This window comes from Kogia breviceps, chromosome 1 (genome assembly GCF_026419965.1).
Source record: "Kogia breviceps isolate mKogBre1 chromosome 1, mKogBre1 haplotype 1, whole genome shotgun sequence".
Lineage (NCBI taxonomy): Eukaryota > Metazoa > Chordata > Mammalia > Artiodactyla > Physeteridae > Kogia > Kogia breviceps.
The window spans coordinates 27,187,644-27,476,001 of record NC_081310.1 but is presented as its reverse complement, the minus strand read 5'-3'; the positions used below and the strand labels follow the sequence as shown (position 1 = coordinate 27,476,001).

General features: G+C 37.6%; 3 protein-coding genes and 1 pseudogene across 19 annotated transcripts; 3 read left to right on the top strand and 1 right to left on the bottom strand.

The window, feature by feature from the left end:
* The first annotated feature begins 29,567 nt into the window (after window positions 1–29,567).
* On the top strand, window positions 29,568–31,948 carry LOC131763908 (F-box only protein 3-like; annotated as a pseudogene).
* Window positions 31,949–101,716: 69,768 nt separating this feature from the next.
* Window positions 101,717–288,011, top strand: TRMT1L (tRNA methyltransferase 1 like). 3 transcript variants are annotated; one of them, XM_067029575.1, is made up of 15 exons: window positions 101,717–101,721; window positions 250,388–250,498; window positions 251,848–251,961; window positions 255,084–255,148; window positions 256,778–256,907; window positions 258,364–258,487; window positions 258,982–259,061; window positions 269,211–269,460; window positions 269,861–270,073; window positions 271,086–271,276; window positions 281,238–281,316; window positions 283,305–283,471; window positions 284,110–284,172; window positions 286,526–286,652; window positions 286,759–288,011. In XM_067029575.1, the coding sequence occupies exons 4-15, from the start codon at window positions 255,092–255,094 to the stop codon at window positions 287,009–287,011; spliced, it is 1,734 nt and encodes a 577-aa protein (XP_066885676.1). In that variant the 5' UTR covers window positions 101,717–101,721; window positions 250,388–250,498; window positions 251,848–251,961; window positions 255,084–255,091; the 3' UTR covers window positions 287,012–288,011. The 3 variants fall into 3 exon arrangements, with proteins under 3 accessions (XP_066885676.1, XP_058932610.1, XP_058932622.1); XM_059076627.2 differs by lacking the exon at window positions 101,717–101,721 and adding an exon at window positions 245,535–246,084; XM_059076639.2 differs by lacking the exon at window positions 101,717–101,721 and adding an exon at window positions 245,586–245,645.
* Window positions 127,021–147,124, top strand: IVNS1ABP (influenza virus NS1A binding protein). 3 transcript variants are annotated; one of them, XM_067029591.1, is made up of 16 exons: window positions 127,021–127,097; window positions 127,266–127,417; window positions 133,408–133,629; window positions 134,597–134,724; window positions 134,946–135,115; window positions 135,235–135,310; window positions 136,415–136,588; window positions 136,947–137,072; window positions 138,428–138,535; window positions 142,428–142,557; window positions 142,797–143,021; window positions 143,487–143,608; window positions 143,706–143,832; window positions 143,916–144,047; window positions 144,170–144,343; window positions 145,662–147,124. In XM_067029591.1, the coding sequence occupies exons 4-16, from the start codon at window positions 134,614–134,616 to the stop codon at window positions 145,913–145,915; spliced, it is 1,929 nt and encodes a 642-aa protein (XP_066885692.1). In that variant the 5' UTR covers window positions 127,021–127,097; window positions 127,266–127,417; window positions 133,408–133,629; window positions 134,597–134,613; the 3' UTR covers window positions 145,916–147,124. The 3 variants fall into 3 exon arrangements, with proteins under 3 accessions (XP_066885692.1, XP_066885697.1, XP_058932639.1); XM_067029596.1 differs by lacking the exon at window positions 127,266–127,417; XM_059076656.2 differs by having other exon boundaries at window positions 127,021–127,417.
* Window positions 149,596–245,394, bottom strand: SWT1 (SWT1 RNA endoribonuclease homolog). 13 transcript variants are annotated; one of them, XR_010839757.1, is made up of 22 exons: window positions 245,261–245,331; window positions 243,865–244,399; window positions 241,553–241,654; window positions 239,770–239,853; window positions 238,205–238,263; window positions 236,448–236,489; window positions 232,769–233,501; window positions 228,926–228,985; window positions 227,018–227,147; window positions 225,963–226,064; window positions 225,331–225,519; window positions 219,368–219,461; window positions 212,260–212,405; window positions 210,251–210,414; window positions 208,408–208,546; window positions 204,232–204,380; window positions 200,373–200,560; window positions 197,343–197,474; window positions 170,698–170,764; window positions 166,866–166,930; window positions 152,838–153,104; window positions 149,596–152,042 (listed from the first exon to the last, which is right to left on the bottom strand). XR_010839757.1 is itself a non-coding variant. In XM_067029534.1 (22 exons), exons 3-22 carry the CDS (start codon window positions 241,643–241,645, stop codon window positions 152,975–152,977), a joined length of 2,271 nt encoding a protein of 756 aa, XP_066885635.1. In that variant the 5' UTR covers window positions 241,646–241,654; window positions 243,865–244,399; window positions 245,261–245,331; the 3' UTR covers window positions 152,101–152,974. The 13 variants fall into 13 exon arrangements, 10 of the variants coding, with proteins under 10 accessions (XP_066885635.1, XP_066885645.1, XP_066885587.1 ...); XM_067029534.1 differs by lacking the exon at window positions 149,596–152,042 and having other exon boundaries at window positions 152,101–153,104; window positions 232,769–232,863; window positions 233,359–233,501; XR_010839758.1 differs by lacking the exon at window positions 149,596–152,042 and having other exon boundaries at window positions 152,101–153,104; window positions 200,373–200,429.
* Window positions 288,012–288,358: the final 347 nt, after the last annotated feature.

The window sequence follows — 288,358 nt, the reverse complement described above, 5'->3', positions numbered from 1 at the left end:
CCACATTCCCAAGGCTTTGGGGAGCTGCCTCATTGGTATCACCTTTGCTAACATTAGGGTGTGACATTCTCCCTCATTCACATCTTCATTCATTGGCCCACACACCTCTGGAGAACAGTAAGACATCTTCTACTTGGATGTTTGTAGAAAGCCATCAGAATCTCTTACTGAGGAAATTTTTTTTAATACCCTGAAAGTTTGTGCTTCCCTAAATGGATCCAGTTTGCTTCTTTCTGTCCTATAGCTGAGGCTAGTTTTCAATCCTAGAGACATTATACCTCTATTATCATATAATTAAGAGTACCAAACATAGGAGACATAAATTCCAGTCTTGTATTTTATTTATTCACTCAAAAAATTCTTATTACATACCTATTGTGTACCAGACCCTGCATCACTACTACGTTTTTCATTTTGGACAAGTAACTAAACTGCTCTATGCCCCAGTTTTCTTATTTGTACATATCTTTATAAAGAGGACATTGTACTAGAAAATATCTAGTCCTTGCAGTTCTAAATGTCTTTGCTTTTAAATCCATTTCTAACTTCCATATTGCTTCTCAATCACACTCGTCTCTAAGTAAACTGGTCTTATCATATGGAAATTTCCCATTAAAATAAAGGCTAGTATTGGTTATATCTCCTAAAGTGTTCATATAATTCCATTGACTGAGAGAGAAAAAATTTACATTAATCAATATTTCTGGAGTTTAGATGATTATTTGCAAGGATAATCAATAAAGAAATTATACTATACTATATATATATACTATACTATATATATATATACTATATATATAGATATATATATATACTATATCTATCTATCTATCTATCTATCTATATATATATATACTATACTATACTATATTCATAAACAAGAGAAGAGTAATATGATGTAAATGACTCAGAACCAGTTTCCTCAAGAAGAAAAATCAAGTATATGACCAAGCACTGAAAATATAAATCAATATGTAAAACTCAAAGATGAATAGAGCATATAAAAAACAGGTATACATATATATTGCTGGTAACAACGTATATTCTTTCTAAAGAATAAGTTGACAACATGCATCAAGGGCCATAAAACTGGTTATGCAGACTCATTGCAGTAACAGTCCTTCAGTTTTTCATCTCTTGATTCTGGGCTCACTCATGTAATTTTCTTTGCCAATTAGCTTGCTATCTTTCCAACCATGCTCCTTGGCCTTAACCATGAGATCACGCTCAGGTTAGCCTGATGAGTGGATGTGAGAAACACATGGAGGAGGGTCAAAGCTTTCCAGCTGGGACCCACAATTTGCCTGAGTTAAGGAGCTGGAGCTGGGAGTTTAGGAAGGCTAAAGAAGCTAGAATTTGCAGGGTAATATACCATGGAGAGCTCTGATCTGCAAAGGGTCACCCTTGAGTCTTCAGCTGAGTAATGATCAGCACGTGTGTGAGAAAACTATCGAAGGTCTGGGAAACAACTGCCCAAAAGGATTAGACAGAATAATTCCCAGAGCTCAGACAGAGCCAGAAATAATTCCTGTTCCCACCAGCTAGAGTGGAAAAACACATAATTAATGAGACATCGGATTGAGTGATGAGAAGAATTTGTCCTGTGTAGTGGGGTAAAATCTGCCCTAGACAAAAGACTGTGCTGCTCCCACCTAGCAAAACCTAAAAGCAAGACTTAAAGGATCAAACTGTTCCCAAGTAACTTAACTGAATCCCAGAACAAATCTCAAGAATATTTATGGAAATACAAAAATATCCAGAAGCTCAAAAAAACTCCAAGTACAAGAAGTATAAATAAAACTACACCAAGTCACATCATTATCAAATCGCCTAAAACCAATGATAAAGAGAAAATATTTAAAAGAAACCAGTGAAAAAACATTAAGTACAGAGGACCAAAGATAAAAATGACAGCAGACTTCTTGTTGTAAACAGCAAAACCAAGAGACAATGGGGCAACATATAAAAAGCACTGAAAGACAAAAATCTGTCAACCTAGAATTCTATATTCAGTAAAAATAGCCTTCAGAAATGAAGGTGAAATGAAGATTTATTGAGACATACAAAAGCTGAAAGAATTTATCTACAGCAAAACTTCCCTACAAGAAATGTTAAAGGAAATTCTTTGGGCAGAGGAAAAATAATACCAAATGGAAATCTAGATCTATCCAAGGAAAGAAGAACACCAAAATTGTAACTATGTGGGTTCTAGAGAGAAATTTCTCCATTATTTCCTCCCTCCCATCACCACTTAGGCTATGTTCCATCCACTTAGAAATACAACTGAATGAGGCTTCATCTCATACGTACATTTTATATAACATCACATATGGTAAATTACATTCATTCAGTAATCATTCAGCAAATATTCATTGAGACTGTACTATGTTTCAGACACTGGGGATAAACTTGCTAAAACAGACAAGCCCCTCTAACAAGCCCATTGAGCTCACTTCCAGCATTTGATCCTCTTATTCACAGACATGAGAACACAGCATCATAGTCACACAGCAATTTGCTGACATTGTTTTATGTTTTAATAATTCTTATTTATGTTTTAATAATTCCCTCAGACTGCAGAAACTTCAGTTTGGTTGTTTCATCATAATTAAGTAATCCAATACAACAATTCAGTTATTAATAGAAGGCCTCTAAATATTGTCAGTGCTATTAGTTACATAGGCCTAGACCATAATGCAATCTAAACAAAGTAATTTTATTATATTTCATTATGTCAACTTTTTATCAGGCTGCTGGCATTGGGGTAGGAAGAAAGGGGAAAGGAGGACAAAGAAGCCATTTAGGACTAAAATAAGGTTCTGTTTCTTTTATAATCCATATATTTTACAAATCAATGTGACGGTGCTCACCATAGGCATACACAATAATGCAGTGTAAATGAAAAAGCACAAATATCTGGAGGCCATGAATACCTAGAAGAAGCAAATATGCTAACACCAAGTGCTAATTTTGTTACTAAAATTATTAATAAACATGACTTGGAGCTTCCTGGCAGCCATAGCAAAAAGGGAAACACAGTTGGTAAGAAATTGTGTTTTGTGTCATGGAGAAAAAATTATTAATGCACAGATACTCATTGCCTTTTACTTCCTTTCCCCTAGATGTCTTTAAACATTACTTCTCCAAGCCAGGCTTTTGATAGATGCTAGAACTGGTAGGGGATTGGAAGAAAACCACAATATACACTATGAGGAAACACAGGATTTCTATATCACTATCTGAAGGGGAAATCATATATTTTGGTACTTAACATCTATTTTGAAAGTTGTCCTCACCCAGGAAGTAGGTTACTACTTTGAGAGCATATGTAAATCTTATCCCATCATTTTATATTGGTTAAATGCTTCACTTATCTTTGCCAATGAGCAGTCAAGCAAGTGCTTTTCTATAAGATGCTAAATAATTGGGAGCCAAAATGGTGAAATGCTGAAATCATCATCCTCAAATTAGCAATGGCTATTTTTATGTCAGGTTTTAATTTGAGGAGAAAGGAAAAAAGTATATTCCAATCCAGTTCATAGGAACAGCTGTAATTAGCAGATGCCTGCAATGATAAAACTCAAGTAATTTAACTTCTTCATTTAAAAATCTGTTCAACAGCAACAAGAAAAAATGCATCAGTGGATTTTTCACTTGTCAAACGTCTGGAAAATGGCCCATCTCTGTCATTAATTTTTATAATTTATGTGATTAGGCAAACAAACAAAAAACAAATAGGAAGAAAGAATGGAAGAAATACTATCTTGAAAGAGAATGTTTTGTAGCCTACTTGTTTATTTTATGGTCTTAATATATAGAAAGAGATGTTATGGAAATATCAGTCTATCTCTTTTTGCTTTTTTATGTTATTGTCAAATCCCGCAGAATGCAAGATGGCACTAGACAAAATCCTTTGCTATTTCCCTCTATTTCATTCCATTTCATTGAGCCCTAAAACCCATAGTTAGAATTTCATTTAGTTTCTTTCTGAGTTCTCTTGCTGGCCCCTTTGACAAATAAGTAAATAAGTTACTGGGGAAAGTCCTCATCAGTCATTCATTCCTTAAACTAATATTTATTGGCTCTCCTATGGGCCAAACAGGATTCTAGGCAGTGAACAAAATGGACTAAAATCCTTGCCTTCACAGAGTTTTTATCCTAGTGGAGGAAGAAAGACAATAAAACAAACAAGTAGAGACTAAATCATAGGTGATAAGTCTGATAGAGAAAAACAAATCAGGGCAAGGGAATGGGAAGTGCTGCTGTGGAGGGCTGGCAGTTTGAAAGTGAGAGAAAAGTCTCTCTGAGAGAGTGACATTTGAGCAAAAACCCAAAGGTGTGGAGGAAGGAGTCAGGTAAACAACTGCAGAAAGAACATTCCAGACAGAGGGAATGGGCTTGGCAGAATTAAGAAATAGCAAAGAGGTCAGCACTAGAGCAGAGGGGATGAGGACAAGTCAAGCCAGTGACAGAAGGGACAGAGGGACAGGGCAAATCATGGAGGGCCATAGAGGCCATTGTCAGGACTTTGGTTTTTACTCTGAAACAGATCAAAAGTCATAGAGGGTTTGAACTAAGGAGAACCATGAAATGACACACATATTTTATTTTATTTTTAATTTAATTTACTTTTTATACAGCAGGTTCTTATTAGTCATCCATTTTATATTTTATTTTATTTTAGTGTGTGTGTGTGTGTGTGTGTGTGTGTGTGTGTGTGTGTGTGTGTGGGGAACGTGGGCCTCTCACTGCCGTGGCCTCTCCCGTTGCAGAGCACAGGCTCCGGACGCGCAGGCTCAGCCACCATGGCTCATGGGCCCAGCCGCTCCGCGGCATGTGGGATCTTCCCAGACCAGGGCACGAACCTGTGTCCCCTGCATCGGCAGGCGGACTCTCAACCACTGCGCCACCAGGGAAGCCCTAGTCATCCATTTTATACACATCACTGTATACATGTCAATCCCAATCTCCCAATTCATCACACCACCACCACCACCACCACCACTTTACACCCTTGGGGTCCATACATTTGTTCTCTACATATGTGTCTCTATTTTTGCCTTGCACACTGGTCCATCTGTGCCATTTTTCTAGATTCCACACATATGCGTTAATATATTTGTTTTTCTCTTTCTGACTTACTTCACTCTGTACGATAGTCTCTAGATCCATCCATGTCTTTACAAATGACCCAATTTCATTCCTTTTTATGGCTGAGTAATATTCCATTGTATATATGTACCACATCTTCTTTATCCTTTCGTCTGTTGATGGGCATTTAGGTTGCTTCCATGACCTGGCTATTGTAAATAGTGCTGCAATGAACATTGGGGTGCATGTGTCTTTTTGAATTATGGTTTTCTCTGGGTATATGCCCAGGAGTGGGATTGCTGGATCATATGGTAGTTCTACTTTTAGTTTGTTAAGGAACCTCCATACCATTCTCCATAGTGGCTGTATCAATTTACATTCCCACCAACAGTGCAAGAGGGTTCCCTTTTCTCCACACTCTCTCCAGCATTTGTGACACACATATTTAAAATTATCACATTGGTTGTTGTGTTGAGCACAGACTACAGAGGATTAAGGTGCAGTAGACTCTATAGGAAGCTACTGCAGTGGTCCAGGCAAGAGAGGATGGAGGCTCATACCAGGGGTTTACAGCATCCGTGGTGAAAGACTCCTTGCAGATGGCTGCCCACCTAGCAGTTCTGGCAGATGAGTGCCAGGGGTTGACAGTCAAATTTTCTTAGAAAACCCTTTTTAAAAAAATCTATTGTCTTTAATAAAAAATATCAGAAAATTTTGAAAGCCAACAAGTCAACATTTATATGTGAGTGACTAGTATGAAAGGGCTCTTGCTAATGAAACTGGAAACACAATGCCTCTGTTTCTAAAGGCTGATGTTTATTCTTTGAAGTTCTTGCTTAGATGACAAGTAAATAGGAAAGCTCATTTGTTTTTACCCTTGCTATGGAAAATGCCTTCTTTAATAGAACCAGCTTACTTCCTTGCCTTAGTATATTCTGTATAATGAACAAAAATAAATTAACTCAGTTTTCGATGATTGAAGATTTGCATTACTTCAGTATCCTAATTCTTGCCAATAGCCAGTAATTCATGTTAAATAAACGTTTAGATATAGATGTACATGATATATAAGATTGGCCTGAATTTCTACACTCTAGAAATTTAATTATTTGTTTTCAAACGCCTTGCATGTTTGTTTTTTGTTGCACATTTTTCTCCTAAGAGCAGAATTGCAAATGAACTCCGGTTAATGAATTATGGCTAATCAAGATGTGGTTTTTTTCTCTGTGATCTCAGCCTTTGAGGGCTACAGTGCACATCATTTGCTGACTCTACAACTGATTATGATACACACCAAATAATTACAGAAATTCATCATCTTGATTACAGAAGTTCATCATCTTGTTTCTGAAATAAACATATTACTAACCTCAACCATGTTATTCAAAATGTAGATCAAAACAGCCTCTTTTGTGATAAGCCTGTACTTTTATAATCTTCTCTGCTATTTTCTCTCCAGCAACATTTTTCTGGACTGGCAGGACTGCTAACCAGATTTTCAAACCAAGGGTTATTTACATCCTCCAGTACATTTCAGTGAAATTAAGTTGAGTTGTCCTCCTTTTCACCAGCTTCTCAATAAATCTTGCTGGCAGTCTAAATAGAAATATCATCAAGTCAGTCTCACTTGTGATAAAAATCACCGCTGTTAAATGTTCTGCCCAGAGCTTGCATGGTCAAAGAAAAAAAAAAAAGGAAAAATGAGGAGAGAACTTTTCAATAAATATGAATACAACAGAAAACATTAAAATATGTGAAATTTCACAGTATATGGAAAAGAACAAAATCCCAAAGGAACGTTGCAAACACACCATGATAGTTTTCTAGGGCTGCTATAACAAAGTATCAGAGCACTGGGTGACTTAGGCAACACACATTTACTTCTGATTGCTCTGGAGGCTAGAAATCTTAGATCAGGGTGCAGGTTTGATTTCTTCTGAGGCCTCTCTCCTTGGCTTGTAGAGGGCCATCTTCATGTTCACATGGCTCTCTTCCTCTATGTGTAGATGTGTCCTAATCTTCTCTTTTTATAAGGACACCAGTCATATTGGATTGGGGCCCACCCTAATGACCTCATTTTTATTTAATTAATTCTCTAAAGCCCATCTCTGCAAACACAGTCATAGTCTGAGATATTGAATGGATGGTGGGGGCTGGGGGGAAGGGTACATAATTCAACCCATAACACACACTATTTAGGAAAAGTACATGGTATAAATCTGCTGTGACCTATTAACTGTTCAATGAACCATGATTTTTGATTCTTTGAATGTGCTAAGCCCAGAATACAGCATTTGACATCCTCACTCCACATATGAAAAATGACCACTAAGTCTCCATGTGACGTGCAAACTCATGACAGAGAGAGAAAATACTCAGAGGCACTAGCTCACTTTCTGTTCAGCATCGGGCTCTGCTTTCAAGGGACAGCCAGGCTCAGTACATGTCTTATGAAGACTCTTTCTTTGCCAGGTGTCCCAACATTTTGTATGATTCATGAAGCCAGATAAAAAGAATTTTTTCGGGCTTCCCTGGTGGCGCAGTGGTTGAGAATCCGCCTGCCGATGCAGGGGACACGGGTTCGTGCCCCGGTCTGGGAAGATCCCACATGCCGCGGATGCGGCTGGGCCCGTGAGCCATGGCCGCTGAGCCTGCGCGTCCGGAGCCTGTGCTCCGCAACGGGAGAGGCCACAACAGTGAGGGGCCCGCATACCACAAAAAAAAAAAAAAAAAAAAAAAAAAATTGTTTTGTGTTTTCTGAAAGACACCACAGAAAAAGACATCCCTTTGCTCTGTATTTTTTCCAGCCATATTTGTAACACTGCAGCTTCCCACTTGGACCAGGGAGATGGAGTCCAACCCACATCAAGGCTAGTATTGGGTAGGTATCCATAGTGGCCATCACTTCTTGCCCCTCATGAACCTGGCTTCAGAACCCTTCTCAACATAACGACGACCATGACTGTGACTGAGGTTGACACTTGAAATGAAACTTACTTAGCATCCCTGGTCCAAACAAAATGGGCTGCCAGAAGTTCCAGCTTACCCCTTCCCACTAAGCAGCCCCTTCAGCCAGGGTTTATAATTACCAATTCAGTCTTAATTCTCGACTAGTCAAGCTAGGATTGGTCTCTGTGTTAGCAAAAACCGTTCTAAAAGAGCAGGAATGAAACCAGGTTTTGTGGAGCCTGAAGTTTCTACAATCTGAGGGAGGGGAATTTCCTTTTTTAAAAAAAGGTATAAAATTATAGACAAAAATTTATAGAATCTCTCCCAGGGCCTTGGAAGAGTCCCATGCAAGTGAGAGGCTTGAAGCTTAAGCTTCATTCGCTTCAAATGCTATATCTGTCCCTGTCACAAGGAAGAAGCTGCCTCAAAATCAAAACTCTTCTATATTAAAAATTCACTCCCTCACTTCCCTTCCCCCATCCATCACTCATGCACTTCCCTCCTTCAGCTCCTGTATGTCTGTGTCTTGTTCTAAACAGGCTTTCCTGCTATTGCCTTTCTTGGACCTCCAGTCAGCTTTGGTTCATGGATGGTAACAGAATGAAGTTAGGCGATACAAAACTGGGGCTGAGCTTGAGAAGTACAGGGTCACAGAGAGTACTGTCATCTCATTTAGAAAGGAGCACGTATTTGGTTACTCTCCTTCTGAGATTAAACAGAAATCACATTTTGAGTGAACTAAAGACCAAGCGCCAATGTCTAACAGATGAGGGCAAGCCACCCCTCTCTTACACCATTGAGAAGTGGGTATGGAGGTTTCTGGAAATTACATGTACCATTTACATAAAGAACCCAAAGCCTCCTAAGGAAACGGAACTAAGATTACTAAGTATTTCCACAGAGATTTAAAGTTATAAAAGCTAATGGGACAGACTGCACTGGCTGTGCCCAAGACTGGATGCGTCCAAGACTGGATGCCAAAAAAGACAATGAGACCCTTGAAGGAATAAGACACCATAACAGTTGACTGAGACTGAATCAGATGACTGGTTCCTGCCCTAAGACAATCAGAGGGGGACATTGGTTCTGGATCTACAAGGTGAATGACACCACCTAGACTCCATAGAGGCAACACTGGTACTCTCCCCAAAAAGCTATGAACAGTAGGCAGAGAGAGACCGGTGGAACTGCAGAGCCGTAACACTGGAAACACAGACCTCCTTTAAGGCAGAGTGTTCACAGCTGAACATAAAACTGATGATAGAGGAACATCTTTTACACACTTACCTTCCCCTCTCCCTAGCCATCTTCACACACATCGCTCAGTTTCCACAGCATTTCCTGGAGCCCTTGATCTCAGTTCTTCCCACTGGGGCAGTGACAGTGGCTTTGGCGGCAGTGGCATGTCTGGGATTCTGTTGCATTCCCAAGTATCTGGGAACCCTTTACAAGCCCTATATTAAGGAAGCTTTTTAGCATAGTGCAAAAAGTATGGATTTGGGAGTGAGAGAGACCTAAGTTTGAATTCTAGCTCCAACATATATGAGTTGTATGATCTTAAGCAAGTTGACTTATCTCTGTAAACCTCAGTTCCTTCCTTTGTAAACTGAAGTGATTGTGAGTAATAATTGAATGGATTGTTCTAAAATACATAGCACCGTATCTAGCATAGCATGTCCTCAGTAAATATTTGTTCTTTGCCTTTGTATTACCAAAGATTTCCATGGCAATATATGGCCAATAGGAAGTTTTAATTTGGAGTATGGAATCAAATCGTGCGCAAAACAAGTCCTCTTGTTATCACCATCACCTGTACATCACTGTTGTAATCCCACGGGAAGCTGTAGTCAGACCAATGAAAGAATATATGGAGAATAAAGACTGATCATAAATTGGCCTTAAGATTGAACACTGTATAAACAGTAGGAGACAAGATAAGAACACTAGGCATCAGTCAGCTTAGGTTGGATGATAAACCCCCGAAAATGTAGATATGCTGATGATGCGGATAAAGAACAAAACGCATATGGAATCAAATGACTAGAACCTGAAATAACCTGCTTTAGAGCAAGCAGGAAAGAAAGTAAGCAAACTGGCTTCAAGAAACTTTCCTGGCAAACCCCACCTCAAATGGAACACTTACTTACTGTGAATTCTCTCCACCTTTAAGAATATAGGTTAGGGGCTTCCCTGGTGGCGCAGTGGTTGAGAGTCCGCCTGCCGATGCAGGGGACGCGGGTTCGTGCTCCGGTCCGGGAAGATCCCACATGCCGCGGAGCGGCTGGGCCCGTGAGCCATGGCCGCTGCGCCTGCACGTCCGGAGCCTGTGCTCCGCAACGGGAGAAGCCACAACAGTGAGAAACCCGCGTACAAAAGAACATAGGTTGGGCTTCCTCACCCTACACTTATCTCTATCCACAAATCATTTTATGTTTCAGGTTTTTGTCTCCTTAAATTTATTGTCAATTCCACCTGGGACGAAACCATAGTCTCTGTTTCTCTGGTATACTCCTCTTGGGTAGGAACACAAGAAATAAAGAAAAAATAAACGAAAAAGAAGGGAGGAAGGAGGCAGCAAGGAAGGAAGGAGTAGGAAGAAAGCAGAAAGGAAGGCTGAACTTTGTGGTGAAGCATCCTGTGGTGAAATATCCCCGTGCCAGGAATGCTGGCCATCTGCAAACTGTTTGCTCTTGGCTGTTCTATTGAACTTGAGGCGTCCATCTTCTTGTAATAGATGCTTGTTGGAGAATTCAGCATAAGGAACCATCTGCCATGCTTGACCTGAATCATCAACAAAGGCAAAGAACTCATTTATAGCCCACATTGGTCATTAGTGACTAATTAAATGTGGGAAGCAAATGCAATACTTTCCAGGACAGCTGTTCCACATAGAGACAAGGCAACAAAAATACTTGCACAACTGGTTTTATAAAGAGTTCTGGGTTCTTTGAACCCAAATCCAGGTGTTTTCTATGATGACAGTACGTAAAACAAGGAATAAGTAGCACTGGCAGAAGAACTTGAAAATGAGCAGTACTGGGGTTCTCTTCAACCCTACCCACAAGGATGGAGAAGGGATCATTACAGCTGCCCAAACATGCTGCCTTCTAGAAGACCCCTCCCACCTCTCTGAATTCCCTGAGTGCTTTACAGGGCTCATGAGGCTCTTATGATGCACTGCACTGGATTATCATCCTTTGGATTCCTGTCTTTTTATTTCTACCACCTGTAGATTCCTTAAGGCAGTAACTCTGCCACTTTCAACTCAAACCTTACATAAGACTAAACTTAGAGCCTTTTACTGAGTCTACAATGAAGAAACATTGTTATAAATTAATAAAAGTCACATTGTCTTTTTGTTTGAAATGTGTTATCTATTTCTTCATTTGGTCTTGAGCCCCCAAATTCAATCTATGGACTTTGTTAAACAAACACAAGGTGGCATGATCCAATAGCAGAAACATGACTAGGAGATCAGGAGCTAGAGTCTAATTCTGGTGCTTTTCCTAAATATAAAAGTGAACTTTGGTAAGTCACATATCTTTCTTTATACCTCAATTACTTCATCTATAAAACAAGGGAAAAGAAAATCCCCCCTGCAAAGAAATAGGGGAGGGAAGGGAAAGGAAGGGAAGGGAAGGGAAGGGAAGGGAAGGGAGGAGACATTTATTGGTGCCTATTGTATGTCAGACACTGGGTTAGGTGCACATACATGAATCTCTCTGTGCAAGTCTCATAACAACTTTGCATCTGTTTCCCAGCTTTACTGATGAAGAAACTGAGACTCAAGGAAAATAACTGACAAAAAATCATGCAACTAACAATTAGCAAAGTGAAAACACAGACTCAGAGAATCTAACTCCAAAGTCGTCAGGTCAAGCCATTTGACACAGTGGGAGTCACTGAGCTGGTACATGATTGTTGTCAAGATACAGAGGTGAGGGCTTCCCTGGTGGCGCAGAGGTTGAGAGTCCGCCTGCCGATGCAGGGGACACGGGTTCGTGCCCCGGTCTGGGAAGATCCCACATGCCGTGGATCGGCTGGGCCCGTGAGCCATGGCCGCTGAGCTTGCGCGTCTGGAGCCTGTGCTCCACAACAGTGAGAGGCCTGCGTACCGCAAAAAAAAAAAAAAAAAAAAAAAAACCCAACAAAAACACTCATAAAAAAAAAGATACAGAGGTGAACTAAACAGAAAGCTAAGTGTCTATGACAGGATGAAAGCACATAAACAGATAAGTGTTCCAGAGCGTGCATGTAGGATTCCTTCTACCCGCGCTGCTCCTTTTAATGAGGCTGTGAAAAATAAATTATGTAGAAATCAAAAGGTGTATTTTTTAAGTGCTTGTGCCTAATATTGTAGTTCTTACATTAGGAAATATACTTTAAATAAATAATTCTTGGTCTCTGTCCTCAAGGAGCTTATAATCTTATTAAAGAAAATATCAGTGCTTCACTTACATAGAAAATTCACTCACATGGAACCATATATTCCATTAAAATAGCAGACAAAATTGATATTGCTAATTTTGCTTTTGAGCTTGACAACTGCTGCAGTGAAGACCAGTGTCCTTGCAATACAATGAACACAATGTTGTCATACATCAGGGGCTTCAACTTTCTGAATGTTATGTCAACTAATCGTAATTACTTTGCTTTTCCTGGTAGCCTTCCATAACTGACTCCCTACCCTCAACATCCTCTTATGTCTTTAGTTGAGGATGGTATTTCAGGTGAGGGCTTCTATTTAAGGTGAGGGCTTTTCCTGGGTCTCTCCCGTGTATACATGTTATTAAACTTTTGTTTGATATTCTCCTGATTAATAAATAAATAAACAGCCTTAAAAAAAAGAAAAAAGAATGAACAGAACCTCAGTAACCTGTGGAAGAATATAGAGATATGTAAAACATATGTTAATTGGAGTCCTAGAATAAAAGTAGAGAAAAAAATAATAATCCCCAGGTTTCAGTAGGTTTGTAAAAGTAAATATTCTACCATCCATATTCTGGCTTTGACCATATATTCCTCTGTAATTAAAGGCACTTTTTGATTAAACAATATTGTAAAATTTTAATAGTTCTTCTCACTTGAAACAGTAGTATTAACTTTTATTGATAAATGCTCCTCCTCATATACCCAAGAATTATGAATACTACACATGAAATCAAAACAAAAAATACATAAAGGAAATTTCAAAAGAAAGTCAATCCAAACCCATGCACCTATGGTCACCTAATCTATGACAAAGGAGGCAAGAATATACAATGGAGAAAAGACAGCCTCTTCAATAAGTGGGGATAGGAAAACTGGACAGCTACATGTAAAAGAATGAAATTAGAACATTCCCTAACACCATACACAAAAATAAACTCCAAATGGATTAAAGACCTAAATGTAAGACCAGACACTATAAAACTCTCAGAAGAAAACATAGGCCAAATACTCTTTGACATAATCTCAGAAATGTCTTTTTTGACTGACCTCCTAGAGTAATGAAAATAAAAATAAAAATAAACAAATGGGACCTAATTAAACTTAAAAGCTTTTGCACAACAAAGGAAACCATAAGCAAGATGAAAAGACAGCCCTCAGAATGGGAGAAAATATTTGCAAACAAAGCAACTGACAAAGGACTAATCTCCAAAATATACAAGCAGCTCATACAGGTCAATATCAAAAAAACAAACAACCCAATCAAAAAATGGGCAGAAGACCTAAATAGACATTTCTCCAAAGAAGACATACAGATGGCCAATGAACACATGAAAAGATGCTCAACATCACTAATTATTAGAGAAATGCAAATCAAAACTACAATGAGGTATCACCTCACACCCGTCAGAATGGCTGTCATCAAAAAAATCTAGAAACAATAAATGCTGGAGAGGGTGTGGAGAAAAGGGAACCCTCTTGCAGTGTTGGTGGGAATGTAAATTGATACAGCCACTATGGAGAACAGTATGGAGGTTGCTTAAAAAACTAAAAATAGAACTACCATATGGCCCAGCAATCCCACTACTGGGCATATACCCAGAGAAAACCATAATTCAAAAAGAAACATGCACCCCCATGTTCACAGCAGCACTAGTTACAATAGTCAGGATAGGGAAGCAACCTAAACGTCCATCAACAGAGTAATGGATAAAGAAGATGTGGTACATATATGCAATGGAATATTACTCCGCCATAAAAAGGAACAAAATTAGGCCATTTGTAGAAATGTGGATGGACCTAGAGACTGTCATACAGAGTGAAGTAAATCAGAAAGAGAAAAGCAAATATTGTATAATAATGCATATATGTGGAATCTAGAAAAATGGTATAGATGATCTTATTTGCAAAGCAGAAACAGAGACATAGAATATACCAAGGGATACAAAGGGGGAAAGGGGTAGGGAGGGAGGAATTGGGGGGCTTGGATTGACACATATACATTACTGATACTATGTATAATATAGACAACTGATGGGAACATACTATAGCACAGGGAACTCTACCTAATGCACTGCGGTAACCTAAATGGGAGGGAAGTCCAAAAGGGAGGGGATATCTGTATGTGTATGGCTGATTCATTTTATTGTGCAGTGGAGGCTAACACAACATTGTAAAGCAACAATACTCCAATAAAAATTAATAAAAAAATAAATAAAATTTCCTTTAACTCCCCCCCTGAAAAAAGAAAGTCAATCCAAAAAATATGGGATAATTAACTAATAATTACAAAGTAAATGAGTTGTGAAAGGATGTTTTATATTATTTTTCCTTCAGCAGCCCTCACTTTTGTATTATTATGGGTCTTTTACAAACAGAATTTTCTTGAATTTCTTACTTTATTGTTGAAATAGTGTTTAATGCACACATAACCCATAGGCTTAAATTCAGGGAATCATTGTCATTATATATTCATTGTGTTATAACTAAAAAGCATTTTCAAAATACTTCTCCCTATTGCATATCACAAAGGATTGAATTTTTTATCCTTCTATACACAATAATAGCTACTGATCATTTCTTTGTTCAAGCAAGCATTTGGAGAGAAAAGCCTCAAAAACCAATAGGTGGAAACATACCACCACCACTTTTTTAAAAAAGTGATTGAAACATTATTACCTCCCTCTTTTGAACAGACAGAATTCCTATTGCTAGCACAGTGAATTCATATGTAATATTTCACAATTATCCTGTAAAGCAAATATTCTCTCTAGGACTGCCTTGAAATCTATTCAGATATCAATAAACCCCTAAGTTAAGAAGAATTTACTGTGAGACGAATACCCTCCTATTTTGGTAATTGTTTAGGAAAGTTCACTGCTTAGTGGAAGGAATCACAAAAGAATGGGGCTAAGGTTTTCAGGGACTAAGTCAGGAAAGGTCAAACATTAGAGAACGTGAAGGCTCTAAGGCTCTTCATCTTTCCCCAGTAGAGCCATTTGCATTTGGGCCTCAGATGCTACCAGGTAGAGTTGGGTGCGGTCTCTGCTCCCACTTAATCCATTTTGCTCTAAATTATTTAGAGGTGAGAAGTCTCACGGGAGTAAAAAGCCTAGGACCCATATTCACTCCATTGAAAGTCACAGAGCTTAACCCCAGGGATGTTAGGACATCAGTGTGAAGACAGAAAAACAGACATCCCAAGTAGGAATTCACCATGGTGGTTGAGGGTTTCATAGTCCTTGGGCACAGTGGCATGGACGCAGTATGCAGCAGCTGCCAGAACTTGTCAAAAGTTGTCCTCTATATAAGTGCCTTGGAGAAAGTGTCTGTGTATAAACTGAAAGAGCTGTTGTATTAAAGTGCTCCTTTGGGGCCCCAATACCCTTGTTTGGGGATTCTTCTGACTGGGCCTAATATTGAAGAGGAATATGACCTTTTTCTCACCATGGACACATTAGGGTCAGAGGGAACCATGGAAGCAAATGAGGTTTCAAGACCTGCAGGTGGGTCAGTTCACTAAGAAACATTCATTCACTAACTTCCTTTCCCAACCCCAGCAGCAAGGTGGTAACGAAGAAGCATTAAAAGCATTAATTCCTGGCCACAGTGTGCACTAAAGAGGACCTTACAAATACTTAGAGCAGGTAATCTTCAAAAAAGATGAAACACTCCTGCAAATAAGAAGGATTGGAGCCATGGTAATCTGTATAATAAACAGCAGCTAAGTATTATTGATCCCTTTTCATACAGCAAGCACTGTGCTCCACACATATCATGTAATCCTCAGACCAAGCCTATGAAGTAGGTACATAATTACCCCCATCCAACAGATGAGAAGAATTAGGCTGACCCAAGATCACACAGCTGGCAACAATCAGATCCCAGAAACCATGCTTTCAATTTGTGCTGTCCACTGCAGTAACCACTAGTCACGTGTGACCACTTAAATTTTAATAAAATTAAAGTTAAAATTTTATTTTCTCAGTTGCACTAGCTACAGTTCAAGTGTTCATTAGTCACATATGGTTAGTGACTAGCATATCAGGCAGTGCCAGTTTTATAGAATATACCCATCACTGCAGAAGAATCTATTTGACAGTGCTATTTTAACTATTACACAAGTCTCAGGAAGGTTAAAGAAACAAAGTAATTGCGTGCGCGCGCACACACACACACACACACACACACCACACACACACACACACACACACACACACACACACACACACTTTCCCCACATGGCTCTCTAGTGGTTTTAGTGAGATGAGCATCATCACAGCCAAGGATGACAAGAGAGAAACAGAACAGAACAAGAGTCAACAGTGTCACCATTGGGGGTCATGGAGGAACTTGGAATGGTGGGAAATCACATAAGGCACTGAAGAGACTTCTGTGTGGATAACTCAAGAAATCTGTAAGATCAAGCCTCCTACTTACTTTCACATGTTAAAGGAGAAGCCCTCTGTTGAAGAGAGGCATAGACATCCATGTTACAAATATAAATGTGACCCATTTTGCTCACAAACTGGGAAGACTGGTATTCCATCAGTTATACAAGTAGCATAGACATAGCGTATTTGATCAGCAGAGCTCAAGAAAAGTCAGTGTTTCTAAAATTTTCTGAATGGTTCCAAAACTCTTAGAATAATGATTGTGATAAGAAATCATAGTTAATGTAAGACCTGGAATTTTTAAAGCATTTTTTTTCTTGGTTGTGAAAAGAAATGTATCAGAACATTACAAATAAATTCTAATATGCTTGCTCAGCATGGCTTCTCTCAATAGTAGGAATGCCATATTCTGTTGCTGAACTGATGTTTCTTTAGAATTAATATTTATACCAAAAGACGATTTACAATACAGACCTAGTTTAAAAATCGATCACAAGTTTCAATAAGTGAAATTTTAATGCTGTTTATATTCTAGGGATAAAATTTACCAGCTAGCTACAGTTCTGGATCACAAACCCAAGTAGTTATGATTTCAAGTAATATTATGAAACAATCTCTCATTTGTATTTAAGAAAATAGAAAATCCTTTTTGTTAAGTAGAATTTCACTTCTCTTCTCTCCCAGTAATTTTTATCATAAATTAATTTGATAGCAAACAGTATTTTTGTGTCACTAGAAAAGATAATTTTACTTTTTAAATCAACAAATTTGATACTACCACTATCCCTCCCCAAATCATAAGATATGAACCTGGTAAATTCACACTGCATAAAAGGTTACATGGTGAAACATCTCCCTGAGTTGGCTGTCTAGCTGCCCTCTTCCCCAAAAGCTAATCACTTTTTGCAGTTTCTGATATATCATTCCCAAGATATTTTATGTAGACACAGGCATAGGTGTGTACATCACTTTTAAAAACACAAATGGAAACATCACAGTAACAATTGTTTCAGGCAAAAATCATTAATGGCTGCTCAAATTAGTAGACAAGAAAGTATGATAAATAACAGGATATTCACACAGTCTCAAATTAACTCCCCATAAGATACTTATTAATAAAAGAGGAAAATATAATAATTTGACCATGGAGAACTCTGGAAGACACCACCTTAAACAAGTGATCAAGTTGACACCTCCAGCAATGAGAGATGTCTCCAGATATGAACAGTGAAGTATACAACACCACTTCTACAATATTCTGGCCAAAAAAAATTGTAACCTGAGTCAGATCACAAGAAAACATTAGAAAGACCCATCTGAGGAACTCTTTACAAAATATGTGATGAATGCTCTTCAAAAGGATCAAGGTCATGAAAGGCAAAGACTGATGAACTGGAGATGCTGCCCCAGATCAAAGTACCCTAAAGGACAGTAGTGGGAAAACTGAAAAAAATTGCAAAAAGTCTGCAGATCAGTGAATAGAATTGCATCAATGATCATTTCCTAGTTTTGATCATCGTACCACAGTCATGTAAGGTGTTAACTTTGGGGGAAACTAAGTGAAGGGTAAACAGGAATTCTCATGCCATTTTTGCCACTGTTTGTAAATATAAAATTATTTCAAAATGAAAAGTAAATTTTTAATTAAAAACAAATAGCAGTGTTCTGTATAGACATTTCTCCATCTTTCATTTCTCACTTAAAAATATGTCTCGAAGATTACACCACCTATATGTATAATATATATACATACATATACAGATACATATATACATATATATATAGCTACTGCATTTTTAATGGAATGTTCCCTTTTATAGATTTATATTATATTAACCAGTTCCTTATTAATGAGCACTTGGGCAATTTCCTAGCATTTGCAGTTAACATCCTTTTATGTAAAACTTTCTGTACACATAATAAAGCCACTCTAAATGTACAGTAAATCAGTGGCTCCCTTCCTGTAAGACAGAATTCATGTTAGGGGTACTCATGCAGAGTAACAGATGTGGCCAAGCCATCTATCAAATCCAGATTTGAGAAAAATAAAGTGTTATTTGCTGATACTATAAATTCTCAATGTTGCTGTTAAAATGAATTGATTTTTAATATTGTCTCATATATTGAACACATCTCTTTGACTTTTCCGTCTCTTGTAAATTCTTTAATTTGGGAGTACAGAAAAGCCAAATTATCACAAATTTTACCAGTTAAGACATTTTAAACAAAACAAGATGAAATTATATCCTAAATTGGAAATTCAAATGAACCTATCTTCTCTAGGAATTAAGAGCCTAACCAAATCATTGGTATGCAGATTAGCTGTTCCAAAGATCTGTATTTTAAAGCATGCCTAAGAGTTTAAGATAAGCTGGATAATTAAAGGATCGAAGTACACACTAAATGTTGTAATAAAATGCTAAAATGCATTGATCTGCAAAAAAAGATTGTACTGATAATCAGAAAACTATGAATGTCATAGAATAACCTTGCTTACTTTACATTTGCCACGTTAACTTACTTTAGCAACTGGACGAGCAGGCCATTCTGATCTGAAATCCATTCTAATGAAAGAGGAGGGTTGTCTTTTTATTTTCTAACTTTTTATTCTCATAATTCTTTCTCTTAAAGTCTTCTGTATTTTTTTAATGTGATTTTTCTCATCTGTCAAAGGAGGTGGTTGAACTAAATATTTTTAAGACCTCTTCTAGCTCTAAATTCAGCTGTAGAATAATCCAAGTGGGATCTTAATGTACACTGATACATGCAAATCCTCAGGGAAAGAGGTTTAAGCAGAGTTGAGAAAAGGAGGGTGAGGAGAGGACTGGACCAGTTTCTACAAATTATACCATATTCCCAAGACTCCCTAGACCTCATGCCTGGAACCTGATTTAGGTCTCAGAGACAGCTGTCCCAGCCTTTCTGGAAAGTGGGGAGTGGAAAGAGGGACTGGGGGGACCATTTTCCAAGGTGGAGTGAGTTGAAGTGCCTGAGCTGTATCTGGGATACTGATTTGTGATCATTATTGAATGAGATTGAACGATTTAAGATTAAAAAACTGCATCATGTCTTTGTTAAGCATACAGCTCTGCCCTTTACTAGCTCTGACCTTGGATAAGTCACTTCAATGCTTTGAACCTCAGTTTTCTCATCTACAGGAGTACTTCCCTTGTAGGTTGTTGTGGTAAGTGACATAAAATAGTATAAAGCCCACTTTTACATTATTATTGTTGTTATTATTGTTATTACCATTGGGTCATTGGCCTAAAAACTGATTCAAGGCATTTAATACAGAGAATTGTAATACTAAGTAAGCCATTAAGCTAAAAGAGCTGTAATAATTGATGAACAATAGAAGCCTTTCCATCAGCATAAGTAACAGAGCCAGGAATCAGTAGCAACAATAAGAAAAGAAAGAGACAGATGGCCTTTTCCAGGTATCGATTTGAAGGCCAAACACTATTATTCTCATAATTCTTTCTCTTTTAAAATCTTCTACATGTTCTTATCATTAAAACAGTGTCTACAGAGCATTATGCTGGCTATTTCACAAAGCGAATGAAAAATTCCCTTCCATTCTTTAGCTTATAACAAACCAAGAATAAATACAATACGACAAACCAATAAACATTTGAGTTTTCTCCTGAAGATCAAGTACATAGAGCACTGGATGAGGTGTAGAATTGCTATTAGGATTCTTTATTTTTTCACAGAGGACTTAATGGAGATGATGAGATAGTAGGAGTCATCTGAAGGAAAAGTTAGGATGCTGTATTAGTTTCCTGTGGTTGCTGTAACAAAATACGACAAGCTTGGCAGTTTAAAACAACAGAAGTTTATTCTCTCACAGTTCTGGAGGCCAGAAGTCCAAAATTAGTATCGCTTGAGCACAATCTTCCCTAGAGCTCTCCAGAGATTCTAGAGGAGAATCTGTTCTTGCCTGTCCAGCTCCCCACGGTTTCTGGCATTCCTTAGCTTGGGGCTGCGTCACTCCTGTCCATTTCTGTGTTCACACTACCCCCTCCTTCTCTGTGTCACATCTCCTTCTCTCTTATAAGGACACTTCTGATTGGAGTTAGGGCCCACCTAGATAATACAGAATAATCTCACATTTCAAGATCTTTTATTTAATCACATCTTCAAAGACCCTTTTTCCATCTATGGTAATGTTTACAGGTTCCAGAGGTTAGGATCTGCTATCTTTGGGGGGGGGAGGCTCAATATTCAGCCTACTCACATAGTTCTTCCCTTTTAGGAAGAGCAGTGTTCAAGACAGCTTGCAATCAAAGTAAGGCATGCAGAGTCTGTCACAGACACAGGAGCAAAGTGTTTGTGTTTTTGTTGCCCTTGTTGTTTGTCAGAGTATCTAACTGAGACCCTGAAGGAGAATGCACTTCCTGAGAGGTAAAATCCAATCAGTAGGGGATCTGGAAGAGAGAAAGAGCATGGTCACAGGAAAACCCAGGGATGATAGATCCCAGCCTTAGAAGGACACTGGGCTGGAAACCAATAGTACTTTCCAAAACCTACCTATGGGTTTCGAAGGGTCCACCCTGACACCAGCCAATCTTAGCCTCTCCACCAGGACCCCCAAGACTCATATGCAGCCAGAGGCTCAAGCAGAGACAGTCACCACAACATGCTGATCCACCCCCATCTACAGTTCAGTTACTGGATTGCCCTTTCTGTTCACAGATCTGTTGCATTTCCATCTCGTTCTACTCTTTCTACCAGATGGTCTGCTCTTTCTTATTATAGCTAAGGAAGATTTAGATTAAAATAAACCCTCTATAGTCATCACCTAAATATTAACTTAAGCTTAATAGTCATCTCAATATCAATTTTTACATTCGTGGTCTTAGTAAAATGTATCGAGGGGTAAACAGGATGACAAAGACAAACTGCTTGGTTTCCCTTGTACCCTTTGAATGAAACTAAGTGAACTAAGGAATTTTCCAGGGAGCTAATGAATTTAAGTTCTTTTTGTCACTATAACTTGGGTGTTGAATAATATCCTCATGTGACAGCCTGAGAGCAGCCGCCAATCCTAGTTATAAGGGATTGATTGCTCTCTAGGAAATACCAGGGGCCTGTCCCAAGAGATGTTTCAGAGGAGAAACTATGTATGGCTTTAGTTTCTCTCCTACAATGCACTCCAGCATGGTATATAATCCCTGGGCCCTACATCAATCTCTGGGTTCAAACCCTTGCTCCAAGATTTGTCATTCATGTGAATTGCTTCAGAGGAATTCTTTTGAGGGTTAAATCAGGTAATGTATGTTTTATCTATCAATTTAGCTGGGCTACAGTGTCCAGTTATTCAAGCAAACATTAATCTAAATGTTGCTCTGAAGGTCATTTTGTAGATGTGATGAAAGTCCATAACCAAGTAATTTTAAGAAAGGGAGATTATCCTCAATAATCTGAATGGGCCGGATTTAATCAGTTGAAAGGCCTTACGAGCAGACCTGAGCCACCCCAGAGAAGGAGGAAATTCTGTTCGCGGAATGCAGCTTCAGCTCACACCCAAGAGTTCCAGCTTGTCTGTACAACCCAGCCTATGGAACCCCCACAACCGCATATGGCAATTCCTCAAAATAAATCTCTTAATATATATTATATCTCCTACTGGTTCTGTGTTTCTGGTTGAACTCTAACTGGTACGACATGTAAAGCAGAATAGAGACTGACACATAGTAAGGGATCAGAACATTTTTGTTACTATTTTTGGTGGTGGTGGTGGTAGTGATGGTGGTGGAATTGTTACGCAACATAAACTTCTGGAATTTCCCAACACTTCCAGTTTCCAACATTATGTCCCATTGGTCCCAATAAGTACATTATTTTTTTTGTCAGATCATGTGACTCAACTCTGGATTCAAAAACTACAGCTACTGGGCTTCCCTGGTGGCGCAGTGGTTGAGTCCGCCTGCCGATGCAGGGGACACGGGTTCGTGCCCGGGTCCGCGAAGAACCCACATGCCACCGAGCGGCTGGGCCCGTGAGCCATGGCCGCTGAGCCTTTGCGTCTGGAGCCTATGCTCCGCAACGGGAGAGGCCACAACAGTGAGAGGCCCGAGTACCACACACACACACACACACACACACACACACACAAATAGGCCCACCCTATTTTTCTCGGTATTAAGTCTAATGAATTCCACACCCGGCCCCCCAAAAGAGGATAGATTTGGCCTTTGTTCAAAGGTAGCCTGTATCAGTGGACATGTTATTAGCTTGATTACAGCGATTATTTAACGATGTACATGTATACTAAATCATCAAACTGTATGCCTTAAACATATACTATTTTTAACTGTCAATTATATTTCAATTTTTAAAATGTAGCCTATAAATAATTTTTTAATACTCTGCTTAACAGACAAAGCAACATCACATTCCAAATCATGTCATGCAATTTCACAGACCAATAACTAATACGTTTCCCAATACAGATACATTTTTAGGCAACCATTAGCCTAGAGAAATTCTTCACTAATTTGTATTAGTACAAATTCTACACTGGCATTTTTTTAAAGCCTAGGAATTATATTATTTCTTTCAGTTAGCTTTCCTTGTATTTCCAATAGTCTTTAAATATATGAATTTTCACCTCCTCCTTTCTTCCTCTGTTATTTTCCATTTAACGTGACAGGATTCCTTAAGCCTCTATTAATAGCTTTACTGTATCTGTAATTGCTTCACGTTTGTAGCAAGAGGCATACAAACAACTCTTAGACCTAGTAAATTTGCATTTTCTACTTACCGAAATGTCCCATGCAAATTTTAAGTATCATACAAGGTATTTTTCACTTTTTCTTTCTAATAGTCTCTGTTACTTCAATACTGTTGTGTCCTCCAGAAGTATGCTTTACTGACTCAGTAAGTGACTTCATTCGAAAGTCACTTACTGAGCATCTACTTGAGCAAAAAGAATGTATTGCCTTTCCTATCTCATGGAGTTTTTGACAAGGATGAGAGATAAACACAAATAACTGTATTATTTGGAAGACTGATATCTGCCATTGGGATGGTTCAGACAGTGTTACGGTGATTCGGAGAACATAAAGCTCACATCTGGTTGAAATGGGTGATGAAACTGAGAAAAGCCTAATGGTAGAGATGGCTTCTGAGAGGATTCTTAAAGAACGGTTAGGATTTCAACATCCTGGCAACAAAGTAAGGGCCATTTCAGAAAATGAAAACAGCACATGAGTCCTAGGAAGTGACTCACTTCGTACATGAATAAAGTGAGAGCCAGACAAGAACTTGCCCATGCAAAACTAGGGCATACAGCTAGTTAGTAGTAATAACCCCAAGAGAGTCCAGAAACCCAAGGAAGCCTGTACAGTGTCTTTTGTCCACAGTTCCCTGTTCCTTATAGTTATATTATGAGACAGAGCTGAACTGCTGGGCCTTCCATTAAGAGGCCATCAAGACTAACCTCTCGTGCCTTATATCCCTTTCTGTTCAACCACTCTCAGAACTCTAATGTCCTATCGTTCATCCACCCATTGCCCTCCAGTCTGGATCCCATAGTCTTATGTCCACCCTCTCCATTCTTCTCTACCCTCTTCTTCACTGGGCCATATGGAACCCCCAGTCTGTCTTCCCTTTCTCTGAATGGTTCCTTCACCTTCTTTCTCTAATTGAAATCTTATTCTTCCTAAGGACAAAAGCAGAGTTTGCTTTTTTCTTTACAGCCCACGAACTTCAGATGCTGGTTGGTGTCATCCTAGCTCCCAATGCTACTTTCAAAGCTTTCATTTGCCCTTTTTCTCTTTAAAATACCCAGCTCATGGGCTTCCCTGGTGGCGCAGTGGTTGAGAGTCCGCCTGCCGATGCAGGGGACATGGGTTCGTGCCCAGGTCCAGGAAGATCCCACATGCTGTGGAGCAGCTAGGCCCGTGAGCCATGGCCGTTGAGCCTGTGTGTCCGGAGCCTGTGCTCCACAACGGGAGAGGCCACAACAGTGAGAGGCCCGCGTACCTCAAAAAACAAAAAACAAACAAAAAAAAAACCCAGCTCGTTTGAAGCCCATACCATAGGCCTACAATTCGCTCACTTCCACTTCCTTATAGAGCACATATATCAATGTCCTGATCACTCCCCCACTTACCAATGACTTTTTTCTCAGCTCATCACCGTTCATGTCCTCATTATTTTCCATGCCCAGAAAATCACTTTCCCCCTCTCTCCCTCCTTCCTACTTGGCTGGAACATCAAATCTGCTTAAACTCAACTCTGGCCATATTCTAGAAACTGAAGTTTGATAGAGAAAACCATTTATGTGTGTGGTGTTAGGGAGTGTTCTAATTTCATTCTTTTACCTGTAGCTGTCTAGTTTTCCCAGCACCATTTATTGAAGAGGCTGTCTTGTCTCCATTGTATATTCTTGCCTCCTTTATCAAAAATAAGGTGACCATATGTGCATGGGTTTATCTCCAGGCTTTCTACCCTGTTCCATTGATCTATATTTCTGTTTTTGTGCCAGTACCAGACTGTCTTGATTACTGTAGCTTTGTAGTATAGTCTGAAATCAGGGAGCCTGATTTCTCCAGCTCTGTTTTTCTTTCTCAAGATTGCTTTGGCTATTCAGGGTCTTTTGTGTTTCCATACAAACTGTGAAATTTTTTGTTCTAGTTCTGTGAAAAATGCCATTAGAGAGGGTGTGGAGAAAAGGGAACCCTCTTGCAGTGTTGGTGGGAATGTAAATTGATACAGCCACTATGGAGAACAGTATGGAGGTTCCTTAATAAACTAAAAATAGAACTACCATACGACCCAGCAATCCCACTACTGGGCATATACCCTGAGAAAACCATAATTCAAAAACAGTCATGTACCAAAATGTTCATTGTAGCTCTATTTACAATAGCCAGGACATGGAAGCAACCTAAGTGTCCATCGACAGATGAATGGATAAAGAAGATGTGGCACATATATACAATGGAATATTACTCAGCCATAAAAAGAAACGAAATTGAGTTATTTGTAGTGAGGTGGATGAGTGAGAGTCCGTCATACAGAGTGAAGTCAGAAAGAGAGAAACAAATATCATATGCTAACACATATATATGGAATCTAAACCAAAAAAAAGGTTATGAAGAACTTAGGAGCAGGACAGGAATAAAGACACAGATCTACTAGAGAATGGACTTGAGGACAGGGGGAGGGGGAAGAGTAAGCTGGGACAAAGTGAGAGAGTGGCATGGACATATATACACTACTAAATGTAAACTCAATAGCTAGTGGGAAGCAGCTGCATAGCACAGGGAGATCAGCTCCGTGCTTTGTGACCACATAGAGGGTGGGATAGGGAGGGTGGGAGGGAGAGAGATGCAAGAGGGAGGAGATATGGGGATATATGTATATGTATAGCTGATTCACTTTGTTATAAAGCAGAAACTAACACACACACCCCCAAAAAAAGAAAAGAAAACGATTTAATACCCCTAATTAGTTCCACAATAAATTCATGACTCAGAGTCACAAATGGGTACCTGATACTTCCCAACATGTACTCTACTTACACTTTCCCAGTACATTGCTTTCCAACTCTCATAGACAACTATACATACTTCCTCCTCTCTCTTCAAACATCACCTTCACCCTTGACCCTACCTCATATTTTCCTGAGAAATAAGAAGCAATTTAGATGGTGTTCCCTTGTCTTTCTGTTTACCTACTTTCTTCTGTACCTATTCTTTCTACCTTCCTTCCCGACATTACTTAATTGTGTCCATTCTTCCAAAAAAAAAAAAAAAAAAAAGCCCACCTGTTCCACTGGGATCTCCTGATCCACATCCTCTCATTACCTTGCAGTTTTGCCTTCTCTCTCCTGCATCATTCATTTTTTCCACTCTTCTGAATCTGTCTCATCTGATCTAGTTTACCTGGTCTTAAACATCACCCTCCCTTGACCCAAAGTACCCTCTAATTTTCACCACATTTCTTTCCTTCTCTATACAGCAAAAACGTCAAAAGAGTAACTATGCCTCCTGTCTCCACTTTCTTACCTCCCAATCTCATCTTGATCACTCCAGTCAAGCTTCTGATTCTTCCATTTTCTAGTCAGGTCACCGATAACCTGATGTTGCCAAACCTAATGGACACACCTGAGCCTCCATCTTACTGAGACTTTAGCAACATGTAGCTTTTTTTTTTTTTTTTTTTTTTCCTGTACATGGGCCTCTCGCTTTTGTGACCTGTCCCGTTGCAGAGAACAGGCTCTGGACGCGCAGGCTCAGCGGCCACGGCTCACAGGCCCAGCCGCTCCGCAGCATGTGGGATCTTCCCGGACCAGGGCATTAAGCTGTGTCCCCTGCATCAGCAGGCGGACCCTCAACCACTGCGCCACCAGGGAAGCCCAGCAACATGTAGCTTTATTGACCAACTCCTGAAACACTTCCTCTCTTGACAGTGTCACCCACTCTCCTAATTTTCTTCTTACCTCACCGGACTTTTTTTTTTTCACTCTTGAGCTCCTCTGTTTCTACTCAAGCTCTGAACTTTGGGGTGACCTTGGATTTTTCTCCTTTTCTCAACCTACATTTATTTCCCAGGTGATGTCACCTGAGTCTCTGGTTCTAGTCACTTCCACCAGCAGAGTATAGATCCCTGACTGGCCTCATAGTCTTTAAAGAGACAAGCAAGGATGATTTCAGGAAGAAATTAGGTTGCACTTAACCAAGCATACTCCCCACCAAAACCAGACCGGGTTCCAAGGTCACATCCTCAGGTTCACTCACATGCCCATTTCTCCCCAAGTAATAGTCTTTCCACAGGACAGGACATCACGCAGGCTTGTCCAGAGCTATCCTTTCTGTGTAATGCTCACGGTCCCATTCTGAAGCTCCAGAAGTCCCTCTTCCTTCCTCTCCCAAGTCCACTTCCTGTCACAGAATATTTCAAAGTGAAATCCAACACAACCACCTCTCATTTACACTGATCTCCTGACTCTGAATCCAGGATTTTTTCTGTTACATCAGGCTGCCCCTCAGATTCTTACTGATAAGTAAATTTCATTTTATGCTACCCTATATATGTCTTTTGCATGAGATTCTTATCCTCCACCCATCACCCCCCAAAATAACTGACCAGCCATACACAGCTCTATAAACTACTAGCAGGCACAGAGTGCCTGTGGCACAGAGCTTATTTTTCCAAACAAGTAAAACAGATGCTTGGCTTAAAAATAATAAACACATTATACTCAGGCATATAAGCAATATTTTAAAACAATATTTGTTTTCTCCTGTTTTCTTTTGCAACAATCTATTACTATGTCAGATTTTAAAACAAAAGCTAGTTTCCACAGGAAGGGAAAACAGATTAAGGCAAACAAGGAAGAAAGGAAAAATGTTTGCAACATTTAGATTTGAAATCTTACATAGCTTTCTCGGAAACACTGATGTTTGTTGGCACTTTACTACTTTTAATTCTGAGCATGAAATTCAAACATCTATGGAGACAAAACTATATAACTATGAACAAAACAAACAACACACTGGTCCCTTCCTGGTGTGAACTTTGGATAAATATGGCAACTCTTTCCAGTTGTGAGTATGTATCTCTCCTTCTCTAGCCACTTTACAATAGGTTGGATTCTAAACTGTCAGGAAGGATTCAAGTGACGACTATATTAAACTAAGGTATAAAGAAAGGTCTCATTTCATATTTCTCATAGCATGTTCTACTGACAATGCATTGGGTAATGATGTTTATGATAAAGTCTATACTCTTGTTTGGGTTATGAATCATTTATTTTTCACTTTTAACAGGAACCAGACATTGCCTCATTACTGTCTTGTCTAAGAAGTATGTCTTGCAATGAATTTTGGTAAGGTCAATTTTTTTTTCCCATTAGAGTCGTATGTGTGTTAAAAATTAAAAGTAAGGTTATTAGATGATCTAAGTCAGTGGTTCCAGAACTATAAATCTGTGGCTAGTAAGTATTAATTCCTTTTTATCAGAAATTCTGAGACTACATAAGACGTACGGGAGCAGTCAGATTCCTGAGACTTACTGACCATCACTGAACTAGGTACAGAGGAAGGGATCACAAAATAACTATGTTCTAACTTTGGGTAACTCACAGGACATAGACGTAGATTATCCAATACCACATCCATTTGCTACTTGATCTTGGCATTTAAGGTATATTCTTGAGCCAAGAGTTCAGTTGATTACTGAACTATGATAAAGGCAGGCATGATCCTCAGTGGCCTAAATGTTTTAAGAGCTCTATTTCAATGTCAGCTCCACCTTGTACCAGCTACGTGACTCTAGGCAAATTGATTAATCCCTTAGCTTCAATATTTTCTTCTGAAAATCAGATTGCTAATATGTAACCTCGGCAAAACTGTAGTTTAGACTTAATTGTGTAAATGTACATACAGTATCTGGTTCCCAATAAACATTAGTTCCTTTCCCTTGCACAATTTTATATCAGGAATCAGTGGAAGATTCCATCATATCACAATTGCTTACTGATTCACTTGGGTATTCACAACAGTATTCACTTATATGTTGCCTCTTTAGAGACAAAAAGATTTCTAGGGCTTTGGAGCTAATGACGAGCTACCTCCATCTGATCATCATGGATAGAATGCACAGCTTACAAATGCCGTTGAGGCGGATGGTGGCCGCGGGGTCTGGGGGGGGGGTGCGGTGTGGAGCCAGGACTTCAAGGGGCCAGGCAAGATGGCGGCCATGGAGACCAGTCAGTGCGCCTGACCCTGGAATCACTGCCCACCGATCCCTTACTCCTCATCTTATCCTTCTTGGACTACCGAGACCTAATCAATTGTTGCTATGTCAGTTAAAGACTTAGTCAGCTATCAAGTCATGATCCACTGTGGAGAAGACATTGCAAAAAATACTGGCTGATACCTGAGGAAGAGAAAACACAGAAGAACCAGTGTTGGAAATCCCTCTTCACTGATACTTTTCTGATATAGGAAGATATATTGACCATTATGCTGCTATTATAAAGGCCAGGGATGATCTCAAGAAATATGGGAACCCAGATGTCCGGATGGTTTTCTCTCTGAAAGAGAGTGCTCAAGAGGAAGACCTAGATGCTGCAGAAGCTCAGATGGGCTTCAAACTTCCAGATGATTATCAATGTTACTATCATGTCCACAATGGGCAGAAATTAGTGGTTTCTGGGTTGTTGGGAAGCATGGTGCTGTCTAATCACTATCTTTCCGAGGATTTGTTAGACATCTATACGGCTGCTGGAGGCTTCCAGCAGAGACAGGGACTGAAATATTTTCTCCCTTTAACTTTTTGCATACATACTGGTTTGAGTCGGTACATAGCAGTGGAAGGGCTGAAACAAAAATGAAGTCTTCTACTGATCTTGGAGAGACAGCAATGAGTGGTCCTGAAGAGACATCTTAGTTCTCTGCCCAGGAATTGAACGTGGGTCACCTGAGTTGAAAACCAGGAATCCTAGCCGCTAGACCACCAGGCACTAGAGGCTAGCAGCAAAGTGGCCCTGGCTCTTTCCCCTGTTTGAAAGCAAGAATATTTCAAGGAGGCAAAAACTGTAAAAACAGGTACAAAGTTTATTATTAGAGATACAGCATAATATGTGGGTGAGCACACAGAGGAGCAGTTTGTTTATTTAAGTCAGAAGCAAGGCAGAAATACACACCCAGAGAAAAGAGTGTGGGCATCCTAAATGAGTAGCACAATAAAGAGGTGATTTAAATCACTAATATAGGAAAGTCCTTCCCGGATTTTGTTTACCTTTGGCCAATTTTCTTATGTCTTTCTTCACACGTGGCCTGCCCTAGGACCCTCCCCAACATGCGTGCACAACTTTTTGCTAAGATGGATCCCACCCCAGAGGCCTGTGGGGGGGTACATTCACACTTATTATGGGGTGGCATCCCTCCCTTTTTGACCCCCAAGGAGGCTTCCTGCGCATGTGCAGACAGGGAAGTTTTCCTTGACCTCAGGAGTGGTCATCTTATCTTTTTACTTCAGCAGAGCTCAGCTTCTGCCACTAGCTTTGTCCTTGGAGCGTCTGCGTGAGAACAAAGCTTCAGTTTTACTCCCCTTGACAAACACCAGCTGTCCAGCCCAGGGGCCCATCTATCTCCTACCTCACTACCAAATGTCTGACCAAATGGCTCGGAGTCCAGCTGCTACTGACATGTTTATCACAGGTGCTACTTTTACTGACTGGTTTACTTCTTATGTCAACAATGTTGTATCAGGTGGCTTCCCTATCATCAGAGACCAACTTTTCAGGTATGTTTATGATCCAGAGTGTGTAGCAATGACTGGGTACATTACAGTTTCAGTTTCCACATCGTTTCTGCAGGAACTCAGCTCTGTACACCCACCCCACTATTTCTTCACATACTGAATCAGGATTGAAATGTCAAAAGACACACTTCCTGAGAAGGCTTGTCAGTTAGACAGTCGCTACTGGAGAATAACAAATGCTAAAGGTGATGTGAAGGGACTTTCCTGGCAGTCCAGTGGTTAAGACTTCGCCTTCCAGTGCAGGGGGTGCAGGTTCGAACCCTGGTCAGGGAGCTAAGATCCCACATGCCTTGCAGCCAAAAAACCAAAAACATAAAACAGAAGCAGTAGTGTAACAAATTCAATAAAGACTTTAAAAATGGCCCACATCAAAAAAATCTTTTAAAAATAAATTAAAAAATAAAGGTGATGAGGAAGAAGTTCAAGGACCTGGAGTTGTTGGTAAATTTCCAATCATCAGTCCAGGCTGGGTATATGAATACACAAGTTGTATATTCATATATAACATCAAGCTATATGGAGGGATATTATATCTTCCTTTTTTTTTTTTTACTTTAAAGACAAGATCTTTAATGTCATCATTCCGATTCCAGGGTCCGAAACTCAGGGCGTCTATAGCTCGATTGGAAATGGGTCCTAATGAACATGAAGAGATGCACGAGAAAGAAGAGGAGGAGGAGGAAGTAGATGATTTTGACCATTTGGCAGATATGGATGAATCTGATGAAGAATACTAGGAGGAGAGACAGAGGAGAGTCTTTGATTTTCCCATTCAAAGATGCCACTGTTCTCGCCTTTTTTAAAGCAAGCCTCTGCTGATGGAAGCCCTGGGATGAATACAGCCTGTTAAACAAATTTCTCAATAATGTAAATAATCAAATTGTTCTCAGCTTATACCAGGAAAACTAGCAAGAAATACCATGCCAGGCCCTGGGTTCTATGAGATGCTACTTTAGGAATTGGATTGTTTGGGTTTGCTTTGTGTTTTTGAGGTAGAGGAGGAAATGGGAATCTTTTTTTTTTCTCTAGTGGGAAAATTGTTCTCTAGAAATGTCTAGAACAGACATTTCTTTGTTTAAAAATATTTTATACTTATAAAAATATGGAAACGGGAGAGATTGTTTTGAATAAGGATTTAAAATGAGGCAGAAATACCTACACAGGGATAGAGAGAAAATATGTGACAATGATTCTGTGAAAAGACTTATAAGTTATTTAGAAATGAACAGAATTTGTAATTAGGCTAATCCATTTAGTGATTCCTATATATTTTGTACTCACAGGGAACTAATTGACTAAATAGCTTGAATGCTAGTTGTTTGTCCTTTCTTAGACAATCTGTCCTTGAATTTAGAGTTTTCATCACAACAACCTTGAATTTAAAGTCTGTTAGTATGACTTTGACTTTGAATTTAGTCTTCTACTCTACCAACCTTGAAGTTAAAGTCTTCAACACTATGACCTTTATCATATTGTTCACAAATGCATCATTTTTGAAGTGTAGTGTATAAAATTACATATTGTGTTGTTGACTAACAATAGAATCTCCACAATGTCTCATGTAGTCTAAATTTATAAACACTGCTTCTGTTTTGTTTCCCCTTGAAATACTTGACTTTGTGATAATGTTAAAATTAAGTATGTTTTCCTGAAACATGAATTTTTTTGTAATTATATAATTGAGAGTTTCGAATGAAATCCTTTAAGTCTCAAAACTCACATTCTGAAAACAAATTTTGGTTCCAATTCTGTATTTTGTATAATTGCCTATTTCCCATAAACTAATATTAATAAGCAAAAAAATGCTGTTGAGCTAAAATAATAAAAATATTAAGGCTTTTATAATAGAAAGGAATGCCTGTGGGCCCAGCTAGATTTTTTTAACTAGATTTAGCCAGTTTGTAGCACCCATTAAACTCACTAAAGTGAACTTCAGAAAAAAGGGAAGGAAGTGGTTATCTCAACTGGAAAAAAAACCAATGATGATGAAAATGCAGAAGAAAATAAGATGAGATCAGAACAAACACGAATTCTATCAGAATGTTCCTCTGGCTTCACTGATATGTATGCTGTGGATGCCACACTAGTTAGAGCAATGGTATTTCCAACTCAGCCTCCTGGCCCTGAGCGTGACTGCTCTCACTGACGTGAATGTGGAAGGATGGGAATGAGAAACCAATCCAGTGAGGTCTTGGCTTCAGTAATACACAAAAAATCAGTTCTGGAAGGTTTAAATATTTAATTATATCATTACAAAATTACTGGAAGACAGTGCCAAAGACAATTTTTTCAAGTTGTAGCTAGATTTGGCTACATACAATTTTAAATTGTACATATATCAACGAAATCAAAATTAAAGACAAATGGCAAACTGAACAAAAGCTTGGTAACATACATGACAGACAAGGAGTCACTGACACTAAAATATAAAGCACACATACAAATAAATAGGAAAAACTGATTACAGTAATGGAAAAGCAGACAAAGGAAATAAGTAGGAAATTCACAAAAGGAAAATTTAAAGAGCCAATAGTTATTTTTTAGAAGTTAAACCTTGTTGTAAAGCAGAAACTAACACACCATTGTAAAACAGTTATACTCCAATAAAGATGTTTAAAAAAAAAGTTAAGCCTCACTATTACTCAAATAAGTGCAAATTAAAGCAATTAGATAACTTTGTACCTATCAAAATCACTAAAAAAAAATGTTAATGTTAATGCCCAGAACAGACAACAGTATGATACAAACAGCAACAATATTTTGGGAGGGAGAGGGGAGTTTGACAAATTTATCAAAAAGCTAAAAATGATGAACCTTTTGACTCAACAAATCTACTTTTTGTAATATATTCTAATAAAATAATCATGATTGTACACAAAATTTTATCCATAAAAGTGTTCAAAATGACAATATTTATAATATAAAAAATTGAAAACAAGTGCCCCAAAATAGAGGATTGCTAATTAAATTATGTTACATTCATACAACAAAGCTGTATGCAATCATCAAAAATGATGCTGTGGAAGAATATTTAATAACATAGGAATATGTTAATAATTGATTGTTAAGTGAAAAAAAGCTAAGAAACAGTATGGATAGCATTTTTCCATAAAAGGAGGAAGAGAAGGGAAGGGAAGTGAAGGGAAGGGAAGGGAAGGGAAGGGAAGAGGAAACACCACTATATTAACAGCAGTTTACTTGGGATAGAAGAAATTTGGGTAATTTTTTCCCCCAGCTTTATTGGAATATATTTGACATAGAACATCATGTAAGTTTAAGGTATACAAGGTGATGATCTTATACAAATATACATTGTAAAACAATTATCACAAAAAGGTTAATTAACATACCCATCACCTCACATAGTTACGTTTGTGCGCGCACGTGTGTGTGTGTTGTGAGAACATTTAAGCTCTACTCTCTTAGCAACTTTCAAGTACACAATACCGTATTATTAACTATAGTCACCATGCTGTACATTACATCCTCAGGACTTATTAATCTTATAACTAAAAGTTTGTACCCTTTGACAAACATCTCCCTATATCCCCCACCCCCCAGTCCCTGGCAACCACCAATCTTCTGTTTCTATAAGTTTGGTTTTATTAGATTCCACATATAAGTGAGATCGTACCGTATTTTTCTTTCTTTGTCTAACTTACTTCACTTAGCATAATACCCTCAAAGTTCACCCATGTTGTCACAAATGGCAGGATCTCCTTCTTTTAATGGCTGAATAATATTCAAATATATATATATAATATTATATAATATATTATAAGTATTACATATAATAATATTCCATTATATATAGTGATTTTTTAAAATTATGTTTTCCCTCTTAATAGTATCTGTATTTATTACAATGCATATGTATAACTATAGTAATTTTGAAGCTATTTTAAAGGAAAAATATACTGTCCAAATATTCTAATCAATTAAAAAAGAATAACTAGAAGAAAAAGGTTAGAATCTGTAAAATATAGACCACTCCCTGACAAACATGTAGAGAAAAATCTTAAACATGTTTTTGTGAAAAATTGGACTGTGATTAATAATAATTAATAGAAAATTTTACTATTAATTAGGTGATTTCAAACCAACTTCACTGTTTTTATTGATAGAACTGCTAGGTTAGTGAGCTAAAAAGTGCAATGGACACCATGTAAACAGATTTCTGCAAACAGTTGGAGTTTCTCATAATATCCGTGTAGATAAAATGATGAAAATTAACCTGTGTGGATTATAAATTTGCTGGATAATCCAAACAGTCAAGATAGTTAAAACACAATTGTGCCAACATGGAAAGTGGTTCCTCATTGGGTGCAACAGAGTTTGTTTAATGGTAATTTTTAAATATTTTTACCAAAAAATAAGATAACACAATTTTCGAATTTGTGGATGAATCAGACTGGGAGATAATAGAAAAAAAACAAAGGAATCAAGACTCAAAAGTATCTTGACAAGTTAGAATGCAGGGTCAGAACAACCCAGAAGACCAGGTAGGAAAAATAGCTTGCTTCTTGGGTATCTGCTTGGAATAATTTGTAAAAGTTGTTGGAATACTGTGTTGAGAGGAATTCTAAAGGCACACAACGCTTGGGGAGAAGAGCCTTGAATCAATCAGCAATATCTTGTGGTTATATCCCTTCAACACAGTGTATTGCTGCAATATCTTGAGGTTAGGAATTTTTTATTCATTTATTTAATAACTATTTATATAAGTTTCCTATGTGTTCAGGGGCAAAGTGCTAAAATCACTCAACAATGTCTTGAGCTGTAGAGCTGAGATCACACAGTAAACTGTGATAAACTGAAGGTGAAAGAAGAGATGGGTTTATTCACTCATTTATTTAACAATTACTCATATAGAGTGTCCTATGTGCCAAGCACCATTCTAAGAGCTTCAAAAATATTAAATCATTTTATTCTCACAACCATCATATGATAAAATATACTATTATTATTCCCACTCTACAACAAATAGGTTAGTTAACTTGCCCAAGGTCAGAGAGCTACTGAGTGGCACAGCCAGGATTCAAGACCAGGAAGTCTGTTTCCTGAGTGGGTGCCCCTAATCACCACACTATTATGTACAACACTTTGCACAATATATGAACCATTATTATGCACATAATAAATTTTAATTTACTTAAAGATAAGTTTTAAACCTTAAATTGAGGACCAGAAAATATAACATGTTATATAAATATAGAAGGTGAGAGACAGATTCATACCAAAAAAAATTAGTTTGGGATTTATTTCAAGTCCAAGAATAATAACGTAGCAGCTAAGAAAACTAATAAACTTTCAGACTTCATTAACAGAAAAGAAGTAAAGGAGAGGAATAAAAGGGAAAAAAACTAGAATTTATTGACTGTCTACTGGGTGCTAGGTAGTTTATACGTATATTTTGTTTACCCTTGATTAAGTCTCTTGGAGGAAGGTATTTGCGGTAGATTGGTTGCATTACTGGCTTCAGTGGCCTCCCTCTATCCACATCCATCGCAATGTGACTTTGTACCTCTTCCTTCCTTTCCCATCCCCACTCTGCCCCATCAAGCGATGCAATCTTCACCCCCCAAATTTTTGCTGGATTTTCTTTGGCCAGAAGAATGCAACCAAAGTAACATCATGCCAGCTCTGAACCAGGTCTCACAAGGCCTTGTGTGCTGCCATTCTCCTCATCTTGGAACCCAGCTAGTCACCATATGAGCAAGTGTAGACCAGCTTGTTAGAAAATAAGAGACCATTTAAGTCATCACAGCTGAAGTCATTCTAGATCAGTCAACCTACTGAGTCCAGATATATAAGAGAGTCCAGCTAAGTTCAACCAACCCTCCCATAGTCTCGTGAGAAATAATATGTGGTTATTGTTTTAGACATTAAGTTTTGAGTGGTTTGTTAACATGGCAATAGTCATATGATACAGTATTATTTTTTCTTTTATAAATGCAAAAATTGAGGCTCAAAGAAGTATTTTACCCAAAAGCATCAAGTTTGTAAGTCAAACTGGGAAGTCAAGCCCAACCTATTTCATTTCAAAGTCCAGCCTCCTAACACTCTATCATACATATAACATTCAGATGTTAAAATAATCTTCTCTGCTTCCCTGGTGGCGCAGTGGTTGAGAGTCCGCCTGCCGATGCAGGGGACACGGGTTCGTGCCCCGGTCCAGGAAGATCCCACATGCCGCAGAGCGGCTGGGCCCGTGAGCCATGGCCGCTGAGCCTGCGCGTCCGGAGCCTGTGCTCCACAACGGGAGGGGCCACAAGAGTGAGAGGCCCGCCTAGCAAAAAAAAAAAAAAAAAAAAAAAAATCTTCTCACTGACCTCTGCAATAAACTGGCTACATGTGAAGTACTGTATTTAATTCTACACATACTTAAAATGAATCCAGAAGTAAAAATAATTTTATAAAGTCTATAAGAAAAACATGAGAAAGAAGAGTTTGCTTAGGTTGGAAAAGATAAAACTCATGAAGGACAGAAAGAGAAGAGTAAATTATTTTCTCTTGCTCCTATCTCATCTACTCGTATTCCTTTAGGGAACAAGCTCCCCACCACCATCCATAGAAAGATACATCTAGCCCCTCATGCCTATCATTGGATTTAGATATTGAACTCTCAGTCCTCACAGTGTTTATCACGAGAGGGTCTTCTTGACCTTCATAGGCTCATAGGCTCACTGTGAGCTTCTAGATAGCCCTTCTCAAGACCATCTCTGCCTCTGACCACACTGTCTTCAGCTGGATTTTTTTTCTTAAATCCCTTTCCAGTTAACATGCTTACCAACTAGACTTGGCCTCTGAAACTTGCCTCTTCCCTCTACGATGATGTAATAAGGAAACCCCTTCAGACCACAAACACATGCACATTTTCTTACCGGGCCTTGTTACAGAAATAATGGCTAAAAAGACAGAATTCAACTGGATTTTTATCTTGATAAAAGGGAGCTATGTCTAACAATTAGATTTGTCAAATAAAATCATTGGCCCTCCATGATATGATGAAGACCCAATCCCAGGAATCGTGGTATGTTGCATAAGAGAACCCTTATTGTGATAACTTGGGTAATACAAGTTGCTGAAACAAATAAATACCAAACATTTAGTAGCTTTGAACAATATAATATTACGTCTCACTCCTGTATTAATCAATGAGAGTGTTTCTAGTCAACTGGTAGCTTTCCTGAAAGTGGTGATTCAAGGACCAAGTCCTGTCTTGTGCCTCTACCAACACCATCCTCAGAAACATACAGGGTTTTTTTGTTTTTTGTTTTTGTTTTTTGGGGTTTTTGTTTTTATAAATCCAGCCAGAGATGAGGGAGGAAAGAGAAGATGGAAAAAGCACTTGCTTCTTAACCACCTCAGCCAACAAGTTATGTGTGCCAGATTCCAATAGTGAAAGCTAGTCATATGTCTCCACTGAAATGTAAGAAGAATTGGGAAATGCAGTCCTTGGTCACTTCCAAGAAGCCACCGCCCAGTAATTACTCCTCACTCTGAAAGGGGAATGAAAATGTTCAATGAAGAGCCAGTCATCACTACTGCCATTCGATAATAAAATAAATGGGCTTTAAGTTCTGTTTTAACTCCAGTTTTCAAGGCTCTCAACTTTCATAAAGGTTTAGCCCAAGAAACATCCACTTGCATTTAACTGCAAACTGTTCAAATTTCTAGTTTGAACACACTGATCACAAGCTCTTATACTAGACTCTAAGGACTTGGAGGGCAAGAATGGAGTCCTCTAAAATTTGTATGCCCAGAGCACTCTCTCCTACATACTGTAGCTGCCCAACGAATATTTGTTGAGTAAATGAATATTAGGTTATCCAGGTTTACCTATACAAAATGAACCTGAATTCATCCTTGAATTCAATGTCAGGGATGTTTGTTTCTCAAGATAAATTTCTACACCTATCTGCCTGTACCACATTAAGCTAGTGACGGTTCTGTGAGCATGTATTATTATGGTCCTTCATACACTTTCAGATACAGCTTCCATTGCCTAGATTACTCTATCCTCATATTCACCTGGAAAATGCCTTCCCTCTCTCAAGAGTTGGCTCAAGAATGAGCACCTGTCCTCCACATCTTACCCAATTCTTCCAGCAGACTTAAGTACTTCATCCCCAGTGCTTCCATTATACCAATTATAATTCTTTCTAATTTATTAGAGTTATCTATTTTCTGTCCCTCCATTAGATTATAAACCATTTAAAGGTAGAAATCATGACTTTTCATCTTTATGTTACCAACATCTTGACCACTGTCTATCAGAGATGCTCAATTAATATTTGTTAAACAAATTATCATTGCTTTGATTTATTCCATGCCAAAATAAAAACCATACTAGCATTTGAAGAATGATATGCCTTCCCCTCTCACTCCCTTTCCCCCAGACACAAAGTGGTCTGATTTGTGGAAACAAAGCAGAGTTGACATTGAAAGGAGAAAATCCTCAATATGATATTTAAGTTGGAAAGCTTCTAATTCCATTCATATTACAATATGTACATCTCTAAACACAATAATACATTCTCTGTTGCATTACATTATAGTTTCATGCTGACTTGGATCCCTAACTGAGTATTAACCAGTATTTTGTCTATGTGACCATCACTTCAGCAGAAGTATTTTTAGTATTTTGTATTTGTGCTACAATAATTATAAAGCTGAAAGACTCATTTGCCTTCAAACTGAAATCTTTAATTTTTCAGATATTATAAGAGGAGACAGGAAAAAAAAAAAACTAACATTAACCAAAAGCCTGTGGGGTCCTTGATACTTTGCTTACTTTACTCATCAAAATCTTACATCAACCTAGTAAGAGATGAGCATTATTATCACCATTTAGACATGAGCAATCTAAGCTTTAGAAAGTTTAACATTGTTCAAGCCAGGATTCAAATTCAGATGCATCAGGGTCCGTGGTAGGCCGACTAGTGTCCCCTCCTCCACCCACCCCCACCTCCGCCAAGATGTCCACGTCCAATTCCCCAGAGTGTTATACGGCAAAAGCAACTTTGCAGATGTGATTAAGGATCATGAGATGGGGAGATTATTCTGGATTACCAGTGGGCCCTAAATGTAATCAGAGTCCTTGTAGTAGGAAGGCAGAGAGAATTTGTCTACAGTAGAGGAAAAGTCAGGGTAACCCTGAAAGCAATGTTTGAAGTCATGCATCCAGGGACTGCTTGGGTACTCTAGAAGTGGAAGTGATAAGGAACAGATTCTCCCCGAAGCCTCCAGAAAGAACCAGGACTGCTGACACCTAGATTTTAGCCTCTTAAGACTTCTTTGGATCTTCTGAACTCTAGAACACCAGAAAATAAACTTGCAGTGTTTTACCTTTGTGGGATTTGTTGTTGCAGCAACAGGAAACAAACACAGGCTCCAAACTTTGAGAAAACCTACATAAATTAATTGAGTGCAACAGATAGTAAGCACATTCTTAAGATGGAGTACTTAAACACCTCCCCATCAGGAAAAGCCAACCACTGGAGAAGTGTCAGACCAGATAGGGGCCTTCCAGATATGAACACCCTCCAAGAACACTTGAACCATCACCATGACTATTCCACAGCAAAATGTGGAAATCTTCAGACAAGTACTCCAGCAGATCTTCCCAGCTTGGAGAAAGGAATAGTGTGAGAGCCAGCCACTCAGGTAGCCAAGCCATAAAAGCTTGGAGAGCTAAATCGAAACTCTGAATCGAACCCACAAGCCTGAGGTGGCCACACAAACCTCAGAAGAACTACTTGTACTTCCAGCAACAAAACATTTTTAAACAAGGGCCATAGTACATTTCCAGCTCTTGGGGCAAAGCCTTGCATATATCCTATAGTAGCCCAAGGCTGGAATTTACCAGAGAATTAGTCAGAAATAAAAGCTTGCAAACTCTGTGCCTAGCCCAGATGGAAAAACAAGCTACTGGCTTTGAGGCAGTACAAACTCCAGACCTCATGCCAGCAACAGTCTCCTCCAAGGTTACATTTGGCATAAGAATGGGAATTGTAGTAGTTTGAATTATGCATATTTTCCAATGAAAAATAAGTACTACCATGAAGTGAAAGAGAGTTTGTTTATCTCTTCTCTTGTTCATTGAGACCATTCTCACTGACTCTCAAGGCTGCTGTCCAGTGTCACCCTCTCAGGGGAAGTGTCCTGAGCAGGAAACAGTCGCCAAGGCCAAGAGAGAATAGAACCTTCTGAATAAAATTAGCTTATGTTTTCCTGCCCTGCTTTGATCTTAATAGATATTTCAGCATGAAAAATTTTCAGTATTAGTTTTCTGAAATATTCAAAAAGGTAAGGCTCAGAGGTAAAAAAAATAATAATAAGGTTGTCTGTTTGGTAAGGGAAGTTTCCCTGGTGAAAGTGGACAATAATCTGATTGAGGACAAAATATGAATATAATGAAAATGCTGATCAAAATCTACAGGGATTTTAACAGCAAAGATTGAAAGTAGTGCAAATATTTTCTAGAACTCCTTAACAAAAAAGCTATTCTCAAATTTTAAAATTCCATTTATTCCCTCATCAACCTCCCTGAATCTCTGACATTGTGGGTGTAAGAACTGTCAGAAGTCCCATGAACCACATCTTAATGCCTTAAATGATCTTGACAATGACGTTTATTTCAGATCAACTATATCAGAAAATATCTCCCTAACATTCATTAAAATCAAATCAATAGGTAGTAATTGACCACCAGTATTTGTAAAATGCTGTGGGAGATACAACAGTCAAATCAGTGTCCTCTCAGGGTTTACAATCTATGCAAGAGAAAGGAAAAAAATATATAAAATGTTAAATAAATAACAAAGATTTAAATATGGGTCAAAATAGAAACCCATCACAAAGTAGCACATGATCAGTCAACAAATGATTCTATAGGAATGGCCATCATGGGGGTTTAAAGCAGAAGATCATATTAAAACTGCAAGCCTAGAAGGAGACTAGGGAATTCCATTGTTTCTATCATGTTACAGAGTGGCTAGAACCCAGTAAGTAACGGGTATGAAGGAGAGGGACGCAGGTACTACAGTCATACAGTCCAAATGTCAAACCCCAGTTCCACCCCTTGCCAGGCATCAGATCTTGGAAATTATTTAAACAGTCTGAGCCTGCTTATCTTCGTCTGTAAAATATCAAACTTACCTCCCAAGATTGCACTGAGGGTAAAGTGAGAAATGTATGTAAAGTTCTCGGCAGAAGGTAGATGTTCAATAAGTATGAAAACCTTTCCTGTGGTAGTGGTTATTTCGTCTTCAATAAAGTTTTTTCTGAGATTGTCATGACAGCCTGTTATTCTCCACAAACCTAAACATTCCTTTTATTTCAGAGGTCCCCTGCACTGGCAGTGTCATGGTTTTCCTGTGACTGCTCAATAAGCTATGGGTTTCCAGTTTGATCCTCATAGATGCCATACAGAAAGTGTCTCTCCCCTCAGAAACATTTTTTTTTAACTCCTGCCATTGCCACAGAACACAGAGAACCTACACATTTCCTCCATTCTGTCATATGCATTTTGTATGTATTAATTCTTCTGAAATAGGAATGTGGTTTATAACTGACATTCAAGGAAACTTGCCAGGAATAACCTTTTTAATGAAATGTTGCTATTAATATAGTGGCTTGTTTTACAATTAATGGCATATTGGCATAAAGGAAACATGGTCATGGCATTGGAGAGAATGAAGCTTCCATAGAAAGGAAAGGTGGGGCTTCCCTGGTGGCGCAGTGGTTGAGAATCCGCCTGCCGATGCAGGGGACACGGGTTCATGCCCCGGTCCGGGAAGATCCCACATGTCGCAGAGTGGCTGGGCCCATGAGCCATGGCCGCTGAGCCTGCGTGTCCAGAGCCTGTGCTCCGCAACGGGAGAGGCCACAACAGTGAGAGGCCCGCGTACCACCAAAAAAAAAAAAAGAAAGGAAAGGTGGGCTCAAGTTTAGAGGCAAAAAGCCATGGACTTAATGCCACAGAAGTGTACACTTAGAAATTGTTAAAATGGTAAATTTTATGGTATATGTATTTTAATACAATAAAAAATTTAAGCCACAGAATACGTAACCATCTCCTGGATTAACAAGTCAGTATTGTGCAAGGGAATCAGTATGGTACGGGGTGTATTAGGAAACAAGCAAAGCCTTTCATAGAAACCAACTGATTCTCTGCCCTCCAAGACTGCTCTTTGAAGAAGAGCATATGCATACCCTAAGACATGATTACAGTTAGTCACCCATACTCTATAGCAAGACATGGCTGGATCTAGATAAGAGTGAATACAAATCCGCACGAAATGATGGTGAAAACTCATCTCTTAGTCCTACCAGTCAAGTTGTCACCAGTTCCCTTAGTGCAGAATACCTACAGAATGGTGTTGGAACCCACCATGGATTCTTCAGAGTGCTCTAGTGCTTTGAGGATGGTTCTCTGGAGCAGAGTTAATCAGGACAACAGATAAATCCTTGTAGAAAGCCAAGCCACCCCATTCACTGAGCCCTGATATTGTTTCCAAAAAGGGATACAGGTCCTGGTAGTTCAGTATTCCACAACTGGTGCTGCTTGTCAGAAATGACCCAAACATGTGGTTAATCCCTCCATGACTCACTTAGCATGTGGCACATATTAAATGTTCCGGATTGGACATTGCTTAGAAAACCTGACACTCAAAGGGGCCAATGACCAAGTCAGTCTTTGTAAGGCGAAATTTTGTTGTTGCAGGTATTCACAGCCTCCAGCTCTTACTCTGACCTTGTTCACAAAACACTGGGCAAGCACAGTTATAGCTGGAGACGAGGCTGAGTGACATCCATAGAGCATCTCACCATGTCCACCCTTTTATGGAGAGTCGCCTTTGGAGTAGATGCTCTTTGGACAGCATTCATGTGGGACACAAGTTCAAGAGCATCATCCACCTGACTCTTAAACCTCCTTGACATCAGTCCTCAGGGCTTCTCTCCTTCCAGGCAAAATGGATCACAAGGTGGACTGCTCAAGGTGCTGCCCATGGGGAGGATTTCCCACCTCCAACCTCCAGGGCATGTGGCTCTGCTGGCACCTCAGCAGTCCATGTCCAGCTGGCATCAGCAGAGCCATCTGTAAACTAGACTCATGCTTTTCCCCTTTACCCAAATGAAGCTAACACCCCATGAAGTCACAGGTGTGGGTGCTATAAGCATAATGGCAAAGACAATGAGGGCAACTGAAATGTCCAGAAATGGGGGTTGGTTAAATAAAGTATGGTATATAAAATGAAATAATATACATCCATTTTAAATAATGCTATAAATACTCAATGAGATAATTTTCTTTCTAATAGGTACAGGATTGGTTTTTTGTTTTTTGTTTTTGCTATAAGGTTGAGTGGGAACATACATGTTAGGAAACGGATTATTCATGGTATACAATTTAAAATATGCAAAAAAAAGAAAGACAAGTAACAGGTCATAATTTTACATCTCACACACAAAACTCTCATTAAGTATAGAGACTAACCTACTGGAAACTTTGGGATGGTCTCCTGCCTCACAAAATCTTCCCTAGTGGTCAGAAATTATATACTTAGAAATTCATTTTGCATAGTCTTAAAGGCTTTTTTCAGTCTTCAGCAGTCTCATTAAAAAAGTAAATCCTTTTCCTTTAAACCTGCTAACATCCTGAGGGTGTGAGGATGGGCTGCGGTGTTGGGGGGAAGATTTCAGGGAAGGAGGGAGAGAGAGTGTGGGTAGGAGCAGAAATCTTATTGAAGGACAAATTTAATCAAACTTCAAACGCAAAAGCATTTCCACAAACTACTGTTTACTGCTGTTGAAGTCTTCTTTGTGTCCATGTTTAAGGCAAAATGATAACAAGTAAAAATATCAAAGTTATAAACTATACCACACTAGAATCAGAAGTAAGAACAAAAAGGGAAAAGTTAAACACTTTGGTGGAGGGCAGGAGGCAGGAATGTGTTCTGCTTTACTAAACTGGGGCCAGAGTGTTTTGTTTTGATTGTTCTCCATACTTCCTTCCTCAATTTACCACATCCCTTACAGTTAAAGCAGAAATTTCTGATCAAAATGTTGCAGCATCTACAAGGTCAAAAGAAGGTTCTTGAAGGACAGCCATTTCAACCATTGACCATGAAGCAATCACCGCAGCCTTGTGCCCCCAGCCCAGAGAGCCTCACTATCTGGAATGAGGTACCAAGGAAGAAACAAAACTCCACCGTTCTTTCTGTAAGCCCAGTAAGAAGGGTTGGCTCTGGGCAGAGCTGGGAGGGAAAGGTCTTGATGATCTGTGCCTTTGCATCTTCTCCTTCACTGCCCCTTTCCTGGAACCCTTCTCCAAAATCCACATTCCACATCCATAATCTATCAATAGTATCCCAGTGATCTACTGCATTCTTATTTTATCATGAGCTTGTTGAACTAAAAAAAAAGGCTTCAAGACTTGCCTGACCCTGGAACTTCCCTGGTGGTGCAGTGGTTAAGAATCTGCCTGCCAATGCAGGGGATACGGGTTCGATCCCTGGTCCAGGAAGATCCCATAAGCCGCAGAGCAACTAAGCCCGTGCGCCACAACTACTGAGCCTGTGAGCCACAAATACTGAGCCCGTGAGCCACAAATACTGAGCCCACATGCCACAACTACTGAAGCCTGAGTGCTCTACGGCCCAAGTGCCACAACTACTGAGCCCACATGCTGCAACTACTGAAGCCCATGCGCCTAGAGTCCGTGCTCTGCAACAAGAGAAGCCACCGCAATGAGAAGCCTGCGCACCGCAACGAAGAGTAGCCCCCACTTGCCACAACTAGAAAAAGCCCGCATGCAGCAACAAAGACCCAATGCAGCCAAAAAAAAAAAGACTTGCCTGACCCTGGGACAAGGACACCTGGCCCCAGGACTGCATGCCAGCCATGAGGCAATCCAAGTATTTAGATCTGCTTGCCTTACTAGTTCTTTCCTTTTGTAAATGTAATTCTTTTTTTTTCCAGATTTATTGAATTATAATTGACAAATAAAATTTTAAGATATTAAAAAAGAGACTTCCATATAAATTGCTAATGATATAATTTCAGACCTGTGGAGAAAGAGATTTAAGACGGAAGAGCCTCTCAAGAGGGTGACTTCAAAGTTCCCAGCACTCTTGTCCCTCCACTGCATCTCACAAACTGAGACCCTCAGTGACCTGTCAGTGGAGGCTCTTCCTCTAACTCAGGCTTCACCAGAGATCACTTGAGGCAGTATATCCTGCCTCAGTACCACCTGAAGACCATTCTACCTGTATTCATCTGCCAGAGCTGTATGGCAGAACACCACAGCCTGGGTGACTTATACAGAAATTAATTCTCTCACAATTCTGGGAGCTGGAAGTCCAACACTTGACAGGTTTGTTTTCTTGAGATCTAGTCACCTTCTCATTGTGTCCTCACATAGTCATCTCTCCATCCTAACTTATTCTTCTTATAAAAACCCCAGTCATATTGCATTAGGGCTTACTCATATGACTTCATTTTGCCTTAATTACCTCGTTAAAGGCTCTTTATCCAAATACAGTTACATTTTGAGGTTAGGGCTTCAATATATGAATTTTGAAAGCACACAGTTCAACCCATCACACTCTCCTCCCATCTTCAGAAAGGAATTTCAAAAAGCCACAGAATGTTCTTCGACTTAGCTAGGAATGTTAAATCAGGCTTCCTTTAAAGGGAAAAGCCCTAGCAGCTCAGGGATGGAAGAGATGTTTCAAAGAGGAGAAACCTGTTGGAGAGTTCCCTGCTGGCTCAGCTCCAGGAGGAGGACTTGAGAAAAAAACAAAAGGAAAGAAAAAGAAACTATCCTGACCATGAACTTGCCATGCACTACCCAAAGGGAGCTGAGGCGTCTCCTTCGTTGTCACCAGATGGTGCAGGATGGGAGCTAGCACCAACCAGTCAGATGCGTTAGGGGACTTTGGACAGTAAACCATGGGTGAGACAGGCTGGGCTCGCCCAGGCTTGACGACTCAAGCAGTCTGCTGCCCTGCCACACCCAGCCAGAACATGTGGCACTACTTTGGGGCTGTTGGTCATCAAAGGCAACCACACCATTCTTTTTTCCTTTTATTTACTTTCAGTAACAATAACAATACCCCATATTGAACTCTTACTGAATAGCAGGCATTGAGTTAATTGCTTTGTATACATTTTCCCACTTAACCCTTACATTATTTTCTCTATTTTAAATAGGAAGAAACTATCCAAGGTCACACAGCTAGTAAGAGGAAGAGATGGTAGTTGAACTAAGAACTCTGACACCAGAGCCCTTAGCTACTTCTCTTCATCAATCCACTTTCAGGAGGCAATAGGATGTGGGTAGTAGAATAGCGTAGTTGGAAGGAAACACAAGGAACAGTCAGTCACAAAAGCCAGTGTTCAAATCCTAACTCAGTGACCATGGGCAAGCTATTTAATCTCTCTATACTCAGTTGTCTCCTATACAACCTGGGGATAATTTACAAAAAAGTCCAATCAAAATAACTCATAAATAGCATCTATCATTGTTATTATTATATTATTATTATTTTCTCCCTCAGCTCTATTGCTACATTGTATTACAAGATTAAACATGTAAAAATATGAACCAATGAAATTGCACTAGTACATTAAAAAAAGTAATGCCTTGCATTGCAAGTTTACATTAATCAGTACTACTAATTTGAAGTTATCCTTTTAGCTCATTTTTCAGCAAAGGTGAAATTTAGATGGACCCTTCTTTTTCAGCCCCTTTTAAAATCTACTACTGATTGCTTATTAACATTGCATTTTCATTATCCCTACAGCATCTCAATCCCTTAGGAAGACTCAGTGAATAATCTAAAATTCATGTTTAATTTATTATACATGCCTATAGCAACTTTTTCATGGACTGATCCTTGTTAAAGTTCTCAAGGCCTAGAGGCACAGGTGACTCCATTAAAAATGTATTCCTCAGTTTTCTTGAGGGATTCTTTTAAAAAGTGTTGGAATGGGCATACTCATATAGTTAATTGACAGGAGATGACATGCTATTCTATTCACCACATTTGAAGAAACATTCCTTTTTATCTGATAATTAGCTGTATGCCAGTACTTTCCATTTCCTGCTTTTTGGATTATAATTAAAGCATATGACATAAAACAGTGTAACTGATTCAACTATTTTCTGGGAAATGGTTTAAAGAAGCATTACAAAGGTAAATCAGGAGTGGGAGAAAGAGACGAGGAGTGGTGGATATATGCTTCCAAGTAGAGCCGTGGAAAGTTAAATGATAGTGAAATCAAGTGGAGAGGCCAGGATCTTTCTTGTTCCTTCTCCAGATGGTCTGAAGGAAATAATCAGGATGCTGTAGAGCACTTTTCTCTGGCTGTGACCTACAGTTTGGGACCAAGATCCATCCACAACTAGGTACCACACCCTTTCCTGGAACAGAAATGAAGCCAGAACCTTGCCTATTTTTCTGCTGAACCTAGTTCCATCATCTATCAAATGGTTTATGTTTCACTGACATTAAGCTTGAGTTTGAAGTCTTCTAAAACCTCAGTTGAGCCTCTTTATATGTGACTATGATGCTTTCTATTTATTGAGTCAATAAGGTTATTCATTTGTAGATATAGGAAAAACATGAATACAACCAAGGATAAATTCCCCAAAAATGGTCTGGGAGGCATTAATTTGACTCAGATTAGTACAGATTATTTTTTTTTAATGTATCTGTGGTTAAAGATCTCCCTTACTATATGTTGTACCACCAAAACTATGAGGGGTCCAACTAGCCTCTATTCCCTTCTAGAAGCTGTTCTCTCTTTCCCTGGGTGATGGACTCAGGGAAGCTCTACACTGTTAGTCAATGGAGCTGTCACTCTACTTGCCAGATAGATGGACTGTCTGACTTAGGGTTGGCTCTAGAATTTTCTATCAAAATAATTGTTTTCTTTTTAAACCAGGTTAACTTACTTCTAGTAAATTAATATTAATAATGGTCCAGGATTGAGGACAAAAAATTAAGGGATCTATTTGTAAATATCCCCTGGAGAAAAAAAATTATGTATATTTTTACTTAGGCTTTATTTAATGCAGAGCTGTTGAGAGCAACAATGTTGATTTCACTCACCATTTTATCTCCAATGCCTAGCTAGCATAGGCCCTGTAAGACTGTAGGAGATAGAAAATTTTATTAAATAGGGGAAATATGTGGTTAAAAGTGAGCAGGCTCCAGCATCCTGATTCATCTTATATAATACATTCAAATAGAGAATAAGTGCATTTATTCTTCAAAGCATCAACTCTGTGTAAGACATGCTTGCCATGAGGTCAGTTTTCTTTCAGGGAAGAGAAGCAATTAGTTTGAAACAGACCTTCTTTGGATGCAGATCACAATAAAGAACACTATCCTTGGGAACGGGCAAAGCCCTTTATATTTGCAAATCTCTTTATGTTCAGTTTCATTAGCTATTTTAAGAAGAAGATCCTGGAATTTCAGTAGTAGTATCTCATTTTACAGATGAAGAGTGAAAATCCAAAGGCAATAATGACAGCTGACAGTAACTGAGAACTTACATATTTAATGCTTAAGATCCTAAGGTAAATCTGCAAAAATATTATCTAATCATCACAGCCATCCTGTGAGGTAGGTACTATTTTAGCTCCATGTGATATTGGAGGAAACTGAGGCTCAAAATGGTTAAATGACTAATCAAATGTCATATGGTTTCCAAGTGGTAAAGACAGGATTTGAACCAAGGTCTGTCTGGCTCCAGAGCTCAGGTGCTTAACCACTGTCCTTTACTGCCTCTGTGCTGTCTTGTCTCCTGAAAGTCCATAAGGACTTTAGTCAAGTCCATTCCTGGACATGGCACTTCAGTGACACAGGGTCGTCTGAGATCTCAAAGCAAAAAGTACTTTTAAAGTGAAAACAGTACTGAAGATGAATTAAAAGGAATCATTTGAGGCAGTGGACAGGGCACATGCACTGGGTTTGCTAACCTTCACATCAAAGTCCTGGTTCTAAGTTTACACCCCTTGGGCCTTTCAGGATGCCTACTCAGTGTTATTTCGAGCTGTTCACCAAAAGGCTTCCTCCATTTTAATCATGCTCAACTCCCTAAAATTCCTACTACACAGTTTACATTTTCTTGTCTCTATTCCCTTCTAGAACCTGTTCTCTCCCCCATATGATGCCCTACAATAAGTTAAATATGGCCACAAATTCTTTACAGCAACTCCCATCAAAACTATAAATAGTGGAAACTTTATTTCCCCACTGCCTTGAATCTGAGCTGACTTTGTGACTTGCTCTGACCAATAGTTTGTGGCACAAGTGAAATCCTATGACTTCCAAGCCTTGGCTTCTAGAAGCCCTGAAGTCTCTGCTTTCATGCTCTTTGGACACTGCTGCCATGTGAACAAGACCATCTGTGAGGATGAAAGAGACCACATGGGGAAAGAGGCCCAGCAGTCCAGCCATTACAGGATCATTTACCCAGGCCCCAGACTGTGAGCTGAGAATAAGGCTCTCCACGACCAACTAAACCACCAACAGGTGTCAACAGATAGAGCTGAGCGGTCCCAGCTGAGCTCTGCCCAGATTGCCAAGCCAAAGAACAGTGATAAATAAATGGGTGTTGTTTTAGGCACTTAGGTTTTTTGGGGGGGGGTAGGTAATGCAGCAGTAGATCACTAACACATACCTTTTTTTTTTTTTTTTTTTTTTTTTTTGCGGTATGCGGGCCTCTCACTGCTGTGGCCTCTCCCATTGCGGAGCACAGGCTGCGGACGCGCAGGCTCAGCGGCCACGGCCCACGGGCCCAGCCGCTCCGCGGCACGTGGGACCCTCCCGGACCAGGGCACGAACCCGCGTCTCCTGCATCGGCAGGCGGACTCTCAACCACTGCGCCACCAGGGAAGCCCCTAACACATACCTTTTTATTCCTTTCTTCCTAATATGTCCTCCATCTACTCATAGAGTGAGCTCCAAAGTCGCTCCTCCAAGAAGTTTCCCCTGGTGGAAACTTCCCCTGCAAAGCCAGCCTCACTCAGGTTCAAGTCAATGTCCTGCCTTGTGCAATTCTGAGGGCAGTGAGACCCATCTGCCTCCCTAAATATCTTCCCCATCCACCAGCTGATGACTGGGATCTCACCGTTAAAGTTTAACTACTTACATAAGAGCATAAATGCCTGTTATATTTTAAGAGTCCCTGGAAGGGATAACAAGTTTGTACTTTTGATTTTTCTCTTATTAAAAAGTATACAGGAATAGAAAGTGACCCTAACATAAGGTCACTTTCCCAAAGAGAAAAAAAAATGTTTAATGGTTTTGACTAACTTGAATATAAGCCTTTAGGGATATAGATGAAATAGTTATGTATCTAATTTCAATGTTCAACTTATTAATATAATTAAGTGCACATATTTAAAATCATATTATATAAAATAACATTCAATTTAGAAGTATTTTTTCTCTTACTCTTCCATCCATTAAGGTATTTGATTCAAAGTTGCTATATGTGTCTTTAGTGGCAAGTGTCCTCCATGTCATGAGAGACACTTGCAAGTCATCTGACAGTTTTCCAGACATAATCTTCCCTTTCATCTAATCTGTTGTGTATGTGTGTGTGTGTTTTAACTATGATGCTGCCATTGGAATTTTTATATCAAGCCACAAGTACCTACTCACAAAATACTGACAGTTGTTTTTCCATTTATCCTACAAGTGTATATTCGTGATCTTAACAGTGTAACCACTTACATTATTACTTTGTAAAGGGACCTCCAGAAAGCTGACTTACAGTGACATCTAAGGCTTGCAATTTGGGGATCTTATCCCTAGGGAAGAATTCATTAAATTCATGTTAAGTGTCTTTGCTCTTTTTTTTTTTTATTTAGAAGGTCACCATAATCATCTAAAATTTTATGATTTCCTGAGGTCATTTTAAAGTAATGTGTCTTCCCCAGATAGTACTTTGTGGATCAAAAAATGTCAGAGAGAGCATTCCGTAATGCAAAGGACACTGGAAGGACTAGAATGTATGGAGACTCCCTCTTTCCTGAGAAGTATTTGCAGGGGGAGACCAAATTTCCTTATCTCACAAATATTAACACATACTTCTTCTAGAAACTTCAGATAACACATAAAATTAGAGGTGAAAATAAAATCACAAATAATGCTACCAATTAGAGATTATGATTTCAACATTTTGGTTCATTTCCTTCCAGATCTTCCTCCTACGCATTATTATACATTACATTCAATTCAATTGGCTCTATTATTACTTAATATTATAACATAAGCATTTCCCTTATTAGGGATTCCTTGTAAGAAAAATATGCCATCATTCAGCTAACCAGCCTCCAGGGGCAATACACTGATATCGTCTGGGGGAAGGGGCAATGTCTCAAGCAGACACCAGCCCGTGGCACCTTTGTGTGCATGGCTTTAGATTCCTTTTTCCCCTTTTCCTTTATTGAACATCTACCCAAGTAAAATATACCACAAGTGAATAAATGGCAGTCCCTGCCCTCAAAAGAGAGAGACCTGTAAACAATCAATTGCTTAAAATGTGAGAAGGGCTTGAAAAGAGGCATATACAAAGTTCTATGGCCACGAAAAGGAGAGAAGGTTGACAACTCAGGGGAGGTTTCATGGAGGAGCCAACATTTGAGGATTTGGAGGGTTTTTTGTTTGTTACTTTGTTAATTGCTTGTTTTTAGGATATTAAGACTTAATTTTGAAAATATTTTCAAAGTCACGAGAAATCTTCAGAATCTTTCCCCCAGTAGATTCTGGGAACTGAGCATGTCTGCCGTGCAGAAACCTGCTGGACCACACCTGTGTTATGCACCAGCTGAATATTTCCTGGACTAGGGAATTTCCCCTGAGAGCAGGTTTGGACAGGGGAGGAAAAGAACATGAGGGTACCTGGCCTGAAGGGATGGGACTAGTGCAAGCACAAAAGGCTAGAATGAGCGATGCACTCCCATACTCATCGCCTTGCCTTGCACTTCCATGTCCCACATACACTGCAATGACACCACCACCTGTACTCTCTGATCCTCTAAAATAGGCAAGTCTCGTACCCCTCCATTAAGTTCCCAGAGTTTAGTGGCGACAGCAAGAATGTAATTGTGTTGAGCCCACGGCCTGGGTTTGAGGCTCAACTCCACTACTTAACTGTGGGCTCTGTGTGACCCTGGATGATTCGCAGCCTCCACTGTGTTCACATTTCTGCCCAGGCAACCTTGCTTACTCTCTCTCAGTCTGTAGGTATGGCCAGAAGCAAGCGACAGATGTGCCCCTTCTGGCCACACTGACCCTACAGATTCTTCACCTCAGATCTGTTTCTTGCTTTTACATTGGAACCTTGCATGTGACATTTTCTGAATGTCCTAAGGCCCTACACCCAGAACTCTGAGGTCTGTTCACTTCTTTCCCATGCTGGGGGACTTGGGTCCATCCCAGTTTCAGACACAAGGCTGGGCCAGTGAAGGCCAGACATGTAGACTTATAGTGTGTCCTGACCACCCCACCTAAAGTAACCCCCGTTCCAGGCAATCCACATAGTTAAGTCTGCATTTATTTTCTTTATAGCATGGGTCACTTTCTGAAACTATCTTGTTTGTTTGTTTACTTATTTATTGTCTGTCTTCCTAGTAAAATAAACCATAAGAACAGGAATCTTGTCCCAACGCCTAACACAGTATAGGGCACTAAAGATGGAACAGTAGGAAAGAATAAATGAACAAACATAGAGTAAATGTGACTTCAGAAGATGAATATGTATGACAGTGCTAGATACTGGAGAAAGAAAGAAATATGATAACATCCCTGACTTCCAAATCTCACTGTCCAATAAGAAAAGAGAATAAGAAACAAAATAATTGCAGTACAGTGTGAAAAGCATAATATCAGACATATACATAGGTACAGAGATAGTACAGAGGAAGAGGCCTAAATATTTTCAGAAGGAAGTTATTTCCAAATTTAGTTTTAAAGAATTATGGCAATTTGCCAGGTAGGTAATAAGGGAAATCCTTTCAAGAGGGCCTCTTGGATCTTTATTCTGACCTAAACATTTACCTCATTTCCCTTCCTCATGGAAACTTGGGGTTAAAAATACCCTTTAAGATCATCCAGTCCAGGGGTCCTTAAAGAGGACAGTTGTGCTTTTAAAATATGTCCACAAATTCTCTGATACTCATCCCATCAATGGAACCTAATGCACTTCCCCTTGGATGTGGGCTGTACTTAATCATTTCTAATGAAGAGAATGTGGCAAAATGATAAAGCTTGACTTCTGAGGCTGGGTCACAAAAGACATCGTGCCCTCCATTTTATTCTCTCTACCTTGGACCACCCATTCTGGAGGAAGCCAGCTACGATGTTGTGAGGATTCATAACAAAAGGCACTGAGGCCTCTTGCCCACAGCCAGTGAGTGAGCCTTCCTGGAAGCAGATTCTCCAGCCCCAGTTAAGCCTTCCAGTGACGGCAGCTGTGGTCTTGCCTGCAACCTCGTGAGACTCAGAATTCCCCAGCTGAGCTGCTCCTGAATTCCATACCAACAGAAACTGTGAGATAATAAATACTTGTTGTTTTTAAGCCATTAAGTTTGGGGATGATCTGTTACACGGCAACAGATAACAAATATGAGGATCTCAGACAACTGGTGTGTATTTGAATTATAACTTTCTATTTACCTTATTAGAAATAAAAAGTGAGAAGTGTTAAAAATATTTGTGTATTAATTCATTAAAAATAATGTTAATAATACATGTTAACATAAATAACGTTTTTGTGAAAAATAACATTTTTCCCAAACAAAAATTGTTTAGTTAGAAGAATGGCATCATTTTAAAACTTTACAAATCTTTTTTATGTCTACTTTCATGGAAGATAGCTGGATTCTTATATCTACTTCTGCATTTAATCACTTGTGAAATCGCAGATCTTGTAGCTTCTGGAGAACTCCATCATACCCTTGTAAGAGAGTAAGAATGAAAGTCGCTGGTCTCGTCAACATTCTCTGTAACACTCGTGACAAGTAGACACAGGGGTCACACTTGAACATGCTCAGTGATTGCAAACTCACTAGTTCCTAAGAAAGCCCACTGCCTCCCCAAAACATCTCTGATAATTAGAGTTCCTCTCTCTGCCATGCTAGATGTTCTCTCTCATTAGTCTTATGCACTCTCCTTAAGATTATTCAGAATAAGTTTAATCATTTATTTAAGGCTAAAAGACCCTCATAGTGTTTATTGTAAGAGTTATTCATAACTTTACAGTTTACAGAGTACTTTTGCCCACGTTCCAGTAAAAAAACAACTTCAAGATAATCAATGCAATTCTGAACGAACATCTCAAAAGAATTTATCATGAGTTATGCCCTCCTGCCAATTAATCTCAAGATCTGCCTATGATCTTTTACCAGATACAAATATCCCTATAGAAACTCTTTTCAGGTAGGAGACTGGCAGAGCTTACAGACTTTAAGTATCTGGGATGGTCAAATAAAAAGAACACTGAAAACAATTAGTGCAATTTTGAAGAGAGATTTCCCTTTTCTGCTTAAAGCACAGCCTTCTCATTGCATTAGACATTCAAGTCTTGTGTTTTAAGTGCCTTCTGCAGCATCCTTAAAGCTTATGCATATTTCCACATGCCTCATAAATAACTTGAGCTTAGCTGTTCATCAAACTGTCCACCAGGTCCCTGTTTAGAGATGGCCTGGGAAATGACGTCTGCTGGTTTGTAAGGGTACAAAGACAACATTTGTGACTGTCTCTGAAACACAGAAACAAGTCCTGGAAACATCTCCAAAAAAAAAATCTATCCAGAATAGAAAATACAGTTTCTCCTCATGTTAACCCTAAACTCTGGGAAGAAAGAGCAGTGCTCAGTCAGATTTAAAAACTGAGTTTGAAATCCTCTTACATTCACATGAAAATACTTGACACACACAACAAAAAATGGTACTCTGTTTATGAGAATGCAAATTGGTACAGTCATTATGGAAAACAGTAGGACAGTTCCTCAACAAATTAAAAATATAAAAACTACCATACAATCCAGGAATTCCATCTCTGGTATACATCCAAAGGAAATAAAATCAGCATCTCAGAGAAATACCTGTACTCCGACAGTCACTGCAGCACTATTCACAACAGACAACATATGGAAACAACCTAAGTGTCCATCAAAAGATGTACGGCTAAAGAAAATGTGATATACATGTATATATATTTATCTATATATACAAATATATATACATAAGATGTTATATCACTCAGCCATAAGAAAGTAAGAAATCTTGTCATTTGCAACAACATGGATACACCTAGGGGACATTATGCTAAGTAAAATAAGACAGAGAAAGTCAAATACTGTATGCTCTCACTTATATGTGGACTCTAAAAAAAAAAAAAATTTGAACTCATAGAAACAGAGAGTAGTACATTAGTTACCAGAGGGGTGGGGAAAATGGAAAGATGCTGTCAAAAGATACAAGCCTTCAGTTATAAGATGAATAAATTCTGGGGATGTAACGTACAGCATGGTGACTATAGTTAATAATACTGTATTGTGTACTTGAAATTTGCTAAGAATAAATCTTAAGCATTCTCATCACACACACACAAAAATGGTAACTATGTGAGGTGACGAGGTGTTAATAAACCTGATTGTGGTAATTATTTCACAATGTATATCAGATCATCCTGATGTGCACTTTAAATATCTTACAATTTTATTTGTCAATTAAACCTTAATCTGAACAAAAAATAAAGTGAATATATAGTTATAAAAAATCATGTTGTATACTTTAAATATATACTATTTTATTTGTCAATTATGCATCGATAAAACTGGGAAAAATAAATAGAAATAAAATTTAAAAGAAATGATGGAAAACAAAATGAACTAAATCCATCTGAAAGCTGTTCACTAACATTTTCAATCTCCTAATTCAGAAGGATCCATTCAGAATGGATACTTCCTATTACATTATAGGATTTATAGAACATAATATTGCCCCTGAAAAAAAATCTAAATTAATATTACACAATTCAGAGGATTCATTCAGCCATTTCTTGCCTTCTCTCACTACATAATAAAGTATGAGACTAGTATTCTACTCTTAATAGTAACAGGTAACATTTATTGGGTGTTTATTACATCAAGGATTGTACTAGGTGCTTTTCAGCTTTAGCTCATTTAATCCTAATAACCACATTAAGTACTCTTGTTATATCCCTTTTACAGAGAGGAAAACTGAAATTTAGAAAGCATATAGCCAAGGTCACAGAACTAGAGAAATGGCAGAGAGAGAACTGCAAACAATGGCCTATGAAATGCCAAATCTCAACCTCTCAATCACTGCATCACTGCACTATAAAATTCTGGTAGCATGAAAAACTAATACATTTGGATTGAGATAATAGTTATTTACAGTTTGATATTGGAAAAGATGAACTAGGAACTACCTGGCAACACCCAGGACCTCCCAAACAGAGAGAGCCTTTGATGTCGTCATTACATGCATATCCCTGGAAGACAGGAAATGACCTTCCAGGCATCTGGGAAAAGTGGTTAGAGATATGTGAAAACTAGCAAAATGAGGAAAGAAACAGTAAAAAATTGATTTGACTGCATAAGAGTGATACTAATTAGAACCATTTGTGTGTGCTTCCATTTACATTTATACTGCAACATATCAGGTTGCACAGATTTTGTGTTTTTATTATATATGTTTTATTTTATAGCAACAAGTTCTCCCCAGTGGACCTCTTACGCCACCTTTGAATGCAGAGAAGCAGCACAATGTGGGCTTGGGTGTCATCCTGACCTGGGTTTGAAACTTGCTGCACTATTTATTGCCTGTGTAGCCTTGGGCAACCTGTACAAACTCTAAACCTCAGTTTTTTCACCTGTAAAGTGAAGGTTAAAAAAAAAGGAAGAACATGTCTTAAATATCGTATAGGATTTAATACATGTAAAAGTACATGGCACTTTGTTAACTATTATTTGTATTGTGATGGTGATTAATAAGCTTGGCCATATGATCACTGAAAACTTGAAACAGTTTTGTTTTTCTAATTAGAGAAAAGCATTGTCCTCACCTCCCTCCATTTTGCAGCTGTGTTTCCAATTTACAGTCCCATCTCCTTCCCCTCACCCATCATGGGACTTCTATATCCTTCAGCAAATACAATAACTTGCTAAGAGAAGAAAGAAAGATAAGAAGAGCAGAGGGGTGGAGTAACAGAAGAATGAGAAAAAACAGAAGAGGCTATTTTTAAGTTTGTAAAACCACCTCATGCCATGCAGCAGAAATAGATCCAGTGTTGTGAACACAGAAGGGAAATTTCTTTGTGATACTTCCTGGGGTGAAAGGAAGATGATTTACTGCAATGAACCATCCAGAGATGTTTGGAGAGAAGGCCTCCATCCAATCCTTAGGCAACACTACCATCTTGCCATACATAAATACCCAGTGTCCAGATATAACCAAACTGATTTCACTATCAGAACAGTCAAGACATCTAAACTGGAAACATGTTAACTGAAAGACATATTCTTTTTTTTTTTTTTTGCGGTACGCGGGCCTCTCACTGTTGTGGCCTCTCCCGTTGCAGAGCACAGGCTCTGGACGCGCAGGCTCAGCGGCCATGGCTCACGGGCCCAGCCGCTCTGTGGCATGTGGGATCCTCCCGGACCAGGGCATGAAGCCGTGTCCCCTGCATCGGCAGGCGGGCTCTCAACCACTGCGCCACCAGGGAAGCCCTGAAAGACATATTCTATAAGATTCTGTATGTTTGAACAGGGAGAACCAAGAGTACAGTTCCAGGGATTGAATCAGGCCTTAAATATATGGTATTAAACGTGTGTAAACTGGAGATAATAGCAGAGACCTTAAGCAAAGCACGTAGGAACAAATTAAGTGCTCTGTAATCTTTGGGAAACTCTAACCTCTGATACTTGCTTTGTTAAAGGGGAGGAGAAGTAGGTCACAGGATCTCAGCTTAGAAGGAAGATTGGGCTGGATAGCAGTTGGGTTGAACATCTAAGCTGGTTGAGAAAAAGAGGGTGCTTCAGAGGACTAGAGAGCAGAGAAACAGGGAACCCTTCCAAGAGCCTGCATTTGGATCTTCACAAAGCTGTCATTTCTGTTTAGAAGAGTATTTATTACGTTTATTTGAGATTTATTATGGAAGAAGAATATTGTCAATGGACCAACGTCTAATGGAGAGATAATTGGCAAAACATTTATCATTGACCCATTGTTCCTGGGAAAGCTATTTAACCTTTATCACTTCAATTTATCTGTCAGTAAAATACTAGAAAGACTATGGCCTCACCCTGTCTCTTAGTAATAAGAGAAGTGCACAAGATGGCCACTGCTCATCAGGAGAGCAGCCACTCAAGCACCCATGAAGTCTTCCAAGTCCATAATGGAGAACTCTACTCTGGTATCACAACCACCTATGGAGGTGGGAGAAGGAGTAGGTGGTGAAATGTCATTCAGTAATTCAAAAAGTAAAAAGGAAGAAAAGTGCGTGGGTGAGGGTCCTGAATGGCTTGAGGTATCAAGGGGATTTGAGACAAATCATGAAAAATAGGAGAGAAAATATAAGACACAGATGGAAGCAAAGTACAATATTCAAATAATAAAGAAGAAAACATCCCAATTGAGTTTTGCAGTCCAAAGGCATAAATAAAAATAGCAGTCAATTAAAATTGGGAAGGAAGGTTAAAAAGTGGGTGGATAGTTAAAGTGAAAAAGACAATGTTAAGAAAGTCTTAGCAGTTTGTTTCAAAAATAAAAACGTGGAATTAAATGAGGAACAAAAAGTAAGACCGTCATGAATATGGAGGATGTCCTTCTGGGGCCTTTCTCATTCATTAACTTTTTATTCCTTCTCCTTAAATGATTTCAAGTCATGGCTCACTTTTTAAAACTGCCTTACAGAGCCATGAAGCCAAGCATTTGGTTGTTTTAGTGGTAAATGTAAACTGGCTAACTGAAGGATGGTGGTTCGTGACGACTTAAAGAAAATAATAGCACAAGAATAAGAGCGTATCTGGGTTTACCCAGCCCTGTCCAGGGAGAGAGACACTGGGATTTATTTCTAGCTGGACTTTCATTTCTTCACTTGAAAGAAGCACTTTACATTTCTCTTTGGCATATCCAAACTGCCAGCATCACTCCTCTTGTGCTTTGGGGCCATTGTTAAGTAAAATGAAGGTTACTTGAACACAAGCACTGCTATACGGAGACAGTCGACCTGAAAACAGAGACAGCTACTAGGTAACTAAACGGGTGGGATACGCTGGACAAAGGGACGATTCACATCCTGGGTAGGACAAAGAAAACGGTGAGAAAGTTCATTGCACTAACTGACAACAGTGCGCAATTTACAACTTACGAACTGTTTATTTCTGGAATTTTCCACGTAATATTTTTGGGCCGAAGTTGACCGTGGGCCACTGAAAGTGCAGAAAGCAAAACCATGGACAAGGTGGGACTGCTGTATTATGTTAAGGGTTTTTGGCCTACGAATAAGCAGGCAACTGCTTTTTTTCATTTTTTACCATCCACTAGGCTGCACGGATGGCAGCGCTCCCTCCTGCCCCGTGCATGACGCATTTGTGCCTTAGCTTCGTTCTGAAGACCTTGTTTCACCCCCATCCGGGCCACCATCACCCCACTCCCACCCCCGAACTCTTGCTGGACCCAGGTGAGCTTCCACTCTCAGAAGCGGCCCTTCCGCGTGGCCTCCGGCTCCTTCAGGGCAGGCCTCACACCCCCTGGAAAACTGCGTAAGGCCTTAAGGCCATTTCCCTGCCCCCTTTCTCTTCCCTTTCATACCCCTGACCACCCTACTACCTCAGCTCCTGCCCCACCACACCCCATCGTGCTCTCTCGCAGACTCCTGTGCCTTTCCTTTACAGTATACTTACCGCAGGTTCTAACTCTATACTAGTTTACTAAACTAACGGAGGCAGGACCCATGTCTACTTAGCTCATTATTATATTTTAGCACCTACTACCATACTACCATTCCTGGCACCTAGATGATGCTCAATGGAACATTTTAAATGGATGGGTGAGCAAATGGCTCCCTTCATCCACCCGGCTACTCCATGCTGCCTGATCTCACTGACTGTTTCAGGCGACTCACCCGTGGTCAGGAGGCGCCCACTCAACAGGACAGTTTATTTATCGTCCCTACGGCTTGGCATAGAAGAGAAATTCACTTATGAGTCAAGTGCCACTAGAAGCACTGTTCCCTCAGGAAATAAAGCGGCCACATCTCCGGGCAGCCCTCTGTTCCTTCTCCCATGGCTGCAGGAACAGGAGTGCAATCACCATGCTTCAGAGGGAGCCCCCTCTCTTCAACTACCAGCATTCTATCAGAAACGAGCATTTTAATCCCTCCGGCTCCTTTTTGCCCACCCCCAGCCCTAGCAGACCCTGCCTGAGAGGCCAACGGACCAGCTTTCCTGCTCCTTCCGGATGGCAGGTCCTCTTCACCAGTTAAAATGAAATGGCAATATGTTCAAATTAATTTTAAAAGGTTTCTGTGATTTGTGGATTAGCCACATCTAATAAACTGTTGTTTATTAGGGGAAAAAATGGTTTCTTTCTAACCAAAATAATCCACTTATATTAGTCTCGCGCTTCTTGGATGAGATGTGCTAAAACAAATAATATCTCCCATGCTAATGGGGCAGCGAAAGTAAAATGCTTCCAACTCCAATCTATCAAAATACAAGTATTTCATTCGAGATCTTTAGCTCATTTATTTTCATCCTCAAGAAACATATTGATTCACATTATCTAGTAGAAGATATAAAAGGCTGGCATGAATTTGTTCCGCTTTAATTTGCCACCTATCATAGGTTACTTCCTCACCTCCTAATTTTTATATTTCAATACATTGAGTTCATTTTGCAGTTTCCCTATTTGGGCCTCAGATTTTTACATAATTTCTGAAAACTTTTACAAAATTTTACACAATTTCTGAGCATGGAGAAAAAAATTAAAATATGTGCTTGCTCACAAGTTATTCTTCTAATCCTCAGAACTGTATTTGCTTCTCTTTAATCCTCCCTTTTTTTTTTTTTTTTTTTTTTTTTTTTCTTTTGTGGTTTGCGGACCTCTCACTGCTGTGGCCTCCCCCGTTGCGGAGCACAGGCTCCGGACGCGCAGGCCCAGCGGCCATGGCTCACGGGCCCAGCCGCTCCGTGGCCTGTGGGATCTTCCCGGAACGGGGCACAAACCCATGTCCCCTGCATCGGCAGGCGGGCTCTCAACCACTGCGCCACCAGGGAAGCCCCAATCCTCCCTTATTAAGTACACCTCTAAGAAGTGACTTCATGCACACCCTTCAAATAAAGCAAAGCCTTCCATGGGGTAATGACTAAACCCTACACTACTTTGCATAATGCCACCGGAGCCCTTATATGAGAAGATAGGCATCTGCCAGTGCCTCTTACTCTATCAGTTCCCAAAGCCACAAAGCATGACCCACATGTCTTAGGCTTCATATAAAAGCAGGAAAAGCCATTGCCACAGGATTTTCCACATTTGTTTAATGTCATTTTAAACTGTTGTGAACTTTGCTTCTCTATTTACAAAGATGCCACCACCACTATGGAGGATGCCCAGCGCTTCAGGACTCCCATCCGGATGACCCCTTTCTCCACTGCTGTTTATACACCTGCAGAGCTCGTCTAAGCAAAGATTCTTCTGTGTGAAGTCACCTTTTCCCCTTCTCATTACCCCTATTCTCCAATATTTCTCAGTTCCTTTAGTCTGGGAGAATTCAATGTAGCAAAACTTTATAAAGTTTTTCACTCGATCCAAAAAAAAGCTGGCAGAACAGGGACGTGAACCTGGGTTAAGAATATATTCAAGCAAATGCAAGTAACACCATTTTCCACTTCTTTTATCCAACTTTAGCTGTGAAAAATACAGTAGAGAAATGATACAAGGAAGGACGAACAGAAAGAATGAAAGTCATACTGAGTGGTTTGCCAGAACCCGGTAATTTTCTGGCTTTTTTCCCTTAACATTGGCCACTCCTCAAGTAGACTTTACTAGTGCCTTCTCATCTCTTTGACTTCTTTTTTTAAATGTATATGAATAAGGCTGTTAAACTGAGGCATAAGGTACATACCATAAACTTCACGTTTTAAATGTACGGTTCAATGATTTTTAGTAAATTTACAAAGTCACGTGACCACACCATTGCAATACAGTTTTAGAACACTTCCATTTCCCCCCAAAGGTCCCTTGTATGTGTTTCTTTGACTTAGCAAGGAGCTCGGTCTTTGAACCACTTGTCTTTATACTCACCTCCTAGATGATCTCATCTGGTCTCCACATTTTAAATACCAGACATATACTAATTTTTCCCAAATCTATATCCCCACCCTGAACCTTTCCCCTGAACTCCAGACTCATCTCCTCCTAGACGTCTAATAAGGCATCTCAAACTCAGCATGCCCCACACCGATTTTTGATCTTCCGCTAAAATTGCTCCTCCCACAGTCTTCCCTAACCACTTAATAGCAATTCTTTATTCCAGTTGCTCAAGCCAAAACCCATGGAGTCATCCTTGACTCCTGTCTTTACACCCAAACACCCAATCCATCAAGAAATATTGTTGACTATACCTGTAAAATAGATTCAGAATCCAGCCATTTCTCATACCTATACTGCTAGTACCTGGGTGCAAACCACAACATCTCTCACTGGGATTACTGCAATAACCCCATTACTGGTCTCCCACTCTTTTTTTTTTTTAACATCTTTATTGGAGTATAATTGCTTTACAATGGTGTGTTAGTTTCTGCTTTATAAAAAACTGAATCAGCTATACATATACATATATCCCCTTATCTCCTCCCTCTTGCGTATCCCTCCCACCCTCCCTATACCACCCCTCTAGGTGGTCACAAAGCACCGAGCTGATCTCCCTGTGCTATGCAGCTGCTTCCCACTAGCTATCTATTTTACATTTGATAGTATATATAAGTACATGCTACTCTCTCACTTCGTCTGAGCTTCCCCTTCCCCTTCCCTGTGTCCTCAAGTCCATTCTCTACATCTGCGACTTTATTCATGTCCTGCCCTGAGGTTCTTCAGAACCACTGTTTTTTTTTTTTTTTTTTTTTTTTTTTTTAAGATTCCGTATATATGTGTTAGTATACGGTATTTGTTTTTCTCTTTCTGACTTACTTCGTTCTGTATGACAGACTCTAGGTCTGTCCACCTCACTACAAATAACTCAATTTCGTTTCTTTTTTGGTTGAGTAATATTCCATTGTATATATGTGCCACATCTTCTTTATCCATTCATCTGTTGATGGATACTTAGGTTGGTTCCATGTGCTGGCTATTGTAAATACAGCTGCAGTGAACATTGTGGTACATGATTTTTGAATTATGGTTTTCTCAGGGTATATGCCCAGTAGTGGGATTGCTGGGTCATATGGTAGTTCTATTTTTAGTTTTTTAAGGAACCTCCATACTGTTCTCCATAGTGGCTGTATCAATTTACATTCCCACCAACAATGCAAGAGGGTTCCCTTTTCTCCACAACCTCTCCAGCATTTAATTTTTCTAGATTTTTTATGATGGCCATACTGATGGGTGTGAGGTGATACCTCATTGTAGTTTTGATTTGCATTTCTCTAATGATTAGTGATGTTGAACATTCTTTCATGTGTTTGTTGGCAATCTGTATATCTTCTTTGGAGAAATGTCTATTTACGGCTTCTGCCCATTTATGGATTGGGGTTTTTTTTGTTTTTTTTTTTTTTTGCTATTGAGCTGCATGAGCTGCTTGTAATTTTGGAGATTAATTCTTTGTCAGTTGCTTCATTTGCAAATATTTTCTCCCATTCTGAGGGCTGTCTTTCCATCTTGTTTATGGTTTCCTTTGTTGTGCAAAAGCTTTTAAGTTTCATTAGGTCCCATTTGTTTATTTTTGTTTTTATTTCCATTTCTTTAGGAGGTGGGTCAAAAAGGATCTTGCTGTGATTTATGTCATAGAGTGTTCTGTCTATGTTTTCCACTAAGAGTTTTATAGTGTCTGGCCTTACATTTAGGTCTTCAATCGATTTTAAGTTTATTTTTGTGTATGGTGTTAGGGAGTGTTCTAATTTCATTCTTTTACCTGTAGCTGTCCAGTTTTCCCAGCACCACTTTTTGAAGAGGCTGTCTTTTCTCCATTGAATATTTTTGCCTCCTTTATCAAAAATAAGGTGACCATATGTGCATGGGTTTATCTCTGGGCCTTCTATCCTGTTCCATTGATCTATATTTCTTTTTTTGTGCCAGTACCAGACTGTCTTGATTACTGTGGCTATGTAGTATAGTCTGAGGTCTGGGAGCCTGATTCCTCCAGCTCCATTTTTCTTTCTCAAGATTGCTTTGGCTATTCGGGGTCTTTTGTGTTTCCATACAAATTGTGAAATTTTTTTGTTCTAGTTCTGTGAAAAATGCCATTGGTAGTTTGATTGGGATTGTAGATTGCTTTGGGTAGTAGAGTCATTTTCACAATGTTGATTCTTCCAATCCAAGAACATGGTAATCTCTCTATCTGTTTGCATCATCTTTAATTTCTGTCATCAGTGTCTGATAGTTTTCTGCATACAGGTCTTTTGTCGCCTTAGGTAAGTTTATTCCTACATATTTTATTCTTTTTGTTGCAATGGTACATGGGAGTGTTGCATTAATTTTTCTTTCAGATTTTTCATCATTAGCGTATATGAATGCAAGAGATTTTTGTGCATTAATTTTGTATCCTGCTACTTTACCAAATTCATTGATTAGCTCTAGTAGTTTTCTGGTAGCATCTTTAGGATCCTCTATGTATAGTATCATGTCATCTGTAAACAGTGACAGCTTTACTTCTTCATTTCCAATTTGGATTCCTTTTATTTCTTTTTCTTCTCTGATTGCTGTGGCTAAAACTTCCAAGACTATGTCGAATAATAGTGGTGAGAGTGGACAACCTTGTCTTCTTCCTGATCTTAGTGGAAATGCTTTCAGTTTTTCACCATTGAGAACGATGTTGGCTGTGGGTTTGTCATATATGGCCTTTATTATGTTGAGGTAAGTTCCCTCTATGCCTACTTTCTGCAGGGTTTTTATCCTAAATGGGTGTTGAATTTTGTCGAAAGCTCTTTCTGCATCTATTGAGATGATCATATGGTTTTTCCCCTTCAGTTTCTTAATATGGTGTATCACATTGATTGATTTGCATATACTGAAGAATCCTTGCATTCCTGGGATAAACCCCACTTGATCATGGTGTATGATCCTTTTAATATGCTGTTGGATTCTGTTTGTTAGTATTTGGTTGAGGATTTTTGCATCTATGTTCATCAGTGATATTGGCCTGTAGTTTTCATTTTTTGTGGAAATGGTGGCCTCATAGAATGAGTTTGGGAGTGTTCCTCCCTCTGCTATATTTTGGAAGATTTTTAGAAGTAAAGGCATTAGCTCAACTCTAAATGTTTGATAGAATTCGCCTGTGAAGCTATCTGGTCCCGGGCTTTTGTTTGTTGTAAGATTTTTAATCACAGGCTCAACTTCAGTGCTTGTGATTGGTCTGTCTATATTTTCTATTTCTTTCTGGTTCAGTCTCAGAAGGTTGTGCTTTTCTAATTTGTCCATTTCTTCCAGGTTGTCCATTTTATTGGCATATAGTTCCTTGTAGTAATCTCTCATGATCCTTTGTATTTCTGCAGTGTCAGTTTTTACTTTTCCTTTTTCATTTCTAATTCTATTGATTTGAGTCTTCTCCCTTTTTTTCTTAATGAGTCAGGCTAATGGTTTATCAATTTTGTTTAACTTCTCAAAGAACCAGCTTTTAGTTTTCTTGATCTTTGCTATTGTTTCCTTCACTTCTTTTTCATTTATTTCTGATCTGATCTTTATGATTTCTTTCCTTCTGCTAACTCTGGGGTTTTTTGGTTCTTCTTTCTGTAATTGCTTTAGGTGTAAAGTTAGGTTGTTTATTTGAGATGTTTCTTGTTTCTTGAGGTAGGATCATATTGCTATAAACTCCCCTCTTAGAACTGCTTTTACGGCATCCCATAGGTTTTGGGTTGTTGTGTTTTCACTGTCATTTGTTTCCTAGGTATTTTTTGATTACCTCTTTGATTTTTTCAGTGATCTCTTGGTTATTAAGTAGTGTATTATTTAGCCTCCATGTGTTTGTATTCTTTACAGATTTTTTCCTGTAATTGATATCTAGTCTCACAGTGTTGTGGTCAGAAAAGGTAGTTGATAACAATTTCAATTTTCTTAAATTTACCAAGACTTCATTTGTGACCCAAGATATGATCTCTCCTGGAGCATGTTCCATGAGCACTTGAGAAGAAAGTGTATTCTGTTGTTTTTGGATGGAATGTCCTATAAATATCAATTAAGTCCATCTTGTTTAATGTATCATTTAAAGCTTGTGTTTCCTTATTTATTTTCATTTTGGATGATCTGTCCATTGGTGAAAGTGGGATGTTAAAGTCCACTACTATGATTGTGTTATTGTCGATTTCCTCTTTTATGGCTGCTAGCATTTGCCTTATGTATGGAGGTGCTCCTATGTTGGGTGCATAAATATTTACAATTGTTATATCTTCTTCTTGGATCGATCCCTTGATCATTATGTAGTGTCCTTCTTTGTCTCTTGTAGTAGTCTTTATTTTAAAGTCTATTTTGTCTGATACGAGAATTGCTACTCCAGCTTTCTTTTGATTTCCATTTGCACGTAATGTCTTTTTCCATCCCCTCACTTTCAGTCTGTATGTGTCCCTAGGTCTGAAGTGGTTCTCTTGTAGACAGCATATATACGGGACTTGTGTTTGTATTCATTCAGCCAGTCTCTGTCTTTTGGTGGGAGCATTTAATCCATTTACATTTAAAGTAATTATTGATAGGTATGTTCCTATTACCATTTTCTTAATTGTTTTGGGTTTGTTACTGTAGGTCTTTTCCTTTCTTGTGTTTTCTGCCTATAGAAGTTCCTTTAGCATTTGTTGTAAAGCTGGTTTGGTGGTGCTGAATTCTCTTAGCTTTTGCTTATCTGTAAAGGTTTTAATTTCTCCATCAAATCTGAATGAGATCCTTGCTGGGTAGAGTAATCTTGGTTTTAGGCTTTTCCTTTGCATCACTTTAAATATGTCCTGTCACTCCCTTCTGGCTTGCAGAGTTTCTGCTGAAAGAGTAGCTGTTAACCTTATGAGGAGTCCTTTGTATGTTATTTGTTGTTTTTCTCTTGCTGCTTTTAATATTTTCTTTGTATTTAATTTCTGATAGTTTGATTAATATGTGTCTTGGCGTGTTTCTCCTTGGATTTATCCTGTATAGGACTCTCTGTGCTTCCTGGCTTGATTAATTATTTCCTTTCCCATATTAGGGAAGCTTTCAACTATAATCTCTTCAAATATTTTCTCAGGCCCTTTCTTTTTCTCTTCTTCTTCTGGGACCCCTATAATTCGAATGTTGGTGCATTTATGTTGTCCCAGAAGTCTCTTAGACTGTCCTCAATTCTTTTCATTCTTTTTTCTTTATTCTGCTCCACAGTAGTTATTTCCACTATTTTATCTTCCAGGTCACTTATCTGTTCTTCTGCCTCAGTTATTCTTCTATTGATTCCTTGTAAAGAGTTGTTTTTTTGTTTTTGGGGGTTTTTTTTGGTGGTACGCGGGCCTCTTACTGTTGTGACCTCTCCCATTGTGGAGCACAGGCTCCGGACACACAGGCTCAGTGGCCATGGCTCACGGGCCCAGCCACTCCGTGGCATGTGGGATCTTCCCGGACCGGGGCACGAACCCGTGTCCCCTGCATCGGCAGGTGGACTCTCAACCACTGCACCACCAGGGAAGCCCTGTAAAGAGTTATTAATTTCATTTATTGTGCTGTTCATCATTGTTTGCTCTTTAGTTCTTCTAAGTCCTTGTTAAATGTTTAACATTTGTATTTTCTCCATTCTGTTTCCACGATCTTGGATCATCTTTACTATCATTACTCTGAATTCTTTTTCAGGTAGACTGCCTATTTCCTCTTCATTTGTTTGGTCTGGTGGGTTTTTACCTTGCTCCTTCATCTGCTGTGTGTTTCTCTGTCTTCTCATTTTGCTTAACTTACTGTGTTTGGGTTCTCCTTTTCACAGGCTGCACGTTCATAGTTCCTATTGTTTTTGGTGTCTGTCCGCAGGGGTAAAGTTGGTTCAGTGGGTTGTGTATGCTTCCTGGTGGAGGAGACTAGTGCCTGTGTTCTGGTGGATGAGCCTGGATCTTGTCTTTCTGGTGGGCAGGACCACATCCAGTGGTGTGTTTTGGGGTGTCTCTGACCTTATTATGACTTTGGCAGCCTCTCTGCTAATGGGTGGTGTTGTGTTTCTGTCTTGCTAGTTGTTTGGCACAGGGTGTCCAGCACTGTAGGTTGCTGGTCATTGAGTGGAGCTGGGTCTTAGCATTGAGACGGAGATCTCTGGGAGAGCTTTTGCCACTTAATATTACGTGGAGCCGGGAGGTCTCTGGTGGATCAATGTCTTGAATTCGGCTCTCCCACCTCAGAGCCACAGGCCTGACCCCCCGCCAGAGCAACAATATCATGTCAGCCACATGGCTCAGAAGAAAAGGGAGAAAAAAGAATGAAAGAAAAAATAAAATAAAAGTTATTGAAATAAAAAATAATTATTAAAAATAAAAAAATTAAAAAGTAATTTAAAAAAAGAAAGAAAGAAGAGAGCAACCAAACCAAAAAACAAATCCACCAATGATAACAAGCACTATAAACTATACAAAAAAAAAAAAGACAGACAGAACCCTAGGACAAATGTTAAAAGCAAAGCTATACAGACAAAAATAACACAAAGAAGCATACACATACACACTCACAAAAAGAGAAAAAGGGAAAAATATTTTTTTTTTAAAAAAAAAAGGAGGAAGAGAGCAACCAAATCAATTAAAAAATCTACCAGTGATAATAAACTCTAAATACTAAACTAAGATAAACATAAAACCAGAAATAAATTAGATGCTGAAAGCAAACCCCAAGTCTACAGTTGCTCCCAAAGTCCACCTCCTGAATTTTGGGATGCTTTGCTGTCTATTCAGGTATTCCACAGATGCAGGGTACATCAAGTTGATTGTGGAGATTTAATACGCTGCTTCTGAGGCTGCTGGGAGAGATTTCCCTCTCTTCTTTGTTCGCACAGCTCCCGGGGTTCAGCTTTGGATTTGGCCCTGCCTCTGCGTATAGGTCGCCTGAGGGCGTCTGTTCTTTGCTCAGACAGGACGGGGTTAAAGGACAGGGTTAAAGGAGCTGCTGATTCGGGGGCTCTGGCTCAGTCAGGCTGGGGGGAGGGAGGGGTCCGGATGCGGGGCGAGCCTGCAGCGGCAGAGGCCGGCGTGACGTTGCACCAGCCTGAGGCGCGCCATGTGTTCTCCCAGGGAAGTTGTCCCTGGATCCCGGGACCCTGGCAGTGGCAGGCTGCACAGGCTCCCGGGAGCGGAGGTGTGGAGAGTGACCTGTGCTCGCACACAGGCTTCCTGGTGGTGGCAGCAGCAGCCTTAGCGTCTCATGCCCGTCTCTGGGGTCTGCGCTGATAGCCGTGGCTCGCACCCATATCTGGAGCTCGTTTAGGTGATGCTCTGAGTCCCCTCTCCTCATGCAACCCGAAACAATGGTCTCTTGCCTCTTCGGCAGCTCCAGATTTTTCCCCAGACTCCCTCCCGGCTAGCTGTGGCGCACTAGCACCTTTAGGCTGTGTTCACGCCGGCAACCCCAATCCTCTCCCTGGGACCCAACCGAAGCCCGAGCCTCAGCTCTCAGCCCCCGCCCGCCCCGGCGGGTGAGCAGACAAGCCTCTCGGGCTGATGAGTGCTGGTCGGCACCGATCCTCTGTGCAGGAATCTCTCCGCTTTGCCTTCCGCACCCCTGTTGCTTTGCTCTCCTCCGTGGCTCCGAAGCTTGCCCCCTCCGCCACCCCGTCTCCGCCCACGAAGGGGCTTCTAATGTGTGGAAACCTTTCCTCCTTCACAGCTCCCTCCCACTGGTGCAGGTCCTGTCCCTATTCTTTTGTCTCTGTTTTTTCTTTTTTCTTTTGCCCTACCCAGATACGTGGGGAGTTTCTTGCCTTTTGGGAAGTCTGAGGTCTTCTACCAGCGTTCAGTAGGTGTTCTGTAGGAGTTGTTCCACATGTAGATGTATTTCTGATGTATGTGTGGAGAGGAAGGTGATCTCCACGTCTTACTCCTCCATCATCTTTAAGCAGGCTGGTCTCCTACTCTTACACTTACTCCCTGCATTCTATTCTCAACACAGGAGCCAGAGTGATTCTTTTAAAATTTAAGTCAGACTATGTCACAACTCTACTCAAAACCCTGTAATGACTTCCCATCACACACAAAACAAAAGCCAATATCTTTACAGTGGCTTACTGGCCCCCATAAGCACTCTGACCTTAACTCTACTACTTTCTCCCTTGTTCACTCTGCTTTGGTCTCACTGGTCTCCTTCCTCTTTCTCAGACATATTTGGCTCAGAACCTTAACAATGACTGTTCCTTCTGCCTGCAAGACTCTTCCCCCAGAAAACTGGCTAAATTTTTTATCTCCTATATGTCTTCCCTCAAATTCTACTTCTTTCTCAATGAGGTCTATCTTCATCACCCTAATTAACAGTATAAATTTCCCCCTGCACTCTCAATCTCCCTTACCTTGTTCTGTTTATTTTTGTTGCATGGAATTTTCCACCTTTAACTTGATAAGCTGCTCCTAAATTTAATATGAAAGAGCAAAGGGCCATGAAGAGCCAAACAGTTTTGAAGGAGAATGAGAAAGGATATTACCCCTACCAAATAGGAAACTTACTGTAAAGCTGCAGTCATTAAAAGGGCATATCAGGGGTACAGAGATGGAAAAATAAGACCAATCAAAAAGAATAAAGGGCCCAGAAATAAATCTATGTCTACATAGAAACTTGAGATATGACACATTAGCATCACAAATCATTGAGAAAGAAAAGACTGCGTATTTAATAACTTGTGCCAGGACAATTGGTTTTCTATTTGGAAAAAGATAAAATTAGATCCCTATTTTACATCATGCATAAAGTAGATTCCAGAGGGATTAAGAAACTAATCAAAAAGAAAAACTTTTAAACCTTAAAAGAAAATACAGAAAAATATACTTATGATATCCTGGTAGGAAAAGTTTTTATAAACATGATTAAAAAAACCATAAACCATGAAAATATTGAAATATTTGACTATACTACTATTTAAAAGCATCTGTATAATAGATGACACAATAAACCAAGTTAAAATAAATGCCACAATCTAAAAGATGATACATATAATTGAAAAAGGACTGGTTTCCAGTATTTATATGCATTTTAACTGCAAATAATAAAAAAAGACAAATAACTCAATGGAAACACTTTCAGTGTTTAAAATAAAATTTAAATGTTGGAATATATGAGCAGACAATTAATTCACAGAAGAAGAAATTTATCTCGCCAGTATACATATGAAATATGTTCGACCTTGCTAACTGAATATGCAATTTAAATGATGATACTCTGCAACTGGCTCCACAAAATATAAAAATAAGTCTTATAACACAAAGTGTAATTCATAAGAATGTAGGAGAAATGAAACTAATCCCTGATGGGGTGTGTAAACAGGTCTAACTACTTTGGACAAGAGTTTGACAATATCTAGTAAAGTTGAAAATGTATGTATCGTACAACCCAATCCATCCATTTTTCAGAAATGAACCTAGAGAAATTCTCATATATGCACACTAAATTGTGTACAGGCATGTTCGTTGCAGCTTTGCTTATGATTACAAAAAATAATGGGAAATAATTTGTGTCCATCCACAAAAGAAGTTATAGATAAGTTGTGATGCATTAAATTCATCAATACAGTACATTTCAAAAACATATAATAATTATGAATTTTTTTAAAAATGTGCAAAGCCATATATTGAATAGGATATTAATAATGCTAATTTTTATAACAATAGGAAATATTATTTATAAATATAAACACATTTACATACATAGAAAAAATATATATGATTTGCAGTGGATCACAAAAATGGCCATAATTTCCCACCCCTCCTAGAAATCCACTCTTTTACTCTTACACTCTTTTACTCTTTTACAAAATCCACTCTTTTACCACTCCTTCCACCAAGAAGTGAAGTCTATTTGCCCACCCCTTGAATCTCATGTCTTTGTGACTCTCATTTTCACCCGCAGAATACACTGAAAGCAATGTTTTGCCAGAGGCCGAACACATTTCCATTCTATCTCCCTCTCCGAACGCTGCTAGTGTCTAGTGAACAAGCCTGGGCTAGTCTGCTAGGTGATGAACACCACAGGGCCCAGTCAACCCCATCACCCCAGCCTACAATCAGCTAACCACTAGACAGATGAGTAAGGCTGTAGTAAGACAAACAAGAACCCAGCTGACCTGCCAATTGACCATAGACACATGAGCAATCCTAGGTCGGATCAGCCCAGCCTACCTCATATCAATAGAACTATTCAGTTGACCTGCAGACTCATGAGCAATAATAAGGGGTTGTTGTTTTACATCACTAAGTCTTAGGGGTAATTTTTTTACACAGCATTAAATAAGGGATGCATATGCCATCTTCAGTACAATGACTTCTAAGGAGAGAGGGAAAAGAAGAGTATGAAGGGGAGGGAGATACCGTCACCTTTTACACTTACTTTTTTGAGGATTTAGAAGTCCTCAAATCCTGTGATAAATCTGGACAGCAGTAACCCAGGGGTCTGTTATATTATTTTCAGAATTAATCTGAATACTTGAAATGTTGCCTAATTGGTTTGAAGAAGTATGCTACCATTCTTTCTTTTTTTGTCTTATTCATATGAATATGGTAGAACTAGACATGACTAAAAGATCTAGTTCATCATGTGGTTCTCATGTAGACTGGCTACACAGAAATTTGGAAATATTAGACCTGGACTTATGTAACTGACGTCATGAGCCACAGTAACTCAGACTGACCAAATATTATGGTCACACCTCGTTCTATGGTAGCATATAAACAAGAGCTAAGAGAAAAATATCAAACCCTCAATCAGAACTCAAGAGACAAACTTTCTTTCATGGAAAAACATCTATTTTTAGAAGAAAACCAAAACAAACTATTATCAAAGGTATACTTTGATTTTCAGATTAAGTCCTAGAGTCAGCGCCAAGTCAAGCTAATCTTCGCATGTTCAATATTAAGGTTGGAGAGAAAGACAGAGATAAAATGGGTTTCTAGCTGATCTTCACTTTATCAAAAAATTAATTTAACTGTGCATCTCATCCAGTGATGCTGCTTTTATTGAACATAATTGTCTATTTCCACTTCGCTACAATATAATTCCAAGATTTAAAAAACTCATACTGTAAGAGGACATGGTGGTAGGAATTGTAAAGAAGCTATGCAAAACTAGGCCTATCTATAAATCCTGAGTCCCAGTGCAACCAGCTGAAAAAGTTCCATTAATCTTTATAAGATAAGAGATTTCTAAGGAACCAGTATCCTGGATTTGGATAGAATCCTTTCACCCTAAACCCCACATTCAAATTAAATGAAGGATAAAGTCTGTACCTAAAACTCTGGGTGAAAACATAAGCAAGCAATAACCAATGTCTCTGCCATTTAGAGCCAGGAGTACAAAAGCTTCCTTTACAGGGGAAATAATGGAAAGAGTGGAGCCAACATCATTCCAGGTGGCAGGAGGTGAGAAAAGGCATTGGTGGCCAAAAGATAAGGTCAGGAAAGGGGATTTGGAAGAGGCTTGGTTTGAGACAAACAGACAAAACAAAGTAGAAAGTGTATGCTCTGAAGTGAGTCAAGTCATATATGAGCCAGGCTGACAGAATAAATCAAGTCTACACGAAGCTGAAAATGAATCAATTTCATTTGTAAACAGAGCTGCAAGCTAACTCTTTCATATTTACTTATTTATTAAGCATATTAAATGTCCCCATTTCTTTCTTCTTCTACTGTCCATAATCACCTATCCCAATATCTGAGAAAACAAAAATCAAAAACATATATTGATAATAGTTACAATTTGAATAGTACTTAATATGTGCCAGGCATTATTCTTAGAACTTTATACATAATATCTCATTCAATAGTATAATGCATTTATGAAAAAATACTATTATTATCCCATTTTACAGATGTAGAAACTGAAGCATAGGTTTTAACTAGTAATTGGTAGGCCTCAGGTATGACCCCAAGCAGTCTAAACCCAGAGCTTGTATCTTTAACCACCATACTATTCTGATCACAAGCAGACAAAATAGGCAAACAAGCAATGTGAATAGCATGAATAAAAAAAAGTCCTCAGTTACCATTCAAGGAAAGAGTCTAAGCTTAATGCCATAAACTTTGAAAAGAGGCATCTAAAAAAATAAGAAATAAATAAAAGGGATTAAGAACATCTATTAATCCTATTCCCACTTTCCAGAAACAATATTGAATTAACATTTTGAGTCAAACAAATCCAGAAATTTATTGCTAACACCACCACCCCCCCAAAAAAAATTGGAGATAAGTGAAATAAAGGAGTGCATTGGCAATGTCAGGAGGAGTTAATACTCCAGACTTTACCATTTTCCAGGGCTTCATGAAGAATGGAAAAATGAACAAAAGCCTGAGAGAATCTGTCCAAAAATAAAATACACTCCCAACTACTTTGATTGCTCTTTGTTATAGAATATTTAACGTAATCTCAGATCAAAGCACAGAGCTCAGGTCTTCCAACAAAGACTGCATGTAGCTCCCATCTCAATATTCAGCCTATAAACCATACTGAATGGAAGAGAAACAAATCTCAGATAAAGTGGAAAGTGTCCAGAGGAATTTACCTGCATCAGAGCAAACTGAAGTTCAGTCCACATAAAAAATGAGCGAGATAAAAATGAAACACATAGCAATGGCAAACACACACACACACACAAACACACACACGCGCACACACACAGAGGATGAAACAATGAAAAGAGAATTTGCAGAGTTAAGAAAACTAATTGAGCACGAAAACCACACCACCGGCATAGGGGGTCTACAAACTATGATCCCTGGGACAAATCCAGGACACCGCTTTTTTAAAAAAATTTTACTGGCACACAGTTACATCCATTCATTTATGTATTATCTGTGGTTGCTTTTGCACTGCAACAGCAAAGTTGAGTAGTTGCAACAAAAACCATATGGTCAAGAAGCCCCAAATATTTAGCAAAGGGCCTTTTACAGAAAAAGTTTGTCAATACCTCCATGAGAAAATTGATACATTATAAACAAGCTGGCCCTCCTGTCCTGGGCACTACACCACCTTTGTACTGCTGTTTTCTGGTTACACCCTGAAATTGAATGTGCACTAGTGTAAATGCTATATGAGCTGGCAGGTCACACTTTGAACCACATTATTACATGCCTTGAAAAATGTACACTTCTCAACCTCAGCATAAGCCAAGCATCTTTGATAATATACAATTATAACTGCTAACATTTATTCAGCACTATATGCGAGGTACTATTGTGCTTTCATAAGAATACAGAAAAAATGGTAAAAGTGGTATATAAATAAATAAATTTTAGGCAATATTACCTCAGTCAAAAATACTTCCCTGTTGTATAATAATTCTCCTTTATAGATCAATCTAAGCATGAAACAATGAGGAAGGAGAAAAATCAGGCTCAAAGTTTACAACACTTTATTCTACTTCTATAAACATGTTTTATTGGAAGCAACTTTGTAGTAAACATTTTAGAGATTTATTTACTTTATTAATTTTCAGAAAAAATATCAGGCTGCAACCCTGATTATTGAGGATGTATAATTCTTTCAAAAGTTTACAAAGTACAGTGCAGAATTATATGCTACTACTTTAACCTTGGCTAGGAATAAATAGAAAGCGCATTTTATTCTCACTGGCCGTTGAACTGCATTTTATAACTTTGAGGAAAATATCCCACTGGATTAGCTTGCTACCAACTCCTCAAACCCCAAATGAAACTTCCACAGTTCCCTTGGGTGTTTCTCATTATTGAGCAGATATTGTTTACTTTTTTGAAAATAATTATAAAGTCTTGTATAAAAAGTACGTTTTGTTCAGAAATAAAATTTCTCAAAATGTACATACCTCGGGGCTTCCCTGGTGGTTGAGAATCCACCTGCCAATGCAGGGGACACGGGTTCGAGCCCTGGTCTGGGAAGATCCCACACGCTGCAGAGCAACTAGGCCCGTGAGCCACAACTACTGAGCCTGCGCGTCTGGAGCCTGTGCTCCGCAACAAGAAAGGCTGCGATAGCGAGAGGCCCGCGCACCGCAACTAGAGAAAGACATCGCACAGAAACGAAGACCCAACACAGCCAAAAATTAATTAATTAATTATTTTAAAAAATGTACATACCTCGGGCTTCCCTGGTGGTTGAGAATCCACCTGCCAATGCAGGGGACACGGGTTCGAGCCCTGGTCTGGGAGGATCCCCCACGCCGCAGAGCAACTAGGCCCGTGAACAACAGCTACTGAGCCTGCGCGTCTGGAGCCTGTGCTCCGCAACAAGAAAGACCGCGATAGTGAGAGGCCCGCGCACCGCGATGAAGAGTGGCCCCCGTTCGCCGCAACTAGAGAAAGCCCTCGCACAGAAACGAAGACCCAGCACAGCCAAAAATTAATTAATTAATTTTTAAAAATGTACATACCTCGGGCTTCCCTGGTGGTTGAGAATCCACCTGCCAATTTAGGGGACACGGGTTCGAGCCCTGGTCTGGGAGGATCCCCCATGCGGCAGAGCAACTAGGCCCGTGAACAACAGCTACTGAGCCTGCGCGTCTGGAGCCTGTGCTCCGCAACAAGAAAGACCGCGATAGCGAGAGGCCCGCGCACCGCGATGAAGAGTGGCCCGCGCTCGCCGCAACTAGAGAAAGCCATCGCACAGAAACGAAGACCCAACACAGCCAAAAATAAATAAATAAATTTTTAAAAATGTACATACCTCATTGTGATATTGTCACTATGCTGTATATACTCTAGGACCACTACATGTCAATTTTAATTATATTCAAGCACCCCAAGACATGTCAGGACATACTTAGATATTGTTAGTTCATCGAACATTTTAACATCTGTGCTTCAAATATTTATCCAACCTAAACCATGCTCTGCAGGCACTATGCAAGGTTCTGAAAACACTTATGAGCAAGCCCCAGGATTTTTGGAATTTAAAGTCATGATTACAGATGAGCTCTTCCAAGATGGGTATGTAAAACAGGAGTGGGAAAAAAGTTTCTTCTCGTCTGCAAACTCTGGTCATTTGATTGTTGCCTGAAGCGTTTTTGAGAATTCTAAGATAGCATCTGGGATCAGAGAAAACTGCCAAAATCAAATAGCAATGTCTGCTATGGGCATGCATGATTTGGTTCATATTGTATGCTCATAATTTCTTAGAGTACTAAAAGGAAAAAGGACTAAGTATGGAATATTGGACATCAATATTTAAGGAACAGATGAAGAAAGGGGAGGAGCCACAGAAAACTTTTCAATGGCAACATAATGGAAGCTGAAAAGAAGAGAAGGTCCAGGAGGAAGCAGACCATAGTGTCAACTATCATATTCCTTGAGAAAGGAAATTTGGCAAATTGTAATTCTTTGGAGATTTTCCTGAAAGCAGTTTCAGCAGAATGGTGGAGAAGAAACTTAAGCACAGAGACTAAGGAAATAAGGAAGTGGATACAATCTACAGTTTTCTAGAAATCTAAGATTCCTCACACTTCACACTGCTCCCTAATATATAATAATGCATATTTGGTTCTGGGATTATGTCTTTGTCTATTTATAAACACACTTATAAAAGGAAAACTAGTGAAGTAGTGAAGACCTGGAGCTTCACTGCTTGGGTTCAAATCCCAGCTCTCTGTTGCTCTCTATATGTATAACTTTGAGCAAGTTACACAAACTTCTCTGAGATTCTTTCCTTACCTGCCAAATGGAGAATGCTAATGTGACTAAACACACATGATCTTAGAACAGTGTCCAGCACCTCATAAATGTCCAGCAACTACTAGCAATTTTAATTTTCATTGTAAAGAATACAGAGGAAAAAGCAAATGGTCATTTCCCCATGGTGCTCACTACTGCTTGGGGTATGTCCTCCTAGGGCATCAAATGTGTAGTTTTAACCAAGAGAGCAGTACTGCAACAGAAATGTGAATGCTACATTAGCAATGACTTGGTTCAACAAAACCTAAGTGTACACTCCACCAATAATTTTTCTAAGGAAATCTGCTTCAAAACTCTAGTTTCTATATTACTTGCTGGTTTTTCAGTAATGAGGAAGATACAAGATGATATAGTTACTTTAGAATTCATGGATCAAATGTATTCGGAATTCACACCCTGTCATTATGAATTCAATATTCATGACAAGCATTCTGGGTGAACAGCCAGACTGTGGGGCTGGTTTTCTCTTTAATTTTATATGTTACATATGTATGTAATAGTTTATAAATTAGCCTTCTATATATTCTATTTCTGGTCGTTGAAAGGAAAGCTGTTGCTTAGCAACCAGTCTTTTCTGCTTGGCTGATGCTTAAAATGGAAAGTTGTGCAAATCAGAGGCAAATAATTGTGTCCATTAGGAGTGATGAGTTACTTGTTTTAACGACTAAGTTGGCTACCAACTTAGTTTATGGTTCTCTGTGTGGAAACGATAAAATATGAGACAGAAGCTGTATCATGGTATTTACTAATTATTTTTAAGGAACAGATTAATTCATAAGAAGTAAATTCGCATATAAAAAAGGAATAATTCAAGGATATTAAAAAATTACCTAAGTTTTGAAGTATATGGTTAAATTTTCAGATAGAAAATATTTACATCTTAGAATGAAAAGGGAGAACACTGAAACCCATATGCTGAATTCTCAAGGTGTAGCCAACAAAAAATTATGTTTATACCCTGTAAAACTTTGAAACATGATTTTACATATATTTGCTTTGTCCATTTAGGTTTTAAACAAAGATTATTTGCCAGGGAAAGAGAGGTTAGGTCATATGGTGGTAAGAGATTTTGTGGCAGTGAGAGTCCCTTGGCTGCTGCTAACAAAAACTGACCTGGCCAAGTGAAGCTAAAGCATATTTATTGGAACAAAGGGTTTGGTGGTGGTGCTGATGATGTGCTCAGAACTAATGCGATATTGCAGAGCAGGGCTTGGAAACAGGCTGGGCACTCTGGAAAACTTCCTGTGGTCAGAGCCATTGCTGTTTCCTTGTGTCACTCAAGTTTCAAAAGCCCATGGGAAAGCAACTGCCTGGCTGATTCTTCATGTGCCTGCCCCTTGGCTGGGGTGAGTGGAGGGGCCAGGAAGGATCTGGTCTTCTCAACTTCCATGGAGGCATGCGCGCGGATTTATAGGATGGTCACTGCTCAGTGAGCTTTTCCACAAGAGGAAATCTGGGTGTCACTTGGAAGAAAGAAATGGTTACTGGAGATGTATATATGGATACACACACATACACATACATAGTATAAGACTTACAGTAAGTCTCTTGGGTCTTCACGGAACTCATCTGTGACATAATTGCTTCTTTCTTCTCATGTTCCTTACCTCTAAAGTGGATATAGAAATAATCAACTTAATGTATTTACTAGGTAATGTAAAATTTATTGTTTAGTTGGTGATATCTAGAACATTTTAGAAAGGTAATATGTAAATAAATTATAATTTATAAAACAGTGGTGTTTGCATATATTTATATGCAATTTACATGGAGTTAATTTTTATAATTTGAAGCTTTATTCATCCTTTTTTTCATTTTTATAAAATCCCTGAACATCAAGGAAGAAATCTATATAATCACAAAATCTATATAATCACAAAGATTAAATAAAAATAAAATTAAAGCAAAGTCATTGAGTCTAACTTTTTATATAGTGTGGAAGAAAGCCAAAAAGACAAATCATTCCTTTTACATAACTGGATTTTTTTTTTTTTTTTTTTTACGGTACGCGGGCCTCTCACTGCTGTGGTCTCTCCCGTTGCAGAGCACAGGCTCCGGACGCTCAGGCTCAGCGGCCATCGCTCACGGGCCCAGCCGCTCCGCGTCACGTGGGATCTTCCCGGACCGGGGCACGAACCCGTGTCCCCTGCATCGGCAGGCGGGCTCTCAGCCACTGCACCACCAGGGAAGCCCACATAACTGGATTTTTGACTCAAAGTAAAAGCTCATTAGATGTTGAAAGCGTTTGCACATATTTCTATGGTAGCATATCTTGGCTTCGATTTACTTGACTGTCAACATATTCTTTGTCCTTTAACCTAAAAAAGTCTCTGTTACAATTTTAATCTGCCACTGGGACTATTTTATTAGTGGCCAGTGAAAATAAATGGCCAAGCTCCCCAAATCCTCCCTCTGTGTTAGCTCCTGAAACAAAGGTCAAAATAACAGTCTTAAACAAGATAGAAGTTTCTTTCTCACAGAATAGTCAAGCTTAAGTAGACTGCGGCAGACTTGGCAGTTTCACGCTGCGAGGGACTAGGTTTTTCTATCTAGCTGCTCCGCCACCCTCAACGTGAAGTTTCCATCTAGTGGTCTAATATGACTGCTCCTGCAGCAGCTACTGCCATGTCTGCATTCCAACCAGTGGGAAGTTGAGAAGGGTAGAGGGGAGGGCATACATCCCTTCAGCTTACTTATCATTGGCCAGAAACTTGTCACCTGGCCACATCTAGCTGCAAGAAAAGTGGGAAACATAGCTCTTAGTTGGGTGGCTGAGTTCTATTGTTATAGAAGGGTAGAGTGGAAGTTTTCTGTCATGCCATCTCATTCACAAATTCATTACTGTCTTGCATCAAAACAGAAAATACCTATATTCAAAAATAACAATAGCAATCCAAATGTCTATCCAAAGAAACAAACCCTGGAGCAAATTAAATAATACTATAAAATGATGAATAAAATTCTTATAATGTACATTCTCTACATATAAATTAAACTGATGTCTTTCTAACTATCAGGTTAATATATATTGTACTAAAGAAGTAATTAACCTATTAGCACCCCAGAGTTCTAATATCCTCAGAAGGTGGGTGATTAGGGCAACTTTAGGCGTAGTTCTGCCACACTGAGACTCATTATACCATTGGCATGTTGCTGAAATCCTATACAAGTTTTCCAATGATCCTCAGAAAAATATACAGTCTTATATCAAACCCCTTAAAACTATACATTCCCTTTGACTCAGGAATTTTACTTTTGGGAGTTTGTTCTAAAGAGAACAATGAGGATGCAGAAAAAGATTAATCTATAAGGATACTTATTGCAAATTTTTTTGTTGTAGAGAAAGATTAGAAATAACCTAAATGTGCCAAAAAAGGGAAGCGTGTACATAAATTGTTATATCCATACAAGAGAATAGCGCGCTGCCTTCAAAAATGATAGATGCAGAAATTTATTTATTGACATGGAAAGTTACTCACAATATATTGTTAAATGAAATATGAAGATTAGAAAACAGTATGTACAGTGTTATCCAAAGTTTATAAATTAAAACTAAAATATTCTTTAAGAAGGCACAGCAAAATATGAAAAGTGGTTAGGTGTTTCTGGGTGGTGGTGTTAGAGGTCATTGTTACATTATTCTTTTTGCTTCTTTGTAGTTTTGAAATTAGAAAAAAAAAGAACACATATCATTTGTATAATCACAGGTTTTTGTTTGTTTTGTTGTTTTTTTAACAGAGGAAGAAATTAAAAGCTGTGTTCTCTTAACTCCCAGCCAGATTCAGAATGGCACTGGAAGGGGCTTCCTTGGTGGCACAGTGGTTAAGAACCCGCCTGCCAATGCAGGGGACATGGGTTCAAGCCCTGGGCCGGGAAAATCGCTCATGCCGTGGATGCAACTAAGACCGTGAGCCACAACGACTGAAGCCCGCGTGCCACAGCTACTGAAGCCTGCGCACCTAGAGCCCGTGCTCCACAACAAGAGAAGCCACCGCAATGAGAAGCCCGAGCACCACAACGAACCCCCACTTGCTGCAACTAGAGAAAGCCCGTGTGCAGCAATGAAGACCCAATGCAATCAAAAATAAAAATAAATAAATAAATAAATAAATTTATTTTTGGAAAGAAAGGCGTGGGAAGACAGAGATTCTCCTAGCCTGACTTCTGACTTCTGAGGAGGCTCTTGCTCTGGAAACAGTCCTTCCCCAAAGCCTCTTTGAAAGTTTCATCACCCCAGCAGCAGTCACATCTCCCACACACAGGGCCAGATTTTAGATGACCTTAAAGACTAACAGCATGGGTCTTATTCTGTAAGTAATGGGAGAGGCTGTAAGTTTTTAAGCAATGATAAAGGATAAGGATGTATTTCTTCCTTCAGTCCATCTCAAGATTTTCTATATTAATTGATGCTTGGAAAACCACTGTGGAATGAATACAAGAATGACCAGATGGATAAGATAATAAAGAGAAGAGAAACTTTTGTGGTGCCCTAGAATGCAGATCTGTGGAAGTAAATTGACAGGATATGGCCAAAGATTGGGTGGAAGAGAGGTAGTGTCAAAGATAACCCTGAATTTTGTGCTCAGGGACGAGGAATGAATGACCAAGGGAAATTGGAAGTTGGAAGGATTAGCTTTCAGTTTTGAAAAGTAATGTTACTGTTTAGATGTTGGTTGTCCACGAATAAGGAGACATCTAACATGTAGATGGAAACAAGAGTTTGGAAATCCAGAAAAAGGACAGATATATTTATAGAGAATTAAGAATTATGCCAGGGCTTCCCTGGTGGCACAGTGGTTGAGAGTCCACCTGCCGATGCAGGGGACGTGGCTTCGTGCCCCGGTCCGGGAGGATCCCACATGCCGCGGAGCGGCTGGGCCCATGAGCCATGGCCGCTGAGCCTGCGCGTCCGGAGCCTGTGCTCCGCGACGAGAGAGGCCACAACAGTGAGAGGCCCGCACTCATCATAATAACTACAAGGAGCCACGTACCTACTATGCATCAGGTGCTATTCTAAATGCTTTACATGTATGATTTCGTTTAATTATGAAAACAGACTCTGAAGATAAATTATGATAGGGCCAAGATATCTGTTTCTGTCTTGATTAATTAGTGCATATTCCTTAGCCTGGCATTCAAGGGCCTCCAAAATATGACTTTAAATCATGCCTACAATCCACAGCCAGATTCTTTGCAGCTCCCCAAACACCCTCTGAACATTTCTCCCAAGAAGGAGACTTCCACACTCTGTGGTTCCTGCCTCTCTGGCAGTTTCATTATATGAGCTTATATGGTTGCCATTTTTGCCTACTCTGCTTCAGGTCAGATTCTGTCTCTTGTAGTCAAGAGTCCCGACTAATAACCTATGTGAAGGGTATGACTCCTAATCCTTTAGTAACTCTTATAAGAGAAGTGGCACCTCCATTGTCCTGATGAGAATTTCTAACCCCCTGTGTATATTAGACCATGCACTGTCCTTGAAGACACTGGGTATAATGGAAAATTATATGTAACTCATTGTTATGAACCCAAGGCAGTAGAAAAGCAAAACCAGAAGAATCCAACTCTTTCTCTTCAGGAGAAATTTTCACAGGAGACTTGGTGTGGGAGTCCAATCTTCTTAGTTTTACTTTTGATAGTTCAAAAAGGTAAAGCCCAGAAAGGTCAAATAGCTCAGTTCTCTCATTAAAAATAGCTAATGGAAGGGGAAAGACATGTAAATAAATTAAAAATAAAATGTATGGGTACAGTGGTAGAAGTATACACACAATACGCCAGTGGAAGAGTACACCACAAAGAAGGAGTGGGTATTTATACCTAGAAGCAAGAGAGAGAAAGGACTCGAAAATGACTTTAGGAAGGTGGCAACTCTTGAACCCAGTTCCTTGGGGCAAAGACTGCCTTACAATGTCAGCTCTTCCTAGTCTTCTACTCATTCGCATAAAAGTCATACATCATTAGGTCAACAAGTATTTGTGAGATACCTATATATACGAGGTGCAAGTTAAATAAGGTAAGGATTCTTTTCTCAAGAAGCTCACAGAATGACACAAAAAACACCCTCAACTTTTAAAGTACAACATTGTTAGAAGATAAAATGATATGCTGCCTAGGATATTTTTCCAAAAAAAAAAAAAAGTGGGCGACAGGAAGTGGGTGGAGTAATAGATGAAACAAGGCTTGCCATGGGATAGAAATGGTTGAAATTAGGTATGATTGCTTTGCAATGTGATGACTTGGCTAGGCTGAACTACATTTCCCAGAATTCTGTTCTCTCTATGTTTCTGGTGAGGGTGGGCCATAAGAGACATTCTTGTTTGGAATCTGGGGACTGGAAGTAAAGCTGCAGCCGTTGTTACAACCATGCATATTGTCTTTATCTGTCGGTTCCCCACATTGGCATGAGACAGCGGACAGGCCTGAAACTGCTCCACCTACTCCTGGAACTTCCTTCAGCCTCTCCAACTCCACAGCGAGGCACGTGTGCCTAGCTCTGTGATGAAGGGCCCTGACTTCTGTAAGACAGCCACAAACCAAGGTCTAAGGCAAGATGAGTTTCAGTCTGTCCTCGAAGTTTCCAACTCCAGCATGTTCTTATTGTCTCTCACTTTATACTCATCTTCCCCTCCTGACTGCCTGCCCTGTGCACTTCAAATTCCAGCAAAACTCTGGGAGTGGGCGCCAGTGCTCTGTGTTTTAACAGACCTCCCAGGTGATTCTGATAAATGATTGAGAACTACTATGTGGTAGGCCGAAAATAGCACCCAAAGATATTCTTGTTCTAATCCCTGGAACCCGGAAGAGGAGGAGAAACACGACCAGGAGGCAGAGATTCAAGCGATGTAGCCTTGAGCCAGGGAGCGGTGACAACTGCACAGAAGCTGGAAGAGGCAAGGAATGGATTCTCCCTCAGAACCCGTGGAAGGAGTGCAGGGTGGCCTGGCTGATACCTTGATTTCAGCCCAATGAAACTGATTTCAAAACATCTGTTCTCTGCAACTGTTGTTTTACGTCAAGTTTGTGGTAATTTGTTAGAGCAGCCACAGGAAACTAATATACACTGAAATAAAGAAGAATTATAGGCTAAAGTACCTAAAAATTCATTAGATTCTTATAATAAAAAAATATGCTTGCTATTATTTAACAACTCTAAAAATAGTCTTTTGTGTTAAGTAAAATTTGCCATATCTAAAAGCATTTTCCTAACATAGTTCACCATTGAGTTTTAAAGTGTAATAATTTTCATAATATTAGCATCAAAGATGGCTTTTATATACCTTGATTTTCCTATGATAGCTAATCCTGCAGGAAATGAAACAAATTATCTTGGGCAGAAGAGAAAAAATGAGAGACATTTTGCTTATAGCTAAGATTTGCATAGGTTAGAGAGCTGTCACACATCTTCCTTTATGGAGAAGAAAATGTTCTTGGAAAATAATAGTGGCGTTTATTTATAGGAAAATGCTTCATAATAAATATGAGAAGACTTTTAATCGATAATCTATGCTACTTGCTAAAATATTCAAGCTCTTTTTAAGATATCTGGAACATCTTAATAGTTATAATAATTTATTTCTCTTGTGCACAGTTGCCAGATCATTTTCATAGGTATATATTCCCATTTAATCCTTACAACTACTATGTGAGCTGAGCAGGGTGGGTGTTTTTATTTTTCTTATTTTACAGATTTTAAAAAATGATGCTCAGAAAAGTTAAATGACTGGCCCAAGGTTACAAAAAAGGTAGATATTGGATTTGAGATTAGAAACTACCCAAATCTGCTGTACGACATCATTTCCAGGGATCCACGTTTTCTTAGCTGCCCTCAAGGTGGTGTATTAGCGTGTGTGGTTTATTATGCTATGGATAATTACACTGGGGTTCAGAGGTCCTGTGATCTGTTTAATTCAACCCAGTAGGCAGTTGCTGAGCATCTATCACATGTCTTGAACTGTGCTAGTCAACGTGGGGAACACAAAGAAAGGGCCAGACACAGTCCTTGCACTCAAGAGAATTTACGTCTCTATTAGGGAGAAAACGTCTACGTAAATGAAATGAGTAAGGAGAAGAAAAGAATAAAATCAAATGCCACAATCTGGGTGACTTCATACAAAAAACACTTTGAAGAATAGATCTGATTCAGAGCATTCTAGGTGGCAAAGGGTGTGTGTGGTGGTGTGCCGTGCAGAGAATGAACCAGAGCGCAGAGGCTGAAGCAGCCTGTGAAACCCACGGGGGGTTGGGGGGGTAGAGAGGGATCACCTGAGCTACCAGAAGCACCATGGATGTGTCCTGAGGAATAGAAGCTGGGCTTCTTGGTGCCATCTGGTTTCAGACAGTTAAACAGCAGTGAGCATCTTTAATATTTCTAGTGAACACTGTAGCCTAGAAAAGTAAGGGAGAAGCAGTATTCATACGTTAAAAGAAAAGCAAACCAAAAAACCCACAACTTGAAAATCCTCCCATTCTCTCCAATTTTTCTATTCCAGTCCTATGGACACAGCTCCTGAGAACTTACAGCTCTGTCTGTGCAAGTGTTTTCTGACAGTCATAGGTGGGTGTGTGCACGCGTGTTCATCTATGTGTGTAGATGTGTGTAAATGTAGTATATGAACACCTGGCATAAAGTTCCTCTTAGGAAAAGGGGTGTGTTTGTTTAGGAAAATATTTAGAGAGTATAAGGTGAGGATACTGTTTGCAAGGAAACAGGGAAATCAAAGCAACATTTACATAATAAAGTGGCAGGAATTTGGGAGAGGGGCTTAGCTGGAGAAAGAGGGGAGGGCATAGCCAGAGGAGGCCAGTGCTTGAGGAAAGGACAGTGGGTAAGAAATTTCTGGGGCCAGGATGGATGAAGGATTTTTAAGAATAGGGATATATAGGGCTTCCCTGGTGGCGCAGTGGTTGAGAATCCGCCTGCCGATGCAGGGGACACGGGTTCGTGCCCTGGTCCGGGAAGATCCCACATGCCGCGGAGCAACTAAGCCCGTGAGCCATGGCCGCTGAGCCTGTGCGTCCGGAGCCTGTGCTCCGCAACGGGAGAGGCCACAACAGTGAGAGGCCCGCATACCGCAAAAAAAAAAAAAAAAAAAAAAAAAAAGAATAGGGATATATAATTTTTCCCTTTTTTTGTAAATAAGTTAATTTGTTTTATTATTTATTTATTTATTATTTTATTTTATTTTTTTGGTCACGCCACACGGCATGTGGAATCTTAGTTCTTGGACCAGAGATCAAACCTGTGCCCGCTGCAGTGGAAGTGTGTAGTATTAACCACTGGACCACCAGGGAAGTCCCTGTATCATTTTTTTAGATTCCACATGTAAGTGATATCATATGATATCTGTCTTTCTCTGTCTGACTTACTTTACTTAGTATCCTAATCTCCAGGTCCATCCACATTGCTGCAAATGTCATTCTTTCACCCTTTTTAATGGCTGAGTAACATTCCATTGTATATATGTACCACTTCTTTTTGTATCTGGTGCTTCCATGTAAATTTTCTCCATTGCCTTGACTCTTCCATAAAAGTAGTGAACACCCAGAGTCTTGCGTCAGTGGTATTTGGGGAAGTACATAAAGTGAGTGCAGAGAGCAGGGCTATGTCCAACAAGGGGCAACAGCAAGGGTAGCTTTATGGGCAAGATGATCACAGACCAAACTAAGTTAGAGCCAAAATCTGGGTTTTCCATTTCACGTAGCCTGGGGGTCTAGCCAATTTCATCTGAATAATCTAGGACATGGTAACCCCTGCATGTATCTGGGTTACACCAGCTTGTGGTCAGTCACTTACAGTGACATTTTAGTTTCTGTTTCACTGGGCTCCTCTGTCACCACAGAAAGGCCTTTCTGTTTGCTGAAAATCGCCAGCTCCTGGAGGAGGAGGTGGTAGAGTTAGATTGGCTGAGAGTAGAGTCTCCAGAGAGTGACTCAGGTTTGGCTTCTCCTGGCTCCAGAGCCTATTTTCTGTTTACCAGGGGATTAATCATGGTTTCCAAATTGGTCTGCCAAGACGCCAGCAGGACTGATTTTAAAAAAAAACCAGAGGTGCTGGGTTTGGGATTTTTCCATGCCCTGGTCAGTGATTTTCAACAGGAAAAGGAAGGGATATGATTCCTTGTCTAGAGCCTCGCAATAAATTATGGAGCTCCCTGTAACTAATCTGATTCTGATCACTTGTCCCTGTATAAACACACCAGATTTATAGCAGCTGAGGTGAGATGCCTCAATTCTCTCCTTTCTGGTCAGCAGAAGAGTGAATTCAATGTTTGATCAACCAGATTTGGTGGGCATTTTGACTTAATTCAATCTAACAACTATTTAATGTGTAACCAACACAGGCTACAGAAACCTAAATGTGATATTTACAAGAAAATCAGGAAGGGTTTGGAAACATGTAGAAAACAAACAAATAAATAAATATTTTTAGTCCTTAAAACAGAGGTTTGAGCCTTTTTACTGGATTCATTACAACACTGTTAGGATACACATTATCCAATATATTCATATACAAGCAATGAATCAACACAGTATCTTCCTGAGCCTGACAGTGATATCATGGAGAAATCTTTTTAGAAGCTGAAGCAGTAATGGTTTTGCTGTCATTTGTTGGGTTGTTTACCATAGGAGGTGGTTTGATTATTTTGCATTGTAAATATTGATACTTCCACAGATACCCAGACAACTCATATTTCCTCAGTGAGGGCAAAGAAGCTCTTGAAAACATCACAGATCATTTTAAAATGGACAACTTGTTTTTCAATTAGCTGGAATTACTTTAAGTAACTTGTGATACTTTCGAGTTTAATATATGGATATTTATCCTTATATTGATAAGCATAGTCTCTAGCTTGGGAAAGTTTGTATTAATCACACAAAAAGATTTATTTTGTGAAGCAGATTGGTAAAAAGAAACATGTGACAGTTCTGTTATGGTATTTTTTGCTTTATCAATCTTTTTTTTAAAGTATCGATAGTAGAACAATTAGAATAGAGAAACAGCTTACCATATTATAACATAGCTGTCTTTAGGTCCTGGTTAATTTTCATCCCTTCAACTGTTTGCTCTACGTAAATCTGCATTTACAACACATAGGAACTAGCATCATTATGATATATTTTGTGATTAGAAGATAGATAGATACATAGATAGATAGATACATACATACATACATAGATTGATAGATAGATAGATAGGCAGGCAGAGAGACGGACAGACAACAATGAAACATTCTTCCTAACTGAGTCTCCAAACCCACTGGTGCCTGAAATCCCACTTACTCTATATAGTGTTAGGCATAGTCTGCTTCAGCAGTGTTTTGTTCCTGTGCTTCAGAGAGTGATGATGCTATCTCGAGGAACATCAATGATCAGGAAGTATGGCATGTTCAAGGGGCATGTTTTCAACTTTTCTGACGCCTTTTTTTTTTTTCTGTGGCATTAATCTGGCACTTAAAATTATTGGGAAAGAATGGCAGTACCCCAAAGTCCATTCAGTGTTCCCCACTGATGGCACAGAGAAGAAAGAGCAACACTGATGAGTATTCGAATAATCATTCTCAGACTCTCTTCTGGATCTGGGTTAGGCTTGGAGAGATCAAACACACAGAACAAGTGAGTACAAAATGGGCACTTAAACTTGAACTTCTGAATCTGGGGTTGAGAGTTAAGAGTCCAGGTTCTAACTACTCTGTGGACCTCCTGAACCATGGGCCTCCATGATACCTAAGTAAAGTGAAGGTGGGATTACATCAAGGTTAGGAGGCGTCTATGATGCATTCCTTAGAAGCTGTAAACTGAGGTGTTTTAATCAGGTGGTTTGGAAAAAAAGCTTCTAGAGTCGCCTGCTGTAGGGGCAGTGTCCTTGGGGGCAATAGTGCAACAAGATTATTCACCTAAGGCAAAACCTTCTAAAAAGTCATTCTGAAATTTACAGTTGGAAAAAGCTTTAGAGGTCATATGATTTACCTCCTTACCTGCTATATAAATTCCTCTACAGCATCTCTTAAGTTTTATTATCCACTTTCTGCCTACACACCTGCAATGACATGGAATGCACTTAAATACCCATTTAGGTAGTAACCTTTCTAGGACTTTTTACGTAGCCCTGCACTTATCTATAATCTTCTAGGAACATTCCCTTCAGCGTGGTAGCCAAGTAACCGTTTATTTCTAGCTATAATTATTTGAGATTCCTCTATTTTTATACAAAAGTGCTATGTTGGGTACTATAGAGAGAGTATAGGATTGAGTGATACAGACTTAGAATCCTGGGTTAGCTTTAAGGACATTTCAGTCTAATGGAGGAATGTAAACACAACACAACACACACACACACACACACACACACACACTCTGACTACCTGGGAGGAATAATCAGGGAACTTTCAGCGAAGAGATTGTTTGTGAGCTTGGCCTTAAATTGTGAGTAGAATTTGGAAAGACTTTTGCAGAATGGCCTAGAATATAAGCAAAGTTCTATCACATGGGAAAATAATTCAATAGGATTCAGGTCTCTTGCTTAAGGACCCTACTTCCCAGAAGGCAACCGTGAGGAACTTTCCATTGAAGGACTTGCTTTGGGAATTTAGATTATTGTACTCTTTGATTTTTCAAAGATGATGTTAGTAGTTCTCTTTTTCAACAGAACATTCCTATTAAACCATATTTCCTGTCCCTGGAATAATCTTATACTGAACAGAAGAAAGGAAGTAAATAGAGTTCCAGAAAGCAATCTTAAACCATACCCACTTTGAAAATAATATCCAAAGGAGATATTTTTAAAGGTACTTTTTTTTTTTTTTTTTTTTTTTTTGCGGTACGCGGGCCTCTCACTGTCGTGGCCTCTCCCGTTGCGGAGCACAGGCTCCGGACGCGCAGGCTCAGTGGCTGTGGCTCACGGGCCCAGCCGCTCCGCGGCATGTGGGATCTTCCCGGACCGGCGCACGAACCCGCGTCCCCTGCATCGGCAGGCGGACCCTCAACCACTGCGCCACCAGGGAAGCCCTAAAGGTACTTTTATTCAGAAAATTTTAAAAAGGAATGAGCAAAAAGGCAAGCAACCCAGATTTTGTCATATAGAACGTAAATGCTCTCTAAGAGGGAAGAGCTTGGCATACCGCAACAGCAGAGGTCTGAAATCTGAGATTTTTTGATTCGCATTTCCTGGTTGTGTCATACGTGTTACTCCCTGCCTGAATGTAAGCTCTCTTGTTTCTCTCCCCCTACGCTGGGCTCGACCAGGCCCAGATCTGCTCTGTCTCTCCGGGTTTGCTTACCAGGCACAGAGGAGGCATATAGTTCGGTGGCTAAACCACAGGATAGAATGCAGCCTCTTCCACCACTGACTCACAAGATGACAGGGCCAGCTCACTTCCCCTTCTGATGTTTCTGTTCCTTTGTGTATAGTGGAGCCCTAGCAATCTTCAGCACCTTTCTTCATTCCACAGAAATAAATGAGTATATTTGTGAGTGTGCTTTGAGACAGGGATCAAAAGAGATTAGTTCTTGTTCCCTGCAGGCAAGGCACAGAATCACTTTCCCTCCTATTACTGTTGCACCAAAAATACCCATGGGATATTTCATCAGGGATAAATAGCGGCTTTTTTCAATGTTGGCTTGTTTATTACAGGGTAAGAACAAAATCTTGGGCTACACAAGTTACATCCCCATGTTGACTCACTTCCTTACCTTCCTCCTAGCTGCTAGAGCACCAGGGTCAGTTGCTTATTTTACCTTCCCTTGATGTTTCATCCTTGCATTTAGTACACAGGATTGATTCTTCTTCTGCAGATACAGAGGTGCATTGCTTTATGCTACAGGCTGTCTATAGGATGAGTTTTGTGGATATCAAATATTTGTAAACAAATCAAAATTCTCCCTCAACTGAAATCATTATCTCAGAAGAGTTTTTTGTTTTGAGTTGACTTCTCAGCGTGATAAAGTGGAAAGAGCATCAAAATAAGAAATAGAAGATTAAGCTTCCTATTCTGGCTATGCCCCTAATTCGCCATGTGACTTTGGGCAAATGACTCTCTGAAGTCCCACTAGTCTATGCCCTGGCCATGTGGGGCCTCAATTTTGTCATCTCTAATATTTTGGATTCAGATTAGATGATGTTTATGGTCCAATTATGGAATTCTTTAAACAATCCCAGTAATCCATGATACCATTACTTTAAATACCTTAATTTTAGCCTTTCCTTAAGGAATTTGTAGTAATAATTATCAACTCTTGAGAATTAATGTGAAAGATGAATATATGAAGGTTAAACAGCAGTAATACATTTTATAGGCAGGTTTCCAATTTATAATTATAACTGGTCTTTTCTTGCAAAGTATTTGACGATATATTTTCAGCAGTTTGATAAATATTCTACACATTCTGGACCCACCCTGCTTAGCTTTCGAGTCCTGAGACACACTTCTTAGTGAGTTTTACACCTGTGGCTTTAGATATCATCTGTTGTTGTTGTTGTTGTTTAATTTTCAGATTTTAAAATTTTATTTATTTATTTTTTGTCTGCGTTGGGTCTTCGTTGCTGCGCACAGGCTTTCTCTAGTTGTGGCGAGAGGGGGCTACTCTGCATTGCGGTGCGTGGGCTTCTCATTGCGGTGGCTTCTCTTGTTGCGGAGCACAGGCTCTAGGCACTCAGGCTTCAGTAGTTGCAGCACACGGGTTCAGTAGTTGTGGCACGTGGGCCCTAGAGTGCGCGGGCTTCAGTAGTTGTGGCACACGGGCTTAGTTGCTCCGTGGCATGTGGGATCTTCCCAGGCCAGGGATGGAACCTGTGTCCCCTGCATTGGCAGGTGGATTCTTAACCACTGAGCCACCAGGGAAGTCCTGATACCATCTACTGTTGACTTTAATAAATTTATATATTTAGCCCAGACTTCTCTCCTAAACCCCAGACTCATATTCTGCAGTCTGTGACATCTCCATTTGGATTTCTAGTAGATGTCTCAAACTCAGCAGGTCCAACATGGAATGCCTGATCTCCACTGCCTCCCAAACCGCTTCCCCCATTGTTCTCCCATCTCCGTGCACCGCAACTCAGACCTTCCGTTGCTCACGCCAGGAGCTGGGTTGTCATGCTCACTGCCTCTCTTGCTCTCACCATCCACATAATGCCACCGAATTGGTCTCCCTGCTTTCTGCCCTCATTCTTTTATGAATCATTTCCCAAACAACAGCCAGAGCGATCCCTTTAAAAATGAAGTCAGGGGCTTCCCTGGTGGCGCAGTGGTTGAGAATCTGCCTGCTGATGCAGGAGACACGGGTTCGTGCCCTGGTCCGGGAAGATCCCACATGCCGCGGAGCAACTAAGCCCGTGAGCCATGGCCGCTAGGCCTGCGCGTCCGGAGCCTGTGCTCCGCAACGGGAGAGGCCACAACAGTGAGAGGCCCGCATACCGCAAAAAATAAAATAAAATTAAAAAAAAAAAAAAAAAAAAATGAAGTCAGAAATCATGCCTGACCAAACCTCCTTCATTGATCTGAGTTAGTAATTAATTCCTGCTCACTCAGAGCACAAGCCAAAACTCAGAGCCCTTGTAACCTTGTCATTTATTTCTTTATTTATGTTACGTGGGCCTCTCGCTGCTGTAGCCTCTCCCATCGCGGAGCACAGGCTCCGGACGCGCAGGCTCAGCGGCCATGGCTCACGGGCCCAGCCGCTCCGCGGCATGTGGGATCCTCCCGGACCGGAGCACAAACCCGCGTCCCCTGCATCGGCAGGCGGACTCTCAACCACTGCGCCACCAGGGAAGGCCCGACCTTGTCATTTTTATCTCTGCTCCTCTCCCTTTTTCCCACTCTGCCCTTGCCACATTGATCTCCTTGCTCTCCCGGGTCTTGCCAAACATGGTCATTGCTGAGGCCTTTGCATTTGCTATTCCCTGCCCTACAATGCTCTTCCTGTAGATATCCACATGACTCATTCCCTTGCCTCCTTCTGGTTTTTGTTCAGATGTCATGTTCCTACTGCGTTCTTCCCTGAACAGCTTCCTGCCCTCCTATGCCCTGCCCCTGGTATTCCCTAGCATCTTTCTTTTTTTTTATTTCTCTATAACTTTTATCATCTAATACAGGGTGTCTTGACTTTGGCATGATTGACATTTGGGGATAATTCTTTGTTTTGGGGGATTGCCCTGGGCAGTGCAGGATGTTTAGCAACGGTAGGGATGTTGCTACCTCCTACCCGCTAAATACTAAAAACCCACCTCCTCCTCCCCAGTGTGACAACCAAAAATAGCTCCAGACCCTGCCAAATGGCTCCTGAGGGGCAAAGTCATCCCCGGTGGAGAACCATGATCTAATATCTGTTTTACCTATTTATTTGTTTATTGTTCCTCTCTTCCCCACCACCAGAATATAACCTCCAGGAGAACAGGAATTTTTTGTCTCTATTCATTCACTGCTGTAGTGCAAGCACCCAGAACAGAGCCTGGTGCATAGTAAGTGCTCAATAAATATTTAATGAGTGAATAAATGAAATGGACTCCTACCTTTGCTCCTCTGAGCTCATCACGCTCTAGTCACACAGGCCCTTTTTCTGCCTGTACATCCTGAGTTCATTCTCACCTTTCTGCCTCTTTCTTTTAGCTCCTGCTCCTGTAAAGTTCTAACCACAGGTCATCACATGGTGGATCCCAGCTTTTTACTCAGGTCACTACTTAAATGTCACTTGTTTGAAGAGGCCTTCCTACCTGATCGCACTGTCCAATATGACCCTCCCTGCCTGCCAGAGTTACTCTCTATCATTTACTCTGATTTCGTTTCTTCATTACATCCATCTCTGACATGAGCTTATTTGTTTACATGGTGAGTTTCCGGCTTTCCCTCTTAAATGAATGTTCTCTGAGCACTTGACATTATCTGTTTATTTATCATGGCAACCCCACAGTCTAGAACACTTCCAGGCCCAAGTTTGTGTACCGACTGAACAAATAAGCCTACCTCCTAGTTGATTTCAGAGTGGAAGAGATTTCAATGGTTAGGAATTAAAGGTGTGTCTGTCAAGGTTCAGTTGCAAAGAAGAGAATCCACTTTAGCTAGTTTAAGCTGAAAGGGCTTAATCACAGCATTAATTCTGTGGCTCACGGAATCATTGAGAAGGCTGAAGAAACAGCCTCCACATTGAGCTCTCACGGACCACTTTGAAAGCCACACATTGACTGTCCCACCAAGGGAGAGAATGCTCTTCAATCAGGAAACCTCTAGCTGAACCGGAAGCTGAGGTTCCAGCTGCTGGCTCTGAGACCAGACCACCACTGTCAGGATCAGGCAGCTAGCATGAGAAGGAGGTCAGCACTCTTCACGAGCTGTCAAGATCAGAAAACCACCCCCAGAAAAAACAGATACCACCATGCCAGTGTTGGCCAGCAGAAAGAGCAAAACAGTGAAGCTTGCCCTTCAGAGAACTTGATCTTCCAGCTCTCGTGGCAGTACTTCGGATCAATGGAACAAATTCAAATGAACACCATGGCTTCTAGGAAGTCTGGGAAGATGTGGCTTTTAGCTTTCCAGTCTCTGCAGCACAGGCAGGCACATTGGAAGGAGATTTGAATGAGTGTGGAGGGACAGATTACCATATGCACGTGTGGTGCTAAGACAGGATGGAGAGATAAGAGGTAAAGAAAAACAAATGAATCTTCAACTTCATATCTGCAAGGCAAAAAGTTTGCCCCCAATACAAGTCAAATAGTCAAGAGTCTCTTATACACAGTACTGACGGGTAGCATTCATACAATTTCAGGAAATGATTACTTTTTCTCAAAGATGCAACAGCATATGATGAATAAGTTGTCACCATTCCTAAAGATCAGTCCCAGTAAACCAAGCTCAATAAAGCCATGATCTGAGCTCTCCTGCATAGTGGAACTGTTTATACCTTATAGCCCTACAAGAAAAGTGTGAGTTCCGTCAGCCTGAGCACTGTTTTTCATAGCTGGTCATGTACATTTATTTCCAACTTAGGGCAGTGCTCAAACTCAAGTCTTTGGAAAGGCTTAAATTGGACAGAATCTCAGATTTGTACTGGCTAAGAAAGAAATTCATTACTAGATTTCATTTTTATTATTTGAAATCTATGAAAGGTTATTTATTGGAATGAATCTATTTTCATAAAACATACTGTCTACACTTACATCAGGTCACATAATGCAGTGTGAATATGTATTTTACTTAATTCATTTTTTGCAAGGATAAAATTCGCAGTCTTTTTATTCTTAACCTTATATTTGCATGCTTTTCAATATTTTAAAAGTTCATTGCAATTATAGATGCTGTTGGTTTATCTGTTTTACACACTTAAAATCTAACTTTAAATAGAATCAATATGAAATGATAATTGGGGAGCCCTTGCTCGACTAAAAATATAGAGATAGAGAAAAACCTACACAAAATTTTAGAATGTACTTTTAAGAATGCGATTTTATCAAATTTAGGAAATGCAAAACTCTCTACAACTTTTAAATTCTTCCTTTTAAGTACTTCATGCTTAAAATAGCTTAAGGATTTCTTCCATTCTTTCTCTCCGATATTCTTTGCAAAGGACTTTTTAAATAGCTACTCTTTTTTGAGTACCTTCTGTGTGCTAGACCTGGAACATTCTCTCTTTTAATCCTCATAGCTTCCCTATGAGGTATAGGTATTATTTCTGCTATGCCGATGCAGACACTGAAGCTCAGAGAAATTGCTCGTAAGAGGCAGAACTGGGGTTAGAAATTGGGATTTGACCTCAAGTCCTCTCAACTTCAGAGCTTACTCTTTCTCCTGTAACATTTAGTTATTCACTCACTCATTCATTCATTTATTCAGTTAATGCTACTCAAGGTCTCCCTATGGGCTAGGTGTGTATAGTTTTCTGAAATTAAAATAATGAGTCCAAAAAAGGGCACCATCCCTGCCTGTATGGAGCTGAGAATCTCTACACCCTCCAGCTGGTTGCTTATTCAGGATTTATAGATGAGGATTAACTTCCTGCAAACACAGACAAGAATGTGAAGATTGCCATTTTTTTTTAAACGTCAGAGATGGCCATTTTATAAATATTCCCATGTGAGAGAATATTAAAATTGACTACCTGCCCTAGGTTACATGTGTTTGCTTAGAGTCCTTGATGACTTCATGATTAATGAAGCCCAGAAGTTAATTAGAGAGGCTGAAACTCAAGAAATCCCTGGTGAGAAAAATAAGGATTATCTAATTTTTACACAAGGCAGAAGCAATGACAGAAATTGAGCTCCTGTCAGGAAGGAGCAAGCATTTAAGACATAGTTTAATAATGTTTTGGGGTGCTAGTAGTTTTGGCACATTGGCTAACACTGCCAAATTCCTGAGTCAAGGTACTAACCAGCCATCAACTATAAATGACAGAACCCATTATGTGTACCAGGACTTCAATGCCTGGAGGGGCCAGTAGGCTGTGTACCAGGTGTGGAGGGTCAGGTCTATTAACACATAGGAATATTCTTCACTTCCACACCCAAAAATATGTTTTCTCCTATTGGTAGATCTTTCATTTTTTGCCCCTTCTGATAGAGATATAGATATAGGAACTATTTCACTTTCCACTTTACCATAGGAAAAACAACAGCCTGAGGGCATTGATGAGTATCTGGTGTTCAGCCTCACTCTGGGGGAGTCCTATGGAGTGGCAGGGCCTATGGGACCCTGGAAATAACATGCCTTGTCTATTGGGGCAGCAGTTATTATAACAACAATCAGTTATTCCTGCTGATTGTTGCTGTGAAAGAGGGCCCAGTAGTGCCAGATATTTCATTTTTTAAAGAGAAGCCAGAAATCAGGATTTTTCTGTGAAATCATCTGATATTTAAATCTTGGCAACTAATTCAAAAAATTTTTAAAAAGAACAAAAAAACTCTTGCACCAACATTTTTAATAGGGTGATCAATCATCCTTGGTTGGTCCAGGACCAAGGTGTTGCCTAGAGCATGGGTCTTTCAGTACTAAAACAGAGAGAGTCCCAGGAAAACGGAGATGTTTGGCCCTTCTAGAATGTGGAGGATAAAGAAGATATCTCTATAAGCCACAGAAAGTCTGTAGGTGGTCAGTTTGTAACCGCTGATGATTAGGACAGCAAACTAGAATAGGATTCACAATGTCACATTTTCAAAGGAGAGGGAAGATATTTGATGAACAGAGAATGACTACGTATATCCAATTACTCACTTCTGCTCTCCCCACAGTCCACATCTGATGGCCACAGTCAGGTTAGAAACTACTGTAGTAAACTGATTGCAGTGCTATAGCGTTCTTTTTTTCAACTGCTTATCCAAAATTTGTTCAACCAAGGAACATACTTAGAGAGAGGGAGATCCAGAGGGTAAAAGAAAAGGTTGACTTCTCTGAAAAGATACAAATAATCAAAGAAAATGTTGGAAGTGTATTGGGAAGTATCTTGGGCCAGACTATTTTTATTCCACCTAAATTTTATAACTAAAAATAAAGGTTAATTTGTCACAAGTTTTTCTTAAAAAATTGTTTTTTGATTTAAAGAATATTATCATGGGAAAGCAACTTTAACACCATGTAGTCCAGGACTTCCAATATAAAGTTGGGGAAATTGAGGCCCAGCATCCCATAGCTAGTTAGTGGCAGAATGGTTCCACCTGCACCTGTTTGGAATGGTGTAGATGGGTGTCAATGACGTGATAAGGGAAGGCAACATGGCTCCTCTAAGATCCAGTTCTAGCAATTAAGAAAGTTTTATGGCAAAAAGAAAAATAACCATTAAAGTCTAAAAACAACAAGTTATTTCAAACTCTGACTTTTGTTTATGAAATTAAAAGATAATGAATCACTAAATGCTCATATTGTTGAAACTCAATGCAAATTGCATAAAATGAAGGACAGTGAAATGGAAAAAGGAGAATTCTCTATCAAAAAGACTACTATATTGTATCTGGGTCATTTCATGTGCACAGTACACATTTCAAACTAAAAACCGATGATTTGCAAAACAGACAAGAAAGTTTAAAAAAGGTCTTTCCAACCATCATTCTATACTGGCATAGTTTAGTTTCATTAAGTTCTAAATGCATCACTTCTTCAGGAAAGAATTCTCTTTGAAGTCAGAGAATGAACTCTGTGGTGAGGATATGCCCCCAGGCCCATAGGAGCAAGTAAAAACAAGGCTGATCTTTATCGTATTACGTTGGCATGCTGCCCCAGCCAAAGAACTTACTGGTATTATTTACAGTCACAAAGAGGTATCATTAGGGTCCAAAGATTCACAAATCCCTTGTTTGAATAAGTAGAATCCCCCTCGCTTCTTTTTGAGACAATATGAAATACACAGTTCATCTCTGACACCTGTTTGTATTAATTCCTAGGAATCTCACAGAATAGAATACAGACAATGGCCCAGTAGCTTGAATGTCACACCAAAAGACCACAAGGCCAACCTATGTTCTTGCAGCCTCTAAGAAGCTCTTACAGCCCGGAGGTCAGTGGTCACAATGTCTTTATTGTGGGTAGAGTGCATGTAGCTGTAGCCCACTTAAGCAGAAGCTTGGTGAATAGTTCAAGGTCAGAATGATCCTGGTCAGAGTGAAAGGCCGACACTTGATGAGTTTATGGTTAATGACCAGACCCACAGCTGGCCCAACACTTACCATTCCCCTCCTGATTAGATCCAGGAATGCAGTGAGAAGGGAGGGGTATGTTAATTCTTGATAACCATTTGGAGGTTGACATATAGGAAGAGGAATCAACAAAACACAATTATAAAACACTGTTTTGGTGTTCAGGCCAGACTCCCTTCCAGGATAAATCTCTAAGGGGGTGATTTAGGCACTCTATTTCAGAGGCACGTCCTAGGAGTGTTGCTGCTATTTGTGTTTGTGTGTGTGTGTGTGTGTGTGTGTGTGTGTGTGTGTGTGTGTTTAAGCTTAAAAAAACAAATATTTATTATCATACATAATTTCTGAGGGTCAGGAATCTGGAAGTGGCTTAGCTGGGTGGTTTTCTCCTATGGTCTCTCATGAGCTTGCAGTCAAAATGTCTGCCAGGACTGCAGTCACCTGAAGGCTTGACTGGGGCTCAAGGGTCTACTTCCAAGATGGTGCACCATTGGCTCAAGATGGCTCATTCACATGGCAACTGGCTGGAGGCCTCAGTTCCTTCCATTTTGTCTTCAACCTGTCTGTGGGCCTGCTTGAGTGACATGACAAGACAGATAGCTTCTCTCAAAGTAAGTGGTCTAAGAGAGGAAGTAGGACTGTAATTAACGTCGCTTTTGGAAATGGGTTTTTGAGTTTATACAGTCTTGGTACTACTAAGTTGCTTTGTTTCTTCATGCCTGTATCAGCCACTATAGTTGGCAGTAGTGTGGACTTCACAAGAGTGACTAACTTGCTTTAACGTGGGAAGCAGATGAGTCCATGTTGGAAGATGTGGAAGGTGGGAGATGGCTCTGGCACTGAAACCAGGAGAAGCCTTAAATAAATGACTGTTATACATTGCTGAAAGCAGTGGTAAATTATCCTTTTTTAACATTTGGGATAGAAGGATTTGAGTACGTGTTTAGCCCAAACCTTCCATTTCAAAGATGGCAGTTGAGGGCATGAGAAGGGTAATTTTACGTAAATATTTCAGAGTATTTGTATTTAAAAGAGTCATCTATCTTTAATTAACCTTTGTTTGTGGGTAGATTATTACAGTAGAGTATAGATAAGCCATCTCTGGACTTTCCAAGCTCATTGTGAACAAAGCCAAGGTAGTAGCTGGCAACAAGATAACCAGAAATATGATTCTTAGCAACCTTTGAGTCATGTGAATCTGAATGCAGAAAGAGATCAAGATTATAAACCTAATTCTCCCACACATGAGCGGGACAATGGATTGTTGGGAAATTATAAAGAAAGTTTCTTCTTCTGAGCCTCAAAGCTTTCAGAAAAATTAATGGAAAATCTTGGGTAACTTACTTAACCTTGCTAAGACCCATTTCCTCTTCTATCATGAGGCTGATGATAGCAACCCTGTAGGATTATTGTGATGATTAGAAATAACCTATACTAAGTGGGTGTTCAATAAATGGTAGCTGATTTTAAAATTATTATTATTACCATCATATTTTTTCTTCAAGGCATTAAGCTCATAACCAATAGGCTAGGAGAACCTTTAGCCCTTTGGTTCTCAAAACTGCATCAAGGTTATCTGAAAAGTGATGGTGGGAGAAGGGGGAGAAGCTCCAGTTTACTGCAGCCTTGTGAGGTAGTGTTTCCCTTGAGACCACTTGCAGCAGAATTACCTGGTTGTCTGTAAAAAATTCAGATTCTTGGATCCTGCCGCAGATCTACTGAGTCAGTATATCTGGGGTTGGAACCATGTAGTGTGCTTTTTAAACAAGCAACCCAAATGATTCCTATGCACACTAAAATTTGAGAACCACAGCAAAAGATGTTTGGAAACCCTTATGGGGCTCACAGAAGGCAAAGCAACTGAATTGATCTTAACCAGAAGTTTCCAACTTTTAAAAAATTATGTACCCCCATCAATAAAACCTTTTGTATAATATAATCCTAATGTTTGTATCTCTGTATTTATACTTTTATTCATAAATTATTTACATGTACCACTATGCTAAATATCCTATACATTATAAAACAAAATAGAAATTTTTTAAAAGATGATATAAAAAATTTTCGTATAAATTTTAATATTTTCATCCCATATCCTAGTGGATCATATGGTATATCCTCTGGGATTCATCCTCCCTAACCTGGAGACCAGCAGCTAAACCAGCAGTGGTCCCTATGGTTGTGTTTATTCAATCACTTATTAAGCAAACATTTACAGTGTTCTTTCCAAATGCCAAGCCTGTTCTAGGCTCAAGGGCTCACTGTGAGTGATCGTTTCCTTCTGTCATATTGAAGCACTAATAACATCACTACCTCACCGTGTCTAAGCACTTTGTTATTTCCAGATTCTGTGGGCCAGAGCGTTCAGCTCATCTCCTCCCGGCAGTAGAGTGGTGCTGCACCTAGTTCAAGCCTATGGTCAAGGTCACAAATATATAACTTAACAGAATATTTGGGATTGGGGGAAAGTCCAAGACAGTCATGGTAAGGCACAAGTAAAGGGGGTAAAGCCCTCCCTGAATTAAACAGAGCACCATCTTTGGGAAGGTTGTGTGGAACTGTGGAAAGAATCCTTCATTTAGTTCTGGAAGAGCTATATGTCTGGGCTTCATTCCTTACTGGCTGCATGACCTTCTGTAAATTACTTACCCATTGAGCTTCTGTTTGCTCCTTTGTAAAACAAGGATAATAACAACTTTTCTGCTTACTTAACACAATTGCTATCACAACCAAACTCTTCATCTTTGATAACAATCCTGTTGAATGCCAGGCTTGATCAATCAGTTGTCAAACACTATGTTTTACTGAGTGCCTGATGGATATTCCAAAGCATCACCAAGTAAGTAGAATTTCACTTTTCCTGATTTTACTAGAACAAGCAAGTTCGTATTCTTCTGAATTTAATAACTACTCACCTTCCATCTGTCACCCTTCCACTTCCACAGCGGTTAAGAGAAGTGACTTCAAAGCCTCGCTTTGCCTCTTTGACATCCCATTTCCTTTAACATAGTTCCCTCATCTGTAAAATGAGGATAATGATATTTACCCCCTAAATTATTGTGAGGGTTAAATGGGATAATTTATGTAAATGTTTGGTACAATTGGAACATAGTACAAATTGAAGAAATGATTGTTATTTAAATGGAAAATATGAAGAGGTACTCTTTCAACATTTTGGTAAATGCAAACTACAACTTGATATAACCATTCAGAAATGGATTTCACTTGGTGACTCTGAAAAAACAAGTGATTTGACCTTACATCTTTTATATGATTAACATTCTTACCCTGGTTATTGAGGATGAAGTTAAAGGATAGATTTCTGTTAAGATTCAGTTGGAGAATGAATAATGACTAGCTTGACAGAATGGAACTTTTTACTATGTTTTAGACTGATCTAGATTTAAGAACTGCCCCAAACATGAAGACTTAATATTTACTAGAAATAAAAATAAAAGGAAAAAATATTGCTAATAATCTTATTACAGTGAGATATGATCATGAAGTAATGAGCTGGTAGTCTATAATATGTGCCACAACAAAGCTTTGATCCTGACTTTTAAATTATGTGATACAAATCTTTCCCTATTATTTATAACGGTGGATTTTTTTCTTGTTACACAAGCTATAGACATAGCTTAAATCACTTACTTAATGATTCATGATGTAAGTGACATTTCCTTCATCCTTACTTATACAAAGATGATTTGATTATACAGGCACACTTAGCTGGTCATAACTTACCTTCATAATAGGCCTGCAGTTTAAAAAATGCTCAAGGGACAGACCAGTATTTGTTTCTAAGTGAATTTATATGCCAGTTTCCCTTAAACGGCCTAAGTATAAACCTAATCTTTAAAACAAGGGTTCTTCTCCTCTTGCCTGAGTTGGAGGTTGATCTTCTGTTTATAATTTCTCTTGATATCTTAGTCTGCTTTCCTGATCATTGTAGACTCACAGGAGCATAGGGTATTTGAACAGTGAAGAACCATAAAGATTTTCTGACTATTTCCTCATTTTTTAGAAGCGAAAACCATGACCCAGGCAAGTCATTCATTTTCATCAGCTTCAGAGTAGAGAAGAGACTCCAAGTCAGGACTCTCAGCTCTGTTCCTGGTTTATTTCTCCTCAACTCAGCTTTTTTCAGTTTCCCTGACTCCTGATTTGACTGTTTAGTTCAAATGCATAAAAGTGTGGTAAAATCAGATTAATCTGAAACATGGTGTTCATTTCTTTCCCGAGAACAAGCCTTGATGTGTGAGTGGAAGCAGTGGTATTTCCAAGTTCTAACCAGTGAGGTGTGGCAAACTGGGACATGGATAAGTCCTGGGTTCTGGCTGTACTCATCCCATTATATCTTTAGTATTGTGATTCTTATAAATTGGGTATAAAATTATCTACATTGTTAGTGAATATTCACATTGAGAAATCATGTTTATTTCTCCTTTTCCACTGCAGTGTGACTTAGATGAAGTATTCCTTAGTGAATTAATCACACTGGAGTCCCCCAACCAACTTCAGGATTTTACATACTCTAAATAGATTTTTTAAAACTTAAAGTATTGATTAATAAATTAGATACTGAAGAACCAAAACTCATTATTGAACTTTAATTGAAGAGAGCTACTACAAATGCTAATCTGATATCCTGGGAGTTGTAAATATTGTATAGTAATAGTATATTTTGTATTATTGAAACAAAATCTACTTAACACAAGTAAAAGTAATAAATTTAGCAAAAAAAGAAAAGTAGGTGTATGAGTGTGGCATCAGAATAATGGAAGACAGGCTCCCAGAATTATCTGTGTTATAATTTACTGGTGCATGTTCATGTATTGCTTAAATACCTTTCTTTAAAAAAATATCACACTGTTTCAGGACACAGAGAACTACAATTACATCTGGGTCCTCAATTCATTAGCATCTTTTCACCACTGGCCTTAATCGGTTTTACATCAGTAGGAGTTAAGAGCATAACAGAAATCTAACCAGTGTATGAAGATCAGCATGTGGCCTGATTTTAGTCAAAAGAGAACTGAAATTGTGCCAGTTCAGCTGAACCTGTGGCCACATTCTGTGCTTACTCAAAATAGATCATGCATTTGTAGTAGTTTCTAAGGAATTGTTTTAAATAAATAACACTTTTGGGAATTGATTCTCTTCTCAAATGCATATTGAGAGATTTTTTTTCAACTGACTTAGTATAAGAAAAAAAAGTAAGAATGAAAGACAAATTATTTAGAGCCCTTGATAACAAACATCCTTTCAAAGTAATTTTATCCACCCTTTGTTCTGTGACTTAAATTTCTAAAATGGTATATGTTGATAAAAAGCCATGTTCTGGTGTATGTTTCTCTTTTCCTTCCTCACTTTTGAGCTCAGTGTAGCAATGCATTTATCAGCAATACAGGCAGAAATTATTTTCTCCTTCAATTATTCCCACCCCAAGGAGGTAGACAAGGTATTTAAAGTAAAGAAAAATATAAACCAGACCAGGAAAGGACCACTGAAAACTGTGCTGAATAAAATTGGTTTAGGAAAGAAAAAATATCCCAAATGTATTTGTTTGGGGATTAAAATGTTTTCTTTTCTGTGTATTCATTCATTCATTCTGTGTGAGGAAACTACCCTGGAGGCCAGAGACACAGAAATGGAATGCACACATCTAATGTTCATATTCAAGAAGAGGAAGCAGATGCATACACCCCAAATCATAGGTTAATATAAAAGTGCTGGAATGGAGGTAGGAAGAGAGTTATGGGGACACATGGGATTGACCACCCCAGAAAATGGGAGGCAGGAAGGCTTCTATGGAAGGGTCCATGGGATCCTTGAAGCATGAGCAGAAATTTGCCAGAAAGAAAAGGAGTTGGAATTCCAGAGTTAGAGTTAATAAAATGTGCAAAGTCCCAGAGAGATAAAAAGCTATGGTACCTTGAGGACAGTGAGAACTCCTGTACTGCAGACTAGGAGATAGGATGAGACCAGGTGGTTAAGGATTTTATTCATTATAGTAGAGAATTAGGACTTTATCCTGAGGGCAATCAGGGGCTGAAAAGGATGTTATCAGGCAATGAAGCATGTTATAAACCATGGCCATTTAAAAATAAAAACATAACTAAGGAAAATTGGGAGGAAAAAGGTAGAAAATGAATACCTGTGCTAATTTCCTCAACTTTCATAGGAAAGGAGTCAATAGGTATATCTGAAAGTCAGTCAGAAAACAGGGGCCATCTGTATTGTCTAGTCATTACAGGCAACCTCTAGAACTGAATATAATGCTAGAGGTAACACATATCAGGAGACAAAAGACAGTAATTTAGATAGAAGGTTCTATGAGAATTCTTCTCATCCTTTACAGCAAGAAGTCAGTACATATGGCCCAGAACTGATAAATCAAGAAATAGAAATTAGCAGCAGAACTTAAAATAGTTGCCTCTGCAAAAGGAGGCTTGTCTGGAAAATACTTTCTGTTGGTTCTGATACCTGGAATCCCCTGTATTAGGTACAAAAGGCAAAAGGAGCATAGTTGCTCTTTCTTTCTCTTTCCTCACTTTCTCCAACAGGGTATTTATTGGAGAAAATAAAGGGTATGACCTTTACAAGGCAGCTTCTTACCTCCTCTCTCGGGAGAAAGTCTCCAAGTGGATGTTTATTACTTTTCTATTCTAGGGTTAGTCAGTCTTCAACCCTACAAAGAGAAAAACAGCCTTTAGCCCATGCACTAACGATAAAATATAGGCTCTTAAAGATTTCAATGAGCTTAAAATAATTAGTACTATTGTCGCTTCTCTACTTTAGATACCGAAAACCTAGGGAATAAGAAAGGAAAAAGCCGGGGCTTCCCTGGTGGCGCAGTGATTAAGAATCCGCCTGCCAATGCAGGGGATACGGGTTTGAGCCCTGGTCCGGGGAAGATCCCACATATCGTGAAGCAACTAAGCCCGTGTGCCACAACTACTGAGTCTGCGCTCTAGAGCCCTCGAGCCACAACTACTGAAGCCCACGCGCCTAGACCCTGTGCTCCGCAACAAGAGGAGACACCGCAGTGAGAAGCCCGCGCACCGCAACAAAGAGTAGACCCTGCTCGCCGCAACTAGACAAAGCCTGCATGCAGCAACAAAAACCCAACGCAGTCAAAAATAAAATAAATAATATAAATAATTTTTTAAAAATGTAAAGCCTTTAATCATAAGTTAATTGCGAAAAGACTATTAGTCATACCATAGGTACCAAATTAACAACTTAATTGTTTTCTATTTCTTCACCACTTTTCATGAATATTACGGAAGGTTCAAACCTTATTAAAACTGTCTTAATGGCTTAGGATAGAAAAAATGTCAGAAAGGTTTTAACTTTCTCTTAGAAACAAAATCTTTGTGACAAAAATTCAAGCTAATGTTTTTAAAGCCACATTAAAAAAAAATCGACAACCTGCTAGAAGATTATGCTACAAAGAAAAGAGTCAGTATCCCTAAAAAGGAAAAGGTCATGGCATCCATCATTCCTCAGACAAAAAGAATGGAATCAATTGCACTATATGCAAAGCCAGTTTTTAAATATTCCTCATGGCAAGATCATCTATGAAAAAACATCAAGGCATAACCAATAGGCCTTTCTTCTTCTCATGCAAAAAATTATATATATTTATGAGGCCATATACTATAATACTTAAGTGTATAAGATTGCCTCTATAAGATCTGGGTTAGAAGCTCAGCTCTGACACTAACTGGGTGACCTTGGAGAAGTCATTTGCTCTAAGCCTTGCTTTCTTAACAATACTTGTTGTTGTGGGTTGTGGTGAGGATTACCCTGAAGACTTGATGTAAAGTGCTTTAATACAGTGGATGGCACAATGTTAGCTATTCTAAGTAGTATTTTATTTATTTAACAGAAATATTTCCTATTTTTAAAAGTAACCTTTAACAGAAATATCCCAGGCTGGCAGTTAACATTGAATAAGTGAAAAATCAGAATTTTGTTTAGTTAGATGCTATGGATCCAACAAGGGATACCTAAACAGTGTCCTAGAGAAGAACATCTAGAACCCAGGAGGCAGGCTATGACATCACCCAGCCCCTCTCTGATGGCACGGTCTTTATGGGGTCCATCTCCTTCTGAAGGTGAACCTCTTCCCAGGAGTGCCTTTTCATTGAGGAGCTGTTTTCTGACAGCAAGAAATGATTTGGTTGTCATCCATTAGAGTGAAAAGAGTGGTTATGTGATCAAGGGTAACTCCTACAAAATACTTTATAAATCCAAACGCCAACAAGATTTTTCTTTGACGGCTTTATCCTAACGTGTTGACAATTCCAGGGTCAGGCAGTTTTCTCTGGGCAGAGAATGGAGGTGGTGGGGCAGAGGAGGTATGGAAAATAACACACTCACATGCAGACAAGACATGCGATGTGCAAAGTTGAAAATATCTGCTATCTGTCCCTTTAGCAGGAAAAAGTTTGCCGACCCCTGCTGTAGAGTCTAAACACTGATCTTTGAGAAACTCTGCCTTAAGGACTTCAAATTAGAAGCAATAAATGAAAACCCTGATTTCTGCACAACTAATGATGTGACCATGTTCTTTTAGTCAGGGTTCTGGGATATTGAATAGAAAAGGACATTTTCCTTCTTGCATCTATTTGCTTGAATTATTTATATTTATAGATTAAATCATTCAAAATTAAATGATTGATTTATTGGGTGACACTGAGTTGTCATTCAATCGGAATCATGTATCATTTGTTCTATCATTGGGGTTGGAACTCTGAACAGGAACAGGAACTTTCCTGAAGTCAAAAGCCTTCTGGGTCATGCAGAACTTGAGTGTTACCACCCAGCAACAATAACACCCCCAGGCGAGGAGAACAACTCAAAATCTCTGAAAACCAACTTGTCCCATGCTTTTGGCGTCAAACTTATTTTTGTGGAAAAACCTGAATGGAACCTGTGTGGGCTGTTCATGGTCCGTATCCTATGCAGCGTGATTATTCAGACGTCTCTCTGCGGAAGTACTGACATGGTTGGTCAAGCCTGCCCGAGACTGCTGACTATGTAATGAATAAGGAAGCACATTCTACTTTCTAAAACCTGGGGTGCAAAGTCTGAATCCTGAACCCAGCTTCCTAAAGGTTTTCACTAAAGAACTGTGGACCTATGTTCTATTTGATTATGATTAAAGCAAAAATAGGAACTGTGTGCAGGAAAGTGTCACTACTTTGAAACCAACAGAATTCTTTTCCCACAATGCTCCCATATAATATGTCCCTCTAATTTCTTAGTGTTTACAAACAGTGTAAGCCAAACATTTGTTCCAGTAAACAAGTGAATACAGTGACTGGTAGTTTTCTCTTTTATGGATTGTGTACAGAGTAGTAATGTCAGGGTTATAAACACGATGAATAAAAACATAAGTATTCTTAAAGTGACACACGCTATTCCGTATCCATTGTTACCACTCCCAACTTAAATGAACTTAATTTTAAAAAATCACTTGTTGAATCTCTACTATGTGCCAGGCAATAAGGTGGGTACATTGATGCACAGAACAGGCATCTTCTCCTATAAGACAATGAGATTTGAAAGTGGATATACAGATGTATGTATTGACTTATTCATTTATTTAGCAAATAAATTTATTGAGCACCTACTACAAACCAAGCACTATTGCAGGTGCTGGGAATTTAGCAGTGAAAAAAATCCCTATCATAAAAAGCTCACCTCCTAGTAGAGAGAGATAGATAATAAGGAATATAAATAAGCAAAATTAAGTAATATAAAGCAGAGAAGAAAATAAGGATTGTCAGAGTTGGGGAGGCAATTTTAAATAAGGTGATCAGAGAAGGTCTCACTGATAAGGTGTCATTTGATAAAACTGGTAGAAATGAGAGTGCCATGTAAATATTGGAGGTGGGAGGTGTTCCAGGTACAGAAACTAGCAAGTGCAAAGGTCCTGAGGTAGGAGGGAACTTGGCCAACCTAGAGGAATAACCAGGAGGCCAGTGTGACTGGAGCAAAGGGAATGATCCAGGGCAGTTCAGGAACTGGATGGATGGTGGCAACACTGTTGAAATTGAGAACATGGACAGGGAAGATAATGAGTTTAGATTTCAACTTGTCTGCAAGCCATCACAATGAAGATACTCAGTTTAGAGCAGGGGTCCCCAACCCCACGGCCACGGACCGGTACCAGTCCCCGGCTTGTTAGGAATGGGGCTGCACAGTAGGAGGTGAGCAGCAGGCGAGGGAAGCTTCATCTTCCACTCCCCATCACTCCCCATCGCTCACATTACTGCCTGAACCATGCCCCCCACCCCCCACCATCCATGGAAAAATTGTCTTCCATGAAACCAGTCCCTGGGGCCAAAAAGGTTGGGAACTGCTGGTTTAGAGCACATGATGAGGCTGGGTGCTGAGATTTGGAAGTGGTCAGCACTGATAGATGGAAATAATTTTTTAAAGATTGCATGATAAGTCATTCCATCATATATTACAGTCATCCTATGTAATATTTGGGGGCAAAATATACTAAATATTTTGGGACAAATTTATACTAACAATTTCTTTTGTTTTTCTGGAATTTACATTTAATTTGGCATTCTGTATTTTATCTGGCAATTCTAATCAGTATTCAACTGCCCTGAGAAAAGAGGCAGGTACACCAGTTAAGAAACAATGACAGCAATCCAGGCAAGAGGTGAGGAATCCCTAAAATGAGTGTTTCATAAAGGATCCTTTGCTTCACTAGTATAAATGCAAATTTTAATCTTTTTTTTTTTTTTCTTTTTTGCGGTACGCGGGCCTCTCACGGGCCCAGCTGCTACGCGGCATGTGGGATCCTCCCGGACCGGGGCACGAACCCGTGTCCCCTGCATCGGCAGGCGGATTCTCAACCCCTGCGCCACCAGGGAAGCCCTAAATGCAAATTTTAAACTGTGAAATTGAATCAATTAATTTGAATTGATTAGAAGCATAATGATTTCCTATAGAGGTACTGCTCCCTCAGGGCCAGGTATAAACCTGTGTGCTTTGATTCTTGAGGGGCCCCAACGTCTGCTGTGGCTCAGCTGGGGGCTGCAGTAGCCCACAGAACACTTACCCCTGGAGAGGGAGTGAAGAGCTAACACCCTGCTATGCTGTCATAATGGGACTTATCTGGGAGAGGAAAGTTCTGTGTGCATCTTCGCTTCAGTAGAACTTGTTTACTGTGTTGAACTTGACATGAATAAGAAAACTGAAAGTCCCTATTGATAGTTGATGCAGCTTTCCTTCAGGAAACGTTTTTTTAAACCACACACATTTTCAATATAGACTCATGATTTGGCTTTAAAAATAAGCTAAAAAACAAAATAAAAATAAATCCAACAGGGACTTCCGTGGTGACACAGTGGTTAAGAATCTGCCTGCCAATGCCGGGGACACGGGTTGGAGCCCTGATCTGGGAAGATCCCACATGCCGCGGAGCAACTAAGCCCGCGAGCCACAACTACTGAGCCCGCATGCCACAAAACTACTGAAGCCCGCGAGCTTAGAGCCCGTGCTCCGCAACAAGAGAAGCCACCGCAATGAGAAGCCCGCGCACCACAGTAAAGAGTAGCCCCAGCTCACCACAACTAGAGAAAGCCCGCGCCCAGCAGTGAAGACCCAATGCAGCCATAAATAAATAAATAAATCCAACATATCAAAACTATTTCAAAATACAAAATATTTTCTTCTTTCAGGGCAGCTGTATTTCTCATGCATTATACATTATAAACTGAATTCCATAGGCCTTGATCTATCTTCAGCACACACTGAAGACCCCATTGTCCCACGGCTCTGACTTAAGAGGGCTCCCGGGAGACGAAGGAGAAAGCAACTGCATATGCACGTACACATTCTCCAAGTGGATTGGTAGACCCTACACTGAAAGTTGCTTGGTTTTTCTTCAGGCTCAAGTTCCATGATCAGATATATCTTTAATGGCAAATAAATTCTTTAAAGCCCGTAAAGAGATGTATAATAGAAATATGACTAAAGAAACATGAGTGACATCCGTGCCATTTAACTATAGGACATTTGCAACACCCAGATTTGAATGTAACCTGAGTGAGGGTAGTAATCTGTGCTCTGTTTGCCAGGGTGGTTCGCAAAAAGGGGGCAAGATGAAGAATCCACAGCAGCCAATCATTATGTTCAAGGGGATGTTGAAATCCTTTAAAGCTTTTCATTTCTAAGCTTGTTCAAGAGCAGTTCAGTAACCAAAGGCAGACATTTCAATTCTTTCATTCACTCAATAAATGTCTGTTGAGGACCAATAAATTGCCAGGCACTGTGCTGGGCTTTGTGCTTCAAGAACAGAAAAGCCATTCATTTGTAAACTGGAAGAACTACAGTGTAGAAATCTGCCCTTTAAAAAGGTGACCTTAGATGCTATCTAAAAAGAAAGTTAGTATACTAAAAACTACTGAATTGTACACTTTATAAGGGTTAAGACTATGTGAGTTATATCTCAATTTTTGAGTGGAAAAAATAAACAATTAAAAGTAAAAAAAAAAAGTGGGAAATTAGAGTATAATTAGATACTATTCCTTTTATACCCAACAGGATAGAGGCAGTAAATCTAATAATTTTTCATTAATAAAACTCTAGAAATTGCCAAGTTAGCCTAAGACATTATCAAAAAAATAAGCAATATAGTTTAAAAAATTTAAAGACAAAAATGAGTGTCTTTCATTTCAAAGTAAAAACTGATTTCTTACTGTCCATGAAAAACAAATAAAATGACTGATATAAGAGAAAAGAAAAGCAAAAGGTAGGGAGAGTCTCTAAAATGAAGAGTTTTTTCTGGATTCTTGGCCAGTTATTTTTAAAGGGAAATGATTTTTATAATGTTTAGGAGTAATTTGGATACAATTTATCTTTTTTTCAATAAAAGCTATTTAAGAGCTGTCGAATCTTTTATTCTACTACATAGTAAATTTGAAAAAGACATTAGAAAATTGTTCTATGAGTTATATCTAATTAATACAATATTATGAAGATTTCTCTAAGTAAATCAAACTGCTTCACAAGATTATCTAAAGCCCTACTGGAATGTTAAAGAAAAAATTATTCATGATACTTGTTAAAGACAGTAAGGAAGACTTTATTCAAGGTGGGCTACTACAATGGGGTTTTTTTAGTAGGGAAGAGACAAGGGCTCCCAACCCAAGGAAAAGCCAAGGAGAGTAGGGGCTGGGAGTAGGGACGGGGGGAGGACTGGTGAATGGAAAGGTACTAAGAGGAAACATGAAAGGTTCAGGTTTCTTGCTGAAGGCAGGCCAAAGTGATGAGATATTATGTGGGGTTGGCGGAAGATGAGGAAAATAATCAGAAATCGTTTATAAAGACTGAGGTTTCCTTTTTAATCCTTCCCTTAATTCACATACTCAGCTGACCAAGTCTTGTACAACTAAGAATGCCTTTGTGGTAGGGGGGAAGAAAAAACAACACTAAGAGAACTTCACTCTGGTTCCTGAGTCTTTTGCTACATGTCTTTGGATGGCACAGTTAATTATCTGTAACAAGATCTTCAGAAAGATAAACTTAGGTAGCTAAGTTGACTGGTACATTGCAAATGTTAAATATTCGAATTTCCAGGCCTAAGTTGAAAAGAGCAATCAAACCTACCAACTGGGGTGAATAAGGGGGTGTAAAGCAGTGGCCTTCAAACTGGGGTGCCCATAACTTAACTGGGGTATGTGTGAACACACACACACACACACACACACACATTTTGGAGGGTTCCACAGGAAAAGATTGTTTGAACAGAATCAATGTTCAAATCCTGAACTCCCATGTGTCGTCTCATAACACTGGTTTACTAAGAGAACACTGCCGTGGCATGGCCCATGCTTCCTTTTTCCACGTCCCCCCTCTTCCAACCAGAGGCCCTGAAACCACTTTAGGAAAGAAAGTGAAAGCAAAGCCCCACTGGGCATAGAACCTTTGCCTGTTTGCTCCAGGGGTAAACAACTCCAGGCCACAAACCAAGGGACCATGAGGGAATGGAGATTTCCTGAGGAGATTCCTGGAGAGAGAGAGAGCAAAGCAAAGAAAGCCACCAGAAAGCTCCAAGCCTTCTCTCTCTCTCAACTTAATCTCGACTTGAATTAAGGAGTAACATTGCACAGACATGCATTTAACCACACTTACTTACAATAAAAAAGATAAAAACGAAGTCAGCCTTCTCCTGACCAAAAAAAGAATCATTCTACTTTGGCCAGATATTTTGCCCTCTCATTTTACAGTGAATAACGTCTGACCTGAATGAGGCAAACCTGCAACTCCAAGACTTTGAGGAAAAGTATTTAAAGAATGAAGATGTTATAAAATAGATTCTTTGTACAACATGTTCAGATGTTGACTTTGATGCATAAAGAGATACAGAGCTTTACAAAAAGTCTTTTAAAGCTTTTGAGAGCAGAAAGTTTGAAGGCCAGTGGTCCAAGGAACTTAAGGAAAGAAGTTCTATGCCAGTCTATACCCATGCTTACAAACAGGGCTTCTGACAGAAAAGGTGATTTTGAATGCAGTTGGATTGTTTCCAGCCTGATCCTCAGAAGCTTTTGTCCATCCTCGGGAAAGGACACCTGCAGTAGTACCGGTAAACAATGACCTGGGGCCACATTACCCAGACCTCTGTGGGCACTGTTGTAAGGTGCTATGACACAGTGAGGAGTGAGGTACCACCCTCATGACGGTGCACATCTCAGGAGTCTCAGGGCACTGGCACTATCTGAAACCACAAGGCAGCCAGAGAGACCACAGAAATTCCCAATCACTTGTTTGACAAACCTTGGGGACTTCCTGCAGCAGTTGCGAGGGGATTCGGGGTGGGGGGTCTCTCTATTTCATCCAGTTTGTGGGATGATCATCTCACTGCTGGTCTCATGAGCCCATTGGGTGTTGTCTGGGGAAAGCAGGGAATTCTTTAGATAAATTAGCTAGAATTTATGAAATATGAAATCCCTTTCTTCACTGTCACCACCTCCAGCCTTCCCCTCATCCCAGTTAAAACTATGAGGACACTGGGCTTCCCTGGTGGCGCAGTGGTTGAGAATCTGCCTGCCAATGCAGGGACACGGGATCGAGCCCTGGTCTGGGAGGATCCCACATGCCGCGGAGCAACTAGACCCGTGAGCCGCAACTACTGAGCCTGCATGTCTGGAGCCTGTGCTCCACAACAAGAGAGGCCGCGAGAGTGAGAGGCCCGCGCGCCGCGATGAAGAGTGGCCCCCGCTTGCCGCAACTAGAGAAAGCCCTCGCACAGAAACGAAGACCCACCACGGCCAAAGATAAATAAATTAATTAATTTTAAAAACCAAAACCAAACACAAACAAACAACTCTTCTAAAGAACATTCTTTAGGAAATCTCAGCATATGTAACCTCTTGCCTCAAACCATACACATATTTTAAAATGTGAAAGATGACCATCCCTTATAAAACATCTTCAGGTCTTCACAACTTCTGTCTAACCATCCACAGGGTCAAGTTCTTTGTCTTATCGAACTCTCTCTTGCAATGATTCAATCCTTTTATCTCATCGTTTTCCTTCTTATTCTTTCTCTTGTGGATATGGGGAACTCATTAGCTTTCTCCTTATGAAGACACTCCACAAAGCTTTTTTAAATGCAAATATGATAATGTTCCTCCCTAGATTAATATCCTTCGGCCACTCTCCATTGCCTTTAAGACAATTCCAAACTCTAAAGAATAAGGAGTAAGGTAACTGCTTCTCTTCCTACCTGCATTTTGCTGTCCAGTCTTCTCCCGTCTTACTCCTCCCCTATCATAATCTACCCGGGAATCCTCAGATTTTTATTTTGCATATGCTTTTTTTTTTTTTTTTTTTTTTTGCGGTATGCGAGCCTCTCACTGTTGTGGCCTCTCCCGTTGCGGAGCACAGGCTCCCGACGCACAGGCTCAGCAGCCATGGCTCACGGGCTTACTTACTCCGCGGCATGTGAGATCTTCCCGGACCAGGGCACGAACCCGTGTCTCCTGCATCGGCAGGCGGATTCTCAACCACTGCGCCACCAGGGAAGCCCTGCATATGCTTTTTAAAATGCCCTTCCCTATCCACCAGAAAAACTCATATCCATCCTTCAAGTCTCAGGTCAAACAGCACCTCATGAAGTTTATCTGATCGCCGCCTTCACAGGCTCACATGCTCTTCTTCCAGACTCCCATAGGGCCTGGAACCTCCCTCACTCCCTCAGCCTTATTACAGTGATTATAGTCGTTTATTTCATTGTCTGTCTCCTACTCTACAGGATGAAAACTCACCATAGCACCTGGTATACAGTAAACATGTAATAAACATTTGTTTAATGAACTAATTTATAAACAAGCAGACATAAGAATTTGAGATCAGCTTTTCTTTTTCAGTAAAGAACCACTGGATCTTACTTTACCAATCCTATCCCACAATCTTTTCCTGTTTTTCTTAGGAACCTCTCTATTATCTCCACATCCCTATCAGAAGGAGGAATCCAAAACTAGACCCCGTGTAGTAGTTTATGTTATCTGGAGCTCAAATTTCTTTCTTTGGGGTGAATCTATAATGAATTTGATTTCAGATTTCCTCTCAATTTTTGGTACTTCTTCCCATCAACATTTTCTTTTCAGAGTAAAAACAGGAAATGAAAGTTAGAACTTTGGTGGGTGTATAAAATCATGCCCTGGTTTTTATCACACTCTGAATTATGGCTAAAATCTGAAATTGGCAATAATTTCAGATTTCTTCCAGAAAATTAATTCTCCCAACAGTAACATTGCTAAAAATTCTCAAAGATGTAAACCACATTGACTGGGTTATATATTACTTTATAAATCTCTTTATTAGAGGAATATGTCTCAGGCACTAGGGAGCATGAATGAATGTTAAAGGACTTTAAGTTCCTTAAAGGATTATAGTACCTTTGGAGTTAGGTATATAACTCATATTTGAATATAAAAGATTAATAACCTAAAGATATTTGTATGTTTTATCTAAAGACTAACTAATGCAAATGATGATTACCAAGAATATGAGCCTACTTTGTTGGATTATTATGGAAAATGAATAAGAAAATATTTTCTTCAGCCATATGTAGAGCAGTATAATTCAGAACCGCAAACACAACCATGCATCCAAACGTAGCATTACTGAATTTGTCAAAACAATTACTAACAATATTTCTTCTCTTGTGCTCTGTGGTCAGGAGAATTCGAGAGTGGGACATTAATAAATCCTTTCAATTATCAGCATTCCCTGGGAAAAGTCCAACTTGAGAAAATATGCCAGGAATGTAGCAGCTCTGATGACAATACACAGGCAAGCAGTTTAAGTCAAGAAATGGCATGGGGGGCTTCCCTGGTGGCGCAGTGGTTATTTGTCCGTCTGCCAATACAGGGGACACGGGTTCGAGCCCTGGTCTGGGAAGATCCCACATGCCGTGGAGCAACTAAGCCCATGTGCCACAATTACTGAGCCTGCGCTCTAGAGCCCATGAGCCACAAGTACTGAAGTCCGTGCACCTATATCCCGAGCTGCACAACGAAGACTAGCCCCCGCTTGACTCAACCAGAGAAAGCCGTGTGCAGCAACAAAGACCCAATGGAGCCAAAAATAAATCATAAATAAAATTATTTTTTTAAAAAAGAGACTCACCATTTAAAAAAAAAAGAAAGAAAGAAATGGCATGGGGACATGGGGACAGCCAGGACTGTTGGTGGCAAGTGATGAAAAGTCAAGTCACCTGGCTTAAGAAAAAAAGAGAAATTGATTCATATAAAAAGTCCAGGCATTGACTTTAGCATGGCTGGATCTAGTGGCAATATCACTGCATAACCAGTTTTAACTGCTTTTGAACTGTGTAAATGCCTAGGTTCCTATTTCCTAAAAATTGGACATCCTGAATCCATGGGGCCACTTGCTCATATCACAACGGTTACCTCAAATTCAAATGTTCTCTTTGGGTCAATTAGAACACACTAGATTGTGAGAATGTTCTTATTTAACAGCATGTTGAATGAAGTTTTACTTTTCATCTCTGTATTCGAGCTGAAGTCCCAAAGCCGAGAATAATAAGAGACAATTGCCCCCGTGTTCTAAAGAGAGTGCCTGACACATCCATGGCAGACTTAGTAAAAGAAGACACATCAGTCCAGTATCTATGAAACTCTCACTTCCAGCTTCTATATGACAAGACCAAATTGTGAAAGTTGGTTGAAGAAAGTCAAGGAGAACAGGGGTTCAAAGGAGTAGAGAGCATTTTGGCTTTTCTTCCTCCTCTTCTCACAAAGAGAGAAAGGTATGCTAGCTACCTCCTGACCTGCCTCATAAAGACAGCAGAAGGGGAGACAGGCGCCTTGCTTCCCAGCAGAAGTGTAATTTATCAGATGGTGAGATGAGAAACATAAAGCAGAGTAAGGAAGTGAGGGGTGTGGGTGTGTGTCACTTGAGATAGAGTAGTCAGGGAAGCCTCACTGATAAGGGGACATTTGAGCAGAGGCTTAAAAGTGAGGGAGCAAGCCATGCAGATGGCTGGGGGAAGAGAGAAGAAGAGAAACAGGAAACTTAAGGGCCCTTGGCAGAAACATGTTTAATATGTTCTGGGATGCAAAGGAGGCCAATGGGACTGGAGAGACTTGAGCAAGAGGGCTCACGACAGGAAAAAAGGGCAGGGCTTCCCTGGTGGCGCAGTGGTTGAGAGTCCGCCTGCCGATGCAGGGCACACGGGTTCGTGCCCCGGTCCGGGAAGATCCCACATGCCGCGGAGCGGCTGGGCCCGTGAGCCGTGGCTGCTGAGCCTGCGCGTCCGGAGCCTGTGCTCCGCAATGGGAGAGGCCACAACAGTGAGAGGCCCGCGTACCGCAAAAAAAAAAAAAAAAAAAAAAGGGCAGAGATTAGAATGGGCAGAGATTACTCTCTATGCAATGGCTAGAGAGTAAATGCAGTGAGAAAAAGATCACACACCCTCCTCATGCCCACTGTGGGTGCCTGAGCCTTGGATCAGGCCTGGGCTGGGGGTGGGGAAGGCCAGGGGAAACTTTGAATTACCTGTGAGATTAGATGTAATTGGATTAGAGAATTCAATGTAAGGTTTTGATTTAGACTGAAATGTATTTGTCTTTTAATACCTGAAAGTAAGCCTTAAATACTAAAAAGTGACTAAAAAACTATAGGATCTATCTGAAGGGTTACCTATAATGAGAGAATCCATGTTTGAAGGTTAGAGAAAAATAAACCCGTTCCCTATTTATAACCCCACAGAGTTTACCCCCATTCAGTAAACTGATTACTTTATTAAAGAATCAAAACCTTTACAATCCATCTGTGAACTCACTGTATACAACACATGTTTTACACTTTATTATGTGTAAACTCAATAAACATTTGCAGTTACCAATCAAGTAGGCTAATATGCCATTTGGGAGAATAAAAATGATGCGGCATTAGATCAATGGTCAGATAAGAGAAAGCTGAGGTAGGGCCTAAACTTCTAAATTGTATAATTCAAAACTTGAGGTTATTTGTAGAGTTTACATGTGGCCTCCTGACCTTTCATCAGAGTCACCTACAAAGGACTTACTGGGTACTTGTTAGATAGAATCAATAACCAAACAGTCTATGACATAGAAATGATGTTTGCTGCTTGCTAGTTTCAAATGTGCAGTGTAGGTTCCAGGAAATATAAACATCTGCGGTATTGTAAAATGAAATAAATTGGACAGAAACAGAATAACACGCAAGAGGGACACTGTTGCAAATGGTGGAAATCACTAAACTGGCTATTTCCACGTCCACTTTTGGCTTAAACAAAATGAAAGTTTGTTATTCTTTCACACAGAGTAATTCTAGAGTTTGGCAGACCAGAGCAGGATGGCAGCTCACAGGTCATCAAAAGCTAGACTCTTCCTATGGCACACTGCTCTGGTCACCCTCGGCTGATCCGAAATGGCTACTTGACTTCAACCCATCACATCTACATCCCAGCCAGCAGGGAAAGGAAAGGCAGAAAGGTACTCCTTTTTCCTTTGAAGAGCACTTGTATGAAGTCCTCACATTTCCGTTTACCATAAGTAGCTGCAAGGGGGACTAGGAACTGTGGCCTTTAGCACCGTGTTTCTAAGGAGGAAAAGGAGAATGGATGGACAGCATAGGCAACCAGCCATGTTTGCCTCCCCTTGTTTCTCTTAGAGACCTGTTCACGGAGTTAGGTTAATGCTGTTTATCAAGAAGTGTTACTCAATTTCTTAGGTCTGCCTGCCAAATTGGTGTGTTTGCAGCTCTATGTACTGGTTATATTGTGTTTCTGATTATTCTTAGTGGCTAATTCCACTAACACCAGAGACAAAATTTCAGTTATATAACCTATCAATATCCTCTCTGTTGACCCTTCCCCTAGATGAATTAGTTGTGCTAGCTGATTCATTTGTCCCCTATGGAAATTAGTAATAAATCAATTTAGTAAACATGCACTGAAAGGCAGGGTGTGGTGGTAGAACAGGGGTGGGCTTCAGATCAGACTCTCCTGGATTGAACTCCTGGCACCAACATTCAAGTAACATGACTTCAGGCAAGCATCCCAACTTCTCTAAATTCCCATTTCCTTACCCATAAGATAAGAATGATAATATATCTTCTTGAGGCTGTTGTGAGAAGTGAATAAAAGAACATCAGAAGTGACTATATGCCCCTACAACAGTCAAAATTGCTATTCCTTAATTCCCTCAAGCATCTGCTATGTGCCCGGCATCATACTTGGCACTGTGGCTGTTAAAATCTGGAGAAGACATGCAAGAAGCTTGTAATATAATGGAGGAGCTTAAGAAACCCAGAAACAGGCTCTGCAGAGTAGGAGAGGCTTCTCGTACGTGCAACATTAGAATAACGAGACCTCCCTCGACTGATATTAAAATTGTGGATACATTCATTACCTTCCATAAAATGAAATGACTCAAACTGTTAAGAATTTGTGTGCTTGACTTGCTGTTTGGTGACTAATGTTGACATGTGGGCCATAACATGTAGGTAAACAGAGTCACATCAAAGGCTTGCAGTGGCCCCACTGATGCATTTCCTTTCCTGAGAAAGGAAATCAGCCGAGGAGCTCTGACGTCCTTGTTCTGCCATTTGAGGTGCCTTTATTCCCTCTGGTTCCTGATATGCCTCAATAACCACTTCCATCCTTATTTCCCTAGTCCTCTATCATTCCAGCTTCCTCTAGCACTTATCTTCACTATTTGGAAACATCAGTCTGACAGAAAGAGGCACAAGAGGCACATGTGGTTTAGACATTCATTCATCCAACACTTCAAGGTGTCTGAGGGCAGAGGAACAACCTGCTTAAGAGCCTGGGTTGCTGCTATGCTTCAGACCACTCATCTCTTAACTCTGCGAGCATAAAAGTACCCCAAGGTAGATTAAGAGACAAATGAATTTTATAAGTGATGTGCCAGGGTTCAGGGAGATGGGAGTAAAGTCATGTATGCTGGAGTAATTGGAGGAGGCTTTTAAGTAAAGAAATATTTACTCATTGCCCACCATGTGCCAAGTATAGAATTCTGTGAGGCAAATATTATTGTTCCCACCTTGAACATTAGAAAGCAGAGTCACCAAGAAGACAAGAGATTTCCTTAAATAGTTAAGTAACAAAGCCAAGATTTGGACCTAGACCTCCAAGTGCAGCACCGTTTCCATTTATCTGAGCCCACTTCTTAGAAGTGGCAAAGTGCTGATTGGGTCTTGAAGGATTGGTGGGGGCACAGTACTGAGAGAGAGAAAGTTTGAAGAGGAAGGGTATCTGACGCATAGTCACCTTTAAGGGCACTGGTAGAATATGTCACCACCAAAGTTTTTCTTTCACATTTTTCTCTCTAGTAAGACATTAGAGATGACTGGGAAAGATAACATTTCACTTGATAATTCTGTTCCCTAGGGTACCAATTTTGGAGAATTGGGGCCAGGAGTGATTACTCTCAGGGTAGGAATTCTTAGATAACAATTTTATGACTTTCCGTCTTCAGTAGTTTCGAAAGCCCAGTTCACAAGAATCTTGTAAAATTTCATTTTCTCACTGTACTTCACTCTGGTCTCCTTCAGACAGTAGAAAGCATTATAGAAGGGAGAACTGATGTGACAACCCCACTGCTTTATCCTTTCTGATTTTTTTGAAGTAGTCTCTTGACTTCATATGTTAAGTGATCAGTTTACAAGCAACAGTTGGCTGGCTAGTCCAGCTGAACTGTATTGTGTAACTTTCCTCCATCAGGTGTCAAATTTTGGATGCAAATACTACAAAAGATCTCTTTCTGGATCGAACTGTACAGACTGTGCTATATGTTACCACACTTTTGTTTATGTTTGATTTTAATATTTATATTAAAAACTCAGTTTAGTATAAAGGCTGCTTATTCCATGCCTTGTTTATTCTCAGCAATCGATTTAAAAAAAAAAAGAAAAGGCTTTTTGGATGAAGGCTTTTTGGAAAGGTTAAGTTGCATTTTAGAATTCAAGAGCTGAATATATGATTTCTGGCCACAAATAGGTAGCTGGCTTAAAGGCCATATAACATCATGGAAAATATGTTTGAATGACATGAGAAGTTTTAATTCCTAAGAAATTGTTGAAAGAGAAAGAAACTATTAGGGGATTCTGGCTGTTGGAACAGGAGGCTAGAGTTGTTCTCAAAATTTTAGCAGTGATGACTTTAGAAAACTAGCAAAAGGTCATTAGTAAAATAGCTTGGATAATGTAATACCCAGTAAGGACAATGCAGGACAAAAATAATCTGACTTTATAATCTCTGGATTAAATATATATATATACATATAATTTCTGAACAGCTTGCCTGTTCTTTATACAAGTTTTATCAGGAAAATGGAAGATTCTCTCTAAAAGGGAATATTTAAAGCAATTTTTTAGAGAGGCATCAAGTTCTCAATTTGTCATACATTGAAATACATAACAGTGTCCAATGACCTATTTTAATGGAAGTTTTAAGATTTTTTTCCCTGTGCTTCTTGTGTCTTTTATGACTCTACATTTTCTTGTTTCTGCTTTTAAGGCACCACTAATGTACCCTAAAAATATTTTCAAATGCCAGAAGTAAAGAAGAGAAAGAAATTGAGAGAAGAGCAACATGACTGCAAGAGATGAGAGAAATATATGAAACAGACAAGGCAGGCACTCTGAGTACGGGAGAAACTAGTGGACTGGAGGAGGTGCAGCATTGCTTTGCCAAAGCCAGAGATTGGCAACAATTTTCATCAGACAAAGGGCATCCAGAGTATGTAGACAGTTGACCCAAAATAATATGGTATAGAAATTTTAAAATAGAAACAAGTTTCCAGTACAGGAAGACATATAAATTGTGTGAACAGCTAAATTGTAATACTTAATTAGATAATCTTATCATAATTAGCATGGCTAATAAATAAGAGAGGTAACTAATATCGGGAACAAAATGGAGCATGCACATACGCCTAGAAAAGGTTTTTGTACCTGCAGTGTTTCTCAAATTTTAGTGTGGGTAAAAGTAGTTGAGATTCCTGTCAAAATGTACGTTTCAAGGCCTCTTTTCCAGAGATGCTGATTTAGCAGTTCTAGGGTACAGTTTCTTAATCTTAGCCCTGTTGACATTGGAGGTGGGATCATTTTCTTATTGTGGAGGACTGTCCTGTGCATTGTAGGGTGTTTAGCAGTAATATCAGTAGCACCTCTCCCCAGTCCTGTTTCCAGACATTGCCAAATGTCCCCTGGGGACAAAAAAAATCACTCCCCTCCTTTGAGAATCACTTGTTTAGGGTGAAGCCTGGGAACCTTCATTTCTAATAAAAACATCCATGTTATTTTGATAAATGTGGTCCGTAGACCAAACTTGGAGAAACACTGAACTAAAGTGGTATGAGTTGAATTATGTCCCCTCCAAAATTCATGCTAAAGTCCTAGCCCTCAGTACCTCAAAATGTGACCTTATTTGGAAATGGAGATTTGGTTAAGATGAGGTCATACTGGGTTAGGGTGGGCATCGAACCCAGTATGACTGGTGTCCTTATAAAAAGGGAACATTTGGACACACAGACAGGCACATAGGGAAAATGCCATGCAAAGACTGGAGCTACGGTGCCACAAACCAAGGAACTACCAGAAGCCAGGAGAAAGGCTTGGAACAGATCCTTCTCAAGTGCCGACAGGGGAATCAGGACCCTTACAGACATCTTGATTTTAGAAGTACAAACTGTGAGACCATAAATTTCTGTTGTTTAAGCCACTCAGTTTGTGGTACTTTTTTACAGCAGCCCTAGCAAACTAGTACATAAAGAATAAAACACAAGCCAGAGTTTAGGACTGGGACAACATTTAAAACAGGATCAGAGAGGAAAAGAGGCAGATTGCAGGTTGGCCTCAATCCCTAATTTATCTTTCTCAGTGCCTGACATAAAATAGAAGTTGATAGTTTTTATTTTTATTAAACACTGTCCAAATATATCTTGTGTAATTAAAATATTGAGTGAAATCTTATAACTTGTTACTTTACTGGGTTGAAATTGTCCATGATGTTCCATTGTTAAATTTTCATCTGGATTATATAGTAATTGGAAAGACAGGCTTAAATCTGGAGTTGCCTGGAAGACAAATGGAATGCATAAATTGTCATTATTCATGGAAAAGGTAATATGCAAATGTGAAATTCCATACAAGGCAAAAATGCATTGACTGGTCACACTGCAGCTTTAAGAAAGTGGTGACTGTTTCAGGTCACAGAGGCACTATTTAGAGTACAACGAGTGGGACCATGTGTCCAGCAGGCCACAAAGTCATGTGCCTACCTGAAGCGGGCAGTTCATACTGTCTCTCTGGAAAGACGAAATCTATGGTATTAAAGGAATGTAAAAGGTATGTACTCGAATAGTTTCATTTGCAATGAAAGTGAACACTGCTGTCAATTATTATCAGAAGACAAAAACAAGAGGCCAGTGGCAAATGTCAGTCTTTTTCTCCTTAAGAAAGGTATAAGAATTATACTAATAGATATCTTAGATCCTGTTTCATTCCACAATTGAATTGGAGACAAAACAAAAATCTCCTTGCCTCAATATTTTAGAATGAAAAGTTGTAACGCTTCTATTGCAGATGAAGGGCCCCAACATTTTTCCTGCTCCCATAAGCATATATGAAATAGTTAATGATAAAGAATGGTAGGAAGTGATGACAAAGAGCTCCTAGAAATATGTCTACTAATTAAGCGGAGGGATCAGATACAAACAAGGTTAGGTGTAGATGGCTTGAGCGCCCTCACCAAATGAGGATAGGCTAACAGGACATGAACCTGGAAGCCTTTGCCAAACTCTAAACAAGTTTACCTCACGAAATCCCCTCACCTTCAATCTAGGAAGCTTTCCAGTGTGCCCTTCAGGGTCCCATGAAGTTGCTGTCAGCCTGCTATACCCCACGCTCTCTCTGAACAGGTTTGTCTTCCGGGAGCAAGGTGGGTGAGTGCGTGGGGATAATTAAGGTTGCTATCTGGTCTCAAGGTTATTTTCTTTTTCCAAGAGGGCAAGTCCAGCAAAGAGCTGACTCCGTGTCGCCGAGAGGAGAGCTGCACTCAGACAAAACAAATCCCGGGACGAAAAGTCGAAGTAAATCGGTTTTCATAGCAACACTGATATAATACTAGGCCTTCTCTGACCTCTCCAATTGTTTTCTCTAAGTTACTGAATCCTCTCACCCCTTTTCGTCAGCGTGCCTCTGCTCTTCCTCACAATCACCACGCTTCCTCCTCGCACCACCCTCCTACAAAGGTGAGGGCAGACGGGCACCTACAGACTCTTAGTTCCACTGCGGCCAGCTCCAGTCCTAGGGCTGTTGCCTAGATGTACATTTGACGCCGAAAAATCTAATCTCTCACGTCTAATCTGTCTGGCTATTTTGTGCCTCCAGGGGATGGCAGAACAGGTGAGGGCGGCTGGAGGGAACCAGTTCCTGGACTGTCTGAAAGGGCGAGGGCCTACGGCCCAACTGGCGGGCCCCAAGCACCCTCTCTTCCAAAGATCACCTTGCTTTGACCTAGTTGAGCTGCGCAGGACGGAACCAAACAGGGCGGGGGAGATGGGTGGGTGGGGGCGGGGCCATCGGTGGGCGGGGCTGCGAGCGCTATATTGCTGTGCTCGCCCGTCATTTGCCGATACTTTCCAGACGGAAGCGTCGGGGAGGCGTTGGCGGCGGCTACGGCAGCGGCGCACGTGGTGACGTGCGAGGGGGTGAGGCGCTAGCGGGCGGCGGCGGCGGGGGCAGTGTCTCTGGGACGCGCGTGGAGGTCGGTCGCTTGGAACTGCTGGGCACGGTTTCGCCGCCTGCGGCTTCAGCGCCGCTGTGCCAGCGAGCGAGCGAGTCCCCGCGAATTTCCGGTGCGCTCCCCTTCCTCGCAGCCTCCGCGGGCTGTCCGCTCGTCTTCCCGCTCGGTCGCTCCCTCCTCGGTGGCCTCGAGGCGCTTTCCGTTGGGCCGATTTCCGCCCGCTTCCTCCTGCTCCCCTTTGAAGCTCCAGAGATGAGTTTTTCCATCTCTTCAGAGATGAGCCAGGTAATACGCGCTGGTCCCATCGACGGTGGAGGAGGAAGAGGGCGCAGCCAGACTGCGAACTGGGGGATGGAGCGGTGCCGGGTGCCGGGAGGAGGACGCCCCAAGCCGCGGCCGCTACCGCCGCCGCTCTTTGGAGGCGAGGAGCCTCAGCCGAGCGGCCCTCGCGCTCCCGGTGCTGCTGTGGTTGCCGGATCGCGTTAGCGGTCAAGGGCGGGCGCGGGCCGCCTCGGAGAGCGCTGGAGTCGAGGAAGCAGGGCGTGAGGAACGAGAAGTTTTTGCACGAGGGGTCCTCGGGGGCCTGGGTCAAGACGCCGCGCGCGGGCCAGGGATGACCTCCCGGAAGGAGGGCACGGAAATCTCCGTTCCTGCTGTCAGGAACCGATACCTAGTGTTGGGGGCGGCCCGGGGTCTGGACTCTCTTCCGTGAGCCTTCCCAGGACACGGCGAGTGTGGGCGGGGAGCTGGCCCAGGTCCCCATCGGTACACCGGGCCTGGGGTAGGATGGCACCGCGCCCCTGATCGCCGTGGGCCCCGGGTCCTTTGTTCCCGCTCCACGTTGCCCGCTTTTCTTGCCAAGCGCGGGGAGAAAGGGGCGGGAGGAGGGAGGAAGGGAGCGGCTGCCCTGACGTGTAGCGCTGAATGACTGCGGGGCTGGCCAATCCCGGGCGGGGGTGTGCAGACGCTGGGCGCTCTGCCTCCCAGCCTTCGGAGTGGGCTCCCGCCCTGCCGCGCGGGGATGAAGGCCTGGGACTGCAGGACTCTCCAGTCACTCTGGGGCGCTCGCCACTTTGTTTTTGCTAAAGAAAATCGGCAAAGAGGTTTGCTCTTTTTCCGTCCTTCTGCGCATCTTGCAAAGGGACTCTGGTTGTAAGCTCATGATGGTAGGAAGATAGCAGGCAGTGTCAGGTTGAGGATTGACCGTAGGGAAACTTGAACCACAAATACTTTAGAAATAGATTTACTTTTTCCCCAATACAAAGTAGACAGATCTATCGTTTGAGGCCGCTGACGTTTCAAAAACTAGATAAGTAGAAATCAGAGGCCTAAAGGGTTTATTTTTGTTTCCTTAATGTCTGTTGTCAGTCATGGAGGATTAGAACACCCTGGCATCAAGCTGTTCTTTGAGAACTTGCGTGTGGTGATCTTCTGTCTAGTAGTAAATAACAACCCTGTAAGCATAGTACTGCTCTAAACAGTTCAACAAGTACAGCATGGACTAGACTACCAGAGACAATATTTTCTTTTAATAATTCTAGCACTGGTGGTTGTTTAAGGATAACAATATACTGATGAGTAGGTTTAGGCATAATCATGCCAAAACTTCTGTCTGAAAGATGCTGAAGGAGCAGTTATTCTTTGTATATCTGGAGATGAGGTGTACACTGACTGTTTAGAATTGGATTGAGAATACTATAATTTAATACCAGCTGGCAGGCTACTTGTCAAATGTCTATAATTTGGTAGTGAGAGGTAAAACTGGACTAGCATCACTGACCTAAAGGAGACCCAGAATGGTTTTTCCTCTGTGTTTTCCTAATAGATGAAATCTCTATCATTAGTTAATATTAATTTCTTAATTATCTTAATTTGTATTTCTGTTTTTCTGACTTTTCCTCCCAAAACAAAGTGTTCCAGATTTTGGTTTTAGTTTTAAATTAGTGTTTTTTTGGCTACTTATTGGGTTGGCCAAAAAGTTCTTACGGGTTTTCTTGCAAGAAGTTACAGAAAAATCCGAACGAACTTTTTGGCCACCCCAATACTTTGGAGTGGAGTTTTGTTTTTTCTTGATTGAAGGATATTTTAGGTGGCAATTTAATGTGTTTTGCAAATAAGTGTTGTGGGTTTTTTTTAATGCAAAATGTTTTTCTGTTGGGTAACTGTCTTTAATCATTTATTAAGATGAAGTACCCCTAAAAATCATTTCATTGACTTTTCAACAGTATTGTATAGTCAAATCTACAAGAAGGTTGGGGAGCCTCCTACCTTGTGCTAGAGAGTGTAAATGGAGGAATAAATGAATAAGGGAGTATTTCTGAGTTTTTGTTAGAACCACAGAAAGTACATGATTATATTTATTTGTAAACTTCAATTACGACCTTGTTAATGATTTATAAACCGATACTTCGCTCACTATCTGTACACTTTTGGTATCAACCTGGATGCCCAACAGGTACCTCAGCCTTATGCCCCAAAGCAAACTCCTCTTTTCCTTCCCAACTTTAAGCATGTAGCAAACTAAAAATGTCTTTATTATGTTTTTGGAATTCTAATTTTGATATTGATGCCACATATCTACTCTAAAATGTCCTTATTACCTTAGTTAGGATAAGCAAGGTTTATAAATAATTTCCCTGCATCCGTGTTTTACCCATTCCTCCAGACCATCCCCTATATTTCTGCTAGTGTCCTATGCCTCTGTGCTAAAAATTCTGCTGTTTAAACCTTAATGTTGATCTCTTTTACTTCCTCTCCTACTGTTTACCATATGCATCCTGCAAACTACAGTCTATTTAAACAGAGATCGCTGCAGTTTCTGGAATATGTGTGTTTCATACCTTTTTCCCCTTTTGTTTGAACTGTTTTCGCTGCTTGGTTTGTCTTTCTGATTGGTCTATGGAGTGTTTAAGGCTGGGGAATGGAGCTAGCTGCCTTGTGTTATGAGCATCCCATTCCAAACTGTGCCTGCCATATGTTTGGAGCCATCAATGTTTGTGGCATATAAGAATTACAGAACAATGAGGTTAAAAGCATGGAGTGAGTGAGTGAGTGAGTTTGGTGAGTTTTGATACAGATGGATCGTTTCAGACATTGGGAATCTATAACTTCTGGTTTTTAAAAGATTCATTGACTTACCTTGTATTATAAAGTCTGTCCTTTAAAAATGGAGTTAGTTACTATTTTGTGAGTTGGCTACCCTCAAAAGATTGCCTCGAAGCTTAAATAATACTTGTAATTTGCCTTGAGGTTTTAAGGATTCTTTGAAAGTTTGATAACATTTTATCTTGCTCTTACTGAAGGCCCAAGAAGAATTTGGGGGCAGGTCATATTGTGCCTACGTTTTTTACAGCTCCTTGATAAGGCTTACTGAATTGTATTTGGGTTCAGCTGATCTTTTGGGGGGCTGTGGTAACATGTGAACTTCTGGGTTTTACTAAAGCAATTTAATTACTCATTTATAAGTCGTCTGTATCCCTTTTCTTGCACTAGCCATATTAAGAAACTGAAGACTGTTTACCAGAATGTATTTCATTTGATCTCAGTTTTAATTTTAAAAGTGGATTAGTCTAATGTGTTTTTTAAATATCAAATAAAATTCTAAATTTTATAATTTTATGTAAGCCTGGGATGTTGGGGCTTTTGGTTTGGCTTTTCAAAGATAAAAAATTCTCCCCACATTTTTATTCCATCAGTTATTGAGCTTGAGTTTCATAGACCAAACTGAGATCTGTGACTCTTTGGAATGGCTTAAAACTCAATTTGTCCACACTAACTTTAGTGAAAGTGAATGTGAACTTTGAAAGACATGGTTTTGCAGGCAGAAGTTGAGGTGACCTCCTCCATCTTGGGGGTGGGTGAGAGTAGGGGCATATAGTATATGAGGATGGTAATTAAATAAAATTTGTTGCATTAACTTAAATGTCGAGTAGACTTGGGCTAGCTTTTAAAATCAAGTAGGGTTATACGGATCAGCAGACGTTAAAGAGATGAGGTTCATGTTAAGACCTTGCTGTACGAGAAAATCATCGAGTACTAATGTAGTAGCACTCGCTCTATTGCAAAACTAATAATATTGTACAAATTTGTATGGGGAGAGTTGCTCCAAAAATTCTCCAGTATTTTCTCCCAAAGGACTGAAGTGATTTTAACCGTCCAGGTTTTTGTTGTTCTTGTTGTTTTCCAAAATAAATTTAAGGTAGAACTTTCAATTTATCAAATACACCCACAGAGATACTGTCAGTTTGGTTCTGGGCCACTGTGGTAAAGCGAGTCACGCCAATTTTTTGGTTTCTCAGTGCACATAAAAGTTATGTTTACACTCTACTGGAGTCTATTAAGTTTCCAAAGCATTATGTCTTTAAAAATAACATACATACCTTAATTTAAAAATACTTCATTGCTAAAAAATGCTGACCATCAGCTGGCAACTCAGGGTTGCCATAGACCTTCAATTTGCAAAAAAAAAAAAAAAAGTAGTATTTGTGAAGCACAAAAAGTGAAGTGCAGTACAACGAGGTATGTCTATATATTTATAGATGCCATTTTTATTCTTGGTAAGATCAAGGCTAGTTTACAAATAAATACTGAATAAAACTGGTCAAAGTTTAAAATACTTATAAATCTCCCTTTGTTTTTGGTTTTTCAGAGGGCATACATTTTAATCATATCCAACATAACTTGCATGGAGAGGTCCCCCCCTTTCACCCTTGCATAGATTTTCCCAACTTGAGCTAGGTCTTGGCTGAAAATGTTTGAAGGTTTCTTTTGGATAGTGTGTTCTCTCTGTACATAGAATTGTGTGTTACTTGGAAAACATTTGTTTTGTTAGAACTGGTTTCTTAAGAAAAGCTGAATTAATTAATCTGGATGCAAGTGTAGAGCAGAGGAAATCAATATTACATGAAGGTATGAAATAGTTTCATTGCAGGAGTAAGCATTGACAACAGTCCCAACCTGAGTCAGAATACTCAGGTTTCCTTGAAATAAAACCTAAGCTATGGAGAAACCAGTGAAGGCATACGGGATACAGATTGTGCATGTGTTGCACTTAATACAATAGTTTGTTGAAATGGAGCTGGACTAGCCTTCAAGTGGGTTCTGGGGTAAGGGACCGTTCACATTAACGTAACTGTTAGATTTAGAATTGTGGGCTTGATTGATATATAAGGAAAATACAGGTGATTTGAAGATGTCCATTTTAAAAAGTATGCACATCTTTCAAATAATTTCTTATTTAGTTCTGTTTGCTGAGCTAGTGGTGTAATAGCAGTTCAGATGATTAAAAAATAAGTACCATCTGACTTTGACACTTTTAGTTAATGACATGTGAAAATGGGGGGAGGACTGAATGTGATTTCCCTGAAGATTTGAATTTGAACCAGAATTGTTCCGTTGGTAGTTTATTACTGTATATGAGAAAAATGATCATACTAAGCACAGACATCAATGTTTTCCTTTTTGTTTATTTAGTTCATTTCAACAAATTACTCATCTTTATATTCAGGTTTCTAGGCTAGTTGTTTTGGTGGGGGGAGATGGGAAGGACACAAAGGTAAAGAAAACAGAGGCTCTGCCTTCAAGAGGCCTTGAATCAAGGAGGAAAAGCCAGAACAGACCAGTTGGAAGATCACACATACACAGTTTCAGAGAGGGTTCAGTATGTGGAGGATGGGGAGAAACTACTCAGCTGAAGGGATTTGGCTGGGGCTCTGGAGGTAAGATTTCAGCGGGCAGAGGTTGGGTTAAGGGTATTCCAAGAAAAGGAAACTTGAAGTTACAGAGGTGGGTAAGTACAGAGCACATTTTGGGAAACAGTATATGTGGTTTGACTGTAACATTGTATACATGTCGGGGAATAAGGGTGGTTGCTCGCTGGCTGCTAACACAGACAGAACACGTTTGTATATTAGTTGGAATCTAATAGTAAAGAATATTAGAATTAAGAACACGTTTGTATTTAGTTGGAATCTAATAGTAAAGAATATTAGAATTAACCAATATTTATATTTTCCTCTAATTTTGTGCTTGTGTATCTCACTTAAATGGTAAAAGTTACTAGCTCCTTCTGGGGAGGGATTTTATTTTTTTTAATCACCTGAGTGGTTGCAGGTTAAATGAAAATGCTTATGTATATAGTTGCATTCGTGATATTTTCTGTATTGTGCCATTTACCTTAAAATGTCTTCAAGATCAGGACTTTGCATGATCTGACCCACCTAGATCAATGGCAGTCTTTGATCATTCTGAATATCCAACAATTGTCATTATTACAGATTATGATGCATGATTATCACAGAAGAAGTTCGTGTCTATAGCTTTAAAGGACTTGATTACATCATTTTCAAGCCTGATAGTTTTGGAATCACCATTAGAGCTTCAGACACTTCTGCCTTCACTTCAGCCACCTGTCTTCATACCTCAACGACGCGCTGAGTTTCCTTTGTCCTTGGATTATTTAAAACACCCCAGAAATACATTTCTCACCAGTATAGTAGGTAAGTGGATAGTCAGTGCCCAGTGCACACATTTTTTTTTTTTCTGAAGACTGTACCAAGTACACTAACAGCCTTTCATAATTTTTTAAAGGCGAAGTCAGTAATATTCGTAGAAAAAAAATTTTTCCTATTTTTTCCTTTCTATAAACTATTTTGAATTTAAATAAATCAGTTACTTCAAACTGAAATCTTCTATTACCACTTTTTAATGATGCATTTTGTGTAGCCATTAGTCACTTGTTCACAGGAAATGGTGAAAAGGAAAATTTTTTAAAGAACATACATTTCTATCTTGTATGTTTATGAGATAAGTGATTTAAAATATATGAAACCTGCAAAGGGAACAGAATTTTTAAAATATTTTTATTTTATTGGCGTATAGTTGATTTACAATGTTGTGTTAGTTTCAGGTGTACAGCAAAGTGATTCAGTTATACATATACGTATACAGTTATACATATATTGATTCTTTTTTAGTTTCTTTTCTCAGATAGGTTATCACAGAATATTGAGTAGAGCAAAGGGAACAGAATGTAAGTTAGTCTTATATATCAGTGAGTAAGGGAATGACTGCAGCCCCAACCAAGGAATCTATATGTGATGACCACTTCACATCCTTCCAGGCTTTTCAGTTGCTTGTTATATGGGTTTGGGCAGGGCAGGGTTTACTTTTTTTTTCCACTTCACAACGAGTGTACTAATAGGAATAGAAACCTGGCCAAAATTGCTGGGACACCATAACACTACTGTATGAATCCTTGAAAAGACTTAGGACCAAAGTATAGGAGTACAGAGGCTTAGACGTTCAGCGCCAGTGGTGTTTTAGCAATGTTTTTGTATGATAAAATTTTTATGTGTTGTTGATAGGGTGAAATTTGAAAATTAAAGATACTGCATTACTCTTTAAAATGTTATAAAAATCACCATTCATAAGTAAAAGTAACTTGGCTTTCTTTCTGCCCTTTAGCCAAATTATAAGGAAAAATGATTCCCAATGGATATTTAATGTTTGAAGACGAAAACTTCATTGAGTCTTCTGTTGCCAAATTAAATGCCCTGAGGAAAAGTGGCCAGTTCTGTGATGTTCGACTTCAGGTATTTAAAACATAATTGGAAACTTACAGAATTGATTTTTCATTACTAAAAACCATATGTTCTTGGATTGGCTTGTTTTGTTTTTCATAGGAGGCGTTTAATGAAATGAGTTTTAAAAAGAATGATTTATCCAGAAATGTAAGGTGAAGGATACAATGTAGTAATTAGCTAGAGAAATACATAGTCCACAATGCTTCTAATGTTAATTCCTCACTTTGCAGGTCTGTGGCCATGAGATGTTAGCACACAGAGCAGTCCTGGCTTGCTGCAGTCCCTATTTATTTGAAATCTTTAATAATGACAGTGATCCTCACCGAGTTTCTCATGTTAAGTTTGATGATCTCAATCCAGAAGCTGTTGAAGTCCTGTTGAATTATGCCTACACTGCTCAGTAAGTCCTCTGAAGCACAGCATATAACTAGGGAATGGAATCCCAAGTCCCTCTAAATGTATTTAAGTTAAGTATCTGTTTCAAGGCCTTGGTATGATAAAGAACCTTTTTTCTAATAGGTTGAAAGCTGATAAGGAATTAGTCAAAGATGTTTATTCTGCAGCAAAAAAGCTGAAGATGGACCGAGTAAAGCAGGTAGAGTAACAGAAGTAATATAAAAGGAGTACTGTTACTAGGGGGTCTTATTTTATATGATTAGTGTGTACAATTTGTTATAAGACATCTGTTGGACTCAAGAACTTGAAAATGTCCCTTTTTTTCCCCTAGAGACCCGAATATGTATGTAATTTTAACTGTTTAGCCAATGTAACACAGCAGGGTCACACTTCCTCTCAGATAATTAAAGCTGCAATCTTGCTCTTTCAATAGTCTTCTCTGGCAGGGTAAGTCTTGATTTTCTCAGTTAATCATGTAACTCATATCCTTAATTCTCTGTTCTTCTACACTTCTCGGTTGTTCTTTAGAAGTATTCTTTCTAGAATTTAATGCCACTGAGAGGTGCTTAATAATTTACAGGAAAAAAGGCATTTAATCCTCTAATGTGGGAGTCAGAAAACTGCAGGCCTGAGGTCAGCTGCTTGTTTTTATAACATCTTATTGTAACATAGCTTTCATTTACATACGGTCTATGGCTGCTTTCCACCTGCTGTGACAGAGTTGAGTAGTTGTGAGAAAGTACGGCCCACAAGCCTAAAAATGTACTGTCTGGCCCTTTGAGAAGAAGTTTGCTAACCCCCTCACTCTGCTTAAAAATCCTTTTGTGGTCATAGCACGCGTCCCTCAGGTTAGAATTCCAGGCTCTCCCTAATATAGTTGCTATTCTTCCAAAACTGTTTCCTGATTGTCTTATCTTTTGTTGTGGCCAAACTAAATTGTTGCAGCATCTTCCCTAGTTTCTATGTGCATTCAACGTCATCTCCCCTGTAGAGGCCCATTCAGATTACTGCCTTTATGAAGCCTTATCTATCATTCAGTTGGAAATACTTGTCCGAACATTTCATGTGCATTTTCATAGCATTTCAGTTTTTTGCATTTTTCCTTAAACATCGTGTATATTTGAATGGCATTCGTTGATGTTTATCGTTTGTATACATGTATTCTTCCTACTGTTAAACTTGTTCTAAGGCAGTGATTTTTGGTTAATCTTTATATATTCACATAGTACTTACACACTGAGTATTAAATATTTGTTAAATAAAATGTATGTAAATGTTGGCACTCGTGTATTTCTTTCCCAAGGTTTGTGGTGATTATTTACTATCTAGAATGGATGTTACCAGCTGCATCTCTTACCGAAATTTTGCAAGTTGTATGGGAGACTCCCGTTTGTTGAATAAGGTTGATGCTTATATTCAGGAGCATTTGTTACAAATTTCAGAAGAGGAAGAGTTTCTTAAACTTCCACGGCTAAAGGTAAAATCTATAAAGATGAAAGATGTAAAGGTTAAATAAAGAGATACATACTACTTAGTTCCAGGAATGTAATATTTCTTTCTCCATGTTTCAAGCAAGTGAGTAATGGTTATGAAAAAGACAATACATTGAAACCATACGGTTATTTTCAGCAGTGTAATGGTTTTCTGCCTACCAGTTTGTTTACTTCCTTTTCTTTTTCTTCTCTTTTTTTTTTTTTTTTTTTTGGCTACTGGTTTCCTTAAAAATTAGAGTAAATGTATGGAGTGCCGTTGGACATCTATGACCGCTTTATTATGAAATTGAGAATTAGAGGCTCAACACTGATCCATGTGTCTTTGTTTTTTCCCAACTCTAGTTGGAGGTAATGCTTGAAGATAATGTTTGCTTGCCCAGCAATGGCAAATTGTACACAAAGGTAATCAACTGGGTGCAGCGTAGCATCTGGGAGAATGGAGACAGTCTGGAAGAGCTGATGGAAGAGGTTAGTTTTAAAGTAAATGGGATTCAACAATTATTAAAAATTATTTTGCTATAACATGAAGGATTCCCTTTCACTTTTATTTTATAACCATGACCCTAAAGAATTTAAATTTTGCTATAGGTACCCCTAAGCTGAGAAACAGGGGGGGTGTCCAGGTGAGCTGAATGAACTGTTCAGTTTGGTCTTCTGCTTTTCTTTTTTTATTTCTTTGCTTATTATGTGCTGTTAACTTTCTTTAAAGTAGCATGTAATTTGCTTTAGAAATGGGAGGTGGTACTGAAATTTTCTGTAGATTCTTAATTTTTCTTCACAGGTTTTTGCTTTAAATTGACAAGTAGGTAAAAGCTTCTAATGGTTGTTCCTCCCCATTGATTTATCTCCCCATAGGTTTATTAACAAAACTAGGATACCCAAGACTGAAGAAACAAGAAGAATCCTCAAGTGTATTGACACGTAAAGAAGCAGCAGTCCTGCCCCAGTTCTCCTAAGAAAAATCCGCTGTGGGCAGAGAACGATGATGATTTAATGGTGTTTACTCCTTTACAGGATTTTTATCTTTAAAGCTTTGTGTTTTTCAATGGTGTTGTTCATACATATAGTCACTCACTTAACTTGGGCCACTTTTTGAAAAATACACAAGAAAAAATTGACGGAGAAATGGTGGGAATTAAACGTGCAGATGGAACAGTGGAGTGACCTTGAGTTTATCCCTCCACTTAAGCCTTTCGGATTCACTAAAGGCTTACCAAACCTGTTAGGCCTTTAAAAACACAGTTATCATTATGCTCTAAAAAGGCTAACAGGTGATTTTAAAATTCTATATGGTTTCCCACTTGAAAATCAGATGCATTAGCCATATGTTTGCATCTGTTAAGGGAGGTGTCTCTGTAGCTTGTTTGAATTTTTGCACTTGTTTTTTATCTGTTTTTCTTGACATTGCTTGCGCAGGACAGAAATATGTTTATGCACATTAGACCACTTACTCTTCAAAGGTGTAAACCATATTCAGTATTTTATTATAAATATGTATATTCTTTAAGAGCCTATATATTGTACTAGTGCCTTTTTTTCTTAATGCTGTATCATAGAAGCTATGAAAAAATGAAGATTTCTTTCAAGCCAACCAAGCCAAGGACTCTTCAGCCAGTATTAGAAGATTCTGTATCTTATTTTTGTTTTTTAAATTTTTACCACCATGACATGTATTTTCTTTACTTTGGGATCCTGCCAGAGTAAGATGTCAAGAAGCTCAAGAAGCACACTGGAGGTTACCTTGAGGCGTTTGTGTGATCTGCATACTAGTGGAGTAGCCATGGAGACAGTAGCCACATGGGTGTTCTGTTGCTGTTTTGCAGGTTCAAACCTTGTACTACTCAGCTGATCACAAGCTGCTTGATGGGAACCTACTAGATGGACAGGCTGAGGTGTTTGGCAGTGATGATGACCACATTCAGTTTGTGCAGGTACACATTGCACATCTGAGGTAACCTCAGGTTAACATTTGATTAGAGCATTTTATAGTATACTGAAATTTTCCTTTAATAAAGGAAAGTGGAAGAACTTCATTGGTATAAGTGGACAGAAACATTTGTGGGAGGAAACAAGCATACCTTTCATACCATTACTACCATTTTTGCCACATAAAAAGAAATTAACAGAACAAAGCAGGAAACCCCACTTAGATTTTTTTCTCAATCAAATAGGATTTACAAGTAGTAAGAAAAAGGGCCAATAAGATGAAGCAAAATAGAAATTATTTGTTATTTTGGTCAGATTATAAAAAATAGTTGTTTGTAATGGGAATGACTGTTAGACCCAATTAAAAAAAAATCTCAGGTATAAACTTTTTTTAGTTTATGGATAAATAACATAGAGAGAAGAATATAAACAATAAATGTCACATAGTGAACCCACTGGTTTAAATACTACCTGGGTCAAGAAGAGACTTCTAGCGTCTGGAAGCCTTCCTCTTGCTTCCTTCCCAGTCACTGCCCTACACTACCCCAAAGGAAGCCATTATATCCCAACTTCTGAAGCATTAGATTCGTTTGCCTGTGTTTGAAATTTATGTAAATGGTTATACAATATGTATTCTTTTTGTTTGGCCTTTAGCTTAACATTGTATTTGTGAGGGATAACTGTAAAGTAGGCTGAGTCGACCCAAGTTAATGGGTGTTTTCCTTTAATAATTAGAAGGTAAATGATAGACTCAGAAATAACGTGTATGGTGATACTATCAGGTGTTCTGTGTCAATAGTGGCTGAATATTTTTATTTTCACAAAAAGCTTTTGGGGCTGAGTTAGTTGAGAATTTTGTTCATGTTTGTGCATTTTGAACATTGAGGATATTTTCCCTCTTATCTCTAAACATCTCTAAACTGTAAGTTAATGGTTTTTTAAAGTACTCTTTCAACAAGCAGTGGTTGAGTGCCTGTTAAGTGGCAGGCCGTGATGGTAGGTAAGAGGGCCCCCAAACGTGTAAGAGACAGTTTCTGCTTCCGGGACCTTACAGGAGTAGGTAAAACAGAACAGACTGATACGAATTACCTACAGAAGACATTAAGGGGAGGGTAGAACCAAAAGGAGAAAATCTAGGGAAATTTCACAAAGGAGGCAACATTTGAGCCATCTGAGGATGTGGAAGAGTTTGCATAGCAGATAGAGGTGTGTCAGATAGCAAAGGATACCTGTGAAAGGATGATACTCTTGGAATTGCAGGTTACATGACTAGGAGAGTAGGTAAATAACATCTGATCAGGGATCATACTTTATTCTACAAGTAGTGTGGGACTTCCAAAGAATTTTAGACAAGGGAGTAGAGTGATCTGAACAGATATATTTCACAACTTTAATAATAGTGAAAAACTGGACAAGAGTCCAACAATAGGGGGATTGGTTAAATTATGGTATTTCCATACAGCGGAGATCTGTATGTTCATTATCATATTTTAGACAGATGGTTAACTATCAGGTGGCAGTCTCTGGGTCGTGGGATTCCAGCTGATTTGAGGGGTTTTTGTTGTTTGTTGGTTTTACTTTACTAAATGCATCGAACCCTTCTATTTTTATGACCAGGTACAGAGGGTAGATTAAAGCTTGTGAGACCAATTTGTAGACTGGTACAAGCAGTAGTTCAGGTGATGAGGGCTTGATCTAAGGATGAGAAGGGGAAAGGGTGGACTCTAGACATTTATAGTTACAAAGGTCCTTAGTGATTATTTAGATTAGGAAAATTAAGGAAACGAAGAATTTGAGGGTGAGTAGGATTCTTACCTGTGTGACTTATTCCAGGGAAGTGCCATGAATAGAGATGATGAAGTAAAAAGGATGAGGAAACACACTAAGCTTCAGGAAGAGAAAAAGTTGAGAAGCCGCCATTGGAATCAAATTGTGTTGTACAAGCTAGCTAACATAGGAAAAGAAAGTTTGAAGGAGGACTAGATTGTCAACTGTGTCAAATCATCCTCTGGGAGGTCACGTAAAAGAAGATTAGGGATATCTCTTCTACATTGGTTTTAGGAAGCCACTTTGTAACCTTTAGTGGGTATAATTTCCAGAGAGTATTAAGGTTAAGAAACGCTTAGCTTGAGAAGTGATGGCGGCTGAAAAAGAAAGAGCTACCAGGGACCACCCCTTGGGGAGGTCAGAGGCAAAGAAAGTAGGGGCCAGTGGGTGGGCTGAGTGGAAGGAGTTGATAGGGTAAAGTTTGAAAATAAAGGACAGTAAAGAATTAGGTTTGAAAATGTTCTGGAAGGAACATAAAAGAGTTAACCAGCATTTCTATATAAGGCTTGTTAGTTACATAACACTAAGTAGTCTTCATTGTTACTGTGTTTTTTCACATTTGATTTTCTCTCAGTTAAAGCCATACATTAGAACAGTTCTCTTACTACAGTAAAAGCTCTTAATCAAGCATCATCAACTTGTGTTACTTTGGATCCCTTCTTCCCACAGATTGGGATAGGGTTTTATGTACCTTGTACATAGGACACACAGACTATCATAGTGTAAAAGAGTGGCTTTATACTCAGAATTCCTAATCCTTATTTTTCTTGCATTGCCTTAGGCAATGCATATTTTCTTTCTTCTTTTCAGTATTTTCACCTATAAAATGGAGAGATATATTGCCCTTACTGGATTAAAAGAGAGTGTGAATAGAGTGCCTAATAACACCTACGTACATAATAAACGTCTAAATGGAATGTAATTATAACCATTAGCATGGTACATTCTCTGCCTTTTCTCAAAATAGCCTACTTAAGCTATAACCACATTTGCTGAATTGCTTACACCAAACTTGATAGTTTTTTCACAGCTTCAAGTAGCTACCAAAATCTTTTTTTCTATTGTTTCATGGCCTTTTTCTTCCACTCGAAACAGAAATTTCCATTAGAGATTCTATCTACCCATGAGGCTGTGGCCCTGGGGATCAAAATAAGTGGATGGGCAAACTTGGCCAGGTACTGAAGGTGGTACCTATTCATTCAGCAGGCAGTTCCGACCAGGGTAATCTTGACTCTTCTAATGCCATGTGATCATATCCTTTGGAAGTGTCAAGAGCTAAAGTAATTGGAATAAAACCATCAAAGGGAACTCATACACGAGGGCACGATGTAATCTTCTTACAGTCATTTGAAAATTTGCAGCTTTGCCCATTTCTCCCTCTTTTATGTTCTCATGTATTCCTTTAAAAATGTTTGGTTCTTTTAGTATTATTGCTTCATTAATTTCTGATTACCATTTTTACTTCTGTGTTTTGATGTAGTTTTACTTGTCTAGAAAACCACTCTAATACCTTTAAGGTAATCCTAAAGAAATATACTCGTAAATATTTCTTGTAATTGCCACTTTTTTTCCTGTAAAATAACTTTCAGAGAGATTGGCTGGATATGTGTCTGCTAATATGAAGGATACCAGTACATATGATTTAGTTAAGTTTCACAGTTTCATGGTGATAGTGGGTTAAATGTATTCTCTCAGTTAATTCATGCTGTTTTAGATTTATAACATTTTGGAAGATTCTATACTTAATATAAAGACTATGTGGATTATGAAGGAGGAGGTTCCGTTTTTTCCTCCCTTGACTGTTCTGATACTTGACCCACAACATGTTTTTTTAATTGTTGAACTTGAACTTTTTCTTGACCAGTGTAGTTGTTTCCTTATTAAGTGGAGATGGAAGAATGCCAGTGATGTGTGTCAGAAAGTGTTGTTTTGTGTTAAATCTAGGTGTGCTATAAATGTCATGCATAAGTGGAGGGTACTAAGGGTTTCCTCAGTTTCCTAGCTCAGGAGCAAAGGTACACCAGGTATGGTCTTTGGCTAGGTTTCTGTAGCTGCCTTTTGATTTTGCAGAAAAAGCCACCACGTGAGAATGGCCATAAGCAGATAAGTAGCAGTTCCATTGGATGTCTCTCTTCTCCAAATGCTACAATACAAAGCCCTAAGCACGAGTGGAAAATCGTTGCTTCGGAAAAGACTTCAAGTAAGTGTATTACACTTGTCAGATTGCCTTCAATTTATTTCTTTTTAAAGAAGGAGTTTTAAGTGGAACCATATAATACTTCTAAAGTGATTGAGGAAAAAACTCAGAAGCAACTAAATTTGGAAAAGAGTAGCAGGTCATCCCCTGTCTGGAATCTGGAGTCCAATTCAGGATCACACAGCAACCAAAAGTAATAAAAATTGCATCTTTAAACATGGACGGAACTCTTGTGCTTACAGATAACACTTACTTGTGCCTGGCTGTGCTGGATGGTATTTTCTGTGTCATTTTCCTTCATGGGCGAAACAGCCCACAGAGCTCACCAACAAGTACTCCAAAACTCATTAAAAGTTTAAGCTTTGAGATGCAACCAGATGAGTTAATAGAAAAGCCCATGTCTCCTATGCAGTACGCACGATCTGGTCTGGGGACAGCAGAGATGAATGGCAAACTCATAGCTGCAGGTAAGAATAGAAGGATGAGTGACTTATCAGAAACCTTCAACTGGCTAAGCCTCTAGAAGTGGACGTTTATGCTTGCTTGTGACATGCAAACTTTGGAAGACAGGGTTTGTTTAATATGCCTTCTTCTGTGGCATTCCACTATACCACATTCTAAGAAGACAAATAAAAAGTCAATACTGTAGTATCGCCTAGCCTTCAAGTTAATGTCTCTAATTCTTAAAAAACTATGAAGTGGGTAATTGTTCTCTTCTAATTTTCAAGTCAAGACTAAGCAATTTACTTACACTTAAGTTTGACATTCAGCTATTACAAGCACTTAGTTAAAACATCCACTAATGTGGCCTTATTAAGTTTGTGGACAAAGATTCTTTTTCTCATTTGTACAGATTACTTAAACCATTCTAGACCAGAAACCCTGGTTCAGTTTAATATTCTAAACATAATTCTTTGTGGTTCTTGTACCAGGTGGCTATAACAGAGAGGAGTGTCTTCGAACAGTTGAATGCTATGATCCACATACAGATCATTGGTCTTTTCTTGCTCCCATGAGGACACCAAGAGCCCGATTTCAAATGGCCGTACTCATGGTAAGTGCACTATATTGCAGGAAGAAGCAGCCCACATTTAGCTTTTTTCTAAGAACTTGAGAATGGCGGAAATATTAATCTCTCGCTTTTGGCATAGGGCCAGCTCTATGTGGTAGGTGGATCAAATGGCCACTCAGATGACCTGAGATGTGGAGAGATGTACGATCCAAACATAGATGACTGGACTCCTATTCCAGAATTGAGAACTAACCGTTGTAATGCAGGTAATACTTTTCTGCTGAGATCATCAGTATTTAAGTATGATAATTAAGTTATCAATTTATAACCTTATTTTATACTCACATAGGAGTGTGTGCTCTGAACGGGAAATTATACATCGTTGGTGGCTCAGATCCATATGGTCAAAAAGGACTGAAAAATTGTGATGTATTTGATCCTGTAACAAAGTCATGGACAAGCTGTGCTCCTCTTAACATTCGTAAGTTGATTTTTTGTTTTTAAGTTGTTTTTTATTTTTAAAGACCTCTGAATCAATGGTATGTGTAGTGTACACTTACAGTTTGGGGAGATAGAATAATTTGGTTTGACTTGATTTTATAGGTAGACACCAGTCTGCAGTCTGTGAGCTTGGTGGTTATTTGTACATAATTGGAGGCGCAGAGTCTTGGAATTGTCTGAACACAGTAGAACGTTATAATCCTGAAAATAACACCTGGGCTTTAATTGCATCCATGAACGTGGCTAGGCGAGGAGCTGGAGTGGCTGTTCTCGGCGGTGAGTGTGGGGATTTGGAGAGTTGAGGAGTAGGTAGCAGCAGGAGCTTGTTCTAAAATTCCAAGAGGATATCAGTGATAACTCTCCACTTGTATAATTAAGAATTCACAACTAGCCTTCTCTTCTGACGCAGTGGGGATTGGTGGTTTGTCTTTTAGAAGTGTCTTTTCTAATCACTCAGTACTGGATATATAACATAAATATACTAATTCATCTTCCATAAATCATACTCATAATGCATCATCTTGGAATTTGAGTTTGTTTCTTTAGAGCAAGAATTTTTAAAAATCTGATTTGTCAAACAGAAGAAATGCAAATCATCTAAATCTAGTCTTTTCTGTCTACTCCATGCCTAATTGGAAGCAATATTTTTAGATTATTTTTAACAAGTGTTTCCAAATCATCATATATAGACACAGCTTTCTTTTCACATCCATTTTATGGATTTACATAATGTTTAATTACATAATTACAATAATGAATTCAGTTAGAATTGTTTTTAGAACAAAGCTTGTGGCTCAACTGGCAAGAGCCTAAGTGTGTAGGCACGCCAGTAAGTAGCCTACTGGCCTGCAACGTCTGGCCTACTATGAGCCTTGTCGGTTCTCTTATGGGTAAGTACATGGATGCAGGTAGGCTAAGTGACAATCAGATGAGAAAATAATGAATTCAACAATCACTAATAAGGTTTTTCCTTAAGCTCCAGAGAATATTTAATGCTAACATTTTATTTGTCTAAAAAGAATTTAACTATTAACTGCCCTGCATGTATATTTGAAAATAGTCATAGCTCAGTCTGTTTCTAAGAAGAAATTTCTGTGCCAAAATCATTTTATATAGTTGGAGAGCTCTAGAAAATGTTCAGTTATCTGAAACCTGCTTCCCTTTAACTTATTTTGAATCTTAGTTCTTATGCACTGGACTAATAACAAAACTTCCAGTGCACAGAACTACTCTGATTTGCCACTTACTAGTTGCATCTCTAGGCAAGTTGTCCAACTTCTTTGTTCATTCTTTCTTCATCTGTGAAATGGCAGTAATAGAAACAACCACATAGAATTGTGAGAATTGCACTGTAGTTAGATGGTGCCTCCCTTCCTTTAAATTGCCTTACACATACCAACGGGTTCTTTTCAATGCTATTCCATTTGGATACCCAGCTTCTAGGGAGTGCTTGCCACATTAGTAGGCATTCAATAAATACTTTCTGACAGAATGAACAGGCTTTTCTACCAAGAACCACTGTTTTAGCAAAAGATCAATTTAAGGGTTTCTTTCTTAGCCTCTCTAGATTAACCTTGTCTCTTTTCTCTTTTAGGAAAACTGTTTGTAGGTGGTGGCTTTGATGGTTCTCATGCCATCAGTTGTGTGGAGATGTATGATCCAACTAGGAATGAATGGAAGATGATGGGAAACATGACTTCACCACGGAGCAATGCTGGGATTACAACTGTAGGGAACACCATTTATGCAGTGGGAGGATTTGATGGCAATGAGTTTCTGAATACGGTGGAAGTCTATAACCTTGAGTCCAATGAGTGGAGCCCCTATACCAAGATTTTCCAGTTTTAACAAATTGAAGACCCTTTCAAACTAACAGGCTTAGTGATGTAATTGTGTTAGGTAGAGGTACACTTGTGAATAAGGAGGGTGGGTGGGTATAGATGTTGCTAACAGCAACACAAAGCTTTTGCATATTGCATATTATTAAACATGCTGTACATACTTTTTGTGTTTATTGGGAAAGGAGTGCAAAGATGAAGGTCTGTTTTGTGTATTTTTAGGGCAACTTTGGTTATTTTAGTTTTTTGGAAGTTGATATTGTAAAAGAATAAACCAAGAATTGATTGGGCACGTCATTTCAAGAAGTCCCCTCTCCTCCACATTTGTTTGCCAATTTGCACATTAAATGACTCTTCCCTCAAATGTGTATTATGGGGCAAGAGAGGTAGAGTTTTAAGATATAGGCAGTTGGGTTTTTTAAGGGCCCTTTTTCAATAACTGGAACCTCTATAACAAAGAGACTTATTTAACTAGATGACAATGACTATTTTTGTTTTTATTAAAAGAAAGCTTACATGCCTACCAAGGTTTAATCTTTTATGATGGCCTTTTTATAACTTTTTGTATTCTCAGCAGAGTGCTTTACCTGTTGAAGTAAAATGAGGCAGGTTCATAATACTGAAGCAGAGTGACAGTCTTAAAAGTATGCAGTGAGGTGTTCTATACGCCCAGAATGCAAGCTTCAGAGAGCTCTTGCCTCAGCTACAATTTTTTTTGTTGTTGTTGTTGAGAATGCAATACCAATGTTTATTGGGATGGAGTTGCTGAACAGTAACATGGCTGTGATTTTTATTTGATAACACTGTTTTTAAATACTTTGACTTCTTGGGAGTATATTTTATATAGCAAAACACTCAATATTATATTAATAACAGTAAAGAACAGTGAAGTATTTTATCTTCTAAATAATTCCTATTTTTTATTTATCATTAAAAAAACAATCCTAAATGGCAGCCCTTGATTGTAAAAAAAAAAAAAAAAAATTACCTTAAACTGTATTGGGTTTATGAATGCAGCCTTTATGAGAACTATGTTTTTGTTCAGTTTTCCTATTCATATGGATAAATACTGGTTGGGGTGGTGACTTGGTATCTAATGTGTAATGCTACACATATAACTTACGGTGCCAAAATTAGAACATCCTAATGCTTGCTGCTGATGCAAACATATTAAAGGTACTTTGCAGGAAATCCTTGCACCATGGGATTACTATCCAAATGTTGTTGTGTACTCATTCATTACTAATGAATAGTTAACTGGCATCTTACATCTGAAATAAGGACTGATGTAAAGGGGGTTTTTTGGTTTTGTTTTGTTTTGTTGTCTCTGGGAAGACAAAGAGGCACACAAGAATCTAATGAGCCAGCTGGGACAACATGACTATCCACTGGCTAACCTGGGTGAGAAGAAAATTAGGTATTTTTTTACAAATGTTCCACTGGGACTTTGACACCTTATTTCACTCATCTATCCCACAGAGAACCAACAAGAAAGGAAATCAGTTCGCCTGGTGGCTGTGTAGTTCCTGACTATCACTGGTTTGGTTCTGGACTAAAACTGGGTTGGCAGATTTGAATTTGCCTAATATGATGAATATTTTTAAAATAGGTCTGTATATGTTCTATTTATTTAGCACAAGGAAATAACATTTTAGTGGGGGGAGTCTGTAAAATCCTTGAAATCACTTCTCAATTCCTATGTAACATGCTTAATGCAATAATATGTGAGAATACTTTGGTGAAAGTTCACCTATATTACCATTGATGCCGAACAGGTAGTTTGGTAGCTAAAATTATGTTCTTTAAGCATGTTTTGAATGTAAGAAGGTTTCATAAAGAAAAAAATAGTGCTCAGTGACCAGTTCTGTTTATCCACATTTAAAAGGTAATTTTTTTTTTTTGAGGGAAGGAGAAAATGGCATAGCCTCGGCATAAATTAAAGAATTTTTTTTAAACCAGTATGGGTTTTGGAATAGTTTAGAAATGATATTGGTAATAACCACTCTTGCAATCAATAGTAATAATGCATGAAACATACTAGACTAGATCCCTAAAAGAGTAGCAAAACTATAAAATACCTGTTTGAATTAACAAAACAATTGATTATACTCATAAATCACAATAAATTCTTTTACTGTGATTTTCAAGGATAGGGTTTTGATTTTTGGCTTCTAGTATGTCTTAAATACTTTACCATTTTCAGTGTTTTAAAATTCCTTACATAATCATATTTTAGGAAAAAACCTGGATTGGGGAATATAATTAGTGCTTAATATATTAGGTGTACACCCTATAATCCCTCCAGAACTCAGAATTCTTAACTTAAAACTGAAGTAGGCAAAGAAGAAAGTCCCTCTAGGACATTACTGTAATTCCAGAGTTGCCTTAGAAGACTATGAGTCACAGAAAACACGGTCTCTATAGTATGTCAATTTTTTGTACCCTACTTTGTTTCAAAAAAGGATCTGAAGAGTCTCTCATTGAGACTTAAGATACAGGGTAAATTAACTGAGTGAAAAAAGAGAAGGAAATACCAACATATGAATCGAATATATCAATCTCAAATACTTAGTAAGGCCAAGCCACAAATTTGGTCCTGTTAACAGGAGACCTATTAAATAAATTATCTGAAGGTTAAAAAGCAATTACTGTGAAGCATCAGTTTTCTTAATAAGACCAGAAGTTTCTTAAGAGTCTTAAAAATGATAATGATACATTGAGCAATAAGTAGAGTAGTACATAAAGAGAGGGATGTACTCAAGTTCGTATCATGGGTTCTTTAACTTACTAGCACAATGGCCAATTAAGTACTTAGGCTTCACTGTTAGGAGCTCAGTGCTCTCCTGGGGGGTTTGAATAGGGCTGAGAAGCAAAAGCTCAGTTATTAAGCTGAGTATACACAGGGTTGATATCTTGTGGAAATACAAGATATTTGCTCAGAGAGAACAACAGGACTAATACAATTTTAGCCTGGAAAAAGGCACACAGAATACCAAACTTCAGTGAGTGAGAGACTGAAACTTCTTAGGAGATGAACTGAACTGTCCTGCAAGTTAAGAATAAGAGTTGCCAAGTTTGAAGGCATCTATCAAATGTAATGGTGGTCATCCAATCAATAATTAACAGGGCCAGCTATCCATTAAGGCTACCCAAATCATGATAGTAAGATCTACCTTCTGCATTATGCAAGTGTTCTATCTTAACCAAAAGTGGTGCCAAATCCTTAAAAGGTACAGGCTTGAAAGAAAACATCTGATAAGGGATTTGCATCCAGAGCTCTCTAAGCTCAATAAAACAATCCAATTTTCAAATGCACAAAATGTTTGGAACAAGACACCACCAAAGAAGATAAATGGAGTCTAATAATAACAAGAAAACATGCTTACTTGTCATAGATCATTAGGAAAATGTAAAAAGCAAAATGACAACGAGCTGTCAAATTGCTGGAGGAATTACAAAATTGTAAGGTCAGTTTGGAAAAAGTCTGACAGTTTTTTATAAAGTTAAATATCCTATGACACAGTAATCCCATTCCTTGCTATTTATCCAAGTGAAGTGAAAACATGTTCTTACAGAAACCTGTGTATGAATATAGCAGCTTTATTCATAATCACCAAAAACTGAAAATTCAAATATCCTTCCAACTGGTGAATGAACGGAAGAGTACATCAATACAATGGAATACTACTCAGGAATAAAAACAGTGAAGTATTTATTGATAAAACAACATGGATGGATCCTCAGAAGCATCAGATCCTCAGAAGCATCATGCTAAGTGAAAAGCCAGCTTCAGAAGCCTCCATTTGCATAGCATTCTGGAAAAGAGAGCTACATGGATAGCAGGCACATCCATGGCTTCCTGAGATGGGGATGGGAGTGGGCTACAAAGGGGCACAAGGGAATTTCGAGGAGCAATGGAACTCATTACTTGAGTGTGCTGGTGATTATGTGATTGTGTTTGACAAAACTCAAAACTACAGTTTTTCACTCGAAAAAGTTTTGTCTTTCTAGCTTAACCAAACCTTTAAAGGAAAAAGCCTTTTTTAAAAAGTCTAGGACATGTCAATATTTTACCTGACTAGAAATCACATCAGGGAACCGTTCATCCCCACTGGCCATGCAAGGGTTATGTACTGAGTTAATGTAGTTCAGCCAATAACCATTAGTCTACAGGAAGAGTTGCGAAGGCTAGGATACTGAATTTGGTTTGTAGTTAGGAACACTGAGCCATGTTGGTAGCTGAGATTCGAGTGTCTTATTGCCTTACCTTATAGGTTCATAGCTGTAAATTCTGCTCAACTCATGGAGTTGCTTATTTTCACTGGAGTGGGGTTTTTTGTTGTTTGTTGGCAAAATAGCTTAACGAGCCGCCAACTGGGAGGGAGACTGGACTGTCAGTCCAATCTAAATCAGAAAAGGAGTATGGGTGGCAGCTCTTCCTAAGTGGAAGATGCATTTCATTATTCAATAGTGAGGTACGTTCCCTCTAAGAAGAAAAAGGTAACTTCATCCCCCCTCACACGTTAGGGAGCTAAAAGGCTCCAATAGATAGGTGGGCTTGGGGAGATGTCACATCAGGAGTATGAACAATAAGAGCTAGGTTCTTCAAGGGAGACCACGACACTAAATAATTGTGGATCAACCCTGAAAGAGTGAAAGGACCTAAGTTTTAAGATGATGGCCAAAAGATCAAGGAAATAAAGTTTCAGGTTTGTCTTGTGTCATGACAGGCAAAGACAATGACAGGAAAGTGAAATTAACCCATCTATGAAGCTCCAATCTGTGCAGTCCTAACTGCCCACTGCAGGTCCTAACAGGAGGACCCAGTAGGGCACAACAGACTCTTAAGTCTTTAGCCAACTTTTCTTTGGCTCAGAATGCTGGAAGAGCTGTGGCCTGGCCAAGCCAGAGGACCCTCCCTGGTCCTTTCGAGAAGGAAATGGACTATGTTGTGGAAGTAAGCTGGAAAAGGCTAGTGTAAAATGGTTCCAGGAACTTTGCTGTCATAATCCTCAGGGATGCTTCTCGGGAAGTTATCACCAGCTCCTCACTAAGGCAAGACTTTATGTAGAGAGCCCTTGTCCTCATGTGACTTTTCCCATCAGTCCCTTCAGGTTCATGGCATGCTTATGAAGCTTCTGCCCAAAATATAATAGCTATGTATACTGAATGAAGATTTTAAAACCTGAAGTTCTAAAGATACGATAATTTCCCATGAAAACAAACTTATCAACGTGGGGCTTATGATCCTTATGTCAACTGAGTTACTCCAATCCAGAGGGGAGACCCAGAAAAGAAAGAGCAGGGGATGGGAGGAAAGGGATCCCTCAACTCCCACACTGGACTGTTAGAAAAAAAAGTATAAATTAAAGTTTAAGATAAGAAAAGAAGGCAACAAAAAGAAGAAAAAAACCCCAAAAAACCCCTGACATTTCAAAGAAACAAACACTAAAAAAATTTTGAAGAATGTCTTCTAAAGATAAAAATAAGACTAGAAAGTGAAAACGTTTTCACATATCAAAATAAATATTTAAAAAAGGTTGAAAATTGACAATGCACAAAGTGAAAGACACATAGATTAGGATAAAATTAAAATCCACATGCATAGGGTGAAATAACATAGCAGTATTCAGATGACAGGAGTGAAAAGAAATTTCTGAAAAAGTATAACATATTAAAAAGATAAGAGAAAAAGGGAGGTAATGAAGCACAGCAGGGAGTTCCCTGGCGGTCCAGTGGTTAGGACTCTGCGCTTTCACTGCAGTGGCCCACGGTTCAATCCCTAGTCAGGGAACTAAGATCCTGCAAGCTCCGACCAAAACAGCAACAGCAGCAACAAAAACAAAGCAGAGCAAAACTCAGTAACAACTAGAAGCAGCTGAGGGATAGAAGTCTGAAGAAATCTTTGGTAGGGGGAGGGGGTGCTTTCCTGGCTCCTCAGGGAGGAAAAGGAAAGAGGCAACAGCAGAGGTGCTCTGGAAGCTTCTCCTTCTACCCAGGCTCATATCCCTGAGGGCACTTTGAGCCCCAGGAGGAGGTGTGGCTTTCTAAGCAAACAAAGCTCAAGGATCCTTCTTCCTGCTAGTGGGCATCCTGCATAGTTCTCTTTCATTGGAGGTTCACTTTTATAATCACACCTGTATGCAGTTCAGAAACAAAATTTGGAAGTAAAATGAAAATCAAAATCACTAAAAATAATTCATTGCTTTTTTAAAAAAATAAACATTTATAATAGAATACCAAATTAGATTTAATCTAATGTATTAACAAAAGCATAACATACTTTAGTAAACAAGGATTTCCAACTTTCGGTATAACTAAATAAGAAGTCAGTTAAACACCTGGTTTAGCCAGGGGCAAACATCAGCCACTGCTACCTGATAAATCCACGCTGTTTCACATTTAAGAGGACACTGAGCAGAGTGCTCTCCCTGTTTTTCCCATGAGAAATGCATTGAAAAGTGACAAGGCCAGGGAAGAAAAGAGACTACTGTAGCAAGTTGGAGCTGAAGTCAAAATTCTACTTCCGTTACCTTGGGGCAAGTGGAAGGGATATGTATCACCTGATCAGGTCTACATGGAAGACAGTTTGATCATAAAACAGCCCAGGGTAAGCTTTCTCTTGTGGAATATGGTGAGCATGGTCATGTCCTAATTCTTTCTCGAGGTTTGGAAACGTCTCTAGTCACATACCCATATATATTTATTGTTGAGAGAGATGCTAACACTGTGTCCTGGGCCTTCCTCAGATGCCACAGTGGCTCTTGCCCTAAGATGGCTCTCCTTTGCTTAGACACACTGGCTCAGTATTAGGAGTAGAGGTAGGGAGGTAAAGTCAACTTCAGACGAGTTGAGTTCACAGTTTATCCCACAATGGATGCATTATAGAACCTCAATGAGATTGTGGGTAATAGGCAATCATCTTTTAGTACCTATGAGACATTGACATTTGAGACATTTCTTGAGACATTTCTTGCAAGTCTCCCAGGTTTGGCACAAAAGGTTGAAAGCTACTCTGTTACAGTTCTTGAAGACAGATGCAGTTCCTTCTAAGTTACAAAATCAGCACTTAGCTTCTATGGTTGAGCATGTCTTCACACCATCCCCTGTTTTTGGCCTCCATATAGACAGATGCATTGCACTGTTGCATGGTATGTTCCATCTCAACCAGCTGGCAGCATCCGATGGTTAACTTTTCCCTAGGGGATAAAGAAATTTTATATCACCACAAGACAGCTAGTCAGATAAATGAAAAAAATCTTAATACGACAGGAGAAAACTGGGACTTGAAATACATTATTTGATATTTGAGAGCGAAAATGCCAAAGTTATGGATCCTTAGTCCAAACAACATGGGAGGACAAGCACTTAGCAGCACGGGTTCGCAGACAGTCAACATGGAGATGATTTTGGTGCAATTGCTTAATTCAGGAATAAAGGTTCCCATGGCCGACCTGCTGTCAACAAGAACGCCGTGGAATAGATCACATATTTTTGTTTTATTTGGCTTGGGAGTTAGAGAACAGGTAAACTGGAGGATACTAAGAGGGTGCACCTCCAGACAGGAACAGACACTGGTGAGGGGATAGGAAGTTGACAGAGCTTCAACTCTTAAAGAGAATTGTCAAGATAGGTAACCTAGCCATTAACAAATGAATACTAGATAATTACTCAAACCAGAGGTGGGGAAGCAGGGAGTAAAGGCCTGATATTTGCCATGACTACTCACAATTTTATCTAAGATGAAGCCTGGCTGGACTCTCAAAAGCTGACAGGGGGCCTACAAGCTGTGAGATCTTTAAATTATCGGTTAGAGCACCAATCCATTATACATGGTGTCTGTAGAGTTCAAATCTCATGGAAACCTATTTAAATCTATTGAGAGATGGTCTACATAAATTCACAAAGAATATCCAGTACCCAGTACAGCATCTGGTATATAAGTTGTTCAAGAAATGGCAGTTATGAAAATTACACTGTTATGACTTCTTTGGCTTCTAAGATTGCTCTGAACCATCTCCAGAGTGTTGGGGAGGACTACTAGCTACCTTTTCACACTACCCCTCCGCTGCCCCTCCACTCTCATGGATCCCTTGATGTAGGGTACAAAGAAAAAAGAAGTCAATCAGAACTCAAGGACTAGGATGAGAGCTAGTAGCCTCAGCAAAGTAAATACACTATATTTTGAGCAGCCTCACTTCCTGAAGGTGTGTGGCTTCCCTGGGGCTGGCGAAAACCTGACTTTTGGCTTTGTGTTGTTACTCTAGTCCTGTTTCCTGTATTTGGAGTGCTTAAAATCAGTGTTATGTTGTTGCCAGTTCTTTACAACTGCTCAGAAAATGATTTGCCGAAGACCCTAAGAGGTCCAAAATTGGAGATGTAAAATGTTTTCTTATAAACTTGAAAATGAAATTAAAAGGGCAGGCCCCTATCCCTGTTCTTGGTTACTTATTCCACATGTGGAAGAAAATTCCTTTAGTAACTAGACTTTTAATCTATTTTGATGTCTTTTCTTTTTCTTCTCCTCTTTTTTCCTCCTCTCATAGTTAAGAGGAGAGCCCTATCCTAGCTCTTTTCATCCTAATGGCATTTGGTTTTATTTGTGGGAGTCAGCATTCTGACAATGGATTATCACCTACAGATTTTGTTTCCTGCATCAAGTTGTCATTGCTGGCTGAGGAAAGTACCAGGTGTTTTTCATCACATGTGTTGGGTCTATACTAGACTATGAAGATAGGAATTCTTGAGTTCCTTTTCCCTGTGGATTATATGTAGAATGGCAGAATATTAACACTTTTGTCTACCATTCTGTAGCATCCCCAATGAATCATCATCTCACCTTGGCTTTCACGTCTTGGTGATGAGATATTTACAACTGAGAGAAAGGCCATTACATATTTTGATATCTCTTAAATGCTAGAAGGTTCTTCCTTTACATTGGGCCTTAAAAAAAATACCTATCTGACCTGTCTGCCTAAATAAAAACAAAAAGTTGTTACCCTTATTTCTTCCAATAGTACAAATATTTTATGTCCCTTATAGTGACCCTATTTCTCTTTTCCAAACTAAACAATCCCAACTCTTAATCCTTTCTGGAACAAAGCTCGAGACTGGAGGTTGCTTCTAGTTCTGCAATTCTATATTGCTCACGAAACTTCTAAAGAACTGCCGCTGTCTTTCTAAATTGTCCTATTATGAGTATCAAACTTAATTTGACCAAATCTCAGATGGGTCAAAATAACTGGAAATTTGATCAGATCAATTAAAAAATAATTCCAGTGGTTATCTGACTCATTTCCATAGCTAGTTTTGTCAAAGTGGCATGGCAGTAGTGAATTTAAGTGCCCTAACTCCAATATTTGATGCAGTTTTTCCAAAATCCTTTTTAGGTACAAGAAAAAAGTCTACAATGGATATCTGTTTTACAACTCTCTCAATGTTTCTATACATTTGCAATGTGCATCTCAAATAAAGGAAAAATGGAATACAGTGTAGTGCATATAAAAACAGTATATAAACAGTTTCTGATTCAGAAGGTCTGGGCTGGAGCCTTAGAGTTTGCATTCCTTGCAAGTTCCCAGGTGGTGCTGACAGTCAGGTCCAGGAACCACAGCTCTACTGTAATCTAGAAGATACTACCATGGAGCCAATTCCTAGAGTCAGAAAGCAGTAATCCCCAAAAGCACCTGCTGGAAGGAAAACAAAGCTGCTCCTGATACACATGCCTCAGGCAGCATATTATCTGGACACGCCAGGTACTTTATGGAGCTGATGTCACAAACTAATGTGCATTTCACATAGAAAAAATGACCTTAGAGACTTGTCTTGCAAACATGCCAGAACATTCTGTCAAACAAAGTGAATTAAATACTGTTCCTAACTTATTTCTCATATATGTAGAAGATATCACACAAGATATTTGTTTGGTAATCTGTTTGATAATCTTGTTATCATTTACCATCCTGGATTTTCTGAGCAAACTCCTCATCTGCTCAGGGTAAGCAGGGCCCAGACCCCACTGGCAAGAGCAAAAGCTATAACAAAGAACCTACAAACTACAGAAGACAGAAAACACTCATTTATACATATAAACACCAAGGTTCTACTGTGTCATGGAATTCAACTTTTGATCAAAGCTACTTTCAATCTGAAACCTTAATTACTTGCTTTATCAGAACCTACAAAATAGTTTTCTGTTCTTGAGCTACTTAATTTCCTCCCTATTGCAATAAATATGGTGTTGGGCACATCAATAGCCTCTTCCTTCACAAGGAACACTTTACAAATCAAAAACAAAGATTAGCAAATTCAGACAATCTAAGTAACTGTCTTTGCCAAGTTAAATCATTCTTCTGTTTTCACCTCTGAGTCACAGGGAAACTCTGCTACCTCTTATCTATTGTGTTTGGCTCTGTGTCTAGTATAAACTACTGAAACAAAAAGAACCTCTGTCTTCTGGCAGCTTATGTGAGTTGTGGAGTACACCAGAGGCTAATATGGGAGGGACCATTCACTGAAAATATGGCAAATAATTTCAAAACAAACAACAGAGTGGCAAATCTAAAAGCTAATAACCAAAAAGCCCATTGAACAGCAATCCCCATTTTCCAATGCATTCAAGATATTAGATGTATTTGATTTCTCTTAAAACTCACACTTTTAGGATATAAGAGGGAGCTTATTAATTAATATCATAATTCAAGTCCCTGGCATAGTAAAGTGGAAGGAAAACAAAGAAGAGAAAACAGGTACTACCACTTTAACTTTGAACATTAAAGCTTGACCCTTGCACCCCTCCCCCCTGCAAAAAACAAACAAACAAAAACCCAAAACCTCCAAAGTATTTAAACAGTAAGCTGAAGTCAAAATAATTTTAGACATTTGATTGAAACCATCCTGCAAGGGACTCTGCCCTCCAAGTTATATATGGTGAGCTTTCTACACCTTCAAAAGTATCACTAAGGTTGGAAGACATTATATTTCTGATACAAATCTCATGTACACAAACCTTTAAATGTGGATTATTTGTAAAGATATATAAATAAGAGTACAACTGATTAATTGAAAGTCTGAATATCAGGGTAAAAAACCATTTTCACTCCCAGCTATAACAGATAATGCATGCCCCACTGGCTTCAGATTTTTAGAAAACTTATTTTAATCTAGTGAGTGAGTGAATTTTCATAGTTATGCTGCCTAGAAACATTTGTGTATGATTATCAATCCCAGTGTCTTGATATCATCAAATATATTTATCAATCTAGAGTTTTACCAGTAGAAGCATCTTGATAATTAACTTTGTCATCATGTCTGCTCATACGTATAATTTTATAGTTACACAAATATATCTGCAAATTACAAATGGCAAATAAACTGTGGTTTAGTGATACAGTGGCAGATTACATAGCAGTGAAAACACCATCAGTTCCGTTATAGCTCTTTTTTAGAACACAAGAATTCGTTGCAACACCATTGATACATTAAGGAACAATTTGAGCACAACAAAAATTTCGTATTTTCTTATACAGGATTTCAACAGTGAAAAATGCTAGAGGAACAGAGAAAACTGCACCGCAGCTGAACCAAACTGCTTAGGAATACACACAATACACACATGCATGTACTTCAAACATGTACCAGCTACCTCAGCTTTCCTCCTGTTATGAGCCACATCTATTCATATCTGGTGCTACACCCTTATATCCAATTTCATATTCTACCACATCACACTAATTCACAGGCGACAACCTTTCCTATGATCACGTCCATAAGCAAACTTCACCTTCTTTTAAAGGTAAAGTGTTAGATTTAATTTAGGACTTATGTATTTTTTAACCATTTAACATATGTAAAACTGTGATACTATTTAGATGAGGTTCCTATCTTTTTTTCAATGTCCCTTATTAAGTTTTTGAGTGATGTACCCTAACTCCATCTTTTCCATGAGACCCGTGGCTTTTATTGCATGAATTTGCATTCAGTATGCAGTATGCAATTTGCATAAGTGATACTTAGGAACACATATGTCACTTTAAAATAGAACTGAATGTAAACTGACTATTGCCTCAACATGGATGAATCTCAAGGTTGAATTAAAGAACAATACAAAGAGGGCAGACAGCAGAAGTAAGACCAATTCTGCAGCCTGTGGAAGGAAAACCACATTCTCAGAAAGACAAAATGAAAAGGCAGAGAACTTTGTACCAGATGAAGTAACAAGCTAAAACCCCAGAAAAACAACTAAATGAAGTGGAGACAGCAACCTTCCAGAAAAAGAATTCAGAATAATGATAATTATTCTGAAGATAATAATGACAATTATTCATGAAGATGAGCCAGGACTTCAGAAAAAGAATGGAGGCAAAGATCGAGAAGATGCAAGAAATGTTTAACAAAGACCTAGAAGAATTAAAGAACAAACAAACAGAGATGAACAATACAATAATGGAAATGAAAACTACACTAGAAGGAATCAATAGCAGAATAACTCAGGCAAAAGAACGGATAAGTGACCTGGAAGACAGAATGGTGGAATTCACTGCTGTGGAATGGAATAAAGAAAAAACAATGAAAAGAAGTGAAGACAGCCTAAGAGACCTTTGGGACATTAAGCGCAACAACATTCGCATTTATAGGGGTCCCAGAAGGAGAAGAGAGAGAGAAAGGACCCAAGAAAATATGTGAAGACATTACAGTTGAAAACGTCCCTAACATAGTTAGGAAATAGCCACCCAAGTCCAGGAAGTGCAGAGAGTCCCAGGCAGGATAAACCCAAGGAGAAACAGGCCGAGACACATAGTAATCAAATTGACAAAAATTAAAGACAAAGAAAAATTATTGAAAGCAACAAGGGAAAATGACAAATAACATACAAGGGAACTACCATAAGGTTAACAGCTGATTTCTCAGCAGAAACTCTACAAGCCAGAAGGGAGTGGCATGATATATTTAAAGTGATGAAAGGGAAGAACTTACAACCAAGATTACTCTACCCGGCAAGGATCTCATTCAGATTCAACACAGAAATCAAAAGCTTTACAGACAAGCAAAAGTTAAGAGAATTCAGCGCCACCAACATCAAATCAGCTCTACAACAAATGCTAAAGGAAATTCTCTAAGGGGGAGACACAAGAGAAGAAAAGGACCAACAAACACAAACACATAACAATTAAGAAAATGGTAACAGGAACATACACATCGATAATTACCTTAAACGTGAATGGATTAAATGCTCCAACCAAAAGACACAGGCTTGCTGAATGGATACAAAAACAAGACCCATACACACGCTGTCTACAAGAGACCCACATCAGACCAAACAAGACCCATACACACGCTATCTACAAGAGACCCACATCAGACCTAGGGACACATACAGACTGAAAGTGAGGGGATGGAAAAAGATATTCCATGCAAATGGAAATCAAAAGAAAGCTGGAGTAGCTATACTCATATCAGATAAAATAGACTTAAAGAATGTTACAAGAGGGCTTCCCTGGTGGCGCAGTGGTTGAGAATCCGCCTGCCGATGCAGGGGTCACGGGTTCGTGCCCTGGTCCGGGAAGATCCCACATGCTGCGGAGCAACTAAGCCCATGAGCCATGGCCGCTAGGCCTGCGCGTCCAGAGCCTGTGCTCCGCAACGGGAGAGGCCACAGCAGTGAGAGGCCCGCATACCACAAAAAAAAAAAAAAAAAAAAAAAAAAAGAATGTTACAAGAGACAAGGAAGGACACTACCTAATGATCAAGAGATCAATACAAGAAGATATAACAGTTATAAATATATATCCACCCAACATAGAAGCAACTCAATATATAAGGCAACTGCTAACAGCTATAAAAGAGGAAATTGACAGTAACACACAATAATAGCGAGGGACGTTAACACCTCCCTTACTCCAATGGACAGACCATCCAGAAAGAAAATTAATAAAGAAACACAAGCTTTAAATGACATAATAGACCAGATAGATTTAATTGATATTTATAGGACATTCCATCCAAAAACAGCAGATTACACTTTCTTCTCAAGTGCACATGGAACATCCTCCAGGATAGATCACATCTTGGGTCACAAATCAAGCCTTGGTAAATTTAAGGAAACAGAAATCATATCAAGCATCTTTTCCAACCACAACGCTATGAGATTAGAAATCAATTACAGGGAAAAAAATGTAAAAAACACTAACACATAGAGGTTAAACAATATGTTACTAAGTAACCAAGACATCACTGAAGAAATCAAAGAGGAAACCAAAAAATACCTAGAGAAAAAAGACAACGAAAAGACAACGATCCAAAACCTATGGGATGCAGCAAAAGCAGTTCTAAGAGGGAAGATTGTAGCAATACAAGCCTACCTGAAGAAACAAGAGAAATCTAAAAAAAAACCAACCTAAACTTACATTCAAAGGAACTAGAGAAAGAAGAACAAACAAAACCCAAAGTTAGTAGAAGGAAAGAAATCATAAAGATCAGAGCAGAAGTAAATGAAATAGAAACAAAGAAAGCAATAGCAATATCAATAAAACTAAAAGCTGGTTCTTTGAGAAGATAAACAAAATTGATAAACCTTTAGCCAGACTCATCAAGAAAAAGAGGGAGAGGACTCAAATCAATAAAATTAGAAATGAAAAAGGAGAAGTTACAATGGACACCACAGAAATACACAGCATCATAAGGGACTACTACAAGCAACTCTATGCCAATAAAATGGACAATTTGGAAGAAATGGACAAATTCTTAGAAAGGTATAACCTTCCAAGACTGAAACAGGAAGAAACAGAAAATATGAACAGACTAATCTCAAGTAATGAAATTGAAACTGTGATTAAAAATCTTTCAACAAACGAAAGTCTAGTCTACGACCAGATGGCTTCACAGGTGAATTCTATCAAACATTAGGAGAAGAGGTAACACCCAACCTTCTCAAGCTCTTCCAAAAATTGCAGAGGAAGGAACACTCCGAAGCTCATTCTATGAGGCCACCATCACCCTGATACCAAAACCAGATAAGGATGCTACTAAAAAAGAAAATTTCAGACCAATATCACTGATGAATATAGATGAAAAAATCCTCAACAAAATACTAGCAAACAGAATCCAACAACACATTAAAAGGATCATACACCATGACCAAGTGGGATTTATCCAAGGGATGCAAGGATTCTTCAGTCTACACAAATCAATCAATGTGATACACCATATTAACAAACTGAAGAATAAAAACCATATCATCATCTCAATAGATGCAGAAAAAGCTTCTGACAAAATTCAACACCCACTTATGATAAACACGCTCCAGAAAGCTGGCATAGAGGGAACCTACCTCAACATAATAAAGGTCATATACGACAAACCCACAGCAAACATCATTCTCAATGGTGAAAAACTGAAAGCATTTCCTCTAATATCAGGAACAAGAAAAGGATGTCCACTCTAGCCACTATTATTCAACATAGTTTTCGAAGTCCTAGCCACTGCAATCAGAGAAGTAAAAGAAATAGAAGTAATCCAAATTGGAAAAGAAGTAAAACTGTCACTGTTTGCAGATGACATGATACTATACATAGAGAATCCTAAAGATTCCATCAGAAAACTACTAGAGCTAATCAATGAATATGGTAAAGCTGCAGGATACTAAATTAATGCACAGAAATATCTCACATTCGTAAGCACTAACAACAAAAGATCAGAAAGAGAAATTAAGGAAACAATCCCATTCACCACTGCAAGAAAAATAATAAAATACCTAGGAATAAACCTACCTAAGGAGGCAAAAAACTGGTACTCAGAAAACTGTAAGACACTGATGAAAGAAATCAAGATGACACAAAGAGATGGAGAGATACACCATGTTCTTGGATTGGAAGAAACAATATTGTGAAAATGACTATACTACCCAAAACAATCTACAGATTCTATGCAATCCCTATCAAATTACCAGTGGCAGGGCTTCCCTGGTGGCGCAGTGGTTGAGAGTCCGCCTGCCGATGCAGGGGACATGGGTTCGTGCCCCGGTCCGGGAAGATCCCACATGCCGTGGAGCGGCTAGGCCCATGAGCCATGGCCACTGAGCCTGCACGTCCAGAGCCTGTGCTCTGCAACGGGAGAGGCCACAACAGTGAGAGGACCGCATACCGAAAAAAAAAAAAAAAATTACCAGTGGCATTTTTTTACAGAACTGGAACAAAAAATCTTAAAATTTGTATGGAGACACAAAAGACCCTGAATAGACAAAGCAGTCTTGTGGGAAGAAAATGGAGGTGGAGGAATCAAGACTCCCTGACTTCAGACTATACTACAAAGCTACAGTAATCAAGACAATATGGTACTGGCACAAAAATAGAAATATAGATCAATGGAACAGGAGAGAAAGCCTAGGGAGGAACCCATGTACCTATGGTCAACTAATCTATGACAAAGGAGGCAAGCATATACCATGGAGAAAAGACAGTCTCTTCAATAAGTGGTGCTGGGAAAACTGGACAGCTACAGGTAAAAGAATGAAATTAGAACACTCCCCCTAACACCATACACAAAAATAAACTCAAAATGGATTAGAGACCTAAATGTAAGATTGGACACTATAAAACACTGAGAGGAAAATATAGGAAGAACATCTTTGACATATGTCACAGCAAGATCTCTTTTGATCCACCTCCTAGAGTAATGGAAGTATAAACAAATGGGACCTAATGAAACTTAAAAGCTTTTGCAAAGCAAAGGAAACTACAAACAAGACAAAAAGACAACCGTCAGAATGGGAGAAAATATTTGCAAATGAATCAAAGGACAAAGGATGAATCTCCAAAATATAAAAACAGCTCATGCAGCTCAATATTTAAAAAAACAAACAACCCAATCCAAAAATGGGCAGAAGACCTAAATAGACATTTCTCCAAAGAAGACATACAGATGTCCCAGAAGTACATGAAAAGCTGCTCAACATCACTAATTATTAGAGAAATGCAAATCAAAACTACAATGAGGTATCACCTCACACCAGCTAGAATGGGCATCATCAGAAAATCTACTATCAACAAATGCTGGAGAGGGTGTGGAGAAAAGGGAACCCTCTTGCACTGTTGGTGGGAATGTAAATTGATATAGCCACTATGGAGAACAGTATGGAGGTTCCTTAAAAAACCAAAAATAGAATTACCATAGAACCCAGCAATCCCACTACTGGGCTTATACCCAGAGAAAACCATAATTCAAAAAGACACACGCACCCCAATGTGCATTGCAGCACTGTTTACAACAGCCAGGTCATGGAAGCAACCTCAATGCCCACTGACAGACGAATGGATAAAGAAGATGTGGTACATATATACAATGGAATATTACTCAGCCATAAAAAGGAATGAAATTGGGTCATTTGTAGAGACATGGATGGATCTAGAGACTGTCATACAGAGGGAAGTAAGTCAGAAAGAGAAAAACAAATATTGTATATTAACACATATATGTGGAACCTAGAAAAATGGTACAGATGAACCAGTTTGCAGGGCAGAAATGGAGACACAGATGTAGAGAACAAACGTATGGACATGAAGGGGGGAAAGTGGCGGGGGGGTGATGGTGGTAGGATGAATTGGGAGATTGGATTGACATACATACACTAATATGTATAAAATAGATAAGAACCTGCTGTATAAAAAATAAATAAAATAAAATTTAAAAATTCAAAAATTAATAAAAACAGAATAAGCCTCGATTCCCCATTCATATCATCTGAGAGGGTCCCTTTAAAGATGGAGGCTGATGGAAAATTTGAAAATGGCTATCACTTGTAGAATATATGACCACCATTATTGTAGTAATTTTTGTTTGTTTTTTGGCTGTCATTCCTCCCCATCCACCTGCCCCCTTCCCCTCCTTTAACATGAACTAAAGGGCAAAATGGTGTGATGGGAAAAAGAAAAGAAAACTTTTGGTAAAGCTAGTATTTTGATAAGAACCCTAAATACTTCTTTATACATTACTAGTTTCGAAAATAAACTATGAGAATCTTTGGGGAGAAGAATTTGTCAACAGATTATCAAGATCTTTTAAGATGTTCATATTCTAAAGAAATAGAAACATGGTCAAAGATTTCTGCAGATACTGAACACAGTATTACATAAAGTGGTTTAAAAATGGAAATATGGTCAATGTCCAACATTTAAGGAAATACTTAACTGAATCATGGTACATTTAGACAATGTAAGTATATATAGACGTTAAAAATGATGCGTGTTGAGATTCTGGTTACAGAGGTGTGGGCTATTGAGGTTTGTTAAGTTGGAAAATAAATAGTATACAGAACTATACATATACAGTATAATCTATGTAAAAGTATATTAAAAAATGAAAATTATCTGCAATTTCTTCATTTTTATAAGCATGTATTATATTGATTACATAATAAATAAAAGTTTTAAGTAAAAACAAACAAACAAACAAAACAATACGGATCAATGGAACAGAATAGAGAGTCCAGAAATAAATCCACACACCAATGGACAACTAATCTTCTACAAAGGAGGCAAGAATATACAGTGGGGAAAAGACAGTCTCTTCAGCAAGTGGGGTTGGGAAAGTTGGACAGCCACATGTAAACCAATGAAGCTAGAACACACCCTCACACCATACACAAAAATAAACTCAAAATGGCTTAAAGACTTAAATATAAGACAAGACACCATAAAACTCCTAGAAGAGAACATAGGCAAAACATTCTCTGACATAAATCGTAGCAATGTTTTCTTTGGTCAGCCTCCCAAGGCAACAGAAATAAAAGCAAACATAAACAAATGGGACCTAATCAAACTTACAAGCTTTTGCACAGCAAAGGAAACCATAAACAAAATGAAAAGACAACCTACAGAATGGGAGAAAATATTGGCAAATGATGCGACTGGCAATAGCTTACTTTCCAAAGCATGCAAACAGCTCATACAACTCAACAACAACAAAAACAAACAACCCAATCGAAAAATGGGCAGAAGACCTAAATAGACATTTCTCCAAAGAAGACATACAGATGGCCAGTAGGCACATGAAAAGATGCTCATCATCCCCAATTTTTAGAGAAATGCAAATCAAAACTACAATGAGGTACCATCTCACACCAGTCAGAGTGGAAATGGGTGTGGAGAAAAGGAAACCCTTTTACACTGTTGGTGGGAATGTAAATTGGTGCAGCCACTGTGGAAAACAGTGTGGAGGTTCTTTAAAAAGCTAAAAATAGAGTTGCCATATGATCCAGCAATCCCACTCCTGGGCATACACCCAGACGAAGCTATAATTTGAAAAGATACATGCACCCCTGTGTTCACAGCAGTACGAGTTACAATAGCCAAGACATGGATACACCCTAAATGTCCACTGACAGATGGAGAAAGATGTGGTGTATACACACACACACACACACACACACACACACACACACAGGAATATTACTCAGCCATAAAAAAGAATGAAATAATGCCATTTGCAGCAACAGGGATGGACCTTTTAAGTGAGTAAGTCAGAAAGACAAATACTGTATTATATCACTTACATGTGGAATCTAAAATATGACACAAATGAACATATCTTTGAAACAAAAACAGACTCACAGATATAGAGAACAGACTTGTGTTTGCCAAGGGGGAGGTGCGGTGGGGGAGGAAAGGATCGGGAGTTGGGGGTTAGCAGATGTAAACTATTACATTTAGAATGGATAAACAACAAGGTCCTACCATATAGCACAGAGAACTATATTTGATATCCTGTGATAAACCATAATGGAAAAGAATATGAAAAAGAATATATATATATATGTATAACTGAGTCACTTTGCTGTACAGCAGAAATTAACACAACACTGTAAATCAACTGTACTCCAATAAAATTTTTTTAAAAAAAACAATATGGGTTGGGGGTTGGGGACAGGGGGTATGGGACTGGAGGGCAACCCTGGAAGGGTTAAATGGGTATTTAATCCTCATGAATTTGTCTGCCTTGGCCCAGGATTGAAGGGCTTTACACCTATACCCTGTGTGTACAAGAATCAGATTTATACTACTTCCCCCTTCTTATTACAAATGAATGCTATAAAACAAACCATATATATATATATATATATATATATATACACACACACATATATATACACACGTATATATCCCCACTAAGGAGAAAATGGGAGGGAGGATACAAATACGGGTGGGTAAAGGTCTATTTTATCAACTGAATGGCAGGCATATGAGTATTCTTTATACCAGCTGTTCTTCAAAACATCGACTGGGGAATGTAGACTCTTTCAAAGGGTCTGTGAGGTCAAAGCTATTTCTGTAAGACTAAGACGTGATTTGCCTTTTGAATTCTCGTCCTTATGAGAGTATACAACAGTTTTCCATAGATATGTAACATGGGATTATTGAGACTAAATGCAAAAGAAGCTATGAGAATCTACCTGTCTTCTATTAAGTCAGACATTAAGAGATTTGCAAAAATCTCTTACAATGCCATGCCTGTAAGTAATATTTTGTGTTTGGGAAAAATTATTTTCATAATTATGTTACTTATCATAACATGTAATCAGCTGTTATTTTAAAATGAATATTTTTAAATTTCTCAGTTCTAATTTCTAATACAGTAAATATAGATAGATAAGACTCACATAAACAAAAGCTCTTAGGGGTCTTCAGTATTTTTTTAAAATATAAAAGAGCCTTGATGCCCCAAAGCTTGAGAACCACTTTAAAACTTAAACTTGAGAACCACTTTAAAACTTAAACTTGCCATGTGCATGCTTACATACATACACACACAGCTCTTACGTATGTATGAGATAGTTCATATTTAGAAAGGTTAAAAAAAATCATAGTTTAGTGAAGACGTAAAAAGAACTCTTCAGCACCACTACCAAGTGGTGCTATACATGGTAAAAGCGTGTTACACTGATATATCTACACACAGATATGACTTACCGATACTCAGCCTGTGAAACACAATCAAAAAGTTCCTGGGCAGTAAATTTGACATTTTTATTTACCTGAAAAGAAGCAAGATATAGCTATTTAAAATGTATATTAAGTCAAATGAGTGGTGAGAGCACAATTAGAATGGCCCATATTCTGAGAGAGCAGAATGTCAAGTTTCTAGTTTTTGCATAAAAAGGACTAAATAATAACAATTAGAAGATCAGTGACCATAATACTAACACTGAACTATGTGTAAAAATATTAGTCCTATTGTTACAACTTAATCTGTTCACAGAACCAGAAGAAGTGAGATGGTCCTGGGGTTAGTGGGAATCTCAACAAAGCAGATGATCATTTTATACATCAAACGGACAGAAAAAAATGTGTAGTACATGAAACACTAAATTCTACCACTACTGGCTCTTATCAACAGATTCATGCAAAAATGAGCCTAGCCCTAATGTACTTATTCAGTATTTATTTTCTGGAAAAAGTAAATAAATTGTTAAAAAAAAAATTTTAACAGCTGTACTTAAAAGACTAGAGTAGATTTGGGGTCCCATAGGTAGACTACTGTAAGCAGAATCAGCCAGCTCTTGTTTATTTCATGAACAATAGAAATAACTCAAGCTGAAAGAAAAAGTTAAATATTCAACTCTAACAATATTTGAATACTATGATTGACCCTTCTGAAAGCTATTACTGAATAACTTTCATTTAAACACTAAGGTTATAAACTGTGTGGAAAGATCTACCTGTTTAGGAAAAAGTCTGATTTATAGACATTTTCTAAAGAAATGTTTTTTTCAGACTACTGAGGTCTAAGTATTTAAACTAATATGTTTAAGTTTATAAATATTATAATTCAGAGACAATTTACAACACTATAAATATAAAAGTCCTTCATCATACAAAAACTTGTTGTGGCACACATGTGGAGAACACACTGAAGGAATTCTGTATTTCTTGCGACTTACCACTGATTTAGACAGTATTCTACTTAAGTTGCAAGGAAGAATATGGAAATTTGTAGAAGGAAATTCTTATTATAAGATTACTCAAGATATAACCTAGTATCTGAGTTTTTAGAAATTCTGTATTAGTGAAGGGAAACTAAATGAGACTATCTTCTATTCAATTTACTTTTAAAAATACTCAAGCTATTATTAGCCATATGCAGTTTTTTGATGAGGAAAAATGTTCCTACCCAGATTTAATTAACACTACTTTAAAGATTTATATCATGAAAGTCTTCTATAGATTTTAGGGTTTTGCTTATTTGCAAAAGTTCTGTGAGCCTCCTCAGTATTTTCATAAGGTCACCGTATTTGTATAGAAAATGTTCCATTCACTGAAGGTTAAAAACACATAGTTTTTAAATATAACATTTGAAATGTATATAATCTTAAATTTTCACTTAAAATTAGGATTATATATTTATATACAATTTAATGTTATTTAATTATACATAATATTTACTATATTTAATGATTTATAAAATTGGTGTATAATTGATCATGATTAATTTTTTAAGTATAATTTTTATTAAAAGAATCTTCCAAAAATGTTCTAAAATATACATTTAGAGTTAACTTATCGACCAGTCCAATTTCTATTTCTTTACATGTTCTGCCCTGGTCTCAAGGGCCTTTGATATTTTCACTATTGCCCCAACATGCTAGGACCTATAATGTATCCAAACTTAGGCCAGCGAATTTCAACAATCAACACTGCAGATCTTTGATCAGAAGATGAATGGAATAATCTATTCTCTATCAAATGCTAAGAAAAATCAGCTGAAGAACTGATTTTGAACCTGATATAATATGAATACAAAGTAGTTTTTGAAGCCATTAGTAGATTTTTAGCAAAAAGTATCTAGATTTATCTTTACTTTAAAAAACAATCATCCACGTATATTTAGACACTTATCCCAGAACCAGGCTGGAGTGTGTGATGTGGCTCCAGGTTACAGCAGATGACTTATAAAGTAGGCAGTTAATCTACTACTAATAAAGGAAAACTGAAACACAAATTCATGACATACATCACAGTTTCTAGCCTGAAATACACCATTTCATTCTATTCATTAATTTTGATACAAGAAATTTTAAATTACTCATATTGGGACATTTTAAATTACACTATTAAATATCATTTAATAATTCCCAGAAAACAAAGAGCTAAAAGATGCCTCCGTCAGTAAACGTTAGAGTTGTGATTGTAAATGGATTATGGAATTGGTGTCGTTAATTCTTAGCTGTACTATTTACAGTGAATGCCAAATATCAGAAATGACTATATTATTTTTAATTCTTAAAAAAATCAAGATCAGAAGGCAAAGGTTAAGTATAAAAATAGCCAAACATCTTAAAAAATTTAAATGGTTGTATCACTGTTTATGATGTGAGACAAGTATATCCAATGTAGTAACTGGTACTGGGGAGGAAGTCCTGCTAAGAGAAATACTTTCAAAATCTGGGACTACGATCCACATATTCTTATAAATAGCAAGTTGGGTATTTTCTCCTAATGCTCTCAGCAACAGAAAGCACTAAATCCAAAGAAGACCTATGTATCAGATTTTTCCAGGATATGTGATTTTAAAATTGTCCCCATTGTTTCCACAAATATATTTTTATTGAATTTGAATTCAGAAAGTATAATGAAATAATTATTTCACTGAATCATCTCAAAAGAGATGATCTAAAAAGTACATGTAACTTTTAAAAAGTACACGTAAACAACCACTCCTTCCTTAAATAAAATAAGTATACTTATTGAACACTTACTCTGTGCTTGGTACTGGTTTGGAGCACTTTATATATATTAAGTTATTTAGTCTTTAAAGAATAGCTGTAATTTATCTACTTATATTATTCCCATTTTATAGATGAGACAACTGAGGCAAAGAGAATTAAATAACTCATCTAAGATCTTACAGTTAATAGGCGGCAGAACCAACATTTGAACATGAGTCGTTTGACTTCAGAGTCTGTGTTCTTAGTCACTAGGTTCTTAATGTAAGATGTGGCATAAAAAAGTTAAATAAAGAGCTAACCAGGAATAAAAGTGAAGAAATATATTTAAAGAAGTTTGACTCCATAAGAAAAGTGACACCTGAAAATATGTCATATTCCTTTATTTAGAGTATTTTAAAAATTAAACACACACACACTTAAAAAGAAAGAATATATGGGCACATGGGTAAAGAACTTTAGGCAAACAAACTGAAGATCAACAGAATACTTTCCTTGGATCAACAAGGAAAAGAAAAGCATGCAGATTAATTTACAAAATACACTGGAGCCTCACCAGAACTTTAATTCCAAGGTCTATGCTGCTGCTATGGAGGAAACTAAATTATAGCTTTCTTTTTCAATAATCAGTAGTTCTCAACCAGACGTGGTTCTTCCTCCCTAGGGGCCATCTGGGTATGTGAGCGGGGTGCAGTGGGAAGATATTTTTGCTTGTCACACTGACTGGGGGAGTTACTAGCATTTAGTATCTGAGGAGCAGAGACGTTAAAGCATCCTGCAACGTTCCACACAATGAAGAAATGACCTGTCCAAAATGCCAACAGCACCCCTGATGAGAAAGAATTCTGTGTTGGAGAAAGTGTATTATTATAGGTGTCTACTATATGTTTTTACTTAGAGAATGAAAAAAAACAAAAAAAACCCAAAAACTGTCACTGGCAAACTTCTGTGGCATTCAAGAATTTAAAGCAAATATCAATTAAATATCATTTGATTACATTTTAGAACACCTATGTTTGTTTATATTAAAGCTTGATTATAATGGAAATATGATAAACATTTAAAAATATTTCTCCTACCTCATACTTGATTAGGAAGTTATAGAGGGTCTCAACATCTTGATAATTACTATTGGGTGCCAAAATCCTAAAAAATAAAATAAAAACAAAGGAGGGGGAATGAATGATTTAAGAGAAAACAATACCTTGAACTTTTCTCCCAGCACATATTCATACTGTGAGAGATACCTTATTGTATAATAAGCTTATTAAAATGTTTACAACCTTTTGGTGGTTTTATTTATCAATTACAGTTATAAAACCATGAGCTCACTTCAACAAATATCGATTATCAATTGATATCAAATATCAAATTATTAAAAGATTTTTGTTTACTTATATTAATATTTACATCATCAGTTAATCAACAACCATTAGCATTCTAACATGAAATTATAGTTCACATTTTGAGTTACAATGATATAGATTTTTCAAAAGGTAGGTAGAAATGTGAAGTACCTTTACACTCCTTAACTTTTAAGCTGCAGATAAAGCTTAAAGATTTTCCACAAAAATGTGCAACCAATCCAAGTGGACAACTGATATAAACTATCAAACACATAAAAAAAAATCCTAATAAAGATTTTGTGACTAAATTCAAATAACACTGTTTGAACTAACAGTGTAGCAGTTGATGAAAAAGCATTAGTAATCAGACTATGTCAGTTGTTAGAAATAACACAGACTCATAAAAATAACATAAAAACATAAAATGGAAACAAGGAATAAAAAGGAAATGGAAAACCATGTTTCTCCCTCTAGAGGTAAAGTATTAATTCATTTTGTATTTTTAAAATTCTTTCAAGATGAATTTTTTTTCTTTTGAAAAAAAGGAAAGAAAAGGGAAGCAGTCCTTTCATTATGGTAAAGTGTTTAAGAGCAATGTCTGCCTGGGTTCTGTGTTCTTGAGTGAGTTATGTGCAACTTCTTTTCCTTATCTGCTAAATGAGGATGGTGATAGTCTTTACTTCATAGGATTATAGTGACAATTAAACAAGCTACTGTAAAGTCTTTATAACAGTGTCTGATATACAGCAAGTACTATACATATGTATATATAAAACAGTAACAATAACAACTATTACCATCTAATGCCTAATAGTTTCAAGCCACAGAATAAGTTCATGATGATTTAACTAATGAGAAATCAATCCACCCCAATTAATTCTTAAATTCCAAGTGCCTTTTAATTACAACAGTGTCTCTAGGTTCTCACATCCTTGCCAATGCTTGATGCTGTCAGATATTAGAGTTAACTGATCTCAATAAACTTAATTAGATCTTTAAACAAGTTGGCCCTCATCAGACTTGTGGGAGAGCTTTTATAAATAACTTCTCAAGATATAGTCAAATTTTTAAATGGGTCATACTCTTCTGGAGGAGACACATACAGAATATCTTTAAGAACATACAAATATCTGCCTATGGGTCTTCCCTGGAGGTCCAGTGGTTAAGACTCTGTGCTCCCAATGCAAGGGGCAAGGGTTTGATCCCTGGTTGGGGAGCTAAGAGCCTGCATGCCTCACGGTGCAGCCAAAAAAAAAAAAAAAAAAAAAAAGAAAAAAAAATCTGCCTAAAAATGTTTCATAGAGGGCTTCCCTGGTGGCTCAGTGGTTGAGAGTCCGCCTGCCGATGCAGGGGACACGGGTTCGTGCCCTGGTCCGGGAAGATCCCACATGCTGCGGAGCAGCTGGGCCCGTGAGCCATGGCTGCTGAGCCTGCGCATCCGGAGCCTGTGCCCCGCAATGAAAGAGGCCACAACAGTGAGAGGCCCGCGTACCGCAAAAAAAAAAAAAAAAAAAAAGTTTCATAGAAAAAATTATTCTCCCAACAGTAATTTTAAGACACAATCCTCAATACCGAAAACAAGAAAGAAAAACCAAGAGGGTAAATACATTGGAGAAGGTCCATAAATAATTTGTTTTCAAATATGAGAACAAAGCTATGTAGATAAGCTAAACCAATCTTCTAGAAAAACAATGGAAAAATAGTGTGTTCCAACTTTGTAACCTAGTGTAAACAAACTATAAGCAATGTAGAATAATTTACACCCATTCTTTTTTATAGCTTTGGAAATAATCCAAACTGTCCATAAAGAGGGTAAAAAAAATAGATAAAACAAGATGTTTTATAAGAGAGCCTTATAAGTTTCAAGCAAAGTATGCTCTTTGCCAGAGAATAAAGTTAACATTTCTCTGTCCTGAAATACTTTGCAGAAAAACTAGTTTTAGGTAAAATAGTCATTTATCTATAGCAACAAGTCATAGCCATAGTATGAAATAAAGAAAACAATTACATCATCCTAGTTTTCCAATTAGCAAAAATTGAAAAAATTTTAAACTCCCAGCATGGTTTTATTTTTTTAACAGTCTTACTGAGGTACAGTTTACATACATAAAATTCATTCATTTTAACAATTCAATGATTTTTATAAATAAACGTACTGAGATGTACAATGATGTACATTGTACAAACTTAAATACTTGATTATTTGACAAAATTATCACAGAATTATATTCTAATGAAAAAGGCTTACTGGGATGTCAGCATCATTCACAAATATATTACTGTTATAATCAGAATAAAATTGTACATGTTATTTTTTAAAACAAGGATACACATTATAGGATTTGTTATAAAATTTGCTACTCTTCTTTTTTTTTTTTTGGCGGTACGCAGGCCTCTCAGTGTTGTGGCATCTCCCGTTGCGGAGCACAAGCTCCGGATGCACAGGCTCAGTGGCCATGGCTCACCGGTCCAGCCGCTCCGCGGCATGTGGGATCTTCCCAGACCGGGGCACGAATCCGTGTCCCATGCATCTGCAGGTGGACTCTCAACCACTGCGTCACCAGGGAAGACCCTAAAATTTGCTACTCTTAAAAATGTTTTGATTCACTGTACAGTAGAAACACAGCACTGTAAAACAACTATACCCCAATTTTAAAAAAATGTTTTGAGGTAAATTGAACCCCAAAGAGACTAGACAATATTTATTAAAGTACACTCAATTTAGGGTTGAATTTAGATTTCATTATGTCCAATGAACTTTGAGCTTATAAGAATGGAATTTGGCCTGGTATAAACAAAAACTGCCAACTTTTACTAACTAGAAGTATAGCTTGTTGAAAATACACAAAAAATGAAATGGAGAAAAATGGTTTATGGACCTTCATGCCTTAGTAATTCCCCACACAAAAATTCTTGAGAGGTCAGCCTTCTCTATAGCTTTCTCATTTCTTTTAAAAATACCAGCACAAAGACAAAAGACTCTTAGAATCAAAGTCATAAAATTACCCTTCAATGGCAACTTTTAAAAAGAATAATAGAAAGAATCAGCCCTTAGAGAAAATGGCCATTTTTAGTTTATAAATATATCCAAATGTTTTTCAAGAGAAATTCATAACAATCAATAAGTATATATCAAATGCATACTATTTTCTCAAATGTATATGATACTAAGAGCTATGGAATACAAAAGAAAATTAAAAGACATGGTTGCCTATCTTCAAGTTGTTATAATCTTGAAATTTCACTTTAGAATTTTGCGGTACGCGGGCCTCTCACTGTTGTGGCCTCTCTCGTGGCGGAGCACAGGCTCCAGACGTCACTTTAGAATTTTGGAATCAGAATTAGGAAATAGACTGAAGTAGGATTTAATCTGCAGCTCGCAGATTGTTTACAAACCAAGTTGATCAAATTACCTACTTTTCTGTACCCCAGCTCCTCACCTGTGAAATGAGAAAGTAGTATTTCCTGAATAAGGTTATATGAAGTAAATAAAATAATGTATCTAAAATACCAAAATGTTTATGAGCACAATGCCTGGCACATATCAATAAATATTAGGTGCTATGAAAACCAGTTTTCAGATGTAGAAACCAAGGCTCAAGGTTGTAAAAAACTTGCCCAAGATTACAGAGTGGTGGTAGGTACCTAAATCTCTATTGGTTTGACTCTGGAGTCCATGCTTTTGCCACTAATAAAAAAGGATAACCCTCGCATCTTCTTGCCTTAAATGATTTTATGAAATCAAACGAAATAAAGTTCTTTAAAATCTTTTAAGAATTTCATATGTAAGCAAAAAAAAACCTCTTTAATTTGCCTTGTATCAAATGCTTCTGGCAAACTATTCTGTGTATGTTCAAACACTAAATCTTTGTAGTTGTTATATCTTTCTCAAAACCACAAAGGAAGTCAGTAGCAGAACCAACAAGTCCTGACTTTTAACCACATAAGCACTTTGAGTTTTCTATTTATTTATGGGCAATTAACATTAAGTAAGCCACGTGTTAATCTGAGTTAAACAAATTTCATTTCCATCTCATCAATATTAGATAAATATCAATGTATCTCATCAAGAAAAAAAGACTATGCTACTCAAAAATTTTAAAAAGAAAGTTAATATAATCTGACTAAAATTAAAAAATCAAATAATGCATTAAAATGGACTTTTAAAATAAGGATTTTAAAAATTCAAATAAAACTTTTCTCCTATATAGGAGAAATAAAGCATCAGACTCAGGAGTGGGGAAATAAGTCTAGAATATTCAAGTTTAATATCTAATTCTAGAAATTCAAAAGAAGAGAGAGCATATTCTTGGATATTTATAAATCTTAACTTACAGCCCACAGAACTGAATAAATTATGTTCCCTGCTGGCAAGGCAGTTTCACATTAATGTAATATTTTAAATAGTATTTCATGTTTGAAGAAAATTAAAAATAAGTTTAAAAACTAATTATATGATTTATTTTACTTAGCATACTGTCCTCAGGGTTTATCCATGTTGTAGCATATGTCAGAATTTCCTTCCTTTTTAAGGCTGAATAATATTCCATTGTTATCCATATACCGCATTTTGTTTATCTAGTCATCTGTTGACAGACATTTGAGTTACCTTCATGTGTTTTTTTTTTTTTTTTTTTTTTTGCGGTACGCGGGCCTCTCACTGTTGTGGCCTCTCCCATTGCGGAGCACAGGCTCTGGATGCGCAGGCTCAGTGGCCATGGCTCACGGGCCCAGCCGCTCCGCGGCATGTGGGATCTTCCCAGACCGGGGCACGAACCCGTGTCCCCTGCATTGGCAGGAGGATTCTCAACCACTGCGCCACCAGGGAAGCCCACCTTCATGTTTTACTTACTGTGAATAATGCTGCTATGAACATAGGTATGTAAATATCTCTTTGACACTATAACTGCAGAACCAGCCCAAACTGGCCCTGTCCTGTATCTGACAAGATACTGACTTGTTTTTCAGAGACAACAAAACAAAACCACAAGTCATACAGCCGAAGCACACGCAGAAGAGAAAATTTTGACCTCAAATAACACCCAGAACCAAAGTTTCTCCCCTCCACAGAACCAAAGGACCGGATGTGACCAGAACCCTTTCAGAAGTGAAGGGTCCATTGTTAAGGAAGATCCAGTGCTGAAGCCCCTTTACCTAACCTTACCATAAATGGCCAAGTTCCAAAGCCCTCCAATGGAAACCTGCCCCACCAGGGCTCAAACCAACCCTCTTCCCCTAACTCATGAAAGTTTGATCAAACCCCAGATTGATGAGACAGATTTGAGAGCCGTGCCTCCTTGTTTCCTTACCGGTCAACCTCACAATAAAGTCTTTCCTTTTCTCCAAAGCTGGTGTCATAGTACTGGCTTGTATGCGAATCGGGCAGCAAGTCCTCTGCACAGTAACAAGACCTTATTTTCAATTCTTTTGTGTATATACCTGTAGTAGTCAAAATTATAGATAGGCAGAATGGTGGCTACCAGGGGCTGGGGAGGAAGTGGAAATGAGGAGTTACTATTTAATGGGAATAGAGCTTCAGTTATACAAGATGAAAAGAGTTATAGATATGGATGGTGGTGACAGTTGCACAACATTATGAATGTATTTAATACCCCATTAATACATTTTTAAGAACACTTAAAAATGGTAAAAACGGTAAATTTATTTTACGTGTATTTTACTACAATAAAGAAGTTAGATTAAAAATATGTACTTAGGGCTTCCTGGTGGCTCAGTGGTTAAGAATCCACAGGCCAAGGCAGGGGACACGGGTTTGAGCCCTGGTCCGGGAAGATCCCACATGCCGTGGAGCAGCTATGCCCATGCACCACAACTACTGAGCCTGTGCTCTGGAGCCCACGAGCCACAACTACTGAAGCCCACGTGCCTAGAGCCTGTGCTCTGCAACAAGAGAAACCACCGCAATGTGAAGCCCGCGTGCTGCAACGAAGAGTAGCCCCCACGCGTCGCAACCAGAGAAAGCCCACATGCAGCAACGAAGACCCAAAGCAGCCAAGAATAAAATAAATGAAATAAATTTATTTTAAAAAATACATAATTACATGAAGTAAAAATGTTTGTTTACAACATTATTTTAAAAACTCTTTGTACATTCTCCAAAGCTAAGAACTGACTCAGAACTTAAATTTTACTATGAATCAACTATTACATCTTTATTGAGGACAATATTTACTCAGCATCTACCAAGTGCCAGGGATGGAACAAATGCTGTCTCCTTTAATTTCTGCTATTTAATAAAGCAATTATTATAAACTCCATTTTATAGATTAGGAAACAGATACAAAAAAAGGTTAACATATCTAGGCGACAGAGTTAGTAAATGGATGGGACTAGGACTCAACTTCAGATCATTCTGACCCTAGAGTTGTGTCCTTTTTCTTCTTTTTTTAAAAAATAGTAGTTTGTATCTGCTACCCCCAAACTCCTAACTTATCCCTCCCCCACCCCTTTTCCCCTTTAATAACCATACGTTTGTTTTTTATGTCTGTGAGTCTGTTTCTGTTTTGTAAATAAGTTTACTTGTATCATACTTTAGATTCCACATATAAGTGATATCATATGGTATTTGTCTTTCTCTGTCTGACTTACTTCACTTAGTATGATAATCTCTAGCTCCATCCACGTTCCTCTTATTTTAATACAGTGACATGCAAACTGTATTTTGCTGATGATGAATTTAAGTTGTATTACTGATAAACTGGGTGAAAATTTATCAAATTAACAATAAGATATGCTCATCAGGAAAAAGGTATTGGATCTTAGAGTATATTTGGGGGGGGTCCTTTATTACAAGTAAAATTAAAATCATGTTTTCTATAGTTAATTTGGTAAAATCAGCTATGCAAGTGGAAGATATCCATCAGCCCCAGATTTTAAAAGAACACCATATGCAATTAAAAATGGTAAAAAGAAACAAATAAAGTTAAACAACTAAACAAAATAAATTATTTTATGTTCCTGTTTTCCCTTTAGAGCAAAGAATTTTGTAGATATATGTATTAAATGTAGGAACTTTGGACTAGTTTGGATACAGTTAATAATTAAAATTTGATCTATTCAGAACACTGGAGGTTTTTTTTATAAAGTTGGTGGTAGGAACAAGGAGAGTTTATAGGTAATTTTAATGACTACATTTGAAATTTAATTTTAAAAGCAAATTCTACAGAAAGAAAATATCATTTAGATTAAGGAAAAGATTATACGGCTTACATGTGTGCTACACATAAACATACATACAATATACTGGCAAATACTACAGCTTTCTGTTAATTTTGCAGAAAGGTTAAAACACCATATATCCATACACTTTCCACTAATTCTCTTATATGGGTCACCAGTCTCTTCCGCCAATGTATTTTCTACATTGGCATTTAAGCATAATGATATAATGATTATGATCATGGTCTCTGGACTCAGTCTGCTTGAGTTCAAATCATAGTTCTACCACTTTCTAGCTGAATGGCATCAGGTATATTACTTTACTTCTCTGCACCTATGTTTCTCATGTATAACATGGACAATAACAGTACTTATCTCCCAGGACTGGTAAGGGGATTAAATGAGTTAATATATATAACATACTTGGAACAGTTCTTGGCTGAACAAAATGTTAGCTATTATTATTATTCTACCTCTTATCTTAAAAAACACCCCCAATTATCACTGTAGTTTATCAAATGAGAACTAAATAAATATTTAGTTCAAACCATTTGGGGACTTGTTATCTCCTTGTAAAGTCTGTGAAGCAGTGAACTTTTATGTGATCCATATGAATGGTGACAATCTTCTCTATTTAGTCTTGGATGTTGATGTAAACATCAATAAGGGAATTCCAGAAAAATGAAAGGCAGAGAAGATAGCCAATATGTAACCAATAAAATTTTCAATCCCTAATTATTGCAATTAAGGTAAAGGTGGAAGCTAAACTCTAACAAAAACATGATTATTATCAATACAGAAGATAATCTATAAAATATGATCTGAACATGGAGAAACACAGGAACTATGCCCTACCCACTGGCTACCAACCAGATGAGAGCATACTGTTTCATATTACCAGGATCCAGGAGCACCCCTAGAAATAAAAGGTGTTACTATGATAATCAGCTCCAGCCATATTACTGAACTTTGCTTAGCTGTGTTGGCCAAACCCAGACAAAACACGCATATTCCTAGTCTCAGTTTTATCTTTATGTGACTTCATATGAATTATGGGAACTGACATCAGTACTACAATTTATTCCCAGAAAGGTCATGGAAATGAACCTAAAATATTTAGAATTTCTGACTGAAGAAAAGACAGCTTGTGGTGGTATCAAAAATCCATCTCACTAATTAGGCTTAGTGTTCAATTAAAAGCCATCTTCAGAAAAATCTTAACTATGTCACCTTAGCTAATGAGTCTATGATAAGCTCTGTCACAAGCCTCTGTCACATCTTCTTCCGTGATATACTGGTCAAGTACTGGATTTATGGCTCTTCATTCATAACTAAAGAGACATTTTTTTAGCAAAGGGATCTGGATTCGTCTAGTGAGGCTAGGTCAGAATACCCTAGGATCCTATACCATTATTCAGGAAATTCTGAAAAATGCCAACCATCGTGTGTCCCAAGAGTTTTATCACAGCACTCCCAGATTCCTCAAATCCAGCACTTATTTTTGTTATTGGGCCTTGGCTACTGTTATGGGCTGAATTTTGTTCCCCCAAAATTCATATGTGAAAGCCCTAATCCCCAGTACCTCAGAATGTGACCATATTTGGAGATGCCTATAAAGAGGTGATTAAGTTAAAATGAGGCCATCAGGATGAGCCCTAATCCAATCTGACTGTGTCCCTATAAGAGGTGTCCTTTTTTTGTTTGTTTGTTTGTTTTGGCGGTATGCAGGCCTCTCACCGTTGTGGCCTCTCCCTTTGCAGAGGCACAGACTCCAGACGCACAGGCTCAGCGGCCATGGCTCACAGGCTCAGCCGCTCCGCGGCACGTGGGATCTTCCTGGACCGGGGCACGAACCCACGTCCCCTGCATCGGCAGGTGGACTCTCAACCACTGCGCCACCAGGGAAGCCCCTAAGAGGTGTCCTTATAAGAGGAACTCTGGTACACAGAGACACCAGGGATGCACGTGCACAAAATGATGACTATATGAAGAGGCAGCAAGAGGGCAGCCGTCTGCAAGCCAAGGAGAGAGGCCTCAGATGAAGCTAACCCAGCCAGCACCTTGATCTTGGACTTCAGCCTCCAGAACTGTGAGAAAGCAAATTTCAGTTGTTTATGCCACCAAGTCTGTGGTATTTCCTTATGGCAGCCCTATCAAATGAATACAGCTGACATTCCTAAATACTGGGGGCTCAGCTTTGAGGAGCCATGGACCTCAGGTCAGAAGCAAGATGGACCACTTCCCATAATGTGAGACCGTTGTGGAATTCATTGAGTAGTCAGATGCCAAATAACTACTTTGCTTTGCTTCACAGCATTATGCTTCTTCCTAAAAGATAACCTTACTACTCGAGATGGTGTTGCTGGAGGCCAGCTCCAGGCGTAGTACTAACAATGGACTGAAAGGGGCCAGAAGTATGAAAAACCAACTCATTTCTCTTCTACTTAGTGTTGAGGCCCTATCGGGCTCAACGATGTCTTCACAATTTAGGTCTTCACAACTAGGTCTTCAGTGAGTCCTATGCCCACTATATGCCAGCTAAATCTGCATAATATTCAATCACAGTTCCTCCTAATACTTTATGAATGTTATTTCCTAGCTGATTAATCACACTTCACTACCAGGTACCTACTGTCTTTCCACTGTAACATGGCAAATAAGACCTCTCTAGATCACAAGGAAGGGGCAGAGCCAAGATATGAGCTCATAGTGAAAGAAACAGAAGACTGAGTTATCTTGTGCTCCCACCATTTAGTGCTGTAAGATCTCAATATATCCAGCTGGGGCTGAGACACAATTTTATTACTGCCTTATTATAAGCACAACTCACTATATATAGACATTGATAATAGATCAAAAACATAAGAGAAATGTTCTATTTAGAATAAATCTGAGGAAAAAAAATTTGAAGATAAAAAAACTCTTCTCTAATACAAATACATTTAACTAATCAACACTGAAAGAGCTTTTAAAATGCATTAGACTTTTTATAAAAAGAAGGCAAACCAAATCAGGAGATACCACCTCACACCCATTAGGATGGCTATTTTTAAAAACACAGACAGGGCTTCCCTGGTGGCGCAGTGGTTGAGAACCCGCCTGCCGATGCAGGGGACACTGGTTCGTGCCCTGGTCTGGGAGGATCCCACATGCCGCGGAGTGGCTGGGCCCGTGAGCCATGGCCGCTGAGCCTGCGCGTCCGGAGCCTGTGCTCTGCAATGGGAGAGGCCCCAACAGTGAGGCCCGCATACCACAAAAAGAAAAAAAAAAAAAAAAAAAAACACAGACAATAACAGGTATTGATGAGGATGTGGAGAAAATGGAAGCCTAGTGCACTGTTGGTGAGAATGTAAAATGGTATAACTGCTATAGAAAACAGTATGTGGTTCCTCAAAAAAATTAAAAAATAGAATTACCACATAATCCAGCAGTTCAACTTCTGGGTATGTACCCAAAAGAACTGAAAACAAGGACTCAAAGAGATATCTGTACATCTTTGTTCACAGCAGCATTACTCATAATGGCCAAGGGAGAAGCAACCTAAGTGTCCACCAACAGATGAATGGATAAACAAAATGCGGCCTATACGTGGAACATTACTGAGCTTTTAAAAGGAAATTCTGTCTACAACAGGCTATAACATGGATGAACTTTGAAAACATTGTATTAAGTGAAATAAGCCTGTCACAAAAGGACAAATGCTGTATGAGTCCATTTATAAGAAGGCAAATCCTAGCAGAAAGGCCTTTTTGAGAAACCAGAAGACTTTAGAATTACTGCAGGGAAGGGGTCAAGAATAACTTCATGTATCATTATTACAAAATCACTGTCTTTGCTGTAACTCTGATGTTTATTATGAATGGTTTTATCTTTTCATATATTGATATTATCCAAGAAACATTTACACTGACTTGACTGTTTTCTCAAGGAAATCTGGAACACAGTCTCTTCCCCTGGCCCCATGACCTCCCGCAGTTACGACGTCCTCCTGCCGCCCCGCTCGGCCTACTGATGTTTAACATCTGCCCCCACACTCTCATGAAACTGCCACCAACAAATCCACCAATGACTTCTATGTTGCTCAATGTAAGAGACAGCGTTTTTTTCTGGCCTCTCAGTAGTAACAAGACACTGTTAAAGATTCCTTCTCTTTTGGAACGCCTTCCTTCCTTGATTTTTTTTTTTTTTTTTTTTTTTTTTTAACTTGGCCGAATCACGAGACTTGGCAGGATCTTAGTTCCCCAAGCGGGGATGGAACCCAGGCCCCGGCAGTGGCAGTGCCAAGTCCTAACCACTGGGCCGCCAGGGAATTTCCAGATATTTGTGTTGCCAGTCTCTGGAACTTTTCAGTCTATCTTTCTGATAATTCAACTTCAGTCTGCTTTCACAGATCTGTAATAATAAATTGGGCTAATCCACCCTTGCTACATAGGTATGACCAATTTAAAAAGGCACGAGCACTCCAGCACTGTTCAAACAAGAATGTTTTGGATCTTTTCATCCTGTTTCCTCCCTTGTCTTTTGTTCTCTATTCATTTCCAATATGTTCCAGGCTTCTTTCTTATGCGTTTTTACCTCAAATTTCTAGCATCACATTTGCCCCTTGGGCTTAAGGATAGTTTCACATATCTTTATTATCCCTCTGGTACTACCTAAGATACCATGTGCACTCTTCCTCTAAAATAAATAACCATTGTTTTCCTTTCTCTTCTCAATCTTAGAAATACTGTTTCCAATCCAACTATGCATCATAAATTCTAAGGCATTTCTAAAATACGTATCTAATCCATTACAAAGTAAAAAATGTAAGCAAATGACACATTTAAAAATGCATCAAAACAACAAATTTACCTGTTTTTTTTTTCTATGAATAACCCACTGTGTTGGTACGTGGATGCCAACTTAATCTTGACCTAGTCTGACCATTCCACAGGATGGAATTTTTTATTCCAGCTTTAAGACAGGTCTTAACCACTCTTCCAAACTGCATGGGGCTGACTGTCAGCAATATCACCCAGATACAGTTTTCTTTCCTGCTTTTGTTACCCCAGTTGTTTCATTTGTTAACATCTGTCTCTAGAGACAAGACCATATACAAATGGAAACTTTTTTGGGATATTCATTTCAACCAAGGTAATTGGACTCACTCTCCTCCCAGAAAAATGAAAGGTGGAAAAAACAAAGAAGGAAAATTTCCTTCTAAGGCAAAGATATTTTATATTTTTTTGATCAGTCATTTAATATTCTTTTAAATTGAACTTAGAAGTTTCCTAAAGTTCTATGAAACCAACTAAAAAATACCTCTGGAATATAACTAACTTTAAAGTAATTTTTTCAGCCAGAAAGTTTAGTGTATTTAAGAAGTGAGCCCTCTAGAATCAGACCAATTTCAATAAGTCATTCTGCCAAGTATAAACTGTGTGACCTTGGGGAATGATACAATCCCTGTGATTCTACTTCCCCATGTGTAAAATGATAGTGAAAGCCTGCCCCCCACAGGCTTAAAAAACCCTTCCTGAAACCATGCCCCATAGGTTTAATAGAAACTGGTGACTAACAGAAGTTCTTGAGCTTGTCTTACAGAAGAGCAGATAAGGGAACAGCTTGTTAAAAACCCCTCTGCTCATAAGACAACAAAACTGGCTGAAACTGTGTGGAACCAATGGGGCCAATCAGTCTGCGCAGAAGAGACTTGCTTGTCCAGGGGATGACCTTTCCACGTCAGAGGGTCAAAACCTCTATCTTCAGAGCATGCTAACACTTCCATTTTCTGAACATGCATCCCATGAAGAAGCATGTAATTCAGATACGGCTGAGCAAAGCAGCAATTACCGCACCTTTTTCCTACCTCCAGTCACTTTCCCCTGCACTTCTGACCACCCTACACACTTTGCCCATAAATATCCCAAGCCCCCCAGCCTTCAGGGAGGTGGATCTGAAATCTGTTCTCCCGTCTCCTCACTTGGCTGCCTCGTGAATAAACTCTTTCTCTGTTGCAAACCTTGACATCTCAGCATTTGGCTCGTTATGAGAAAGGCAAATGAGCCTGGTTCGGTAGCAATAGCATCTCTTGAGAGGGTTATTGTATGAATTAAATAAGATCACATAGGTAAAGAGCTTTACCTATGTACAGTGACTGGGACATACTAACTACCTAATAAATGTTACTTATTTATTCATTTATTACTATTATCAAATAGTACTGGGTTCAAAGCAACATGCAAGATATCTCGGGAATACCAAGGATATAAGATATTGATCCTGCCTCATGGAGTTCACAATTTAGGAACAGAGATAAAATGCCTGCAAATAATTATAATGGGAGGCAACATGTGTTAAGAACCTTAAGGGTTCAACACAAACAAACTGTAAAGTCTGTTTGTAGTAGGTGGCTTCTGAACTGGGATTGGACAAATGGATAAAACTTTGAAAAATACATGTAGATTAAGAGCTCACTCCAAGCTCTGAGAAGATATTGTGTCAAGGTTCAGAATTAAGAAAACCTAAGGCCTGCCTTGAAAACCACAAAAAAATTAATTTCGCTTAACTACAAAGTAGTCTAGAGGACTATAAGACTAAAAAGGTATGTTAGGACCAAGCAGTCGAAAGCCTTGTCTGACAAATTGGAAAGGCTGTATTTGAACCAGAGGGGAATAAGAGAGAATAAATGTTTTTGAACAAAGGAAAAAAATGAAACCATTAAAATATGATTTAAGGAGTTTAAGGAACTGTCAAAGGAGCCTAAAGACAAGGAGACCTATTAGAAGATGATCACAATAGTCCAGGCATTAAGGGGTTAATGCTGGAACCAGAAGTTCTGCTAACAGCAGGAAAAAAGGATACTAATATGGAAAAGTAGTAAAGGGATTATCAACAGGATCAGTTATGGAATACACAGTAATCGAAGGTAATGCTGCATCTGAACAAGAACAGTGTAAGAATGATCCTATAGTTAGTCCACATGGAGAGTATGGTTTCCAAAGAGAGTAAACCTCCACAATTTAGAACCAAGGCAAAAAAAAATTTTTTTTCTGAAATATAAATCAGTAAGAATAATAACAATACAACAGCAATAGTAATAATTTATATACTATTTGTCAGGTACTGTTCTAAATTGTCCTAAGTCCTTTACATATAGTAATTCACTTCCTCATTAATCCTGTGAGAAGATACTTTTACTTCTCCATTTTTGAGAAAACGGAGGACAAAGGTTTTAAGTAACTTGCTCCAGGTCAAAAACCTAGGAAGTAATATAGCAGTGATATGAACCCAGGGAAGATGGCTCTATGACCACTTTCCTACCCAGTATACAAAATGCCTCTAGATATGTAACACATAAGATTAATACCAACCCTAAGAGATGGTGTGCAAACATGCTGCTGATAGACCTTAGTCATCAGCCAATTCTAATCAAAGTCGTCAAGATAGCACCTTAGGGAAATAGGAATGTAATTTAAGCAATGTAAATAACACTGAAATCTGACCCGTTGTGTTGACATTTTCAGATAACTATTAGTTGACATAATTGACAAAAAGTAGTAGTTTGCACAGAGCTTAGAGAAGGGGATTAAAGAAAAAGAATATCCCAGTATAGGGGAAAGGCTGACCTGACTATTTGGCAAATAAAATTCCAGAGAAGAAAAGAGATTACTTTAGCTTGAGGTCAACATCCCCAACAGTCAGCAAGAAAACTTGGTAGTAATCTAGTTTGCAGTGTAAACTTTCCTCTAGGAGTCACTTAATTTATAAATATTTCGGTTCAGCTGGCAGTTACTGATTTCAATGCAAATAAATAAATGGGCATTCTGATATATCAGCTTGCTTTCTTCTAAATTTGGTTACTGTTGAGTCTGGTAAGTTTTCAGTAAACTGGTAAAATAAAATTCCTAAACTTAAAAATTTGAGGATGAACTCTTCCAAAACTATGAAATCATGGTGTTAAGATCCAGGTGACCAGGCAGTTTCTTTCTCTCTATTTCTGTACTAATTGATTACTCATTATACATTAACTCCTGGGTGAGGTGGGGATATATCAAAAACCAAAACAAAGAGTTCTTGTCCTCATCGAGCTTACAGGCTAGTCTCACTTTAAAACAGGTAGCATAAGCAAAAGTATAGACAAGAGAGAGTCTACACTAATTAATTTTGATTGTCCTTGAAGATAATGAGCTAACTGAGGTAAAAGACATGGAAAGAAGAATTTTAACTCACTGTATATTCTTTTTCATATATTGAATTATTTTTAAGCAATGTGAAGGTATTATATGTTTTTAATGATTAAATAAAATTATTAAAAATTGGTAAAAATAATTAATGAATCAGAAAATAAATTTGAAGAATTATTCAGAATATAGCATAGAGGGATAAAAGAGATGGAAAAAAGGAGTCAAGAGATACGGCTGACAGAATGAGGAGAGTCAGCAATAGGAATTCCAAAACAAGAGAATTAAGGAGAATGAGGGGGAGAATAATTGAAGAGATAATAATTGAGAATTTCCAGAGTTAAAGATATGAGTCTTCAAATTGAAGAAAACACACCACATCTCAAGACAGATAAATAAAACAAAACCTATACCTAGACATCTTGTGATAAAATTACCAAACAGAAACGTTACAGAAGAAAATCTTGAAAGCATTCCAGGGTGGGACGGCGGTGGGAGGAGAGACAGATTACCAGCTAAGAAAAAAGCAGCATGCTGACAGCTGACTACTCATTTCCAAGAAGATATAAGATAATGAAATTACATCTTCAAAGTGTCTAGGGAGGGACTTCCCTGGTGGTCCAATGGCTAAGACTCCACACTCCCAATGCAGGGGGTCCAGGTTCGATCCCTGGTTAGGGAACTAGACCCTGTATGCCGCAACTAAATAGATCCCGCGTGCTGCAACTAAGACCCAGCAGAGCCAAATAAATAAATAAATAATTTTTTTAAAGTGACTAGGGGAAATAACTGTCAACCTACAATCTACACACAGTTAAGTATTAATCAAGAATGAAAGCAAAAGAACACTTTCAGTCAGAGAGGCAATGTCATTACAGGCAATAGAGCTTCCACCTGTTATTTTGGGATGATCTTGGAAACCAGCCTTCAGTCTATGAGGAAGCCCAGGCTACATGCAGACGCTACATGTTCGTGTTCTAGCTGGCAGCCAGCATCAGCCAGCCTTTGAGATGACTCCAGACACCATCTGACTACAACCACACAAGCACTCTCAAGTGAGAACTACCCACACATGTCCAGTCAAGCCCTGGAACCATTAGAGAAAATAAATAATTGACTGCTATTGCTTTAAGCTAGTAAGTTCTGGGATTTAGCAATAGGTGACCCGGAACATGAGGGCTGAGGTAAGGGAAAAAACCATCAACTACATAAACTTCAAAGTATGAAATTTCTTTTGCAGCTAATCTTTTGATTGGTCCAGCACGAGGAATTGTTGAACTGCTTTTGTCTATTTTTTTTCCTTTTGCTTAGTCATATATTCATTAGCCTTTTAGTGAAGGTTCCTTCTATAAAGTCCTACGGTATCTTCGTTGAACTAGGAGAGAATATTTTCCATATCTCAGCATGAGAAGAGAAATTAGTACCTCTGTTGGTGGTAGACAGATATGATCGTGGCAGCAGGAACCAATCACCCCTGAGCCCAGGTAAGACACAGACCTGAAGTGCAGTGTAGAAATTCATAAGGAGTAGGTGTATAAACAATGGTCCCTTCCTACATCAGTCACTCTGTCACAGAGGTATCTAAGTTGAAGAACTGGCAGTTAAATTTCTGATCATGGAGTTCTATTTTAAGCGACTTTTCAATGGAAAGTTGAAAACACATAGGTATGAAAAATGCATTGGCTCAGGTTGTAATAAAATTTCCGTAACGTCTTTGAAAATTTACACATTTATGAAAGAAAATTAATTCCTGATTAAAGGTTCTGAAAATAAGTTGGATTTTCTTTGTTTTGTTTGGGAACAGATGGTTGCTTGTACATTAGGTCCTAAGCCTGTATATGTAAAGGAAGCATAACAATTACACCTTAATTGAATGGAACACTAGACTGAAGAATGTTTCTACTTCTATACACAAAGTATTTTATAGGATCACATCCACTTCTTGTTAATTGTTTACAACTATTTCCAACCAATCTAGAGGAACTGTTGACTTTTTAAAAATAAGTACAGTAATCATGTAGTATTGTGCTCTTACAGTACAGAGGGTACCAAGATACAGAAAATTTCAAAATTCATTAAAAACCCTCTTCTTTTTTGCCCCTCCAGATATTACCACTTTCTCCCCTTTGCTCTTCCAGTCCTTCCAATAGCACTGAAATTAAGTTTGTATATTAAATTTTGTTTGAAATACCTAGAGTGGCTTCTGTTTTCCTGACTCAGCAATGACTGAAACAGTACTTGTTAACAGAAGAGTTATTTGGTTTAATTGTGGAGAAACCATTACCACTTTCTTTCACTGATTCTTGGATCTACATTCTGACTAAGGGAGAAACAGCATCATATACAGCATTATCTAGGACAGCACCCTAACTTCATAGGTTACAGCTGGTATGGAAAATAAGTCTTTTATGGTGTTTTACCAAGCCAGTTCCTTAGATTAGTGTATGATAAAGCCAGCGAATTCCATGTAACCATAGCTGTACTTCTTTTGCTATAAAATTAGTTTTTTAGCTGTATGGGCTATCAAGACAGTAGCCAACAAATCCCTTAAATCAATAGATGGAGTTGCTGACAGAAGCACTGCAGTGAGAGCAGTTAATTTCATATTTAAAAGAGGTGTCTATTCCAGTGAGGACAAATCACTGCCCCCTTCATGATGGAAGAGGTCTGAATCACTGCCACTAGTGGCTTGATGGTACCCTAGGGAATGGTGCCTTATAGACTGCTTAGCATTTGCCTCAGCTGTTGGCAGTTTGGGCTCTCAGCAGTGGTAACAACCAGAGCAGCCTTCATAAGGGGAAGTCCCACGTTTGAGCTCATGTTATCCAGGCTGCTATTTATTGTCCCTTTGCATATGAGCTCACTGACCAAACACCAGGGTGGCTAGGGGACGAGAGTGACTGACATCCACAGGACAGCTGATCTTGTCCATTTGACTACTGAGAGTCTCCACTACAGTGGGTAGTCTTTGATGAGTATTCACATGGGACACAAATACCCTCATACTCTGTGCCCATTACAAGATGCCCATCCACACATCTCTCCTCTAGACTTTCCTGTCACCAATCCTCAAATTCTGTTTTCTCCAAGTTTCCAAACAAACTGCTTATTAATCAAGGTAGATCTGTTTCCCTGATCATTTCTCCAACTACAGTGAACTTTTAGGTTCCCAGAGATTAGTATTAGCTCAGAGTCAGTAGCTAGTAACCTCCCAAAAGATCTGAGTATTTCACTTTTTCTAGGATAGAGTCACCCTACTAAATGGACGCAAATCCTTTTAAAGAAGGCTGATACATTCTTTATACTACCTTACACTCCAATGCTGTACAAAAGTACTCACGCTTTTTCATCTACGTTATCAAGAGTTTAAATAAAATCTGCATAAATTACTATCTTTAATATAAAAATATAATTTTGATGATTTTACTTATTTGTCTTAGCTCAACAATCAAGTTGGGGAAAATATATAGCTATGTGCTGTCAAAACATAATCTATCTTAATGTTAGCAAAAAATAAACATTAATTGGAAAATCTACAACTTATAGTTCCCGTTACATTATTACTAATGGTAAGTATATGTTGATTCTTGAAGGTTTATTATGCCTTACTGACAAGGATTGAACCATCAAAATGTAACATAATTCCAGGGGTTTCTGACGTATAATAAATGTTTACTGAGTTATCTTCTAGGGAGAAAACATTGTCCTGAGTTGGACTCAACCTTTTATATTACTGGAAACAGCCTTGAGAACATTGATTGCATCACTTCTCACTATGGGCAGATGGTTGGTCTACTATAGTGTTAAAAGTTCTTCAGGGTGGTGGCGCAGTGGTTGAAAGTCCGCCTGCCGATGCAGGGGACACGGGTTCGTGCCCCGGTCCGGGAAGATCCCACATGCCACGGAGCAGCTAGGCCTGTGAGCCATGGCCACTGAGCCTGCATGTCCGGAGCCCGTGCTCCACAATGGGAGAGGCCACAACAGTGAGAGGCCGTATACCACACAAAAAAAAAGTTCTTTAGAGGCACAAGAAGATATTTCTCAAACTAGATGAGACTAATCCTAGAGTCTAGGGTACACTCTAACGTTAAACCTTTTGTACAACTACTCGGTAAGAAGGAATTAGAACTGATCATCTGGCTTTATCCATGTATTTATTATATACTTATTATTTAAGTTAAAGTTATTATGATAGCCCTTGTTGAGCACCTTTGATCCCCCACCCTATTTCATTTATTTTACTGATGTCTAACCCCACTGATTTAGTCAGTCATTCCTCCCATCTGCTTCTCTGAAAAATGTAGTGTTTGGTAGTTTTAGCATTTCTTAGGGTGACTTAATAGCAGGGAATTTTAGTTAAATTATCAGATCAATAAATCATTAGGCAGAAATAACCAGCTACAAAAGGAAAATTTTAAAGTATTGATTTAAAATAAAAACAACTCTATAAACAAAGTAAAATATTTGTTATCTTCAAGAAGTAATCTTCATTTACATTTGATTATTTGATTCTGGTGTGATCAAGAAGTTTATGATGGGAAATATTTAATTCCATCACCAAAACTGGATTTTACTGACTAAAACAAAAGAACACCAACATTTAGAAATGCTTTAGGGGTAGCAGAAATAACTGGCATCACAACGCTGACATATAGGATAAAAATAAAGGTCCTTATTTCCTATTCTTGAATTACAAATGCTAGGAAGCGTAGATAAGAGCTTCAAATGTATAAAATGAAATCTAGTTAGTCTAAAAAGTAGGTCATGTGTGATCTATTACCTTCAGTAGCATTAAAGAGGAAGGTTAAAAAAATATCAGCTGTGTTGGATAATTCAGTCAGATTATTATGTGGATGCCACATATTTTGTCAGCTAATTTAATATAAATTTTACTATGTATTACATACATTTGATATAAATGTTATGTTCAAGCTGTGTTTACCAAACTGTAATATAGATACCATAAAAAGTTTTTACTGTCTATATTTTATATACATTATATGTCTCATATAAGAAACGCCTGCTTATATTCCTTAAGTCTCAATCACTTCCATTACATCTCATCTTTCCTTCTACTAACCTTAATTTAGATAGTTGATATAGAGAGATCAGAATTAAGCAATTAAGGATAACATGGGACCACAAGAGCCATTTGGGCAAATTACTGGAGGCTCCATCATCAGTTCTAGACATAAATACCTTTTCTATCTCCTCAATCTCTTTGTTCCAGTCTTTCTCCTTCCTCCTGATTTTCTTATTCTTTACCCTTTCATAGCTTGTGCTTCTCTCTTCTGTATCTTTTTTGGAACCTCTATATTACCTATTCATCTAATGTCATAATGTAGTACTATTAGCATTTAGCCCTCCAAGAAGTTGCCCTCCACCAGATAGACTATAAAAGACTCATTCAACTATTCAACACCCCTCCCCCGCTTTTTTTTTTTTTTTAACCATCTGCTATGCATCATACAGGTATAAATCTAGGTATAGAACAGTAAAATGAAGAAAAGTAAGCAAAGTTCCTGCCCTAAAAGTGGTCAAAGTCTTAGGGAGCTGATTATGAAATAAATTATGAAAAAGGTCTAAAATGATGGCATGGAGGGTGAAGCAACGAAACCTTTTCATTTTAAAACAAAAGGTTGTATTATTTTCTCTTACTCAACATAGTGACTGATATACAGGACATGGGGTATATGAAAAATCTGATAAAGAGGTGCAGTGATATCTGTGGAAACCCTAATGGGGGAGGGAAGGTGAAGTCTATCTGAGGGTAGAAAGGCCAAGCCTCAAAGAAAGTAGGTCAGACCTAAACATGGATAAACCTCTCCAATCTAGACAAGGAAAATTTTTTATCAATGGCTGAACATCTTGCACACTGCAATGAGTCAAGATGCTGAAAAGCCACTAATTTTAAGGTCTTTATTTTCTACATCTTTCATAAAAACTTTTGTTTCAACAATTAATCTATAAAACAGCCTAAAGAGTGTTATCTTTGTGTCAACCAAAGGATGACCTTTCCTAAATAACCTTTCTAAAACCTCAAGAGGTCAGCTATCAAAACATACAATATTAAGTTAATATTCTCTCAAATGCGAACTCCACACTCTTTGAAGCTACTAAATCATTAGTAGATATAAAAAACTGCTGTGATTGTAGGATTCCTTTCCCCAGGAATTATGTATGGTTATACCAGTATATGTTTTGTTCTTATGTTAAAATGGGGTAAGAGAGTAACAGGAAAATTCTTTCTTGTGAGACTTAATAAGAATTTATATACGTCAATAACACACACACGTAAAAATCCCCAGTTTCGTGATTATAATTGTTTTGTTTCAGAAAACCAGCTCTATGAGGTATTTCAAACCAAAGCCACAGGAATGTAACAGAGGTTACAAAGGTTTTGAAGATTACTAAAAGCATTTGAAGATGATAAAAATTAATCATCTTCCTTTCCTAAATTCAAGCAGAAGTCTCATTTTCCAAAATCATACACTATGATCACGAATGTCCATCCAGAATATGATTGTGTCCAAGGCACCATTTAGCACTCAGTCTATATTTAAAAATAATCAAACCAAATATGACAGCTAGAGAAAAAAATCATCTAAGCCTAAGAGATAAAAATTAATTAATTAAACTTGAGATATCCCCTCATATAAAAAAGTTCCCTCCCCCACAAAATGTGCCAAGTTATTGATAACTCCCCAATAAGATTCAAAATATGAAATTGAGAAAACATTCATTATTTTAACCACTTCATCCAAGGCTTCTTGAGCTGGAAATCTAGAGTTCATGAAATTGACACAGAAATACAAAGTTTTACATATTAAACCAAGTGATAAAATGAATATACACACTTAAGCATGGTCTAGTGATAGTTTTGGATTCAAATGCTACAATTTGGGGTTTTTTTCTTTTTAATAATTTCAACCTTATTTTATAAAGGTGAAATACACAAACATGATTATAAAAAGTAGGCAGACTACAATTTCCTACCCTCACTCTCCCCCTTTCCTCTCCTCTGCTCCTAAACCAGGCAGCTCATCATCTACTTCACAAAAACATACATTCATTGTTGTTGTGAGTATAATCTTTCAGGTTGAAGCTGCACACATTTATAGTATGCCTCAGATTTGGATTATATGACCTGTTTAGTTAACTTTGTAGATATGCCAATCTAAGCACAAGACATTTAATGTTTTTTGATTAATGTACAAGTAGAAGTTTTCTTAGTTTTAGAATTTGCCATGACTCTTCGATTAATTTTTCACTCCAAATGAAGCTTTATAATCTTTATATACTAAACAAAAGGTTTTTGTGATCTTGAGAATAACTTGATCAATCTAGACATAACTTCACTGAAATATAATATGAGACTAGATTGTACTGCCCTAAAAAATAAAATCTTAAAACACTTTTGTTTACATGGAAAGAGTACTGACTAGTTCGCTAGTGTTTAGATAAGAAAACCATTAACGAAAGTGCTCAAATTAATCCTGTATATGTATAAAAGGAAAGATAAGAAAGAAGCAATCTCTAAACCAATAGCAAATAAGTTCACTCTCCTACCCAAGGAGAAAGTGTGCAGAAATATAGAAATCAGCAATATTCCCATCCCATTTTCAACTTTTACCAAATTAGGTATTCTGCTCCTAATTGTATAACTGTGTGAACAACTGTTACATCAATATTTTCAATCTTAACTTACGACAATCATGTTTAGTTTAGACCCCTACTAAAATTGAAATAACACACTTTTAAACATTTCAAATTTAACATATCAGCTTTAAAGAGAAAATAAAGACTAACACTTGTAAATATGTTACAGTTTAAAAAGTATCTTCATACACATCATTGAAGAAGGGATGAGTATTCTCACTTACTAAGGAAAGAAACTGTAGCTTAGAGAGGGTGGATGACATGCCAGAAGTCAGCTACAATGGGAAAGATCTGGAACTAGAAGCCCAAACTCTTAGTTCAACAAACACATTTTCATTCACTTCTTTAACTGAAGGACCCGATTAACAGGTCATCTATTATTGATTCCTAATGTAACACTATAAACGATCTGCTATAATAAAAAGAAATAGAATTGACATATATTCACTGAGCATGCATCTCAAAACTAAATGAAACTATTTCACTTTAGTAAGCGTCCAAAATACTAATAAATTTGTAGTCACTACAAATTTGAGTGTATTTTTCAACGTTTAAAAATCCACTCATAGTTAGCCAACCTCCAATTTTTTAACTGAACTTACTTTAACATGACTGTTTTTTAAAGGATTTTAAGACCACATATTCACTTGACGAAACAATATGTATTAACTTTTACTACGTTTTCTTCAAATGTCCACTGTTTGAAGGTTTTAAAAAAAACTTGCAATTTTAGTAGTTTCCGTTGATTAATGAATGCTTAAACGGGCAAACTTTTTTATCATAATGCCCTCTGCTGGTAACTCAAGAGGTTCTAGTATATTTATTACAGGAGGTTGGATTAATTTCTTTAACTGTGGTCCCCCACCAACTGCATATAAATCTCTTGGAAAGCCTGTTAAAAATACAACTTCCCTCCTCTACAAAATACCTACAGATACTGTGATTTCAGAAAGTCTGGGATAAGATCTAGAACTCTTATCTTCCCCAACAAATAAGCAGAGAATCGTTGGTTTGGTTAGTTATACCAACACCCGACTTTCAAGGCACAGTAACTTTATGAAAAGCTCTGGGAAGGCATTATTATGCCTCTTTTATAAATGAAGACTGAGGCTCAAGACAATTTACTCCAGGTCACATGATAAAAAGTAGCAGAACAACTAACATTTTCTTTCTCCTGGAGGTATGTACACTTACAGGAAAGATTAACAAAACTGAATCAGCCTTAAAATTCAAGTATTTACTTCCTTAGATATAGTTTATGAAAGCAGTACATGCTATACCTTCTCAACCATGACTCCACAGGAAACTCACCAGGGGAGTTTATAAAAATGCATACACCCAGGTCCCGCTCCCAGAGAATCAGACTGAATAGGTTTAAGGCAGCACCTGGCCATTGCTCTTTTTTTTTTAAGCTCCCAGATGATTAGAATTGGCCACCAGGGCTGAGCACCACTTAGGCCCATGGTGCTCAGACTTTGGTGTGCACAGAATCACCTGCAGGACACAGACTGCAAGGCCCTACCCCGAGAGTTTCTGATTCAGGAGGTCTGGTAGAGTTTGAGAATTTGCATTTTTAACAAGTTTCAGGTGGTGATGATGATGCTAGTTCTGTGCCCACTCTGAGCACAAGTGGTTAAGCATACTGGCTAGTGGTTTTCAACACTGCCTACACATTAGAATCACCTGGAGAAATTTTTAAAATCCTGATAGCTAGGCACACCCTCAGACCAATTCCATCAGAATCTCTGGGGTGGGGTCCAGAGAACAATATGTTTAAAGCTTCTAAAATTAAGAAGCTTTCTCTACAGCAAAGTCTATAAAAGCTATTAATGGATGTATAGTGATTTTCTGAGTAGGTAATATAGTATGCAATATTTCCTAAGTTTTTTGGACCAGAAACACTTCTGTCAAGGCACATAATTGATGGCTCTGGGTGTGTGAAATATTAGCCTACAGGATAAAGTGGAAACTGCTTTATGTGGCCTATAAGACATTCCCCTCCAACCTCGATCCAGTCTCATCTTTTCCCAGACTCTCCCTGGCTCCACTGCCTGTATTCCTATTAAAATATCAATAACTCTCTATTGCAATTATTTGTTTCAATGTGACTGTTTGCACTATTTCTACAAGCTCATTGGAGTCAGAGTTTGCATCTCATTTATCTTTGATTCCCCAGAGCTAGCATGATGCCAAGCACAGGCAGTGCTCAATAAACATTTGTTGAGTAACTGAATTCAGACTAATATCCCTACTTTCTGTAGAAAAGGTAATGTGTCAAGCATGGCTTTTATGCAATGTAGCATGTGCAAGAACTTTTATACAGCTAACATCAGAACTGAATATCTCTTTTTCATAGAGCTACTCTTGTTTAATATTGCCTTAAATTAAAAAAAAGAGACTACATGCACTTAGAGATGATACTTAACTTGTCTTGGGATCTGTTACATCTTCAATTCATTAGTAACTTAAGAGTGGCAAAAAGCTCTGGTAATTTTTTATTCTAAGAATCATATTAGCCAAGTGATCCAAAAAGAGATACAAATGCTTTGTGCATTAACAACCAGATGAAGTTTCCAAAAACCCTTAAAGAGAAGTGAAAACAAAACCAAAAGCTGCTGTTGTTTTAAAAATCCAAGTTTTTAAAACTTGGACATGCTAAAATCAAATCAGTTTTGATTGTGTTTTTTTAATTTATAAAGAACAGTATTCTTCTGTCAGCAAGCTGCATGCCAATTCAGGTCAAGAAACTTTGGTATATAAAGAAAAAATTGCAAGACTAAGTTTAGTATTCTTCAGTGCCACAAAAGAAAACATCTGACTTCATGCTACAAAGGTGGTATGGTCCATTCCATACCTTTCTGGAACTATGTTTTCTATATATGTCACAAATATTTAAAATAATCACGTATGTATTAAGTCTCAAAGCATTATAAAACTAGGTTGCTTCTCAAACATTTTCAGTTTGTGGTACTGTTAGACTGTATTGGATGAAATCAACCATGTTTACAAACATTAACATATATTTGTTTTTAAAGGGCAGTGATAATTACCTTAACACATATTTTTCATTCAACAAGTAATTACTGAGTGCCCATTATGTGTCAGGCACTGTTCTTGGAGGTACAGTTATGCAATAAAGAAAATAAAGTTCCTTATGAAGCTTACAATCTGGTCTATTTTTTCCTAGAAAGGAAAAAAGTGGAAACGTTCATGTGGTCCAAATTAGAAATAGGGATTCTTTGCAAGGGAGGGAAAAAAGTTAAATCTAAAAGCCATTAGTTTATAAAACTTGCTGGAAGACTCCCAGCAACTCTGAAAAAGCTGATAAACTTAAAAGAAAGATGAAAGTAATAAACTTTAAAATTAGTTAGTATTTACCTCTGAATTCCTTCAAGAATAACCTTAACAGCTTCCATTAACTTTTGAAGATATACAAATGCTTCTTCAAATGATGCTATTTTTGAAGACATCAGAGCTGAATTTGAGCCCAATCTTTGAAACACATCCATGCTAAAATAGAGAAAAAAATGCTCATAGGTACACATGCATATTTAGTGTAATTCAAGTATTTTGATTTCTAATGTATAAAATTAGGTAATATTTATACCTCATCTCTCATAATGCTAATCTATTTAAATTAGAAATAAAAGACAGTGACTTGTGAATGTCCAGCCTACCATTCATGCAAAAGATATGGATCAGCAACTATACAGGTCTAATCTAAACTAATACTGTAAAAGCTATGTGAATAATGTTTCACTCTAAGAGGCCATAAGAGATGGAAGGGAAGTAATATCAATTTATATTCAAGTCGGTACATAAGTACTGACAGTACTCCCGTATTAAGGATGAAGAAAAAAAATCAGACATCAGATTTAGAGTTTGCTGAAACTGGTTGTTAAAAGTGTTCATACACTTTACTCTGGTAATTCCAATTTTAGAAATCTATCACATATTAATAATTATTCATAACTGGGTAACAATTAGTAATCACCTAAATGTTCAACAATAGTTTTTTAAAGTGTTAATAGTAAATTAGCCACCTGATGAAAGACCAAACAGCTATTAAAATGATGCTTATGCCATCTATGAAACAGAAAAATTAAGGTATACAAAATGTACTCAAATAATAACAACCATATAAAAAATCAAAACATATGCTGTATGGGCTGAACAGTGCCCCCCCAAAATTCATGTTCACCCACAACCTCAGAATGTGGCCTTATTTAAAACAGGATCTTTGTAATTAGTTAAGTTAAAATGAGGTCATACCGGATTAGGGTGGGCACTACCCTATGCGAAGACAAAGGCGGAGAGTGGAGTGATATATCTACAAATACTGCTGGCAGCTACTAGAAGCTAGGAGACAGTCATGGAATAGATTCTCCCTCAGAACCTCCTAAAAGAACCAACTCTGCAGACACCTGAATTTCAGACTTTCTAGCTTACAGAACTGTGAGTGAATAAATTTCTGTTATTTTATTTTATTTTTCACTATTTTTAATTGAAGTATATATAGTTGATTTACAATGTTGTGTTAATTTCTGCTATACAGCAAAGTGATTCAGTTATACATATACGTACATTCTTTTTTATATTCTTTTCCATTGTGGTTTATCATAGGATATTGAATATAGATCTCTGTGCTATATCGCAAGACTCTTGTTTATCCATTCTATATATAAAAGCTTACAGCTGCTAACCCCAACCTCTTTAAGGTTGTGCATAGGTGCTCTAATAATAGTTTTATAAAAAATATTATTTTTATTTTATAAAAATTGTGCATAGGGCCTACCAGATCTTCAAATGAGCATCTCTATGTGAAAGGCTCAAGCATGAATATGTTGAGAAGTTCTACAGTGACTCTGGTACACAACCAGGAATGGGAAACAATGAAGTAGGCTTTAAAAACTATATACCGGGGCTTCCCTGGTGGCGCAGTGGTTGAGAATCCGCCTGCCGATGCAGGAGACACGGGTTCGTGCCCTGGTCCGGGAAGATCCCACATGCCGCGGAGCAACTAAGCCCGTGAGCCATGGCCGCTAGGCCTGCGCGTCCGGAGCCTGTGCTCCGCAACGGGAGAGGCCACAACAGTGAGAGGCCCGCATACCGCAAAAAAAAAAAAAAAAAAAAAAAAAGGAAAAAAACTATATACCGATAAAATAATATAAGCATTTTTCACTTACTGAAGTACTATAATGTAAAGTCTATTATCCAGAAATTACCAAGAACTCTGTAACATCCAACACAAATGTATGTATGTTATAGGTCAGTTCTAAGGTACATAAAGTACTCAAATGTTTTCTAAATGAAAGGAACATTAAAATATCTTAGATATTGTTTTAAACTACTTTATTTTTAAAGTGATCATTGCTGGCATATACAACTTTCTGCTAACAAATATATCTGATAAGCCACAACATTAAAAATACGTTAAGACTGGACAAAACAAACAAAACCTTTACTTTATATGAAAATACAAAATTTTAAATGTTTATCTCACATGTCAGATATTGTTACCTCTTTAGGATAAAAGACTATATATTTGTTTGAAAAAAATTTTTAATTGTTGTCAAGGACTAAAAATGGGTCCCAAATCTATGACTGATTGAGAATAGATGTTTAAGTGGAGTGCTAATATTACTTTGCTGCTCTTGTAGACAATTAGAACAGATAAATGATCTTAATCCAAAACAACAAACTGGGCCCTCGAGACAAAAATCATACTACAAAGCATATAGTAAGATTAAAGTATTAATTATATAAAAACTATGGGCTTGGGAAAAGTATGGAAGGGAGCATGGCCTACTTTAAAACCAGTTGTTTTCAATTATTTTTTAAGTTACTCTAGCAGCAGCCTAAAGACTAGTCACAAATGGTCTCTATCTTTTCATTTTACCAAGACCATAATACTTCATGTGTATGAAATAGAAGTATTTCTCCATTTTAACTATTTATCTTTCTTTTAAAAAATTTTACATGAATTTTCCCTAATCCAGACTGATGTTTTCTTTACATTATTTTAAATCTCATTAAGGCTTTGTATCCTAATTCGTTTAGCCAATCTTGGTGACTACTCATTGGTTTTGACATATATAGGCAATGATTCTCATCAAGGTTTCACATCTGAATCACCTGGAGAGAAGCACTAGTTCAGCTTCACTTCAGTCCTACTGAATCAGCCCTTCTTAGATCCTAGGCATATATATTTTTTAAACTCTCCAGATAATTGTGATGTGCACCCCCTAGTTAAGCATCACTGTTTCTAAGGGTACAAATTTGACAAAAGGTCCTTTTAAGATAATCTAGTACAAACTATATTGTTAAACTCACAACCCAAACACTGTTTAATGAATAAGAGTAATGATGGAAAACACTAAAACTCAAAAATTCTTGGAAATTTAGTACCTGTTTTGATATATTGTAATCCAAACATTCTCTAGGATAGACCAGATCTCTTGATGCCTGTTGGGTTGGGGAAGATGAGAACCTGAGAAAACGGTGATTTCTTGGTTATTAGATTTCATCAAAGAATTATCTTCTTGCCTTTTACCCGCTGTATTTTTTGAAGGATTTTGCTTAAGTTTTGCCTTGACCTGGGGAAAATAAGAATTACATAATATGCAGCTAGTCCTTCACTAGTAAGTGAGAGAAAAGGAATGCTAATTGTTGCTTACAAATGTTCTAGCTTTCTGGGAAGTGCTGATTATTCTTTGTCCTTGATTATGTACAGAATATTCCCAGAATAGCATCAGAGCTAAAAACAATTTCCTTTTCCATTTATATCAAACAATATTTCCAACCTATTTATTACAGAGTATAGAAGTAGAATTCTACTTGTAAGGGATGAAGAAGTAAGTGAGCAACGAAATGGAAACAACTGTTATAGACTGCTCTTTTAAGAAGTTTGGCAGTTGATGGAAGGAGAAGGTACAGTAAATAGCATGACCAATTAAAAGTATTTAAGAATAGATCTAAGCATATTTTTAAGCAAGGTAAAAGAGTGATACTACTGGTTCAAGTGATTTTTTAAAAAAATCACCTTGGGGAAAAATATTAACTTAGGTGAAAAATATATCTGATAGAATGGAAAAAAAGCTTTAACTATGATTTTAACTTGGGTTTTTTGACTTGGCACTACTATAACTTCTTTGTGAAGTTAAAGTCTCTAGGTTTCCATTGTTGATAAAAGTATGATTTCAAAGGTTAGCTTCATGGATTATTCATGGTTTATTAGTTTCATGTTTATCAAATTTTAAAGAAAGGAAATTTCCAAAACTGTAACAGTTAATATTTATTGAGCATTTCTCATGTATAAGAATTTTCTAAGAACTTTACTTATAATTTTCTTATAACTTTATATATAGATATAAAGTTAATCCTCACAATTACTCTATGAAGCAGATGCTGTGATTATCTACATTTTATAACTGAGGCACAGAAAGGATAAGTAACTCATGCAAGGTCACACAGATGCTAAGAGGCATAAACAGAATTTGAACTTCAGTAGTCTATGAATGGGGTTATAATCTCTCTCCAACTATAAAGAGAATATTTCCCTTTTATTTCTTTTGAGGCAGGAAGAAAATTGCCTGTTTATATTAATTATGAACGTAATAAATACACATGAATGGAAAGATGTATTTTGTTCTCAAATAAATGTGTTTACTCACCACATAGTGCTTTTCCTCAGCTCTCAAACAGTAGTGTATACAACTACGCAAATGGATTGCTTTTTCAAACACTTATATAGCACTTACTATGTGCTAGGCACTAAGTGCTCTACAAATATTAATTTATTTGTCATGAAAGGTCTGAGGCAGAGATTATTACACTCTTTTTACAAACGAAGGGATTAAGGTTCAGAGAGGTTAAATAACCAGAAGGTAAAAACACAACTAGTCAGCCTGAGAAGTCTGAGGCACACAAGTCTAAAGTTTATTAACAAGACTTATTTTAATTATTCTATCTCCTGCAAGAGCAAGCCTTTTTTTTTATAGTGGTTAAAAGGCTTATAAAAGAAAAAAATATATATCCTTTTCTCCACCCCATCTATATAAAAATCTGGAAAATGATGCTACTTAACTTTCCATTCTTGTTTCTCAGAAGCAAACAAATAATGAATATTTCTCTTTTCCAGATTTTCTACACTTGGTAAATTCAGATACGGGGGATTTTTTTTTTATAGTTACTATATTTAGATATCCTATTCCTGGAGGTAATCTATTTCTTTTTGTTGCTCATGTTAGTGACACATGACTAAGTATTCAGGTCATATATCAAATCTACTGTATTCTACAAAACAAAACCCTATTGAAAGTGTATTTTAAAAGCCCAAGCTAAACCACAATGTTCCTGGCTGACTTGGACAATGAATTGTTTCAAACATGAAAATAAAGCAACACTTGAGAGCTCTAACTGTGGAAACAACACAGGTTCTTTCAAGCAATCAGACTAATGCTAAGTGTTGAGGGAAAAGCACTAATGAGGATACTGGTTTGCCACTTGCCTTCTTGAAGCTTACTAATGTGACAACTGGAAAATCAGGATCCAAGAAGAAATAGCTTACTAAATAATAATTCAAAATTTTTAAAAGGGGGCAATATATCATAGGCATACCATTATGTGATAAACAACACTAAATTTTAACATCACATTTTCATAGTAACTCCCATTGCTAGGTTTCCAATTGATGAAAGAATCTTGATATTCATTAACATTTTTACTCAGTCAATCCTAATTTTTTTTGTTCTCAATAATTTTAATTCAAAAACTGCTAAGGCTTTGAGTATCGTGAACTTTTCATCTTGTTCACCATGTCTGTTTCAGTAAAGATGGGGTTTAGGGCTCAGTTCTGTGAAGGAAAAGGATAATGTATTTTCCCCTACACAATTCAAGTACAGTACTCAAGCTGCAACTCCTACATTTCCAGGTCCATTCTTCCCTACTAAAGGTTCTAAAAGTCACACTTGCCATAGAAAAATATAACTACCGATGTTTTGGTTATCTTAAACCAAAAGATCATTCACCCCTTAAATCAATTCTTTCCTCAAAAATTATCATATATTTCCTATGAGTTTATCAAAAAGATGCTTCTTTTACTCCATAAGATACTCTCTTAAGCAAGTAAGTTCTTTCCTCACCAACTATGACTAAGTTTAACAGCATCTAATCCTTTCACTACTTCGTAAGTAGTGGGACCTATGTTACCAGAAGAAGTCATTGAGAAAAACCTGGCCAATTCAATAACTCAAAGAAAAAAAAGAATATGATATATACATACTAGATGAAAGTACCATTAATAACTTATCTGGTAATTGTGATGCTGAGTTTTTTGAGTTATTTCGGGCATATAAACTGTCCAGAATTTTCTAGATTTGAAATTAGAAGACTATAGAAATACAGTATTAACAGGGACAAAACTCCCATAGTTATTTTAAAGGGGAAAAAAGGCAATCAGTGCTAGGTGGACTGCATAAGACTCACATGAGGAGACTTGTTAAAAAATTGGTAGGTCGATTGGCAAAGTTTGAATAGGGTCTTCAGGTTAGATAATTAATTATGTCAATATTAATTTTCTGATTACTTATACTAGTTACATAACATATCCTTATTCTTTAGGATATATATATATGGAAACATTTAGGGGTAAAGGAGAATGATATCTGCAACATACTCTTAAATAGTTCAGAAAAAATATTTTGGTTAGATAAGTAGACAGGTAGATAGGGAAAACAATAAAGCAAATGTAATAAAATATTAACATTGGGAAATTGGGGTAAAGCATATATATGAGAATTCTTTATATTACTCTTGTAATTTTTTTGTAAGTTTGAAACTATTTCAAAATAAAACATGAAACAAGAACAAAAACATTACTGGGCACCACTGACAGAAGCTTTTTTTCAGTAAAGTTTGAGAGGGGCTTGGCATCTGCATGTGTAAAAAATTCAAAGTATCTTGATGCATGTTGTGATCCACTGTTCAGAAGCACTGAAAAATGAGTAGTCAGTAACAATGCATAGCTTTCTTCTATTCATAAATGAAATAATATAAAATCCCAACAACTGCTGTGACACTGCTTTCACAAGAGGATGTATGTTTTATAACTTGTAATAAGGATTGCTTACTCACCATTCAATTCACTTAATATTTACATTTAGCATGTTAGAATAAGTTAAAATCTTTTACCTACTGTTGTCTGCCCAATACATTTTTAGAATGTATGTGATTAGCTACTGTAAGTGGCATTCCAAAGGTATCTTACCTCTATAAATGTTTGGAGTAGGTTGTTTACTTGAGCAAAGGCCTGTGGAAGAATACCATCATAATTTGACCTTGTACTGAAAGCATGTAGCAAACTTTTAGAATCCTGAAGCAGCAATTTCACTGTTGTAAAATCCACAGCATTGTTAGCTGGTAACAGAAAATTAAGAAGGAAAAAAATATGTAAGAATGAGTATACAACACAAAAATGTTTTTGGAAAACCAATCTAATAATAATTATGGAATTTAAGAAGTGTACACATTTACACCTATAGGCCACTCCTAATTTATCGCTCTGTGTAAAAAGCATCAATTAGACTTAGTTTTAGACAAAGTTTTTGGGGTTGATTGTGGTATTCTGTACAGCCTGCCCTCCATATCCACCAGTTCCACATCTATAGATCAATCAACCATGGATCGAAAATATTTGGCAAAAAAAGTTCCATCAAGTTCCAAAAAGTGTAACCTGAATTTGCTGTGCACTGGCACCTATTTACATAGCATTTACATTGTAATAGGTATTACAAATAATCTAGAGATGATTTAAAGTATACAGGAGAATGTGCGTAGGTTATACACAAATACTATACCATTTTATATAAGGGACCTGAGCATTGAGAATTTTGCTATCTTTGTGGGTCCTGGATACCGAGACTATATTCAGATTCCAGAATGTCCCTCAACAAGGTCAACTTCAAAGTAAAAGTAAAATGTGCAACATACTATATATAAGATAGACAAACAACAAGGTCCTACTGTATAGCACAGGAAACTATATTCAATACCCTTTAATAAACCATAATGGAAAAGAATATGCATATATATATATATATATATATATATATATATATATATATATATATAAAACTGAATCACTCCGCTGTACACCAGAAACTAAGACAACATTGTAAATCAACTATACTTCAATTTTTAAAAAGTAAAAGAAAATGAAAGAACATTAAACTCTTCAGAAAAGAGATACCCACCAAACGAGTTAAACTACAGATTTTCAAAACTGAGGTTTGTATACATATTACTGTTGAGGTATCATAGAGTCACATTTTGGTGGTAAGCACTTAAATTATATGCAGAACCTTTCATAATCAACTCAGTTATCATGTAGTGATTTACCTTCAAAATTCATTACATGAAATATAATACTAGATTTACTGAAAATGTGTTCTCCCTGGACATAATATAACCTCAGTGGAAAAATAAGCAATTTGGGTAACAGTGAGCTGCGGGCAAGAGACCCTAGTAGAATTCTTTTCCCCCATAAATTAGCAAAGTGAGTTAATCTACAAGCAATAATTTAAAGATATAACTATTTTCTCTCAAGGAACTAAAATCGCCTACATTAAATTCTCAAACCAACTGGGAGAAGTGGTGACAATAATTTCAGATTCAAAAAGTTATGAACAAAAGGGGCTTCCCTGGTGGCGCAGTGGTTGAGTGTCTGCCTGCCGATGCAGGGGACACAGGTTCGTGCCCCGGTCTGGGAAGATCCCACATGCCGTGGAGCGGCTGGGCCCGTGAGCCATGGCCGCTGAGCCTGCGCGTCCCGAGCCTGTGCTCCGCAACGGGAGAGGCCACAACAGTGAGAGGCCCGCGTACCGCAAAAAAAAAAAAAAAAAAAAAAGTTATGAACAATGAAGTTGAATAACTTTCTAATGTCACCAAAATTCAGAACAGAAAAAAAATTATTTCTATTATTAAGACAGAATACTATGTAATAGATTTCGAAGGCATTTAAAATAACCATGCTACAGTGTGTCTATTTTGTTTTCTTTTAATGCTCACAGCTTCAGAAATTCTGTTATATTCTGAAACACTGGCATGGGTTTTCACTGGCACTATGAGTTAAAAAAAATAAAGAGTTTCTCTGTGTAAGTTACACAACAAGTATTTGCTTGTGAAATACTGAAAGGTTAAGTGAAAATTAAAAATAGATTTTCATAATTAATTACACAAATTCAGAAATTCTAATCTAATGTGATGGTTACAGCCAAGCTTCTGGCTTCCCTTTTATCAAGCAAACAACCAGCCTATCTCCTTACAAAACACTTCTAGTTATTTTTTAAATCAATGACTAGTTTAAATTCCTGTGGGAAAAGATGAGATGAGAGATGCTACAGAAGACAGAATGTAGGTAAATCTCCTCAGAAGAAATTGGGAACAACTTCTCTCAAGGGTGCTTCTCCAGTGTAGGCTATGTTTGGTAGGGCTTACATCCTTGAATTAATCATTTGATTTCTGTCTTACAAGAATTATTTACTAAGATTATGGGCAAAAGTATAATAACAATGATCAATTCAGTACCTAGACACAACATAAAATCTATATAGTTGAAATAATTTAATGCTTATATAAGATCAATAATTATTTAGGTTAAAGTTAATAGGGACTACAAAGTCAGAAAAAGCTACTACTCATCTTGCTCAAGATAAGAAATAAAAAATCTTGTTCAAGATGATTTATGGACTTTCTCTTTTGACAGAACCAACTAAATTATGCCTCTAGTAAAAGATATGGACAATGTTTCTATATATCTTGTAAAACTGCTTTGGAGACATGTCCAGTATGTCATTCCATATATATATATATATATATTCCTTACATAATAATACCCCAATAAATATTTTCCATAGTTAAAGATCAATGCCTGGAAAGTGTGTCTTTTTTAAAAAATCAGCAGCTTTTAAAAATAGATATTCATATGTAAGTCATAAGGTATTGACTAGGCACTTTAAATTCCCTGGGGAAGTTTTTAAAGATATACAACATTTTCAAAGAGTTTATACTTGAGGGGAGAAAGAGAACTGGCATACCCCTCCATAGAATGTTTTTGTTTTATCTTAGTTTCCAGGAAGCTTAGTGTCAAAATCTGTGTTCAAGTGTGTTCAATTGTTTTCACATGTTTTATAGTAAAACTATCTTATTCTTCATTACCTGTCTCTTGTACTTTAAAGCCTAACTTAAAACCTCCTGTACTCAGGTGGTCATGTAAAGGCTCACATATAATCAGTTATTTTTTTAAAAGTAGACAGGATATAACTAATACATAAAATAATAAACAGAATAGATCACTTCATGTGAGAAGTTTAAGAAAAGTCAAGAATCAACTGAACATCCTAATAATGGTTATACTTTGCTTTTTAAAAGTACAGCAAGACAAATCTAGTTGTTCACTTTGGACAAATCACTTACCCTCTCAAGTCTTGTTTCCTTAATCATATCAATAAAACACAGACTTTAATAACATTAGACCAGTGCTTTTCACATCTTTTGCTTCTTAGCAGAAAAACTTTTTCTTTTTTAATCATACATGGAATCTCTATATATAAACAAACAAAAGAAAGCTGAATGGCTAAAGTTGGAGTTGAGGGCTAAAGGCCCACTATTATCAGGTTCCCCATCAACCTTTCCACCTCCAATCTGTGGCAACTCCAGAGGCACTTCAAGAAGGTTCTGTGCAACATAGTTTAAAAACTACCAACTGGGGGCTTCCCTGGTGGTGCAGTGGTTGAGAGTCTGCCTGCTGATGCAGGGGACACGGGTTCGTGCCCCGGTCTGGGAAGATCCCACATCCTGCGAAGCGGCTGGGCCGGTGAGCCATGGCCGCTGAGCCTGCGCGTCCGGAGCCTGTGCTCTGCAACGGGACAGGCCACAGCAATGAGAGGCCCGCGTACCGCAAAAAAAAAAAAAAAACCAACAAACTACCAACTAAGTTGTTGATTTTAGTCTAGTCTTGGTTCTAAAATTCACTATGCACCAAAGCCAAAGGTTTCCTATTCCTTATCCATGTATTTTAAATAGAAACCTTGATAAACTATTTTTTAAATTAGTACATGAAATGTAGTCAAAGTTTGTGTGTTAAACACGATGAGAAATGAAAAAAAATCCACATAATTCTATTTGCATACCTAAATAAACTTTAAAAAGTTTTCAAACATTATTAAAAATTATATATTCACAATATCCAGGACAACAATGATACAATTAACAGTTACAAGCTCTAGAACTGCATCTGCCATAAATTTCCTTAAGAAATTAGAAGTATAAATGGTTAAGAACAAATTGACAAATCTCTTATTAATTCATCTTCACATTCCATGGAGTATATCTATTAGTCTGACTTTAATACAACACTTCCAAAGACAAGATAAAAGATTCAAACCTTTAGAGAGATTTTCATATAGGCTCTCAACAGTTAAAAGCAAGTTCTTTTCCATAACTAATCCAAATACAGCCAACCAATGTTTTCTAAAACACTGTAATAAATGTATTAGAGTCCATGGTGGTTTCAAGTACAGCACCTAGAAAAAAAATAGCATCATTGATTCACTTATTATTCCTATTATTTAAAAGTACCTATTTAGGAATTCCTACATATATTTCCAGTCAAAACATAGCTGAATTCTTTTTAAACTAAAAGATGTTTTATTAAACGCCAATCACAATCTTAAAATGCTAACTCCACTGCAAATTGCTTTTGTAAAATTCATATTAGTATTAATCCTTATAGCTTCAGAAACTATGTGTGCAAAAATAAAACACAGTTCTAATCAGAGGAAGCATAGTGCTAATCAGCAAAAGTTGTCAATCTACTTTTCAGCAAGGTCACTTCTATGAGGAAATCAATCTATTTCATAAAACTAGAGAAAATAATCTATATAGAAAAAAATTGTCAACTGTAATTGACACTTGCTACACTCTTGTAAAGACATGTTTACAAAGAAGATTGATCATTTAGTACTACAAGATGTCAGCACATCCTTTTCTGAATCGTTCACATGCAATGACTTTCCTAGACTCTATTATGAAATCTAATTTACGTTAACCTTCCTAGAAGAATCTGATCATTCTTCATCATCTTGGTTCAACGCTTGATAATATAATCAAGCCACATTGGCAAATATTAGAATCTCACTGAATATCGGGAAGAGATACAATTTATGGGAAACAAAGTTTCTCCTAATGATAAATGTGAATAGCAAACAAACATTAAACTAAAAAGGCCACTATTGCCAAATGTGGTGTTTTACTGACTGCAGAAAAGATGTGAATCTAAAGAAAATTCAAAATATTTTACTAATATCAAATTTATACTCTGATTCTCATATTTACATGACATAAGCCAACATTTAACTTCTCTTTCTGAAAACATATTGCTAAGGTCATTCCCTATACTAGACATTTTGACTCAAATAAACTTAAAATGAGAGGATTTCTGAATTCAATTTAAGCTCAATGGAGGCAATGTGTCTGATACACTGTAGACACACAATAAATATTTGTTCACTGAAAAAAATGAATGATAAGATGTAGAGAACAAATGTATGGACACCAAGGGGGGGAGGGGGGTTGGGGGTGATGGTGGTGGTGTGAATTGGGAGATTGGGATTGACATATATACACTAATATGTATAAAATAGGTAACTAATAAGAACCTGCTCTATAAAAATAAAATAAAATTCAAAAAAATGAATGATAAAATATAGTCCTAATCTTTAGGAAATGCCCAACACTTAGCTTTCAAAGAGTTATTCCAAAAACTTCAAGAAAAAAATATAATGTGATGTAGATTATTATAATAAAGCTTACACATCATATATAAGTAATATTTCTTTAAATAAGGTAATAAATCTTTAGCAATAAAAAGGAAATTTTCGGGCTTCCCTGGTGGCGCAGTGGTTGAGAATCTGCCTGCTAATGCAGGGGACACAGGTTCGAGCCCTGGTCTGGGAGGATCCCACATGCTGCGGAGCCAACTGGGCCCGTGAGCCACAACTACTGAGCCTGAACGTCTGGAGCCTGTGCTCCGCAACAAGAGAGGCTGCGATAGTGAGAGGCCCGCGCACCACGATGAAGAGTGGCCCCCGCTTGCCACAACTAGAGAAAGCCCTCGCGCAGAAACGAAGAAAAACCCAACACAGCAAAAATAAATAAATAAACTCCTATCCCCAACATCTTCTTTTTTAAAAAAAAGGAAAATTTCAACTAAGAGTTGAAATAATCACCTCCATCCAAAGGTTTCCAAAAGCAATTTTCATTTCTGTTTCTAATATTGAAGATAAAGCTGTTCCAAGAGATTTTTCAAGATCAGTTACAATGCTTTCAAGTAGAATGCATAGTCCAGAGTTTGTAGATTCCTCCTCACAGCTCTTTTCTAAAGGTGTTGCTTCTTTAAAACAAATAGTTACAGGCTTTATTTAGGACACTAATAGTAAATATTTTACATATATAATTAGTATTTGGTCATAAATAATAAATATTTAATGGATATAGTTAGTATTTGATCCTAAAAAACAAATGAATACTTTATTTTTAAAACAGTATTCATGGGAGTTCCCTGGTGGCCTAGCGGTTAGTATTCCAGGCTTTCACTTGCCATGGGCCCGGGTTCAATCCGTGGTTGAGGAACTCCCGCAAGCCGTGTGGCACGGCCAAAAATAAATAAATAAATAATTAAATAAATAATTTTAGGGCTTCCCTGGTGGCGCAGTGGTTGAGAATCCGCCTGCCGATGCAGGGGACACGGGTTCGTGCCCTGGTCCGGGAAGATCCCACATGCCGCGGAGCGACTGGGCCCGTGAGCCATGGCCGCTAGGCCTGCGCGTCCGGAGCCTGTGCTCCGCAACGGGAGAGGCCACAGCAGTGAGAGGCCCGCATACCAAAAAAAAAAAAAAAAAAAAAAAAAAAAATAATAATAATTTTAAAAATAAAATAGTATTTAGAAACATTTATTTCTAGTATAGTTGTTTTAGACTCAACATAAATATATCACATTAGCAAAAGTTTTATCTTTTGACAAAAGGAGACGAAATGTTTTTACTAAAATAGAAATTTGAGAAATGACTGTGATATTTTAAACAAAATTTAAATTTTATTATTTTCATAAAAAGTAAAAATTAAAATAATGCTTTGCATCTATTTATAATAGAAAACCAAGAACTATGGATCAAAATGTGTTTTCTTCCAAAGATAATATATTCTTCCAATCGCAACTCACATCAATAAATTGTTTTGAAAAGACTAAAAGCTCTGACTTAACCACCTTTATGCCTTCCCCTTCTAAAATAAGTTTTGATTATTTAAAATGATATTATTTCAATATAATTACTACTTTGATACCTGCAAACAACTGCAATTTCTTTATGGCAAAATTCAATGTATTAAGGGGCTTATCTCTACAAATACAAACCAAGGATTTAAAATGACAGTAATATAATGGGCAAACCAAACGCATGTTTCCCTTGAAAAACCGTAAACTAGAATATTCTGTTACTCTCTCTAAATGCCATTTTGAATATTATGAGAAAAGAAATTTTATTACCAAAAAGGTCAAATAAGTAGCATGTGATATATGAATACATGAAGCATATACAAATGCTTTTAGAGACTTCAATAATTATTTTTCCCACAGAGAGAAATGGAGGGATGTATTTTTAAATTATGTAAGATTTAATATAGTTCAACATATATCAAGCCATAGAACAGATTATTCTGGTGGAAAAAAAGAGATGAAACAGCAGTATTGCCTTTAGCTTTCTTAAATATTCATTCAAATTTTTTTAAAAAATTATTACTAGAGTCCTTCAAGTTTCTCTATTACTGAGTTTTTGCTGTATTAATAGAAAGTTATGAATATGGAACTAATTTTTTAAATAAACTAAAAATTTCTCTCTACCTCAAATGAATATTTCCCGTAGCTACTATTAATTTAAAAGGTATACTCAGGTAAAAAATAGGATGCACACAGTGATTATAAATATATAAAAATGTATGAGTATAATAGACAAAAATTCAAATTAATTTATAAAAGATATGTAGAAGGCAATAATGTTATATTTTCTCTTGGATTATCATTATAATATTCATTCATCTCTACCATTTGTGCCAGAAAATACTCCAAACAATGTTACTTTCAATGTACAAAATAAAAATTTACTATTAATTCCAACTGTTATCAATATTCTTAGTACATAAAATAAGATATATTTCTAATTATTTGTAGTAAGAATACTACCTGCTTTCAATTGTTGTTTAGATATACAAGGCTGATGACATACAACTGTGTTCAGAGATAAGTTTAATAATTCTGCACTCAATTCTTCTTTACTGAGTGACTTCACACCACTTATTAGGCCTTTGTTTCTTAAATTTCTATCATCCCTAAGGTTGGGTTAGGAGGAAAAAATATTTTATTTTTTATAAGATAAATCACATGGCAACTAAAGACACATGGAATCTAATCAGAGGTTGGTGATTCTCAGCATATATATTAACAAACAATAACAATTTTTTTAATATAGAAGATAAATAAATATATACTAGAATCAAATCACCTGAGCTTTTGAGAATAATAATTATTATTATATATTGAATGTTTCCCAGGTACCAGGCACTGTTCTAAGCACTTTATATATATATATATCAATCCATTTAATTCTCACAACAAACCTCTTAGGTAGGAGTGGTACTAATTTTTATCCCCGTTTCACACATAAGAAACTGAGGTGTATGGGAAGTCCCTGGGGGTCCACTGGTTAGGACTCCACGCTTTCACTGCTGAGGGCCTGGGTTCAATCCCTGGTCAGGGAACCAAGATCCCACAAGCCATGTGGCATGGCCAAAAAAAAAAAAAGAAAGAAATGGAGGTATAAAAAAGTTAAGTAACTTGTCCAAAGTTATACCCAGTAAGTGGGAGATGGACTTGAACACAAGAATATGATCATCCCAAGATAAATATAGAGAGCCATAATAAGATAAATAATTTACACAGGGTAAGCAATTATAAATTTACTTAGAGTGAGCATAAGACAAATGATGTGAATTTGCTATTTGCTGAAAGAGCCAGTATGATTAGAGCATAGTGCATGAGACCAGTTTATGTGGCTACAGAGAAAGGAAAGAACATTAATAAATGGAAAGAGATTTAAGGGCTTCAATAGGGAAATGACATGATCAGATCTGTGTTTACCAAACTGTTGTTCTTGCAACTAGTAGGCTTCCAGCTTTTGTTGATGGCGAAGTAGCTTGGTCAGACTAACCCTCCCACAACAAAAATTAGAAAATCTGGACCAAAAGCAACAAAAAAAGACAACGCCAAAAATCCCTATTTGAAGGCACTGGAAGGCAATCAAATGTAGGCAGAAGGTGGAGGGGAATCTACATTCAGGAAGCAGATGCTGCACTGGTAAGAGCTGCAATTTTCTATCTTTTTGCCTGAGGGTATTCCCCAATTCATCAATCCCTTACAACAGAAAGCCACAGCCTTTATGGCTTGAAATGTCAGAAGGCACTGTTCAGGACTGGCCAGAGCATATAGAAAGTTAAGGGGGAACCTGAAGAAGGGAGGAAACCACAGAGAAGGTGAGTCCTAAAATCTGCATATAAATTCTGCCCAGAAAAAAAAGCAACATACTGCCAAAAGACAAAGCAATCAACAGAACCAGACTCAGATATGACACAGATGTTGAAGCTATCTGATACGAAATTTTAAATAATTTTGACTAATCTGTTAGAGGCTCTAATAAAAAAGGTGAAGAGCATGTAAAACCAGATGGAAGGGCTTCCCTGGTGGCGCAGTGGTTGAGAATCCACCTGCCTATGCAGGGGACGCGGGTTTGTGCCCCGGTCCGGGAAGATCCCACATGCCACGGAGTGGCTGGGCCCGTGAGCCATGGCCGCTGAGCTTGCGCGTCCGGAGCCTGTGCTCCGCAACGGGAGAGGCCACAACAGTGAGAGGCCCGCGTACCGGGAAAAAAAAAAAAAAAAAAAAAAAAAACCAGATGGAAATGAAGAATGCCTTCAGCAGTCTCCTCAACAGACTCAACACAAGTGAGGAAAGAAACAACATACATTAAGACAGGTCAAAAGAAATTATCCAAACTGAAACAAAAAGAGAGTAAAAGGTTAAAAAAATACATAAGAGCTGTTGAACAATATCAAATGATCCAATATACATGCATGTATTGGTTGTCTACTGCTGTGTAACAATTAATCCCCCAAATTTAGCAGCTTGAAAAACATTTATTATCTCACACAGCTTCTAAGAGTCAGGGATCTGAGAGTAGCTTGACTGAATGGTTCTGGCTCAGGGTCTCTCACAAAGGTGAAGTGTGCTATTGCCTGGGGTTGCAGTCATCTCAAGATTTAATTGCTGCTCATTCATGTGGCTATTGGCAGGGAGTAGCCCTTCATTGGTTTTTGTCTGGAGGCTTCAGTTTCTCAGCATGTGGGCCTCTCCACAGGGCTCCTCACAGCATGGAGCTTGCCTCCCCACAATAAGTGATCCAAGAGAGATGGAAGAAACAAAAGAGTGCCCTAGAAGGAATTCCCAGTCTTTTACAACCTAATCTAAGAAGTGATATACCATCGCTTCTGATGCATGCTATCAGTCACACAGACAACCAATCCTGGTACAATGTAGGAAAGGACTACACAAGGGCATTAATACTAAGAGGCACAGGGAATTCCCTGGAAGTCCAGTGGTTAGGACTCTGCACTTCCACTGTAGGGGGCCTGGGTTCCATCCCTGGTCAGGGAACTAAGTAAGATCTCACAGTGCAGTGCAGCCAAAAAAAAAAAAAAAAAAGAAAAAAAAAAGAAAAAACGAAAACAAACAAAAAGTACTAAGAGGCAGGGATCACTAGAGTCATCATGGATGCTGACTACTACAGTGTAATTCTGTAATACCAGAAGGAGAAAATAAAGAATGGGGCAGAAGAAATACTCGAAGAAATATTTGGCTGAGAATTTTCCAAAACTAAAAATGAACACCAAACCATAAATCCAACAAGCTCAGAGAATATCAAGCATGATAATTTCCTCTCCTCTAGCACAAACATACACACAAACAACTGGCCATAACTGCTAAAGACTGCTAAAACAAACTGCTAAAAAAACAAAAGACAAAGTCTTGAAAGCGATGAGAGGGAAAAAAAAAGACACATTATACACAGAGGAAAAAGACAACATTTACAGCAGACTTCTCAACAGAAACCAAACAAGCTAGAAGAAAATGGAGTGACACCTTTAAAATACCAGAAGAAAAAGAAAAAGAAAAAAAATCAACCCAGAATTGTACATCAAGTAAAAATATCTTTCAAAAATAAATAAATAAATACACTATCAGACAAATAAAACCAGAAAATGCACTGCCAACAGATTTAACATGTCAAAGAAAGTTGTTTGGGCAAAATGAATATGACCAGAAATCTGACACCAGACAGAAACTTGGATCCAAAAAAAGAAATGAATAGTGTTAAAAATGGAATGCAAGATTAAAATATTCACTTTATTTTAAATTGCTTTAGATGGTAAATGGTTGAAGCAAAAATATTAGCAAAGTATTGTGTTTATTGTTTCTGTAAAATATATATATGACAATGATAGCAAAAATGGACAGGGGGAGAAATTCGAAGCATATTAAAATCCTTACAATACACATGAAGCAATATAGTATTATTTAAAGGTAGACTTTGATCAAGTAAAGCTGTATATTATAAACACTGAAGTAACCATTAAAAAATTTTTTCAAAAAGGTATAAAGCCAATAATGGAGATAAAATGGCACCACAATTAGTCCAAGCAAAAAAAAAAAAAAAAGGAAAAGGAAGAAAAGAAGAGCTGAACAAATAGAAAATAATTAGTAAAATGGTAGATTCTGATCCAACCAATTAACTGTGAATAATAGAAACTCATCAATTAAAAAGACAGAAATTGTCAGAATGGAAAAAAAGAAAAGTACCAAATACATGTTATCCGCAAAATACTTACTTTAATATAAAGACACAGGTTAAAAGTAATGGATGAAAAAGATATACAACATAAATATTAAGCAAACAAAACTGGAGTAGTAATATTAATACTAAACAAAGAAAACTTCAGAACCAGGAATATTATCAGTAACAAAATGAGACACTGTATAATGAGAAAGGTATCAATTCACCAAGAAGACAATCCTAAATGTGTATGCCTCTGACTACAGAGCTTCATAATACATGAAATAAAACAAAGAGAACAGAAAGGAGAAGTAAACAAATCCACAATTACAGTCCGGAATTTCAATACTCCTCTCTCAGTAATCATAGAAAAAAAGTAGACAGATAATTAGTAAGGGTATAGAAGACATGAACAACACTATCAACAAAACTGACCAATTTAAAATTTATGGAATACTCTACCCACAAGAGCTGAATACATTCTTCTTAAGTGCACATAAAATATTCACCAAGTTAGACCTTATTCTTGGCCATAAAACAAGGTTTAACAAATTTAAAAGAACAGAAATCATATAAATTATGTTCTCAAGTCATAACAGAATTAAAGAGCAAATCAATAACAAAAGATAACTGGAAATTTTGAAAATATTTGGAATTAATTGCAACAAATATCTAAATAACTTATGGGTCAAAAAGGAAATTATAAGGAAAATTATAATTTTTTTTTTTTTTGGCCACGCCGCATGGCTCCAGGATCTTAGTTCCCCGACCAGAGATCGAATCCAAACCTGGGCCCCGGCAGTGAAAGCATTGAGTCCTAACCACTGGACTGCCAGGGAATTCCTGAAAATTATAAAATATATTAAATTGAATGAAAATAAAAACACAACATATCAAAATTTGTGGAATGCAGCTAAAGCAGTGCTTAAAGGGAAATTCACAGCAGTCTCAAAAATGATCTAAGCATCCACCTTAAGAAACTAGGAAAAGAGCACAAAAGGGGCATGAGAGTATTTTCTGGGGTAATGGAAATATTCTATGTATCAAGAGGGATGTGGGCTACACCAGGGTATCCACTGTCAACACTGTATGGTTAAGATTTGGGCATTTTAATATTATACATTTTTCCTTAAAATAAAAAGAACTGTATAAAAATAATCATATAGGGGAACAGGGAGTAGATGGAAATATACATAATAGAAGAATGGTAGAATCTTGATAATTGTTGTAACTGAGTATTTAGGAGTTTATTAACTCTTCTTCACTTTGAAAGTTGTTGAAATTCTTCATAATGAAACTTTTTAAAAATTAAAAATACCATTATTACTTTTTGAAAAATAAATGGAAAGTAAGTATTGAAGTAGAGAGCATAATGGGTCTTAAAGCAGAAAAGGAACAGGAAAAATAACATCACTTGACATCGGATGGTGGCAGAGTAGACAAAGAAAAGAAGACCATACAAGACCTGCTATTTAACTGGATATAGATTACGAAGGAAAGGCAGGAATCAAAAATGACTCCTAGGTTTCTGGCTTTAGCAAATGGGTGGAAGATGGCACTTTTTATTCAGATGGAGAACAGTTTAGAAGGAAAGACCAGGAGTTCATTTTTGGAGATGGTAGGTTCCAGATGTCTATGAGACATCCAAACAGAGATATCGAATAAGTAGATGAATATACTAGTCGAGACTTTAGAAGAGAGGTGTGGACTGGAAATATTAACTGGGGGGTTGCTGGCCCATATTTAGGATTGCAAATGTGAGTAAAGCACTTAGAATGAGGTATAGTATATAGTGTTTATAGAAGGGTTCTCCTAATCACCGTTGTTATTAATATTATTATAATCATCATCCATTTAAGTAATATAAATGTATCCTCACATTAAGTATGTGTGACTTAACAGTATGATTATCACACTTTATAGGAAAAAATAAATATAAAAAATAGGCTCGCCTGATGATGTCAGTTAAAAGTAAAGTGTGGGGGCTTCCCTGGTGGCGCAGTGGTTGAGGGTCTGCCTGCCGATGCAGGGGACGCGGGTTCGTGCCCCGGTCCGGGAGGATCCCACATATCATGGAGCAGCTGGGCCCGTGAGCCATGGCTGCTGGGCCTGCGCATCCAGAGCCTGTGCTCCGCAGCAGGAGAGGCCACAACAGTGAGAGGCCCACGTACCACATTAAAAAGAAAAAAAGTAAAGTCTGACTACAAATTTTCATTTCACTAAAAACTGTTACATCTGTTAATTCCAAAACAGTGACTGCAGAAATAATGGAGAACTGATAAAATCTCACCAATTTAATTTTCATTCTAAGTTGAACTAAAAAAAATAACAATTATATAAAAATTATCTCTCAATTTTAGTTTATCTCAAATTCAAAATGATTAACATATTACTAATTCTATTTCAGCCTTCAACAAACTCCAACATGATATATTATGTCCTAGATTAAAAAATAATTTGAAACTAGAGACAGAAATCTCTAATATTTCCTTTAATATAAAAAAATAACATTATCTTTGAACACAGCTAAAATGATAATCGACCAAGCCCCCTTACAAGAAAAATCTTACAGCTATTCATAATCACTCCATTTCAGAGAACTTAGGCATGATCATGAAACTGTAAAAAGTCCATTTTTCAGTGAATACAATTCAGACTAAAACTGCAAATTAAAATTGCTCTTATCAGTTCCTTTAAAGCCTTTTCTCATACATGATGAATACAATTTTGCTAACATTATGATACTTTTACCTTAGAACTAAGTTATGAATACATTAGTTGGGAATGGAGGAATGGAATGAGGAAGGGAGAAGGAGGAAAAAACTTATTGAGATAATTTTATGTGCTAGGCACTCTTCTAAGTCATATATATATTTTTTCTGACTAAATACTCACAATAACCTTATAAAGGCAGGTATTATTATCCTCCCTATATTTTACACATGAGGAAACATTAAGCAACTTTCCAAGGTCACAAAGCTGATTCGGTGGTAGATCCAAAATTCCAACTCTAACTCTATCACAGGCATCAAGGATATAACTGAAACATAACTTAGCCTTTCTCCACAAATTAATTAATTAGTTAATTAACTCTCTTGCCTCGTGATCAAAAATGTCATATTTTTATTTCTATTTTGGGGGGATGTTAAACTGACTTTCCCTGCTTTTTCAAAAGTTTTCCAAATATCAAATAACTTAAGTTGAAATGAAACCATGAGATTCAAATCTCATTCTTCTATAGCTTGCACATTATAAGAATGTGAGGTATAACTGAACATATTCACTGGCAGATTTAGAAAAGTATGTATGTTTTTTCATCTTGGTATGGGGGACACAGTATGATTTTTAAAAATTCTTTAATGTAAGTCGCTACTTTTTAAAAAAGAGTAAAATGATCATGAAACTCACGTGCACAAAATAACAAGAGAACAAGGGAATAATTCTCGGTACTGAAGACAGCATTTTAATACACGATCATCATTGTTCTCATCACTGAATCCATCTGCAAATTTAGTAAAAGCAACAATCAATAAGCACACTAAAAATGTGGGAACTGTATGAATAATCTAGGCCATATTTACAAATCAAATCATCTAAAAGAAAGAAAACTTTTTAAATAAGAAGAGGAAGATAAGACACAACAAAAACAATGCCTTGAAAATTCTGGATCTAGAATTCAGGCAGCATATAGTTGTGGGTTTAACAAACTGATTAGTTTGCTACTATCAGTAAAATGGAATAGGATATGCCTATTAATAAACCCAATGGAAAAAATCTGATCAGTAGGTTAAATGCCATATTAGAAACCAAAAGCTACGAATCTAGTCTCACTTCAGTCCCTTAGTGACTTAATATAAGTAAATTATATGATTACATCATGCTTAAAATTAACAACTTAAAAGAGGTCTGTAAAATTATAAGCAACTGTTCTGCCAGTAACAGAACCACTTTCATGTGTCTGCTTTTTCTTAAACTCTAAGCAATAACATTTAGAGAGAGATGTACACGAGAAGGCAACACAGGGGCTAGGCAGAGAATACAAAAAGTAATTTCTAACAAATGCTAATATGTGGCTGACAGAGTGTCCTCTAGCATTCTCTAAGCCTTAAAGCATGTAGTAAGTTTGGTTTTTTGTGAAAATAATGTAATGTGTAGGAATAGGACCAAAGACAGCATTTCTTATATAAGTCCTTACACTACCTGCCTCAGAACTCCCTGGGGTACTTACCCAGACCCATTTCTGGATAAGACTCTTTGGAGCCTGGACCCAAAGATTGATTTAAGCCCTTGTCAACTCTCTTACACACTGAAATTCAAGATGTACTGGACAGTGAGCCTCAACTTTGTTACCAGATTATAACCTTTTTTTCCCCTCAACTTTTAGCCTACAGTTACTTAGTCCTCTAAACTTTCAAATTAGAAAATTCATTCATGCATTCAATAAATATTTATATAGGGTCTAATTTGCACCAGGTGCCTATGCTAGGTAATTGGACATTCAAAAGACAAGCTCTTTGGGGTCTCACAATCTCGTGGTGAAATCTAGACAGAACTCAACTGATCTCACTGCATGAGCCTTAGGGAGATGTGATTCAGTTCTTTAATCAGACAACCAGCCGGCCAGCCAGACATATATTATAGCAGCCAATTTTCCTTCTTTTAGCTCACAGAGTAAATACAACAATAATGCAAAATGGGCAGCTCAAAATCACTGGTTAACTTTAGTAATTCAATTTGACCAAAAAAAGGATGTTTAAACGCTACAGTACATGCTCTAAAGGTATCAAAGTTCAAGATACCTGTTCTGTCATATTTTCTAGGACACATGGGCCTGGAAGATATACCTAAAACTACAAGAATATTTATGAAATATTTTATCAACAAATATTTTTGAGCACCTGCTCAGGTACTATTCAAAAGTGGACAAAACAGACTCTGAAAACAGACTGATCTGGGTTTTAATCCCTGCTTTCCCACATACTGGACATGTAATAATGGACAAACTGCTTAACAGGATGATTAAATGAGAAAATTTATATGGAAAACTTGGCCCAATATATGCTTATATCATGTGTTCCTTAAGTAGCGTACATTCATTACTTAAGACTCAGCTTAAATGGCACTTCAACAGCAATGACCTCTACTTACATTCAACACCAAAATAAATTCTGTATAAATTATAGTTAATATGATTTTTAACATTTAATAGAATTAAAGCTTCTCAATAGCAGGTCTTGTATGTCTCATTCACTGCTGCAGCCTCAACACTTAGAAGTGTCGGGTACAAATATTTGGCAGATAAATGATTCAACAAAAATATAATAAAAGAAAATATAAAAATGATGGAACAAATGTCTCATGTGGAAGGTGTCAGATAACTTTATTTTTGCTTTTAATTATTTTTACCTAATTATAAAAATAAAATAATTATAGGAAATCTGGAAAATTCAGCAAATATTAAGAAAATGACAATAACTCATAATTCCATCAGCTCAGTATTACCAATATCCACCATCTATAAGTATACATGCATAATCTAAGAAATTTGGGACTGTATTTCATATTCTTTTAAATCCTGTTTTTGTTTTTTATTCTTTTTGCAAGTTAAAGTGAGTCTATTATTGTCAGCCCTAATCCAATAAGACTTTGTATTCTTATTAAAAAGGGGAAATTTGGAGACAGATGTGCACAGAGAGAAGACGATGTGAAGAGAAATAGGGAGAAGATGGCCATCTATAAGACAAGAAGAGCAGTTTGGAACAGATCTTTCTCTCAAAGCCCTCAGAAGGAAACAACCCTGCTGACACACTGATTTTAGACTTCTAGCCTTCAGAACTGAGACAAATTTCTAAGTGGTTTTTTTTGTATTAATTTTTTACAGATTCCATATATAAGTGATGTCATATGATATTTGTCTTTCTCTGTCTAACTTAACCTAAGAAATTTGAGATTGCACTTTATATTCTTTTAAATCTTATTTTAATATCACACATCATTAACATTTTTCAAAATACAATATTCTCTCATATGGCTACATCATTATATGTAACTTCTCCAATTGTTAGACAGTCAGATTGTTTCCAATTTTTTGCTGCATAAATCATGCTGTGATGAACATTATTTATATAAATCACTGTGAGCATCTCTGATTATTTCTTTAAAATAATTTCTAGAAAGAGGACCATCTCTTTTGGCTTCTTAATACACACTAATAAATTGCTCTCCTGAAAAGTTACTAATTCATATTCCCAATGCACTGAGCACTGTGTTCCTATCAAGTGCTGGGAAGGAGTAGCTTTCTAAACATAGAAGCAATAAAAAAAACAACAAAGGAAAAAGTGAAAGATATAAACTAAAACTTTATACATAAGAAATTAACAATATTAAAAACAGCAAACAGACAGGAAAATATTTGCCTTGAACAAAGGACTGACTAGTTGTACTTCTTCTTTTGTGAATTATCTATTAATAATCTATGTCCATTTAGGGGAAAGGGATTTTTAGTTTTTCTAATCAATCTGTATAACCTTCTCATGTAAAAGGACACAAAAGAATTATCGCCTATTCCAGACCATAAATCGTTAAGTAATATATTAGCTCAACCAATCTTCACAACCATTTTTTTTCAGGGGGAGGTCATTTCCTCCCATTTCATTTACTCAGTTTCCTCACCTTTAACTCTCCCTAGGTCAGCTTATAAACCCAGGTCAATCACATTTCAAATCCTATTCTCTTCTCACCATAATGCATACTACATCAAATAAACACAATTTTAAAAAGAGTAAGGACAACACTAAAATTATGGTCAACTAAGGCTACTTTAACATGGACTATCTGCATTCAACTTGTGGCATTTTTCTTTTTTTTAATGGAGAATGCTTGTCTAAAAAAATGCATTGTTATAATACTGTGAATTACATAAAAGAAAATAATACAGCAAGATAAGCAATTATTAGAGTTAGTGGCAAATGTGCTCAACAGATGTAGTGTAAAGACTGTTTTGTTCTTGCTTTTCTCCAAGCAAGTACTTTAATTTCACTCAATAATCCTGAATTAAGTTTTTTCATAAGAATTTCAATTTACCATTAGAATATAAAATATAATTTTATTATGATAAAAATGACTAAGGGTATTTCTAAAGGATATCATAAAATCACTATCAACAGGATAAATGTATTGAGTACATTAGATTTTGTATAAAGAATGTTTTAAATAATCAGTTTGACAGATAACATTGATACAGTGAAACACATAAAGGATTTATCTGACAGACAATTACACAAATAATCTACTACAATCTTATAATTAAAAGCACATTTTAACAAAACAAAGATCAAATAATACCAATTTAAGCTTTAAAGTGAAATATGGATTTCAAGGAAGACCCAGAAATTGAAGCAGCACAGAAGTTTGAGACCACTACTATGATTTATCCTCCTTAATAACCCAAAAAGCACAGACTGAAGAAGTTAAAGTTTCGAAAAAGCACATAAAAATGGAAAAATCAAAATAAACATAACAAGCATCTATAAATAATAAATGTGGCCAAAATATCTATTCTAAAATTAGCTCTTCTAAAATAAGTCTCAAAGTCAATCTATTGAAGGGATAGATATTCCATTTAGGACAAGTTCTTAACATCTCTATGTCTCAATTTCCTCATCAATAAAATGGATCTAGTAAGAATTTATCTTCCACAAGAACTATAAGGTTTGAATGAGATATTAGCTGTAAAGCACTTAGAAAAGGGTCTGGAGAGTAATGGCCATGTAAGTGTTGTCTATTATTATCATCATTTATATAATAAAACACAATTTGTATCAACTAACAAAGAAAAACAATAAAAGATTAAGAGTAAAAAAAAATTCCCACCTCTTCTTAAGGATCGGGGTTTTACTGAAATGATGGTTTAGATCAGAGGTTTTGTTAACTGCATGGCTGTTTTTTTAAAAAGTCCTATCTGTTAGCAATACCTACCAAAGTACTACAGGAGTTCCAGGAGTTGGGGGAGAAGGGGAGAAGGAAATGAGAGAATAAACAAGAATGACAAAATGTTGAGAATCACTGAAAATGAGTGAGAGGTACATAGGGATTCATTATATTATATTATATTATATTATATTATATTATACTGCATTTGAAAGTTTTCATAACAGAAAGTAAAAAGAAAGACCATCTAAGGTGTTCAATTTAATATGTGTTTTTAATTTTAATATTTTTAATATTTTCTTAACTCTAATAAGTGACTTTTTTAAGTGGTTTCCTTTAAAAGCTCTTAAACAGCACATGATGTTCCTACTCAAATGCATAAGCATTGTATTTGGAATATACTAAGAGCTAATAAATACTTGTAAGGAATTAATGAGAGAGGCCCTTTTTCTTCAAAGATTTAAGACTAAACAGCTGTGCCAAAAGCCTTCTCAGGGTTAATTTCATGATTAGATTCATCTAAAGATGAATTCTTTCATATCCTATGGTAAATATGGATACAGTAGACAACATAAATCCACATTTAAAATAATAAAAATCTACATATACAAATATTTCTGAGTTGGAAAGAAACAAATTTTTAAAGAATGAAATATATCCTCTAAATGTATGTATAAACTCTGCAGAGGCAACAGTGTTGCTTTACACACGATCTTTTTCCAAATAGTTATATAAAACATGAAGAACAAGGGGTGGGAAAGGGAGGGTGGGAGGGAGATGCAAGTGGGAGGAGATATAGGGATATATGTATATGTATAGCTGATTCACTTTGTTAGAAAGCAGAAACTAGCACACCATTGTAAAGCAATTATACTCCAATAAAGATGTTAAAAAAAATTAAAAAATAAAAAATAAAATAAAAACATGAAGAACATACTTAGGTTCTAAGATTTTTAAATGACTAAAAAAAGAAACTAATATGGAAAAAAAATCAGGAGAAAATCTATAGACCTCTATAATAAAAATACCTCCTTATTACAGGTTCTGACAAACCAGAGGAAAACAATGCCTGCCTCTGCATTATATTAACTGCATGCAGTGATGATCAGAAACATACATAACTTACTGGCCTCATCACTCACCATGGTATTTTAAAAAAAGAATCCAAAGTACTGTAATATAGACAACTATGCATACAGAACTATACAGTCATCCTCTGTGAAATATGGACATAACCTAAGAAGGTCTAGGAGAAGCAGAAAAATAAAAATCAAAGGCCTCCAAACCAAGCCTAACAGAATATGCCAAAGCATCACTATGCCCTGCCACTTCACACTGTAATACTGTTAATTTTTTTTAAGTTCTGCACCATTTCCCTTCATTAATGAGTCAGCATCCAAATAAATCTTAATCAGGAAGCACCTTGAGAGAACAATACTTACAAAGTTTTTGAGATGCAAGTTGTATTGACTGACCCCATAGCTTTCTATCTTGATTTTTGAGACTGTCATTGATGAAATGAACTGCAGGTATAGCTTTGTGCTGGGCATGTTTCAGTAATTTTCCTGCCTTCATACGATCCAGCTCTTGCACAACAACCCAGGGAATTAGTAACACAAGTCTGTCAAAGCCTAAAAAATAAAAAGATTTCTTAGACATCAACAAATATGTATTGAGCTACTATTTTTTTTCAAACTGCTATAGGAGAATTATAAGTTTTAAAGACAGTCACAATCTAAATGAAGAGGTAATAGATAAAAATAGGAAATAAAATCAGATATAAGTGTCAAAAGAATGTTGAAAAATAAATACTACTGGAAATCAAAGAAGAGTAAGTTTAGAAACTAGGTTAACCTGTAAAGGCTCTTTTTTTTAAAAAACTTAAGTTGATTATGCTTCATATATATATATATATATATATATATACATATATATATATATACACACACACACATACTTAACAGCATATCCAAATGGAAATAAGTTTGTGGGGGGAAAAAACCCACATCACTGTTAATATAAAGTATCAACTCAAATAAGAAAATCAGAATCGGTAAATATGTTTTATAAATACCTGGGATTTCTGTTGTCTTCAAAACTCTAACAAATTTGAGATGATTCATCAGTATATTTGTGTCAACAACAATTAAAAGCTTTTTGTCTGAAGCAGTATCTGCTAGAGAAAAAAAGCAAAGTGAGGATTTCATGACATTTGATAACAGACTTGTATAATAACTACAATTTTGATATCACAGAACTTTGATAGCATTCTTAAGGCAGTACTTTAGACAATAAAAACAAAAATTCATTTACTCCAATTCTTAAGAAAAAGAACAGTAATCAGTGTTTAATTATCCACCAGTAGAATATTGTATATTGCTTACGGGTGGATTTTAAATCATAAATTAACTTGCACCAGCAGTAATTATGTTGCCAAACCCTGTACTCTATCACTGGTAGTTATGTACTTAGGAATCATAAGCTAAATTGAATGTACTCTGAAATATAACTGAAAAAACAAATATGTGTAAAAGAAAGAAAAAAGATAATACTAGCACTGTTATTTCATAGGGTCATGTGAAGAACAGGTAAGGTGATGCATAGGAAAACACTTAATAAATTGAAAAATGCAATGTGAATGTAATATAGCATTACTATTTTTACAAATACAACTCAAAACAGTATACTAACATATTTTGGGTAATATCTATCATTATCTTCTCCAAGGAGTGAGAATAATCACAATTTTACTATATAAATAGGAAATCCATGAATATAATACCTTCGAGCAATTTGCATTATTTCTGATCAATGCTTTACAAAGCTGAAATTGTTAAAAGTTATGATTAAGAGCAAAAATAAAAGACAGCTCATAACTCTGATTACTGCCCCTTGGCAAAAGGAGAAAGAGAAAATGTGTCTAACTGCCTAATAATGTGAGATATATAAAGCAAATGATGATAAGATCAATCTTAGACATGATTCCTGTAGCTAAAATAAATATACATTATTTCAAATAAGCACATTTTAACATTTTTCACCTAAATATTATAAAAATTGAATGTTGGCTCATTAATTCTTAAGAAAACATAGGAGATCATAAAACTGTCATATGCGTATAGGATATACCAGAAGAGGAATGTACATCATCTTCCACCAAGTCAATCTCCATACTTGTTAACTCTCCAGAAGGTGGAACCACAGGTAAATCCACACTTTTTCCCACACGTGCAGCGTGAAGCTCTTCTACAATCTGCATCTAAATTGCAAAAGACCCGCAGTAAAATATTTTGAATTATTTTCTCTGCAGATTATTAAGAGAAAAAAGCAATTAATTCTTTTTTTTTTTTCTTTACGGTACGCGGGCCTCTCACTGTTGTGGCCTCTCCCATTGCGGAGCACAGGCTCCGGACGCGCAGGCTCAGCGGCCATGGCTCACGGGTCCACCCGCTCTGCAGCATGTGGGATCTTCCCAGACCGGGGCACGAACCTGTGTCCCCTGCATTGGCAGGCGGACTCTCAACCACTGTGCCACCAGGGAAGCCCGCAATTAATTCTTAATTAATTCACTTAATATGAGATAGTTTGTGGAAAGAAAAATATTTACAAAAATATGAAAGCCACATGATGAAAGAATACAGACTTATAAACATACACAAGGTTTCTAATATAGCTCTTCTTACTTTATTATTTCTGCAACCTTAGGCAAGCATATTATTTAACAACCATGGGTCTCAGTTTATCTACACAATAAGAATATTAAATATCTGTATCCTTTTAGTATTTTTCGTAAGGATTAAATGAAATAATGCGAAGAACCTCACACAGAGCCCAGTACAAAACAGACTTCAAAATAAGTTAATTCCCATTCCCACTTCAAAGTATTTTAGGAGCCAAATATGTTTTTATCTGGATGATGAGCAATTTTCCTAAGATTTCTAAGACTGTTTATGAACCATCAAAAACTGAAATCCAGATCTTAATACCCTTCTCACTTCAGGGAAGTAGTTCCCTGATGTATTCTGATGCAAAGAAATTAAAGTATAATCTAACTTTAGAGCAGAGGTGAGAAATCTTTCTTCTATCAAGGGGCACTGACCCAAAAGACATAAAAGTATAACTGACTGTCACAAATAAAAAGCAATCAGTATGGTTTTAAAGTCTCCTTTAAATAGAAAAACACAAAGTGTTCTATGAATCTAATTTTAATTTAGAAGCATGGAAGATAAAATTGTATGCAATAATTCTATGAAGTTCAACCAGGAGATTCTAGCTGAGAAATGAAGCAACAGGTAAAAAATAAATATGTATGTGCCCTCATTTTCATTGAACAAATGTTCATCTTGTTGCTAATTAGAAATAGGAGGCAAAACATGTTACTATCATACTGCATTTTGGCAAGCCAAGGCATAAGCATGCAAAAACATAACATTAATTTAAAATTCATGTAACTTGTGGGCCACAGGCTGCATGCTCTTTATTCAAAACAGATTAGAAGGGCTTCCCTGGTGGCATAGTGGTTGAGAATCTGCCTGCCAATGCAGGGGACACCAGTTCAAGCCCTGGTCTGGGAAGATCCCACATGCCACGGAGCGACTGGACCCGTGAGCCACAACTACTGAGCCTGCGCATCTGGAACCTGTGCTGCGCAACGAGAGGCCACGACAGTGAGAGGCCCGCGCACCGCAATGAAGAGTGGCCCCCGTTCGCCGCAACTAGAGAAAGCCCTCGCACAGAAACGAAGACCCAACACAGCCAAAAATAAATAAATTAATTAATTATTTTTTAAAAAGGATACTCTGTCAAAACAGATTAGAGGTTATTAGAAAAAAAGGCCAAAAGGTGATAAAGTGAATGTAAATACTTCTCCAAATAGTTTTTCATGGCTTCATAAAAACTTACGTATTGAATTAGGCAGAGACATCACTGTTATTTTCATACTATCAAGGTTTCTACACTCATTATATTTTATTGAAATAGGAACCCTTTGACTTAATTTCATTAAAAATATTCAAAGTAAGTAAATATATCAGTAACCTCTTGATCTGTATCTTGAATACTTTCAAGTGACACTGAAGAACATGGTGCTTCAAAACTCTGAAATGAAAAGTAATTTTATTAGTTACGAAGCATATACCTAGAGTAAGGCTTTTCAACCTCGGCACTACTGACATTTGGGATCAGGTAATTCTTTGTTTTGGGGGCTATCCTATGCATTGTAGGATGTTTAGAAGTATCTCTTCTCTCTACCCACTAGATACCTACCCACTCCCAACCTTGACAATCAAAAATGTCTCCATTCCTTTGCCCAAGCAATTTCAGTGGAGTAATAGAGATAAAATCTGATTGTAAATGGAGTTGAAGAGAAAAGGATTTATACTTCAGTTTAAAGACAAGTAAACTATGTTGTTTGGGGGTACATACTTAAACAGTCACAATAAAAAGAAAAATACTGAACTGGAAAAAAAAAAAGTCTCCATCAAGTCAGTTGCCAAATGCCCCCCTAAGAGGCAAAACTGCCCCCAGATGAAAAACTGCCCCTAGAATAGAAAAGCCTCATTCTATTAAGTTATGAAACATAGTAGAAATTCTTTAGGGTTTACTCATCTACATATATACATTCCTAAAAATACTCGTATTCTAGGATAAAACATGTCACCCTAAGAAACAGAACAACCATGGCAAAGGTAAAAAGAGCTGGCCTTTGGTGGTGGGAAATTTTTATCCAGGAGTAAATGAGCCATTTATAAAAGTGACATGACAAAACAAAGGGAACTTGAAGATTATTATATGGCTGAGGGAGGAAAAGCTGAAAAATGTTATCATTTATGGGTGTTTTATTTTTTGTCTCCTAGCAAAGACTGAAAATCTCAATTTTTCCACTGGCACTTTTGGTGAGTGGATGAGACTTACTCAACCCTACATACAGGTGACAAGGAACTCAGCAAAAGCCACTACTAAACCAAATCATCTTCTAAGAATTCTCCAAGCACCAAACTCACATGTATTTTACAAGACACTGTAGAAAAATTACAGACCCTCTTTAAACAAGTGTATCATATGTTGCTTTATTGGGAATTCAGCTTCTACCCAAACTACCCAACATCAATCTTCACCTGATACAACATCACACACGTAGGCCCATTATAGCTTTACTATTCTATGACCCTGGGTTTTATAATGCCTTTTCCACCTGACTTTAAATCTCACTAGAGCTTTAGGTTCTTTTCAGCTAAGGAGTGCCAACCCAGCTAGAGATTATTATAGAACTTCCTGCAACTCCTGACATCTGAAGTCTTTTCATTCTTTTACTACTACCCTTCACTCTCTTTGACCACAGGTCACTTTCGGTGATTTCAATAAATTTTCTGTTACCTCTAAATCCAGAAAAGTTCGTGTCAGTTGTCCTTGGAAAACCTCCTCCTTATTATAAAAGAAAGTCTTAGTGGGTGTTAAATGTTTGCCTTCCCCTACCATGCTTTATTAAAATACATGGACAGGGATAAAGCCTTCCCTAGAGATGACAAAAGGGAATAACAATAATGATGGTATAAATGGTTTTATCTGCTAGAGTGATTCCAAACCAAAAACCTGATTATACTGCTTCCCTGATTACATTTCAATGGTTCTGTACTATGTACAAGATAAAAAACAATCTTTCCCATGAGAGATAAAGAAATCCATTTTCTGGACCCTTGCTTCCTCTCCAACTTCCTCTTCTATAGATTCTCTACACATCTCAACTCAAGTCAAAACGAACAACTTAAGTGCCCATGTAGGCTCTTGCCATGCAATTTCATAACTCTGGGCCATTACACAACTGGTCCTCTCCCCTGACAGGACAACACTTCTATTCTTTGCTCTACACATTTTTCAATAACAAGCTTAAGAATCTCCACCTTAATAAGCCCTTCCTTAACTCACTCCCAAATTTATACTAATACCAGCCAAATTCCTAGGGCTCTAATACTTACTTCACTGTATTTGCAATTGTATTTGTTTACTAATCTACCTCCCTGGGAACTTCTTGAGGGTAAAAAGCATCTTATTCATCTCTAAATCCCTAGAACCTAACACATAATAGCTATCTTTAATTAATGTTTGAAAAACTGATGAATCTCTACCCCACAGACTCATAAGAATTAAGTGGGATACCATTTATAAAAGTGGCCTATAAACCACAAATCTCTAGAACATTAGTTAGCAATGGTGAGGGGAGGGTGCAAACTGAGAAGGGTCTGTATCAAAGGACTATAAAACCTAAGAAACAAAGTAAGTCACTTTCTCCTAGGAAAGCATAACAGGATTACTAAGTCCAGAAAATAGTTATTTCTTTGTAAAGTACACTCATTATTTTAGGAAGATAATTATCTACTGAGGAATTTATGAGGAAAACAAAACAACAAACATAATATTAAGATGATTAGCTACTGTCAATAATATGCTAAAGATAATATATTCAAGATAAGAACAGTATTTACTTGCTGCTCCTGTGTCTACATGACTTTGAGTCAGATAAGACTGCTATCAAAGGAATATAAAGTTTTAATTCGAATAACTGAAAGGTAATCATGCAAAAATTGCTTCCCCTACAACTTAATATTCATGCTATGTATCTCTTTTGGTTTGTGTAGTAATTCTACACAGAGAGCAAAACAACCTATAAGATGCAGTGCAGGGATTTCTCATACTGTTCCTCAGATGTACAGCACGAGGGGAACACCAAACAATGATGTGTGGTAAACATACTGGCAAATTCAGATTCCTTGCTTGCGTGCTACTCTACAGAACTGATTATAGAGAACAAGAAGAAAACTGTAGCTTTCCTTTAAGAAAACAATAAAAAGAACAAACTCAATTCTTTCCTTCTTTGGATTCCTTCAAGTTCAGTGAACAAAGAATACTCTCTCTCAAGCTCTTCTGGCCTCCCTAGTTACAATCCCTCCATTTTTCAAAGGAAGTATCTTATACTACACTCTGTAGTCTTGACTCCTAAAAGTAGGTAGGCTCCACCGTCACCTGTTTTTAAGCAGTCTCTAAATTTCAGAACTTCTTAAGTTCCAAAGTTCTAAAAGTTGTCTTAAAGGTATCGATAAATAATTTTATTTGCCATAGAAACAAGGCTGTAGCAATTAGGTTCTCAAATTAGTCCACAAATGCTGACTTATTACATAATTTAGAAGCAAAACAAGATATGCCAAGCTTTCTAGCCTGGATCTCTGTACACATAGTTCCCTTTGCCTGGAACATCCCTGCTTCTCCCATCTCATTCCACCTTGTCTGCACCTGAATAACTCCTATTCAATCCTCAGTTCTCAGTTTACTTATTATCACCTCCAGTAAACCTTCCTGAATTAATCCCTCCACGGTGCACCAAGGCCGTGTTAATCCCCTGCTGTGTATTCATTCCCATATTAGGTGATAAGTACTGATCAGACCTGAGGTGGCTGTTTCTGTGTCTCCTCAAATTAAGTAAGTCTCTGAAAACAAAGACAGTGATTGTGGTGTCTGGCATATAGGGCATTCAAAAAATAATTTGTTAAACGAATAGCTATCTGGAATAATAACCCCTGGATGTTCTATAGTTCCTGGAGTTAGAGAAGAGCCTAAGACTGTCACAGTGCTTTTCTGGTAGAACGATCTATAATGGCTTCTTTCTATATTTTTACACATTCCGTCCTATTTTGGATCCTTGATACTTGCCAGGATAGCTTCTTAAGGAAATTGGAATTATCGTGGTAAAATAAAAGAATCAACATTATCTTCCTGACTAAACAGAATCAGGCGCTCTCTATGATCATTACCTATAACAGAAACAACACAAACCTAAGTACATTAAAACTCTTTGCTAAAGCCTATATTCATTTTGCACCACCTTACCTGGGTTAGGTTTTCACTAGAACTTGAATCATTACTTCTTTGATGCTCATGATATTTTCCTTCCCACTCACGAACAGTCTGCTTATACGTGGAATCTGAAAATAAATGTTCACTTTTGTGCCTTGTCAAATTTAACGAAACCTGGGAGCCTTCCAGGCATTCTTTTTTCTCCTGCTTAGTCTTTAAGTTGTTAGAATCTAAACTGAAGACATTTTCTTCTACAAGCTTCTGAAGGGTTTCACGGGATTCTCCTAGGATTTTGAAATTGATCTTTCTTCTTCTAGATTCGAGGGGTTCCTTAATTATCTTGTTGGACTTATAATCCTGAGAAAATTGGATTCTCTTGTATTTCTCCAAAACATATTTTTCAGAACTGTCTCTAAATTTATTGTACCTTTCTTTCTTGAGTTCCTTCATCTTCTCCCTCTGAGCAAGTAAATGAGGCCATTTTTTTTCGCTCGTCTGGCCTTCAGCTTTAGGTCTCACATCTTTGGCAATCTTAGGACTGCTAAAGTTTTTAATTCCATGGTCCAGCTCACTCTTAACATTTGTCAATTTAATATCTTTAAAATCGACACATTTACTTATACCTTTTTTAGTTCCATTTGAAGAAGGACTCTGAAAAATAATTTGATTATCATTTGAGTATGATGTTTCTTGGAGTTTAACAAGTCCTTGGGATGAAGAACTAATTTTTGGTCTCTTTCTTGGAGTGTCAGTTTCTACATTCAGTCTGTAAAGCAGCACAGAAAACTAGGTTACATTACAATTGCACCTGATAATATGTAATATTGCACTGTATCATTTTAGTTAGGAAATGAAAGAACTGGCCTGATAGGAACTTCATAAAAAGCAAGAAATGGTTACATTAAGAATGAAGTGGAAAGGATTACTCAACAAACGGTATTGGAATAACTGGTTTGCTATTTGGAAAAAAAACCCACAAACGTACAGCTTTATATAATACCAGATGGTATAATTTCAAACACATTAAACACTTAAGTGCAAAATAATTATTATTTCCATAACTGCTCTACTTCATAATAAATACTTAAAAACCCTAGGGGAAAAAGGGAATATTTATCTTATTTCTTAATAGAGAACTTCCAAAACTTAATAGCAGTGGGAAAAATCACAAAGGAAAACAGTAAATGTAAATGACTATTTATTTTAAAACTTTAGCATATTAAAAAATAATAAAATTAAAAGAACTTGGAAATGGTATTTACTACATATGTGACAGCTTATTAGCCTTAGTAAATAAAAAGCTCATCAAAAAGTGCTAAGACTCTAAACAAACATATGGACACCAAGGAGGGAAAGTGGTGGGGCAGGGGTAGTGGTGGGATGAATTGGGAGGTTGGGATTGACATATATACATTAATATGTATAAAATGGATAACTAATAAGAACTTGCTGTATAAAAAAATAAATAAAATAAAATTTTAAAAAATTACTAAGACTCTAGAATAAGGCATAAACAGAAAATTAATGAAAGATAAAAAGGGAATAGCTAATAAACACTTTGGGGAAAAAAGTCTGACTTCCCTAGAAGTCACAGATATGCTAATTACAACATACCATTTTCTTCTATCAAATTAGCAAAGATTTTTAAATAACATTAAACACCAGCAAGAAACTGTAAAATGGACCCTCTCATGTTGCTAGTGGAAATGCAAAATGATTTAACAGTTACAAAAAGGAATCTGACAATATAACAAAGAAATGTTCTTATCCTTTGACTTCTTAGTAATTCTCACTTTAGAAATCTATACCAAGGAGGAAAAAAAGAAATGGACTAAAAAATAATAACAGCAAGATATTCAATTCAGGGCTATTTATAAGAGCAAAAAATCAGGTACAAGATAAATGCTAAAATTTTTGAAATGACTAAAAAACATGTCATTCTATCGAATATGATAGTGTCATAGTCATTTCAAATGATGTTTATGAAAAGTTTTCAATGACATAACATAACATATTGATATAATATTAAGCAGAGAACAAGTAGGGCACAAATCTGTATACATAATGTGGTCTCAACAGTTGTCTAGCATAGTAAAAAAGCTAGAAAGAAATGTGCTAAAAAGTTTTAGAAGCAGCAATAGCTAGAAGTGATAACATTTTCCTGCTTAATGAAACTAGATATTACTTTGTAGTCAGAAAGTAAGGGGAAAAAAATTCGACGAACCACAATCCATTAATTTATATCAGTAAATTCTTAAGTGCCTTTTAAGTACCTGTCACTCTGCTGGGCACTGGCAGGCAGCAGAGGACATAATAAAATACAGTCTGGACCCCCAATTAATTTACCATCCAGCAGGGGGGAAAGAGATGGTAACTAAGTAACTTTTCAAATAATTACTTATCCAAGAGCAAACTATAAACATCTCAGAGTTTCTATAGGAGTTTCACCTGAGTCTTCATCTGGTTTTACTTGCTTTACTATCTTTCTATAAAAAGACTGCCTATCATTATTTATCTGTTAATAAGTAGCAATAAAACAAAACTTTAATAGGACCCTAGCTTGACACTTAATAGGATATCATATAAGACATCAACTGCATTAAAGAAAAATCAGAAAAACAACAAACAAAAGAAAAATTTCAACAAGACCCTGTCGTTTTCTGAGCAGTTTAATATTCCTATTTTATTTTTTTTCTTCACAACAGCCCTGTACTGCATATTTCACAGCAATCTATGCACAATGGTCCATATGGTCATAATTAATAAAAACTCAGCATTATAATACCTTTTAAAAGACCAACAAAATTAAATCTTAAAGTTACCTCTTATCATCTAGTTTTGCAAAATGCTATATTGTGATAATGCAGTTGTATATTTGCAACCCAAAATACTAAAGTTCTGAGATCTTTTTAGACATGTTAGACATATAGCAAATACTTATTTTTTATGAATGACTTAAGCGTAAATTCAATATCAGCTGAAGCTAAATATCACCATCCTAGATTGAACTCTTGTGATACAAAAATAAACGTGAAGTCTTGTCAAAAATTTAATTGTTATAATTAGATTATTTTAAAATTTAGTAACCAAGGTTTTATTTTTATTTTTTTGGCCATGCCACGCAGCATGTGGGGTCTTAGTTCCCCAAACAGGGATCGAACCCATGTGCCCTGCAGTGGAAGCATGTAGTTTTAACCACTGGACCACCAGGGAAGTCCCAAAATTTAGTAGCCAAGGTTTTAAAACATGATATACAGCAAGAAAAATAATTGCTCAACATTACCGGTGGCTAGATTACTCCATTAGCCATCATAATGCACATTTAGGATATTAAATCACATACATACTTTCAACTTCGGTCAAATGAAGAATAAAGTACTTTTTGGTTAATTCTGCCAATAATGGGTACTGCTGATGGCAATAGTACCATCTCTCTAATACTAGCTGAGATAAAACTTATCTCCTTTTCAACTCCTAGACTTAAAGATCTGGCCAATGGTTATGATGCAATTTTTATTGAAGAAATCCCACAAACTGTGTGCAACTTGATGAAATGCTTTCTGAATATTTTCAAAAGACTGCTGCCTTTGCTTATATTTTTATTGCTAATAAATTCATGTATATGTACTTAAACCAAGGATCTGGAATTGTGGTAACCATACAATGTAACTGGCTTTCAGGATGACAAAATTCTCTCTGATTTTCCACTTACATCTCAGCTTTCAATGTCTGCACATCAATTTCGGGACCTTTCCTGTAGTTGAATAGGGAGATCTTTTCAGAAGATGCCACGTATCATAAAGAAATATTTATAACCTTAAGGCAAATAAGTTTGTTTACTGCTCTAGGAAGTAAACAAAAAACCTCAAATGAATCATTTTCTCTGCAGGAAACCAATGGTAGTGAGAAATCCTGCATTACTGATATTGATATCTACTAAGCACCGTATTACAGCTTTCTTTTGTCCAATCAACATTTCAAATATATACCACATTGTTTAAATGCACGACAAGGTCGTTCCAAAGTATACTGTATGCCATATACTTTTGTCTTTGACAAAAGAAAATTTCACTACGAGTTACATCTAAACTACTCACCAACATCTGAAAGTAAATAATCAGAGATTAACATTAAATCTAGATGCTTTGCACTGTTCACATTACTGATATTGTTACCCTAATTAGATATGGTAATAACTCACACAATAACATGGTCACTGATCACACTCGGGTTCAGAGATACAGAAATGTCATTGAATAAGACATTCAACTATTCAGTGATGCAAGCAAGGGCTGAAGCCAAGTAGCAGATTTTGAGTAAATACTGACACCAAGCTGAACTTCACTGCATCCTTAGAATAATTTTGATCCTATTCTCAAAATAATTCAACATTATATTTTCCTCCTCCCAGAGACTATATGAATAAGTCCAAGGGGGTAGAGTATATAGATCAGAACTCCATTTACACTCTTATACATGGATATAAAATCAAGCTGAGAAAATGTGTTCTTAAGCAAAAGGTTAACTAGTGAAAAATCAGGCAGTGTTTTAGAACTTAAAATTTTTTTTAAAAAAACAGATACTAGTACAAAAGGCATTAAAAATCTGAAAAATTTAGAAAGTGATAGTCAATATAACATGAAATTTGTGACAGAGTGTACTTTAACAGATAATAATATAGAGACAAAGATTCACAAAAAAAAGAAGATGATTCAAAAGAAAAACTGAAAAAGAGGCAAGCTGGATTTTTTGATTTTAGCAAACATTAACTGAGCTTGTCAGGGAAGCAGAAGTTTTATTCATAGATTTACTGCCACTTTAATTGTTTTCCTGTAAGTCCTTATTTTCAGAGAAACTTTGATCTTACCAACTTTTATCATGCATTATACTTTTTATACTTATTTACCCCCATTAGTGGCAAGAATTCCTTCACCACAAAATTCTCTGAATTTTTTATCCAAAGAACACAGAAAACTAAGGAGAAATAATCTCCGTTATTCCTAACACTATTCCCCAAGTTCTCTAGTTGTAGCCATAACCTGTTTTTAATTAACATGGTTTTAGACCCTTACCAATTCAATAAGTTACATATTCTCTTCATGGGTAATATGCAAAGATAATTTATCCAAAATTATTAAATCAGCCTCATAACCTCTTCCATTACTATACATAATGAAGTTATATATCTTATAAGGGTACGTCAAAATCAAATTACTTGAGATAAAAATTTACATTTTATTTGAAAGCAGTATTTACATAGCATAGAATTCTGATAGACTTTTCATTTCACTCAACTTTTTCTTAAATTTAAACAAATATTAAGAAAATTAATCATCATCTATGATTTAGCTATAAATATTTGCATGCAAAACAGTACTAACCAAAATAAAGGATTTTGCGAATGTATTTAGTCTCACAATTCAAAACTTTAAAAAAGTAAAAATATATCATGAAAAAGAGAAAACTTACCTTTTCAGTTCTTGTCTTCTTTTTATATTACAGCACAGAATATCTGTATGATCTGATTTCTGAAAGAAAAAAAGATATCATTTAGGAAATATAAATTGTGCACTGGGGAAGGAGATTGGGAGACGGTATTTTTTCCAAACCAATGTGTTAGTGAATAGGTTGACACAATAATTTACTAAATCTTTTCAATAATCTTGTGAGACAGCTATTATTATCATCTCTGTTTTACAGATAAAGTACCCAAGGCTCAAACAGAGCAAAAATATCCTCAACATCACAGAGCAAGTTAGTAGCAGAGCCGTGATCTGAAACCAGATCTGTCTACCCTCTCTATTCTACCACCCTGTCTCTCTATGTATTCTGGGGACAACAGCTAGGCACAACAAAAATAATAGAGAAAGAGGGTATAGTCCCTGTCCCAAAGAGTTCAGAGTACAGTAAAAGGATAAAGTAGAAAGAAGGATATGTACAAATAACCTAACATAAAGGACATAAGTGTCAAAGCAGGACAATAAACAGCAAGTTGTAAAGAGTTCAAAACCTCAAACACCAAAAGTTGGAATGTACCTAGGAAAAAAAGGTAGACAAAAAATATGCTAAAGATTGAACATATATTGAATAAAGACTAACAGGTAAAAGAAAAAGGCATTCTCAGTTAAAAATGTTTAGGCATTCTAAGAAGCTGGAGGCTACTGGTGTAAATTCAGCAGAGAAACTAAACTTGCCTCGCTAGAAGCAGGACTGTTTTGAGGAAGAAGAAAAAAGAAAACTGGATAGTTAAGGTGTGACCAAATTTAGGAGGGTCCTAAATGATAAACTAAAAAAGTAAGTGAAGATTTTTCAACAGAGGAGAAATATAACAAATTCAATGTTTTAAGAAGTTTAATAAAGCAAGAATAAAATGCAACAGCAGTTTCATTACGAGAAAACAAATTCTTAAAAACCCATGTGCATTCATGGAACGTTCACAACTACCTTCTCTTATTACCTACAACAACTGTGTAGCTATCCTGATATACGCCTAACTCCCACTTGAATATGATGAGTACTTCATAACCACCCATGTACTAGGTTAATGTGTTAGGTCTGCTGTCACTGTTTCAAATTACTTGTGAGACAGTGGAAAGAAATCTGGACTTGGCTCTGTTGCTGCAAATAATTTTGTGTCCTTTGACAAGTCACTTAACTTTCTCGATCTCTATTTCTGAATCTGAAAATGCAAACACTGTATGTGCCTTGGCTATCTCAAAACGAAATTGTAAAGATAAATATAACCATATATGGGGAAAGACCTAAAAACTGTCTAAATTTATATTCATGCTGTCTAATCCTGCATAATAGGGTCTATTAGCACAAAGAAACAAAGAACTTGATAAACGCTTTTTAGCGAGCAGCAGAAAGAAAAAACTGGCTTTCTGTCTAGAGGCTATCAAAAAGTAAGAATAATTAAAGAAAACAATTAGTGGAAAAGTAGTGGGGGAACTTATAGCATAAACCTTCTAACTGCACATTAAAACTTAAATATAAATAATTTTTAGAGTTAGTTACAGTATCTAAACACTCACCAGTTTTCTCTTCTCTGTTGAAACTGATATTATAGAACAAGCTGAACTAGTAGAATTTGCTGAGGTGTTTTTTTCTTTCTTATCCTAAGAATGCCATTTGGAAAACAGGAAAGAAAAGCACAAAACAAAGCACAGCATAAGAGAGCAGTATTTCATCACTTATTATAAATCAAGATTCTTTCTATATTAATAATAAATTTCAGAGGAGAACAATGTTTAAGGGTATATAAACATTGGTAAGAGGAAGGAAGACCCAACTAGAAATCAGAAGATGTAAGTGCTCTTGAACTAGGTATGAGATGGGATACAGGCGCTACAGCAGAAGGCTGCAGACGACTCAGACAAGGACACTGAGAAGTGGCATCACCATGTGGAATTCCGTCTTCTACACAGCACAACCATATATCCAGTTATGGGCTTCCCTGGTGGCGCAGTGGTTGAGAGTCCGCCTGCTGCTGCAGGGGACGCGGGTTCGTGCCCCGGTCTGGGAGGATCCCACGTGCCGCGGAGCGGCTGGGCCCATGAGCCATGGCCGCTGAGCCTGCGCGTCCGGAGCCTGCGCTCCGCAATGGGAGAGGCCACAACAGTGAGAGGCCCGCGTACCGGAAAAAAAAAAAAAAAAAAACAAACATATATCCAGTTATTTTTCAGTGGATCCTGAATTCAACAGACCCAGGACAAACATATTTTGAGTACCTACGATGTATTAAAGACATTCTTCTAGACAGTGAGGACAGATTAATGAAAAAGCAATAAAAGTCTCTGCCCTCATGGAGGTTAAAAACTAGTGCAGGTATTTACAAACAAGCAAATATTATATTTAGTGTGTCAGATGATGCTATGGAAAAAAAATAAAGCAGAGAAAGGGGTCACGAAGGGCTGACAGGCAAGGGTGAGGCAGCTGCAATTTTAAACACAGTAGTCAAAAAAGGCCCCACTGGTAAGCTGACATCTGAATACAGACCTAAAGAAATGAAGGAACAAACCCTGTGGATATCTAGGGAAAATTTTTCAATTCAAAGGGAGTAACAGCAAGCACAAAGTCCCTGAGGAAGGAATGTGCCTGGCTTACTGGAACAACAAGGAAGCCAAGAAGTAGAGAAAGCAAAGAGAGAATGTAATGGAGATGAGACGGGGAGAGTAGTTCACTTTGTCAGCCCCAGCAAAGACTTCAGCTTTTTCTCTGAAGTGGAAAACGACGAGAAAATATTGAGCAGAGGAGTGACATGATCTTACATTTTAAGAGGATCACTCTGCTGTTATGTCAAGAACACAAGAAGGCAAAGGTGGAAGCAGGGAGATCAATTTGGAAACTACTGAAATAACCTAGGAAAGCAAGTTGATTGCCTGGATCACGGTGATAGAAGTAGAGGCAGCAGTCAGACTCTGCTGGTAGAATTTGCTGATAGATGGGATGCAGGTAGAGCATGAGGACCTGGGTTCCGGTCCAAGCAAGTGAAAGAATGTTATTGAAGTTTACTACACTAGGAGAACTGAGGCTGGGCACTTGAAAGATCATAGTTTAAGAAGATGAGAAGGAAGCACAGAGGACACCGCCAAGCCTGTTTCTTCATCTGTATAACTGGGATAAAAACAGTACCTACCTCATAGAGCTGTGACGAATAAATAAAATAATGCAAGTAAAGAATGAGAATAACAAGTGACTTTTCCTGGGTCAGAAGGGAAGAACAAAATATTTACATATCTCATTTTAAAACTGAGGTGTATTTTTTTCATTACACAAAAATAAACTGTAAAAACGGGTATCTTTAGGTCAACAAACCAGAATTCTTATTTCTTCATCAACATTGGGTGATGGGGCGGTGCATTTTCTCCAAGATTTCTCTTTTTTTCCATAAGATTCTTTGCTGGACATTTTGAAAAGCTACAATAAATATCAAAAGTACATTAAGTGTGTTTTACCACTGCCACAACAAAAACATTAGAAATTATTCTTTTTTCAGTTCCTTAAAGACTGGAGTTTTACAAAATAATTTCCGTATTTTACCCATTCTCAAGGTGACAGGATTCTCTCATTGTTCCACTTTATTTTACTTATATTCTCCCTCATAATGATCTGTTCCCCTCCTTCAGCTTCATCTATTACCTTTTTAGGAATGATTCCCAAAACTATGCCTTTAGCCCTGACTTCTCTCTCAAGCATCACAACACCATTTTCAACTGCCTGCCAGACTGCTGTGTTTCGCCCCACCTATATACACCTCAAAACCAACTAGTCAAAAGTCTTCATTTTCCCAACACACCCTCCGTCACTCACTGAGTGAGACTTCGGGCAAAATACATACTCTTTTGAGCCCTAGTTTCATTATATGTAAAATAAAGATAACTCATCCGAGAAGGTTTTTGAAGAACTCAGATGAAACTATGGATGTAAAAATACCTTGTACAGGATAGTACACAGTAGGGTCTTCACAAATACTGGCTTACGTGGTTGTCTTTCTTCTAGACCCTGAGCTTCTTGAAGAGTATGCTGTATTGAAAACTGAGGAGGTGTTCACAAATGCCTGCTGAGTGAATGAATGAGTGAATTTTTCTTCCCCAGAATATCTGCTGTTCATTCTGAGCCACTTCCACCTTGTGGTGATCCAGTCCCTGTGTCCACTTCCCATCCCAGTCTCACTTTTCCAGCCCTAATCTGGATCAAGGCTATACTGTTAGTTACTGACAGGAAAAAGAACAAACACACAGTCATTCCTTATGGTCATAAACACTGTCAAGATAGTGTATACAACCATCCTGTACTGGAACGCAGAGGCCAGAGATTGGGAATATCACCAGGTTTGTTGGGGCAAGAGGATGTAAAAGGGGTCCAGAAGCAAAGTCCAAAGGAGAGTTTATTGCTGGCAGTGATATGTATTGACACTATGAACATAACAAAGACTAGGAACCAAGCAATTGCAACTACTCCTGGTCAATCATGATCACACTAATTGAAGTTCTATAAAAGAATGATCAATTATGCTAAATCAAACTTTTAGAATGTTTTCTTTTTAGAATGTTTTGATGATTATGGAAGAAAGAATAAAAATACTGATAGCTAACAGAAATCTAATAATAATAAAAATTAATAAAAGAGTAGCCAACATAAACTTCTAAGAACAAATTCTAAATTACCCAGAAATTTTGCTTTGTAAGATAATTTATGGCAATAATTGAATTCACAGTTTAGCTTCCAGATTAGAGGAATAATCTTCATTTCTTTTTCTTGTTTCAAGGATCCCATTCCATGGGAGGTTTGGGGGGGTGAAGCGGGGGAAGGCATAATGAAAAATAATAACTTCCATGAGATGAACTACTTAGAAGCAATGGACTGGTTATGTTACCTTTTACAATTTAAACCCATTCACATTGTGCTGTGAATACAAAAAAACACAATTGAACCTGTTACCCATAAGACAAATTGAAAAAAAACATTGCAGATAGTGGACTATCAAAGGAAAAACACCCATATGTGTACTATGACAAATGTTTTATACTCATATTAGTGTGAAATTCATATTGATTCTATGGAAATCAAAATACAAACTAAATGAGGGGAGACTTCCTGTGCTGGCCTGTCTCCAAAATGGCTCCTGATGATCTCTGCTACCTGGTAATTACAGTCTTATGTAGTCCCCTCTCACAATAAATAGAGACGACCCACGTAACCAACAGGATATTGCTATATGGTAGTATGTGGCTAGGTCTAATAAGACATCGTGGCTTCTGTCTTACTCTATCTTGAATTGTTCACTCAAGGGAAAGCCGACCACCATATCATGAGGACATTCAAGTAACCCAAAGAGAAGTCCACCAAGGAAGAACTGAGACCTCCTGCCAAAAATGAATCGACTGCCAGGCATGTGGATAAGCCACCTTTGAAGCTGATCCTGCAGCCCTAAGCAAGCCTTCACATGGCAGCATCCCTGGTAGGTATCTTCACTTCAGTCTCATGAAACCCAGTGACAGATATACCCAGAAAGCCATTTCTGAATTCCTGACCCATACAAACTGTGGGGTAATAAATGTTTTTGTTGTTTTAAGCCACTAAGTTTTGAGATAACTTAGGCAGCAACAGATAAGTAACATACTCACTTAATATGATTCTTCCAAACTCTGAAGATACCTTCTTCAGGATGTCTCAAGAGCAGGGACCATGCTTAGAAAATTAAAATTCCTACAGAATGCACAGGCTAAAAATCTAACCAATTTCATCTTCTGGTTTCCAGCTGGTATTAATGAAACTGACATATTGAATCAAGCTTTCAATGAACCATCTAGTCCTTTAGAAATTAAAAAATCACTGGTTCTTGGATTATGCACAAATATCCACTACTCATGTCTGTAAGTTATAATGTTATTATGCCATTTTTTAATCAACTGTTACGAGCAGTGAGGCAGCATACATCCAGGAACAATAGTTAAAAGTTGGGGATGGGGTCACGAAGAGGGCTTTAGAACTATAATTCACGAAAACTTCCAGGGGATAAATTGTGTTTCCATTAAATTGGGGAGGAGGGGGAAAAACCCTCCAAATATACTTCCTAGGTACTGGGGGATTGGAGGGAGGACCAGATTCTTGTTTTGAGTTTCAAATTGCCAAATAATCACACTCGCTCTCCCCTGCGGACTGAAACAAATAGAAAATAAACAGACCAATGAGATAAGCATTAAGTATCCGCTTTATTAACTAGGAAAACCGAACTTTAGTGCGAGAACCTGAGACTAAAAAGAGTTTCCCTCTCCTGCCCTGCTGCCTGTAACATTCGGACCAGTCCCAGGCAGAGTAGCCATAAAACTCAAAATTTTTCCCCTTGCCTACCCCAGAGGGCTTGAAGGAGCGCGGCTTAAGCTCAAGCAGGCTCAGAGAGTAAAGGCAAGAGAAGTACGGGGGCCGGGGAACTCAGTTGCATACGCCTTGAGGAATGTGAATAGCATCAGTCAAGTGCCCCGGAGCTCAACACATTAACGAGCTTTGCGTATTAACAGCCTAAATATAAGCACAGGGCACTCCCCCCGCCCCCACTCCGCCAAATTCCCTATCCACAGGAATCTTACAGCCACGGCGCAGCGCTGATACTGGGAATACGTAGGTTAGGGCAAAAATAAAAACAAAAGGAAAAGAGTGTTCGGGTCACGGTATGCGTGAAGGAGCGAAATGAGCAGCAGACCGCCAACTCGAAGTCCACCTGACTGACAGACAAGCTTGTCAGCGTCCTGTAACCGCCTAGGCCCACAGGCTCGCGTACTAACAGACCTGACCCTAGCCAAGGCGAGGGGCAGCCCCAGAGGAAGGGCTGGGCCAGAACCCCACCCTTCACAGAGCAGGCTCAACCCCAAGTCCGCCCCCAGAGTCGCCCAGCCCAGGCTCGAAGGGACCCGGAATCCTCCGTCCGTCCTGCCGGCCGCCCGCTACGGTACCGAAGTGAGGCGCGGAGCCTGCCCAGCGTAACGTCAACAATTCCCCCGCCACCCCGCCCCGGCTCCCTACCTTATTCACCAGCGCTCGCGCCGGTGGCGACTCGGGACGCCCAGGCCAAGGGAAAGGGACCCCGAGCCCGATGCCCGCTGGGAAACGTAGTTCTGCGCTCGGTGGCAAGGTACCGCTCGAACGCTCCCGAGCGTTTGTTTAGCTTTGCCTTCACTTCCTCTGAGGACTTGGAACTCCGGATCCGCCCCGCCCCCCCATGCAGCGCGGTGCACCCTGGGTATTGTAGTCTTGGCTGAATTCGGTGGTTGACGCCTAGGACGGAGACGCACCGCGGAAACGGAACTCTCTGACCTCATTGGACGCCGTCCCCAGCCCGCTCCTGCGCAGTCTGGGCTGGCGTCGTAACGTCTCGGGGAAAAGGAAGCGGACGGGACCGCGAATCGCTGTCTGTTGTTTTTTATTTTTCTGCTGACTGGATTTGGTCACTGGTTCTTCGTCTTTTGTCTGTTGCACGCATCCCGCCCTCCCCATTTGCTTCCCCACTCCTCGGATCCGGCCCTCTGGGCTTTCACGCCAGTTGTCTCACCCCGCCGTGAGCCCCTCCTGGTCCCCGGTCGGGCCTGGCACGGAGGCGGTAACTATGGAGAATATGGCGGAGGAGGAGCTGCTGCCCCAGGAGAAGGAGGAGGAGGAGGAGGTGGAAGTGGCCCAGGTCCAGGTCCCGACCCCGGCCCCGGACTCGGCTCGGGTCCCAGCTCCGGCCCCGGATTCGGCTCCGGCCTCGGCCCCGACTCCGGCCACGGCTCCAGTCCCAGCCCCTGCCCTGGCCCAGGCTCCGACCCTGTCCCCGTCCCTAGCCTCTGCCCCTGATGAGGCTGAAAGCAGTAAGTGCAGGAGGCCAAGATCTGTCTGCCGCAGGAGAAGCGAGAAAGTGCGCCTTGCTGGGGAGTAGGGGAGGCCCTTCTCCCCTGGGATGGTTTATTATGGGGAAAGGCAGTTTTAGAGAAATGGGGGGAGGAAGGAGGAGCCCGTATAGCGGGTAAAACGGGTGTAGGATGGGGGAAGGCATCTCCACAAACCTTGGGGACCTCACAGTAAAGGATCCGTGGAGGCCAGGTGTGCTGCAGATAGAGGGAAATAATGAGGTTGTGAGCTTCTTCGTTAAAGGGAGTCTTTTTTTGGTACAAAAATTAGAAATTACACCTAATTTGGTAGTTCCCCTCTCAGCCCCGTCTGCCATGGTTCACTGAGTCCTTTAAAATGTGATAGAGTAACTGAGGCAACCTGTTTACTGTAGTAGATGCTAACTGCCAAGATTTAGCAACCGTTGCTGTCAATTAGCTTTTGTGCCTCGACAGAGACAAGAGATGGGTTTTTCTCATTATTTCATTTTCTTTAGCAGCTTGCTTCCAAAAAGAATTTGAGGCTGATGTATAGTTTAAGAAAGAGTCGGCTGAATTACAGATGTCTTCCCTCAGACATAAATACCAATTGAATTTTGTACGTTTTTCCATCAGAAGTCGGCTGTTGAAAATTAATAGCCCGTATTATTTGCTTCTGAGTGTGGTTGCATGTTTTCTAAGTGATGATTTATTGGACCATAAAGGAATTTAAAAGATTGATAAGTAACCTTCTTAAGAATCTTCTGAACATTTTCAAATGTAAGGTCTAAGAAAGTTTTCTTTAAAAATTTAGTCCCAAAATTGACCTTTATGCTCTTTCTGAATCATAACAAAATACCTTAAGTTAATTCGTTGTCCTTTCTACTTCTAAGCTAGTTGTGAGATTGTTTATAAAACATTTGGACAGTTATAATCTAATAGAATTATTTTACAATTTTAAAACAACATATAAATTGTTATAGTAGATGTAAGAGTAGGGCAGATCACAGAAAAGACAAAGTCAGCAGGCCTCTAGTAGGCCCCTCCTCATCACAGTATCAGAGCTAGTAGGTGCAAAATAAGGCCAGTTGTTTCTTCATCCACAACTACAATGGGGGAAGAGGAGGAACACTTTACTGAGTAAGGTATCCTCCCTAACTCATGTCATGGGCTATTTTTATGTTTATCAGAGGTGGTTGAACAGCTTTAGGGAATGCATGCTTTCTCCACCTCCCCACCATCAAGAATATGTTGAATATAGTTTGGAAAGATTTCTTCATATAGTCCAAAATTTACAAGTGTGTAATTTGAAGAATGCAAGATGTTTGAGAAACCTGAAAATGCATTGCTGGGACAAGTAGGTAATGACTGAGAACTTGAAATGCATTAGAAACATATTAATCACATTTTAAAAATTATTTTTAGATGGTCTAGTTAGCCCTCTGAAATCAGTCTTAACTAGGCAAGATGAAGATGGCATATCTGAAATAGAATTGAAAATTGAGGAAAAAATTTTTAAAAGAACCTCCTAGCACCTTGGACTCATCTGATTTAACAAGAGGTTTGCCAATTGACTTCTGGATTAGTGTGTTACAAAAAGATTGAGTGATTTTAAGTACAGATTGACGGATAACTACTGTATTGAACTAGAAAGTGATTTTAGAGATGTACATAGGCACATCAGGACTCTTTATTTAGACAGATCTTTTAGAGTTTACTTCGATAGCGGACCACAGGATTTTCAGTTTTTCTAGCTTACCAGGCCCCTTTCGCTTACTTTGTACTACTTAGTAGTTGGAATGATTTAATAAGCACATCGTTATGTAGCACTATATATCTTGTTCCACACACACATATCTTTGAACTATGGAAGCCAAAAGCTTTTATGATTTCAAATTAAATAGGTTGGTTTCTACATGTGGATTCATTGCCTGAATCTTACTAGACAGTAAGGTCAGACACCTGGCAATTAAAGATTTTTGTAAAGTGGGAAAAAATTTTACCTGCTTATAGAAATCGTATCTCATTGTTAAGTCATTTGAACAATACCTGGTATAAGAAGTTAACCAATAGCATTTGTTGCTCCTTGTTTTTCTCATTTTAGAATTAGGTAAAAATTGTTTTTTAATAAGTTTTAGCAGGAATGTCTGACAGTGCTGAATTGAATTCCAAAATTATTGACTCAGTGTGCTACTGCATCCAAAAAGACTAATAATTTTTTTAAAAAATTAGTTTAAAACTTTAGTGCCTGCGGTGTGCAAGTTACTGCACTAGGCACTTAACCGTTACAAAGATGAATAAGACATAGCCCTTGCCTACTTACTGCTTATTTGTAGGGGAGACAAACAAGAACACAAATTATACAGAAGGAAAACAAAGCAACTGGGCATGAAGCTTGGAGAGGGATAGGCAGGAAGACAGCGGTGTCGAGAAATTGTATAATCTAATTATATAATTAATATTAGAGAGCCTTGTGGTTTACCCCCATTGACTCCTATCTCACTGGGGATCCTTTCCTGTCAGACGTCCTAGTCTTGCATATTCAGGATTCCACTTTGTAAATGTTCCTTTCCTTGGGGCTACACATATTCAGGTCTCTCTATCCTTGAAAGAAAAAAGTTACAATCCCATCCATCTCCTTTTTTATACTACCAAACTTCTTGAAAAAAAAAATCTATGCTGATTTTCTAAACTTGGTTTCTCCTTCCAATCCCATTTGTACTCTCAGACATCTCACTGAACCTTCTTTCTTAAAGGTCACTAGAGACTTGCTAAATACTAAATCTACAACTATTTGTCATAATGTTGAGCATTTCTCTTTTACAGTCTCTTCTCTCTTGGCTTCTGCATTATCTTGATTCTCCATACCATGTTTCCTTTTTGAATGTACCCTCTTGATTTTCCTCAACATCTCTTACAAATATCTACATACCTCCATACCTCACTTACAAATTGTATCCATTTATATTAATCAGTAGTGGGTTCAGCAGCATTGGGGAATGCATCCCACACACGACTTAAGAATGTTAAATATATTTTGGATTTATTCATATATTCCAAAATCTACAGGTATGTAATTTGAAGAATGTATAATATTTGAGTAACCTGAAAATGTGTTACTGGGACTGAGTTTTGGCTTTTTTCTTCTCTGTTTCACATCATTTTTCCCTTACGCTTCCTTACTCATGCTCATAGTTTCACCTAACATGTATTTATGAGTTATATCTATTCAGAATCCCTCCTGAGCTCCAAAATCAATTCAACTGCCTACTGGACTTGAGTACCTAATACCAGTAGTAATCAAACACAGTGTAAAAAACTAAATTCCCTTGTCTCCTCTTTCCTCTTCCTTTCTGCCAAAAGTGTTTTCTGCTTCCTTTATTGGTTAACAGTATCATTAAATCTCAGGATCGTCCTTTAATCTTCACCTTTACTTTCACATCCCAAGTTCTTTGCTTCTTTTTTTACCTTCTCTTCTCCAGTACTTTTCTGTTACTAATTTCTCACCTCAATTATTGATCCTTGGTACTACAGCCAGAGGTACCCTCCTGAAATGCATTCAAATCATGTCTTTGATTTCCTCAGAAACCTGAATTAACATTGCCTGAAGAGTAAAGTCCAAACTAACTTGCATAGAATTTATGCCTTCCATGATACATTTTTGGCTGCATATCTTTCTACCAACTCTATCCCCCAAACATACTACTTTCCAGCCAGGAGTGGTATAGAGGTAGGTGGCTGTGTATTTTTACACCACATGCCTTTGTTTATTAGGTTACTTCAGTTTATAAGGCCTGACACCAAATCTCTACTTATTGAAATTCTATTCATGCCCTAAATTTCAGTCAAATGCCACTTCTTCAGTGAAGACATTCCCAGGGGCACTTGTTGGAATGAATTACTCCTTCCTCTGTAGGCCACCTTTACCCCTAGGGTTCATTTCATCCTGCCTTGTGTTCTAGTTAGTAGTTAACGCATTAATCTCTCTCACCTGGTTGAAAGTTCTTTGAAAACAGGAAACATGGCTTCAGTGTTTTGTACAGACAAGAACCTTTCTTTTGTAGAATTATATTGAATAATAAGATAGAATTTGAAAGCTGTGAGGTTACACAGCGGAGTTTTTTCCCCAACTCTGCCTTCTTAGGCACACTTGTTATTTTTTAAACTGAGTTTCCCATCTAGGTACTAGGGCACTGTGCTATAGGAAATAGAAGTGTAAAATTCCATGTGACGTGATCAAATAAAAATGAAGTTGGAATACAGATTGTTAAAGCATAATTTTCTAACTCTTAAAATTTCCTTTCAGAGAGACACATCTCAATTCAAAGGCAGCTTGCTGATCTAGAGAAGTTAGCTTTCGTAACTGAAGGGGATTTTGACTCTGCCAGTTCACTGAACTCAGATAATCTTGATGCAGGTATTTCCATGATTTGAAAATGTGTGTTTTCTCAATTTCTAATGATTTGTCATCTTTCAACAAATGAAAATTTTTCTAAACATAGACTTGTTTATTTTCACTGAAGTAGAGCAGAAGTAAAATAATGTTTTTTTACTTAGGAAATTATAGCCTTCTACATGCAAAGGTGCTATGAGATAAGTTATTTCACAACTTCTCAAGGAAATTACAGTCTCATGGTTATATAAGGGCTTTGTATGCTAAAAGTAAGGAATTGCATTTTACTATGAGTAACAGAAATCCAAAAGTAGTATGGAGGCTTATATTCTCTCATGTAAAAGAAGTCCCAAGGCTGGCAATTTAGGGCTGGTACAGAGTTTCACAATGTTGTCAGTGCCCCAAGCTCTTCTCTTTCTACTTTGCCATCCTTGTGCTTGGATTTCATCCTCAAGATCTCCTCACAGTTTTTTGAAGTAGGCAGAGTATATATATATATATATATATATATATATATATATATATATATATATATATATATATATATATATATATAAAATTGTGCTTATACTTGCCATGTGCTATGTGTGAAAGATATTTGTTGGATTAAAAATTGAGTTATTATTTCTGTATATTTTATTGCTTTAAACCTGGATTTGAGATTTTAATTCTTTTGTATACTGTCAAAGTTTTTATTAAGATACATTACATTTCGAATTAAATAAAACTTACTTAATACATAATCTTTTCAAGAATATGTTAATAAAGAAGGAAGAACTTACAAATTTAGTAATAGGATACAATGGTTGTAACCATGACCTCAGTCTCAGAATAGCAATTATATAGGATCCAGGGTACTCCTTCCACTTCCTTCTTCCATTTTTCTGACTCCACACATTAACTATTTTTGTTGCTGCTAGAGTAGAAGAGTATCAGAGCAGATACTTATGCTCTCTGCCCAGCTCCTAGCCCTCTGGGAGTGTGACAACTGCTGCCTTTTCTCCTGCTCAAAGTACAGAATGACATTCTCTCTGGCAGGCACTTTGGCTGGAGGGGTATCATGTAGATCATCACTTCCTCATCCTCTCTTTTCCCAGTGGCAACAAGGATATCTGCTAGCCACAGAGAGGAGAGTTTTAGGTAAAAAAATAAGTCACTGACCATGTGCTAAAACAACTATTGTTAAGTGCCTGCTGAGGCAGGAGTGACTTCTCCCTAATGTTAAGAAAGATATTACCTAAGGTGTGTGAGTGTGTGTTTTGGGGGGTAAAGGGCAGAGGCAAGAGAGGTTCCCCATTACTTCTTTTGTAGCTAAATTTAAACATGAATAGCTAGTATATTCTCTGCTTTATTAGTTCCTTTTCCTTTAACAGGAAACAAACAGGCTTGTCCATTGTGCCCCAAGGAAAAATTCAGAGCTTGTAATAGTCATAAGCTTCATCGTCACCTTCAAAATTTACACTGGAAAGTCTCAGTTGAATTTGAAGGTTAGTATTTTTGTGCTTGTTAAAAGTGATGTAAATGAAATTAAAGATTTGGTACCAGTTTTGGAATTTTAATGAAAACATAATCAAATATTTTCAGTTTAAAATTATGAAGGATTTATGGCCCTCTTTTAATGTATTTATTAATAAAAGACCATATAGCTCTCTAGGCAATAGATAGATGTGACACCAGTAGTTCAGTGTGGCAAACATTTATTAAGCATCTCTTCTGTATGGTATACCTGCTTGGCGCTGAAGGTCCACATTACTTATTGAACCATGTTTTAATAGATTATACTTTTCCTTTTATATTAGAACAACTACAATTTTACACATATTTTTGAAGATATAATAAATTTAGTAAAACAAGAAAATAAAATAAGTGGTATGAATATTGGAAAAAAGAAGAAACATCTTTTTTTTTCTACTGATGGCTTTAAAAAGCCCGTTAATGAGAGTATTTGGAACAGTGGTGAGATACAAGATAAATATTCAAAATCAGAGTCTCTCTACTCTAGATAAATGGAAATTAGAAAAAAAACAGTTATAATAGTGACAAAAATGACACAATTTGAGGGAGTAAGTTTAATGAGGACTCATATAAAGAAATGAATAAAGTTGAATAACAAAAAACAACATCTTACCAAGTTAAAATACTTCATAGAGACAGTGAATTATTAGATTCTGAGATAGTGAATTATATATTACAGCATTTTTGGAAAGAGATCTGGCAACATTTAAAAAATTTAAAATATTCATCCACCAGGCACTCCCTTTCCTAGGAGTAAAAGCAGCAATTCACAAGGATAGGTGTACAAGAATATTCATTGCAGCAGGTGCTTAGTGACAAAAACTTGGAACTAAAATAAAAGATTGAATAAATTATGGTACATACATACCATGAAATATTATGCAGCCATTGAAAAGAGTATATTAGATCTATACCAGTTTACTTGGAAGGATTTCCATGGTAAACTACTAATGAAAATAGCAATAAATGGGATAAAAACAAAAAGTACCCCCCCACAAAAAGCCCTAAATATCAATCTTAAACATGTATATACTTATATTTGTATTTGATTATATAAGTATAGTCATTGTCAAATGTGCTTATCTGGGGTTTCAACCAGACTGAGTGAAATAGCCATTATAAGACACCCAAAAAAAGAAGCCAGAACTATACCAGAATTATTTTCTTAGATTATCACTAATTACCTAGAGAAAAGGGAATTAGAGACTAATTCAGAAGCTGTATGTCTTATGTTTAATTATTTATAAGAATGTATAGTAGGGCTTCCCTGGTGGCGCAGTGGTTGAGAATCCGCCTGCGGATGCAGGGGACACGGGTTCGTGCCCCGGTCCGGGAAGATCCCACATGCCGCAGAGCGGCTGGGCCCGTGAGCCGTGGCCGCTGAGCCTGTGCGTCCGGAGCCTGTGCTCCTCAATGGGAGAGGCCACAACAGTGAGAGGCCCGCGTACCACCAAAAAAAAAAAGAATGTATAGTAAACCATATTGACTTATCAAAAAAGAAAGATCTCATTTTAATTACAAAGGTCTCTTTTATTTGCTTTATTTAAGCCATTGTTTAATCTTTAGGTTTGGTCTCCCTCCTCCAAGTTATTTTCTCTTTGATGGCTCATAGTATTGCTTTACTCTTTCATGTACATTAGGTTGTTGGGTTCTTTCACATGGTGATCATCTGGTAGATGGTGAACATGATAGATTTTGTCTTTGTGAGCAGGCTTCAAAGTAGTTGGCAAATATGTTGAATAAGATCTGCTGAAGGAATGGAAGTGACATGAGGGAGAAAAAGGCAAGAACGCTTGTGTTTGAGACTTGAGCATCTAGAAAAATGTCCTTTACTGGGATGGAGAAGACTGCATTAGGTATGAGAAAGAAGGACAGGTCCTCAGATTTAGGCATGCAAATGTTGAGATGCATCTAGTGGAGATATCAAGTAGCCTGGAGGCTACATGAATCTAGACCTTGGGGAAAAGGTTTGGGCTAGAGATACATATTTGGGAGTTGTCAGAATATAGATGGTATTTAAAGCCATAAGACTGGGTGGGATAACCTTAAGAGTACATATAGGTGGAAAAAAGTTGTTGTCCAAGGTCTGAGTCCTGAGACACTTCAACATATACAAATAAATGATTGCATGTAAAGTATGAGAAGAAAGGAGTTAAAGCTAACTTAATTTTTGAATTGGGAGTAACTAGAAGGCATTTTCATTCATTAAAAAGGTGAAAAAGAGACCTGGTTCAAGAGGAAATGAAAATTTTAGTCCTTGACAGTAGGTTTTTTGGAGTTCTGTTGTTGTTGGGTTTTTTTTTGTTTTTTTTTTTTTTTTTTTTCCTTGGCTGCGTCACACAGCTTGTGGGATCTTAGTTCCCCGAACAGGGACCGGGGATCAAACCCATGTGCCCCGCAGTGGAAGCATGGAGTCCTATCCACTGGACCGCCAGGGAATCCCGACAGTAGATTTTGAAATAACCAGTCATATGTCTTCATTAGGCAATTGGAAGTAGAGATCTGGCCCTCAGGAATGAGTTGGTAAGAGAGCTATAATTTGGGATTCCTTCTCACAGGGGAGATAGTTGCAATCATGAAAGGCACTACAGTTACCAAGGAAATGAGAAAAAATATATGTAGCACATCATGCATACAGAAAATCTACATTTTTGAGTATGAGAGAGGGAAAAGAATCTGTAAAGAAGATTAAGTAGGAAAGATGGGAAGAGAACTAAGATAGTGCTGTATCATAAATGAAGAAGAGGCTGTATAATGGTAAATGCAGCATAAGGCAAAGAAGATGAAGCCTAAGAAAAAGTCAAGATGGCAGAAAGATGATAAAACTGAGTCCCAAAGAAGCTGACTAATCCAAGGTAACACATATTTTTGGCAGAATCAGATTTTGAACCTAGATCTCCTGTATTTGTTTTTATACTATGTCATATACAGCAAGTGCATAAAACTAAGGCAGTCTCATTCAAATAAATTATGACATTACAAATATAAGAATAATCTCAATTATTCTTATAAAATTTGCTAGTAATTGATAATAATAATTGAATACTTAATGAACAGTGATAGACAAGCAGCAATTCTTCATTCTTCATTCTAGGTTACAGGATGTGCATCTGTCACTTACCTTGTCGACCAGTGAAACCAAACATTATTGGAGAACAGGTAATCACATGGTAGATTTGTTTTTTTTAGATTTAGCTGTCCCTAAAGAAAGTGCAATTTTGACTTGCTTTACGACTAAAATGTGCATATTCAGCAATGAGTTTAAGATTTTGTTTACAAGGGCTTTCAGATTACCATAGTAGGAAAAATATGAAATGTATGAAAGAAGTTGCTCTATTGAACTTTTCATTTTAAAGTTTTTAATTTCAGTCAGATCACCTGCTCTCTTCTGTTCAAAAGGAAAATTAACCCACTTACTAATTTTGGAATGGAGATTTTTAAATAGTAATTTTTTTCTTTCAAAATAAATTTTGATCATGGAATAAGAGCCTTTAATTTCTATGGTTTAGTAAATATCTTAATATGTGTCGATTCATACTCATCCTCCCTATGTTCTTCCTCTTAATTTGTCAAAGGACAGAATGAAGAAACTTTCTGAAATCTTACTAACTTTTTTTAAAAAGTATGTGTGTTTACTTTTAGGATAGATTTGACCTTTGGGAAATACAAATTATAAAATATTTTATAGTGACACTATCCTGAATGCATATTAGTTTGATGGGTCCTCATTATTAATTTTCCTTTCAAGTCACTAAAAAAAGTAAAGAACTGGGGTGGGGGGAACAAACATTTCTTAAGTAGTTAGGATAATGCTTAGTCCATTAACCCTATCTAAGATATTTTGAATATGATAACCACAATGCCATAAGGAACCTTGTGCAATATTCTTGACTATTCTCTCCTTGCTCTATGATCCCGAGTAAATAGGACGTAAGAGTAAAAAGGCATCAAAAGCAGGAAGGAGCTGTTAGAGTGGTATTTTTGTTCTTAGCTAAATAAGGAACTATAAAGTGAGAATTTTTACTTGGAAAAATAGACTTTTTATTCTGTCTCTAACATTTAGTAGTGTGCTAGAACTAGCTCAATTTTCCAGAAATCTTGAAAGCTCGTTGTTAAATGTGGCCATCATCAAAAATTAAATTATATAAACTTAAAAGTAAATAAATTATATTAAAAACAAAGGTAATGAATACTCAACTCACTACTTTCCATTTATTTTACTACATTTTACTTTTACCTGTGCTCTTAACGTTATTTATGTATTCTATATCCGCACTGTGGCAGTGTTCTCTGGTATGATATTGCACATCTCTTCCCAAATTCATGTTCAGTGATGTCACATTGGTAGCTGCAAATGTCACAGTTGTAGCTTGACCTCGGCCATGGTAGAGTACATAAACCACAGACAGCTGCAGACACTACAAATCAGGGCTTTATTTTCCTGGAGAGCCAGTTGCTATACATCTACCAGCACATTGCTGCTAGTGTCATACCGTTTGTGAAGTGCTGCTTATAGAAGATAGAGTACAGTTATTTGCTGATTAGAATGAATGGAAAAAACTAAGAAATTAAACTTGTGGCCTATTGTAAAATAAGATTAAAAAGCATATGTAAATATAGATAAGGAAGTAAAAATCCTTTCAAAGTCACATGGCAAAATGAATACTATCTTCTATATGTTAAACCCTAAATACACTAACATACATAAATTTACAATATTAAATAAACTTTTACTTCATTGTCTTAGTAACTTATTTATGTATTTAAATTAAATACTCTGTTTGATAGATATCCAGTAAAATGGGAGCCCATTATCATTGTATTATTTGTTCAGCAACAATCACCAGAAGGACGGATATGCTAGGACATGTTAGGCGCCATGTGAATAAAGGAGAGACTAAATCCACGTATATTGCTGGTAAGTTGAGCAATCTCATTAACATGTTAATAAGTAAATTCTTAAACAATGGTCTAATTATTCTTTTCAGATATCAAGCAGACAAAATACAGTGACTTAACCAAATCATTTAGTTAACTACAAATCTGTCAGGTTTTGTTTTGTATCTGTGAGACTCCCAACAATATTCAGCTGTTCTCAATTTAACAGATACATTTAATATCTGGGATAGATATTAAATATGGGTAGAAAAAAGTAACTGATGTTCAACTAAATAGAGGTATCTTAATGAAAGACTATAGAATTTTATTATGAATGACGGCTCCTGTACCAATAACTGTGTTATACTTATTATCGAAAAACACTGGAGAAAGGAGGTAGAGTGATATATACAGACTCTATTATCCTGAGTGATACCAAGTTATTAGTAGCTTGTTAATACTGAGACAGTTCCTTTGCAAGAATTAAGAATTAAGCCCTCCTGCCCTAAGGCATCCATTATATGTAATGAATTAACTTCTCTCATATACATATAGAATGGTACTCTGGACCTTTCCTTTAAGAATTGAAAAAAAAGTCACTGAAATAATTATTTGAAGAGCTTAATTTACTCACAGAACCTGGTTTGAGAAAGGCTGATCTTGTGAGATATGTGACTTGACACTTTGTTGAGTATAGAAAGATATATAACACAACACTAGGAAAGATTACTTTTATTTGGCATTGTAGGAAGGGAAATATGGTTCCCATTTAGTTAACATTCTGATAGTAACGTTATCAAGAAATCCAAACATAGAGAATCTCAATTATATTTCCCCCACACATATTACATATGTCTCTTTTCTTAAATATTTAAAGTATATTCACACAAACACATCACTGTTTCATTTGGGTTTATAGCTAAATGATTCTAATGTTTATTAAATGTAGAATAATTTTTTTACATTAGCTTACAGCTGTTTGAATATAATTTGTGATTTAAAATCATAATTATGAGAAAGTGTTCTGAAGTCAAGCACATTCAGGAAATATAGTGACTCTTAGTCATCCATGCCGGCTAATGGAATGTAACTACACAGAGAGGTTAATTTTCTAATGTTTAAATCACAGTAAAATATATTTAGCAACCAACCTATATAAACACAATGTAGTGTTTGATGAGTAATAAAGGTATTTTAGGATTTTGTGCTATCTTAGGTTGATTATTCTTAACTAGGTATACAGATATATTGATGTGCTAGACAGTTAAGATTTTAAGCTGACAAACTTTAATCCACCAAATACGTAACTGAGTACTACTCTTTTCCAGAGACAGTGCTAGGTAGGTCAGTTTGGGGAGATTTTTTTGGCATCTACTCAACTGATTTCATTAACATGAAATATTATAAAGGAAGGTTTTTTTTTAATGTATATTGTTTTTGATATTTAGAATTATTTTGTATTTCACTGGAAATCTTTTTTTTTTGTGTAATTTTAGCTTCTGCTGCCAAACCACCTAATGAAATTTTGAAAGAGGCAGACACAGATGTACAAGTTTGTCCCAACTATTCTGTACCGCAGAAAACAGATTCCTATTTTAATCCCAAAATGAAACTAAATCGGTAAGATAAATTAAAAACAGGATTATGGTATGTTTCAAATAATTACAGATGTACCTTTTCTTAATCTTTTTGTTCTAATATACTGAGACTTAAAACTAGATATAGATTGAAAATCATTTATTTTAGCATTTTCTCAGAATGATTGTTTTCTCTCTTTTTTCTACCAAACCAGTTTCTTTCTCAGAGTAAAATAGGTCTAACTTTATATAATTAAATGAACATGTTGGGCAAGTTGGGCAAGTTTGTGGGCAAGTTTTATTTATAAAATCATTATTCATAGTGAATACTTGTTAATAAAACCCAATTTGATTTGTAGTTTAATTTCACAGGTTTTTAGTTCTTGTACTGTTAAGTAAGGAATATAATATTAGGTCTCTTTCCAAAACAGTTTGCATAGTAAATACGAGCCCCATTTCTCACTATTCTTAAAATAAAATCTACAATGATGAAACCATGGTGCCGTAAAATTATTTGATTGTTATACTTTCTTCTAGGCAGCTAATATTCTGTACACTGGCTGCTTTGGCTAAGGAACGAAAACCTTTGGAATGTCTAGATGCCTTTGGAGCTACTGGTAAGTAATGAAGCCTTTTTGGAACCCCACTTTATCAGATCTGTACAGTATCTTTTCTTTCCCTTTTTTTTTTGTTTAGCCACTTTGAAAACTAAGGGTTTGTTTATATCATGTGAACCTGAAGAGATTTTTTTCCCAGTTTTATTGAGAAATAATTGGCATACATCACTGTACAGGTGTACACATTTGAGGTGTACAGCATGATGATTTGCTTTACATATATTGTGAAATGATTACCACAGTAGGTTCAGCTAACATCCATCATCTCATGTAGATACAATATCATAAGAAGAAAAGAAAGAAGAAAAAAATATTTCTCCTTGTGATGAGAACTCTTAGGATTTACCCTCTTAACATTCCTATATACCAGTGTTACCTGTACGTAGTCATCATGTTGTACATTTCATCCGTAGTACTTATTTATCTTATAATTGGAAATTTGTACCTTTTGCCCACCTTCTGGTACAGTATCTTTTCTTAGGAAATTTATATGGATATCGTATGTAGCAAAATATTTTGATATAAAAAAAGATCCAAGGTAAATTTTTTTATTGTGGAAAATTTTCAAATATATACAAAAGTAGAGCATATAATAAATGAATTCTTTTATATCCATCACTCACTTCAGAAATTACCAATTCATACTCAGTCTTGTATATGTATCCCCATGCACTTTCCCTTATACCTCATTCCCCCATTCTATATCCCCATTATTTTGAAACAAATCACAGATCATTTCATCTGTAAATATTTCAATGGGATATGTAAAAAACAAGGACTTTTAAAAATTAAAACCCATATACCATATCAAACAAAAAATTAAGAATAATTCTTTAATATCATCAAATGTTTAGATATGCCTAATTATTTCATAATTTTTTAAAATTCAAATCAGAATCCAAACAAAGACTATATATTTCAATTGTTTTTAGTATGTCTCTTAAGTCTCTTTTTAATCTTTATTACCTTCCATCATTTTGTGTGTATGTGTGATAATTATTTGTTGATATAAGAGGTCATTTGCCCTGTAGAGTTTCCCAGAGTCTAGATTTTTGCTGATTGCATCACCATGGTTCATATAAGATGAACCATCATGTGGTTCCTCTATCTCTCGTATTTCTGTAAATTGGCAGTTGGACCTTCAGGTTTGATCAGATTCAGATAGGATTTTTTTTTTTTTTTGCAAGAATACACATTTACTGTGATCAGTTATCAGTTGGTGTTTGGTTGTCTCTTTTTTGTGATGCAGTAAATATTGCTTAGTCATTAGGCAGTGGGGTACGGTGAAATTTTAAAGATTGAGAACATTTTTCCCAAAAGGACTTAACAGTAGAGAAAAGATAATGGAAAAAGTAGAAAATTTCTAAGAAGCCACTTGTACCTAATCCATGTCTTACTTCTTAAAGGTTATAGGAGTGTATTCTTGGGAAGTTTGTACCAATAGGATGAAAGCATGACTTAGCTCTCCTTAAGTTCCTCTCCTCATGGAGAACTAGTGGTTGAAAACATGGACTGTGGAATCAAACTGGCTGCATTCAAATCCCAGCTTTATAACATGGCAGCTGTCTAACCACAGGAAATTTATGCTTCAGTTTCCTCATCTATCTAAAGGAAGGGTACCCACCATAAAATAATGTGAAGATTAGGTAAATTAACATATGTAAAGAAATTGGAACAGTGTCTGGTATATAGCAAATGCTATAAAAGTATTCAGTATCATCATTATTGTATTATTACTACTTCTACTGCCATCATCATCATCATTAGTAATGTCTCTGTAAATATGGTAAATGTGATGAAGTAGTGATTTTAAGCTGATCACATCCTCTGAACCAGTTGGATTTTTTGTTTTTAATATTTGTTTGTTTATTTGGCTGGGTTGGGTCTTTGTTGCAGCATGCAGCATATTCATTGTGGCATGTGGGATCTTTTGTTGTGGCACTCATTGTGGTGCGCAGCTCTTCGTAGCAGCACGCATGTTTCTCTATAGTTGTGATATGCGGATTTTCTCTTCTCTAGTTGTGGCGTGGGCTCCAGAGCACATAGGCTCTGTAGTTTGTGGCACACAGGCTCTCTAGTTGGGGTGGGTGAGCTCAGTAGTTATGGTGCGTGGGCTTAGTTGCCCTGCAGCATGTGGGATCTTAGTTCCCTGACCAGGGATTGAACCCACGTCCCCTGCATTGGAAGGCAGATTCTCTACCACTGGACCACCAGGGAAGTCCCACCAGTCGGATTTTAAATTTGAATCAATTTTTACTCCTTTTCCTGCCACTGTCCCCACATACACTCAACCACCAGATCTGTTCTAATTTTTCTTTTGTATTATGACTCATACTCCTTTTCCATTCCATATCCACCAGTGTAATGATTTTTAGCAATATCTCTCTCACCCAGTCTGTCTTGTATGCTATTGCAAATAGCCCTTCCTCTGAAATACTGAATTGATAAGTTACTTCTCAGTCAAAAAAATCATGCATTTTTATTGCCTAAATAGAGTTCAGCTTCTCAGATTGCAATTTTTTTAACATCTTTATTGGAGTATAACTGTTTTACAATGGTGTGTTAGTTTCTGCTTTACAACAAAGTGAATCAGTTATACATATACATATGTTCCCATATCTCTTCCCTCTTGCATCTCTCTCCCTCCCACCCTCCCTATCCCACCCCTCTAGGTGGTCACAAAGCACCAAGCTGATCTCCCTGTGCTATGCGGCTGCTTCCCACTACCCATCTATTTTACGTTTGGTAGTGTATATATGTTCATGCCACTCTCTCACTTCGTCACAGCTTACCCTTCCCCCTCCCCATATCCTCAAGTCCATGCTCTAGTAGGTCTGTGTTTTATTCCCATCCTACCCCTAGTCTCTTCATGACATTTTTTTTTTCTTAGATTCCATATATATGTGTGAGCATACGGTATTTGTCTTTCTCCTTCTGACTTACTTCACTCTGTATGACAGACTCCAGGTCCATCCACCTCACTACAAATAACTCAGTTTCATTTCTTTTTATGGCTGAGTAATATTCCATTGTATATATGTGCCACATCTTCTTTATCCATTCATCTGTTGGTGGACACTTAGGTTGCTTCCATGTCCTAGCTATTGTAAACAGAGCTGCAATGAACATTTTGGTGAATGATGCTGGCTGTGGGTTTGTCATATATGGCCTTTATTATGTTGAGGAAAGTTCCCTCTATGCCTACTTTCTGTAGGGTTTTTTATCATAATGGGTGTTGAATTTTGTCAGAAGCTTTCTCTGCATCTATTGAGATGATCATATGGTTTTTCTCCTTCAGTTTGTTAATATGGCGTATCACGTTGATTGATTTGCTTATATTGAAGAATCCTTGCATTCCTGGGATAAACCCCACTTGATCATGGTGTATGATCCTTTTAATGTGCTGTTGGATTCTGTTTGCTAGTATTTTGTTGAGGATTTTTGCATCTATGTTCATCAGTGATATTGGCCTATAGTTTTCTTTCTTTGTGACGTCTTTGTCTGGTTTTGGTATCAGGGTTATGGTGGCCTCATAGAATGAGTTTGGGAGTGTTCCTCCCTCTGCTATGTTTTGGAAGAGTTTGAGAAGGATAGGTGTTAGCTCTTCTCTAAATGTTTGATAGAATTCGCCTGCAAAGCCATCTGGTCCTGGTCTTTTGTTTGATGGAAGATTTTTAATCACAGTTTCAGTTTCAGTGCTTGTGATTTGTCTGTTCATATTTTCTATTTCTTCCTGATTCAGTCTCGGCAGGTTGTGCATTTCTGAGACTTTGTCCATTTCTTCCAGGTTGTCCATTTTATTGGCATACAGTTGCCTGTAGTAACCTCTAATAATCTTTTGTATTTCTGCAGTGTCCGTTGTTACGTCTCCTTTTTCATTTCTAATTCTGTTGATTTGAGTCTTCTCCCTTTTTTTTCTTGATGGGTCTGGCTAATGGTTTATCAATTGTGTTTATCTTCTCAAAGAACCAGCTTATAGTTTTATTGATCTTTACTATTGTTTCCTTCATTTCTTTTTCATTTATTTCTGATCTGATCTTTATGATTTCTTTCCTTCTGCTAAATTTAGGGTTTTTTTGTTCTTCTTTCTCTAATTGCTTTAGGTGCAAAGTTAGTTTGTTTATTCAAGATGTTTCCTGTTTCTTAAGGTAGGATTGTATTGCTATAAACTTCCGTCTTAGAACTGCTTTTGCTGCATCCCATAGGTTTTGGGTCTTCGTGTCTCCATTGTCATTTGTTTCTAAGTATTTTTTGATTTCCCCTTTGATTTCTTCAGTGATCACTTCGTTATTAATTAGTGTATTGTTTAGCCTCCAAGTGTTTATATTTTTTTACAGACCTTTCCTGTAATTGATATCTAGTCTCATAGCGTTGTGGTCGGAAAAGATACTTGATACGATTTCAATTCTCTTAAATTTACCAAGGCTAGATTTCTGACCCAAGATATGATCTATCCTGGAGAATGTTCCATGAGCACTTGAGAAAAATGTGTATTCTGTTGTTTTTGAATGGAATGTCCTATAAATATCAATTAAGTCCATCTTCTGTAATGTATCATTGAAAGCTTGTGTTTCCTTATTTATTTTCATTTTGGATGATCTGTCCATTGGTGAAAGTGGGGTGTTAAAGTCCCCTACTATGATTGTGTTACTGTTGATTTCCCCTTTTATGGCTGTTAGTATTTATTTGCCTTATGAATTGAGGTGCTCCTATGTTGAGTGCATAAATATTTACAATTGTTATATCTTTTACATGGATTGATCCCTTGATGATTATGTAGTGCCCTTCTTTGTCTCTTCTAATAGTTTTTATTTTAAAGTCTATTTTGTCTGATATGAAAATTGCTACTCCAGCTTTCTTCTGATTTCCATTTGCATGGAATATCTTTTTCCATCCCCTCACTTTCAGTCTGTATGTGTCCCTAGGTCTGAAGTGGGTCTCTTGTAGACAGCATATATATGGCTCTTGTTTTTGTATCCATTCAGCCAGTCTGTGTCTTTTGGTAGGAGCATTTAATCCATTTACATGTAAGGTAATTATCGATATGTATGTTCCTATTACCATTTACTTGTTTCGGGTTTGTTCTTCTAGGTCTTTTCCTTCTCTTGTGTTTCTTGCCTAGAGAAGTTCCTTTAGCATTTGTTGTAAAGCTGGTTTGGTGGTGCTGAACTCTCTCAGCTTTTGCTTGTCTGTAAAGGTTTTAATTTCTCCATCAAATCTGAATGAGATCCTTGCTGGTTAGAGTAATCTTGGTTGTAGGTTTTTCTCCTTCATCACTTTAAATATGTCCTGCCACTCCCTTCTGGCTTGCAGAGTTTCTGCTGAAAGATCAGCTGTTACGTTAGCCTTATGGGGATTCCCTTGTGTGTTATTTGTTGTTTTTCCCTTGCTGCTTTTAATATGTTTTCTTTGTATTTAATTTTTGATAGTTTGATTAATATGTGTCTTGGCATGTTTCTCCTTGGATTTATCCTGCATGGGACTCTCTGTGCTTCCTGGACTTGATTGACTATTTCCTTTCCCATATTAGGGAAGTTTTCAACTATAATCTCTTCAAATATTTTCTCAGTCCGTTTCTTTTTCTCTTCTTCTTCTGGGACCCCTATAATTCAAATGTTGGTACGTTTAATGTTGTTCCAGAGGTCTCTTAGACTGTCCTCAGTTCTTTTCATTCTTTTTTCTTTATTCTGCTCTGCAGTAGTTATTTCCACTATTTTATCTTCGAGGTCACTTATCCATTCTTCTGTCTCTGTTATTCTGCTATTGATCCCATCTAGAGTATTTTTCATTTCATTTATTATGTTGCTCATCGTTGCTTGCTTCCTCTTTATTTCTTCTAGGTCCTTGTTAAATGCTTCTTGCATTTTGTCTATTCTATTTCCAACATTTTGGATCATCTTTACTATCATTATTCTGAATTCTTTTTCAGGTAGACTGCCTATTTCCTCTTCATGTGTTAGGTCTGTGGGTTTTTACCTTGCTCCTTCATCTGCTGTGTGTTTTTCTGTCTTTTCATTTTGCTTACTGTGTTTGAGGGTCTCCTTTTTGCAGCCTGAAGGTTCGTAGTTCCCATTGTTTTTGGTGTCTGTCCCCAGTGGCTATGGTTGGTTCAGTGGGTTGAGTAGGTTTCCTGGTTGGGGGGACTAGTGCCTGTGTTCTGGTGGATGAGACTGGATCTTGTCTTTCTGGTGGGCAGGTCCACGTTTGGTGGTGTGTTTTGGGATGTTGGTAGCCTTATTATGATTTTAGGCAGCCTGTCTGCTAATGGATGGGGCTGTAGTCCTGTCTTGCTATTTGTTGGGCATAGGGTGTCCAGCACTGTAGGTTTCTGGTCGTTGAGTGAAGCTCGGTCTTGGTGTTGAGATGGAGATCTCTGGGAGATTTTCGCCATTTGATATTATGTGGAGCTGGGAGGTCTCTTGTGGACCAGTGTCCTGAAATTGGTTCTCCCATCTCAGAGACACAGCCCTGATGCCTGGCTGGGGCACCAAGAGCCTTTAATCCACACGGCTCAGAATAAAAGGGAGAAAAAATAGAAAGGAAAGAAAGGAAGGAAGGAAGCAAGGAGGAAAGGTAGGAAGAAATGAAGGAAGGGAGGAATTAAGAAAGGAAGGTAGGGAGGAAGAAAGGGAGGGGGGAGGGAGGAAGCAAGGAAGGAAGGGAGGAAGGAAGCAAGGAAGAAAGGAGGAAAGAAAGGAAGGAAGAAGAAAAATAAATTAGGATAAAATAGTTATTAAAGTAAAAAACAATTATTAAGAAGAAAAATTTTATTAAAAAGAAAACAGTTCAGTCAGAACCCTTGGACAAACGGTGAAAGCAAAGCTATACAGACAAAATCTCACACAGAAGCACACACATACACACTCACAAAAAGAAAAAAGGGGAAAATAATAACATATCTTGCTCCCAAAGTCCACCTCCTCAACTTGGGATGATTCGCTGTCTATTCAGGTTTTCCACAGATGCAGGGCACACTTCAAGCTGATTGTGGAGCTTTAATCCGCTGCTTCTGAGGCTGCTGGGAGAGACCTCCCCTCTCTTTGTTCACACAGCTCCTGGTGTTCAGCTTTGGATTTGGCCCCGCCTCTGCGCGTAGGTCGTCCAAGGGCGCCTGCTCTTCTCTCAAACAGGACGGGGTTAAAGGAGCAGCTGATTCGGGGGCTCTGGCTCACTCAGGCCGGGGGGAGGGAGGAGCACGGATGCTGGGCGAGCCCGCGGCGGCAGAGGCCAGCATGACATTGCACCAGCCCGAGGCACGCCGCGTGTTCTCCCGGGGAAGCTGTCCCTGGATCCCGGAACCCTGGCAGTGGCGGGCTGCACCGGCTCCTGGGAGCGGAGGTGTGGAGAGTGACCTGTGCTCGCACACAGGCTTCTTGGTGGCGGCAGCAGCAGCCCTAGCATCCCTTGCCCGTCTCTGGTGTCCGCGCCGACAGCCGCGGCTTGGGCCCGTTTCTGGAGCTCCTTTACGCTGCGAGCTTAATACCCTCTCCTCTCGCACCAGGAAACAGAGGCAAGAAAAAGTCACCTGTCTCTTTGGCAGCTCCGCGCCCGTCTCTGGAGCTCCTTTAAGCGGCGCGCTTAATCCCCTCTCCTTGCGCCCCAGGAAGCAAAGAGGGAAGAAAAGGTCTTTTGCCTCTTCCGCAGCTCCAGACTTCTCCCGGACTCCCTCCCGGCTAGCCGTGGTGCACTAACCCCTTCAGGCTGTGTTCACGCCGCCAACCCCAGCCCTCTCCCGGCTTCCGACTAAAGCCTGAGCCTCAGCTCCCAGCCCCCGCCCGTCCCGGCGCATGAGCAGACGAGCATCTCAGGCTGGTGAGTGCTGGTCAGCACTGGTCCTCTGCGGGAGTCTCTCCACTTTGCCCTCTGCACCCGTTACTGCGCTCTCCTCTGCGGCTTCGAAGCTCCCCCGTCCGCCACCCGCAGTCTCCACCCGCGAAGGGGCTTCTAGTGTGTGGAAACCGTTCCTCCTTCACAGCTCCCTCTGACTGGTGCAGGTCCCGTCCCTATTCTTTTGTCTCTGTTTATTCTTTTTTCTTTTGCCCTACCCAGGTACTTGGGGTGTTTCTTGCCTTTTGGGAGGTCTGAGGTCTTCTGCCAGCGTTCAGTGGGTGTTCTGTAGGAGCAGTTCCATGCGTAGATGTATTTCTGATGTATTTGTGGGGAGGAAGGTGATCTCCGCGTCTAACTCTTGCGCCATCTTCTCTCCGCCCTCTCAGATTGCAATTTAATATCCTCTGTAATCGGACCCAACCTACTTTTTCAGATTTATTTCCCAGCGTTTTCCCTGACACAACTTCTCTCTCTCTTTCTCTCTCTCTTTTTACATTCAATAAAATGTATTAAATGTCTATCCTAGACTGGGTACTATATACATTTCTTGATAGTGGAATCATTTTTTTTCCCTCCAGTTTTATTGAGATATAATCAACATATAACATTGTATATAAGTTTTAGATATACAACATAATGATTAGCTATATGTATATATTGTAAAATGATCACCAAAAAAAATTAACATCCATCACCTCACAGTTACAGATTTTTTTTCCCGTTTTTATGAGAACTTTTACGTTCTGCTTTCTTAGTCACTTTCCAATAAACAGTACAGTATCATTAACTATAATCACCCTGCTATACATTATATCCCCAGAACATATTTATCTTACAACTGCAAGTCTGTACCCTTTGACAATATCCACCCAGTTCTCCCACCCTTCCAGTCTCCATCTCTGGCAGCCACAAATCCGATCTCCATTTCTGTGAGTTTGGTTTTTTTAGATTCCACTGATGTTAGATCATACAGTATTTGTCTTTCTCTCTCTGATTTATTTCACTAAGCATACTGCCTTCAGGGTCCATCCATGTTGTCTGAAATGGCAGGATTGCCTTCTGTTTTATGGATGAATGGTATTCCACTGGGTGTATATATATATACTACATATTCTTTATTCATTCATCCATCTGTGGACACTTAGATTGTGTCCATGTCTTGGCTATTGTAAATAATGATGCAATGAACTATTTTTTTTACCTGAAATCACTAAAACTATCATTTAAGTAAGATCTTCTAACCCTTTTCTTTTTAATGTGCCTTGGTAAACTTAAATCAAGCTCATAGCAGTCATTTTGCATGTTTCCCCATCTCTTAAAACGTGGATAGGGACTTCCCTGGTGGCGCAGTGGTTAAGACTCCGCACTCCCAATGCAGGGGGCCCAGGTTTGATCCCTTATCCAGGAACTAGATCCCACATACATGATGCAACTAAGAGTTCGCATGCCACAACTAAGGAGCCCACCTGCCACAACTAAGACCCAACGCAACCAAATAAATATAAAATGTGAACATTAGAACTTACTTCACAAGCTTGTTATAAGAATAGGAAAATATATGTAAAGACCATGACACATAGTAAATGCTAACTTTTTACATTTATGAAGCACATGTAGGGAGAAGATGGTTAATACTTCCTATAAATAGGGGTTTTTCTACTCCATATTGGCTAGGCTTGTGTCACCATCTCTCACTGTGTAGTGAATGCCCCTTATGACTCAAGTCCAATAGGAATAGAAAGCCTGTGAGAAGGGCCCTCTTGGTCTCAATTCCTCTTGGTCATTTGCTTACACATACAAAGTTGTTCTTTTTCATTCACAATGATGCTGTCGTGCAGTATTTGAAAAGCACTGATCCAGGAAAGTTGTTTTCATATTTTGGTGCATTAGGGTAAACTTCAGCAGGAGAAGTTCCAACTACCCATCTTCCCTTCAAGTAGAGTAATTGCACTCTTACTTATATTGTATATTGGGTTTCTAAGATTTTGTTTCAAAGACGTATTACATTGTAGAAAGAAAGAAAAAAAAATCCTACCAAAGCCCAAATAAAGAACATACATGGATATTTTATTTGAACATGGATTATAGAAAAGTTTTTTACAAACTATTAATGGAAATCTGTTGGACACATTTTCTTGTGGTAAATTTTCTTCAGAGGCATTTTAGTGAGAAAGTAGAAATAAGAATTATTTATGAAAGTATTAAGATTTTGAAAGAATTGTTTTTGTTATTTATAAAATTATATTCTTTATTATTATTATACTACTTTTATTCTTTATTACAATTTAAAAACTCATTTTTCCTCCAATTTTTCCCAAGGGATAATGGGATTACAATGGGCAAAACACCTTGGAAATGCAGTCCAGGTTACAATTAATGATTTGAATGAAAACTCTGTGACGTTGATTCAGGAGAACTGCCATTTAAACAAATTGAAAGTGGTGGTGGACAGTAAGGAAAAGGAAGAGAGCGATGATATTCCTGAAGAAGGAGAGGAAAACTTTGGTAATATTAAGGTGACCAAAATGGATGCCAATGTACTGATGCATTTGAGATCTTTTGATTTCATGTAAGTGAAAAAAATTGTGTCACTTTCTAAACTGACTTGGATTTGGCAGGAGGTGGGGTAGGGAGGGGGCCGTTAAAAATTAACATAGTTTGTCACTGTTTGTTTATTTAAATTAATACAGTTTTTTGGCATTGGCCTAAGGAATGCAGTAAGAACATTTTCTAGCATTTGAAATAAAATGCCTGGGCATGACAATTTCCTCTAAGCCTGATTTATTTTTACATGTCTAACATATCATATGATCATTTTATTGCTTACTTTAAAAACATAATTATGTATTTAAAATAGATTTATGAAGTCCTTTTGAATTCATGGAATGTAGTCATTAGAAATAATGACAATGGTATTATTTTGGATACAAGTATGATTTTAAATATGTCTATATTCTTTCTGATTTTAGACACCTAGATCCTTTTGGAACATCTGTGAACTATCTTGATTCTGCATTCAGAAACATAAGAAACCTTGGCATAGTGTCAGTGACTTCTACAGATATCAGTTCTTTATATGCCAAGGCACAACATGTTGCCCGGCGTCACTACGGCTGTAACATTGTCCGAACTGAATATTACAAGGAGCTAGCAGCCAGAATTGTTGTAGCTGCAGTGGCAAGGTACCAAATAGCCAACAGTATACCTCGTCTGGGTATATGATAAAAAGAAATAATATTACAAGAAGTGTTTCATTCTTCAAAATATGCACGAAATACAAATTCCATATTCCACATATGTAATCTTGATTTGTTTGGTAATCTTATGTTATCTGTTAGTATTTGATTTAAAAGCTTGTGCCTAAAATAGTTTACTCTTCAATTTAAAATGTTATTAAAATAAAGTAGTAAGAAAGAAAATATTGAAAGTTAATTTCAAATCAGTTTATTTCAACAGTGTAGGGGACAGCACCATGAAAAGGGAAAGTAAAGACTTGTTTTTAGATTTAGAAACTAGCATTTTTTAATGTCCATTTCATCTTTTATTTATGTAGTTTTAAAAAATGGCTTATAAACTTGATTCAAATCAATACATACAAAGTTTTAGTTTAGAACTGTAGAGGGAAAACTACGTACATAAACGGTGTATCAAGTAGAATTTAATCCAAAAGTATATAAAAGTAATAATGGCAAGGACTTTGCTTATTTATTTTTCACTGACTGTTCAGTTCCTGCATGTAGTTAGTACTCAATAAACATATAGTTTAGAGGAAGCTTTTATAGAAAAAAGTAGATAAAAAGAAAGAAAGATGGTTGTGATGACAAGAAACAAAGTGACACTGAAAACCAGAGACTAATGAGAAGATTTCATAAGGGAAAATGTGTAGTTACTAAAATTCTGCCAAGCATCCTATATATCCTGTGTTTCAATTTGTGTAGAAGTTATAGTAATGATCTTTTAAAATCACTGCTACTAAGAATTGAATTTTCCTTATTTTCCTATAACCCATCAATTTGTTTCAATTTGTGTAGAAGTTATAGTAATGATCTTTTAAAATCACTGCTACTAAGAATTGAATTTTCCTTATTTTCCCATAACCCATCCATAGTTTACTGTCCAAGTTAGTATTGTCAGTATAATGCCAAACAAAGGAAAATGATAAGCTCCCAAAATAACTTTAAAAAATTTTTCCAGAGCTGCAGCCCGATGTAACAAAGGCATAGAAGTACTGTTTGCAGTGGCTCTGGAACATTTTGTATTGGTTGTTGTGAGAGTTTTGAGGGGGCCTACTTCCGCAGATGAAACAGCCAAGAAGATTCAGTACCTAATCCATTGTCAGTGGTGTGAAGAGAGAATTTTTCAGAAGGATGGTAATATGGTAGAAGGTAAATTCAAGTTCTTTTGACTGTATATTCTGTTTATGTATAAGCCTCCAATGAATAAGCCTTTATCACATCCCTAATTATACATATTGTTGTCCTTTGATTTTAAAGATTACAGTGCTAACTTTATTTCCTATACTGGATTTCCTTTCATCAACAGACAAGACATTCGTGTGAGTTCATTAAAATCATTTACTCATCATAATTTATGCTCTCTAGCCCTGCCCTCTGTTGAAACATCTAGAAATAACCTAGTTTCCACTGTCACTAATTTTAGGAACATTAAGTCAGATTACCTCTTTGTCTAGGATGTTTCAAATCATTAATTCTATAAAAATAATTTTCATGTTTCTGACTGAATATAAAAGCCATCAGTTATAAAATTCATTCAGTAAAACATCTATTGAGCCTCTACTATATGCCAGGCCTGGGGAATCAAGGAAAAAGATGTGGCTTGTGCCCTCATCAAGCTGTTTCTATTTTGCTTTTCTGGGACATAGAGTTGCCCATTGTTTTCTTTTAGGTTCTTGGCATTTTTTAAATATGGATTTTTAAGAACTCCTTAATATACCAGAGTTTAACCCTTGTGATATAACGACAGTTGCAGATATTTTTTTCTCATTTTGTCACTTGTGTTTGCATCTTTTTTTTTTTTTACCTTTTCACGCAGAAGTTTTTCATTGTTGCTGTTGTGAAGTTAATCAAACTTTTAATATACTCGATTTTGTCTGTAGTTGAAAAGAGCTTTCCTATCCTATATTATTCAAGGAAGGTTACGTTTCATTGAATAGTTCACCTCTTCACTGATTTGAGACTACCATATTTATCTTATACTAAAATCCCACATGTATTTGAGTTTGTTTCTGGATTTTCTATTCTTTTCCAGTGGCTGGATGTTCATACACCTCTATCCCACTGTTTTGATTACAGAAGACTTTTAGTGTTGTTTAATATCTCTTAAGACAATCCCTTCTCATAGCTCTATTTTCAGTGTTCTGACATTGGATCCTTTTTTTTGGCTTAACAAAAAATAAACAAACCAGTTGGTGGTTTATCTTGATCACATTAAGGAGGACAGAGATTGTTATGGTTTTGAAGCTTCCTAAGAACCCAGTATGCTTTTCTTTTGTCCAGGAGTTAATACTTTTGTTACAGTGTTAATTGATAGTAGGAATGGAGGGCATCCTGTCATGTTCCTTGTTTTAGTTCCCTCTGGTGCTTTCTGATTCATACTTGAATCTGAGATACTATCATTTATCATGTTGAGAAATGTTCATTTACAATTTTCATTTCATATCATGTTCATTTACAATTTTACTATGTTTTATCATGATGTTGAATTTTGTCACGTTTTTTCCAGCATCTGTGGAGGTGATTATATGGTATTTCTCCTTAGATCTATTAATTTGATTAATTGTAATAAAATTTCCCAATATCAAATCATTCTGACCTTCTAGAATAAACTACTGTCAGGAAATATTCTTTTATTATGGATTCTGTTTACTGAATTTTAAACGGAGTTCTGTTTCAATATCATAAGATGATATATAGTTTTCCTTTTTAGAATAATTTTGATTGGGCTTTAGAATTAGTTTAAATTCCCTTCAAAAAGAATTTGGAACTTTTACATTGTTTTCAATGCTTGGGAACAGTTTAGCTAGCATCAGAATTATTTGTTCACTAAAGGGTTAATAGTATTCACTCAGCTTTTCTAATTTATTTGCATAGAGTTGAGCCAAGTGATGTCTAATGATTCTTGCTAATTTCTTTGGTTTCTATGGTTACATTCTCCTTATTTTTTAAAGTTTTAGTATTTGTCCTTTCTGCCCTTTTCTCTTAACTATATTAGATACTGATTTATCTAGTCTGTTATTTTCTTAATGTTTACTTTTATAGTAGCAAATATGTGTATGTTTCTGTAATTTGGATTTATCGGTTTTAAGTAATATACTTTGGCTTTTTGGTAACATAAATGAGGTAATAGCCTGCCATTTTCCATTTTCCCTTCCTAATTTTTGTCCATTGTACCATTTTTATGTTATATGTAACATTTATATTCTATTTTGCCAGTATAATCCACACATTAAATATATTCAGTGCTCATCATCAGTGTTCTTGCCATAATTTCTTGAATTATGTATTGGTTGGCTAAATTTAACTTTCTGAGTTTAGTCAGGAGGGAGTCATGGGGAAAATACTCCTTGATTTCTTGCATGTTTAAAGCTCCCTGTTTATAGCTTTATACTTAAAAAGTTTAAAGAGTTTGAGTGCCTTGTCGAAATTGTTTTATTGTCTTCTATTACTGAATATTATTGTAACTTTTCCTTCTTTTATATGACATAATTATTTTGCCTGGCTGCCCAAAGGAATATTTATTTTTGAAATACTATGTTCTAACCTTATTTTTAGGATCAGTTTTCCTAATCATGGCAATCCCCTTTCATCATGTAGCTTCAAATATCCTTTCAAGAAAGCTTTCTTAAATATTTTTTAATTCTAATATTTGTCTTACCTTGTACTATTATGCGTGTACTCTCTTCAACCTGTCTTCTTTAACTATCATTTTATCTAAAAATATTCATATATATATTTAATTGTTGTATCATCTTTGGCTCTTTTGTCATTATGAGATGTCTGTCTTTATCCCTGATATTTCTTATCTGAAAGCTTATAGTCTGATATTAATTTAAATACCACTCTCATAGTTACTATTTGCATAATATATTATTTTATCCTTTTAGTTTCAATCTGTAAGTGTCTTATTAGATCTTGCTTTTTTATCTAATCAGATTGTTTCTGCCTTTTGATGAGAGTGTTCAGACCATTCAGTAGTTATTAAAATGTTTGGCTTTTCAGCACTTTTACTATTTGTTTTATATGTATCTTGTCTTCTGTGTTCCTCCTTTGCTGCCTTCATAGTGTTAAATATTTTTTTACTGTGTCGTTTTAATTAATTCCTCTGTTGGTTTCTTAGCTATGTTTTTTCCAGTTATCTTAATGGTTTCTCCAGGGATTATAATATATACCTTTAACTTACCTTGATCTACCTCAGGTTAATACTGACTTAAGACTGGCAAAATGTGGCAACTTTGCACTAATATAATTCTGTTTTTCTCTCACCTCCTGTGCTATTTTTGTCATATGTTAATTACATCTACAGACCCAATCCAATAATATAGTATTATTTTTTAAATCTTACGAGTTTATAAGAAAATTAAGAAAAGGGACACACACACATATCTTTCATAGTTACCCACATAATTACCTTTCCAGTGCTCTTTATTCCTTCCTTTGGATTCAAATTACTCTGTAAAATTTCCTTTCAACCTGAAGAACCCCCTTTAGTATTTCTTACAGGGTGAGTCTGCTACAACAAATTCTCCTAGTTTTTGTTTACCTGGGAATGGCTTTATTTCACCTTCTTTTTTGAAGGATAGTTTTGCTGGATGTAGAATTATTGGTTTATATTTTTTTTTTTCCTCTCAGCACTTCAAGTATGTCATTCCAGTGCCTTCTGGCCTCTATTATTTCTGATTAAAAGTCAGCCATTAATTGTATTTTTTGTTATTTATTTATTTATTTATGGCTGCGTTGGGTCTTCGTTGCTGTGCATGGGCTTTCTCTAGTTGCAGTGAGTGGGGGCTACTCTTCGTTTTGGTGTGCAGGCTTCTCATTGTGGTGGCTTCTCTTGTTGCAGAGCATGGGCTCTAGACAGGCGGACTTCAGTAGTTGTGACTCATGCGCTCTAGAGCACAGGCTCAGTAGTTGTGGTGCACAGGCTTAGTTGTTCTGCAGCATTGGGATCTTCTCAGACCAGGGCTCAAACCCATGTCCCCTGCTTTGGCGGGCCGATTCTTAACCACTGCGCCACCAGGAAGTCCCCATTAATTGTATTGTTGTTCCCTCATACTTGATAAGTTATTTTTCTCTTACTGCTTTCAAGATTCTCTGTGTAGCTTTCAGCAGTTTGATTATTATGTGTCTGAGTGAGTCTCTGTGTTTATCCTACTTGGAATTCAGAGCTTCTTAGGTCCCTAGATAATTGTTTTTTATCAAATTGGGGCACTATCTTGCTTCTCCAACCTAAACCTTTATCACTTCAAACTGAAGACAAATATCTTCTGTAATTACTAATCATGGATTAAGAGGAGTTATATAATCATAAGCTGCTTCAAGTACAGTTTTCTAACCAATCCCTTTAACAGTTGTCCTAGAGCTACTCTAGTGTCATTCATCCTTGCTTTTTAGGTTCATATAGCTCACAGGCTATTTCTGCCTTTAATAGCTATTCTCCCCAGTGTGGTTTTCTTCCAGTAGTATGATCTCACAGCTTGTAGGCTTGCAGAAAGCACTGAATGATTTGGGATGTGTGATGACTCATCTTATTTTCCAGCACTATTTAGGAATTTTTCATAAAAATATATTTTCTATCATTTCTAGAGATTTGGAATAAGAAGAGAAGACAGGTTTAAGGTTTAAATGCTCAGTCCACCATCCTAATCTTGGTTTCAATGCAACAAAATCAGTTACAGAATCCACTCTGGCTTTTTAAGATATAGATTTCATAAATATCTTTGATGAAACTCTGGAAAGTTTCGGTCCTCCTGGATAATTGGTTTAGTGCCCTATGGTTTCTTTTCTGTTTTTTCCTAATTCAGTTTTCCTTTATTTAAGAAATAACAGACCTCTTCAGTGTTTAAAAGGGTATCAGTAATGTGAGTTTCCCTCAATAAAAAAGAATCTGTGTTTTTTACCTCATACCCCAGTGTGACTGTGTTCCTGCCCTTAAAATTATAAATCAGTTCTTTCTTACATGGAGTTTATTATCCTTTCATATCTCACCATGTGTGTTTTACAGTATCAACAAGTAACTAAACTCAAATACACTGTTCAGATTTGATCCTGAATCCATAAAAACCTAACATCTTTCCCTCTCTATCAGAAGTGCTTCATGTTGCTGTATAATTTTGGACTGTTACTACAGTGGGTTTTTTTCTTTTTTTTAATATATTTTTAATTGACATGTAGTTGATTTACAGTGTTATGTTTATTTTTGCTGTACAGCAAAGTGACTCAGTTATACACATATATACATTCTTTTTTATATTCTTTTCCATTATGGTTTATCCCAGGAGATTGGATATAGTTCCCTGTGCTATACAGTAGGACCTTATTGTTTATCCATTCTAAACATAATAGTTTGCAACTACTTATGCCAAATTCCCAATCCATCCCTCCCCTTTACCCTAATTAAACATTTTAAAGGATTTTTTACTTAATAAATTGCTATAAAGCAATATGATTTGTTGTCTGCATTTTGTTTGTAATCATACAGGACTTGCAGAGTGTAAATGATTGTCTTTCAAAAAAGTCAGGTCACTTAGAATTTTTTATGTTTATCAATTTGTAATACATAATTTAAAAAATCAAATAGTTCCATAAGTCTTATTAATAAAATAATGATATCTGCCCCACTCCCTAAAGTCAACAGCTAAAACCTCAGCTGTTTCTTCTAATATTTAAAGTCTTTAATGTTTAGTGTCTTCCCTATTTCTAAGTAGCATGCTTATACTGCCTATAACTTCCTTTCATGGAAGAAGAGTATTCAGCATCTCAAGCCAGCCCAGTCACATGCATGTACTTCTCCTCTCCAGTGTTGGCTTAATCAATATTCAGTGTTTATATATATATATATATTTATTTGTTTTATTTTATTTTATTTTTTGCTGTACGCGGGCCTCTCACTGTCGCGGCCTCTCCCACTGCAGAGCACAGGCTCCGGATGCGCAGGCCCAGCGGCCATGGCTCACGGGCCCAGCTGCTCCACAGCATGCGGGATCCTCCTGGACCGGGACACGAACCCGCGTCCCCTGCGTCGGCAGGCGGACTCTCAACCACTGCGCCACCAGGGAAGCCCTATATTTTTATAAATTTAAAAATATTGTTCACAAGTCGTACTGGTTTATCTATTACTGTGTAACAAATTACTCCAAAACTTAGTGGCTTGAAACAACTTTTATTGTCTCATAGTTTCTCTGAGTCAAGAATCTGGGTATGGTTCAGTTGGATCCAGTAGCTGAGGGTCTCTCACAAGGCCACAGTCAAGGTGTTGGCCAGGGCTGCAGTCATCAAGGCCTGACTGGGGAAGGATCTGCTTTCAAGCTCATTCACATGGTTACTGCTTGTCATGCAGTCCTCTTCATACTCACAGCATAGCAGCTCACTTCGTCGGAAGGAGTAAGCAAGAACCAGAGAGAGAAAGGAAGAGAAGGAAAGAGAAAAAGAGAGAATACTGCCATATTCTAGTCACATTTCTAGAAATGAGTTTCTAGATCCAGCGATCTCACATTTAAGAGGAAGGGATTATAGAAGGGTATGAATGCCAGAGACAGGAATCATTGCTGCTTATGTATCTTAGAAGGCCGCTACAACACAGATGAACCAGTTAATATGCTGTAATAACATTTCTTTTTTTATACAACTCTTTGCTTACTCTGGAATTAATAATTATTATGTATTTGTCACCTTTTGTGTATATACTTTTCCTTATCCATAATCCAATTTCAGTGTTCATGTGATTTTAGTTAAGAACATCAAGTAATCTTTGGGTTTCATTTCATTCCCCTGGAGACAGTCCTCCTGCTCTAGTTTGTGTTGTTTTCTAGGTCTGCTGAGAGCTGTTGCCCTAGGGCTTCCTTTTAGACCATCGTACTGGAAATTTTCTTTGGCTTTCTCCTTCTGATGAATTTCCTGTATCTTAAATCTTATGTATTTTCCACTTTTCCCTACACTTTTTCCCATAGCTTCCTGAGAAGGATTGCATGACCAAGTATAGAAGCCTAGGTGGGAAATCATTTTTCCTCAGAATGTTTAAGATATTATTCCATTGTCTCCTAGCCTCCAATATTGACAAGTCTGCTATTGTTCTTATATATATATAGTCCTTTGTGGTTTTTTCTCCAAGGGCTCCTAAAATATCTCTTCTTAACCCAGTATTCTAAAATAACTTCATTTTGTGTGTGAATTCATCTTTTTTAATTCAATGTGCTGGACAATCTGTGAGCCCTTAAACTTGAGTTCTTCAGTTCTGGTAAATTTTCTTCTATTATTTCTTTGATAATTTTCTTCTCTCAAAATATCTCTTCTCTCTCTCTTCCTGGAACTCATTTTAGTTATATGATGGATCGTCTAGATTAATTCTCTAAATTTTAATATCTCTACTATTAATTTATTTGGCATTTAGTTCTTTCTACTTTATAGATTTCCTTGAGTTTTATTTTCCAACTTTCCTGCTTAAATTTCTGTCATACTTGGTTCATTTCCAAGAGTTATTTCATATTTTTTCATTGCTCCCTTTTTAGTAGTATCCTATTCTTGTTTCAGGGATGTAAAATCTAATCTTACCTCTCTAAGACTATTGATTATGTTGGGTATATTTTATATTTTAGAGGAGGATAGGGTTTTGTTTTGCTTATTTCTATATTGTTGCCATTATTTTTAGTTCTTCTCTTTCCTATTTCTCTCTTTTGTAATTTTGTTCTCTGTCATAGTATATCTCAAATGTCTAGTGGTCTTTAGGTTTCCATGCTAAAAGTTATGTGGAAGTACTTGTGGCGGGGCTTATAAATGGATAGACTTTAATGAGAAGGCAGTCTGCCTTTTCACTACAAGAACCCCCAAATGCCAGCCAGTCAGTGTGTGTGTGTATATGTCTGTCTGTCTGTCTTTTCTCTTGGATTGGTAAGTATTTCTACAGAGGAATCTTGCAGTCTTCTATCAGCTTTCTAGGAACCATGTTGAGGAAGGAGACTGGAAGGTTTTAACATTTGTATAGACTTTTACTTAGTCCCTTTCTTTTCATATGTCTCCTCACTCTTAACTGTGACTAATGTCCCTGGTTCCAGATTTTCTGTGGTTCAGCCTCACCCAAGATTAACTTCCTCTTTGGGAATGGGGAAGATTCAGAAGCCTAACTGTTGGTATTAGAGAAGATCCACAAGTCTTAAAATTTTAAACGAGGCCTTTTTTTTTTTTTTTTGCAGTACCATCCTATTCCCATCTTCAGAAACCATCAATACCTTCAATTCTCAAGCCTTTCCAGGTCCCCCACGCCAGTGGGCTTGCTGTTTATCGGTATAGCCCTTCTACCCATTTCAGGCTTAGGCTTTAGCTTTCTCTGACCTGCTAAATCCCCTTGTGTATGTGCTTCCCACTTCTAAAATTTTACTGACATCTCTCATCATCTTTTGTTATCTCCTTTCCCATTTTATTTATCTTTGGGGTTTGAATTTTATCCCTTTGTTCTCATTTTAATAATGCTTTAAGAAACAGCAGAGATAAAGTATGTATTCAGTCCATTGCATTTAAATATGTCTCTAAATATGTTTGAATTCCTTATCTGGAATTACCTTCATAGCCTGTTTTACCAGTGACATAGAAATACTAGTTTTCTTCTTTTTTTACCCCTTCATTTTTTGCTACTGGTAACTTGAAATGATAGCCCTGATCCCTCAAGATGCTGATGCTGACCAGGCACTGAGAAATCCTAGGTGAGGGACTTGAAAAAAGATACAGGTTTATATGACAGGAGCATTTTGCAAAATGCATCAGGAAACAAACTGACTTAATACAAATTTATGTCTGTGCTATCAGTGGTTATGTTGGTGTGACTGACAGAACCGTAACTAAATCACCCTAATTTCAATAACCCTGCCTGTAGTATTTGTAGTTTAGTTATTTAATGGTTTCAGGGAGAATTTCTTGAATATATTAATATAGTAACTGAGGAACATCATTCTCAACAAAGCTAAGGTCAATGATAACCACACCTTCTTTTAAGGCTGAAAGGTAGACCTAGGAACGAACAATGAAGGAAGCCTTTAAGTAAACATAAGATTTTACAACTGTGCATTTTGCCATTTAATTGCATCGAATGACAGAGTGATATCAGATAGCAAGAGTCCCTACCACCATAATCCTGGGTTTTGGATATATCTAGGACCCACTGATCAGATCAGGCCATTCCAAGAAAGTGAATGATCAACCCAGGAATGGCCTGAGGGAACTCAGAGTCTGATTTAAAATGACTATTCTGGGTGTGAAGTGAACTGAAAAGTCCATGGTAGAATATCACCCTTTTTTGGAAACTAAGAATAGCTCTCGTACCTCCCCAGTCACCTTGTGATTACATCAGGCCCCTCATTGCTCTTTAAACTGAATGTTTCTTCTAGCCTAGATTTTTGCGGCTGAATAGGCATCGAGCCTAGGGAATAGAGTAATTCATTTTCTTCCCAGTTACAGAAGAGTTAACTTATAAGAAATGTCTTTATTTTGATGGGATGTTAGTTACCAGGGTATATACATTTGTTAAAGCTCATCAACCTTTTCACTTAAAATGTATACATTTTACTGCGTGTAAATTATACCCCAATCAGGCTTCCCTGGTGGCGCAGTGGTTGAGAGTCCGCCTGCCAATGCAGGGGACACGGGTCCATGCCCCGGTCTGGGAAGATCCCACATGCCGCGGAGCGGCTGGGCCCGTGAGCCATGGCCACTGAGCCTGCGCGTCCGGAGCCTGTGCTGGAGAGGCCCACGTACCACCAAAAAAAAAAAAAAAAAAAACAAATTATACCCCAATCAGTTGATTTTAAAATATGGATATCTTGTGGAATTTACAAGACTTTCTCCTACTTAAATTATTTCAGGTAGTATACTAAAGTCGTTTGATGTGGATTTCTACATCTTTCTTAAGCTTTAATCCTCTGATCTATATAACTCAGATCTTAACAGTACCTACTTCAGAGAGTTGTAAGGATTAAATTTTTTAATGCATATAAAATACTTAGCACAATACCTGGCACATAGTAGATCCTCAGTATATTGTAGCTGCAAATTATTGTTAATACTTACTACTGTCTACATTGTCATTTCCCCTTTGACTTCTCTTTTTATTGTCTTTTCACAGAAAACCCATATAGACAGCTACCCTGTAACTGTCATGGAAGCATGCCTGGAAAGACAGCAATCGAACTTGGACCTCTATGGTATGTGCCTAAGCATAATATATTCAAAATTGATGTATGTATTGATTTGATTGTTGACGTTTGATTACGTGTGGTAAAAGACAAGCAAATTAAGGTTCAAGTTTTTTGCAGCTTTTTTATTTTTTTTAACATCTTTACAATTTTTTTTTAAGTATAGGAAAGTAATTATGATTCTTTTCCCCCTATGAACCTGAGGTGTTTTGTTTTCAGATTTTTCTGTACCATTATTCTTCTAAGTTTGTGACAGGGCTAAGATGCAGTAGGATCAAAGAGCAGCCTAGCTGATCTGCAAATAATATGTTTCTGCATAGTAAGAATGAGGCTTTTTTCAGTTAATAACTATAGAACTAGGGTGTGACTGTAGAGTGATCACTGTAACCTTTTATAGACCAGTCAACTAATATATTAATAAAAGGTCTTTGAGGAATTGGTTTTAAGTAAGGGTGGCATGTGAAAGTAAACGTCTGCTTTTGTGTTAGGTAAAGCTGTTTAGACAGGACACAGCTGCAGATATTTAATGTATGTGTGCTTTTGCATCCTTAGTAACTAGTTATTGTGTTTTTAATGCCTTAAAGTTGAATTGCTTTTACTCAGAATCCTTCCCATAAGCGTTTGTTACTAGAGATTCTTGTAGAAGTTGAGATTCCTGACAGCATTGTGACAATAATCACTGCAAACTTCAACCTCATTACTTTACCAGGCCAAGGTTTGGCCATCTACTAAGCCTAAAAATTAACCTAATAGTAAACATTTGTGCTGATACCCATTATTTTATCTTCATTTCATGTAAATACTTGTAGATTAAGAATGACCTGGCCAGCCTTATCTTCTAGTATTCTCTTACTTGTATCACACATTGATCCTACTCACTGATCTTGGAACTAGGGAAATGAAGAACAGGTTGCTGGATCCAGAAAGATCTCCTAGCCCAACTCCTCCCTCATCTTACAGATGAGAAAATTATGCCACAATGTATGTAAGTGCTGGCTAAAACTGACCCCCTGAAATTTAGTTAGTAGCACAGGCAGAGCCAGAACTCAGGTTTTCTGACCTCCAAAACTGAGGTCTAAACCGTGACTTAAGATTTTCTCACTTAAAGCCATTGTTCGTATCTTTACACTCATTCAGTCTCTTACCCCTTCCCCACCCCCAGTTTAAATTATACATCCTCTTTGAAGTTTCTCCTTAAGTGCTTAAACCCAAAATAATCTTTGTCTTTTAGTAAATCTTATGTTGATCACTCATTTGACACTCAAAATCACATATCCTTTCATAATTTGCTAACCTTGATGATAGCTTCTCTTCCTTGAGGAGGGTATACTTTGTACTAGGGATCGTAGGTGTACTATCTCATTTAATTCCCTTAACAAGTCTGTGAGAGGTTTTATTTTCCCTATTATGATGAGGAATATGAGACTCAAAAGCAGTAATTATTCAAGATTTCATGGCTAGTGAGTGGTGGAGCGAGGACAGGAATTCAAGTTTATCTGACTTGGAACTGATATTCTGTCCATTATACCTGTAACTCTCAAATTAAATGGGAAGCATATCAGACTCAGCCCTGGGCCATTTTTTTAACTACATCACCACCAGCATATGTAATTCTTATGTATCTCACCCTGTCCACCATATATACACTGGAATTAAGGTTTACTATTATTGGAATATGCATTGTGAAAACCTCTGCCTTACACTATTTCCCTGTCTAGATTTTGTTTAGATTTATAAGCTTTCATAAGGTAAACACTGAATTTTATATATCTTTGGTATATCTTACACCTCTATGTACCACAGGACTTATACACCTTATGAGGGCTCAATAAATTCTTGTTGACGTAATGTGAATAAAATTTCCTTGACTAATCCCACTAGCTTAGAGAACTGACATGATAAAAGGTGTGGGCAAATTATCTTACTTGTTAAATTATGAAGACTTACTTTTTTTAAAGAAAACATTTCTCAAACCCAATTCTGTGTTCTTTTTTCAGGTCAAGTTCTCTTTTCAATACTGGATTCCTCAAAAGAATGCTATTTGAATCTCTTCACCATGGTTTAGATGACATTCAGACCCTAATAAAGACATTAATCTTTGAGTCAGAGTGTACTCCTCAAAGTCAGTTTTCAGTTCATGCACCTTCAAATCTCAACAAGCAAGGTGACTAATTGAACACTAATTTACAAGCTTACAAATTGGTTATCAGAAATACTCCATCTTTTTATCTTTATTTGATGTTATAATCAAAAGCAGTATAATTATAAGTTGTGTGCTTTAAGTAAATCATCTCTAATGAGTCTAATCATAATCCGGTTAACTTTTTTTTTTAATTGCATAGTTTTCTTCAGTTTTATATTAGGGGCATGAAATAAATAATGATTTCGTTAAGACAGATGTATTTTTTAAATTTTAGTAGATTAAAAGAACTAAAAGTCTGTTGTGATTTTACTACCCTACATCTGCTTTCTAGAAAGAGAATTCTGAGATCACTCTGAGAATAGTGTGGCCAAAAATTTTGTAATATCCATTAAGACATGGAAGCTAGCTTTACACTTATCACTCAGTAAAGCTAAGTTTTTTCTCCTTTGTTTTATCTCGCTATTGATATAAGGATGGGCTTGAAGGAGCTCTTATTAAAAAGGGCTAAAATATGAATTCTTGTAGCCTGTTTTGGTCACAGAATCTCATATATTCATAAAAGCAGTGTGCATAGAATTAAGTAAGCTTTTATTTAAACTTTGAATTGTTGCTTACTGTCATTCTGTAAAATATTTTATCATTTCCATTTTTTATTTTAGAAGAATATGGTGTATTTATTAAAACTACAGATGAAACCACAACAGATAATTACATTACACAAGGTATGTATGTATATGTGTGCATATATATGTATGTATGTGTCTGTGCAAAAGGGCACATAGCAGAAGGGTAATTGGAAGGGAAGAGAGAGCTTTGGTAGCGTACTTCAAAATGCATTTTCATATTATACCAACAACAAAATTATAATAAACCTTGTTTTTTATCTGGCATTTGCACAATTCAAGGTTTCTATTAACATGTACTTTGTTCACATCTCTAATATATGGTGATCCCCTTGCAAGAGCTATAAGATCTTAAAGAACCATGTGAACCAAAATAAGATCAAATTATATTTGATAAAGGTTATAGAGTTAAGATTAAATTTTATTCTAATTCTTATAAACGTTCTCATCAACGTATGACTTAAAGGAATTCCATTGATTAACCAGAAGACCCTATACTCTGGCCGTAAGAATTTATTACATGGCCTTTCTTACAATTTAGGGTGTGTGCATACTTTAAAATTTACTTATATTAGACACTGCAAATTCATATCAAAAGGGTGTTAAGACTTATAATGTCAGTGCCTTAATGTCTACAGTTTTTAAAAGACAATGTTAGATTCTAAATGTGTTTTGTATACAGGTAAAAACAAAACAGTGTTAAGACTGAAAGAACAGAGGACTGTAATTACAAGCTATAATTTTGTATTAGTTGCTCAACATTTTAGTGTTGATCTTCAAAGACAAGAAAATTTCAATTCCTGCTAATAGCTTACGGTTTAGTAATTACTGCATACTCTTTCCAACAGTCATGTTCATTTGGCATCTTCAACTAATTTGCGAAGATTCAAATCACTTAAATGATTTATTCTCCTTAATTTCTCTGTTGGAGGGAAGAAAAAGGCATTATGGTATACTGTGAAGCACATTAGATTTAAGAGCATCATTCTACTTCTTTGTGTCATTTGTTGTATAACCTCAGCCAGGTCGCCCACCTTCAAAAGAGTTGTCATAAAACCTTTTTAGAATAAGGTAAAACATAAGTTTTAAAAATATTTAAAATCTCTGAGCCTTTCTCATGTATAAATTAAGGGAATTAGACTAATCTCTTTGGGTTCTTTTATAGCTCTGAAATTATATGATTATTCTAAACTAGTATATCAACATATAGAATCTTACATGATAGAAAATATCAGGCAAAAAAAAATCCATGTACTGCTGATGGTAGTAATTATTAAGGTTTGGTATTGGATTTTTAGTCTCAGATTTTCCTAAATCTTCTTAGGTTTAATGTGAGAGTATAATCAAGTTTTAATTATTTGATTTAATGGGGGAGTCATGAGGCTACAGTTCAACAATAATTTATATTTATCTTTGAATGCAGTTTATCATTTTCATGCATCAGATTTCACTTCTGAATACTTTTGCTTAAGTGAATGTTAGTTTTCATAAAAATTTAAAATTTGGCCATAATAACATCCTTGTAGAAATTATTGAGTTGAATGTTCAGAAAAAAATCTCATAGTAACTTGGATATCTCAATTGTCTTCCTTTTGTGATTTTTGGAAGGATACATTGCTAGAAACTTAACTTGCTAGCTGCCTTTCACTTAAAATGTAAAGGCTAAGTACTGTGGTAAGAAGTAGGCAATGAGATCATACATTTTACCTTTTTAAATTCCTGTATCCAAGCCCTTGAGACTGATTTTGTGTTGGTTTTGTTTTGTATTCACTGAAGACCTACCGTATATCAAATACAGTTGACCCTTGGAACAACCCCAGGGTTAATCCATGTGTAACTCAGAGTCAGCCCTTCATCCACAGATTCAACCAACTGTGGACAATGTAGTACTGTGGTTTTTACTATTAAAAAATATCCATGTTGAAGTGGACCCACACAATTCAAACCTGCATTATTCAAGGATCAACTGTATTGGCATTCAGTAGAGAATACAAGTATAGAAATAAAGGACATTATTCCCAGGAACTTAGAATATAATTTGGGAAGAAAGGATTTATACACATAAAAGACCTAAATACGTGAAACAAGGAAACAAAAAATGACAGAACTTAAACTCTGAGAAGTGTAGTATGGGATGACTGGCCCAGAATTCATAAATAGCTTTCTACAGAAGGTGGAAATAGACTTGAGGCTTAAAATTGAAGAAGGTAGAAAAGAAGTTCTGATTCAGCAAACAGTTAAATATTAACATTACATGGGTGAAGGATAGTGAAAGTATCAAGAATATATATCTTACTCTTACAATAAAAGCTATCTAGAATTAAGATTAGATAGATAGGTTGAAATGGTGTGTGTCAGAGGATTTAGATTCGAAGACAGTATGTAGTTATAAAAGTATCTGGCTTGTAATTTTTAAGAGAATGCTAACTTTCTGTGTTTATGTATGTTTCAGGAAAGAGAAGAAGTAACGAAACAACCACAAATTTAGCCAAGAGGCAAAAGACTGATGTCAGTACTGAACATCCTCCCTTTTATTACAACATCCATAGACACAGCATTAAAGGAATGAATATGCCAAAGTAAGACAGTCAGTGAATGACAGTATATATATTTAATATTTTAATGACATTGTGATTTAAATAAAAGTACAAGAACCTCATTATTTTTTTCCTTTCCTCGTTCCAGGTTAAAAAAGTTTTTGTGCTGTCTTTCTCAAGCAGGCTTTCGAGTAAGCCGAACTCATTTTGACCCGATGGGTGTCCGTACAGATGCACCTCTAATGCAGTTTAAGTCTATCCTTTTAAAGTACAGCACCCCCACCTACACTGGAGGACAGTCAGAGGGCCATGTCCAACCAGCATCCGAAGATACAGTAGCCGACAGAGTTGAAATGTCAGTGAATGACAAAGCAGAAGCAAGTGGATGCAGAAGATGGTAAATGTAAAAGAAGTTTGTTCCCAGATGTCTGTGTTGATGGCCTAATAGTTCTCTATATCAACTGTAGTGCTTTTTCTATTCTTTCAATTCAGTTGTGTAAAAATAAAAAAAAAACAGTGCTGTTTTCATTCAGAAAATTAGCAGTTTCTAACTTAGCTGGTTTGGGAGCTATGCTTTCCAAGTTTTTCTTATTTTAAAGAAAGCTTAAAATTTTAATGAAAACATTTCATGTGAAGCCAAGTTTGTGACTGAGATCACCCTACTGTTTAACACTCAGAAAATTTTCACATGAAAAGGGTTTGGAATTTTATGTATGTTATGGAAGCCATCCTTTACTATACTTAATCACATCTCTACTTAAACTGATTCATGATGTTTATGTTTTTCTGTTTGTAGTGTATAAGATGAAGCCAGAGCCTTTTATTAAAATGACCCTAAATAGGAGGAACAATGTCCTTTCAGGTCACTAATATATTTTTTCACAGATACAAGCTAAAATATATTCCCAATTTCAAGAAATCATACCTCTCCCCACATTGATCTTTCATTACTAGCTTTTGAGAAATTAAATCATTGCCTGAGATAGAAATACATTTTCTTATAAGTTTAAGGTCTATATGACTCAACTTCAGAGTAAGATTTTGTTAAAGTAAATTGAGACCACTGTTCTTATATAGTGATTGTTCACAAGCACTAAATTCTTTAGAGAGATTTTGTTATGAATTAAACAAACTGGGTGATCTCAAGTGCCTCAGTTAATGCACGTACAATATTCATTTGCTTGGCTGTCTACCTCTCAGGAGTAAAACTTGTCACCTTATGACTTTATGAAGTGAGGATTTTCTTGTTTTTGGGGGGGTGGTTTGGCTTTTTTGTTGTTTTGCTTGTTTTTTGGTGTGTGTATGTGCTAATTTTTTGTACAAGTAGCTCAGGCTAACATGACTATGAAAATTAGTTGGAAAAAAATCTTGCTTCCATTAATAAATATTGTTCTTGCTTCATTTGAATGTAAGACTTTGGATGAAAAGATATACCCAAAATTTAGATTTTTGTCTCAAGGATTTAATACATATTTACCTTGTTAGAGGAAGTAACTTTACAAGCAGTAAGCTTGAGAATTGAGGGAGAATAACAACTGAAAGGTTTAAATACACCATGTAAGCACTCCCATGACATATATAAAAATTCAGGGAGTCTAGGTTGCATCAATGTAGAATATTAACTTAGAGGAAATAAAAGAAAATCTCTTTGTGTTATTACAGCACAGCCCTAGAAGGATGCTTTTTCTTGTCTCCAATTAATAGAATTTTAGTAAAATGAACAGGTGAAGTGCAAGTTAGTCTCTATA

What these genes read in the sequence shown, in the direction of transcription:
- IVNS1ABP (XM_067029596.1), top strand. Translation starts at nt 134,614, where the DNA reads ATGATTCCCAATGGATATTTAATGTTTGAAGACGAAAACTTCATTGAG. An exon ending in TTAAACTTCCACGGCTAAAG is followed by an intron (nt 136,589 to 136,946) that starts GTAAAATCTATA and finishes TCCCAACTCTAG; the next exon opens with TTGGAGGTAATGCTTGAAGA. An exon ending in TGGAAGAGCTGATGGAAGAG is followed by an intron (nt 137,073 to 138,427) that starts GTTAGTTTTAAA and finishes GCTGTTTTGCAG; the next exon opens with GTTCAAACCTTGTACTACTC.
- SWT1 (XM_067029529.1), bottom strand. Translation starts at nt 241,645, where the DNA reads ATGTCCAGCAAAGAATCTTATGGAAAAAAAGAGAAATCTTGGAGAAAA. An exon ending in CAGACATTGAAAGCTGAGAT is followed by an intron (nt 233,502 to 236,447) that starts GTAAGTGGAAAA and finishes GCTGCTTTACAG; the next exon opens with ACTGAATGTAGAAACTGACA. An exon ending in TTCAAGATACAGATCAAGAG is followed by an intron (nt 227,148 to 228,925) that starts GTTACTGATATA and finishes TTTGCAATTTAG; the next exon opens with ATGCAGATTGTAGAAGAGCT.
- TRMT1L (XM_059076627.2), top strand. Translation starts at nt 245,841, where the DNA reads ATGGAGAATATGGCGGAGGAGGAGCTGCTGCCCCAGGAGAAGGAGGAG. An exon ending in TAAATCCACGTATATTGCTG is followed by an intron (nt 256,908 to 258,363) that starts GTAAGTTGAGCA and finishes GTGTAATTTTAG; the next exon opens with CTTCTGCTGCCAAACCACCT. An exon ending in ATCGAACTTGGACCTCTATG is followed by an intron (nt 281,317 to 283,304) that starts GTATGTGCCTAA and finishes TTCTTTTTTCAG; the next exon opens with GTCAAGTTCTCTTTTCAATA.